The sequence below is a fragment of the Lissotriton vulgaris genome, chromosome 1_1 (assembly GCF_964263255.1).
Source record: "Lissotriton vulgaris chromosome 1_1, aLisVul1.2, whole genome shotgun sequence".
Lineage (NCBI taxonomy): Eukaryota > Metazoa > Chordata > Amphibia > Caudata > Salamandridae > Lissotriton > Lissotriton vulgaris.
The window spans coordinates 760,126,872-760,370,664 of NC_141685.1; the positions used below are offsets into that span (position 1 = coordinate 760,126,872).

At 45.2% G+C, this 243,793-nt stretch overlaps 2 protein-coding genes across 2 annotated transcripts; one reads left to right on the forward strand and one right to left on the reverse strand.

Moving 5' to 3' along the window:
* The first annotated feature begins 120,713 nt into the window (after positions 1-120,713).
* LAMC2 (laminin subunit gamma 2) lies at positions 120,714-238,088 on the forward strand. The gene is made up of 23 exons (XM_086955679.1): positions 120,714-120,928; positions 172,124-172,318; positions 174,679-174,814; positions 177,455-177,559; positions 197,860-197,996; positions 199,907-200,029; positions 203,483-203,672; positions 207,305-207,417; positions 208,992-209,210; positions 209,743-209,925; positions 214,767-215,012; positions 216,943-217,079; positions 219,116-219,272; positions 221,289-221,494; positions 222,199-222,257; positions 223,086-223,226; positions 226,534-226,678; positions 228,858-229,007; positions 230,113-230,227; positions 231,862-232,061; positions 233,316-233,474; positions 233,597-233,696; positions 237,179-238,088. Exons 1-23 carry the CDS (start codon positions 120,844-120,846, stop codon positions 237,430-237,432), a joined length of 3,555 nt encoding a protein of 1,184 aa, XP_086811805.1. The 5' UTR covers positions 120,714-120,843; the 3' UTR covers positions 237,433-238,088.
* LOC147747778 (uncharacterized) lies at positions 148,343-169,371 on the reverse strand. The gene is made up of 2 exons (XM_086936216.1): positions 168,123-169,371; positions 148,343-148,365 (listed from the first exon to the last, which is right to left on the reverse strand). The coding sequence occupies exons 1-2, from the start codon at positions 169,369-169,371 to the stop codon at positions 148,343-148,345; spliced, it is 1,272 nt and encodes a 423-aa protein (XP_086792342.1).
* Positions 238,089-243,793: the final 5,705 nt, after the last annotated feature.

Consider the following 243,793-nt stretch of genomic DNA (forward strand, 5'->3'; position numbering starts at 1 on the left):
AAACAACTGCCACACTGAGCATGTATTGAAATAAAACAAGTCACCTCCGCCTTGCTCTGTTCATCAGAAGAAGCCTCTGTAGGGACACCCAGCTCACTCAGATGGGATCCCCTTCCGAAGTTATTCAGCTCTTTCAGTTTCACATCAATCGAATGGCCATAAAAGTAGCTCCGATTGCCTTGCCAGTCTCCTTTGACTCTCCTGAGACTGACACCTTCGTCCAGCTTGTTCCTACTTTCTTTCCTCATTGACAACACATTTCTTCTCGCCAGCCTCACCGTCACAGTTTTCACAGCAGATTTAACGCTTCTCCTTGTCACTGCTCATTAAAGGAGTGTAGGAGGGCCCTCTCTCCATCTGTCAGCTCCAAAACATGAGAGGGGTTCCCTCCCTTTTGGTCTTTCTCCTTCATCTTCCCCCGAGGTTGGAGGAAGTCTTTCTTTCATGCTCCTCTTCCTAACACCCATCGCGCTTGCTGGCCCTCGCTGGTGGTGGTATCTCCAGCGGAGTCATGGTTCTTCACTTCTAAAGCTGTTGTGTTCAACACACCACTTCCCTTCAGTACCAGCCCCAAGGGGCTTCTTAAGGGACAAATCGGGTACCAGGTAGCCCCATACTACCCTGACAACACCTAGTAATATCTGGAAGCCAGTCCTTGGGCAGATTTGCCAAAGCAAAGTCTACTGAGTGAAGCAGAACTTGCAGGCCTACTTCAATCAATCAATCAAGGTTTTGTAGAGCGCGCTACTAACCCGTGAGGGTCTCAAGGTGCTGGGGGCGGCGGGGGGCGGGGGCTCCGGATCAGTCAAAGAGCCAGGTCTTGAGGTCCTTCCTGAACGTGTGTAGGGTCTGGGAGCGTCTGAGGTTCACAGGGAGCTCGTTCCAGGTCTTAGCTGCAATGTACGAGAAGGCTCTCCCGCCGGTTCTGTGTCTGTGGATGCGGGGGACCTCTACCAAGGCGAGGTTGGCGGAGCGGAGGTAATAACAGAACACAAAAATAATCTCCCTCCAGACCTCAGATTATTTTACACACGAGTTAATCCAAATGTAAAGTGTGGGCAATCAACATAACTTGTTCATCAATAAACAAATACTCCAACAATTACAAAACTATATTCTTTTATTTCAGTTTTTTAATCAAAAATGTTTTCATCATCATATCTTTTTTTAGCTTTTTTTGTTATTACATCGACATAAATTATATAAATTCATCAATAATCATATAGAATAAAGACAATAAATATAACATACAATATAAACCCAGGTAGAGAAATACAAGCAGGATTCACACACCACCATTCAAACAATACTCACACAAACCCAGACAAACCTCTACATTCATAACATATCTGGGGGACTCGACTACAGAGTAACATAGTAGTTAAAATGACCAAGTGCAACAACTGCATATAGCAGGATATTATCGAGGCAGTGTTCGACGCGTTTCGGTGGCTGCAAGGCGATGAGATGCCACTGTCTGCTCTCCCTTTAGGAAATTCCACACTACTAATCAGCTGCTGCTGAACATGGTGTCATAAGGTCTGTCCTGTACAGCCAGCCTACCGAAACCTATTTATGAGGTGCTATTCACCCAAGGACTGCCATGTACACTGCGCAGTCCTAAACAAAATAAGTGCCCCTGATGCAGAGAAATATTTAGCTGCTTTATCATAAGAAAATGATAAAAGTACCAATAATTTTGCCTTACCACCATAGCATGAATGAACTGCTGTCACAGTCTTCCTTGGAGGATGAGGTTCCTTCTATACAGGTTTGAGCTGCGTGGGTGAAAAAAACACTCCACGGACTACGTGATAAACTTTAAACATGGTCCTCCAGCCACAGTTGGACCGTTGACGGTGGTGTGTCAGTCACCACAGCTGACTGATACCTGGCTTGAGGCCCTTCATTTGGAAAGCAGAGTATAAGCTCATTTATTTTAAAATAAAGAAAAATATTTAATTCAGCATTCTCCAATTTTGCAATAAATCCGTGTGTCACATGGCTTCTGAAGAGTTTCCTTAAATTAAAATATCTTTTCATAAGGTATTGGCGTTGTGTTTTCTATTTTTAAACTCAAATTTTAAAACCAAGGAAACTTGGTTATTAATGAAACAACAAACATTGAGTGCGGATTGTTGATTCCGCAGATTTTCCCTGTGTCTTTAAAATGTTTAGTGCAGATTTTTTTTATATGTTGATAGATTTTTGGCACAATTTTCCGAAGGAGCTAGACTACGTCATGGAGACCACGCATGAGGAGCTGGTTGCCACTGCCTCCCAGAGTGCATTTCGTTTCCGGCCGTGCCCACAGCTTGCACTCGGGTCAGCTGACTCTTGCTCCTCACCTCTTCATCTCGCAGACGCCTTGGCTTCCTGACAAGTCTAGGTTCTGTTCAGTGCAAGCAGTAATGATGCTCCCCTTCCTGTCTGGCAAACTTGAATGTGAACCAACATGCTCTCGTCCGCGTACTTATGCTGAGTCGGGGCGGGTCATCGGACCATCCTGCAAATTATACATAGCCCAAGAATGTCTGTTCCACTGACGCACGTGAAAAAGATTGCGCAGTGTTTTCGAATGCTTTATCAGGTACCCTCCTCAGTTCCGATTTAATGTTTAATCTTAGACTAACCAAGGTCCTAATTCTGTTCATGTAGGACCAGGGGGCGTTATTTAGCACACCCCGTAAATATCCCATTGATGTAAATATGGTATGACCCAGAATTTGCAAACTCCTGCTTGTGCATGGATTGGAATTTACCTCTGAGGTCATAATCATGGTTGTACGTGTAGAGCACGTATATACTGACCTCGAGACAGTAAGAACAGCATGTGGCACTGTATTTTGTTTTTTGAATAATGAGTCAAATGCAGCCACCTTACAAGCACTCCTGCTACTTACTACATTTCTTGTCTTTTATTATTTCTATGTCTTGAAGGGTGATGGGTAGGAGAACATTTGTGCTTTATACATGACATAAATCAGAAATAGTCAAGACTAAATCATGGTCCTAGTGTCTATGAATAACTTTTCACTAGAACACAGGAAGCATTTTAAATTGGCTAATTTACTTAAGACCAATACAACAACTCCTAATTTGCAAAGCAGTAACATATGTGTATAGAGATGTTAATGAAGCAGCACTAACAGTATACCCACATTAATCAGGACCCATTTCAGTCACTTCATTTTGTGTACAGTACACTGTTGCATCTTACTAACATCCTTTTTAAACAAGATACACACTTTTTTGTATGATTCCTGTGAGAAATGGTGTTACTGGTTGACAGTGGTGTGAGCCCTGATCAAACAGCAACCACAATCCTTGTCAGGGTAACACACAAGCAAACCCCAAGTTAACCTATGCTCAACCCTCTGGTAGCTTGGCACAGAGCAGTCAGGCTTAACTTAGAGGCAATGTGTAAAGTATTTGTGGAACACTTCAAACAGTAAAACACACAAAAAGTATCCCACACCAAGCTAGACAAATAGAGTAAAATGTAATAAATAAAACATGAGCAAAACAACAAAAAATCCAATTGGTAGAATAGGAGTTATGAAAACGCACAATGTTCCAACTCGGAATATCTGGTTGCACTGGACCGGGTCAACTTCAAAAGTTCAGGCTGACTGTGATACAGCACAACAGTCCCAGGTTCATCCTGCGGAAGGTTTATCCTTCTCAAGTTCTTGGCAAGAGCCCTATACACGTTGCTGAGGGCTGCGTGGAGCAGCAAGAGCGTCACAGGAGGCTGTCAGTGGAGCGTGAGGAGCTGGCAGGCGTAGCGGGCGGGCGTTGCTGAAGCTTCACGGTGGCGGGCCCTGTGAGCAGTCGATGCTGCAGTGCGAAGAGTCGGGCTGATGGATCTTTGTGCTCATTTGTAGTGGGAGTGATGATGTCTCGGTGCGAACGGGCATGGCCACAGTCATGAAGAGCCCAAAAGCTTGATTTCAGCACCCGTGAGCCACTCCAAGGGTCCAGGACCTAAGAGGCACCACTTGGGGGTCAGGAGCTTGCTCAGGTTGTGTCTAGTGGCTGGTTAAGGATGTTGAGGAGCCTTTTATGTCCCTAAGGCTCAGAACAGGAGGCCAGCAGAGTAGCCCTTAGAATTACTCTGGTGTCCTGAGTTCAAGATGACGTTGCAGGTCCAGTTCTTCTTTCCCAGGCAAGAGAGCAGCAAGTCAGCAAAGCAGGCCAACAGTTCCAATAGAGCAGCTGTCCAGCAGAGTGGCAGTCTTTGTGGAAGCATAGCATTCTTCCTGACAGATTATTCATAGGTCCAGAAGTGTACTGAAGAGTCGGTGTGTGAAGTCCAGTATTTATACACAGTTGTGCCTTTGAAGCGGGGAGAAGTTTCAAGAGGCATGCATTTGAAGTGCATAGATGCCCTGCCTTCCTGGCCCTGGTACAGACTAACTACAGGGGGTATGTATGGAGACAGTACACAGCCTATTTAAGTGTAGGTGGCGCTGGGCACAACTCCTCCCCCATCCTGACAGTGGTGGCCCATCCAGGTACACTTAAGTTCCCTATTGTGTGTGGCAGTCTAGAAGGAATACACAAAGCCCAACAGTCAGCTACACCCAGTCATGTAACCCAGAGACAGGATACAGGCACCAAATGGTAGGCAAAAAAATGCCAACGTTCTAAAAGGGAAATTTTTTAGAATTTAAATTTAAAATCCGACTTCATCATAAGTTAGGATTTTCAGTTGTGATTCCAGGCACACCAAACATGAACTGGGTACCTATTTCAATTCGGAAATGACACGTATAAAATGTAATAAGGTAACTCCAATGTTGTCCAATGGGAGAAATAGGCTTTGCAGTAATGAAAAACTAATTTAAGAGTTTTTCACTAACAGGACATGTAAAACTTAAGTGTATGTCCTACTTTTTAGATACATTACACCCTGCCCTCTGGGCTGTCCAGGGCCTCCTGTAGGTGCGTCTTATATGTATTAAAAAGGGTGGTTTGGGCCTGGTAAAAGTCAGGTTGAAATGGCAGTTAAAAACTACTCATACACAGGCTGCATTGGTAGGCCTGAGAAATGTTTAAAAAGCAACTTAAGTGAGTGGCACAATCAGTTCTACAGCACACTATTAGCATTTAATTTACAGGCCCTGGGCACAAGTAGTGCACTTTGCTAGGGACTTATAAATAAATTAAATATGGCAATTGGGTTTAAGCCAATGTTACCATGTTTTAAGCAGAGAGCACAAGCAATTTAGCACTGGCTAGCAGTGGTAGAGTGCACAGAGTCCTAAAATCCAACAAAGATAGGTTCAGAAAGCAGGAGGGTGAAGGCAAAAAGTTTGGGAATGACCCTGCAGAGATTGCCAAGTCCAACAACTCGCATTATTTTGTTTTTAAATAGGGAGTGCATTTGCATCATGTTTGGTGCTGAAAATAAGTATTTTGTTTTTGCTTTGTGTCTCTAAAACAGCCTTGAGAAAGTTTATTTGAGCCACGAGTGAATCACGTCTGCTGATAGCAGATTCTTAAAAAACTTTCTTATACAAATATAATTTGAAGGAATATTGAAGATGACAGACTATAAACTGTTTAACTACCAAAGAAGCAGGTGTTGTTTTAAATAATATTTCACCAAGACTTAGAATAAGAGCCAAACACAGAAACTGTTGGACCTGGCCCTTTTTGCAGTGTTATCCCTGAACTTTTGCCTTCCTCCTGTATTTTTTCTGATCTGTTTTTGTTGGCTTTACGACTCTGGCCACCTTACCATTGTATTCAGTGCTAAAGTTCATGTGCTCTCTCCTTTAAACTTGGTATGATTGGTCTATTCCTGTTTGGCATATTTAATTTACCTATAAGTCCCTTGTAAAGTGGTATGCCACGTTCCCAGAGCCTGTAAATTTAATGCTATCAGTGTGCCTGCAGTGCTGCTTGCGCCATCCACAGAAGCAGCCTTTGAACCCTGTCTCAGGCCAGCTAATGCAGGGCCCGCGTGGTCAATTTACTGCCACATTGACTGGGCATTTAAAGGTGTTTTACTTTTAATTTTGCATTTAAAAAAAATTACTGTACAACACTGCGTATGTGAAGTTACTTGCCAAGTCTAGAACTCCCCTTTTACTACATATAGGTCACCCCAAAGGTAGGCTCTAGGTACCCCCAATGGGCAGGGTGCTGTGTAGGTAAAAGTTAGGATATGTGCCTTCATTGTGTGGCATGTTCAGCCTATTTATTTTCTTACTGCTGTGAGGCCTGCTCCTCTCATAGGTTTACATTGAACATTTCTTGATCTGATTTTCAGGGATAATTTCTGATCTGAAAGAGTAGTTTTGCCATGTTTGGAATAGTGGTGACACATCCTGTTTATTGGTGTAGCTGAATTTTCATTACTAGTTTAGAAATGTCAATTTTAGAAAGTGCAAAAACAACAGTTGATGGACAGAATGCAGAACAATGTCATACATTCACCCCAGTACAGAGATCTGGGCCTAAATCCATCGTTTTTTTGCACTCCTCACCACCCCAGTTCAGACATGGCCATATGCAAATCAGCCTTGACCCTGTGCCTCATGGGAACAGTCCAACCCGAACTGCCAAGCCATGTCTTTCCTGGACCGGAATCAAGCATCCTAGGACCGGTTTCTGGCTATCAGCCGTCTTCAGCCAGGATAGCTTGACTCCAGTGGTGTGGAGAGCATGGGACTCACGTCTGAGCATACCCATCCCACTTGGGGTGACAAATGCAAAAACAACAGTTGATGGACAGTACATGGCTTGGCAGTTCTGCATTCTGTCCATCAACTGTGGGGGGATCCACTGCTCTGTGTTCACTGGGTGTATGTGCACTGTTCGGATCAAGCCGGGAGGAGGCTACTGTCTTGGTTATAGCAGCTAGTGCTAGTGGGCAGATGCCGTAGGCTGACACTTGCAGTGGGCCCAGTGAGGTCCCCCGCCGAAGGAGGTAGTAATTACCTTCCCTATGTCTGTACATACCTGGGGACATTTCTTCGCCATATGGGGTGAAACCTCGACGGAGGCCCCTGCCCCACAACTTAATGCTTTTTCTTTTACCAATTACCATTTGCCTACTGGTTGTGTGCAGGTGCTCCTGCGGCCTAGGTGGTACATCAGTAAGCCTTCTATCTGTACTTTTACTGCTGGGGCTCTCTAGGATTACCGTAACCCTGCTAAGAGGGGCGCAGGGGTTGGGTCCTGTATGAGGTTATTGTTACTGATGTATTTGGGGTGTTAACCATGTACGTAGGGTGACATATGGCGATTTATGTGTTTTCATTTTTTTTTGGATCAAATGTATTTTATTGAGTTCTACAAAGCGATACCGTACAGGCAGTAAACAAAAAGAGCAAAACTGCTGCACCCGTCCCCATAGTTTCACAGTACCCAACAGCTTAACTGTTTAGCGAGGAATAACTGGGTGTCCATGTATGCTCGTGTGATTGGAGACTAGCCCCGCACTGTCCACAAGAACTCTTTTCCACCAACCGCCCCACAAATCCTCCCACCCCGCCTACCCCAACTGTATCCTACCCTCCACCCCTCCGACCCCTCCCTCCGCCCCCCCCCCCTTGCCCGGTGTGTTCCTTGTAGCGCTTAGAGGTGACAAGTTGGGGTTTATGCTAAACCTTGTGTTCCACTCTGGTCATCTCGTCTCGGAAGCTCTCCGCCAATTTCAAAACCCTGAGATACTTCGGACATGTGAGCTCTGTAAATTCTTGGGAGAGCAGAGAGACCAGTGGCTGCCATACTTCTCTGAACGTTTCCGATGACTGTGAGCGAGGCTTGTATCCTCTCCATCCCCATGACATACCACAGTCTATGTAACCACCCCGTGTGTGTGGGTTTCCTTGTAGACCCCCATAATGACAGGATATGTTGGGTTGCCGCCCCCATCGCCAGTCCCATCTGTTTCCCCCGTATGGACTTGAGTGGGAACATTAGCTTGTTGGGGAGTCCCAGAATCGCATAAGCAGGGAAACGTGGAATGTCAGTGTCAAAGTGGGTGTCTATGTCCTTAAGTACCGCCTCCCAATATTCCTGTACCTCGATGCATTCCCACAGAATGTGGAGCATGGTCCCCGTATGTTCACAGCCTCTCCAGCAGTTGGGGTCCTTGCTCGGGTTTCCCTGGTGTAGGCGTTCTGGGGTCAGATGCCAATAATAGGCCATCTTCACCGCCGCCTCTTTGCTAGCTGTGTTTCTGGCCGCGTGGTGAGCCCGGTAGTATATGTCACGCCATTCTTTATCAGAAAGAGTGCGCCCCAGTTCCTTCTCCCAGCGTCGCTGCCCGGCTGATCTCTCTGTAGGGGGGGGTTGGGGGGGGACAGCATTAGATATAGTTCAGTGATGGACCGTGAGTCCGATGTTTTGGTCATGATCCACCGCTCGTAGGGGGTAAGGGGACGACTGGCCAGAGGCGCCACATCCGCGTGCGTCAACCAGTGTCGAAGCTGGAAGTACTGGTACCGGAGTGGCTTATCAAGTGTGCAGTCCGCTATCACTGTGTCCCAAGTCAGAAAGCCTTCCGTATCGAACAAGTGGCCTGCGGAGAGGCATTCAGACTGTTGCCACTGGGGTAATGAGCCCGGAGACCTGCCCGGGGGGAACGCCGGGTTGTCTAACAGAGGTGTCATAGGGGAGGGAAAGGTCGTCAGGCCCCTCGGGACCGCAGTTGCATCCCATACTTGTAAAAGAGTCCTAGTGATAGGGGATTTCTTCAGGTATGGCGGTCGGTCGGGTCGTGCCAGGAAGGGAACCTTCCAAAGAGGCAGGCCCGCCATGGCCCTATCCTGGAATAACCAGTGCTTTTCCGAAGTCGGCCTGGACCACTCCAGAAGGAATCTGAGCTGGGACGCCTGGAAGTAGCGCCGCAGGTCCGGGACCCCTAAGCCCCCCTCAGCTGTTACCCTCGTGACCAGGTCACGCCGCAGCCTAGACCTCCCGCCAGCCCAAACATAGTGGTTCAGGGTGTCCTGCAGTTTCTTCAGCATCCCCAACAGGGGGGGGTGACCGGGATATTCTGGAACACGTAGAGGAGCTTGGGCAACAGGGACATCTTGATGGCCGCCACCCTACCTAACCACGAGAGCGGCTGTTGATTCCAACTTGCTATGTCCCCCTGAACTCGCGACAGGAGTTTGGTGTAGTTTAGGTCAACCGTTTGGGCAGTCACCGGAGTCAGGTCAATCCCCAGATACTGTATGGTGGTGCTGACCTCGAGCCCCCCCATGTGCAGCGATTCCCTGTTAGCTGGCCGGGTATTGCTGCCTAACGGCAGGACTACTGACTTCTGTATGTTCATTTTGAAGCCCGACACCTCTCCGAACGCGTTCATTTCAGACAGGAAGGCCGGCAAGGAGACCCTCGGGCTATCCACCGCCACAAGGATATCGTCCGCGTAGAGGCTCATGGTTTGCTCCACACCCCCGAACCTGATCCCTGTGATGGCCTTGTTGTCCCGAACACGCTGGGCAAACGGCTCGATATAGAGAGCGAATAGAAGCGGTGAGAGCGGGCATCCCTGTCGCGTGCCCCTCTGTTTATCAAAAGGCTTGGAGCTAACCCCATTGACTTTGATGGTCGCCCTTGGGGATGTATAGCAGCCTGCAACCCATGAGCGGAAGCGGGGGCCCACGCCGAACTTAGTCAGCGTGTGATCTAGGAATCTCCAGTCAACTCTGTCGAACGCCTTCTCGGCGTCGACCAAGAGTAGTGCTGCATCCGAGGCGTTGAAGTTAGCCTTATCTATGACATGCATGATGCGCTTGGTGTTATCCGCACACTGCCGGGAAGGGACGAAGCCAGCCTGGTCTGGTTCGATGATGCCTGGCAGGCAAGGGCCCAGACGGGAGGCTAGAATGCCCGTGAAGAGCTTAAGGTCGAGGTTGAGGAGCGATATCGGCCTGTACGCCGCGCAGCGCGAGGGGTCCTTGCCCGGTTTTGGCAGGACAATTACCTCTGCCTCCAACATCTCCTTCGGGATCGAGCATGGGCCCCCGAACAAGTTAAATAGTTTCGTGAGGACCGGCGCCAGGAGGGGGCAAAAGGTCTTGTAAAAGCCCGCGGAGAAGCCGTCTGGGCCCGGGGCTTTCAAGGGCTTGAGACGGGCAATGGCCGATATGACTTCTTCCAGGCGGAAAGGGGCGTCCATCGCTGTAGCGTTGTTTTCGTTAAGAGCAGTGACCTCCATGGTCCCCAGGTAGGCCCTCCCTGCGTCTTCCCCCACAGCCTGGTCTGCAGCATAGAGCGCTGCATATTCTGCCCTGTCTAGGTCCAGGCTCGCCAATTGTGCTCTGGCCGCTTTTAGTTTGCGCCATATCCGAGGGGCGCCCGTCCGACAGTGAACTCGCTCGAGCTCCAGCACCTGCGTCTCCAATTCCCGCCTCAGTTCCTTGCGTTCCCTATTGTCCGACGCCGCGATGGCCATTATTTCGCCTCGGATGACCGCCTTAAGCGCCCCCCACAGTGTCGCTTGCGTCACCCCCCCAGTGTCGTTATGGTCCAGGTAATTGGTGATGCATTGGGACAGTTGTTGTACCACCCCCTTGCGGGAGAGTAGACTTTCCCTGAGTCTCCACCTGCCTCTATGAGGGGGTGCGCGCGGGACCGTCAGTTGGAGGACCACCGCGTCGTGGTCCGAAAGGGCTGCTGGGGTTATGTCAATGTCCTGAACCATGGGGACCATGTCTGCGGAGCCCAGGAAGTGGTCTATCCTGGCGTACGTGTGGTGCACATGGGAATAAAAGGTATATCCCGGGGCGGTATGGTGCAAGTCCCGCCAGACGTCGATCAGCCCTCTGTCCCTCAGCCACTGCTTCCCGATCGCCGACAACGCCCCGTGTCCCCGAACCTCTTCCCGGACCTATCCATCTCATTGTCCATGACCAGGTTTATGTCCCCTCCCACCAGCACAAGCCTCGCCTCGCCTGACAGCGCTTCCGACAGTGCCCCCGTCAAAAAGGTCTCTTGTTTAGTGTTGGGTGCGTAGATTGAACCCAGCGTGAAGGAAGAAGTACCTATGTGTATTGTGTGCGCTAGGAGTCTGCCCCTGATCTCAGCCACCTTGCTCCCCACCCGCCCTCTAAAATGTCTGGCTACCAGTATAGCTACTCCCGCTTTCTTCTCGGTGGTCGCGGAGTAAAATTGGTGAGGGAAGGCTCTCGCCTTCATGCGATGCCAGTCCTTTGCTAGCAGGTGTGTTTCTTGTAACAGACAGAGTTCGGCTTCAGAGCGTTCAAGGAATGAGAGAACTGCTCTCCTCTTGATAGGGTTATTGAGTCCCTTCACATTAAGGGAGAGGATACGTATGCTGTCAACAGCCATGGGTATGTGAGCATCCTGCCTGCCCTGAAGTGAGCCCCGAGCCAACCCCACCTGGAGCGCCTGTCGCTAGTCCATGTGGAACACACCGAGCACCCTCCCCCTCGCCCTCCCCAGCCCCAACACCCCCCCCCAACTAACGCCCTTGCCCCCTCCCCCCCCTCCAACTGGTGAACATAGTCCCAGGCCAATCATTTGACAGTCTAGGCCTGTGGTAAATGAGTCAAAGTGTGGGTGTGTGGCAGTGGCGGCTCTCGGCCCCCGACCCCCCCGACCAGGAGTCAAAACTTAGCTGATGACGACCTTCGCTGGAGTCGACTCAGGAATCGGCACCGGTGTCTTTAGATACTACTTGGATCGCTGCAGCCCGTTCCTGGGCTACCGTGTCCGGGTTGGGTTTGAGTGTCTTTCTCCGCTGCCTGTCTCGGCGCACTTTCTGCCAGCCGTCCCCCGTCGTCCCAGGGGAGCCGGACGCGGCTCCAGAGGATCTTCCTTCATCCGTGTCATCCTGGTGTGGTTCCTCGTGGGGGATGCCCAACACGGCACAGGTGTCCTGTAGGGAACACAGCTGGTGGAGGGCGCCATTCCACCTGAAGACGAGACGGAAAGGATGCCCCCAGGAATAGGGGACCCCCTCCTTACGTAGAAAAGCGGTGGCAACCCTGAACGCCCTTCGCTTCTGTAGGGAAGTCGCAGCCAGGTCCTGAAAGAGTTCCACATTGTGGTCTAGGAAACGAAGGGGCTGCTTGCGACGTGCCTCTCTCAATATGCGCTCCTTTAGGGGGTAGTCCGGCAGAAAGGCCAAGATGTCCGGCAGGGGGCCCTGGGACCTGCGGGCCGGGCCCACCCGGTGTGCTCTGTCAATGCGAATCACAAAGTCATCCCCCTCACCCAGCACCATTCGGAAGAGCGCTTGTAGGTACCCCGCCGTGTCATCACCCTCCGCCTTTGGCGGCACGTTCCGGACTCGAATGTTATTTCGCCTGGAGCGGTTCTCCAGGTCCTCCGTGTGGGTCTGGAGGTCCATCTGTTGGTCGTGGAGGCGGATTATCTCTTGCCGGAGGAGTTCTATTTCTTCACTTCTGGCCTGGCCTGAGAGCTCGTTGGCCGCCACTCTCTCCCCCAGGTCATCGACATCTCGCCGGAGCTCCTTGTATTCCCCGGTCATTTCCTGTCGAAGGTTTGGATGTCCTCTTTCAGGGAGGTGAAGAGGGCCTCCATAAACGCCTTAGTTGCCGGCGTCTCGCCCTCAGGGATGTCCTTCCCCTTGGGGGGGGGGCCCCGACGTTGGCTTGTCTGGGCTCTTGTCGGTCTTCGAGGGTCCCTTGGCCAGCATCTCCGAGATGTTACGGCTCCCCTTGCGTCCGTTGGTCGTCATGGTGATCCCGGTCCCAGCTGTGGGCTTCAATCAGGCCGTGGTCCTGGGCGCACTTGCCGAACTCCCCTGGGTGCTCGAGTCGCACGGCGGTGGGGACACCTGTGCCCGTCCGGCACCTTGGTTCTGCGCCTTGTCAGACTCCGTGACCCTAAAGCCTCTGCCGAAGGCCCTCTGGTTGCTGCCCCCTGTGGTGTGCTTGGCAGGTCGTGGCGCTCGTGGCAGCTCACCGGGCCCCCATCGATCTGCCCGGGCTGTCACCTCCAAGGGCCCGTCGCCCCCGTGGCCCCTCGCCTCCTCGATACTTCTCGGTGGTTCAGCTGCGGCCTGTCCTGGGGCCCCGGGCGTCCCTGGTTCGGGCCTCCGAGCTCCCCTCCCGGCTCCAGGTACTCCTATGTCTTGGGGTGAGCCCGTCGTTCCGCTACTCGTTGAGGCCCCTCTCCCATGTGTTCGCACCGGCAGTCCGCCTTCTCATTCTCGGGGCCTCCGTCTCCCTCTGCACCTCGTTGATGGTCTCCCGTGGGGTGGGGGGGGGCCGGCCACCCCTGCAGTCGAGGTCACTCAGTATGGGACCCCGCAAGGACTCCTGCCCTGGGGTGCGCCCTTTTCGCCAGTAATGGGGGGGGGGACCCCCTGCCGTGCCCCCAGTCACTCCTTGGCCGCCCCCCCGGTCACCGCTCACCTCCTCTCCCGAGACGACAGGGCCCCGCCACAGCCCGGTGCCTCCCGTCTTCCACCCGGGCCACGTTAGCAGTAGACGCGTGGCGGGGGGGGGTGACCTCCTTCCCTGCCCCCTCCGATGCGGTCACTCTTCGTTGTGGCGGCCAGCCGGGCCACGCGCTCTGCTGCTGTTAGGCCTCACCGGCCCACGATGTGACTAGGCCGCGCCCCCTCCACTAGGCCCACGCCGGGGCCTCGCGTAGCTCTGGAGGCCGGCGGACCCGGCACTGCACAGTCCGCCGGGTCGCAGTCTGGTGCTGTAGGACTTTGCTCCCTGGCCCCCACAGACGCCGCCGGAGTCTCCGACGACACCTCCCCCGTGTCTGCAATGCTGTGTGGGGTCTCGTCGGGCCGCCAGGTACCAGCGCCCGGGTCTCCTCTATTCGCGCCTTTCGGCGGCAGCTAGGCGCCTCCGTTTCTCGGCGCCCACCTCCACTAGGCCCACGTCGGGGCCTCACGTAGCTCCGGAGGCCGGCGGACCCGGCACTGCATAGTCCTCCTCCGGTCCGCCTGACTCACCGTCTGGTGCTGCAGGACGTCGCTCCCTGACCACCGCAGACGCCGCCGGAGTCCCCGACTCCACCTCACCCGTGTCCATGATGCTGCGGGGGGTCCCCTTGGACCGCCAGGCACCAGCGCCCGGGTCACTTCTTCTCGCGCCTTCCGGCGGCAGCTAGGCGTCTCCGTTTCTCGGCGCTCCTCGCCGTCCCCGAGCCTCGCCACCGGCTCCTCGGCCGCAGCAACTCACAAGGACCCTATCCGCTGACGATGGCCGGCTCGGTTAGGGCGAAGGTCCGCAAAGGTTCCTGGCGGGGGATCGGGTCCAGGGAGCCTCCGCGAGACACGTCTTACCGAGCCGCCATCTTAGCCACGCCCCCATGTGTTTTCATTTTAACCAAACTGCTTCATATTCATGCCCTGATGTTATATGTGTTGTTTTATGCCGTGCAGTGACAGGATAACAAGTATTATTTCATGATCTCCATATTATGTACATTAATGGTGTTTTCTTGGCATTTGCAACATATAAGTCTTTATCTCATCGCGCTAACTGTGATGTTTTGACAATTGCCTAATTGACAAAGTGAATATTGGTGTAGGTGGTCTATGTTTGTATGCAATACAAATAAGTAGTTTTATATACTACTGTGTGGAGTCTCTTTTATGGTGTATTTATTGTGTCACAGGTGTGTGTGTTGTGCAAACGCTTTACACATTGCCTCTGGGATACGTCTGATGGCTCGTGGCAAGCTACCAAGGGGATGAACTAGGGTTATATTGGGTGTGTAACTCCCTTACCCTGACTAGAGTAGTGGGCTCTGCCTGGCTTAGGTGCATACCCTAGCCAACCAGAAATCCAATTTCTACAGAAACTACTGCAGCTTCACACACACACACACACACTCACACACACACTCACACGCACACACACACACTCACACGCACACACACACTCACACGCACACACTCACTCACATGCACACACTCACACACTCACTCACAAACACACTATTGAGTAAGTATCACTTTCCATTAAAAAGCCAAGATATGTTCGTCGTTTGGTAAATGTGCACAAATTCTGGCAGACAATGAACACATCTGGACACAATTGTGTATGTGATCTGGCCACAGGGAAAAAGAAACCAGCATTGGCAAAGCTAATAGGTCTAGCCTATGTGAGAGCTATTGGCTTTGCCAATGTCTTTTAGCCATGTTGTACATCAGCATGGCTGTGCAGCATAGCTAAGAGTTAAGTTAGAAAAAAGTGCTGTGACGTGGCTAGTGCTGTGTCATAGTGCTTTTTTTCAGGCTGGACGAGCAAGCGAGGATGAGGGAAGGGGTGTGGTTGTGTGCAAGCACCAACCATGGTGGTAGGATGGGGGCAGAAACATGGAGAATGAGTAGGTGGGAGGGGAAGAAGCACCACAGACATGGGGAGTTGAAGGGGAAGAATAAATAGTACCTGAATCACAGCGCTAGCAGTGGATAGGCACTAATCAAGAGTAAGCATCTTTATGGTCCGTGCTCCACAGAAAGAAAATGCAGTGATGCCTGCAAGATCTGGCTTTTTAGGAGGCAGCAAAGAAGGGTGACAATAAAGAAAAATGAATGGATGCAATGAGCCAACTCCAAGCCCTATATTGTGAACAATACTCCTCACAGCGACAGCGCATGTGCTTTCGTCAGGTGAGACCTAGGAAGAGGAAGCAAAAAGATGGATTGTCCATTCTAGCTTGCATAGGCATTTTTGCTCTTCACTGTACTAACATTTTTTAATGTAATTACACCAAACTTGGCATGAAAGTAGAACTTCACTCAGATTAGGACCTTTTTGTAGCTAAGTGAAAATCTGTTTAATCATTTTGCATTTGCTCTGTTGCTCAAGTAATAACTGAAGCAAAAGCTGTCAAAAAAAGAAATCAATAGCAGAGTAAAGGTAAAATCAATAGCAGAATATAGGTAAAATCTGCAAAAATGTATTTTTTTGTCCTTTTTTTGAAAGGTAAACTATGTGTTTTGTCTAACACATAGCATGCTCTTTCTCCTTGTGTCTAGCAGTAGCCACTTTGGAGTTATAGTTAGGATTCCCTGAGATAGTTTTTTCTACATTGGCGGCTGATGCAAAGTTTTGCGGTAATTGGTCAAGGCGTTGCAAAGAAACCAGAGTGGTCCCAAAATGCGTTTTTTCACTAATGCATTTTCTGTAGACTTTTGTATTGCACACAGTGCAAAAACGGCTGAACGGATTAGAATTAAAATTGGCAGGAATATAGATTATGGTGTCTAGATGATTCTTTTGGATAATGGAGGTAGGTATTTTTAAAGTTATAATCTAATTTAAGTTAGTGATATCTGTGACCACAGTAATTCCACAAACTTTTGGGGTATTTTGCAAAATTACTCCTGTACATAGCAATGACAAGGCATTATGTTATTGGCTAATGACTGCCTTTACAAAAGTTAAAGGCAGCAATGTTTTAATTGAAACAAGGCTGTGTTATGGGCTTATATATAGGTACTTATTGGGTTTTATATTTTTCCCTACCTATTACCACTTTATTAAAGATATTAAAGAGGTAGGGAAAATTATTTTAACCTTTCTCTATATTTTATGTTCCTAGGAAGTACAAGGGCACTTCAATAAGTGAAAAAATAAATATGGTAAAAAATAAAAAATACACTGTGCTATGATATATTTAACACAATTGTGTACTACAGTGTATTTTTAATGTAATCCTTATTAAATAGTCTATGTAGTACTGCACTAATACCTATAAATTAAAATGCTACTTGAATTGCTTTTTCTAAAAAAGCCATTTTCTGTCAAGTGCTGTAAAAATATATAGAAAAATATAAATTAATTTCTCTATCTATTACCACTTTATTAAAGTGGTAATAAGTAGGTAACAATAAAACCTATATCTAAGGCCCTAACCCACAATGCAGCGAAAGTGTGCTTAGTTTGCTTAGTGTCTCAGCCCAAGAAGCAAGAGGCTCCTTGCGAGAGTGACATGCAAAATTGACCTGATAACCCTCATCCACGAAGTGTACAGTCACTGCATTAGACAGCTGCCACAGCTGAGACCATGTGCTCTTGAGCTGCTCTGTTGGCTGGGGTGTTGTTGTTGCAGACCCCCAATACCTTGACTCAGGGCTGCCTGCTCCACACTTGTGGGCACATCTACAGGAACTGAACCATAATCAACAGATGGGCTTCAGCTGCAACTGAGACCCGGCTGTCGTACAAGTTTACCCCTTGCCCTCTGAGACAGCTAAGGAGTCCACAGAGCTATGATCTCGATGAAGAATAAAATAGAACTCAATATATGACATGTTGACCAGGGCGGCAGCCTTCTACAGGAAGTAAATCATAGTCATTGGATGAACTTCAATGGCAACTGAGAACTGGCTGATATACAAGTTTACCCCTTGCTCACACAGAAAGTTAAGGAGTCCACAGAGCAATGTTCTCAATGAAGAATGAAAAAGATCTGACTATATAAGACATGTTGATCATGGCGGGAGCACTGCAAATAGACCAGTAACAATGAGCACTCTATTGACCAACAGGTGATGAGACTCATACAGAAGCTTAGGGTCCTGAAGCCCCTACTAAAAGATCCTTCATAAAGGACCTCTGCCGGAGCAAGCATCCTTGGTGACATCACCCACCTTTGCGAAGACGTCTCTAAGGACCTACAATATATCGTACAGTAAGCTACAGTCTTAGGGCACAGAGTTGAATCCCTGGAGGATACCAGAGATGCCATGGAAACCACATTGGAAGCCACAAGACAACAACCACTCATGCCACGCAATGATGACTTACTGATCCACCTAAAAGATTTGTAGAATGGATTCATAAGACAAAATATGCACATTAGGGGGGTTCCACTGCTTGCTGAATCTGAAGAAAAAATGGAAATATACATTAGAAAACTGTATGCATATTTTCCTAGACCTGACTGAGTCGGAGAATATCCCGAACACATAGAACAGGCGCTGCAGCACGTGGGTCCAATCCCCATCCCGACATTCTCATGTTTGTGCACCACTAAACACAAAAATCGGGAATCATGGTGGTGGCGGCACAGGAGAAAGGCCCGATCACCTTTGAAGATCATACAATAAACATCTATCAAGACCTGTCAGCTATCATCGCCCCAAAACAACGCTCTTTTCAACTGATTGCATATGTCAAAATATAGCTAGGGGCACACCTCCAGACTTATTTTCCAATAGGAAGGCGACTACACCAAGTGTGTTTCATCACAGAGGGTATTCAGACAAAATATGGAATCAGTAATATCGACTGACACAATTATCAAGTTGGAAATATCGTGACACAGAATATCAACTGCAAGCATATTGTGGAGAAGAATATCGATTTAGGTAAGCAATATACATTTTTAACAAATAGAAGTCAATATTGTTTTTTAATTAGTGTTATGTATTCTAGTATATATTTTAAATGTATGTGATGTCATTTTTTTTGTATAAGTATTGTTTGTTTTTAATCTATGTGTTAAATTTTTAGTAGTTATCAAATTTAATTTAATTATATTTTGTGTTTTTTAGTTCCATAGCGGAATGTGGGATTAAAGGGGAATAGGGTGGGAAATAATTTAATTATAACAAATTAATGATTATTTGCTATTTAACAATATATATTAAATTGATATTTAATAGTGTTAATTGTGCTTTAACTTTGTTTTGTACATTTTGTGTGAGTTCTGGAGTTAAGGGGGTAGAAGGAGGGAAGTAATTTATTTTTCATTAATAATTACTTGTTAATCAATATTAATACATTGATAACTAAGTATGGTAATTGTGTAATTTTATTTTTAGGTGCGGGCTGTGGGGTTTATAGGGCTAAAGGGTGGGTAGTAATTTATTTTTAATTATTAATAATTAGTTAATTAAATTTAATTAATTAATTGATAATTGTGTTAATTGTTTAATTACATTTATTTGGTGTGGGTTTTGGGTTTATAAAGGGTAATGGGTGGGAAGTAGTTTATTTTTAATTAATAATTATTTGATAATTACATGTAATTAATTAATTGATTAATTATGGTAATTGTTTAATTACATTTTTTGGGTGGGTTTTGGATTTTTAAGGGGTAAAGGGTGGGGAGTAAATTAATTTTAATTAATTTATAATTAGTTAATATTTGTATATATGTAATTATATAGAAGAATATCTTAAAGAGGCATATAAGCATTTGGATGATATATTATGCTACAGAAGAGCCACTCCACAGGATTTAAGGACTGTCAAGTCTGTAGTCAAAGGCAATTTGACACAATGGAAGCGGGAAGGGTTGATTTCGAAGGATGATTTTAATTTCCTAAATAATGAATTCCTGGTGGTACCAGACATCTACTTTATCCCAAAAGTGCACAGTATGTGAATTATTATCTACAGGGATTTCTTACAAGCTTACCATCATACGTTAAAGATACAGGCGATTTTCTTAAGAAACTGCATAAAATGGCTTGGAAAGATGACCATACATTCATCACAATGGGCATCACATCATTATATACAAGAATAAAGCATGATGATGGTCTAAAGTTGGTAGAGCCCTTTTTTTAATAAGAGGTCAATTTGTTTTTACAACCACAATCAAATGCTGCTAAAAGCGAACAACTTATGTCTTACCAACATCTATTTTCTATTTGGTAAATTTTTTATCAAATGAGGGGAGTTGCTATGGGAGCCTGCCTCTCCCCCAGTTACGTGGGTTTACACGTGGACAAGTAAAACATGATCAGGATTGGGACAATCATGTAGTGAGTTGGAGGCATTTTATAGAAAATCTTTTTATTATTTGGAGGGGATCGGAGGAGAGTGCTACTTCATTCGTAGAACAGATTAATATGAATAATTATATATTTGGAGTTCACAGCGCAGATCAGTAACCTATCACTTGAGTTCTTAGATGTGCAAGTATATCTTAGTAATGGTCGAGTGGAACTGAAATTACACAGAAGAGTAATGGCAGGAAATTTGATTCTCCACGCAACAAACTTTCATCCCAGGCATCTTATTCAAAGTATCCCATACGGGGAATAGCTCAGGATTTGTAAGATATGTAGCTCTGAAGCTGATCTTGAGATATGTCAAAATGAGGCAACTGATAGATTCAACGAACTAGGTCTAAGGTAGAAAATCTGTATCATACGAAGTTGAAAGCAAATGCACAACCTAGGGAATTTATCCTCTTCAAGGTCCCGAGTAGTACTGAATATAGGAGTGTGGGGGCTCCCATAATGCCAGACAAGCCTGATAGCATTAGGCTTGTCACAACATTCTGCAAACAGGAGAGGCAAATACGATCAATTACTAACAATCAATGGCCCATTGTGCTGACAGATAAGACATTGGGCCAAGTCCTCCCTGACAATCCCTCCCTGATATTAAGACGAGTACCTTCTATGAGAAATTCTTTGGTCAATAGCAGCCCTGAAGTAAGTTCTAGCCAGTATTGGTTATCCCCGAAAAATTGATTTAATAAATGTAGCTTGTGTCGGGCCTGTAAACTTGGTTTCAATATGAAAAGCTATAAACTGGCTTTTGTGGAGAAACAAGCCCATATCAGGGGGCACTATACATGCAGAACTGAGTTTGATGTTTATGTGCGTGAATGCCTGTGCGGTTTAAGATACGTGGAGAGCACAAAGCTACAGGTGCAGAGTAGAATTTTACAGCATATAAGGGCGATAGTGAACTCTGATCCAACGTACCCCGTTGCACGACACTTCAAATTGGTTCATAACAACAATTTGAACAATCTCAAATACTTTGTAATTGGGGCAGTGCCAATGTTAAGGAGAGGGGGCAGCAGGGAAAAGCTATTAACCTCATCGCTGCTAAGGCAATTCCCCTCCTCTGCTGCAGGCCACTGTTTCCCATTGTTCATGACGAGCTCAGCTCGTCATAAGCACAGCTCAACCGTGCCTCATGACGAGCTGAGCTCGTCATGAGCAGCGAAGGGGTTAATGCAATTGGAATCCAAATTTATTCTGGAGCTCAACACGAGCTAGGACCTCCATCATTTTTTATGATTGCAAATATAGGGGATAACTTTTGAACAGGTCGTGGCAGCAAATGCTTTAGGCCTCATTAAGGTTTATCTAAGGATTGTGCATTAAATAATCAAGTTAAGGAAGAGTTTCGTAGTTTTTATGTGTTTATGATTCTATCGGATAAGAATGAGCACAAGTCACTTTATCTTTTTTATGCATATATTAGTACTTTAGATCGCATGTACAGATTGAAATAGAATATATTGGTGCTATTCACTCTAATTGGAGTGAGGAGCTAAAACATCATCAAATGTTTGAATAGACATATGCCAATCCACATGAAAACTAATAGGTATCCAAAAGTAGTCGATGGATACATGTATTAACATCATGACATGAGTTAGTTATAAATTATGCTGCTATTTGGCTTCCAAAATTGAGTACTTTAGCACATTGTGAGCACTTTGTTAGCACATTACAATTTAAAAGAAGTTATCAGGCATAAGGACATAAAATATATTTAATAATGTTTACAAACATCAAATAGGAATAGGATCTATTTATGTATAGCTATTGTTATTAATATTGTTTTTATATTTATTACCACCGACAGCGATATAGATTTTACATATCCACCTGCAAATTAGTTTGTGTCTAAGGGGTAGATAACTATGCCGTTCAGAAAGCATTCCAACTGAATCGGTCTTAGAATGGTTTCAGAGCGAATGGGATCCGGGGAGTCCAACCAACCAATTACGATGCATCCGGATGCTTCCGGATACGATTTGGTTGGGCTCCCAATGCCTTCATCGGGAGCCTGTGTTCCGACCGAATACACAGGCTCCAATTGAAGAAATGGGTGGCTGGAAAAAATTGTGCACCCTGTGGCGGGCACCCCATAGTACCTGCCACATTATGCATGGTTGGGAAGGGAGGTCCTTTTGGTACCCCCACTGGCCCGATTCGGAGGGCCCCGGTTGACAGGGGCCTGCTATGGGGTTCCAAAGACCGATTCCGGCAGCCGATTCGTTCTTGAGAAACTGATTTGGAACGCCTGTCTGAATCGCTCATTGAACTCGCTCACTTGAAAACCAAGTCCATAGAGCTGTACGAATGGGATCCGGAATGGCTTGTTCTGTCCCTATGCCTTCCGGAACAGATTTGGACAGCCAGTACGGTTTCCAGGCATTGTACTTGCTCGTTCGGAACTGGAAACAAGTCTTTCGGAAACAAGGGCTCCGGATCAGATTCGGCAAACCCGAATCCAATTCACAGCCCTTCTGAATCGCATCGGAATCGACCCCAGAGATGTTAAACTTTATTCAAAAGTGACCTGCCATAATGGCTATGGGCTATATTGTCTACATAAGCATCAGTTAGATAATGCTAAGCATCAATATTAATTGATGTTGTTAGACAATAGATAATACAATAATACAATGCATCACTTGATTTTATTTTTCTTTAAAGAATTTTTATTGATTTTAAAACCAACATGTCATCAAAGCAGAAATGCGGGCCCAATTATCTGACGGGCAACCCAGCACTGGACGTATTATACAGGATAACTCGGTTCACAGCATGCACCCCCTATCTCCCCCACCCACTTCCCTCTCTACCCCCACCCCCCTGTCAGTGTGCCCCCATCCACTATCCAACTATTAGCTACATAGTTCCCTGTGCATTGAGAAAATTAACATACATCCATGACAGATAATATTGTAACTGAACTCAAATAACAGCAGATTCCATCAGATTACTCATGCGTACACCCGGCCACTGTCACAGTCATGCGAATGTGTCGTGTAGGAGCTGATTCCTCCTATATTGTGCTTAAGCGTCCCCATCCAAATCATTCCCCTCAGTATTCCCGGGGACCCCCACCCTGGCCGCCGCATTCTGGTCTACATCTGCCTGGTCCCCCTCCACCTCATCCAGTTCTACCGGGGATTGGAGCTCCGCCACCAATGCTCCCCATGCCCTTGCTGCCTCCAGTGCTTTGTCGTTGGAGGAACGCTTGGCCAGTTGTAGCCGAAGCGTCCCTTTACTTCCCGCCCAGCTCAAAAAGCCCGCCTTCCATCTGCGAAAGCTAGGACCCGCCCTCGCCTTCCAGTGCGTAGTAAGCTCCCTTTTTGCCATTATCAGGCCCAAATCATAAAGAGTGGCTAGTGCTACCCGCCGGATCCCCAAATGAACCCTGTCATCAGCGCTCGGAGCGTCTTAAAAAAGGAGACAGGTATCCAGACCGGCAAAGTACGAAAGAAGTAAGGCAGCCGTGGGAGTCCCACTATCTTCAAAAGGGCTATGCGCCCTGCCACCGAGAGTGGGAGAGTCCGCCAAAACGCCATGCAGCCCTTGAGCCCCCGCAGCGTGCCACCTACATTCCCCTCAAAGAGGTCAATGGGGGCATGAAATATGCGGCCCCCCAGATACGGCAGGCAATCAGGTCCCACCTCAGGCCCTCAAGCTCCAGAGGCGGCTGACCCTCTGGGGACAAGGGAAACAGGCAGGTCTTCGTCCAGTTCACCTGTAAACCTGACAAGCGACCGAAATCCCGAAGCAGGGTTCTAGCGCCCTGCACGGAATCCCCTGCATCAGCCAGATATAGGAGGAGGTCATCCGCGTACAGGGATATGTGGTGAAGCTCCCCACGCATCAAAACACACTCGCATAATTGCCCCTGACAGGCATGCACCGCTAACGGTTCAAATGCTAGCGCAAATAGCAGTGGGGACAAGGAACAACCCTGTCGGGCGCCTCTCCCCACCTGACAAGCCGCTGAAATAGTGGGTCCCGTACGAACCCTGGCTGTGGCGGAATTATACAGCAATCTGGTCCAACGTACAAACTGATCTCCTAGGCCAAAGCCCTTCAACACCCGAAACAAATATGGCCACTCTGCGCTATCGAACGCCTTTTCGATATCCACTGATAGCACTATGGCCTCGGCTGTTCCCTCCTCCCTTTCCCGCATGATCCGTATCACCCGACGTATACACGTCGCGGTGTTCCTAGTGGGGATAAACCCCGATTGGTCCGGATGCACCAGGGTGGTCATGTGGCCCAGGAGTCGCATGGCCAAAATCTTGCTGAGGATCTTATAATCAACCGTGAGCATCGAAAGTGGTTGGTACGCTGTCCTAGAGGTGGGGAGCCCTCCTTTCTTCAACAGCGGCACTATGATCGCTTCTCTCGTGGTGATCGGCAACCTACCCGATTCCCACGCCTCTCTGTAGACCGACTGCCAGTGGGGCGCCAGGATATCAATGTACGCCGCATAGAATTCCACCGGAAGGCCATCCGCCCCAGGCGTTTTCCTCCTGGCCATATGTTTAACCGCCGCACTAATTTCTCCCAATGAGATTGCTTCGCCCAGTTTGATGCCAACTGAGACAGCCCTGTGGCTGCTAGATAATCGTCCAGTTCATCGGGTAGGTCCCCCATGCTGCTCCGATACAGGAGTGTGTAGTAATCCAGAAATTGGTCGTTAACCCCTTTCTGCGAATAGACCAGGTCTCCAGCAGGTGTGGTCAGTGATACTATTGGGGATCCCCAGACAGCCGGATGTGCCAGCCAGGCCAACAACGACCCTAACTTGTCCCTTTCAGCATGCGCGCGTACCATGTACTTCTTGTAGTCATAGCAGCGGAGCCGCTTTACCTGGACGGCCACATCCTACCGCGCCACCGACACCCTCTCCTGGCCACTCCCGGACGCGTGAAGATCTATTTCCTTCTGACGCAGATGGGCCTCTACCCGGTCTACATCCTTTAGCAATTACTTACGTGTCCCGGCAATGGACGAGATGCATATCCCCCGCACCACTGCCTTAAACGCATCCCACTCGTGGGCTCGACTCATCACCGTCCCTGAGTTTTCTGCAAAATGGCGTTCCACGCCCTCCCCGAGCTCTGCTCGGAACGTGGGGTCCTCCAGCATCACCGGGTTCAGACGCCACGTCGGGATCACTGGTCTCATCCGTGACCAGAGGACAGTTATCAGACAGGGGTTGTGGTCTGAAAGCATCCTGGCTAGATACTCGCTATGATGCATGATCTCCAGGGCTCCTGGGGTGCACAAAATGCCATCGAGCCTCACATGTAGATCGTGCAGTATCGAATAAAACGAATAGTCCTTATCTGTGGGGTGGTGCGCCCGCCTGGCGTCCACAAGGCCTCATGCTTCCTGCCAGTCCCTTCTCACTCTAGCTATTCTGCGCACCGCCGACTGAGACAGTGGTGGGTGGGAGCTATCCAGCTCTACATCAGTGACAGAATTGAAGTCCCCTCCCAAGAACACCGTACCAACTAAAAAGAACGCTAGCCTCCCAGAAAGGCGCGCAAAGAAAATGGCGTGTTCGGAGTTTGGGGCATATACGCTGCAAAGTGTCACATCCCTGCCATCAAAGCTGCCGAGCACCAACACAAACCTCCCTTCCGGGTCTACAATCGTGTTCATGGGTTGGAAGGGAACCCCCGACCCGCACCCAAATGAGGGCCCCCCTGGCGAATGCAGAGTAAGTGATGTAGAATAGTTGACCTCTCCATCTCCTCTGCAGCGCCCGCCCCTCAGTCTGGCCAGTGTGTGTCTTCTGCAAAAAAGCCACCTGGATCCCCCTGCGGACTAAGTAAGCATGTACTTTGTAACGTTTTCTCATGGAGTTCAGCCCTCGCACATTCCAAGTGACACATTTTAATTCAAGTTGGTTCGCCATTAGAGAGTATAACGCAAAAAAAACAAGACAGCCTAGTGGGCACACTGACAACCCCCCCTTTGCAAAACTTCCCCAACAAACCCCCTTCCTATCCTTCCCCAGAACTGGCTCTAAACCATAAGTACCCATCCAAACACAACCCTAAGAAGGGAAAAACTCTGGTAGCTACCAGAGTCTCACAATAGGTGTGAGTTCGAGGGGGTGACCTAACACCTATACGGGTCTAGCAACAGTCTCACCTCTCCAGCTCACCGGTCGAGCCTCACGTGCTGAACACCCCTCCACCAGACAGTGGTCCACCCCAGGGAAGCCCCCCAGGCAAAATTCAAACATCAAAAAGGCAATATTCAGCAATCAAACGTCAGAAACCAGCAAATCCAATATCCAATGTCCAATATCCCCCCCCCCCCCCCCGGGCACCCCCGCCTCTGCAAGAAATCGAGCCCCCCATCATCTCCAGCTGTGCCATAAGCAACCCCCCCCCCTCCCCCCAATGACACAAGACAATGTTCAGTGCACCTCCCCTTACTGTACACAGGCCTGGGCCATGCAGCGTCACTCGTCCATCAGGCCATCAGCAGTCCCTGGAGTGACCTGATGCAGATGTCCATCGTCCTCCTCAGAACCCTTTGACCCCACCTCCGCCGATCCATGCTGGGACCCTGATTCTAAACAGGAGAATACCAGATAGAGATCTGGTTGTCCCGGTGCACTGCTACGAGTCACTCATCCGAGTGTACTATAGTGAACAATAGATTGAATTGCAGTTCAAAACATTCAAGATACAATTTCATAGTCTTGAAAGAGCACGACGAACATTTATGTACATTCATAAATTTTTTCTGAAATTTATGAATGGACATAAAGAAACTTCATGAAAAGCCACAATGGACTATATGCTGTTTAATGTTAGTCGTGCTCTTTCAAGACTATGAAATTGTCTCTTAAATGTTTTGAACTGCAATTCAATCTATTGTTTACTATAGTACACTCGGATGAGTGACTCGTAGCAGTGCACGGGGACAACCAGATCTCTATTTGGTATTCTCCTGTTTTGAACTCTTATAGGCTTGCAGAACCTAGTTTCCCGCTGCATGCTGCACGCAATTGTTTATTTTCAAGTCTATAATGTAAAATTGTTTATCTTTGATTATTATTATTATTATTATTATTAATACATTTTTGTAGAGCGCGTAGTCACCCGTGAGTATCCCAGCGCTAGGAACAGTTAACCAGAGGGTAGTGAGGGGCAGGAAGTGAATTAGGGATTTTGTGGGAATAGGAGGGTTTTCAGCCTCTTTCTGAAGCATAGATAGTTGGGCTCTGTTCTGATCTCGCGGGGTAGAGCGTTCCAGAGACGTGCTGTGTGAACTGAGAAGCGTCTTCCGCCCGTCCGGGCCTTCTTGACTCTGGGGATGGTGATGAAGTGTTCCTGATCGGAACGGAGAGATCTTGAGGCTTTGTAGGGTGTGATGAATTTAGCTAGGATCGGAGGTCCTTTGTTTTGCAGCGATTTGTGGGCCAGGCAGAGGGCTTTGAACTGCACTCGTTCCCTGACCGGGAGCCAGTGGAGGAGTCTCAGAACGGGTTTGGCTGAGGCTCTGGCGGAAGTGTTGGTATCGATGCGGGCAGCCGCGTTTTGGATCCTCTGTAGCCGGTTCAGGGTGGCCTCAGGAGCGCCCAGGTAGATGGCATTGCTGTAGTCGATCCTGGAGAGTATTAGACCTTGGACCAGTAATTTTTTTGCGGTAGGGGGGAGAAGGGGCAGGATTTTTCGAATTGATTTTAGGAGCCCAAAGCACATCCCGGCTACTTTTTTTGCCTGTGTAGCAAACGATAGGTCCTTTTTGAGCCAGACACCTAAGCTCTTGATCTCGGGCTTTGGGTCTGGGGGCGGGCCTAAACAGGGTGGCCAATTGTTCTGTGACCAGATGTTTGATGACAGGGAAGGTCCCTTCTGACCCAGGAGAAGGATGTCGGTTTTTGAACCGTTAAGTTTGAGATGAGATCAGTTCATCCATCCTTGTATCTGTGTCAGACAGGTGTAGAGGTCCGCAGGTTGTTGGCTCGGGTGCGATAGGGAGACCACTAGTTGTGTATCGTCAGCATAGCTGACGATGCTCACTCCGAATGGGATGACGACCTCCTCCAGTGGGGACATGTAGATATTAAATAATGTGGGGCTCAGGGAGGAGCCCTGAGGTACACCACACTGGAGGGGTTTTTCGGAGGAGCCGGTGTTATTCTCCCAGATTTGAAAGGACCGATGGCCCAGAAAGGACGATAGCCAGGAGAGTGCTTTTCCTTCCACGCCAACGCTCCTGAGACGGTGAATCAGGAGTTGGTGGTTAACGGTGTCGAAGGCCGCACTGAGGTCGAGGAGGATCACTGCCACTGATCCTCCCGCGTCGAGCAGTGCTCTGGCCTCTTCCACCGCTACCAGGAGGGCGATGTCGGTGCCCTGCCCTGGGCGGAATCCCGTCTGCGATTTTTTTAATCGGTCATTGGTCATTTGATGAATTTGAATACTGAGTGCAAGACGGTTGCCATCACTCTCTTCTAGTTGGGACCCTGATTCTGCCATCGAAACTTCAGCCGCCGCTCCCGAAATAATAGTGACCGTCTGCAACGCTGCTTGTCTCTCCAGCTCCGTCTGGGAAGTCGACTGTGACCGCCTGTTCACTACACGTTTCCTGCTGTGACGGCCCCTAAGAGGCTTTGGCTGAGCCTCGGCCTCCGAATTCCGCTGTCCAGCGCCGTCCTTACCCGCACGAGCCAGTGCCATGCGTCGTCCGCCGTATCAAAGAAGGTAGCAGTTCCGTCCACCATGACCTTCAAGTGCGCCGGGAAGAACAGGGCATATTGTATGCGTCGTCGCGAAGGGCCCTCTTGATCGACATGAAGGAAAAGCGGCTCTGTTGGACCTCTTGAGAGTAATCAGGGTAAAGGGAGACTGAGGCATTGTCAACCCTATATGGGCCAGAGGTCTGGGCATTCTGTAAGATGAGGTCACGGTCCCTGAAGTGGAGCAGGCGCGAGACCACCGGCCTGGAAGGACGGCCCAGGGCTGGCGGGCGGGCCAGCACACGATGGGCCCTTTCCAGCGTGTAGAATTGCGACAGGCCCTCCGGGGCAACCACATCCCACAGCCAAAGTTCTAGGTAATCTACCATGTTGTCCCCTTCGATTTTTTTCGGGCATGCCCACCACCCGGACGTTGTTGCGTCTATTACGCCCTTCTGTGTCTAGGGCCCTCCTCTCCAGCAGTTGCACTCTGCGCCATAGGTCATCCAAGGACGCCTCCGACGCCTTCTGGGCAGGCTCCAGTGTCTCCAGCGCCAGTTCTGTGCTCTTGACGCGATCCGCCAGCTTGCCATGGTCCGCCCGCAACAATCCAAGGTTCAGTGACACCTGCGCAATGTCCTGTCATAGCGCCTCCTTCGTGTCCGATATAGCCTTGAGGATCCGTTTCCATTTGCTGCTGCTGCAGCCCGCAGCCGGATCACGAGCGGGGCCCTGGTCCTGAGTCTCATGTGGGTCCTCAACTTGGTCAGTCTGTGACGCCCCTGGGACTCGCCGCTGCTTTCCCATGGCCCAATCTCCAGGACAGAGGTCCAGCTCAAAAGGCCAGGGCTACTCTCCTCTAGCCGTGGTCTCCGGGAAGTGTAAAATGCACACCAAGTGCTCCGGTCAACGTCTGCGGGTTGAAAGCAGGAGCACCAGCCACCATCTGATACGGGCACAACTTCACCTAGCCCCACCGTCAGTTCCACCAGGGGGGGCCGCACTCCGCAGCACCGGCAGATTGCCCACTACGACTGTCCTCGTCTCCGTCAGGGGGAGGCGCTCACTGGTGGACCTACGGAGGCCCCAGCCGCCAAGCCATATGCGCCGCAGTCCGCTCACTACAGGCCCGGGATAAAGCTGGCCTTTCCCTGGCGGGGTGTCCTTAATGCACCAGCCCCCCAAGGATCCCGGGGCACAGGGCAACGGGGCGCAGCACCCACGGAGGCGTCCTCACAATGTCTCACCCTGCTCCAGAACGCGGAGGCGGCAGCACGGCGCTGGGGGGGTACCTCAGTGCAGGGTCCCCACGCTGCCAGCACAGGCGAAGTATCCTCGCCGCCGCTCCTCCTGGTCACTGTAGTCCTCAGCCGACCCGTGGGGGCGAGCCCGCTCCGCCCCACCATAAACCCCAGAGGGGCCGCCGCTGGTAGCGCCCTCCGGTCGCTCCCCGGGGGCACCTATGGCATATTCAGCGCTGACGCCGGACTCCGCCGCCGCCACGGGGACTCCCAGGCCTCTCCAGAGATCGCGGCTCTCCCGGGCACAGCCGGTCGCCCACAGTCATTCAGGCACCTCCCGGGCCAGTATAGCGTTTCTTATTCCTCAGCCGCCAATGTGTCCGCGGCGCGGTCAGCACTCGTGCCCCACCGCGGCGCTGGGTCTCGCCTCTGCCGGGTCCCTGGTCACCATCGGCGGATTGTAGTCCACGCAAGTTCGGGGATGCCGGGTCCCCAGTAGGCCAGAAGCAAGTTGGTCGGGCTCCTCTAGGGGGACCAGCCACGATCCCCAAGCGGACGGCCCCAGGGGCCCAGGCCGAGGCTCGAAGTGCGTGCTGGCACCTCCCAGTCGTAGGGGGCTCACCCCAGGGCTGCCTGCACCATCAGGGAGGTCTGTTATTCAGGAGAAATCGGGAGGCCGACACAGAGCTCTTAGCTCACGCGTCCATACCCGATGGTGCCTAAGCCACGCCCCTACAATGCATCACTTGCTGATCATGAGATGTCTCCAGGGATAGTTAGACCAATCAATGGGTGACAATGTGAACATTGAATGTAAATCTGGGAGTTCTTTTTTATTGGTAAAATGTTAAAATGAGGTTTATAATTCTGTTTAGATGCATCACCTAATCTACCCATGAAATGGAAGGTGGTTCCTATATTGGATTTTAAAAAATAACATGACAAAAATAAGACTAAGAAACGCTGTGTTTGTGAAACAAGGGCATGAATAATGTAACAGATTCTGTTGTCCATGCCTATTGGTAACAAAGGCACGTGGTGTTGATTTTTTAAAAGGCTGAGATATGGCGTAGTGCTTTCATGTGATGAAGACCATGAATCAACAGTTGAAAGCATCATGGACTAGGCATTAGCTTTATATGTTGACTAGCAGCCCGCCCCAGCATTGCCTGGGGCAGAAGGGGGCTGTGGGCAGCATTTCCGGATTGCGGGAGCGTTGCCCAGGGCAGAAGGGGGCTGGGGGCAACATTTCAGGCTTGGGTGCACTCCCGCCCCGGCCCCCGCCCGCCCCGACATTGCCCAGACCGCCTCCCGCCCGCCTCCCGCCTCGCCTTTGCCTTTGCCTTACCCCACCCGCCCCGACATTGCCCAGACCGCCTCCCGCCTCCCTCCTCCCGCCTCGCCTTTGCCTTACCTGAGCCGCCGCTCTTCCCCGCGCTCCCGACTTCACCGCCACTCTTAGCTGCTCGTCACTGCTCCTCCCCGCCTGTAGTCATCACGCACGTTGCGGACATCGCTAGGTCGCGGCAAGCGATACGTCGTGGCCGGCGCTACTTTTAGGAGACTACTTTGTTTTTAAAGTTAAATTTTTTAATTTACGTTTTTTTTTTATTTTATGCAGCCTATGTCCATCTACACACCCTGAGGATTACAACAATGTATTGGGTGTGTGGATTGGCGCTGTGGTTCCCAAGTTTACCTTGCCAAAAGGTGTCTGTTCTCTCTTTATAATAGTAGTATAGATTTGAGCTTTTGAATGTATATGTATATATATATATATATATATATATATATATATATATATATATATATATATATATATATATTTATATACATATATATATGTGTGTTTACATTTTTAAAAGGAAGTTTATTTGCTGTATTTGTTAAAATATACATTTATGGGCTCATTACAATATGGGGAAGAAAGCCTCTGCACGACACAGACTCTGAATCGCGACCGACTGACTTGTAGGCCGTGGTTCCAACCGCTAGATTACGATGTGGCTGAACACTGTTCAGTCGGATTCCCATTGTTTCCTATGGGAGCTTGTTTTCCGCCCAACCACTGACGATAACACAAGCTCCTACAGGGAACTAGGGTGTTGGTGGAAAAGCCTGCACTTTGTCACAAGCAACCCATGGTTCCTGCCACACAGTGCAGGGTTTTACAGGGTGGTCCCTTAGGTACTCCCTCAGCCATCAACCGTAGACCGCGGGGGTCAAGGGGGCCAGCCAGGGGCCCCTAAAGTCACTTTGCGACAGCCTTTCCGTGTCAGACATGCCGGCGCTGAAAAGCTGTTAGAAAGTGACATCGTAATCCCGAGGGTGGAAACACTTTCCATAGGGTTGAACGATGCAGTTCCAACCGAGAGGAATACTCCACGAGTCAGTCAGAACCGATTCAGAATGGCCTTGCAGTTTACGTTCCAACTGCAAACATCGTAATCGAGTGGTCAGAATTTAAACCGACCGAGTCGGTTGAAAGGGCTCTGATGTGGTCGAGGAGGTTCCGACTCTCGGTAGGAGGCTTTCTTCCCGACATCGCAATCGGACCCTTTCTATAAATAAATTAAAGTTAGTATTTAATTGGTTTATTTTAAATTACATATATTTTAAAAATGATATGTAATACAATTATATTGTTGTAAACTATATATTTTTTTCTCATTGTTTTTGTACTTACCTTTTTAAGTGTAGGGAGTCAATATTTTTGTATTCTATATTGTTCCCTTAATATTTTTTACATCTATATTTTTGTGGTCGATATTCTTTCAGTGAACCATCACAGAGGGTCTGGAGATCCTGGGGCTGGTGGAGGAGAAAGAGTAATTACCTTTGAAGATGAAAGCGGTCCTTTCAGCACTTTTCAGCTCAACAACTCCTGCCACAGAGACTTGATAGTAACAACGTTTGTGGCTTCTGTCTGTCGAAGTGGGGGTGAGAATGCTGCTGAAAGTTCCAGGCCGTGGAAATGTGGGCCCTCCAGGCTTTTAGGACACACATATAAGGGGCAGGCCTGGGTGGAGAAGTAGAGGGCTTAGGGAAAACAGAAAAGTGAATGTCTTTTACAGACAAATGTCGACATGACCGTAACCCACTAGGGGAAGGAAGATGATTCACAATGTTTGTTTTTATCTGTTTGGGTTACTTATTTTGTGCAATTCTGGGGATCAAGTCAACTTTTTTTTATATTTCTTTTTATTGAACAATTTCGACATAACTCACAATCACAAGAAATTTGCAAGCGACATCATAATTACGTAGTTCCAGACATCAACATCATATATCAGGTAACATTTACAGATTGTGAGAATTCAAGGGGTTTCCAGAGTTTCAGTATCAGTCTGGGAAGTAGGTGGAGTGCAGATATCCCCTCTATATCTATTCCATGCCCCCCATACCTTTCCCCACTTACTGGGCACCCTCTGGCGACTTAGACTGACTTCTCCCTGAACATGCACCAGTCCAGGTCTTTTGTCCACTTACTCCGTTTGGGATGTTGACTCGCGCCCCCATTGTTGTGCTATATTTCTTTTTGCTATCATGTATGTCAGGGTTGTCCATTGTGTAGCGTATGTATTGAGATCTGTTGGCTCCCAAACATTAAGCAGACACCTTCGAGCTTCGGGCTGTATGTCTATATGGAGGTCGTCTCGTAGGGTTCGGTGTATGGCTCCCCAGTATTATTGTATGCGTTGACAATTCCACAGAATGTGTATAAAAGTACCCATTTCCCCACACCCCCTTCAGCACTCGTCATTCTCCGCCTTACCCATTCGCACTAAGCCATGCACTGTAATGTAGATCCTATGCAATGTTTTGAGCTGGACCAATCTCATCCTGGCCTGAATGGCAACCTCCTGTGGGGAGCAAACTGCCCCCTGCCAGTCCTCCTCATCTAGCTCCAAGCCATCTCCGACCCATTTCTCCTTCAAGGGTTGTAGCTGGTCCACCATGTTATTATTCAGCTTTTTATATATAAGCGAGATAGCCTTCTCCGGGAGATTGCCAACAAGTATTTTGTCCTCTAGGGAGGAGGCTTCCGGAAGCTTGGTGTTCCCGGCTACCTGGGTGTGTAGGGCGTGTCATATTTGGAGGTATCGATAGTATTCAGTGTAAGCCAGGCTGTATTGCTGTTTAAGAGTGGCGAAGGGGATAACCGTCCCCGCCCCCCAGATATCTTTAATTTGCGAGATTCCAATAAGGTCCCAATTGTCGAATCCCTTGGTTTTCCACAGTCTCCCCAATCTCTCGAAACTCCATAGTGGAGTAGCCAGTGTGTATTTATCCTCCCATCCTAGTTGTTTGTTGGCCGCATGCCATATATGGATTGAGTGTGCAGTTGGCCCGGTAAGAGGGAATCTGCGGGGTTTGGCATATAATGCTCTGCTGTAATCTCCCCCTGGGAGCAACCACCTGTCCATGGCGTATCCGGGATCATTCGGACAACCATAGGCCCCATGGTTAATTGCCGCAATATGAGACGCCCAGTAGTATTTCTTGATGTCTGGGAGACTGATTCCCCCATCGTACCAATTGAGCGTCAACTTAGAGAACTAAATTCGGGGCCTGCCGTCCCAAAGGAGTTCTCTTTGCAGGTTTTCTATTACTTTAAAATAGGACGCAGGGACTGGATCCATTGCATTTTGGAGAGCGTACAGAAATCGGAGAAGGGCCATCATCCTGAAGAAGCCCGCTTTACCCAATAAGGAAAGGGGAGGGATATCCAATGTCGGACATCACTTTTTATCCTCTGAATAGGTGGTTCCAAATTATGGGCAAAGCGGAGTTCCGGATTCAGCGTTACATAGATGCCGAGGTATCAGAAGCCCTACGCTGCTATCTGGATCAGCAGTTCCTCGGTTGAGTAGGTGGACCTCCCTGGAGGACATAGACAACTGACTTTGTCCAGTTTACCGTAAAGCCTGAGAATCTCCCGAATATTGCGAGAATGTCGAAGAGACCAACCAATGAGGCTCTAGGAGAAGTCATAGAAAGAAGGATGTCGCCTACTTACAGCAAAATCTTGTCCTCCCAGCCTTGGGCCCATTTCATTCCGCGAATTACTTGATCCTGCCAAATCCAAGCTGCAAGGGGTTCCAGTGCAAAGAGGAGCTGGGACAAAGGACATCCCTAGCGTGTGCCCAGCTCAGCTGGAAGTCTGCAGACTTACAGATCTTAACTACCACCCAGGCCATGGGACTGGAATACAACAGGCGGACCCAGCTTACAAATGAAGGATGAAACCCCAATTTGCCCAACACCGCAAAGAGGTATGGCCATTCGACTATATCAAAAGCCATGGTGGCATCTAGAGATACCAATATAGCCGGTTCAAGTAAGGGCGATACTTTTCTCAGTACTCTGTGTAGGCAGCGTAGATTAAGTGTCGCATTGCAGTGTGGCATGAAGCCCGACTGGTCAGGGTGGACTAAAGTATTAATAACTTTGGTGAGGCGTGTTGCAAGCAATTTTGCGAGAATCTTAGGCTCCACATTTAGCAGTGATATAGGCCTGTATGACGCACAGTAAGTTTTGGATTCGCCTTCTTTATGTATGACTACTATGGTTGCAACTCGCTGATCATACGGTAGTATTCCTTTGTCTCTGCTTTCCACAAACATGGAGCGGAGATGGGGGCCGATCTTGTTGGGTCTCAGTTTGTACATTTCAATGGGAATGTCGTTAGGACCCAACTCCTTCCCTCAATTGATCCCCCTTATTGCCTGTGCTACTTCGTTATTCATTAGCAGGGATTCTAAATATGTTCTATTTTCATCTGAGAGGGTGGGAAGCCTAATGTCCCTGAGCAGCTCGCTATTTTCGCCCTCTGTGAATCTACTGGTTGTGTGGTAGACCGTCTGATAATGTTCCCCGAACGCATCCACCATTGCCTGTGAGTCTACTATGGGAATGGAGTCTTCGTCCCGCAACTCTGGTACCAGACGCAATGCCCAGTCTCGTCTGTCTAACCATTCTATTAGCTTTCCTGCCTTATCCCCATGTTCATAGATTCTGTTCTGGACTTCTCTGCTGTGCGCCCTGGCCCTATCCTCTGCTATGTTTTTAAATTCGTCTTGTCTCAACTTCAGGAGGTGGATTCTTTTGGGCGTTACTGCTTGGGCTACGTCATCTTCTACTTTTAAGACTTCTTCCTCCGCCTGCTCGAGATCTGCCTGCCTTTACTTCTTTCTCCCGGCAATTAGGGAAAGGGTTTCATCCCGAATGACCATTTTGTAAGGGCCCCATATCGTCTGAGCTGATTCAACCGTACCCACGTTGTCCTGAAAGTAATTGTCTGTAGCACAGGCAATGCTCTTCCGGGTCCTTCAGATACCAAGAGTTAATGGGGGCCACCCTCCCTGCATTTAACTGTCCCAGTATCACTCTCATCCAGACGGGGAATGATCTGAAAGACCCCAGCCCAGGTGACGAATCTTTTGAATAGTGTGTCCTCACGCTACTGGGATTAGAATGTAGTCAATGCGTGATAGGCTATGGTGAGCTTCCGATAAGTGAGTGTATTGAGCCCTATCTGGATTGTATCTCCTCCAACCATCCACCAGCCCCATGGACTCAAGAAAAGTTAGCAACCCCATCTGAGCTGGCCTGAGGTCTCGCTGCAGGTATCGGTCAAGGGCACCGGATAGCACAGCATTAAAGTCCCCTCCTATTACTAGTAGGCCTTCCGGGAGTGACAGGAGTAGAGTGCTGATGTCCCTGAAAGTATTGTTTGGAAGGCCAGGTGGTACGTATACTGAGACATATATAGCCGTCTTCCCCTCCCACTTACCCAAGACCCCAACATATCTACCTCGTGTGTCTGGCCACGTGACCCGCACTGAAAGAAAAATCATTTTTAACTAGGATGTCTACTCCTCGTGAGCCGGAGGTGAAACCTGCATGTGCCACCAACTTATAGCCTCCCCTACGCAAGGCCATACATCTATTCCCAATCAAGTGTGCTTCCTGTAAGAGGATAACATCTGGGCCTTGTCGCCTTATAAAGTGGTTTACCATGCCACAAGTCAACTATTATAAAAGCCTCTGATGTTTTAAGTCTCACCTACTAATCTCAGATAGAACCTGTCTATAAGGCACTGCTGATAGGACACACTAAGGGGCATATTTACAAGCCTCTATCACAACAGGAACATCGCTTTTTTTGATATTCCTGTGGCGCTACGGGTTACGCCTTATTTACAAGGGAGCGTTAAGCCACTTAACCTAGCTTAACGCTGCCTTGTAAGTAAGGCACCCTTTCACGCTATACTTAAGGCCAATTTCAATGTCGGAGGGACCTGAGTTCGTCTGAAACTTGGACCGACCGACCTCTAATCGGCGGTCCCAAACCAGGTGAAGGGATCAACAGGTGGCACCATAGGTGCCCCTCGGCCACCATCTGGAGGCTTTGCACCCATTGGGTCCCTGCTGGGGGCCCCAAAGTCGATTTAGCACAGCCTTTCTGTGCCCGGAAAGGCCGGCACAGAAAGACTGTCAGAATCCGACATTGTGATCCCTCGGGCGTAAAGAGCCGCCCTTGGGATTACAGGAGGCTTTCAGAATGGCAGACGGGCTCTTCGAGCCTGTCGTAAACCATTCGGAAATCCAGTTGGATTAATTTCCAAATGACTCCATCAAAATGGGGTGGTGAGAAATGAATCCAATCAGGAGATTACGATGCCATAGGAAAGACTCCTACCAAGGGTCGGAGCCATTTCCTTCTCCAGCATAGTACTCAGCACCTTAGCATGAAAGAGAAGGGGAATGGGAGTTGCGGTGGGCATTCCACCGCAACACCTATTGATTTTGACGTTGCCCCATATATACAAGGGTGGCGTAAATATGGGGCAGTGCCAAAATTAAGAACAAAATAAACCTGGTCTTAACATGCCGAAACAAGGAGAAATGCTTTATTTCTCTTCATTTTTGCTATTTCTATGTGTACTGCATTGTGAAGCACACATAGAAACAGAAATATGTCATGAATGATTTTTTTTACATGCAGGAAGCCCTTCCTGCACAAAAACAATCATTTAAAAAAATGACGAGTTATAACTTATATGTGTGCTGCACATAGTGAGTGGGTATTCAATACATAGTAAACTATTATCATGCAGCCCAACTCCGATATACGGGGGAATGAGGTCAGTGGTCACAGAAAAGCCCTGGTGTTGTGTGGATCTAATAATGGTAGATGACAACATTTTGAAAATCGCATGGCTGCCTAAAGTGGGTGGGTGATCTGTATGACCTACAGTTTATTAAATTGTTCAAACAAGTCAAGTGAGACTATGATCTCCCTGAAACAGAGAGGGTATGCTATTTCCAGTTGAGACACTGGGAGGTGACCCATAGAGATGTAAATCTAAGGGCCTTCGGATACATTACCTCCCTGGTGAAATTTATTTTTCTCAAGGAGCATGATTAGTTTCTGAGCTGTACAAAGCCCTTAAGTTTGAACCTTGCAAGACCCAATGAAGGTGGGAGACTGTCATTGAGAGGACGCTCATGACATAAATTCTAGTGATGGCCCAATTAAGTGCCTCTAGTATGTCAGTGAGGGAGACTCTCATAATTCGTCACCTGTTGGTACTATACACTCAGTAGAGTTCACAGATGGGATCCCCACAAAAATGGCCTTTGATTGAGGAATTGTGGCAGCATGTGATAACCTCTTTATCTGTTGTGGCCCTGTTCAAAACTCCAGCAAATGTATGGGGTCCAAATGCAAAGATTCCCAGCATATATCATATTGGGATTGTCAGACAGACTTTCCTACCCTCTAAGGTACAATAGTGATCAACAAATCACTTGCCTTTTGGGAGCAGCAAAGCCGGCTATCATGAGTCCTTGTTGCAGAGAAGACACCCCTATTTACAGAACTTGGGTACATCGAGTACGGAACATACTCAGGATGTAAAATATATCACCTTGATTGGAGGCCTGCTCTTGCTCTCAACGCAGCTGCTTAAGACAGCTAGGCTAGAGAGATTTAAAGTTTGCATGTCTGGCTGGCCATTGCAAGACAGCCAGCCAAAGCCACATTGACTCTATAAACTTAAGCGCACAGGCAACAAGCCACACCTCCTTGTCGCTTACCATTTTATTTTTCATCTCTGGGACTTTTTGGGGGGGCATTTTAGCTGATGGGGTAACACTCCTCTGCTCAAATGGAGGAACTGCCCCTATCAGTCACATACACGGGTACTATTGTTATCAGGAGAAATGTAGGGACGCTGTGTAGTAGGACATTTTTGGTTCCACGCATATTCCATGAGCGTGATCTGCTGTCACATTTGTTTCACTGTGTAACATCAGTTCGTACATCGTTGCAGCCTGGTTTCCTGTCCAACAAGAATTGACAACAAGCTGCAGGGATATGATTGCCACATTCCACTAACTTTTTTGTTTGATGATCGTCGGGTACTTCCCCTGTACCAGGAACACCCCAGAAGGCAGGCTTTAGAGACTGGGGAACAGCAAAAAGCACTGGGGTCCAGGAAAGGTGGCAGGTGCTGCTAATGGCCATACATAGCCAAGAGAATGTTTTAGTTGTCATACATGGTCTATATAGAAGAGGTCTAGAGAGACAATAAAACATTTTGAGACGTACAAAGAAGATAGAAGAGAAGATAGAGAGAAGAGGTTCTAGAAAAGAAGATGTTGACAGATGAAGCGGGGCTAGAGATTGGGAGAGTGAGAGTGAATAGAGAAAGTAGGAGAGAGCTTAACCTAGCAAAATTAGAGCTAGGTACATGTGGAGAAATGGAGATTTGAAATTCTAAGTGGAATTATAGCGTATGTTTTGGCCAGTACAACTGTCCCAATCTAATTTCAAAGCAAACTCTTAACTTTATTTTCTAAAAGGGCTTCTTAGTATAAGATTCCCAAATCACCTTGCATAGTGGTCTTTAAGTTCCCAATAAGGTCCAACCATTGCTACTTGATCCACTTTGCATTTTGCAAATTGCTGAAGAATGGAACCCATTTGTCATTTTTTACTATATTCTCTTGGTGAGAACTGCTTACACCTTCTCTTTTAATGCATGTCAGCCATGTCTGCATTTGCTGGTATAGTCGCTGTAAAGTACAACTTGGTGGGAAAATAAAGTTCTATTAAGGAAGTGATTTTGCCTTCTAGGGTACATTTAAATATGCAGTCTCTTAACTGTTTTCATAACGTGAGCGTGACTTTTATCTGCATCAGTAGTAATACCGAACAATCCCTCTGCAAGAAAATATGTTCCACTTCTAGTATACACGGCAGACTAACATGCTTATTAAATTCACCACTCAGAAAAGTCAATGCCCATCCAAGCAATGTTAGCTACATAGAGGCGCCACCTACTATATGTGAAAGAGTAGAAAATGTCCTTAATTCCAGAAATGGAGGACTCTGCACCATCCCAAAGGGAGATACCATGCAAGCTGCATTAAACCGAGATATTATCACGGCGCAGGGTCCTAGTGACCAACTGTGATACCACCACTCAACATTAGAGCAATGCTGCTGCTAGTGTTCTTAGCCAGGCCACAGGCCTCAAATGGACTCATTCCAGGCTTGCACAATCATCTGTACTTTACCATGCCTACCTGTGTTGCTGGTCGATTTTTAACGAAGGTCTTCTTTTGTACAGCACTTTTCGCACAATCTGCCTGTAACTATTCATGGTGTATGCCAATGTTGGAGCCTGCTTCAACTACATGCCGTTTTTATTGGAGCTTTTGATGAAATGCAATTGAACTATCCATCTTTTGTCACAGCCTTACAGTGAAATTCATTGTGGAACTTTCCCAAATTCCCCTGGAAAACGACATTTAAATTCCATTTCATTTTCAACTTTGTTGCATCCTTTAAATGTTTAAAACACACTGGGACATATATATAAGAAAGTGGTGGAGCGCGGGTTCGCTCCTAAATTGCTAACACCGTACTCCATTACTTTAGAAATGAAGGGATATGCTGTATTTACAATAATACAGTGAACCCCTGCGTTTCTCCCTGCACTGGCGCTAAATTCAGCTGCCTAGCGCTAATGCAGGCACCTTTACCCCATAGTGCAAGGGTACCCGCGCTGAGGAAATGAGTGTTTATGTGCAGGAAGGTGCCCTTTCCTGCACATAAACAATCCAGAATGGCGATTTGTAACTTCTATGTGTGCTGCATTGTGCAGCACACATAGAAGTTGCAAATCGTCTTTTTTAAGTGATTGTTTATGTGCAGGAAGGGACACCTTCCTGCACTTAGCAATCATTCATGGCAATTTGATGTTTATGTGTGTGCTTCACAATGCAGCACACATAGAAATAGCAAAAACGAGGAGAACTAAAGCATTTCTCCTCGTTTCACCATGTTAAGACCAGGTTTTCCATGGTCTTAATTTTGGCGCTGCCTGCTATTTATGCCACCCTAGTAAATAGGGGACAACGTCAAAATCAATAGGTGTTGCAGTGGAACGCCCACCACAACACCCATTGCATGCCCCTTTCAAGTTAAATGTAGCGCGAAAGGGGGCCTTATTGATGAGGTGGGGTTTAGCCATGTTAAGTGGCTTAACGCCGCCTTGTAAATAAGGCAAAGGATTTATCGCTGTGGCAATCAGCGCTTGTAAATATGCCCCACTGTTTGCCACTAATTTCCCAACTCTCTGTAAAGTTCTTTTTAAATTAATGGTGAGCCAAATCAAAACTTCACTTACAAAGTTGGTTGGAATTAGGAAACTCAATGCTTCATGATTCAGATGAAGTTTCCTAGGAAGGTTTATACTTTTGGGCCTTCGAGTGGTGACGATTTGCTGTTGCAGAATGTCCCAGGTAGTACATCCTTGCGCAAAAACATTTTGAATGTGAAGGTTGGACATTCACGGCCTGAGGTAAAAGGTGAGGGAGGGAGGGTTCTTGGCTGGGGTCAGATTATTTTTACAAAAAAGAACTTGATAAGCTTTGCATTGCATAAAGCTCACACACTTTAGAAAAATTCACAATTGTGAGTGAGCCTGTTTTACAACTTTGCATTCTTCTACTTTACAACTTTGCATTCTTCTACTTTAAATCCCTGCTAATTGATAGGATTTAAAGCTGGATTGTGAAAAGTTAATTGAGTGTGCTTTAGTATGTGCCTTATAAAATCCACATATTTCTTCACATAGAATCACGCAGTGTGCACCTTAATTTCGAAACCAGAATACTGATGGCACAGAATATCAAATCTAAACTATTGACAGGTAAGTAAGTATAGTATTTCTATACCTTACTCTGCATATATGTACTTATGTAATATATATATACCTTCAAGGTATTTACATGTGGGCTTAGGAGTAGGAAATCTATACTTCCCTATAGGCATTTACTTTGAAATATTCTGTCCTTGATATTCTTGTATTCCGATATTCTAGGGTCTGCTATTACGCAGTGCCACCAGTATTTGGGATAGACTGCATCTGTAGGGCACAGCTTTCATGTTTGGTCAGAGCTGGGGGCCAGGCCCCCCTAATAATATAATATGGGTCTGATTAGCAGGTAGAGGAGACAGCTTTGACTTGCTCTGGAAAGCCTGTCTCAATATGCTGTCAACTGAATTTAAACCATTCGGTGCTTATGATGGAATGGTTCCATCATGAGAACCATTCCGTCATGTGGTCACTTGCACAAAATCCCTCTGCTGTAAATAGCAGAGTGATTTCCTTTTTTTTCTTTTTTGACTTGGATGGTGGGGAAGAGCTTCCCCAATTTCCAGAGTCATTTTTTAAGTTTTCTTTGTAATGATGATCCCACCCATGGCGTGCTGACATCATTACACTGAAAATGATGCTATTGGGGCTATCTCATCCCCGAGCTCCAAAATACATGGGAGATGTATCATTGGGAAGGGCAGAATCTCCTCTTTCCAATGGTACCCCTTGGTAGTGGATCCCTGGGGTCACGGCAGAAGGGCGATCGCCAAGCAGGGATCCTACCCACTAGACACCAGGGAAGGAGGAGCGGCCACTTGGGCAAGTGCCTTTCCTTTCCCCATTTCAAAATGGGCACATTAAGTCTTTCTGCTCTGGGGGGCAGAACGCACCCTATACACTAGGGATCATTTCTTTTGTAGTTCAGAGCTTGGGGAATGCCCAGAATGAGCCTGCCAATGCCCCCGATCCCCAAAAAATACCAAGTCTTTCTGCCCCTCCCAGGAGGAGTATGGAAGCAATAGCCCCTGATCTGCCCCTGGGGAGAGGCAGAAAGCCCACTAGGCACCGGGGATTTGTTTTTTTTATACGTAGGGGTGCGGCTTCCCAGAATGGGCATGCCAATGCCCCAACCCCCCAAAAAAATTCTACAGTCTTTCTGCCCCATGGGAGACAGATAGGGGCCTAAAAAATGCTACAGCCTTTCTGCCCCCCAGGAGGGCGGGGGAGGGGGAGGCAGAAAGCCCACTAGGTGCCAGGTATTTTTTTTCAAAGTTCAGGGGTGGGGTGCCCTGAATGGGCATGTCAATGCCTCCACCCCACAAAAAATGCCATAGAGCTTCTGCCCAAACCCCCGGTGTAGTGAAGGCAGGGGCCCTGCGTGCACACATTGCTATGTTAGCATGAGCTTATTGGAAGTTTAAACGCCATTTTGCCAATTTGCAGATTTTTGCACACAACACTGCATATCTTTGTTATTGTAAGTTAGACTGCCTGACTTATGTTCACATGAGAAAACCTTGTTTTCGACATCCGTAGACTTACACCGCAATCTCTGTCAGTACAGTGTGTGCAGAAGCCTCCAAGGTTAACTAAACTATGTAAGCTGTTATTCGGGCTGATCGGCTCATGCCCTAGACACAACATGCACACAGCTGCGGCTGATTGAAATTCTAGCGCCTTTAATATTGCACTGCATTCATGATTAGAACATTTGGAGAAAATCCGTTTCCAGAGAGAGAGAGCTTTTGCAGATCCTGATGTGATTCATGTATACTGATCTTGGAGGTATGGTGTTCCCCATTCAAGCCTAAGAGACCTTCTATTATTATATAAAACCTAGTTCCTAGCTAGGGAGGGTGGCATACAAGGCACTATAGGACCTGGTTCCACTATCATTATAATATGATTTCTCCCTTTGTGTTTTATGGACTTGTGACAATGCTGATTGTATCAATTTGAATCATATGCCTGCTTATGTTAGCAAAAATTCTGCTACTACACGTCGTTAAAATAAAGATTTTAAACTTTATCGTGTCTCTCTTTACCCATGTTGTGGACTGGTATCAGAATAAAACGAAAGAGTTTTCTTGATTCCCACCATTCCCGAGTGTATCTATCCTAAGTTGCATGTTCTGGGTTGTCTAATCATTGGTACCTTTGCTACAAGACCAAGAGCTAATGAGACACTGATGCTAGTCGGTTAGGGGTTCTAGGTACTGAGGTGAGTTTTTTGGTCCACCACAATTTACTGAGTTCCTGGGTCTCTGTGCACAGGCAGATGGGGGCAATAGCCCCTGATCTGCTCCACAGGGGGGGGGCAAAGAGCCCACTGGGCATCAAGGATTGCACTGGCTTTTTCATATGTAAGGATGGGGGCTGCCCAGAATAGGCATACTAATGCCCCCACCCCCAAAGAAAATATCCACAGTATTTCTACCCCCCTTGGGGACGTATTGGAGCAATAGTCCCCAATCTGCCCCCCCCTCCCAGGCAGCAGAAAGCACACTAGGCAATGACCTTTTTTTTTGCAATGTGCCTCACTGTGGATTTTGAGCCCTAGCGCAGCCGGCCCCTAGAGAAACTTAGAAAATGCTAGGCACATTGAAAAAAAGGTCAGTTTTCACTGGAAAAATGTGATGTGTCCGCGTTTTGTGTTGAGCCATTTCCTGTCGCAGTCACTAGGCCTACCCACACAAATGAGGTAGCATTTTTACCAGGAGACTTAGGGGAACACAGAATAGTAGAACTGCCTTTGCATTTCTGCGTTTGAAATGTAAGACAATTTGTAAAAAAGAAGTCATTTTGAAAAATGACGCTAATTCACATGCTTGTATGGGTACCCACAATTTTGGAGATGTGCAAATAACCACTACTTCTAAACTATATATTTTGTTCCTATTTTAGAAATATATAGGTTTCCTTGGTACCTATTTTTCACTCTTTTTTAGCAAATTAATTGCTATATACCCAGCACACAATGAAAAACCATTGCAAGACACAGCTCCTTTATTTGCTCTGGGCTCCTTGGGTTCTTGGTGAACCTACAAGTCCTATATATCCCGCAACCAAAAGGGTCCAGCAGATGTAACAGCATATTGCTTTAAAAAATCTGTCATACTTAGAAGAAGTTACAGGGGAAAACGTTGGCACAAATGGCTGGTTTTTTTTTCAACTCTATTTTTTACTTTCAACTGTTAGTTTCTATAAAAAGAAACCTTGACCCCTTGCTGAATTCAGAATGTTGTCTACTTTTCAGAAATGTATAGCTTTCTGGGATCCATTATTGCTTTCACACCCATTTCTACCACTAACTGGAAGGAGGTTGAAAGCGCAAAAATATGCTATGTCTCAGTAAATGTCCCAGTAAAATGCCAAAACTGTGTAGAAAAGGTTGGTTTTCTGATAAAAGTCTGCTTGTCCCTGGAAGCTGAGAAGATGTTGATTTCACTACCACAAATCATTTGTTGTAGGGGAAAAAACAGATGCTTTTTTTCTGCAGCACTTTTTTCCCATTTAAAAAAAAATATTAATTTGCTGTATTTTGTCTAATTCCTGGGTCCCCTCAAGGGGAATCTACAAAGCCTGGGTACCTTTAAACTCCTCAGGGTGTTGGAAAACAAGGAGGCAAGTTTGATGTGGATACCTTATGTGGACAAAAACGAGGGGGCGGGGGGATCCCTGGCACCGAAGAGGTTAGGGAAGGCACATGTCCTAAGTGCTTGCGAGTCTTGAAAATTACCTCCACGTTACATAAAAATCACAACTCATGGGATTACATCTAGCCTATATCTCGACCTAACGCCAGGCCATTACTGTTAGTACTGTAATTTGTTGCATTTGTTCTGGTGAAGGAGCTCTCCCAGTTATAAGGAAGGTGGGGGGAGAGGGAGGGTTTCCTACTTAGGGTTCAGTTGTGAACGTTATATCGCACTATATAACACCGAAACACATACGGGGAGACCTAATGCATGGTCTATTTTGTTTATAGCATTGCTTGTTACTCCTTGGTAGCCCCACCAGCCTTAGGATGTAGGCAGTTGTATGTGTATTGAAGAACAGTAATAAACAAAGTTAATCCTAAAAGGTGAAAAAAGCTTCAACGTGTCCTACCATTACAAATAAAGAAAGCCTTGTCACCATATTTAGGTATTTTATATGTCCAGTTCATAAAAACGACCTTGTTATGTCTAAGAAATCTTCTGAAATCCTTATTAGATGCCTCACTGTGCATATACTGGTTACCGTAACTATGCAGTTTTTTAAAATAAAGAATTCTGTTGTTTTTTCCATATAAACAATGTGACAATCAGCCTACATTGTTGAAAGCAAGGACAAGAAAAACAGCAAAAATACATAGTTTAAGAGGCAGTTTGATCACACTTGTTCCAAACTAGTCACACAAATTTCAAGCATTTCATTTTGATAGCATCCACTGGAGGAGGGTATGGAATAGGGGCTACATTGGTGGGATATTTCACTGAGTCTACTGTGTGTCAACTGTGTGAATTCCAGAGTTGCTATATTTTGTGATGCCTTTGCATGGACCCTGTGACGTGATGTCCTGTGATTTCCACAACCATATGGTGATCCATTCACTTAGCCCGACACACTAAATTTGGGGTAATCAACATCATGCTACCTCTATGGGATATCTCTGAGAAGCGATAACGCCTACAAGGGCATGGACATGTGTGTACCTGTTTGGGTAGCAAAAGATATTAGGTAATGTCATTTGCTGATTAAGTTCTGTTGACCACCCAATGACTTTCAATTGTGTCTAGTCCCAGCATAAGCCGAAGTCTCCTACAAAGCTCTACTATATGCAGGAAGTCTCCCTCAGAGCACCCACATCTTAGGCATTACAGGGAAGAGACTTGCTGGAAGTGCCAGAGCTTTTGCAGCTTCAAGTATTTACGGTATAGGTAGAGCCTTCCTCCAGACTAGGTCCAGCAGGGATCCCAAGTCCACCTCCCTCAATTCTCAGACATTTGGGAAGGAGTTGGGAATGTTTATCGCAAGATATTGGTAAAGATGTAAGATTTTATGCCTAAACATGTTGTCCATCAGGGATTTAACCTCTAGCATAATCTCAAGGTCATTTATGTGTAGGAGTAGAGCATCGTGGAGATGCAAAAAACTAAAAATGTGCTGCTTGTGTGGGCCAGATTTGGTTTATAGATCGGCATAGAGTAGTGTGACATCACACACCCCAATTTAGAGATACCAATGGTGTACCAAATGGCCCAGGATATCACCCTCCATAAAGAAGTTTCCTTCGTTATTTTTCCCCTCCACTCAATGTCTTCTAGGCATAAGGGATGTAAAGAGGTCCCACTGTTTTTAAGACATACCAGACTCTACAGGTATAAGAGGAGGAAATGGAGACTGTGGAGACCCATAACGTAACTTTAGAGGTGCCGGCAATATTAATGTCCTTCCCATTCCATCAGGACACCATGTACAATGACTTCGCAATTCAAGATGTTCGAGGAGTACTCCAAGGTCGACTTATGGATGAGACAGAATTTAACCTAATGCAACTGAGAACACCTTGCCTGGTAACTCTGCGTTTCGTTGGGTTTCTTCATTCTTGCATCAGATCGCATTCAGCCTTCCCTTTACTTACACCTTTGTTTTTGCTGCTGCCTTTAGTTTCTCGTTGATGATATCCTCCTTAACCTGTGCACCTCTTTGCTTCAGTTTACTATTGCTACGAACATGCTCCTGGAGCCCCTCCTCTGGCATCTGCTCCTCTCCTCTGTGTCTGCCACTGGAGTGTTTACTCAGTCAATCAATCAGGAGTTTATATAGCGCAGCTACTCACCAGCGAGAGTCTCAAGGCGCTCTGTGGGCGACGTATCACCCTTAGCCTACAGTGGTGGGCACCATCAACTATTTTGCACATATCTATAGTAATCTGAGCCTTACAATCGATGCCCATACACAATCATAATAGTATGCTTTGCTTTGCCATGAGTGGTGGACAACTACAGAGTGAAGGGCACAGTCCTGAGGTATCTCAGGGGCTATTCCAGTGTTTCTCCCTTCACTTGTGCTTCTTATCTGGTTCCCTCCAAGTCTCATATATAGTGCTTGTTCTATCGAATAACTGTAGTCAACTCACAGGGAAGTATGCAGTCGGCACCAGCATGCACACCAGAGGATCCTGACACCAACGTCCTGCCTGGGCCAGTGCAGGTAAGGCAGGGGGACCTGGTTAGGGGGGGTGGGGGGGTGGATTCGACAGGCGACCACGTGAGAAAATGTAATAAATTATTTATTCCCCTTGTGGTAGTCTGTCGAAATACCCGACTTCCCACCAGGCACTACCGCCTTACCTGCACCGGCCACGGCTGCCAGCATCTTGCGGGCGGGGAGATAGGTTGGGATGCTACCTCTTTACAGGAAGCATAATAGGTGTAATTGTCCCACTGACCATCTTTCATCAGATAAATCAGGATCTAAATGAGAGCCAAACAACCATTCATTGATTACTACCATCTCCGAAGTGCGGTAGAACGATACTACTACGCAGACCATGAACAGGTGACTTGTAATATTTGGCCATTTAGACCATGGGGTGCACCTATCCAGAAATTCCCCATTGAGCTTGATGAAAACATTTTGGGGCTTCTGTGGGTGTAGTTTTGTAACTGATATTAAAGTTTGGGGAGGAAAATCATTATAATAACAGTAGAACCGCCCCATCAGTGATGTCAACGGGGAGAGGGGAGGGCAATGCAGCAAGTCCTTCTACAGACCACCCAGCGAGAGGAGTGTATTGCAGTGTCAGAATGTGGCATTCTTAGCTGTGATATATGCCAAGTATACAAAGCACCTGTTTCTTCTAGTAATGAGGTCCAGGTTTGCTCAAAGATATAATCTTGACCCAGGATGATTACTGTTTTAGTACAGTTAATAATAAGTCCTGATAACTCCCCAAATATATTCTTCTATATCCGCAAGGTACATGAGTCCAATAAACCTGAATGTTGTAGGTAGGTCAGTAGGTTGTCTGTAAAGATTGAAATTCATATCTTCCACACCTCATAACCACAAACTTTGTAGCTATGCATCAATGCATCAATTCTGAGCCTGTCCATTAGTGTCCCTATGGCCAGGACAAATAGGAGAGGGGATAGTGGGTAGCCTGTTTAGTGCCCCTGTCAGTGTGGAAGTCCCCAAGAGTTTCCAATTTTTTGTGTGGCGGCTGGCATCTATGGGGAAGAGGTAAAATATTATTAAAAAATTTACATAAAACTTACCTGATGCGACGTCCTCCCTCTGGACCTCTTCTTGACTCAGACGTGGAACATGCAGCATATGAGCAGCGCCAGGATTGGTGGGAGTGGCCTCACTCGACGCTCCACAGAGCTCTGGATGCCTGCACTTACTCTCAGCCCAGCTGTCTTAGGACAGCTGGGCTGAGAGGTTTAAAATGCACATGTGGCCAGCCGTTTCAAGACGGCTGGCCAAAGAGACATGCGCACTTTAAAAAGTGCTTTAGCTAGTACACCCTGCTGCATGACATGCTTCTGTCACTCAGCAGCGGCCCACCATCGTCCTGGCGCTTTGTTCGGAACACGGCATGAAAAATAAAATGCTAATACATTACCATTTTTTTTTATCTCTGGGGCTTTGGGGTGGGGGGTTTAAGTGGGGTAACGCTCCTCCACTCCAACGGAGTAGCCGCCCTTGCATTTTTCATGAACTACAGCTATGATCTGTGTGTGTGGGAGTCCTGGGTACATAAGGAAAACAAGGCTGAAGTTCAACTTTGTTTTGAATTGTAAACAAATAGTTCTACCAAGCAGAACTGAATGCTTTCTCAAAGTTGACCAACAAGGTCTATGTGTTCTTCCAGGGCCAATGCATTATTTAAGTGCCAGACGTTGTGTCATGTAGACCAGTTAGACATGAAACCACTTTGGTCAGGATGTATCAGGGAGTCAATTACATTGATTAAGTGTTTACCTTGAATATTATTTTAACTTTTGCTCTAATTAATGAATGGTCACATATAAGGCACAGATCTCAATAGCCTTCCATGCTTGTGAATCGTATTATTTTGCTTCACGCAGATCAGGTGGTAATTCTTTTTTTTTTTAATCAGGGATGCTTTTAATATGTAACAGATGGACCATTGTTTTTTAGGTCGAGGACCGGAAATGCTGGCTTGCCAGCTTCCGGGAGGAGATCTTATGTTTCTTAGTAGGGCTGAAGAACCCGCCTCCCTGCCCTGTCTCTCCTCCATTGGCTGGCTTCCTAAACGGAGGCCAGCCATTGGAGGAGAGAGCCGTCCCTCCAAAGAAGCTCCGTCTTTTTCGGATTCGGGGGCGTAAGTTTTGCTGTTCTTTAGACAGTGACGTTGTCTGTCACTTAAAACAGCAAAACCACGGCCCGAATCCGAAAAAATCGGAAGCTGGCGGGCGCCATTTTGCTGGTCGAGCAGCGTCTACCAGGACATGAGGTAAGCCTCTGCTCCCCTGTTTGTGCCTTTCTTCGTGCCCCTGCCACCATTTGTGCTGTTTTTCTGCCCCCCCCTGTTTGTGCCGTTGTTTCTTGCCTCTGACTCCCTGTTTGGCAACCCCTTCCCTCCGCCCGCACGTCTGGTTTCGGTTGCGTCGGAGAGAACTGAACAGCGGGTCCCTTTTAAGCGGCTTCAGAGGGTAGAGCCAGCGGCAGAGAGTTGTGTGGCTGGGGACGGGCTGGGACCCCCTTATGGCATGGTTGGTGCGGGGCGCTCTCCAGTTGAACAAAGCATTTGGTATGGGCTAACTCTGTTCTTGTCGGACCTACAGATAGAGTTGAGGGTTCGGCATCTTCAAAGAGAGCATTGGTATAATTAGCGTTGGTGTTTCGGGTGCAGAATTTTCGGTAAATACACGGGTTATACAGTGCGTGGGACAAAGGGATCGCTTCGGGGGGTATTCGAAACAGGTCTTGTTGTACTGCTCCTTCTTGGACAGAGAGGCATCGTTCCCACTCGGGATGAGATTTCATGGAGGAGCGATTTCTTTACTGGTATGCGTGTTCGTTGGGGCCTGAAATGTTCTCGGGATACATGGAGCATCTGGGCGCAGACCCTTGGACACCGGGTGCTGACCGGATGGTATGGCTCGCCGACTTGAAGCGCTGCTCACGGAGATGTTTGGCATAGAAACTGGGGAGCTGTTTTATCCGACATAAGATCAGTTCAAGTTGTGTGCCCCACTCGAGGATCGGGTATTAGGGGCGCAGCTCGAACTGGCGGAGTTGTACAGCGCACCCGATGGTTACTGAGGTGTGGTATGAGCCTCCTGACTCGTTGCCCCAACCCCTGGGCACACAGGGGTTTCAGACTAGAGGGGAGAAACCACCGCCCTCTTTGCAGAATCAAATGCCCTTGATTATAGACAGTCATTGCATGCTGGAAGCTTAAATTGGCGCGCTTTTCCTCTGGGTGGGTGTCTGTTGTTGTGGGAAAAGAAACAAGCGTGTTAAAGGGCACAACGCTAAGGCCATATAGAGATTGTTGCATGGGGAGGCATTTCTCGGACATTACATAGGCGAATCAGACACGATTATTAGGGGACTTTTTGGTGCCAAAGTTGAACCTGTACCTGATTATTTCTTGCATACCTGGCCCTGCGCAGGCAGACACCCATAATTGGTGACTCATGCCCAGCCGCACAGTTAGGGGTATAATGAGAGGCAACTTCGCCTTAGAACACTCTTGATGGATGAAAGAACGGCATGTACATGTGGGGCGCAGGCGTTAGCTTTCAGTGATGTTACTGCCTGACTCACCAAATGATGGCAGGGCGTAAATTCCCCTATAACACAAGTAAAGCTCGTGAGTAGTGCTCTGAGGCTCCCATTAGTAATCGGAGATGGGATTGCATCCTGGGCATTAGTCCTTGGGGAGATAGCGCCACCAGCTTCATGCGAGTTGGGGAATAGGGCAGTAGGGGCGCATAGTTATGTTATGTTATGTTATGTTATTTGGGTTCTTCTATAGCGCAACGGCTACTCCAGTAGGAGTGTCCCGGCGCTTTGGCGAAGAAGTCCTTTAAGGAAAGGAAACATAACTGCAGAAAAAAGGAACAGCAAAATTAACTAGTAAAAAGCCAGGTTTTTAATGCCTTTCTGAAAGACATTAGACTTGGGGCCTGTCTAAGAGAAATAGGAAGTTCATTCCACGCGCGCGGGGCCAGGTAATGAAAAGAACGCCCCCCTTGTCTGGTTCGCTTGATGGATGGAACAACCATTTTAGACAAGGAAGCAGATCGCAGAGCTCTGCTCGGCTTGTAGAGAGCAAGGCGCTTTCTAATGTACCTAGGGCCTGAGTCATGGAGGGCCTTGTAGGTCAACGTCAGGCTTTTGAAGAGAACCCTCTTGTCTATAGGGAGCCAGTGCAGTTCCTTCAACAAGTTAGAGGCGCTAGCTCGTCTAGGGAGTCCATAAATAGCCCTGGCAGCTGAATTTTGGACTACCTGAAGTCTCCTCACGAGATATTTAGGGAGTCCTAGATAGAGGGCATTTGCATAGTCCAAGCGCGACCCGACAAGTGCTTGGACAATGACCCTTCGATGGTTCACAGAAATCAAGGGGAGGAATTTCCTGAGCATCCGCAGGATTCCAAAGCATTTCCCCGAAAGACAGGCTATTTGAGGCCCAAAGGTTAACTCATTATCAACAATGATACCTAGATTTTTCGCCTTGGTACTTGCATTAGCAGGGGGAAACAGGTCTTGAGGCCACCAACTTTTCCAATTTGGTTCAGAGACACATCCAAAAAAGAGCAGCTCCGATTTACCGGAGTTGCATTTCAAGCCGTGTCTTTTGAACCACTCAAAGACTGCTTCTAAGCAGCCTCTGATACGGATCCCATCGAACACCTCATTCTTGTTGCATAGTGCATGTTAGCAATGCGATGCACCAGGGTCGTGAGTTAGTGCAGCCAGCAGGACTGTAGACACTGTGCCCTTTTGAAATTAGCGCTTTTTGTCCACTCCAGATTACTGCTATCCCCTCGAAGCATAACATTCAGCCCCTGCCATTGCACTGATTTATTATTGCTCATTAGAGCAGCCGGCTGTTGCAAGTGGAGCTTGATCTACTCATGTAATTAACAGCTTTCTCTTTTCCAAGACGCACCTGCAGAGTATTTGGTAGGTGTTAGTGACATTTTCGCAGAAGCAGAGATGCAACCAGGTGTTTTTCTCTGTTTATTTCTTCATCTTCAAGTTTCGACATAAATATCGCTACAGCCGGATCTATTCAGCGTTTAATTCTTTGTTTTGTGCAATGATGTGGCGTTTCTCTTTTTTGCTGACTGTTTATCAGGGGTACAGTTAAAGTTTTGAGCAATGTTACTCTGTGAGGTGCAGTTACAAATATGTGAGGAGTTAAAAGCGCTCGGATTGTATTTACCATATTAGTCTCCGATCTGAAAACTTGATGGCAGTAAGCAAAGGATTTGGGTAAATGATCATTTTACCCACGAGTCTGATCGAAGGGCCTACCTTGAGTTTACAAATTCTTCCCCAATTTCCGTATGTGTAATTGCAGCAAAGGCCCGTTCGGCCATCATGTCTGCCATTAGCACTTCAGACATCCACATTATCTCCTGTTTCAGCATTGTCAACAATTAAGTCTGCAGTTTTCTCAGTTTTTCTGCTCTCACTATTCTCATACTGCAAGTCTCTAAATCTTTAACAGTGCCCATGTTTTTGTTGCCTAGTAGTTTAGATGTGATGGACCACAATTAATAGAATACTAATTTGACAACACTCCATTCAACTCCTGATCTGCTCACTTTGTTCTTATGTTAAATTGCCGTAGGATATTTGTGAATATTCCATTGGCTTTTACAATCCAGGCAATTTCTGTGTTTTATTTCATTTCCAGTTTGTTTGTTTTCTTCATTGCTAGCCCTTGCTTTCATTTACCCTTAGGGTACTGAGGTAGCACGCCCCATGGTGACACCCATACCGATAGATTTGTTCTTCTGTTAGGGTGAGTTTCATGAAATTACCCGAATTCATTTCTCACATGAATGACTAAACACTTACTCTGTTTTCCTGTCCGGGGCACCAGAGTGTCCAGACTTATTCTTTTTCCTGTTGGCCAAGTAGCTCCTCATTGCCTTTTAACAAAAAGAATGATACTGTGAAAAGTTAGCATCATCTTTAAAACATTCTATAAATTCCTGGTGCAGGAATGAAAGCACACACAGCTCCTTATGCAACTTTTCCACCAGAGTTTTGTCACTTTAAATGTTTGTTATAGGTTTTATTATCCACTTAAAAGAAAACATCATAGGTTTGGGGGATTTCAAACTTGGTGTTTGATGTGGAGTTGGTAACTAGCCATCCGGCCTGTACGTTCAACTTTAATGGTCTTTATTGTATCCTTAGCATTACCTTAATTTTACCGTCCTGCTTTTAATACTCCCTTTTTAGGTCGAGGACCGTAGGCTGCGCTTTCGCAGTTCGGCCCGAAGATTTAATGTTCAGTTTCAGTTTAGCTTTATTCGATATAGTTATACAAATCATAAAAGCGTACAGTTTTAAAAACATACAATTATAACAACTTTGACATGGCCCGCAAAATATTGACGAAGATAAAAAGTAAGACTTGAAACATTGTTCAAAGAGAGAGGATCCCAGTCCTAAAATGTGACCTCTTTCATAAAGAAAACAACTTTACACAATATTTAGACAGTTATGTATTCTAGCAATCTTGCCTTTACAAAGATATCGCCCTCCCCATGGGCTGCTAATAAAAGCCTCTGTGGCGTAGCATATCTAGACGGTTTGGTGCAGGGGGGTTGCCATTGATCGTTCTCCAGGCAGATTTATCGATAGCATGGGTATAGCCAGCCCGTGGTCTAAGTGCGGGATAATGAGGGTAAAAGTCATGAAGGTCCCCAGTATGTATCTGGCCATGTTCATCTTGCCGGTACCAGGATTGGAGGAACGAAACAATGTTTCTGTGACAGAATTTCACTAAGACCAGATCCCCGACGATATCCTTTCGAAGGGGACCTAACCAGCCCACCCTTCTAACGGCTAGCATTCTGCCATTAAGTTCAGCAGGCAGGGGTCTATTCCTAGATAACCAGTGGATAACTTTGTTCTGTAGTTCATGTTGGGTTTCAGTTTTCCCCTGTGTTATTGGTGGCACTCCTGATAGTACATAAACAAAGGGAGCAGCCTCTGGTGGTAAGTGAATATGAGGTGCTATGTTTGAACCTGAGCTGGCGATGTTGCGCTGAGGAAAAACACGATTTGGCAGAGGATGAGGGTCCTTTGGATCTAATATATTGGGAGCTGTGGCCTGAGTCTGAGCATTGGTGCTTGGTGCAGTTGGTTTAGGGGTTCCGGAAACAGCAGATGAAGGGGATTGCCTGGTGTGTATACCAGATTTTTTATGGGGGCCAGGTTTGTGTTGATCGTGGTCTCTAATTCCGTAAGTCTATCCCCTCGAAGGTTTATTTTTGTCATCAATGGTGAAATGGCAGAATTAATTAGCCGTTCAATAAGGGTCAGTAAGGACGACTGTGAGGGCGGTGCTGAAAGATCTAACCCTCCCACAATTTCACCCGGATCTGGAGTTGGAGGGGAAGTAATCGGAGACAGCAAGGACTTAGAAGACAATATGGGGTGTTTAGGTAGATTCCCGTTTTGTTTGTCTGTCTCGCACTTCCTTTTACCAGGTGGGGGCCGTGCTGTTACTGTGCTCTGGGCGTCTGCAGGGTTAATATGGGGACGTGCATACGGACTGTTATTCAAGTTTTGTGAACCAATTGGGGCGCTAATATATTCAGGACTGCTGGCCGCTAAAGTGTACATAGTTCCACACAGACTGTTTAGTTCGTCTAGCCCTGTTAAGCTATTCCCATAGTCGAAGACAGATACAAGTGAATGATTTGTAATTATGCACTCGGGTGACTGTATAAGATCATTTACCCCTGGATTTAAGGGAGATTGCTGTGTTGGCTTAATTCCTTGTAAGTCTTGTGTCCCTTTTGGCGAGTCCCTATGTGGTATTGCTTTATTGAATGCCCCCTTTCGTGTCATCGTGATTACAGGAGGATGATCAATCAGTTAGTATTATTTCTCAAATGGATGACAAAAAGTACCTTGTTGGTAAGATGTAAAAAGGTAAGATGGAGGCAAGGGGGGTGGCCCGTCCCGTCCTTCTCGGTCCTCTGAGGGCCACAGGGGGCACGCCCCTTGCCTGGGCTTCGCCGGCGCTCCCGCGACGCGGGTCTGGTAAGGGACTTTGAAGTGCCTCCAGGCGCGGAAGTTTGCTCTCGCGGCTTACTGCCACAAAGCACGCCGGGGATTGTAGTCTCCCCCGCTCGGCGGCCGCAGCACGGTGTCAGAGGCTGCGGCGGCGGGGGGAGACAGCTGGCAGGGCCCCGCTGGCGAAAGGAGGTAAAGCAAGCCACCCCAGGATTAGCAGGTCCGATTTAAAAATGACGCCCGCTCCCCCGAGACTGGTGAGGGACTTTGAAGCGCCTCCAGGCGCGGAAGTTTGCTCTCGCGGCTTCCTGCCGCAAAGCACGCCGGGGATTGTAGTCTCCCCCGCTCGGCGGCCGCAGCACGGTGTCAGAGGCTGCGGCGGCGGGAGGAGACAGCTGGCAGGGTCCCGCTGGCAAAAGGAGGTAAAGCAAGCCACCCCAGGCTTAGCAGGTCCGATTTAAAAATGACGCCCGCTCCCCGGAGGCTGGTGAGGGACTTTGAAGCGCCTCCAGGCGCGGAAGTTTGCTCTCGCGGCTTCCTGCCGCAAAGCACGCCAGGGATTGTAGTCTCCCCCGCTCGGCGGCCGCAGCACGGTGTCAGAGGCTGCGGCGGCGGGGGGAGACAGCTGGCAGGGTCCCGCTGGCGAAAGGAGGTAAAGCAAGCCACCCCAAGCTTAGCAGGTCCAATTTAAAAATGACGCCCGCTCCCCCGAGACTGGTGAGGGACTTTGAAGCGCCTCCAGGCGCGGAAGTTTGCTGTCGCGGCTTCCTGCCACAAAGCACGCCGGGGATTGTAGTCTCCCTCGCTCGGCGGCCGCAGCACGGTGTCAGAGGCTGCGGCGGCGGGGGGAGACAGCTGGCAGGGTCCCGCTGGCGAAAGGAGGTAAAGCAAGCCACCCCAGGCTTAGCAGGTCCGATTTAAAAATGACATTTTGTAGCAGTGTATCTTACACTGTGTTTAATGCAAGTTTAAGATAACGACTGAGGTGTTCACAGTTCTGTATGCCACGGTATGGACCTGTCTTGAGTGACGCGGCAGCCGGACTTCGCATTTTCAGTTCCCAGACAGTCCTGCAGCTCCCTGGCCGGCTGCCGGGTAGGAGTGGCCGGGTGGGGCATGCGCAGGGCCTATTTAATGTTTCTTAGTACGGGGCATTAACCCGCCCCTCTTCTCCATTAGCTCGCCTTGTAAATCTGTCTGAAAAGGACGGGGCTTACATCATCTGTTTGCAGCCCTGCTTGTGATTGATCTGGTTTTTTCGTGCCTATGTTCCCTCCTGCTTGTGATCTGGTTTTTCCGTGCCTCTGTTCCCTCCTGCTTGTGATCTGGTTTTTCCGTGCTTCTGTTCCCTCCTGCTTGTGATCTGGTTTTTTCATGCCTCTGTTCCCTCCTGCTTGTGATCCGTTTTTTTCGTGCCTCTGACTGTGTGTGTGTGTGGCTCCGTGTGTGTGTGTGTGTGGCTCTGTGTGGATAGCTTTTTTGTAGGTGGCTCTATGTGTGAGTGGCTCTGTCTGTGTGATGGTGGCTCTGTGTAGGTGGCTCTATGTGAATGACTGTGGGTGGCTTTGTGTGGGTGGCTCTGTGTGAGTGTAAATGCAATAGGTCATGCATTTGCGAGCGATTAAGCTATTGGCGTTGTAAATGACAATGCCATTTATTTAACGATTAAGCTATTGGCAATGTAAATGACAATGCCATTTATTTATAATTTTAAAAAAAGTCATGAGCAATGCCAATAGCTCTACCTTTAATAATGCCGAGACCATTGCATTGTTAAATGCTTGTTGTTCATGGTGCTTGAAAAGCTAATCGAACTTCTGTTAAAACCTGGGGTCTATACACTTTGTAGTTGACTAAATGCCTCTGCTAGTTTCATATCTACTCCGCTAATATGTCTCTCCCAGTCTGCGATAAGCACAACAAGGGTCAATCAGAGACAAAATAAGACACCAGGAACAAGCGACTCTCCCTCTGCCTATAGAGGTTGGTAGTATTCAACAACAAGCATTTACAATGCAACGGTTTCGCCTTTGGAAAAGTTAGAGCTATTGGCATTGTAAATGACAACATTTTTATTTATGTGTTGGCTTTGAAAACATAAATAAATGGCATTGTCATTTACAAAGCCAATAGCCTAATCTCTCTCAAATGCTACACCTATTGCATTTGACCCACACACACACACAAAACTGGATCACAAGAAGGGAACAGAGGCACACACAAAACCGGGTCACAAGCAGGCAACAAGGGCACACACAAAACCGGGTCACAAGCAGGCAACAGAGGCACACACAAAACCGGGTCACAAGCAGGCAACAGAGGCACACACAAAACCGGGTCACAAGCAGGCAACAGAGGCACACACTAAACCGGGTCGCAAGTAGGCAACAGAGGCTCACATTTTACTAGCAAGCTCGCCTTGGAAGAAAAGTTATTCACACAGCTTGGAAATGTGCAAGGTGGGGGCCCCAGTTCATACCACGCGCCCCCTTCCAACTTTGAATAAACTCTCTACAGATCCTCAGTTTATCTCACATTTTTGGGAACTGTGTTTTAACTCTGTCCTACTGCATGTACTTCCTTTCATCATCTCTACGTCACCTCCCCCACACGAACCTCCCATTCACCTGTAACCACTTCATTTGCTTATACTTTTCCACCGTCAATATTTCAACAGCTGTACACCTCCTTCGCACCTTTTCCCAATTGGCACATATTGGACGATCCAGATGTGTGTTCTGCAGAGGGGCCACGGTTTGGATGTGCACGTGATGTGACCTGAACACACTTACGACCCACTAACAATAACTGTAACCCACTAGGGCTGCCTTCAGCCTCAACTTCAGAGCTCTCAGTCATGCTCTGTCATATACACCCGTCCGCAACTTTAACTCACTCAAAAACTTAGAGGTGAATCGGTTCACAGTATGCACTACAAAAGAGTCATATAATGTAGGAATAAATACGGAAACACAACATCTGGGGAAAGCAAATTCTCTTAGGGAATGCATGATGAAGTAAAACGTGAAATGTAAAAATGGACTGCATGGCCGACATGGATTACCATAAGTATTTGTGCAGTTATCGCTCAGGAGGAGTAGATCAGTGTGTTTCCCTGTAAAGTTATGGACACACCTAAGGGGACTGGTAGTGACCCGTTTCAAAGTCCGTTTTTAATTACCCCCAGGTATGAGCCCCGGCAGGACTCGCTCCACTTAAAGCCTCATCCACTCTATCAAACGCCACTGACAGATCAAGAAGGTTGTTTATGGATGCAATTTTGAAGTGCAGACGGGTAGTGTAATGGCTGGCAAGAAAAATGGTAGTCACAGTTCGGTGAGCATAGGAAGTTGAGATTGAACCCAGTGCGGATACAAGGCCCAGGCAACTATCTCAATGTGACATTTTGCTGCCCGGTGCCTCTACAACCACAGCAACAGTTTGCTAACTTTTCGTGAGCACACATACATATCCTGTCTACAGCCAAACGCCTCTCATACATGTTTAATATTGCTATAGACACCAAATCTACGCCTGTACTTCACTGTTCGAAAGGCACCATAGCTTTGTGAATAAAGGGCTTGTTGCTGTCACTGGCATCCTCAGCCTTTCATCCTTCTGAGGATGATAACTGGAATATCTAGCACAGACAGCTGTGACACCTATTGAATGCAACGCTATTAAAAGCCTAACTTTGATAGAAAATGCCACATAAACATTGTACCACGCGCACACAAACTCCAGTGCCTGCATACAACACACAGAGCCAGGAAATATGAGACACATAGATAGACCTACAGAAGAAATGATTTGCACTTCAGCATTTGAGTGCCCTCCTTCCTCGAGTAGGTAAGGTTTGCTCAATGTATATAATGTAATCATGGTGTGAGGGCAAAGACAGCGCTGAAGGCCTTACATGGACTGCCGTGTTGCAACAAGCATGCAATTTGGCAGACCGGCAATGGCTTCCGGCTCTTATCTGTCAACAACATTTGAGTAACTATGTAAACAAGGCAGGGCGCCCATGCGGTAGCTGCACACTGTCCTCCCATGCCGCATAGTCTGAGAAACCCTAGAATTGGGATTCCTCCTGTCAGAGGGTGTCGGCACCCCCCGTCCAGTCACGTGGGCATGAGGCACTGTGGCGCACTTTTAAAAGCGGCGTCAGCACCCCACCCTGACCGTACGATTACACTGGGCAGCAAAGTTTATATTGTTTCACACTGATTGTGAGTAGAGCGCTTAGAGGCGCATTAATGGACACCGTGAGCTACTCTAGCAAAATGTTAACGCGAATTACAGAAAGATGAACATGGCGCTTTGGCAGCTCTTCACATACAAGACGCATATTCCAGTCAGCGCACAGCGCTGCGAGGCCATACCAATATATGTGCTTTACAAATACGAGCAAAAAGACAACATCGCATCACAAACCGATGCAGTAAGCAACTGAGAAGTTTCTTTCATTGACAAACCTATAAATTCATAAATTTCAGATGGTGGCAGAGTCAGGACGCTATTTTAGCACAATCGACTTTTAAAAATAGGCCTGAAAGAGGATGACTTATTTATCACGATTTTAGGTACCCGGGACAAAATCAGTTGTTGGACTTGGATTGCTTTCATTCATTAATATAGAGACATTCTCTATCTGCTGCTCGGTTAATAATAATTGCTTTTCATGAAGTTGCAGTGCTCTCGGAGATCGGAGCCGCCGCGCTCCCATTGGCTGAAGGAGCCGAGCCCCCTTGCTAACGCCGCGACGGGATTGGCCCGTACGCCGCGGCGTCATCATTGTTGCCGTGCTGTGGTTGGCCGATGACTGAAGCGTCATCGCCGATCTGTCCCGGGAGCCGCACTGCCATAGGCTGACTCCCGGGTGTGGAGAGAGGCTCGCCCCGAACGCCGCGACAGGATTGGTGCCCGTCCTCGGGACCTCTGGGAGTGCTGCGCATCACCGCCGGACCCGGGGAAGAGTGACCCGACCTCGCCGTGGGAGTTTGCGAGGTGCCCCAGCCCCCGGCCTGCCTGTCTCTGCTCGGAGCGCCGAGCTAGCTCCCCGCCGCTCCCCAAGGAACCGAGAGCGGGCGGAGAGCTGCTGAGACTGGCCGGGGCTGAGACGAGTGCGCTCTGATCAGCGCGGTGCGCCTAAAGTAATCGGGGGTGCAAGGCTGTGCGAAGCGGCCCGAAGAGGAGTCCCCAGCATTCTGGTGAGGCGCATTTGCAGCGCTAGGGCCCCTGGCTTTGTGGGCTGATTCTGTTGGGCTAATTTACCGGCTGGCATTGCTTGATTTACCTCATTTGAAGAGCTTAATAGTAGAGATAATCGGTGGTACACGGGGGGGGCGGGAGAGGAAAGGACGGCGGGAGGGGGGCTGGAGAGGACACAGGGGGCGGGAGAGGACACGAACGGCGGGAGGGAGGCGGGAAACGTGGGGACGGCGGGAGGAGGGACACAAGGCAGGACAGCAGCAAGCACGGCCCGGCCGGACCAGACTCGGGGGCGTTCCCGGCGTCGCGTGACGTCGGCAAAAGCCAAAGAATCTCGGGAACGCCCCCGTGTCTGGTCCGGCATTGATGGACAGGCCCCTCGTCCAATGGCTAGGCTCCAATTATGGAGCTAGCCAATGGGACGGGGGGGCGTGTTCCATAGTGCTTACTGTACTCAATAGATTTCTCTGGAGAGGAGCCTAACGGCTCCTTTCTCCAGCGAAACCTAAAAAAGGTGTGCAAAGGCTCTGCTGTTTGTTATCTTGATTCCTTTTGGGGCTACAGTCGTCCTATAATGCTGCTCAGTTCGTGGTGTTCAGATAGCCAGCAGCTGAGTTTTCTACTGTCGTTCTGCCTGAGGAGCGATCTGTTATATGAAACCTTCCTAAGTGTCTCAGGCTTCTGTTTGGCGAGTTTTTGTTGCTCAAGTTCCAGGAGGAGAGCCTCTAACCTTACTACTTCTTTTGTTGTCTCTGAAGATGCAGGAAGAGTGCTCTAACTGTAATACATTCTCCTGTGTGCTTCTGTTACTCTCCGCAATGTGACTCAACGTCTGCCCCTAATGTAGGCCCTGAAGGCTTCCGATAGTAGAAGTAGAGATTCCATAGAATCCTAGTTCATCTCAAAATCTATATCCGTATCCTTTTTTTTCAAGCGTGTAACAAATATGACAACTTAGGCATTACTACAGAGAGGGCCTAGGGGTGCAACGGGCATGTGCGCCCTCTTTGTGCACCCCGAGGCACTTTGGTATTACAGAAGGTAGCTCAGGCACTTGTGTGACCCCTTCTGTAAAACAGGTAACGCTGGCACACGTGTAGCACCTGCTCTATCAATAGAGAGCGTTCCCTCATTTACATGGGGTCATGGCCTCATGCAAATGAGGGAATCTCTTTATCTCTGCACTCGCCCCGTATTATGGACGCGGGTGAAGAGTCAAAGATGTCTTTAGGAGGCGCACTGAAAGTGCGCCACAAAAAGGTAGCACACTTTCAGTGCGCCTCTTAAAGGCAGCCCTCTAAAGGCAAGAAAGGGGGTCCCATAGACCCCCAGACATTCCCGTGCAGGCGGATGCAGTCATTCACTGCACCCGCCAGCAAAGGGATCTCTCTCCCCTCTTGAAAGTGCAGACAGGTTCCATCTGCACTGCGAAACACGGAGCGACTTTGAAGCAGCTGCTCCGTATTTCACTTGAATGTGCAGCTCCCAGGGCAGCACACATTTGTGGCTGCCCTGCGGGTAGCACATTTACTGTAATAAGGCACACTTTCCCCACTCAGTGGGTCTTGGCATGTTTTGTGAGACTTTTCTAGGATACTAGAATAGTATTTGGCCAAGACTATGCATCAAAATTATCTTTGCGAAAAGTTATTTCCCTATGTAATGTAATGTAATGATGTCTTGAAAAAAACGCCTGAATCACCCCACATGGGATATCTCCGCACTGTAGACCGCTGGGGAACCCGTCCTGGCTTTCTCTGTGAGATGGTCCCTACTGGGTATCTCCAAGGTGAAACCAGGCATCCCCGGCATATGTGGGGGGCCGTTGTGGAGATAAGGCAAGCTAATGCCCAGAGTTGCCGAGTGTGATCCCTGGTTAGAGTAGGCACCGAGGTGAGAATAATCAAGTCCGCTGACCCTGGTCCACGACCCTGCTGCGTCGGGAATTGAACCCTGGTCCCGGGCCGTCCTCTGCTTCCGGGTCTGCCGCCTCTAACCAGTGAGCCACACCACTCCACATTATAAGTAGGAGACAGCCAAAGCCAAGCATCAAGGGCCTGCAGTGCCCGGTTTTGTATGATTAACTTCTGAAGTGCATGTCCATGTACCCTAGGCAAGGTTAGGTCAGGGGTCCTTTCTCTTGGTCTGAGCTCTCCATGACAGAGTCGGAGCCTGGCCCAAGTGCAGTTGTTTTGTGTTGTCGTTGACGTCAGATCGTGCGTTGTAACTCCTTCTACCCCAGTGGTGCTTTTCTTTTTGTTGGATACCTGAAGGGTCACTTCTGTCGATAGGGATTTCTGATGGTCAGGGTTCCAATCTCAGGGTTTTATGCTTGGCTGACCAGTTCCAGTCAGCTTCTGAGGTATAAAAGAAATATGCGTTGATCTTAAGGATGGCTTTGAAACTGCTGGTATATAGCGGTATATAGTCCAGTTTATGGCTAATCAGTGGCGGCTGGCATATACTGAGGGCAGGGGGGCCACGAAAAATAAAAAAGAAAGATCGGCATACTATCCTTTCTTCGCAGCGAAACGTCCTCCTCTCTCGAGTGTCTTCAGGAAGCTCCCGAGGCAGGAAACTGCACTACCCAATCCTGTCGCTGCTTTCACAGCATGAAAGAAGTGCCAGAATTGGCTAGAACAGGCTCTTCCAGCACCCCTAAGAGCTCTGAAGGGATACGCTTTCTCTAACTTACCTGTCTGAGACAGCTAGGTTAATGAACTTTAAAAGGCACATGTCTGGCTGGCCGTCCCCAGACGGCAGGCCATAGACACATGCACGTTTTAAATGCACATCTTCCTGCTGCTACTTGGCAGCACTGGATCCACTCCATCTTGACACTTAGGGGCCGAGTCCGTTCTCATAAGGAAGGCCTCGAAATGGGATCCGTAAAGACCAAATCCGAATCAGAGCCTATCTTTCCGTCCGAATCGTCCCCCGTTACAAACAGTGGTGGCTGGTGACATTTGAAAGTGGTACGGCGTAAACGTTCCGGGTGAGTGATCTGTGGTGAGAGAGTGTAGCGAGCAAGTCCAACATACAGATAAAAGAACCCCCGAGAAAATTTAGGAAATAGAGTGAGCAAATGGTGCATTTTCAAGCACATTTGAGAAAGCAAGAAGGTTAATTAGGCAGTTGTGAAAGTGTAGTTAAATAAAATAGTTGCATGAGGTTAGGCTAATACATTTTGGGGTACTCTGACTCTGATAAGAGGGATTCTATCTGGCTGAGTAATGAAGGAGCAAAAAAGGCCCAGTAAGTGGGTTAATAAGTACCAAGTAATGCTATTTACCTTGCCGCCAAAGTAACTATCTCAAAACATTAAAATACCTAAGCATAAGGTACAACATTTATCAGTTTCCCCCCTATTTTCATTTAAGCATCTCGGAATGATCTTGTGTGTGTGTGTGTGGGGGGGGGGGGTGGAGGGGGTGGTTGTTGCCTGCCATCTCACATACGAAGGTGCACAAACAACAAAAATGTGCAGTTTGAGGTACAATTTGGTGAGAATTGAGCAACAAAGAACTCCAGGGAATGAAACATGACGCACGTGTGTTATTTTCCCAGCTCAGGCAGCATACAGTTGACATCAGGGAGACAATGCACGTAAATTGGTTGGTCCCCTGGACAAAGGCGGTGAAGAGGCTCTGACACTGCTCATCTCGTGGTTATTACAAGCTGTATGCTGAAAGCTTCCCCCATTCCAGCCTAATGGTGTCTATACTCTGCGCCCCGCCAGGCATGCAGCTGACTGAAGCGTCCAGGCTGCTGACTTCTTTATTAGTGATAACAGAATTGTCAATTGTCCCCCGAGGAATTGTTTCAAGAGTATTTACAATATTTCAAAATGTCACAGCAGTGATCATTAATTCACCAATGCAGGGAAGTTTGTATACAAATATTTAATTGAAATTCTGTGCTTTTTTGTTGTTAATACAATTTTTTGTTGTTAATACAATTGCAACATGGCAACACATATACTACTCAGATTCCAAACACAATTAGTAGTAGTATATAAAACACCTTATGCTTCCAGTAAGGATAAATAAAATACCATACATAACATAAATATTATACTACGAAGCATCAAATTTCAAAATCACAACAATTGTTGAATGAGCAAAACGATGTTGAGCGTCGACGTTTCGGTCCCCCGTCGGTCTAAACGACCCTCAGGACCATCATCAGGACGAAATGTTGCACATATGTATGTTTCCAACACCTTCCAGCCGGAAGTGTCCAAATGTAAGGAGGGTAAAAATACCCAAAATAGAATTGTACTAAGTGTCCTGTATTTATTGCAAGACTCTTTCCATAAGCCTATCAGTTGCTTATATCTTGAAACCTGCGATGTTGGCTCCACAAACACCCGACTCTGGAAGACCGAGTTCTTTATTAGTGGCCAGTTCAACTCCTTAATTATTCACCAGCCTAGCATGTGTCTCGATGTTGACTGTCATACACAGACACAGAGCATCTCAGTGCATCAGCGCAGCCCCTGTACACAGTGATGCTTTTAAAGCATTGTGTGTGTGTGTATATGACTGACAAAGAGATATTAGAAGGGGAAAGAGAGCAAGTAAGGGTTGTATCCTGAACAATGCGTGCCTGTGTAAAAATTGCTTTCTATACTTACATCGGGTGGTCTTCTCAGCACAGAGCCTAGCGTCTTACCGACTTCCTGACAGAATTTGTCGAGCTGGGGGCACTGCCGAAACATGTGTAGGTCGTTGGATTTCTCTAACCCGCTTTTGGGGCAGTTCTTTACTCTGGCCCCGTTAAACTTGGATAGCCGCTTCGGAGTCCAGTAGGCTCTGTGGGTGGTAAACAAGTGGTTTCTCCTTAAGGCAGCGGATTTTACAATGGAACAGCATTTTTCCATAGATATTTGCCATGTTTTTTGTATATCCAGCGTCGGCAGATCTTTCCCCCAGGTCGTTTCAGGAATCTGGAAATCCTCCTCCCCTGCTGATATGAGGGCCCAGAACCAAAAAGAGATTTCTTTACGTATGGGAGCGTTCTTCCTCATCTCTGCCTCTAAGGTGGTATTACCCTTTTTGTTTTCTTTCAAAGATTTTGCCCAACTGGTAAGTTGATAAAATTTGAATTTTGCTAGGGAGGCATTTGTTATTATTGTTAGATGACCCCAATCTACCATTATGTTCTCTGTCATCAGTTGACCCCATTCTAGAATCCCTGCTGTTTTCAAGGGGATTGCTAGGGTGTCTTTGTCATATTTGGGGTGATTAGACCAGATAGCCCAGACAAATTAACTAAAAAGCAAGATAATCTACTTTTTCTATTACTTTTACTGGCAAGAAGGGAAATATGTACCAGGTGGGTAAGCCCGGTACCACCTACACATGGAGAATGGCTGACGTCAATTATTAGAATAAATAAACTGGACAGGAAGGGGAAACCCACTAGGAAATACAACTTTTGGGAAATATGGGAGGACTTTCACCAGTCGAATCTGTAACTATAACCTCCCTGTGAAAATGTCACATGTAATTCAAAGTCCAATGATTATGCAATGGCAATAAATAAACTGGCAAAATTCCTGTTCGAGTAGCCAGGATGGCTAGCTCTCCCCGTTTGGAAACATTTATTGAAATGGTAATGGAAACAAAGGGATCCCCTCCAAAACAAAACCAAAGGGAAACTCCCCAGCCAAGTTACGAAATAAAGTGGCAGTGAAGGATCAGGAAAGAGAGAGGCAGCTCCCCGACAACTCCTTACACATTCTATTGCAGAATGAGGACTAAAAAAAAAAAATTGCTTTCTGTAGGTGCATTCATGTGATATATATCCTCCTAATCACAAGCCCTTTTCTGTGATCAGTGCTGATGTGCAGATTACATTTTTTCATCAGTTAGTGGACATTTTAAACAGTTCCTAACTGAGAATATAATTTAAAAAGAGCAAGACCTGTTTTCGGCCATATTCTCAGCTAGGAAAACAATCATAAAATGTACACCAACTGACAAATAGCCGGGTAATAAATCACAGAAACTCCGCAGCAATTGTGGCACTAGAGAAAAACAAACCTATTTTTTCCCACGCGCGCTTTCTTCATGGTCTTGCCCCGATGTGTTTATTAGTAAGCCGTAAGAAGGTAGTGCGACAAGACATAGCTGCACAAGTGAGGGGACAAAAAGGCTTGCTATCCGTGTGTATGTTTTGTACGGTGCATGGGGAGGGAAAGGAATGAAGGAGAAAGCGCACATGATGAGAAAGGAGACGAGAGACATGGAAAAAGACGATGAGTCTGTGACACGAGAAAGGGCTGATTTATGACGAGAGAGAAGGAGAGGGAGAAAATAGATTGAGTAGTGATAGAGATAGATGTACAAAGAGAATGGGAGACAAAGCCAGAGCGATACAAGGAGAAACAGAAGGTACTGCTTTCATGAACGAAGGAATCGGACCAGACCGTTTGAACTGCGGTCCAGCTACAATACACATATAACCTTAGAACAGCAATTTTTATATGGCACTTTCTATTAACAAACTTTCCAGTAATCCATGCAACTCCAATTACAATGCCAGAAATCCCATTGTGGCCATAATAGTGTGGTGATGTGCCTCTTGTCGCATGAAGGAAAGACATTGGCGCCTCAATATCTGCCCTACTGCGAGATAATGGCAATGGTGGTTCAGTGGAGGGAATGGCTCCATCTTCTGCCTTGACAAGCAATTGGCAGACTGCTTCTAGGTTGATGCTTTACTTATACAATCACATATCTTCTATATACTGGTCTTGGTAAGCACATTAGGAGTAGGCACTTCTCTGTGCCCACAAGGTCATTTCAGAGGGTGGGGGCTACAGAACTAGTGTTAGATACTTTGTTAGATGAGTCAGAGTAGACTCCACAGGGTTAGTGCTGGTCATACACGGGCCTTGTATGCATCCCAGGAGACTTATTTAGTTGGACAAATGTATTACTGTTGACTTTTTGGCTGGGTTTATTTTTAGGCTACAGCTCCCCAATGCAGTTTCGGACATACCTTTTTGATTTCATGCATTGGCCCTAATAGTGCTGAAATTGGAAATTAGGGATCAGGGTATGGCAGAGGTCATGAAAAGCAGAGTCTGATAGTCAACTTATACAATGTATACATTTTTTTAATCTGCTGCAAAGAAATTGACAAAATGAGGAGTCGCGTGTACCGCGATCCAAGATGGCCGCCTGATACCGGAGTTCTGCATCGCATCAGACTTCGCGACCGATTTTCTGCAGTTCCAGCGCTCCTACAACCACCATGTGATCATATTTCGAAATTGGAATGCATCCGCTACACGAATCTTCCTTTTCCATGCATTGCCTTGTGGATTTCGCACAGAAATGTTACAGGTGACTCTTTAACCACTTTCTGTCCGCCATTTTGTTTTTTCTCTTCAGCATTTCTCCTTATTTGACTCTTCATGGCGTGCTAAAGTATCCTTTCTTTTTGACATTTATTTAATTTTTGTCACCATCTTCTCCACTGGATCTTCTATCACCAATGGATATTTTGTTTTTTACTGGGTTTGATGTGTTTCTGAGGTAACTTAGTCACTTCTACGACGCTTCCTTCCTCTCCTTGGATTTTTCACGCTCTGCTTGATGGGTAGAAGCAAATACCTTCTTCACTCCACTAAGAAGCAGGCATCCAGCGTTATGACAACCAATTGTGCTACCAGTTGTGATACCTCTACTGCTCCCACTTCTCCTTCCTCAATTTCCACGATTTCGGACGGAGCTCGCTTCTCCTCCACAGTTATATCGACCATGGCAACGAAATCTCAATCTCCCTCAATCACTGCCAAGAGATTGAAACAAGACCCTCCTTCTCCTCCTAAAGCAGTCTCTCCAGTCTCTCTGGATACAGTTCTGGAAGAAATCTGCACCCTGAGACCTTCAAATCATGGACAGCAAATAGTCCTCGATGGATTCTCGTCTCACGGCGGTGGAACAACAGATGGATTGTTTACAAGACTCTTCTTCCAGAATTTCCTCTCTTGAGAAGGAGGTGCTTCAACAAAAAAGACCGTCTGAAGACCTGGAAAATAGGAATCGTCGCAACAATCTCCGTATCTATGGGCTTCCTGAAGGCCTTGAAGGAGATGACCCTGTGGCGTATTTTACTTCTTTTTTACCACAGTTCCTTGGTCTCCCCTCTTCGACCAAACTGAATATACAACGTGCCCATAGACTGGGACCTCGTTTATCTTCTTCTTCTGCTCACTCTAAACCCTGAGGAGTGATCATCTTGTTCTTACAATTCACGGATCTTCTACAAGTCTTAAATGCAGCTAAAACTAAGAAACAGTTGTCAAGGCTTGGCACTAAGGTATTCATATCACAAGACGTCTCTTCAAGCACCGCCAAACGACGTAAAGAATTCCTGGACCTTCTTCCGGCTCTTCGATCCCTTGGTGCATGGTATGGCTTACTTCACCCAAGTCTTTTTGAAGTTACCTTTCTTAACAAAATTTCTACTTTTGACGACCCGGCTGACCTTCGAAGATTCATCCTGTCACACTCCACATCTTCCATGGAGATTGCTGCACCTCCACAGATACCTTGACTTTACCGTCCCTCTGTGCTGTTACTCACTAAATAACATTCTAGTGTTATACGTTTTATATTCATGATTCCCATTGCTCTACTTGTTCTTACTTACATAATATTGTTTTTCTTTTACAGGTTCACTTAATTGTGCTCCATTTCCAATATTGTTTCCGTTCCTGTTCATGTCTAGTTGATGTCCGGATGTGATATGTTGCCCTTTGTTGGGTGTGCTATTTTCGTTGTCAGTGCTGCCTCTCGCCCTTACCCTTTGCTCCCCGTAAGGTACGTACTACAGTCGTCTTTGTTGACATGAACTGTCTTTTCTCATCTGTATTTTCTCCTTCCTCCCTTTTCTTCCTCCTTATTGTATTCCTTTTCCCTCTGGAGATATTATTTCCCGATTCCTATATGCTTCTTTCTTCACTTGTGCTCTTCTCTTCTCTATTGTATGCATTCTCTCCTCCTCTCTTGATCTCCCGCTGTTTCCTTTGTTCTCTTCCCCTTATTTCCACCTGTTTCTTGTTTCTCTTTTTTATTATTGCATATTTGGTTCTTTATGTAATTTTATTGGTTTTACATTCAGAGTTATCTCCTGGAATGTGAAAGATTTTGTTAATCCAATTAAAAGACAGCAAATTCTTTTCCATCTTGCCTCCGATAACCCTGATTTGGTTCTTTTATAAGAGACCCACCTTAAAGAAATTGAGGCCTTAAAATTAAAGGGAAGCTGGGTGGGTTCCGTTTTATTTACCCCTTCTTCGAATATGAAAAATGGTGTTATAATTTTATGCCATAAGAAATCGAACTGTAAAGTTATATCACAAGAAATTGATACAGAAAGTAGATGGCTGTTAGCTAAGTTGTTAATTAATGTTTCTTTAACTGTTTTTAAAATGTATGGCCCTACACATCCAGGTTGTTCTTTTTGGCCTCTGATTACACAGAAATGCATTCAGTTTAGGGATGATCTCTTTATCTTAGGTGGTGATTGCAATCAAGTTTCTCGACTTTCAATCTCAGGTTCGCTTCACTCCTCACAAAACTCATAAACATTTTCTCCACACTATCTCTCAAACACACCTTGTAGACTCCTGGAGACTTTCCCATCCCGAAACTCTTGACTTTTCCTTCTTCTCTCCTCCTTACAATTCCCTCTCTCGTTTAGACTAGATCTTTCTTTCTCAGTCTTTATTTCAAAATCTGATAACCTCCTCTATTGAACCTATCGTCATCTCTGACCATGCTCCAATTGTGACGGATCTTGACTTTCTCCCTCCACATCCCAGGTCCTCCTGCGGGCATTTTAATAATTCTCTTCTTCTTGACCCTTTTTTCTCTTCTTCTTATGCTACTTTAGAATTTTTAGACCTTAACAGTGACCCTAACCTCTCCCCCCATATAGTATGGGATTCATTTAAAGCTACCGCAAGAGGCTTTATTATAGACTTTGTCTAAAAAAAAAAAGAAATGTTTCCTTCTGCAACAAAAAACACACTTTGGCACATATTAAGACTTTAGATCATAAATTCTATACTTCTTCAATGGATTCGGTCTCACCAGCCTTGATACGTGCCAAACTAGCATTCAATAAAACTACGACTGATAATGCATCCTCAATTCTTCTTCGTAATAGTACTCGCTACTACGGTGGTAGTAATAAAACAGTTAAGCTTTTAGCGAATTACCTCAAAACACGTAAAGAACGTACTTTAATTGATTCTATTTATTCTTAAGATGGCTCGCTCATGCACAAAGATCAGGACATTCTCAATGAATGTAAGCTTTTTTACAAGAACCTTTATACCCCAGAATCTCCTCCTTCCTCCTCTCTTATCCAAACGTACCTTAATAAACTCCCAACCCCGTCCAATTCTCACCTTAACCTTTCGGCTCTTGAAACTGATCTTTCCCTTAATTAATTATCTACTGCCTTAAATACTTTAAAGAAAGGAAAGACTCCCGGCCCGGATGGTTTTTCTGTTGAATTTTATTTGCATTTTTCTAATTTACTACTCCCTGAACTTTTAAATGTTTTCCATTCATTTTTTCTAGCCGGAAAGACAGAAGGTACTTTTCAGGAAGCCACAATTTGCCTCATACATAAAGAAGGTCGTGACCCCCTGTTTTGTAAAAATTACCACCCGATCTCCCTGGTCAATGTCGATTATAAACTATTTGCCAAAACTCTTGCTTTGCATCTAGATCCCCTTATGCCCCATTTGGTTGGTAAGGAGCAATGTGGTTTTGTCAAGGGTAGGCTTACTTCAGATAATTCTCGTCTCTTTCTTAACATTTCAAACAAAATCCCCTCCTTTTCCACATCTTTAGCAGCCATTTCTGTCAATGCTGAAAAGGCTTTTGACAGAGTTGATTTGTCCTTTTTATTTGCATCTTTGAAGTAGCATGGTTTTGGTCCCAAATTGATTTCATTTATCTCTTTATTATAGTCTGCTCCCAGAGCCTCGGTATTAGTTAATGGCTGTGTCTTATCTTATTTTCCTCTTCATTGCAGAGTTCGACAAGGCTGCCCTCTTTACCCTCTTCTCCTTATTTTAGCTCTTGAACCCTTCTTATCCTTAATTCAAAATAATGGTTCCATCTCTGGTTTTTCTTATAGTGACCATCATTTAAAACTTTCCGCTTATGCGGATGACATTCTACTTTTTATCTCTGTGTCCAAAACTTCTATTCCCCCTTATTACATGCATTAGCTTCCTTCTCCCTTGTTTCCAGTTATAAAATAAACTCAGATAAAACAGAAATTCTCCCCCTCACAAAATTTTGTCTTACTTATTCTTTTTCTTCCACTGGTTTTGCATGGAGCAGTTCAAAAATCAAATATTTAGGTATATGGTTCTCCAACTCCATTGCCTCTTCTATTTAATTAAATATGTCTGCAGTCCTTTCTCGAATTGACAAACTACTTTCCTCTTAGAACCCCCTTTTTCTCTCTTGGTGGGGCCGGCTAGACTCAATCAAAACAATGATTACCCCCACTTTGATTTATATACTCTCCATGCTCCCAGTCCATATTCCTATTTTTTTACACGTATTGACTCTTGTCTTGCTAAGTTTCTCTGGAAGAACAAGAAACCTAGGATTTCATTATGTTCTCTTTGCAAGGCAAAGTCTAATGGAGGTGTAAATTTTACTGACTTTTGTCTATATCATAAGTCATTTTACCTTAGTCAGGCCTCGAAATGGCTCCTTTCCGAACCTTCCCCCTTCACTCCCCTTTGGTTATCCTTTGAACAAGCTTTATTATTACCCTTATCTTTAAAGGAAATTATAGTTTGTTTCTGCCTAAACCCCTTATACCTCTCTTACCTTGTTTAGGCACACTTGTTCCCTTTTGAGGCCTTTGATGCAACCTAATCCCATCTCTAGAGACTCCTTTTTAGAATCTCCAATAAGGCATAATTCCCTTATTCTCATTCATTACAGAACCATTTTTTGGAAAGCTTGGAGATAAAAAGGTATAATCTGGGATAAACACCTTTTTGATGGATTATCTTCATGCTCCTTTCCCCAATTTCAAGCTCTATTCCACCGTCCCCGGTCCTTCTTACAGAAATTCACTACTATGGCAGTCATTTTTGATACCTATTACTCTCTACCCTCTTCACCTCTTCCTGTTGCTCAAAATTCTCTTCTTAAGATGCTTCTTTTCTTACCCAAAGCTTCTCTCATCTGTAAATACTTCTCAGCTCCTAATCCCAAACATGCAAAAACCAAACTGGAACTTTCTTGGGAATCTGACCTGGGATGTGAATGGACTATCATCTTTTGGGACAAACTCTGGTCCCGTTCTCTCAAAATCTCTTGTTCTGCTTCTCTTACCCAATCTCTGCTTTTCCTTTACCATAAACTCTATCTCACTCCTGCCACTATATCTAGATTTTCCCACTCTACTCATTCCAATTGTTGGACCTGTGGTTCTTCTAATGCTGATCTTGTACATCTTCTCTTCCTTTGTCCTTCAGTTTCTACCTTTTGGGGGAAAGTCTGGTCCTATATTTCTCGCCTGTTTAATATCTCCGTTTCTTATTCCGTTCCTCATCTTTTTTCAGGAAGTCTATCCAATTCCTTGGATCTATCCTCGCATAATCATTGTCTCTTCGACCTTATGCTTGCCCTAGCTTTCCAACACATTTCTCTCAACTGGAAAACACTTACAAAACTCTCTGTCCAACACTGGTGGAATAGTCTTTGCCACTTTCATCGACTTGATGTTGCTTTTGCCTCCTCATGTAAGCCAATGGTTAATAGAGATCTTTTTTGGTTACCTCTTAAAATGTATTTAGACAAACCTGTTTTAGCAGATAAGTCTCATTTAAATTCTGAACATTTTAAACCTCCTTGAATGTTTACCTTCTCTGTTCATCGCTTTTTTACCCTTGTTGGCTTATTGTACTTATTAATTAATTAAGATTGTATACACATTCCTTTGTAAATATGTGTTATCTCATTATACCAATATATAAGAATTTTTCCCATTCTCACCTTCCCCTTCTCCCCCCTCCCCACCTTCCTTCCGTACTCCTTATAAAATGTAAACAGATTTCATTTTTATCAGTGCATTAGCCAATTCTTCTTTTATGTTTCTATTTTAATATGTTTAATCTGTTTTGCTGGTCTTTTGCATTTCTTATTATTTTTCAAATAAAGCTTTTTTAAACTTAAAAGAGAAATTGACAACATGGACAAATGCAACAGTAAAGCTGTTCTAGCTTATTTAATTTGTCTCAATGAGACTGCATTTTAAAATAGGTTACAGGGATAAGGCACCTGTCGCAGAGATCTTTGTGTGCCCAGCAATTTTCAAGGGATTTTCAGGACAATAAGATAACTCTGGTGGTTAGTGCAGTTCCAGGAGAGTTCTGTGTCTTGTTCACTCACAGGTTTGACTCATAAAGTTGCATGAAGGGTTATGTGCCTGCTGCAAAGCACGTCGTGTAACATGCAGATCACAGATTTGTATTTATGTTGATAGGTAAGTGGGTTACTGCTTTTAATACAATTATTATTTCTTACTTCCAGTTCATGAGTTGCAGTCCATCTAATAAAGCACAGGGAGATGTGTACTGGCATGAAAGAGCTGCAGACAAACTGTGATTCATATGTTTAGATCCCTATGGTTGTTTATTCTCAATCTGTTATTCTCAATTCGCAAAGAAGGGTTCCTTCGGGGAATAATAAAGTCTTATAATTACAGGCAACCACAATTACTGTGTTACATTACTGTGTTAACCTCAACCTCGCCTTGTGCGAAGGTCATTACAGAGGCATTTGTAACCCGCCCTTCTAAAAGAGGGCAAGGGTGAATAATTGGACTATCAAACATTGATTTAAAATGGGACACCCGTTCCTACTCTGTGATAAGCGCTTCTAGGGCCCCCTCCCCACTTCCTGTGCAAGAAGAGGGCTGTTTACAATGTCCCAAATCCTGGAGCTATTCCTGAGGATACTTGAATCAATCAACTCCCGCCACGCCTCCTCTTTCAAAGCACCCTTCCGTCTAGCCAAGGATCATCTATATTCTTTACGGCGTGTACACACTAGGGTTTGGTTTCTTGGTTTAAAGACCAGAGCTTCCCTCGAATTCTTAGCAGCCCAAGAACAAGGAGTATCGAACCATCTAGGATCAGGACTAACCTTTCTTCCTGCCGGAATACTTAAGATTTCACCAACTTTATAAGAGATAGATTCATAGGCACCAATGACCTCACCTTGGAAAGTATCTGCTGAGGTACACCGTACTAGCTCCTGAGCCCAGGAGTCTCTAACTACCTAGTAAAATTTATCTGAGGAGATCTGGGACCATTTCAGACAACGTTTACTGTCCGTAGGTCTTAGTGATTCCATGGATGTTATCTCACCAATACGTGCTGACAATGGCCCCTCATGGATGCAGAAAGGGAGTTATGCTCACTATATTCACTCTCAACAATATTAAAACCACAACGTGAGGATTGTAAGGAGGAAGAGATTAAAATAAAGTCAATAAATGACCCCTACCTCTCCCTTTTAAAGTTGGAACGGGGAATGTGATGTGCGAGGTAGTTAAAGACATCATAGACATCATATCATATTGGGCTATAGCAGAATTAGGGTGTGGTTTAACAGTTTGTGGGATTTATGGATCAAACCAAGATGACCCAGCAGTATTTGAAATACTGGAGGGGGAATTGTCAACCTGGCCTGTACCTATCCTGGTTTGTGGTGATTTTAATGTCTCAATGGATTTGACTAAAAATGTACTGTATACTGGTAGGAAGCCAAGAGTTTCCAGGGCACTCTTATCTATGATGTTATCACACAGCTTAACTGATATATGGGGACAAAACATCCGGATGACCCAGGTTTCACGTATTTCTCATGCCCTCACCAGAAATATTGCAAACTAGATTATGTCTTAATCTCCTCGGGAGAAATTAGGAAGGTCCATATTAAGAAGCTCCCCAAAGTCCTCTCGGACCATTGCCCTTTGGTAATCAGTTTTAATGGCCTAGATTCGGCTAGAAAGAGAAGCCCTTGGTCATTCAACCGTAAATTATTGGCTGATGTCCTTTTTGTGGAACATCTACGAACATGGGCTCGCGAGTTTTTTGATGCAAACCAATATAGTGCCTCAAGAAACTCGGTCTGGGATTCTTTCAAAGCAGCATTAAGAGGGGAAGTTATTAGTTACACCTCCCAGGCAAGGAAAAAACAACAGGATGGGAAGAATAAACTCCTGGATGACTTGATTAAGGCAGAAGAGCAGCACTGTCTTGACTTGTCACAAGGAATGGAAGGTAGCGTGAGCCAAACTAAAATCTGTCTGATTAAAGCTCCAAATAACAAACTCACATGTCCACCGCTCAAATTAATTTCATATCACCCTATACTAATTCACCATTAATCTGTTTTAGGTTTCAGAGTAGCATGCTACTTGCCAAAAAAGCACTTTGACTCCTCGTCAGGGGTAGTAAGTGGGCTATATAAATACAATTACAATACAATAATAGAGCTGTGAATTGTGTGTTTAAAAAAAATCTTTTCATTACAAGTTTCACACAAGAACTATAAGACTTTGTTACACTGTGCAATATACAGTTGATTATCAATGGCAAATTGAAAGCAGCTCTCATACATAGAACAAAACCCTATAAACCTAACAATATTCAATGGTTGGTCTATTTATCATCTGCAAGACTTTATCGTATAGTTGTGAACATAACAAAACTTAACTAAAAACCCAAAAGTTATATTGTCGTTTAAACCCGGGAAGCACTACACAGAGCACTAGTTAATTAGTAAACATTGCAAAAAATATATTTGCTCTTTGTTTGAAATCTTAATTTGGGGATTACATTAAAGCCCAGGCTGGCAAGAGTGGAATTCAACCTGTGCAATGGATTCCAAGACTTTGTATTTTCAAGAGCTTAAATTCTGAGTTCATGAAGTGTTAGAATATAATAGTAATTATAGTAATTTTCAGTACTGGAACATTAAGTTCACTCACAAAGCCAAACCTACTTATTGCTCCCCTTTATTTTGAAAGTACAGAACATTTCACAACATTTTTAGTACAACATAATTTACTTTGCAAAAGGAGACAGCATGTGCACTTTAGAAACGACCATGCTGCAGCCAACCTGTAATTAGTGCACTTGTTGGTTATTTTTCTAAACTCTAATCTTGTTAAAACAAGCCCCTCAGGTCTATGTTCCTCAGTTAGCTTCAGCACGGGCCACTTGTCTTTGAATCTGGATGTGTTGTCTTTTATATCGGAGTTTAATTTAACGTTTTCAAAATCAGAGGTGCCTTTCATGTGTGTCATGGTAACTTACCCTATAGTATTTACTCTTTCAAAACTTTAGAATCGTTTTTGTGTTTGACGAAGAACCACTGTAATCCATTCTTTGGTATTATTTATTATACAGAAATAACTGATTCCATATTTAATTGTAAATTCAACTATGTTTTAGCTGATTAGGGTCGATTTCATGTAGGATATGAGAATTTAGTTCAATTCCCAATTGGTTTTGCTGAGCCTGAAAGAGGTACATTTTTCTTCCTCGTACTTTAAAAAATTGTTTTTGTTAATGAGTGATTGTCATCATTTCAACTGCAACCGTTGTGTCCCTCCCTAGACAGCTGCAGTTGTATACCTTATTTGGGCATATTTGATTAGAGACGGTAACTACTGTCAGCAAGAGCGTAATCATTCTGAAAAACATTACAAAGTAAATGATAACTAAATGTATACACATCTGTAGTCTACATATATTTGTGGATCGTTGTGTGAGTTTGAAAACTTCAAACAGGGAAGGAAGATTACATATTTTTTGTGATCAAACAATTGACATTTGACATCTGCCTGAAAATGTTATGTTTTAAAAACAACAACATCGAAGCACTTGCAAGTCAAAGGTCACAAATACCTATTGTAGTGCTTTGACATTGGGCAAACAGGCTCTGCTGCCTGGGAGGAGTAGGAGCAGCAAATGGTTCGAAAACCTGATTTTGTGTAGGGGGGAGATTAAGTTATTTGCTCAGAGTCAGGGGATGTTGAACAGGCACTTAGACTCTTATCTTATCATCTTAAGTGTTTTTGTATAGCACACGGCTACCGTTGTGCCTCCCAGCGCTGTGTCTGACACACCTGCTGGATCCTAGCTAATTTATAGGGCGTGAACATGACACAGATTAGAAGTGATGAGTCTTTAAGAATTTCCTGAAGATGATTTCTGGAAGATCCATTCTAATGTTGGTAGGGAGATCGCTCCATGACTTGGAGGTCAAGTGTGCAAAGGATCGTCCACCATATCTCACCTTTCTGACCTCGGGTCCGGTCAACAGCTTTACGGTACTGGATCATAATGGCCTCTTAGGGGTATAGGAGCTAAGAAGTTGACAAATGAGGGGAGGACCCTTTCTGAGCATTACACGATGCACCATGCACTGTGCTTGAAATAGATGCGTTTTTGCACCAGAAGCCAGGTGCCCCAGAACTAAAGTCACTAGCTTTGCACCATTACACCACATGCTCTCCCCTGGCTTGCTTGCAGGTCTCAGATACACGTTTACATTGCTGATGATATTTATTTTAGCTTGCATTTGAATTCCTCCTGCACTGCCCCTCTTTCTTCTTCTTCCATCCACCACCTCCTCCTGTTTACTCCACATAATTCCACTTAATGACACACAATTCAAACCCATTCCATAGCACAACATTACGTTTCACATAATTCAACACAACACCACACAATTAAGTGCCATTCAATTCCACAATGCACAAATCCACACCGTATAATTCCACTACACACTACACATTTCAGCATCTCACAATTCCACACCAGGCAATTCAACTCCACACAAGTCTACTATATATCATTCCTCTTCATGCCTCATAATTACAATCCAATAAATTAAACTCCACATATTTCCACTCCACTCCATGCCTCATAATTCCACTTCACATAATTCCACTCCAATCCACATAATTACACTCCATGCAACGCAATTCAACTCCAGATAATTCACCTACACATAATTTCACTTTACACTGCTTAATTATACTCCACGCCACATAATGACACTACATATATATTCATTCAGCTCCAGAACACATAATTACATTCCACAAAATTCAACTCCACACCATGCCACATACTTACTGTTAGACTTGGCTGTCTCTAGTTGGCAGAGGTATACACTTCTGACAAATAGGGACTCACCTCCTCTAGTCAGGGCAAGGGGATCACACACTTAGATAACCCCTGCTCACCACCTTGGTAGCTTGGCAAAGCAGACAGGCTTATCTCAGAGGCAGTGCGTTAAGCATTTATGACCACATATAGTAATAAAGTGAATACACTACAAATGGACACACACAGTAGTATAACAAAAATAAGGATTTTTATATAAGGTTTAGCACAAGACCAAATAACGACAAAAATATACCACAATCTTATAAATACTCTTGGAAGGAAAAAATAATAGTTCAAGTGTAGTTTCTTCTTAGCACAAAGTCTTTAGTAACAAAAGCAACTCTCCTTCTTTAAATCACAGTTCTTGGCAAAAATGTAACCCACCCCCGGGAGTCACACAACGTCGAGGCAAAGTTAATCCAAAGGTTCGGCGTCGACCGCGAGGAGCGCTACGTCGAGCCCGGAGTCGCACAGACCCCCACAACACAGTACCTTGGAAAAGCGAAGCACACGATGATCAGCGGCGTTGAGATGTCCGGCGTTGCGTCTTCGGCGTTGATCGGGCCTCGGAGTCGGGGCGATCTGCAGCGGCGTCGACAGATGTCAGGCAGGAGCAGCGCTCCCGAGGCGAAGCAGGATACAGCGTCGTCGTCGATGTCGATGATGATGTTGCAAGAGTGAGCAGCGCTCACGGCGTCGAGAGGGCTCGGGGTCGACGCGATCAGCGGCGGCATTGACACGGGGTCACTTGGAGCTAGAGCCGAACTCGCTACTCACTGGCCTCGATATTGGCGTCGATCGGGCCCGGCGGCCGGCGTCGAGGAAGTGGGACACTGGAGCCGTTACTCACGATGTCGAGCTGGATTTGGCGGCGTCCGTCGGCGTTGAGATTGCTGGATTCTTCAGAGGTGCTGGATTTTCAGGTTCCAGCAACAAGCACTTTTAGCAAATAAATGAAGTCCTTTGGCCCTGTGACTTCAACAGGAGACTGGCACTCTTCCAGCCCTTGGAGATTTCCTTGGCAAAGTTTGAGAGTACACACTCAGTTCCTCTCTCCTGGTTCCTTGGCAAAAATAAAGAAGCACTTGCAGGATTCCCCCCAGCAAACAGCACTCTGGCAGAAGGGGTAGGCAAGTCTTTGGATCAGCAGGCTTCTTGTCCTTGGTTCAGGGTTCCTTGTCAGAATTGATCTCAAGTCTTGGTTCAGGGGTTCTTCTCTTATACCCCTTTTTGGCTTTGATCCCCTTGTCCATGCAGGGGAATTCCCCTCATCCTGGGTTTGTTGTGGGTGTAGCCAGGCAGAGGCACCTGGCCTATTTACTGTGCAGGGCTGGGTCCTCAGACGCCCAGCAGGAGGTGGAGCCAGTATTGTCACTGGCAGGAGCAGAGCTATCAGGCGCCCGGCAGGAGGTGGAGCCAGCATTGTATCAGGCAGGGCAGGCTATCAGGAACTACTCTCCCCCTACTCTCAATGCAAATGCACCACTCACCCCACACTGACTCATTCCGAACTCTGGAGCCACCCAACCCCTGTCACACACACACCAAACCAGCAGAAACCAGAAATAGTTAGACAAGAAAATAGCCACTTTCTAAAAGTGCTTATTTTCAAACCCAGAGTCCAAAAACCATACACACAAACGGATGCGTTATTAAACCCTGAGTTCAGGGATACCAAACTCGACATTGCACCATGCTCCCCGAGCCAGCTAGGATTATAGCATTAATAACCCCGGCAGCCCATTCTAACTTATGGAGAGCAGGTAACCTTACAATAGTGAAAAACGAATATGGCTGTAATTCACTTTCTAGGACATGCCAACCTAGTCAGGCTTGACCTACCTTATGCTTACAACGCACCCTGCCCGTGGGCCTACCATAGGGGTGACTAACATGAAGTTAAGGGAAGGTTTAGGGACTGGCAAGTAGGTGTACTTGCGCAGTCTGCGTGACAGTACCAGACTGCACGTAGGTCTAGCAATGGCAGACCTTTAGTCATACTTTTACTAGGCTGCTTTTGTGGGTGGCCCACGAGCAGCATTTGTATTTACAAGCCCTGGCACTCCAGGTGCACTAGACTAGGGACTGACAGTAAACCAAATAAGCCAAACATGGAATTCCATCAATACAGTAATTTCACATAGGGAGCACTTGCACTGTGGCACTGATCAGCAGTGGCACAGTGCCCAAAGCAATATACCAGCAAAAACATCGTAAACAGAGGAGGCAAACAGAATAAAATGGAGGAGAGACTCAGGCCAATTATGTCAGGTATAACACTTACCCTCCACATAATTACATTCCAAACAATGTCACATAATTCCACATAACACCACACTATTCCACAGCCTTGTGTAGATAGGGGTCCCATTTCATTTCATAAAGCTTTATTCGGAACATTTCCAAACATGTCCATAAAAGCACAAATAATACAGACAATTCATACAATTTCTTAGAGGCAAACATAATATACATATAAATATACTATCGATCAGAGAAAAAACAAAATACACGTATGCAGAATATCCAGAGGGGGATGGAATAAATATTTAAAAGGTACAGAGATTTGGTTAAAAACACATACTTTTCCTGGCGCTAATCGCTTTATATAAAAAAGATGCAGTAAAAAAACAAATGTCCGCATGATTCAGATTAAAAATCAATTTCATAGCCTCTGTAGTGTCTCTTACTCCAAATCTAATGAATAATGGCTTCAAATAGAATTTCCTTAACTCAGTGTACAAATCACAAGTTAACAAAAAGTGCTTAGTGCATTGTTTGGACTTATTGTCACATTTACAGGGACCAGCAGGGCGCGATTTGATGTTAGGCCACGCGACCAGATGATGTACTATACCCATCCTCATTCTGGTCAATACAAACTGGTGTGAGGTTCTAGTCACCTGTGATAAATATGGTCTGAAACCAGTAAATTCATTCATGTTATTGTATAGTACACAAGTTGTTAGTTTAGAGTCCTCCAAGTGATGCCTTTCATTACAATGATTTAAAAATATTGTTTTCACATCAGATTTGGTAATTTCCGAGAGCCTGTAGGGGTCCATTAAAACATTGATTCCAAATAAATTTTGTACACGATCAATAATGTAACCGATCCAGGGAATCTTCAGGTGTTGGTCCAGTAAAAGGCAGTCCTTAATGATTGCTCTGTTCAGTGAGGTACCTTCACTGAGCCAGATCGAGCGCCACAATAGGATGGGCCTTAACATGATCAAATCATTTAAGGCTTGGGTCCCTGTTTCATTGTAAACCAAGGAGTTGGAGGTAGACCTGGGTAAGCATAAGAGCTTTTTCAGGAAGAGGTTCTCCTCTACCTGCAAGCTCTTAGCAGATGTCACCCCCCAGACTCCGGCCCCATAAAGGGCAGCCGAAAGACATTTTGATTTATAGATGTTTAACATATCTTTAATACGTCTATTCCCCAATTTCTTGGCAAACAGAAAGACCCCGTTGGCGCTCCTAGTCATCTTAGTTCTGACCACCTTATGTTCAGTGGCCCAGCTCCCGTTATGAGAAAAGGTAATTCCTAAATAGCAAAAGTTATCAACTTTTTTCACTGGTTCACCATCAATGACATAATGGGTTTTCCCATTTCTTTTAACTTTTCCAGAGCTGCATTCCATTACATAAGTCTTAGCCTTATTAATCACCAGTTTCCTATTTTTAATAAAGGATACAAAACAATCCATTAAGCGTTGGAGACCCAATGGTGTCCTTGACAGTAACACTGCGTCGTCCGCATAGAGTAATACTGGTATGTTAAAATTATTAACTCTAGGGGCATCTGCAGCGACTGCCTGCAGGGTAGATTCAACCTCATTAATAAAAAGGGTAAAAAGCAGGGGCGCAAGAACGCACCCCTGTCTGATGCCCCTTCCTATCCCAAACTTAGTGGTACACTCTCCATTTGGTCCATAGCGAACACTGGTGCGAAGTTTTTCATATAAACGGGCTAAGAAGTAGATAATTCCCTCTGGGGCACCCATCTCTAGTAATTTGACCCATAGTATTTCGTGGTCTACCAAATCGAAGGCGCTACTAAGGTCGGCGAAACAGAGATAAAGCGACCCGTTTTTTGCCTTGGTATATTTTCCCACCAATAGCTCCAGATTCAAACACTGTTCTATAGTACCACGGCCTTTTCTGAAGCCAAACTGGCAATTACTTAAGATCTCATTAGATTCAGCCCACTCTTCTAATCTTACAAGAAGGACCCTACTCATGATTTTAACTGATGAATCCAATAAGGATATAGGTCTATAGTTTTTTGCATCCCCACGATCTCCTTTTTTAAAAATAGGGATGATTATTGACTCTTCCCAAGTAGACGGTATATTACCGCTTACTGCTGTATTAAAGATTTTGGTGAGCAAAGGCCCCCATATATCTGGGGCGGTCTTGTACACGTCTATGGGAACGCCATCTGGCCCCTGAGCCTTGCCTCCTTTGCTAGCTCTAATACTAGCCATAGTTTCACTGATGGTTATATCTAAGGCAAGGATGGGCCACCTATCCCCATTGGTATCTTTTGAATTACCAGAATCAAAGATTTTAGAAAAATGTTGGATCCATGAGTCCATGCTCACGTTAGAAGTGAGTTCTGGGACCCTATCATCTTTTAAAAATGGGCTGTTTACCGTGGACCAGAACAGGGTACAATTGTTCGTGTCCGCCGCTAGGGTGAGGTTATCCCAGGCCTCTTGCTGTAATTCAGCTTTTCTACGTTTCAGGGTAGTATTAAAACCCTGTCTAAGTTGGACCACCAAAACTTTGTCCCTCGGTTTAGCTGTAAGGGCCTCTTTGAGTTCTCTGCGGGCATTGGAACAGGCATGATCAAACCAGCCCCTTGGACACCTTGCTTTAGACCCCGCCTTTTTAGTGAATTTTTTGTTAATAATGGAGTTAATATTGTTAAAATGATCAATACTGTCAGATGAGGTGTCTACACATTCTAAGATTGCCGCTATATCTGTCACACAACTAGATATAATTGAGTCTGAAGTCAAAGCGGCTTTATCTCCTTTCCACCTCAATCTATAGCCATTCTGTCTATGGGGTTCAATGTTATTAATAATACCATATTCACAGACATGATTTTTAACCCAAAATGTTAGTTCAGTGGTCAGACAGTTATGGTCACTCAACATAATATCTATCACATTAGGCATCGGGCATAACGGGGCAATAGTTGCTGACATACATATAAAATCAATAGCGGTATTAGCGCCCCTTCCTTTAAAAGTTGGAATAATTCCGCCCATGTCATTTTTAGCATTCTCCAAGATTTCTAGATCGTAATGAATCATAAAATTGTTCAAAGTTTCCCCGTAAGTGTGGTGTGGGAAATGAGCTTCAGCTTCCCCCTGTCGATTATACACACCACAGACTTTCAGGGTAGATAATGGGCACACGGGAACATTAAAATCCCCCACAAAAATAAATTCGAAAACATTGTTAAAATTCCTCACGAAATTGTTCACCCCCATATCTAGTTCATTAATCGCTATATGTCTAGTGTTATCAAATACGTTATTGTAGAAATTTATCAATAGGATATTTCTGCCTGGTTCTTGTGTAAGCCATAGGATTTGAGAATGCGCCCCCACGTTAACAAATCTTTTTACACGAATTGGTAGTTTGACAGAAATTAACACCAATAAACCCCCTTTAGCTCTGCCGTGAGGTGAGGGTAGTGCTGGGAGCTCATAAGACACATACCCGTCGATGCCATTAAATTTTTTACTCCATGTTTCCTGGAAACATAGGATGTCAAACAAATGCACGAATTCAATCCAGCCTAAGGCATCTTCCTTTGCCACAATTCCCGCAATATTCCAACTAGCGATATGACAAGTTGTAATCTCTCTCTCATTGTTAGCATTTGACAAATCCACATTAGGGATGGACATGTTATTATCAATATTAAAAAGCTCTATGTTGGGTATAGAGTTTGGGGTGTCTCCCCCGTTCAACGTACAGTTCAAACTTACATTACTTATTTCATTAATTGACAATACGGCCGCTTCATTAAAATTCCTAGACTCTAGATCTCTAGGGGGTTCAATCTTATGTCAATCATTCTGATCTAGGAGACTCAGGGACTGAAACCTATTCTGGGTAGGGACCTGGTACACCATTCCATTATCAAACAGAGGGGAGTTGCCAAATGGAACAAATGGGTTAGGTGTATGCATTAAAGGGGCATTCCCCCCAAACATAGGGTTCCCCATGTGCAGCGAAGGAATGAATGGACCATGTTGTGGGCCAAAGAAAAAGTTAGGCAACAATGGTCTATTTATCAGATGAGGATAGGTGGGATTGCTCGAAGCCTTTTCCCTACAGTTAGATGGTGATTGTCCGCCAAGGTGATTATAAAAATACCCCAACGGCCTAGCAACTACTTCAGTCTCAGACTGTGTAATTGAGGCTGCTCTAAGCAGGACCGTTGCCACATGTTGTGGGTGCTTGAAGTTTATAATCACGCAATCCCCCCCACCTATTTTTTTGGTGTTACCTATCCAATTTACTCTTCTGATGGAGATTATTTGGTCAGCATAGCCGACTGGATAGCCACAATGACGATTTAGCCAGGAAAGGGTTTTATTTCTCAAAGAATCAGGTGTCTCATGTTCACTTGGGGGCTGAGTGAGAATGGGAACATTAGTTAGAACCACCACATAAGGTACACAGTCGGGTGGTAGATCAACAGGGCGTCTACAGATCCTAGTGGGCTCCCCATTTAATCCTCCCATCGTATCAGTTGGAACTGTCACCGTAGGTGCTGATACTTGCGTAGGGGCTTGCATGGGTGTTGGTGATTTAATACCCGTTGGATTGCCTATAACCCCTTGGTTAGATGGGTTTGAGGATCTTCCTCCCTCCTGTGATAGAGTAGGTGGTGGCCTCTGTGATTTCGGCTGATCTTTGGTGGAGTGTTTCCTGGCCAAAGTGGGAGTGGCACTGGTAGAGGCTTGTGGCTGCTCCTTATCCCTGGTGGGAGCAGTAACACGACCAACTGATTTTTTGTTGTCAGCTAAGGACTTTTCCAAGTTGTCTGCGTGGTTACCCACCAAGCCCCTTAACCTGGCTACTTCCTCCTGAAGATCTCCTATCTTAGTTAACAATGGCTCTATCACCATACTAAGTTTACTAAGAATTACACTTGTTAGTGAGTCAATTTGATCAGGCTTCAAAGAGACATAATTATCAAGATTCCCAGGTACTAAGTCATTAGTATGTTCCACTTGGGTCGTATCCTTTTTCCTTCTAGAGATATGACTACCTCGCTTAGGGATTGGTTTTCTACAGGCACGCATAAATTTAGATGCCCTCCCAAATTGCTGAGGTGTCCCCTCGGAATTATTACCTTGGTCTTCATCCCCTATTTTAGACTGGTCTAAGGCATTAGTTACTTCATCATTAATACTAGTGGTGCTGTTATTGAGTTCCACAGGTGCGACCATCTCGTGATCAGTATTATTAGAATTTACATGGTTTACGTGATTATTTACATCAGTGGGAAAAGGGTCAGCAATAGTACTTTTTCCCAGAGACTTCCTCCTGTCGTTGTTGATTTTGGATACCACTTTCAATAAGTAGTTATCCGGCAGTGTACTTTGGACTGACATTTTCAGGGGTTACTGTGACAATGTCCGTATAACTCAGGTTAAAATACGAGGGGTAACAGTGTCTTGTACAGGAATTATCCTTCAGTAGTACTCAAATCAAATTCAAATTTATTTATTATGTTTTGGCTCTCAAAGAGGGCCACATAAACATATACAATACACAGCAACAAATACACAGAAAATACAAGAGTTTAAAAACAAAATTCAATCCACAATAGCTATACATCAGAAAATCGATCTAACAAGGCCGGACAGACAAAATATCTCCAGGGATATTAATAAATAGCTAAAAATCCTTTAAAAAAGTTAAAAATATAAGAACAGAACATTTCGTTCGGAGGACAATAAAGTGCATGAAGGAAATCCTTTAAAGTGACAATGCTAAGGCGGATACAAATTACTTTTAGCCATCGATTGCGCAAATTACGTAACATAGGACAAATCAATAATACATGCATACAGTCCTGGGTGTTCAGTTTACATAAATTGCACAAAGCAGAAGTGCCATGCCATTTGGATAACAGTAGATTAAGTGGAATTAAATCATAGCGTAACAAAAACCAAAACCTACGTATCCCATGCGGTAGATTCCATAGGGCATAGGGTTGTGGCTGTTTCAACCTATAGGAGGAGATGAGAGGTTCCACATTCCTTTTATCACCAACTGATTTTTTATCGGAGAGGAAACAAAACTCCCACGAAGCCTCCTTGAGGACATGTTTTAACTGCGTGGAGGAGTAGGAGAATAGAACACTTTCATCAAGATTCAGTATCTTTACAGCCCTTCTAAAGTTGCTTACGAGTTTAGAGAACTCTTTAAAATTGCCCAAAAGTTCATTTTTGAGGAGAACTCGCAGGGTACCATCTCCCGCTCTAGCCAAACTGGCCACCCATCTTATTAGGGCGCATAGACCCTGAACCCAGGTACTCCTGAGTCCAAAGTCAAGCCTACAGGCGGCTAGTGGGCAAGCATTGTTTAGAGTCGAGAGGGATCTTAAGAGTTTCCCCTCAATCTTATGGCAGAAGTCCCAGTTTTTCACTTCTATTAATTCAATACCATACAAGATAGTTGCGGGGATTTTTGCTCTAAAAACTTCTAGAAGACTGGAAAAATGTCTTTTCCCCGTTGCCTGGTATAAGGACTTTAACCCATTGCCATGGGCAAGAGCTTTGCGGGAGCAGTGCTCTATATGGAGTTTCTCACTCATATTGGACGAAAATATTTTTCCCAAAAAAGTATAGGAAGTTACGACCTCCAATCTATGCCCTCCAATGGCCCAACCGTAATTTGTCGAGCGGCACTTCTTCTTACCCGCTATACACATCACTTTACTTTTGGTAATATTAATCTTCATGTAATGCTCACCAGCGAAGGCCTGTAGAGCCTGTAGCCGATTTGCAAGACCAGTTGGAGTCAAGTCGAGAATCAGAACATCATCGGCATACATCAGGCAGGATATTGGAGTCCCTCCTATCCTCGGGGCAATCCCCTCACTGGCAGACACGGCAGCAGGGAGGTCAGCCGTATATAAGGAGAACAAAAGGGGTGCCAATAAGCAGCCTTGTTTAAGTCCATTCCGAGATGGTATTTTGGCCGAGAGCCCCCTTTCGCCCCCCATTAAGACCCTGCACCAGGTCTCAGTGTGCAGAGCCCGCACCAGTTCCAACAGGGGGGTAGGGACCCCAAGCGTCGCCAGTTTTCTCCACAGCGTTCCACGATCTACTTTATCGAACGCTGTGGAGAAATCAATGAAGGCGCCATATACCACTCCTCCTCTCACCTGGACATATTTATCAGTGATCACCTGAAGGGCAGTCAGGTTATCTAGTGTGCCATGCTCCCTTCGGAAACCGGTCTGTTCAAACGGCAAAATATTGCCGTCCTCGACCCAATCAGAAAGAGATCTAAGGAGACATTTCGCAAAGACCTTTCCGATGGAGTCGAGGAGTGCAATCAGGCGGTAATTACTAGGGCTATCCCTTGTACCCTTTTTAAAGATAGGGACCAAAATACTTCCTCTCCAGGAAGCAGGAACAAATTTGGAGAGATGGCACGCCTTAAACAAGGGGTACAAAATTTTGCTCCAACTTAAGGGATCTTGTTTGAGGACCGTCATAGGAAGCTCATCCGGTCCCATGGCCCCAGAGGGCCGCATATTTTTTATAGCCGTCTCGATTTCTTTCTCTGAGGGATGGAAACCCAGGTCTTCAGGGGCAGCATATATGGAATTATCAATACCTGTGGTCCCGTTCCCTGCATAGAACTCTCGGATATGAAGGGACCATACCTCTTCTGGTATGGGAATGGGGATGGGGGTATGGCGCGTACCACATCCCTTCCCAATTATTGCCCAAAAGTCTTTAATATTACCATGTACAGCAGATTCCCTTAGTTTAATCCAAACTTCATCCTCCCTTTCCTTTTTGATTTTTTGCTTGAGTCTGCTTCTCTTTCTTTTTAACCTGGCAATTTCTTTCCCACGTTCCAGAACCCTTTCTAAATACTGTTCGCGAACTAGCTTCAGTAGTACTCACAGTTCCTGCCAAGGGGGGTGGCCCTGCCCGGCCTCTTCTGGCCTCTGACGGCCTTAGACGGCCCGCCCTCTGCCCGGGCTCCACCCGGCAACACCCGCGCGCGTCCCGCGACGCGGGAGGTGTACCGCGCTGATAAGCGCTGGCGGGCGCTGCGTCAGCGTCACTGGAGCGCCGAGGTGCCGGGGCTGCTGGGGATTGTAGTGCTGCGCTGGCCGTTCCCCTCACGGCAGTAGGAAACTGATGGTGGCCGTTCCCCTCACGGCTGGATTGACCTGGGCGTCGGCCGTTCCCCTCACGGCACACAGGTAAGTCAGAAAGCGTCCCCGCTCCCTGCTCGGTGAACCGCGCTGATAAGCGCTGGCGGGCGCTGCGTCAGCGTCACTGGAGCGCCGAGGTGCCGGGGCTGCTGGGGATTGTAGTGCTGCGCTGGCCGTTCCCCTCACGGCAGTAGGAAACTGATGGTGGCCGTTCCCCTCACGGCTGGATTGACCTGGGCGTCGGCCGTTCCCCTCACGGCACACAGGTAAGTCAGAAAGCGTCCCCGCTCCCTGCTCGGTGAACCGCGCTGATAAGCGCTGGCGGGCGCTGCGTCAGCGTCACTGGAGCGCCGAGGTGCCGGGGCTGCTGGGGATTGTAGTGCTGCGCTGGCCGTTCCCCTCACGGCAGTAGGAAACTGATGGTGGCCGTTCCCCTCACGGCTGGATTGACCTGGGCGTCGGCCGTTCCCCTCACGGCACACAGGTAAGTCAGAAAGGGTCCCAAAAGATAAGGCTCCGTGAACAGAGTTGTTTTAAGCATTAAAAACGTACGAACACTTAACTTCTGCAACTCCTGTTCATCCCTATCCAATTTTCTTTGGGTTAGAAAGGCTTCCCTGATGGCTTCCACATCTTTCTTCACAATAGTTTCAGGCTTAAAAAATAAATCAGCACACCCTACCCCTTCAAAGCTACTTTTAATATAATTTAACCAGGGGATTCGGGTTGCATTATCAAGGGTCATACATTCTCGTAATATCAGAGGGTTAAGAGTTAGTTCCTCATTCAGCCAGCACTTCAACCAAAATACAAGAGGGCGTAAGGCCATAGTATCACTTAAAAAGGGAACCCCCAACTCCTCATGAGCCGCTAGGGTGGACAGACCATGCGGGACACACAGCAGGCGCTTCAAGAAATTATTCTCTATCACCTGAAGAGAATTCACTGTGACATGTCTCCAAATTTCACTTCCATAGCTAGCAGCTGTCACGCTCTTGGCTTGATAAACTTTTAACATGGATCTAATCGGTTTCCTCCCTATTTTAGATTCAAAGTTAAAAATTGCGGCATTCACCCAGGTCAGGTCTTCCCATTTCTTCAAAATTAGTGGCCCCCATTTTAACTGATCGTCCATGAGAACCCCTAAATATGAAAAAACATTTGCACAGGGGATTTTTGCCAGGCCAACACTAAATTGAAGCTTTTTTGAGGACGTTTCCACACTTGCATTACATAAGATTTTGCATTGTTTATTGCCAGGGTCCGGTCCAGCATCAATTTAAAAAATGCCTTTAATAACATTTGCAGACCTAATGCAGTCCTAGATAAAAGGACGGCATCATCTGCATAAAGTAAAACAGGTATGCCACACCTCCCTACACAAGGGAAATCTACCCCCGTGGCTCTCAGTACACTATCCAACTCGTTAATATAGAGATTAAATAAAAATGGAGTCAAAATACAGCCTTGCCGTACTCCCCTCTTAATTTCCAGGTTCCTAGTAACCCTGAGATCCTTAGAGAACCTAACATTGGCCATAGTAGCCTTGTGCAAGTCCTCTAAAAAGTTAACAACACTGTTGTCCACCCCCATTACCCTCATGGACTGCCACAATTTGACCCTGTTGACACAGTCAAAAGCGGACGACTGGTCCATGAAGGCAAGATAGACAGTACCGGGGTGGGAAACTGTGTATTTGCTCAATAGCATGGATAGGTTGAGGCATTGGGCAACCGTTGATCTACCCGGATGGAATCCAAACTGAACATCCGACATAGTCTTATGTTCCTCTGCCCAAGTGGATAATCTCTCCAGGAGGATGCGACCCACAAACTTGACCACAGAGTTGAGGAGGGAGATAAGCTTATACCAATGTGTACTATTCTTGTCACCCTTCTTAACCCATTCGATGCTCATGACGAGCTCAGCTCGTCATGAGGCACGGTTGAGCTGTGCTGATGACGAGCTGAGCTTGTCATGAACAATGGGAATAGAGATCATGCAGCACAGGAGGGGAATTGCTGCTGCAGCGATGGTGTTAAAAACAGGGACTATCGTGGAAGTGGACCAGGACTGAGGGAAACCGCTCTTTGCGGCTGCATTAAAAACCACCATCAATACCGGAGCCCAAAACGAAGGAACGGGTTTAAACAAGTCTGGGGGAATGCCATCTGCACCCAGCGCTTTGTTAGAGGAAAGTCCTGAATGCCAACCTCAATCTCGCCTTGTTCGAAAGTCATTACAGAGGCATTTGTAACCCGCCCTTCTAAGAGAGGGCAAGGATGATTAATTGGACTATCAAACATTGATTTAAAATGGGACACCCGTTCCTACTCTGTGATATGCGCTTCTAGGGCCCCCTCCTTACTTCCTGTGCAAGAAGAGGGCTGTTTACAATGTCCCAAATCCTGGAGCTATTCCTGAGGATACTTGAATCTATCAACTCCCTCCATGCCTCCTCTTTCAAAGCACTCTTCCGTCTAGCCAAGGATCATTTATATTCTTTATGGCGTGTACACACTAGGGTTTGGTTTCTTTGTTTAAAGACCAGAGCTTCCCTCGAATTCTTAGCAGCCCAAGAACAAGGAGTGTCGAACCATCTAGGATCAGGACTAACCTTTCTTCCTGCCGGAATACTTAAGATTTCACCAACTTTATAAGAGATAGATTCATAGGCACCAATGACCTCACCTTGGAAAGAATCTGCTGAGGTACACCGTACTAGCTCCTGAGCACAGGAGTCTCTAACTACCTAGTAAAATTTATCTGAGGAGATCTCAGACCATTTCAGACAACGTTTACAGTCCGTAGGTCTAAGTGATTCCATGGATGTTATCTCACCAATACGTGCTGACAATGGCCCCTCATGGACGCAGAAAGGGAGTTATGCTCACTATATTCACTCTCAACAATATTAAAACCACAAAGTGAGGATTGTAAGGAGGAGGAGATTAAAATAAAGTCAATAAATTACCCCTACCTCTCCCTTTTAAAGTTGGAACGGGGAATGTGATGTGCGAGGTAGTTAAAGACATCATAGACATCATATCATATTGGGCTTTAGCAGAATTAGGGTGTGGTTTAACAGTTTGTGGGATTTATGGATCAAACCAAGATGACCCAGCAGTATTTGAAATACTGGAGGGGGAATTGTCAACCTGGCCTGTACCTATCCTGGTTTGTGGTGATTTTAATGTCTCAATGGATTTGACTAAAAATGTACTGTATACTGGTAGGAAGCCAAGAGTTTCCAGGGCACTCTTATCTATGATGTTATCACACGGCTTAACTGATATATGGGGACAAAACATCCGGATGACCCAGGTTTCACGTATTTCTCATGCCCTCACCAGAAATATTGCAAACTAGATTATGTCTTAATCTCCTCGGGAGAAATTAGGAAGGTCCATATTAAGAAGCTCCCCAAAGTTCTCTCGGACCATTGCCCTTTGGTAATCAGTTTTAATGGCCTAGGCAATGCTAGAAAGAGAAGGTCTTGGACATTCAACCGTAAATTATTGGCTGATGTCCTTTTTGTGGAACATCTACGAACATGGGCTCGCAAGTTTTTTGATGCAAACCAATATAGTGCCTCAAGAAACTCGGTATGGGATTCTTTCAAAGCAGCATTAAGAGGGGAAGTTATTAGTTACACCTCCCAGGCAAGGGAAAAACAACAGGATGGGAAGAATAAACTCCTGGATGACTTGATTAAGGCAGAAGAGCAGCACTGTCTTGATTTGTCACAAGGAATGGAAGGTAGCGTGAGCCAAACTAAAATCTGTCTGATTAAAGCTGAATTACAGAAACAGATGGCGGAAAAGGCATCAACAGAATACTGGACATACAGGAAGAAAATGTACGAGACAGGGGAGCAGGCTGGGAGGGCACTGGCTTTAAGAATCAGGCAAGATAGTGTTAAAAATGTCATAACCAGCATACACAATGAGGGGCAGGACTATGTCGAACCCAAAGACATTATATCAGTATTCGCAAAATTTTACCAAAATTTATATAGGGAAGAAGCAGGGGCTACATGTCTGGATGCCCTAGATGGTCACTACCCGGACTTAGGTCCTAAACTGCAGCCTCATGAGGCGGCAAACCTAGAGTGCAACATAACAATCGAAGAGGTATGTGAAGATTTATCTAATCTGGCTGCAGGCAAAGCTGCTGGCCTCAACAGTATACCCCTGGAGCTTTACAGATGTTTGTCGGTTGAACTCGCTCCATTATTACTAGATCTGTTTAATGGAATTATCTGTACGGGCAAAATCCCCTAAACATGGAAGGATACTAATATAGTCGTCTTCCATTAAAAGGGAAAGCCAAAAGAAAGTACTGGATCATATAGACCGATCTCTCTCATAAATTCTGATAATAAGTTGTACGCTAAGATCTTGGCCACGCGGTTGGGGGGATCATCGGTGGACTCATCTCCCCCTGGCAGCATGGGTTCATTCCTGGTCGTGGTACAACGGACCATGTTAGAAGAGCTATATCGTTATTTGAGGCCCATGCTGTAGGGGGGAGGGGAGTAGCCATGATCCTCCTCGACGCCGAAAAAGCGTTTGATCGCGTTAGGTGGCAATATCTCTGGGACGTACTTTCGGAGAGAGGTTTCGGCCGTAAGATTCTGACGGCTATTAGGGCCATGTACTGTGATCCGGTGGCTCGCATTCAGATGATGGGTCTGAGTTCGGATGGAATTATGATAAACAGGGGCACCCGTCAGGGGTGTCCCTGTTCACCTATTCTATTTGCACTATATATCGACCCGGTGATCAGGCAGATATTAGCGAATAACAGCATCAAACCGGTAACAACCAACGGGTTTGAGAGCAAAATACTGGCATACGCCGACAATTTGGCAGTTATTACACCAGATCCGGTAGAAACCATGCGTATTTTAGTTGAGGTTACCAAGCAATTTGGTCATTACTCTGGGTACCGCTTAAACGAGTCAAAAACGCAGGTGATATGCTCAAAGAATATAGCTAAAATGGATCAGCGATAAGTTAACTCTGCTACCTATCTTGGAGTAATTATTAATGCAGATACAGGCTCAATCATACAAGATAATTTTAATCCACTCCTTAAAAAAATTGAGTAAGATTTAAAGCGTATGGATGCATTACATCTATCCCTTATAGGCAGGACAAATGTCTTAAAAATGACCATGCTACCCAAACTTCTTTATTTATATAGATCCATTCCCTATCTAATCGAGGAGGGGGTGTTAAAAAAGACTGAGTCTATCTTCAATAGTTTCCTGTGGCAATATGGCAAGGTAAGGAGGGCAGCTAAATACATGACTCTCTCCCAGGAACATGGAGGTTTGGGAGCTCCCAATATAAGATTTTATCATTGGGCCTGTTTATTGACCCAGATGTCTGTCTTATTTGATTCTGCAAGTAGGGAGAGACATAGGGGCCGATCAGGATCGCGGACGGACTTGCGTCCGTCCGCGACCCCAGAGCAGGAGGGAACCTCCGCATGGCATGCGGAGTTCCCTCCTGTGCAATTAGGATGTGACCGCCACCCTGGCGGTCACATCCTCTATTTTTAACATTGCGGCGGGTGCAGCTTCAAGCTGCACCCGCAGCAATGTTAAAAATGCACGCATTGCTTTTGCATGCAGAAAGAGGCAGGCACCGTGCGGTGCCTGCCGCTTTCTGCATGCAAATGCAGGGGGGTACCATAGGTACCCCCCATGTGCACCCCCCACCCCCCCTTCACCTAGGGGGCCCGCAACGGGCCCCCGCAGTGAAGTTCCGTATGCTTTTCCACGGCGGGAAACGCGCCGCGGAAAAGCATAATTCACTGCCCATCCTAATATGGTGGACGGTGTCTGAGAGACACCGTCACCATATTAGAGCTTTTCCGCCGCGGTTGTAAGCCAACCGCGGCGGAAAAGCTGCGGACGGAAACCAGGACCCACCAGCCATCCTAATGTGGCGGTGGGTCCTTGGTCAGTCCGCTGCGGTTTTTCCGCATCCTCGGGGCCGGCGGTGGCTTCCGCCGGCCCCGAGGATGCGGAAAAAACGCAATCCTGATCGGCCCCTTACTCTGGACCCGACCTCTGATTTATATACCCTCCCTTCAATTTCCGAGCTCTTAATGGGGAATGAAGCTGTAGGCGCACTACTAAGAAAGACGGGTCGTAGATTTTTTAAGAAAACCAGGCTTAAGGTTCCTCATGGAGCCTGGGATCTTTGGAAAACTCTACAGAAATTTTTACAGATTCCCAGAATTAACAGACACACACCTTTGTGGAAATCAGTTTTTTTCCCGAACCTGAGCGTAGACGGGGCCTGGAAAATTTGGGAACAACAGGGCATCCAGACCGTGAGTGATGTAATAAGTAATGGCAAGATTATGTCACTTGATGCCATTCAGCAGAAATATGATCTGCCTATCGGTCATAGTTTTAAGTACCTTCAGATCTCACGAACACTCAAAGCTGATGTATCGGACACTGCTTTTTCTGCTCTTAGTTTTATACTCGAATATCTATTGAAGGGCGGAGATAGGATTAGGGTTATCTATCAGGAGTTTATCGAAAAACTACCAGATGATCCGGAGAAACACGAGGTAGCATGGGCAGCAAAATTACAAGATCCAGATGTTGATCTCGATAAATCCCTGTTTCTGGATAAGCAGGGGACTTAGGTCCTCTAATTTGAAGGCTCAACATTTTAAAACTCTTTTCAATTTATATTACACCCCTTCTAAGCTATACGACTGGGGTATCAGAACGGATAGTAATTGCCCGAGATGTCAGCAAGGCTCGGCTGACTTGGTACATATGTTCTTGTGAAAAACTCACTACAATTAAAACTGAGATTGAGAAATTCCTAGAGGGGTTGCTAGGCTCAAAGATCAGTCTATCCCCAACAGTGATGATCCTTGGGACTGACAGTAAGCTGGGTCTTAGTAGCAGCAGAGAAACTGAGGCATTTCTTTTTCTGGTTGTGGCCGTCTTACGGATCCTGCTCTCAGCTGCATGGAAGGACCCTTCCCCTCTGACCTTTTCAATGTGGTTGGCCAGGCTTCTTGCTATTCATAATATAGAATCTTCGCTTTATCTACATAAAGGTAGAAAATCGCAGGATTTTGGATATATAATGTGGGCCCCGTTGAAGGCATGGAGGGAGGGCATAGTACGTTAATCTTTTAACCAACTGTGATAGATTGCTATATATAAATTTGCATTGACATAATCTATCAATTACTGGAAAATGTTTTAGTGGTTAGGTGTCTATGTGTTAGGATGATCAGATTTCTATGTTTATGGTACATATTTATATATTTATATATTTATGTCCATCTTGATCCTCCACCCCGCTTCTTCTAATAATATCGAATTGTATTTATATATTGATATGATCTTTTCTATGAACTGTACTGCATCAATTATTGTATAACTATTCCTATTTCTGTTTTTTTTATACCGTTTAAATTCTCAATAAAAAAAATAAAAAAAAGACATCATATCATATTCATATAACAGATTATTAAACAATTCCCCCGGGCACGATGTTCAAAATGAAACCTGTTCATTCGCGGACAGCCCATTTCAGATATACAAGTTGACATAGGGTTACCACAAGAATGGATATTGAAATCACCAAAAACCATGAGGTTATGTAAAATAGGGCCAAAGGTCTGTCTAATAAATGTGCCCAGGATGGTGATATTACAGGTACCGTGAATATCTCCCACTAAGTTATAAAAGTGAATGAGACCCCAGCTTGTATCTCCCTATTTTATTCTCAATGCCAATATTCCTGAGCATGATGATTGCACCACCTGAATCTGACAGTCAACAGCCAAAGATATATAGGTAAGTAACCCACCCTTAGGTCTTCCACTTGCCACAGGGATAGCTGGAACAAAGAAAGCCTTGTAACCCTCCAGGAATAGATCACTGCCCACCAACCAGGTTTCTTGGAAGTTGAACACATAAAATTGTCTCACAAATTGCAGCCATATTGGATCATTAAACTTATTTGCCAACCCTGCGATATTCCAGGACAAGAGTTTATTAGTTATTACACCTCGGCTTTCCTCAAGTCCCTCTAATGGAGGCTTCTTCAATGCATCAGGCTCATTATCATGGGACATATCATTCCTTAGTCAGTCACACTCCTCCAACCCTGTTAGTGGAAAGAATCTATTATTTAATTCCACCGAGGGACAAACTCCATGCGATCCAAGTATTTCAGATGGTAAATGGGCTGAGGGATTTGTCTATTGTGCATATGTAATTCTAAATGACCACTCATCTCGGGCATCTCAGGGATCTTCCATAAGGACATTGGAGTGCAGTTCCCGTGGTAAATCAGGCTTATAAAATAAGCCCAGTGGGAGGGCCCTGATAACGGATCCTGGTTTAGGATGACGATTATCCCTGAACAAAATCCTGCCCGCAATTTGGGGGTTATCAAAATTAACAATTACACAATCACCCGTGCCTGTTTTTCGCGAGCTCCCAATCCAAATAACCCTGTGGGCCATAATGATGTTTTTAGCCACACGGGCACCCAGGGCGGTGTTATGTGTGAACCAGTGAGTTATTTTATTTTTCAACCGCCCAAAATCCTCATTGGTCCCTATGGGGAGAGATGGAACACTCCCCAAAACTACTACATAAGGAGTGGAATCAGGTGGTAGGCCTATTACTGGGAGACTCATTAGCCCCTCACTTTAATCCATCCTCCCATCCCTAAGGCGATAACTAGCACCAGGGCCGTTCCCGGTTACAGGGGTGACTTTTCTTGGCCCTGCTGCTGAACTCATGTCCCCAGGCCCCCACTGTACTCCATAAACTCATCTTTCAGGCCTTTCTAAGAGACCTTCTTTTACAATGCACCTAGGGTAGGAAATTGTCATGGAGCTATTCGACAACTTAGGAAATGCACTTTTAAATGATTGGCTCTCTGCAGAAATTTGAACTTAAAATTGAACATGAATTTGAGTGGCCAGTTGGCTGAGCCAAGCGGTCAATGTTTCTGGATGTAAGCTGACCCCCTTGCCTTATTCAGATAATCATGTTTTGATCTAGAACAAGACTACGCACCTGCGCAGACAAACTGCGCCTCTTTAGGTAGGAAATTGTGAGTTTCTCCACTGGGAGACTATGGATTGCACTCTAGGACCGTGGACAAGACTTGGCTGCAGCAACTTGATGGAGAGAAGGAGAGAGTGCCAGACATGCACGCACATTATCTTATTGCCAGGTCTGGTGGTTTGGTGGACTAATGCGTCCACTGCAGGGGCCTGTGTTTGACCTCATGGTCACAGATTCAAATCCGGTCGGTCCACTCACCCTTTCATCCTTCTGAATTCGATAAAATGAGTACCATTTAATTGGGTAACAAAACATATGTTATTTAGCGCCAAGATAACCTACTGGGTGAACGTGTGATTTTATTCCACCAAGAGTCTAAAGTGCAGTGTTCTGATTGCAGCTTCCACTCTGGTGTGTAAAGATGCCAAGATCCCATCTAACGAAACTGGTGGTCCTGTAAAGCGCTCTGATACCTGATATCTTCGGGTATATAAAACTCTAAAAAAAAAAAAGGCTTGTGACTGCTGTGCTTTGCTGTGCAGTTTGATCAAGATTTGAGTGAGAGGAATCGTCAGCCTCTGGAACTCATTCCTACATCTGCATTGCCTGTGAGTGACACTGATTTCACTATATGAGGCTCTGTGAGCCTGTTCCGTGTCACTGTGCCACTTCGTCCCTCCCTTTGCTGTTGTACTGGCCTCAGCGTGAGCCCCCATGGGCCTCTGCCAGGGTGCCATGTATTGCTGTTACGGTGACACCAGTGAGAAGGCCCCATGAGCCGCCATGTTGACACTTTTTTTATATCAGAATCGGCTGTCAATGCTGTATGAGTCTTGCCAAAACCTTGACCCTTCACCTATTGCCACCAAACCATGAGTTCACCCAGAAGAAGCTGCGGCTCTCTGAATAGCAGCCCTGGAGCTGCTGCATCATCGCCGCTGTGATGAAGGAACCTGCTACCAGTGCTAATTCCAACCTTAACAATGTTCCCGAATGTACGACTAACGGCATCAATCACAACTAACACTACAAACTAACTCTGGGTTACAATGAGTTGCGTGCTACCCGTCGGCAAGCCTTTAAATGCCAAGTCAGATGTAGTAGGTTTACTTCACTATTTTATTCTTTTTTTTTAAGTTTAAAAAGCTTTATTGAATAAAATTATACAACGTAAACCATCATTACATGAGAAATATGACTACTAAATGAGAGTAGAAAGGCATATAAGAGAAGAACAATAACAGATCCAACCCCAAGGGGGTAAATAAACCATACCAAGAAAACATAGCTTTTAAAGGTTTTTTGTCAAAAGGGAGGGAGAAGAGAGAAAGAGAGAGAAGGAAAAGAAAAGAAAAAAAGAAGGGGAGATAATTAAAACATCTATGGGGTATGCCTAGATAAGTATTCTGTCAAAAGTAGCCATAACAAATCTTTCTTAATTAATAATGGTACAGTATCAGCAAAAGCGCAATCAAGTCTGTGGTGATTGCATAGTAAAGTCCACCAAGCATTATATGAAAGCTTGGAAGTGTCTTTCCAATTGGTAGTAATAACCTGAAAAGAAATGACGATGAAAAGATCAATAAATTTACGTACATTACAAGTAACATTCCAAACAGGAGATGGTCCTCCCAAGAAAATGTGTGTAATCTCAAAGGGGACATTTGTAGATAGATCTTGTTAACTGTAGAACAGATACAAGACCAAAGTGATTTGACCAAAAGACATTGGAAAAACATATGGAAAAAATCACTATTATCGTGAGAGCAAGAACAGCATTTTTTGGAGTCGAGTAATTTGAATTTGTTTAAGTCAGAAGGGGTCAAAAAAAACTATTCTAAAAAAAAAAAGTTTGAGTGGTGCTGGCAGAATGGGAAACCGAATGAATTTTAGTCCAGATGGAGTCCCAGACTTGTAGGGGAAATTCCTGGTGTAGGTCAGCTTCCCATAGCAGTTCAAGTTTATATTTAATCCTTCCAGCAGTGGTGCAGGAGAGTAGTTTATAAAGGGCAGAGGCACTGAAGGGGATGGTAAAGTCAGGTGGAATCATGTGGGGAGAGTCAGTGGTAGAAGTGGGATCGGTAGTAGAAAGTAGAGAAGAGAGAGACTGAGAGAGTAAAATAAATTGCGGTAGGTGTGTGTTAGAAAGATGGAAGGATTCACACAAGTCCTGAAAAGTTCTTAAGGAGTGATCTTGAAGAAGGTGTTCGTAAGTAATGATACCTTTGTCAATCCACTCCTTCCAGAAAAGTGCCCTATTATTGATCTTGAGGAATTTGTTATACCAGATCGGAGTAGACAAATGAAACTGTGTGGATGAGAAGGAGGAGCGAAACAACGAAGCGCTAATATCTTGGAATGTTTAAAGATGGGAGAAAGAAATCTCTTTGGAGGTTGGGATAGGCGAGTAGCAGTAAGGAATGAAAAGTGAGTGAGTTGCGCAAGTTCAATAGAACTCCAAGCAGTCAAGGGAGGAGACGATGAATCAGTAAGAAAAGGCCAGATTTGTTTAAGTGTAAATGCAGAATGAAAACGAGAAATATTGGGAACGTTATCCCCTCCCAAATCTTTGGGTTGTTGAAGGCGAGAGAGAGAAACCCTGGATTTGCGATTATTCCATAAAAACTTGGTTAGAAGGGTATTAATGGATTAAAAAAAATAATGTGGAGAGAAATAGGAAGCATAGAAAGATAAAAATTGATAATGGTTAGTAACATCATTTTGACAGTAGCAAGTCTTCCCCACCAAGACAAGAAAAGAGTAGACCAACTGTCAGTAAGTGAAGACATTTTTTTGAGAATATCTTTATGATTGACTTTGACGGTTTCCCTAATGGTGCTGGCATACAAGATACCTAAGCATTTAACATACCCTGGAGTCCATGCAAAACCAGATCCCTCAAACATATGAGAAAGACAAAACTTATTAAGAGGAAGGATTTCAGATTTATCAATATTCAGTTTAATAACCAGAAACCAAAGAATAATCTTGGAGTAGAGAAAAAAGAGCGGGTAAGGAAACAGCTGGATTGGAGATATAAAGTAAAATGGTATACAGTCAAAATATCGAGTTTTTATTATCGATTTGCATTAATATGGATTAAAAAATATAGAATGGACAGAATATCGACTGGACAGAATATAGACTACAAAAATATCGAATAGGATAGCATTAATATTGAATTAAAAAATTATAGAATGGACATAATATCGAATGGACAGAATATAGACTACAAAAATATAGAATGGACTGAATATAGACTACAAAAATATAGAATGGACAGAATATAGACTACAAAAATTTTGATTTTGAGGTAAGTGAGTTAATATCAATTTTTAAAGTGTTTTTTATGTTAGTATATGTTTGAAAAGTGTATATTTATTTTATTATATATATTAATTAATTATTTTTATGGTATTTAATTTTTGCGTAATATAATTCTGTAGTGGGTTGTGGGTTTATAGGGGAATAGGGTGGGAAGTAATTTAATTAAAATCAATTAAATATGTTAATTTATTTATTGGTATTTATTCTGAATTAATTATTAATAGGTAATTCATTAAAATATAATTGGTAATTATTTTTAATAATTGATTAATTGATAATTATGTTAATTTTAGTCATTTATTTTCTGTAGCAGGTTGTGGGTTTATAGGGGAATAGGCTGGGAAGTAATTTAATTATAATTAATTAAATATGTTAATTTATTTATTGGTATTTATATTTAATTAATGTATTAATTGGTAATTATTTAAAATATAATTGATAATTAATTAAAATTAATAGATTAATTGACAAATATGTTAATGTTAGTAATTTATTTTCAGTAGCGGGTTGTGGGTTTATAGGGGAATAGGGTGGGAAGCTATTTAATTATAAATAATTAAATATGTAAATTTATTTATTTGTATTTATTGTGAAATAATAGTTAATTATTAATTGGTAATTAATTAAAATATAATGGGTAATTATTTATTAATTGATAATTATGTTAATTTTATTAATTTAGTTTATGTAGTGGGTTGTGGGTTTATAGGGGAATAGGGTGGGGAGTACTTTAATTGTAAGTAATTCTATTTTTAAATAATTTTTTTTATTTTATCAAATTTTTAATTATTTTCTAATTGGTAATTAATTTGTCAATTGGTAAATAATTTGTATTAGTAGGTAATTATTTTTATTAATGAATTTTTATTTGCATTTTTAATTGATTAATTAATATATTATATAAAAGTGTTTAGTATTTTAATTACTTTGTAATTGGTATTATTATTTATTTTATTTTTATTTATATATGAAGTATTTACTTTCCCTACTGTTACACTCACTGGAGTGGGAATAGTAATTTTTACCCTCCTGCTATCCAATGCTTTCCCTACTGTTGCACTGTCTGGATTTGGAATTTTAATTTTTACCCCTACGCTATCCAACGCTTTCCCTACTGTTGCACTGTCTGGATTTGGAATAGTAATTTTTACCCCTACGTTATCCAACGCTTTCCCTACTGTTGCACTCTCTGGAGTGGGAATAGTAATTTTTACCTCTACGCTATTCAACGCTTTCCCTACTGTTGCACTCTCTGGAGTGGGAATAGTAATTTTTACCCCTACGCTATCCAACGCTTTCCCTACTGTTGCACTATCTGGAGTGGGAATAGTCATTTTTACCCCTAGGCTATTCAACGCTTTCCCTACTGTTGCACTCTCTGGAGTGGGAATAGTAATTTTTACCCCTACGCTATACAACACTTTCCCTACTGTTGCACTCAGTGGTGTGGGAATAGTAATTTTTACCCCTACGCTATCCAGCGCTTTCCCTACTGTTGCACTCTCTGGAGTGGGAATAGTAATTTTTACCTCTACGCTATCCAACGCTTTCCCTACTGTTGCACTCACTGGAGTGGTAATAATAAATGTTACCCTTTCCGCTATCCTACTGTAAAAATATTGTAATTTTTTTATTAATATTACGTTTATATATATATATATATATATATATATGTAATAACAAATCAATTTGTATGTTTTTTTACTTACATTAACTATTTATTGATTTTAAGGTTATTTAAGTATTTTAAGTATGTTTAAGTTCATTATATATATTTCATTAATTTTTTATTAATTGAAAGCATTTTAAAAAATTCGATATTTTTATTAACTATATTTTTTACATCAATATTTTTGTACTTACCTGTTTGGAGATAGGAGGTCGATATTTTGGCATTCTATATTTTTACCTCGATATTTTGGTAGGTCGATATTTTGGCATTCTATATTATGTCAGTGATCCAAGTAAAATATCATCCGCATAAGCGGTGAATTTTATTTCAACTTTCTGATATATGAAGGCAGAATAGGAAGGAGAAAGTCTTATTTTTTCCAAGAAAGGCTCAAGGGCCAGAATAAAAAGGAGGGGGGAAAGAGGGCAACCCTGCCTGGTTCCTCTATGAAGAGGAAAGTATCGAGACTGAGTTCCATTTACCCAAATAGAAGTTTGGGGGGAAGAGTATAGTAATTGGATAAACTTTAAAATGGGGGGACTGAAACCATGCTATCTGAGCGCTCCAAACATAAAATCCCAATTAACCCGATCAAAGGCTTAATCGGCATCTGATGTAATCGCTGCGACGGGGGAATTCATTTTTTTAGCAAGATGTATGATATTAAGGAGGGTTTTTGAATTATCGGTGATAGACCTACCCTTGACAAAACCAGATTGATATATGTTAACTAGACCAGGGATCACTTTATTAATACGAATAGCTAGAAGTTTTGCATGCATTGTGCAATCTGTATTAATGAGAGAAATGGGTCGGTAGTTCTTACATAGGGAAGGGTCTTTATCCTTCTTAGGAAGCAAACAAAGCATCGCCTGAGTAAAAGAACCCTTGGATTCACCCGCAGCTAGAATGTGTTGAAGTAAAGTAAGGAGGTGTGGTACTAAAACATTCTTAAAGTGGAGGTAGAAACGTACCGTGAAGCCGTCCGGACTAGGTGTTTTATCCTTTGGAAGAAGAGTAATAGCTGTGACCAATTCTGTTTCTGTAATAGGAGCATCAAGAGAAGAAAAGTCTACAGATCATCAGAGGACTTAGGAAGAGAATGAAAAAAGGAATCAATTTGCTCAGAAGAGGGGATAGATTCTGGGGTATACAGCGAAAAATAGTATTGAACAAAACAATCGAGAATTTTGGCATCAGTGGACTGAAGACCCCCATGAGAATCTTTGATGGTAACAATCTTGGATTTTTGTTTTTTAATCTTAAGATAGTTCGCAAGTAGTTTGCCTGCTTTGTTATGTCCACCATACATTTTGGCGTTAAATTTAAGAAGATGATTAGAGGTGGAATCCCAGGAATGTTTGTTAAATTGCATTTTTGCTTTGATAAGGGAGGAGAGTGTATCAGGGGAATTAGTAGTAAAGTAAAGGTGTTCGAGATCTTTAATTTGTCGGAGGATTTGAGATGATTTACTGAGAGCCTTCTTCTTCTGATGGGACACAAAATCTATAATGCAGCCTCTAGCAGCAGCTTTGAAAGAGTCTCTGAGAAAATGAAATTCGGAGACAGTATTGAGGTTGTTTAGAAAGAATTCTTCCATAAAAAGAACAAAATGATCATTGAATTGAGGGTCAAGTAGTAGTGAGTTATTGAATCGCCAATGGCGAGAGACAGGAGTGGGTGAAGGGTAGTCCATATCTAAGATAACAGGGGCATGGTCTGAAATAAGAATAGACCCTATTTCAGAGTTAGTCATAAATTGAAGGGCATGATGCGTGAGAAAAATATAATCAATACGGGAGTGTGAAGCATGAACTGGGGAAAAATAAAGAAAATTTGAGGGAGTCGGGATGGGGGATTCTCCAGGAATCAGTAAGGCCTCTAGAGCACAGTTCTTCAAACTGTGGGGCGCGCCCCCCTGGGGGGGCGTGGATGGGTTCCCAGGGGGGCGCAAAGGCCTCTGCAAACACATGTAAATAAAGACGCCTGGAAGTGCAGTGATGTTTATTTGCTGCATTTCCAGGCTGTCTTCATTTACTCTGGAGGCCTCAGAGTGCCCCGGGGCCAGAGAGATCAGTGGGTGTGTTGCTGGGGGCTTGGCTGGGCAGTGTCTGGAGTCTTAAGACTCCAGCAAAGCCGGAGTTTTTCACCGGTCTTTAAAGAGCATTTCCATACATTTGGAAACTGATTACGTAAGCTTAGTTTTTTTTTCTTTTTCCAGTACCCCCTGGGCCCCGACTCTGCCTATTCCTTACATTTGCATTTTAAACTTACTGCTGTAGTGTGAAAATGCATTTCATGAAAAGTAATACAAAAAAGGTTTGCCAATAGAAAAAATGCCAGCCATGTATGTTCAAAGAGCATGCAAAGACCTTGCTTTGACACTAAATAGGGTCTTAAAAAAAAAGTATGTATTCATTTGTAATGTGACTTTCTGTCCCTTTTATTTTCAGTCGTGAATCGTTCAGGCAGCCCTAGAACACATTTAAAAGTACTTATATTTGCTTTAGAACGCACAGATAAGTGCTGAAAATAGGGCTTTAGGTGACTGTTTATTTGTGTGCTGTCTGCAACCTCAAAATAATGAGCTGGCAACCCTAAGCATAAGACTGGAAGTTTGTTGCAGAATCAGCACATTATTTATTTCCTTCACCCTCAATTCCCTGATTAATTCCATTAAAGCAATAGTATAACTTATATCTGAGACCCTGCCCCCCGCTAATAACATGCTGATTAACTTCGTGTCTGGGAATTCACCCTGCATTCAGACAACTCAGTCCTCATTCTCACCCTTCACTTTCACGCTCACCCTGAACTTACAGCCACATAATCCATCGTCTGCTGCATAATTTGCAGAATAAAAAATGCAGCAACACAGGTTACCTCACAGTGGAAGGTCCTTTCTAAAGGTTGACTGGTCACCTTTCTGTTGCTTATTGCTATATGTGGGTGTTAATGTGGTACTTATGAGGGGCAATAAAGGCCAGCACAATGTTAACAAGTGTAAAAATAGCAAAATAGTGCAGTAATGCGATCACAAAATATGCAGCATAATTCGCCTTTGCTTGCTGCATAATTTGGCCTTCTCCTGCCGCACAATTCCAATGGCCCTGTTTATAGTGCTATGAGGTCCCAGCCTGTTGCAGAAAGCACTGTGAATATGTAAGTCATTATTTCTAAGCTAGGCTGCTGCAAAATGATGCAGTGATCAAGATAAAACAAGTTCTTACAAAACATAAGTTTTAGTAATAAGTAATCAAACTGTATCTAATGCAGACATTTTTGTAAGTTTTTCCACTATTCCAGATCCAGGCTGATAACTCCTTTACATTACATCTTAAAAAGAATAGATCTTTGCCACCATAAAGCTTTGAGCAGATCCACTGGAATTATTCAGCAGAAGAGGACAACATATTTCCGGCAGGTTTGACTAAATTATGCAGCAAGAAAAGGTAAATTATGCGGCACAATGTGCCACATTTTGTAGTTACCATTACTTCAATATTTTGTCATTTTAACTCACGGTAACGCTGTCACAGGAAATATTTCACCTCATTAGTACCAGTTTAACACCCAAATACAGCAGTAAGCAACTACAAGATTACCAGTCTTTGCAAAGGGCCTTCCACTGCTCCAGAACACTTTGTCACGCTTTAAGTAACTTTTGTTCCGTTTGAGCTAGAATCAAGTTTTTTTGTCATTGAAATCTGGAGATTATGTAGCAAATGCGGAAAACTGATAATTATGTGGAAAAGCGCTGCTGCTGCAGAAACTCATAATTCCAGTGGCCTTGGCTTTAAGTGACTCAATCAATTAATGGCTGGTAAGAAGGCCGGTTTCTTTTTTTCTTTCTGCACTACCACAACCCACTTCAATTTCAGGCACAGGCATGTCAAAGTCAGTATTACCATTCAGGGGAAGTTTTTTGTGTGAAAGCTGAGTCCATGGGGTGGCTGGTAGAAGGCCAGTAGGGTTGCATTCAGATACAGAGCCCTAATCCTCTCGATCCTTTGGACCTCACATAAATGGTCTAGCAGACAGAGGAAAGGATCGAGACTCATAGATATTGTCAAAGAGAAGGCCCAGAATAGTGAGCACTCAGTGCAAATGTTTACAAATGGCCAGAGACCGCTTCTTTAGAGAGATACCCCAAAGAAGGGGACAATTAAGGTTTTTTTTTTATAAAGGGACATTAGTGAAGGTGGTACTGCTGCCAAGTGTGTAAGTGGCCACTGCTGGTTATCATAAAGTAGTAGATGCAGATGCAGAAGGATTTGGGCCCAGTAATTTGGGGGCCCACTGCATCACAATAATGACTGTCTACCTTTAAAAAAAGGGGCATCCGAGCGTATTGTCCTTTCAAGCATAGAACAGAGGTGATGATCCATCATGGTGGGGAAGAGGTAAAAGAGGCAGAGGAGGTAGCCTGCTACTCAGGACTACAGTTATCATTAGTGCAGCAAGTATAGTTGCATTGGGGTTAAAGAGAGTGAGGGGCTCACAACACCCCAATTATGGGGAGCAGTTTGTTTGGGATATCTGTTTTTGTTTGATGCATTTGCTGTTTTATAAGTTTCATATATGGTGTGGTTCATAAGGTATAGAAAAAGTATTCCTGAAAGCATCTCATAAACCCCGCTCCCTGCATGCAGCCATGTCCATCCCGCTCCCCCAATCCTTGCCATAAAGTTTTGGAGGGGGCCCGACCTCAAAATACTTTGCTTAGGGGGGCTCAGAGTAAAAAAGTTTGAAGATCTCTGCTCTAGAGGAAATGGATTTGTGAAATGATTTTTGCATTCTGTTAGGAATATATCGTACTTGTTACTTGCGATCCAGAAAAGGATCCATGAGTTGATTACAATCACCACCCACAATCAGGTTTACAGCCACATGAGAAGAAAGAAGCGAGGAAAAGTCATTCCAAAAGGTTAAATCAATGCCATTAGGGCCATAAACATTGCAAAAGGAAAAATTGACATTGTTAACAATACTATTAAGAAATAATTATCTACCATTAGAATCCTGAAATTCATTTTGAATCTGAACAGACAATGACTTATGAAATAAAATAACAACACCATTTTTGTTATTAACGGCAGGAGAGCAAAAGACCTCTCCCACCCATTGTTTACGTAGTGAAGACACATCTTGAGAGGAAATATGCGTTTCCTGTAAGAGAGCTATCTGACATTTTAATCGAGCTAGATGAGACAATACACGTTGCTTTTTAATGGGTTTTCGAAAACCCTTAACATTCCATGAAATGATGCGAAGACCATTCAGAGTTGAGAGTAAAGGAAAAATAAGAAGAAAAGAATAGACCAGTTAAGAGAGAAGAGAGGAAACTGGATAGAAATTGAATAAATGAAAAGGATGAAAGGAATGAAAAGGATATCAAATGAAAACGGAAATGGCAATCGCAACCGCCACAGTTGTAAGACACAATACAGCACCGGAAAAAGGATAAAATGAAGAGGGAGAGGGCAGAATACAGAGAGAAGAATGGAATATACTCAGAGGTAAGTAAGACGAATGTTGCTAAAAAGAAGGTACAAGGTGGTGAAACTACAACAGGAAAACGATGCGAGGAGGGAAAAGGAAGGAAAGAGAAAACCGCATACTAAGAGGAGAAGAAAAAAGGATACAGCAAAAAAAGAGAATAAACAGAGCGAGAGGTCTGGGGGAAAGATACAGGGAAAGAGAGGAAGGGGGTAAATTCCCCCCAAAAAAGATATCAGAAGGAGGATGGTGAAAAGCCAAAAAGCTTTAGCCAAAAAAAACAATGATACAAAAAACATTAATGTCGAAGGGGGGCAGCGAAGAGCAGGACAACTGCGTGAGAACGAGACTACATAAAAGACAAGTCTCAAAATATCCTAAAAAAAAAAAGTAAAAATAACAATGGGTAGAGGCGACCATATAAAACAAAAGAAGGGAACTTATCAAGAACACAGAGGGAAAGCAGCAGCGGGATGAAGTGGAATCTACAGTACAGACATCAGGAGAATACAGAAGGGATTCATCAAAAACACGTCAAACAAATACCTGAAAAACATGAGGAAGGATGAATATTCCGATACAGATAGACAACATATTAAATACTACATAGAATATTCAAGAAAAACAAGTCATAACAAAAATACATTAACAAAATAATCAGGGTTTGCTCAATTCCATATGTTCTCCTTTGTGGGTATGAATAAACCTTTGTAGATCAGCAGGATCGTCAAAACTGAAGGTTATGTCTTTAAAAGTCACCTTGAAGAAATAGGGGTGAATTAAACCATAGTGGGCGTTCATAGCTCTCAACGCAGGTCTGAGATCAAGAAATTCCTTCAGACGAGAAGCGGTGACTTTAGAAACATCTTGAGGTAAGAAGATTTTGTGGCCAGACCAAAGTAATTGGTAGTGCTGTTTGGCTGCTTGAAGAATTGTCATAAGGTCTGAGTTCAAAAGAAAGTAAGCAATGATACTTCTGGGCTTAGATGTAGAAGATGATGTCGTCTTTGGTCCCCAGCGATGAGCTTGTTGAATATTAAAGTCCGAAGACTTTGGAAGGCCAACAATCTGAAGAACTTGAGTTTTCAAGAATTGGATCATGTCCGACCCCTCAGAATTTTCTGGAATACCATAAATACGAAGGTTATTGCGCCTATTGCGATTTTCCAAATCCTCCGTGAACTTTTTGAGCTGACAAACTTCTTTGGTAAGTGAGTCAACTTTGGTAACAACATCTTGAGCATCACTGATCTTATGTTCCACCTCAGAAAGTCTTGTGGAGTGGTGTGGCTCACTGGTTAGAGGCGGCAGACCCGGAAGCAGAGAACGGCCCGGGACCAGGGTTCAATTCCAGACGCGGCAGGGTCGTGGACCAGGGTCAGCGGACTCGATAATTATCGCCTAGGTGCCTACTCTACCCAGGGATCACACTCGGCAACTCTGGGCATTAGCTTGCCTCATCTCTACAACGGCCCCCCACATTCGCCGGGGATGCCTGGTTTCACCTTGGAGATACCCAGTAGGGACCATCTCACCGGGATAGCCAGGACGGGTTCCCCAGCGGTCTACAGCGCCACGACGCCTCAGGGCAGCAGTGTGCTTTACAAGACACATACATTTACATTTGTGTCGAGGTTCGACCATTTATCATCTAGCTTCTGAAGAGTAGTGGCAGTGTCTGACATAAAAGGACGGATGAGACGGAGTTCCACCATAATGTCCTCCAGAGTAACAGGCAAAGGCGATTTGGACAGAGAAGGTGGGTCTTTTTTGAGGCGTTTGCCTGTAGAAGCAGAAGAGTCTTTGCGACTGCCAGTAGAATTCCCATGAGAGTGTGAGGGCTCCATTGTGAAACCAGCAGTATGAGAAGATGAAGGTGAGGACCAAAGGAAAGTGGCCAGAGGTAACAGAGAAAAAAAATTATGATAAAAAAGCTAAGCAAGCGTGTAAATCCAAACCACCAAGAAATTGCAGCAAACAAAAAGCGTTGGAGTAGAAGTACTGGAGATAAGTATCACAGAACCAGTGGAGTGTCCAAGGAAACAGTAGAGCAACACACACTGGATCCGTTCTTTACCACCTTAGAGGACATAACTATATGTCCACCTGTCCAGCTGACATGGACGGACCATATGCTGGTGAAGGCAACTATTCCCGTGGCAGATCCTCTTTTTGTGACACAGAATAAAACCTCACTTTCTCGCCAGTGGAGTAAATTAAAACTAGAAGACTTCTACTTTCTACTAGAAAAGACACCCTTACCTCACTTTTCGGATGTTGACTATGGGTATGACTCATTCTGCATCTGGATTGGCACGGCCTTGGATTCTCTTATTCCCCTGGTACGTTCCAAGTGCCGGACTAAGGCCCATAGCCCGTGGTACGATGAGACCTTGGCGTCTCTTAAGAGAGAGTGTAGGCAAGCAGAAAGGCGATGGAGGAAAGCCTATGACCCCGCGCTCAAAGCCTGCTACCTTACTTTAACCAAGGCATATCATAGAGCGGTCTGTCGAACATGTGCCGCATATTATGCGCAGGAGTTTCGGAACAGCCCTAACCACTCTAAACTAATCTTCAAGGTCCTAAAGGACCTTACGACTAAGAGGGCTTCTGCAGCAGAAATTTGCACAGACTCTCATTGCGAGAGTCTGGCCTCTTTCTTTGTGCAAAAGGTGCAAGTAATCTATCGAACCTTCCCAACTATCACGCATCGCTCGGACTCAGTCGACTGTCCAAAGGGCAATGATATGACCCTGGATATGCTAGCCCCCCTTTCTGAGGAGGGTTTTGATCTATTGAGCCTAAAAATTAAATCCGGCTCTCCTGCAGACCCCCTCAAACCGGCCCAGTTTAAAAACATGCAGGTAACATGTCGTTCACCCTTGCTGGCCCTTATCAACATGTCACTGGCCTCCGGGATTGTGCCCTCCAAGTGGAAGCAAGCGGTAGTCACACCCATCCTAAAAAAGCCTACCCTAGATCCTATAAAACCCGAGAACTATCGCCCGATCTCACTGCTGCCGTGGGCTGCTAAAGTCACCGAAGCCCACGTGAATGGGATCCTGGCCGACCACCTTGCCAAAGCTAACATCTTGGATCCCACGCAAAATGGATTTCGTGCAGGTCACAGCACCGAGACTGCCTTGTTATACATGGTTGAACATCTGCGCTCCGTGCTGGACACCGGACGAACAGCGGCACTCTTGTTGTTAGATCTGAGTGCTGCCTTCGATACGGTGTCCCACGAGATCCTGTTGCGGCGGTTAGAGGAAGCTGGGGTCAGGGGTTTGGCTCTAGGATGGTTCCGCTCCTTCCTTTCCAACAGATCTTTTCAGGTTGCGATACCACCCGGCAAATCCACCTCTCACCCGCTCACCTTGGGGGTCCCACAGGGATCATCTTTGAGCCCCACTCTATTTAATCTATATGTGAGACCGCTGGCTGCGGTAGTCAAACGCTGGGGCCTGACAATGGTGTCCTATGCGGATGACACGCAGCTGGCGGTCACATTAAGTGGGGACTCAGCTGTGGACGCCCTCAACTTCTGTGAGGGGCTACGTGCGGTGGCCAATTGGATGAACCAAAACTGTCTCCAATTGAACACAAAGAAGACAGAGGTGATGGTGGTCGGTAAGCAACCTGGATGGTGGAATGACAACTGGTGGCCCCCCGAGCTAGGAATGATCCCTTCTCCTGCTATGGAGATAAAAAATCTCGGGGTCTGGCTGGACCCTACACTTAGTTTTACCTGCCAGACTAAGAGGGTGGCTGCCTCCTGTTTTGGCATAATCAGGGGTATCAGGCCGGTGCTTAAATTCTTCGATGCCCCCACTAGACAGCTTGTGGTCCAGGCCTCTGTACTATCTAGGATAGATTATGCCAGTGCTCTGCTAGCAGGTACGAACAAGGCAGAACTTATGCGGCTGCAACGAGTGCAGAATGCCGCCGCAAGAGCGGTATTAGGGTTGCCCAGACGTTGTTCAGTGTCCAGAGCATTGCAATCGCTCCATTGGTTGCCTGTTGCTCGGCGGATCGAGTTCAAGGTGCTCTGCCTGGCTTTTAAAATTTTGAAAGGCACGGCCCCACCTATTCTGATGAACTTACTGACCCCATATGTTCCCTCTCGATCCTTGAGATCGATGGGCCAGAATTTGTCTGTTGTCCCACGCTTTCGGCTGAGCAGGATTGGAGGCCGCTCCTTTCGAGTAGTAGCCGCCAAATTATGGAACTCTCTTCCCAGTGAAATTCGAGCTCTGGAAGATTTATTCCAGTTCAGACGTGCCATCAAAACCCTTCTTTTTAATAAAAATCCCTGATTCTGCTGCATTTTGTGATGTTATGTATACCTTCCTTGGCGCCAGGACGCCCCTTTGCTGGGGCAGCTGTGCGCGGTACAAAAACCATTAACATAACATAACATAACAGCGATATTAAGGCGGGCAGTCAATAAAAATAGTGTTAAAAGAACTGCGCCACTGAGGACATCGTAGGGAAACAGCACCCATAGAAATATCCCATCAAAATTGCATAAGCCTCAAGTAAAAAGAAGGGAATTATCCTCAAGGAAGTACAGGCTGTGCACATATATGAGGAAAAAATAAATGCAGCGCGAAAGCGAAAACTAAATGACGGCGGCTAGCTGAGGCAAACACAAAAATCAGCATTAGGCTAAAAAGACCGAATTGCTGTAAAAAAACTTGCCATTATGGGCCCCATATCTTCCGATGCACGAAACTGCAGTTTTTTCAGTGGCAGCGCTGCAGGAAAAGGTTCCCTTCGTCTCGAAGCCAACTCGAGCGAACGGAGCTGTGCACATCGTGGCCATCTTGGCGCGCTGCGCCGCGCACCTCCAAGTCGGGTGTATTAAGAGCTGTATAAATATCTACAGTACAGTTACTAGTACACTGTGTGCCCGCGCAGTGTGGTCTCATTTCTGGTGTGCCATCAATGGACAGGGTACATTTGATTTGCCTGCGTACTGCAAGAACCGACATGCTGAACTGTGAGCGCTATGCTCAGTTAGAACCCAGGCGCTAATCAGGGCTAACAACTATACCTGTATGCTTGTGCTCCTGCGATCGCCATGTGCTGCATCAGTTACAGAGATGAAACTGCGTATCAGCAGAGACAACAGAGAAGCGATCAATGCAATCTAACTTCTAGAAGATACTATGCATCTTTCTCAAGGTAAAATAATGTTTTTTATAATAGTGAGTGATAAAAGTGATAGGTCAACTCGATGTTCTACTCCACACCACCCTCAAAAAAATTTAATTTTTTATTTTATTTTACTTGATTTAGACTAGACTAAGTAACATCTGAGTTCAGGGCTCTGCTTTCCAGTGGCTAGCCAACTTCTTAACCCACCGCACCCAAACCATCAGTCTTGGCACTTTCTGCTCCCAAACATTGGAGCTGACTAAAGGTGTGCCTCAGGGATGGTGCCTCAGTCCCACTTTATTTAACATTTATGTGGCTTCCCTGGCGAATCTACTAAGGGATCTGGGCTTCAACCCTGTTTCATACGCTGATGACACCAACCTTCTAATGGCGTTCGACAACAATTCACCCAACTCCCAATCAATCTTCAGTGAAGGCATGATAGCCTCGAAGCAAAGAGGGACCTTCTTTCATCACTTCAGAGGATGGTCCTGCCTGTCCTCTAAATGAATCAAAAGTCGCTCAGTATTAGCACTAAGAACAGGGCCACATGTAACTCCTTCTCGCCCCCCTCAGTGAAGATGACATCAACAAAACCCTGCTTAGCATTAACCCTTCCAATCACTTCAGCGACCCACTGCCACCAGCTGTCTTCAAAGAAATCAAAGAGGCCCTCATCCCCCTCTAGACTAAAATTGTTAATGCCTCTTTAACTCAAGGCAAGATCCCTGAATGTCTAAAAGCAGCACAGGTCTCACCTATTCTAAAAATAAAACTGATGCGGACAGTTCTGATCTGAACAACTTCCGCCCCATCTCCAATATCCCTACTCTGGCTAAGCTACTTAAAAAAAGGGTCCAATCGCAACTTTTCACGCACATGGAGACTTTCAATCTCCTGGATCAAAACCAATCTGGCTTTAGGAAAGGTCACTGTACTGAATCGGCAATCATCCATGTCATTGATGATATCTTAAACATGCTAGACCATAATGAATCCTGCCTCTTAATTCTCCTTGATCTCTCTTCGGCATTCAACACAGTTAATCATGACAACCTTCTAGCTATCCTGGAACACAGGATGGGCCTCACCGGCTTCGTACTGCATTGGTCCTCTTCCTTCCTTCACAATAGATCCCAAAGAGTTGAGGTGAATCATACTTTATCTCATCCGTCTGCAGTTTCCATGGGGGTCCCGCAAAGCTCTGCCTTTTCTCTTATACTCTTTAATCTTTTCCTTGAACCACTAGCAAATGTTCTATCATCCATGAACATCCTTTTTCATATGTATGCAGATGACACGCAACTTTACCTAACAATATATTCTTCTAAAGACTTCATCTCACTCAATTCATCCTCGACGATTATCCAAAACTGGCTACCTGAAAACCATCTCCTACTAAACACAACCGAAACAGAATTCCTTCTCATCTCCCCTCCTAAGCATACCCTCAAGATTGACCTCTGGATGAAACACCTCACTACCTTCAACTGTTCCCTGGTTATCATCGACTCAGCAAAATCTCTTGGATTCACCCTGTACTCACACCCGAACATGAAGAAAAATATTAGTATGACGTGCAAGGTGCGAATCACTAAATAAGGGTTCTTAGAAACCTAAAACCATTCCTCCCCCGAGAGGACTTCAAGCAAGTGGTACAAGCACTTGTCCTTCCTAGGCTAGACTATAAAAGTGCAATGCTCTGTGGCCTCCCCAAATATACCTTAGCCCTGCTTAGGGCTTCACTGAATGCCACTGCTAGACTGATCACTGACACTAAAAGAAATGAGCACATGTCCCCAGCCTTAAGTTCTCTAAAGTGGTTACCCTACGAAGCAAGAATACAGTTAACGATTGCTTGTCTGACGCACAAAGCCCACCACTTCAGATCACCTGGATACCTAGCTCCAAAACTGGAGTTGTCATGTGGTAGCAGACCTTCAAGAAGAACTAACTCATTGCTACTCAAACTGCAGACTTTTCGCAAAAAGAAAACGAGACTCAGAGCCTTTCCGGGCGCGGCACCCAAGATCTAGAACTCTCTCCCACCGGAAATTCGCAGAATCCCCTACACGGCGGCATTCAAACAGGAAGTAAAAACAATCCTGATGAACAAGTTCCTGTCTCAATTGGATCATGGCTTGTCTGTTCTCGAAATGTCTGTTTTTTGTTGTATTTTGCTTATCAACTCTAATGTCTATGATTCTCTGCCTTACCTATTAAGTAACGTTTGCCTTACCTTATTAAGTTACATTCTGCTTGCATGTATGTAGAGTCTTATTAGCTCAACATGTTAGCCTTTCCTACCTCAACGTTCCTCTACTTTGTTCCCCCTTCCACTACTGTGAAGCGCTCTGATACCCTTCGGGGTCTTGCTCGCGCTATACAAAACGTTTTAAATAAATATCAGCATGGATGCTGAACAATTTTCTCCAACTCAAAAACAGAGATTATGCTGTTTGGATAAGCACCCCTACTCTGGTCCCCTGATTGGTGGCCAGCTGACCTGGGTGATGCCCCTGTCCCGAAAACACTGGTAAAAAACGTAGGAGTACAAATGGACCAGAAATTAACGATGAAGGATCAAGTTATAACCATTGCTGGCTCTTGCTTATATGCCTTGAGCCTCCTGAGAAGGGTTTTTCCTCTCCTCTCCATGAAAGTCCAAAAAACTCTCCTTCAGGCACTAGTAATCAGTCGTTTAGACTATTGCAATGCCCTCCTGATTTCAGCCAATGAGTCTTCTCTTAACAGACTTCAGGTGGTCCAAAATACTGCAGCCTGCTTAGTCTCCAACTCTCCTGATAGGACCGCATCTTTGCCACTTCTCCAAGGTCTGAATTGGCTACCCATCCGCAAGCGAATCCAATACAAGATCTGCTGCATAGTGCACAAGGAAATCCATGGTAATGGCCCTAGCTATCTAGCAGATAGACTCATGCGCTATCTACCCTCCAGAACCCTACGCTCCAGCTCTAAATCACTCCTCTTGGTGCCTCGTGTTAAGAAATCCCGCGTTGGGGGAAATGTTTTTACCATCTGGCCCCCTCCCTGTGGAATTCTATTCCCAGCCACCTCAGGAATTGTACCGACTATATTCGATTCTGTAAGCTCTTGAAAACCACACTCTTCTAATTTCCTTCCCTGCCTTTCTTAGCACTCCCGCAGTGTGGAGATACCTTTTAGGGGGTCATTCAGGTGCTGTACAAGACTATTGAATAGGTTGAAATGGGATATCGTGTCAAACGCCGCTGACAGATCCAGTAGCACCAGCCAGTAATGTTGCTTGCCCATTATCCAGGGAGTGCCTAAGGTTGTCCATGACTGTAAACTTAGATGTTCAACCTCTCTAGCCCCTGAAATTCAAAGCCTAAAGAGGATGTACTTGGACCCTTCAGGGGACTTGTAGTAGTGGTATGCTTCGGTTGTTTCAAGGACAGTGGCACCACTGGCCACCACACTTGCCCAGGTCCCTGTACTTCCAAAGGCCCTGGAGAACAGGTCGGTCAAGTTCACTGGAGAAAAAAACGAATCGCTAGTCCAGAAAAAGGAATAGGACAAGGAGGTACAGCTTTAGCAAGGCACAGGGGAATTTCATCCCAACAGCCTGGACTTACAATTATAAAGCAGCTTCATTCAACGAAATGTGGCAAGTGATCTTCTGCAAAGGTTAGCAAATATGCAGTGAAAAAAAAATGATGGTGAATCGAGATAAAATTCATGTGACAGTCTTGTAGAGGACATTGTGGCCTAGAAAATCTGGAACACCTGAGATAATAAATGAGGTCATGAACTTACTCCGCTCCTGGTGGAGGATCCGGTACACCAAGGGGCACTGGGCTAATTCGCCATATGACTGAGATCTTGAAAGTAACAAAGCGTCCTGTGATAAATCTGCATCTGGCAAAACGTCAGACATTACCAAGGCACCCTTAGCTGAAAAGTGTGGCAGAAACAAGCAGGGGTGATCTCACTCCACATTTAGTTGACCCATTGACAGTAACAAGAATACTGATATCAAATTCCTTCAAATGGAGGGAATGGGACAGTAAAAGAAAAACATTTGCCTATTTCAATTCTCATTTGGAATAAGCTCTCAACCAGCAAAACTAATCTTTGGGTTCAGTCTGCGTCTTCTAAATGCCCAGGAGCAGAAACAAGATGCAACGAGATCAGGAATCAACCGGTATTTGTTCTTAAACTACAACAAGATGCCCTAGGCTCAGTCCTTTTCTAGTAGAGGTCCTAGATTCAGTTCATAGTGGTAAAGACTTTGTGACAGTAACACAGCAACACATGTCCAATCCCCTTCTTGAGAGGCTTGGGGCAGTAACAACGGGTCCTGTTTTCTGGATCATGGTCACTAGCAGTTCAGTACTGCTCCCTGAATCCACTGCTGGCGGGTCATTACTCAACTTGCAGAGGTTCTGAGAGCAACGACTGGCCCCTGCGATCAATTTGTAATGGTCCTGGGACAGTAACAGGAGACCCTGGACATGAGCCTCAGCTGGTAGGGCCTTGCAAAAAAGCTAGGGCGCCTCTGGTTGCATACTCATCTGGAAGCAGCGATGAGCTAGGTCCTCGTGTGGGGTCACCCTGGGACATGTACACGGTCCCCCTGGGCTCAGTCCTCATTGGTTATATGTCCTGGGGAAGTAACAAGGGACTTCATGCTCAGTCCTTCTCTGTAATAAGCCCTGCCCACAACCCTCATCCAGTGGAGGCTTGAGAGAGCATTGAGGGAGTTTTAAGTCAATCCTCATCTAGAAGAGGCTGCAAACAAACCTAGAGAGGGAGCAGAGCAGTTAGTAGTGACCATGCAGCAAAGATCAAAGGGAGGTCAGGGCATTTGTCATCGATCGAAAAGAGGCCCCGGGACAGCAGCCAGGGACCCTAGGCTCAGTCTCTATCTACTAGATTTTCTGGGGCAACAGCCAAGGGCCCTAGGCTCAAACATCATCAGGAAGTGTATCTAATAGAGTAACAAGGGACCCTGAGTTCACATCTCACCTGGAAGCAGCTGTTAGTAATAAGGGGCCATGGGCTCAAGCCTCACCTGGAAGAAGAGGCTCTAAGAAAGGAATTAGGGGTCCGGGATCAATCCCCATCTGGATAATGCTTTAAGATATTGACATGGGGCCCTGGGCGCAGGACACATCTGGAAAGAGCTTCAAGACAGTAACAAGGGGCCCTGAACTCAATACCCATCTGGAAGAGGTTCTAAGACAGTAACAAAGGGACCTGGGCTCAGTCCTCATGTTGAAGAGGCTCTAAAACAGTAGCAATGGACCCAGGGCTCAATCTCCATCTGGAAGAGGCATTGGAGCAGCATTTGGAGGGCCTGGGCTCAGAAGCAGTAAGAAGGGCCCCTGGGCTCAATTCCCATCTGGGAGAGGCTGGGCGGCAGTAACCTGGGCCATTGGCTCAACCCCAATCTGGAAGACACCTTACAACAGTAACAAGGGGCCCTGGGTTTTTTCCCCATCTGGAAGAGTCTCATAACAAGGACCCTGGGCTGAATTCCCATCTGAGAGAAGCCTTTGAGGCTGTAACTGAAGGCCCTGGGCTCAGTCGCAATCTGGTTGACGTCCTGTGACAATAACAAGGTGTTCTGGACTCAGTCTCTGTCTCGAAGAGACTCTAAAACAGTAACAAAGGGCCTTGGACCCAATCGACCCATGGAAGAGGCCATGAGGCAGGAACCAGAGGGTCTTGGTTCAGTCTCAGCCGGGACACAGTAACAAGTGGTCCTAGGCTCAGCCCCCCCTCGGAGAGCCCCGTGACACCGGGGAGCGGAGGTCGCCATCACTACCAGCCCGTGTTTACCTCCTCCCTCCCTCCCCTGCCTTCAGGTGAGGCGGAAATGAGCAGCGCGCGCAGGGCGTGCTGTGTGTGCCTGTCTGTCTGGCGCAGGAGGGCTGGGCTCTTATTCAGAGGGTGAGTCAGTGCCGCCAGGGCACGGATTCTGGCTGTCAGCGGTGAGTCAGGTGAAGGAGATGATATAAACTCCTGGTGCGCGCCGAGGGGAGAGGAATTAAAGCAGGGCGCCCCTCGGACTCCTGAACCCACCGGTGACCCCTGAGCCGTCCACCGGGAAACAAAGGCGACACCATGGCCTGGCTGACAGGAATCCTCAGCCTGAGCGTCTGTCTGTCTCTTTACCTGCCCGCAGCAACCGGCACTGCCCGCAGGGAAGGTAAGACATGCACGGGTTGGGGCCACAAAAAAGAGCTGGAAGAGGGGTGGAGAAAGGGGGTCCTGGAGGCCGAGGAGCGTGGAGAAGGGGGTGGCAAAATAGGACTGCGAAGATGCGATGTTGTGGATACATTGCCGACTGTGGCATGCGGCTAGACTGATTGTCATCTCGGCTCACACGTGACCAAATTGTGTGATCCCGGGCACATTGATTCACCTCTTTTAAAACCATTGCAGGGAATGGGAAGGAAGAGGCAGCAGTTGCTACCAAGTGGGAGCTTCGTTCGCATTCGGGTCGTTTATGTCGCATGAGTGTGTTTTGGGGCTGTATTCAGTAGTTGCTTTCCACATTTGGGGACAAGCTTGCACCCTCAGGACCTGCCTTCATTTCCAGGGACGACGTAGAACCGGGGGCACGAGGCGCTATATCAGCACGTGGTGGCCTCTCTCAGCTTTTCGACCCTCGAAGGGTTCGCAGTAAATAGCTGCGCCTGTGACCCGTTTATATTTGAAAACAGCAAATTAAGGGAAATTAATTTACGTCTTTAATACTATAAACTCAAATACATGACGTGACAGTTGATTGTAATGGTCATTTGTTGATCAATTTGTTCGTTTTCACCATTTTGTTACCAAATGCCAGGGAGACAGAGGACTTTTGCATTCTGTGATGTTTTACTTCTCATCTCCATCGGTGATGCAACCCCGGTATCCAACAGGCATCAGTAATTAGATTTTTCTTGGTCTTTTTATTGAGCAGACCATAATTGGTATTGTCACGTAATCAGTTTAAGCAATATGTAAGTCATATTTAGTTTACATTTTTATTGTTTTAGCTTGCTGTGAGCTGTTTCACCTCCTTTGCTTTTGTGTGGTGAGTATGTTAAAAATGTATGTGCATGTATTTTTATGGATTTCTGATAAAGGCTGAGCACTGCACTGCGATGTTAGTCTCAGAAACACGTGGAAAATCTCTGGACTGCCAAAAGTGCAAAGAAGCCTTACCAGTGGCATAAAATTAAAATATGTTTATGCCTGCTAACTTCTCCAGGTCCATACATGACGTTCTTCCTGAGTGTTTCCTGAGTCCAGTTTTTAAAAATTTTTGGAACCTGTAGTCTTGCTTATGCCATTATAAACCAGAACTACAAGTCCCAGAATTCAAAGAAAAAAATTGGACTGGAGCAGTACATAACCTATGGACCTGGAAAACTTGGCATCTCAGTATGTATACGTGCATAGCACATTTCCACCACTTGAATAGACCCCAAGTAGAATATGGGTCGGGGCTTTACAATTACGGCAATCTCATTTACTGGGGGCAAAGTTTGTTGCATTCCATATTGTTTCGAAGTGGTTCGTGCTTAGGGTGACTAGATGGCCTCGTGTGACCAAGACAATTAAAATGAACAAGACTACATCTCCCAAAATGCACTGGTATGTAAAAGTAAAGTCCTGGAATGGAAAAGTGATGTCCTGGTGGAGTGAAGTCAACTGATCATCCTACTCATGCTGGATAATGACCAGCAAGGTTAAAATAGACTAATGCATTGTTTAATGAAGGATTGGATTAGATAATTCACCTCATACTAAACACTCAAAAAAACGAATTCCCCCTAATCACCCCGCCCAACTAGTCACCTGTCATTGAAGACTGGTTGAAACACCCTACAGCAAAAACCACAGTTGATGGACAGAATGCAGAACAATGTCATACATTCTCCCCAGTACAGAGATCTGGGCCTAAATCTATCGTTTTTTGCACTCCACACCACCCCAGTTCAGACATGGCCATATGCAAATCAGTCTGACCCTGTCCCTCATGGGAACAGTCCAGCCCGAACTGCCAAGCCATGCCTTCCCTGGATCGGAAACAAGCTTCCGAGGACCGGTTTCTGGCATTCCAGCCGTCTTCAGCCCGGCTTGCTTGAATCCAGTGGTGTGGAGAGCATGGGACTCACGTCTGAGCATACCCATCCCACTCGGGGTGACAAATGCAAAAACCACAGTTGATGGACAGAATGCAGAACAATGTCATACATTCACCCCAGTACAGAGATCTGGGCCTAAATCCATCGTTTTTTTGCACTCCACACCACCCCAGTTCAGACATGGCCATATGCAAATCAGTCTGACCCTGTGTCTCATGGGAACAGTCCAGCCCGAACTGCCAAGCCATGCCTTCCCTGGATCGGAAACAAGCTTCCGAGGACCGGTTTCTGGCATTCCAGCCGTCTTCAGGTCAAGGGAAGGCAGGGCTTGGCAGTTTGTGCTGGACTGTTCCCATGAGGCACAGGGTCAGACTGATTTGCATATGGCCATGTCTGAACAGGGGTGGTGTGGAGTGCAAAAAAACGATGGATTTAGGCCCAGATCTCTGTACTGGGGTGAATATATGACATTGTTCTGCATTCTGTCCATCAACTGTGGTTTTTGAAACACCCTACAGCCCTCAACTGCATTCCTCAGGTCATTGACCCAGCTAGATCTTTAGGACTAATTCTCGACAAGAAGCTAAACATGCAGAAGCACATCATGGCCACCTCCAAAGGAGCAAATCAACACATGAACACTCTAAGAAAACTCAAACCCTTCCTCCTCCCCAGCGACTTCAAGCAGGCAGTGCAAGCCTTAGTGATTCCTAGGCTGGACTATGGAAGTGATACCCTCTCTGGTGTGCCCAGACCATACTGGCACCACTAAGGGCCTCGCTCGACGCTGCTGCTCGAATCATCACCAGCTCAAATAGAAACAACCACATCAACCCTGACCTGAAATCCCTTAACTGGCTCTCATATGAAGCAATAATCCAGCTAAAAAGAACCTGCAGGACACATAAAGTCCTTCACTCCAGTACTCCCAGGTATCTTGCTCAAAAGTTTGTACTTTCTGGTGGCTCCAGATCCTCCAGAAGCTCCAAAACCCTTCTTTTGAAACCACAGAGGTTCCGCAAGAAGAAAACGTACAACCGATCCTTCTCTAAAATGGCCCCGATAATTTGGAACACCCTGCCCCCTGAAGTCAGAATGAACCCCTCAGCTATTTCCTTCAAGGATGAAGTCAAAGCACTTCTTATGAACACATCCCTTCCCTAGATTCCAGGATAGTTTTCTTCTCTCAACCACAATCTAGACTACCGGCACCGACGACCTCCTGGTTCTCTTCATATTCAGCCCGGACTTTACCCTCATGTTTATTGACATTGCCTATCTCTACAGTTTTTTACTTAACGTTATTTTTGGCTTTTATTGATGTTTCCCCCTCTACTTCATGAACCTTGTATAACATTCCCTCCCTTTCCTGGTTGACACCTATACATTGACACTGATTTTATTGCTATCACTTTGTTGCGCTCTGTAAATCTATAAAGCGCTTTATACCCGCAAGGGTCAAGTTTGCCCTATAAAAAACACTATCTAAATAAAATAAATAAATCTATAGTGGGTCCGAATAAAAACTAACAAGCATTTTTGCTCACAATTCACTATCAAATTCGAATCGTAATGCTAAATAATTACAAAGTGTATTAGTTTGCTATTTTTGCGGCAGTAATCACCACAGTACTATGTAAAATGCCACAATAAAATCAATTGCACCACAGCAACACTTAATGCAAGTAGAATACTCATCCGTGGCCTTTGATAGAAAGGTTACTGTCAGCCTCTGTCTTTTTTATGAACCTAATAAAACTAATGTTCTGTGTAAAAATATGGCTTTATCAATTATCAAATGGAAATGCAAATAGAGTTACAGGTATGAACTATGTAACGTTGTTAGATGCCCCACGGCTCCACACTCTTGCGAAAGGGAGGGCAATAAATAAATGAATAAATAGAAATTTGTAGGAAACCCACCTCTCTATATAGTGCACCACAATGGCGTTCACTGTGCAGAGAGGTCGAGGAGACCCTTATTGGTTTACAGAGGCAAAAGTAGATAATACTAACGCTCGATTTTGTGGAAGTGTGTGTGAGAATATGACTCCTTATAACGCATGCCTTCACTCCGCATGCAATTACAAATTGGTCATTACAACGACTGCGTTGTTACAATGCATACCATTACCCTGCAAGTCATAACAAAGACTTGTGGAGGGGGGGCGCTGGATGTTGGAATAGTATAATCTAATATTCCAACTCCAGTCTGTGCAACAGTTGGGCAGGTGTTGGATTTTAAATCCAACACCTTCTCCCCGCCCCTCGGCAAGTCGTTGTTACGACTTGCGGGGTAATGGTATGCGTTGTTACAATGTGGCCATTGTAACGACTGCTTTGTAATTGCATGCAGAGTGAAGGATTCGTTGTAAGGGCTGTTTACCTGTGGGTGAGCAGTTAGGCTTATTAGAGGGTAGTGCTAAGCATTTTTTGTACACAACAAGGCAATAAATGATACACAAACTCAATGACTGAGGTCGAGACCGAATCTTAAAAATAGTACTCATTTTTATATTAATATTAGACCAAGAACTTCAGGTACAAGGTAGATACTTTTCGCTATATGAGGAAATCCTAGTAAATGCTATATTTAGTGGTGTACAATTAAAACTGGAACATGGCCATAAGAAAGCAGCATAGAAGAGTTGATTACTTGCTAATTTTTTTCAAGGAAGGGGGTATGCATACAGTTTACATCAGACTGTAGCAGAGAATCAAAGGCCTTATTCATCGCACCGAGCTCTCAATCATACTCAAAAATGTATAGAAGAGGGGAGGCGTCGACACCCCCACAGCTGGAGGACTGGAAGCGGGACCTGGACTGGTGCCAAAGGGCCAAAGAAACCTTGTACAAAAGTTGGGGGTGTGCAAAGAATGGAAAAAAGTTTGGGCGTCATGGCAGAACTACAGAGGGTTTGGATGGCCCACGTAGTGGTTGGTGGGATGGGGATTATTGATAGTTTTGTTTGATCCCTCATGGTTGTGTTACTGCTGATTTTTTGCTATCTCCAAATATGGACTTTTGGAACTACTTTATGGTGTATGGTCTCATGAGCATGGTTAATAAAAAGATTTATAAAAAAATAAAAACATTAAAAAATGTATGGAGGAGCACGTCACTGAAAGCACCCTGATGCCTCTTTAGAAGTATGAAGCGCTAGTTCAATGCAATTGAAAATCAATGCATTCAGTACTTAATTTGTAAAACAATAAGCGCCAGGGCCCTTGTCAGAAGGCCACGGCAACTTACGCCAACCATTGCCCCCACTAGCGCTGCCAATGACAATACCATCACAACTAATCATTGTGCTCAGAAGAGTGTGACAATTCAGACTTTAAATATACATTAAAAATGACTAACACATGCCGCCCGAGCTATTCTTATAGCTTTGGGTGGCAGGTATTAGTGATAATGTATATTTAATTTTTTAAACAACTGTTGTTGTGCTCCTCACAAAATCAGATAAACAGTGCCACCATGTGGCAGGCTTTTATAAGAACTGGTGTTGACAATAAAGTGCCAGTGCCGAGCACCGAAACCACCAGCTCAAATTAAGCACTGAACGCAATGCAATAACTATCAGACCAGAAAGATAAAACCCGAGAAACAGTGCTATATCATGTGCCTCAGATTACAGTTCTCAGCTGCAGATGCACAGCAGTTATCCGAGTTAGATATGGTATATGTGTTCATTTTTACCATTGGCCAATAAATCCTAAACATTCCTATCTGCTGAATTAGCATACAGTAAGATCTCATTTCATCACCGCTAAGAGATTGAAACATTTCTGTTTCAAGAGCTGATCCACCGAAACAAGCAGCTCACAATTCCAAGCTTTTTAGTTTTGTTACCCATTGTAGAATTCTGTTCATCATCAATGTTGCAAACAGGCTCAGTTTCTTACAAATTGGGAAGTGGGAACCATTTCTTTTATATGACTATGACACATATGTTAGCTACACTTATAATATTTTATTAATTAGGGAATTCATTGCATTATTGGTTTAAAGATGTCAGTGAATAGACTCATGAATGGCATATCGAGGAAGGTTTGACGAGTCCTTTTCCCTTTTCATCTCTCATTGGGTGAACTAGGCAGTTGAATAGTATACTATTCAGTTATTCCAAGTTCTCATTCTTTCTTATACAACCTGCATACCATAACTAGCGATATTCTTACATGTGCACGGTTGTCATGCAATTTTGCAATTGCATTTTAACCAAATGGCCAGCGCACAAATGACAAATACATCGAGGGGGCAAGAACTTAATTTTAACACCCCCAACATGTGCAAGCACGGCTCTTTTTCACTGCACCATAGGGGCACTCCACTTGTGCACTGTTCATCAGTCATTCCTCTGTGCTAATGCGTCGTTTTCATGAGTTGGTCTGGCTAAAGCATTCATCCTTCCTGGAGGCCAGTTCACCAAAATGCTAGGCATCACATAAGCGACATCACGCATCCTTTGTACTCAATGACGTCACACTGTGACGGTGGAACCCCTGCCGCACCCGGAGCACTTCAACAGCCGTAAACCTGCTCCTAAGGGATTATGGGAATGTTAGAGTGAAACCTACATGAAGCAAACCTTAAAAACGTGTTTCTTTTTATTACTGGCGCTGCCTTCACTGTTCCTGGGATCAGGGTGGCAAGGGCAAGCCTGGGGTGGCAGCTGCTTTACCCTATTAGCACTCCTGCCCATTGGCTCAGCGAGATTGCCATGGAATCTATTGCATGCAAAGAAAATGGGCCCCAGGCTACTGGTTGGTTAGTCGAAGGTGGTCATAGCCTGGGCGCAATTGGCCCCTCACGCACTTTGGACCCGGTGCTACTGCACTCGCTGCACCATTGACAACTGCCCTCCTTTCAGCTCATTCTACAGAAACTGTGACGCATTCACACTTTGCACGGTTTGAGGCTGCTGCTGAGTATTCGTCTCCTCACAAGCGGCCCAAAGCTTGTGAGGGAGAACAAACCTCCCTCCCTCGGTGTGGCAGAGAAGTGCAAGATGTTGTTGCTGAATGTGAAATGCTCGTGGAGTCCTCAGGCATGAAACAGAACCCTGGGAAAACAAGGCGCTTGCCAATTTTTTTCCATTTTTTGTCTCTCACTCGCAATGTATTTAAAGACTTTTTTCAGGCGTTTGGGAAAGTTCGGATTCCGGGCAGAAACTTGATCAGTGGAGGTCTTCCCTGCTGGATAAAGTGCTTTGACGCCCTCTCAAATTGTTTGGTGCTAGAGGGGCGTTATCCTGATGTAATGTTAATATGAAGGGGGATTAAGATGTTGCCTTCAATTTCGTTGAGAAGAGCCAGACATGAGGTGTCAAAAATTAGCAAATGCAAGCATTTTATTGTTTTCTCCTATTTGTCGATAAATTGCTGTAATCCAAACCTTTGTAGCTATCGGTCAAAATGCCAGAGAATTTAAAGGTGACTATTGGTGATTTCCCTTTGGGGGAAAATGAGTCTGGGAAAGGCACGCCTTGAGGTTTGATGCAATGTCAGCAGATGCCCATTGCAAGCTATGAGCCAACAGCTTCAACATATCTACTAGAGAAGGACTTTGTTGTGTTTTTTCTTAGCTGCAGGCCCTTCCTTCTATGATGGGGTGCTCTATCACCAGCACTCTTGTGTTCTCTACCGCCAGTTTCAAATTCAGTCCAGTTCACAATACTCAGCTTATTTGTGAATTGGGGGGCTCGATAACATCTGAGACCTCTGAAAGTAGGTTTTGGGAAGGGTCGTTGGCCTGACAGGCACAGATTGATATCTACTGCCCCTGCCCCAGCCCTCTCTGACTTCAGAAGGACCATCAGCCTCAAGAGGGAAACCTAGAGTTTAATGTTCCTTCAAAATGACATTGAAAACGTATCTCTTCAGCAAGAATTTTTTCAATCCGTTGCCTCATATTCTTACTAAAGCGTCGAGACGTCTCTCCGGACGCAGTTGCTGGCTATACAACTGATATTTCATTCATTCATTCATTCTTTTCATCGCTTAAAAGGACCGGCGTGGCATGGCATCCAATCTTCCCATCTCCTGATGGGACCCAATGAGTGACCTGAGTTTGCTTTGAACCCCACCACCGCTGAAGAGGTAATGAGACTTGAGCTCAGTCCCACCGTAGCTGCTGGGCACCACTGGTACACTGTGCAGCCCTACATGATGGAGGTCACCGCGGGGCTGTTAGCTTGTTGCAGCAGGAGCGCCATGTAACCACAGGCATTGGAGCTGAATGTGGGAGCGGATAGCTCACTGCCACAGGTTTCTATGGATCCTTGGACACTGGAGCGGAATGCAGAAGTGGTTATCTTACTGCCATGGCCATCTGAGCAACCTCTTGGCTGCTGTGCTCCTCTCACCAAGCAAAAGGAAGAGGATGTGGCCTAACGGCTAGGTCAGTCGATCTCAAATTAGGGGAACCTGGTTCGAGTCTCGTCAATGGCGCTCAACATATTGTGATTGTGGGCAAATCACTTAATCTCCCCGTGTCAAACAAAAATGAATGTGTCCTTGTGTAACGCAATTGGTGCTCATGTAAAATACTCTGATAACTTCGGATCAAGTTAGCGCTACATAAAACTCCCAAAAAAAGCATTTAAAGGCTACAACGGGAGTGCATCATGGTTGCATACTTGCTCCTTTTCTGTTTACTCTTTATATCAACGGACTGGAACAGGCCCTCCTCTCATTGCAAGCTGATTGCCTTATGGTGGGAGCAAAATCATTGCCGTTCTTATTATATGCCGATGACACAATGCTCATGGCACGTATCGCAGTGGGACAGCAGTCATCATTGGATAAGTTTGTCTCCTTTATGGACAGCTTGGACCTCGCGGTCAACTTCACAAATTCATACCTTATGGTCATTGGCCCTCAGTCCAGGAGTTCCCAAAACCTTTAAAGCGGAGAGCCACACCCTTGCAAAAGTCCCAGCTTTTTCCTATCGGGGGTGTTATTTGATGTTAACATGAGTTGGAAACTCCTAGTTGAAGGAAAGAGATGTGATCTGGTCAAGACCACTGGCGCAGTAGCTAGTTTTGTGCAAAGGCTAGGCTCATGGTTACCGGACGCCTTAGTTAAGGCCAGGTGTGTTTCCAAGGCATTATATGGCAGCGAGGCATGAGGTTACATAACGGCTGATATGATCCAGCTTGCAGAAAACATGTACTTAAGACGTATCTTGCAGGTCTCGCAAACCCCGCCAGCCTCTTCCGTTCATGAGGAGCTTGGTATAAGATATATTGGTGCCCTTATTGCTCTTAGTATTTACAACAAGGGGTGGTGAGGGACAGAGTCTCTGAATTAAACAGAATACTCTCACCCAGTCAAGAGATCAGGGCTAGATCCAACACCGTTTTTTAGCTCACTGCACCATCCCAGTTTCAGAACCTGGCTGTATGCAAATTAGTCTGTTCCTGTCCCAGTGCATGATGGGAACAGGGCAAACCAAACTACAAAAGCCAATTCTTACACTGGGAAGGAAACAAGCTACCGGGGACCGGTTTCTGGCATTTCAGCCTCTTCGGCCCGGCTTGCTTGAATCCTGATGGTGCAATGAGCAAGGGACTCACATCTGAGTATACCCTTCCACGCTTAGGGTGGACAAAAATATTTACAACAAGGGGTGGTGAGGGACAGAGTCTCTGAATTAAACAGAATACTCTCACCCAGTCAAGAGATCAGGGCTAGATCCAACACCGTTTTTTAGGTCGAGCTCTCGACCTATTGTGGCCAAGTTGCTCCTCAAGGGACGTAGATTGGTGCACGAGTGCCGATTGCACATCGTGGACGCGCATCATGCCCCGCCCCCCCCCCCCCAGCCGTGCACATCTTTTGCTCCACATTCCACATTCACAGCGGCAGCCTCTCACAATCACGCACGCACACAGCCACACTCACGGAAGCACACACACACACACCCACACACACACACGCACACACCATACGCACACACCATACGCACACACCATACACACCTCACACACAGGTGCCAAGCCCCACTTACCGCCTCAGCCGCCTCTCCTGACTTCTGCTGCCATCCACTCTGAGGGTGCGGGCTTCTTGCAAAGTCGGAAGTCCCGCCCCACGACTGCCGTGAGCGTGCACATCCCGAGACCGGAAGTTCGGGAGAGTGCACGCTCACGGCTTTTTTTTAATGTGCAGATGATCCTTTCACGGCCGTGCAGCTTTACTGCTGCGCGGCCAATGGTTGTTTTTATGTAGCACTTGACACTTCTTCCATTTCTAAGCAATACAAAAAGGTACCATTGTTATTCTTTTTAATGATAATTTCAGCTTTAATGAGTACGAGTTGGCCTTGCCAGGATTGAAACTTGTGACACGTAAGTCACAGCAGCAACCGTCCGTGGCGACCAGTTAACCCATCATGCCCTTTTCTGGATATACATGTATGTATTACTTTGCTCTGGCGGCAAAACGCCAATGAGGTAGAGTTATAAGTGGCTTACTGTGTCAAGTAAAATACACTTATATCCACTTAAAGGTGTGTCTGTGGCCCTGTGTTCTGCGCAGTGTGATGGCTGTACAGCAAAGCCGTGCCATGTGCAGTCTGAAGTCCTTGCAGACTCAGGCTCCTGGTACAGGCCTCGCACCTCCTCAGAGGGGTCCTCTGCCAAGGAATTCTGAACCTCCGACCCCTGGCACGAGGCAAACACCTCCTCTGATGTCTCCCTCCAGGGAATTCCCAAGTGCAAGCCTGAGGGGTCGAGGCCAGAACCTTCTGAGGCAGCGCGCGCTCAGTACCTTCTAAATCTTATTTTAGGTCTGTCATAAACAACGGGCCCATGAGTAACTTCGTGCTCTGGGAGCATTCTGCGTGAACCCCTTCGCCTGACGGCTCCCACCAGTCGAGGGGTATCAATGACACCTCCTGACAGCAGCACCGAAAGGGCAAACTTTGCGTCTGTCAGTCTGAGTGTCTCCGGGCCTGGGTTACCGGAGTTGTGATCATATGCACGAGCGTGAACCCGACCCACCCACTCACTTGACCACAGTGTGTGATCCTGTGACAATCGCTTGATTCCTGCTCCTCAGCTGCCACGTCTTTGCCAAAAGTGAAAGCTCCTAAAATGTGCTGGACGTTGGTATTAAGCAGCTAGGAATGAATACAATGTTATTTCTACATGTTTGCGTTTTTGTGTAAAGGGTGGAAAAGCTGGAGAGATTTGGTAAGGACTGGCACATCTTAATTTCTGACTGACTCGACCCCAGCCCCACCGCCCTTTCAAATGCACAAGTCCGGCTCTCCCCACTGCTACCGAGCCATGAGCTCTAAGGTCTGGGCAGCGGGCAGATGATTGACCGGAAGAGAAAATTGCAGTCACACAACCCCCGGGAACTCAAGAGTGTAGAACCCCTATTTTAACCACAGTGGCCCCCTCGAAATGCACTCGTAGACCTTCTGAAAGCCCTAACTGCCACGGTCATGCGTGTGCTCCAGGGATTGAACCTGCAGCATCACAGTGCGTGCTTCCCTTGGCGGGAGGGGGAAGAGTAGTGCTTCTCATGGGGGGGAGGGGGAAGTAGTGCTTCCCTTGTTGGGGGGCAGTAACGCGTCTCTGGGTGGGGGCAGTAGTGCGTCTCTGGGTGGGGGCAGTGGTGCTTCTATAGGTGGGGCAGTAGTGCGTCTCTGGGTGGGGGCAGTGGTGCTTCTAAAGGTGGGGCAGTAGTGCGTCTCTGGGTGGGGGCAGTGGTGCTTCTATAGGTGGGGCAGTAGTGCGTCTCTGGGTGGGGGCAGTGGTGCTTCTATAGGTGGGGCAGTAGTGCGTCTCTGGGTGGGGGCAGTGGTGCTTCTATAGGTGGGGCAGTAGTGCGTCTCTGGGTGGGGGCAGTGGTGCTTCTATAGGTGGGGCAGTAGTGCGTCTCTGGGTGGGGGCAGTGGTGCTTCTATAGGTGGGGCAGTAGTGCGTCTCTGGGTGGGGGCAGTGGTGCTTCTATAGGTGGGGCAGTAGTGCGTCTCTGGGTGGGGGCAGTGGTGCTTCTATAGGTGGGGCGGTAGTGCTTTCCTACTGACATTGAGGCGGAGGTATTTATCCGGTTAAACTATTGCGGGGGTGTGGTTCTTGGGGCCCGGGCGAAACTGTAGGCTCTGCAAATTAGTAGCTCCTCACTTTCAAGGGTCCTCGACGCGCCATTCCAGAGAAGACAGACTAATCCGCATGAGAGACGCATTAGAGAACATGTCCTTGGCAGATCTCTAATGGCTGCTGGATGGCTAACGTTAAACGAACGCAAAACCCTCTCTAAATTCACGGGAGTAATGACTTTCAGTAAATTGGAAGCAGTTACTCGGCATGAACTGATGGCTTGCCGCTTGCCCCAGATATGGTAAAACACGGACCCTTAATCATGGACATGTACATAGTATTATTAAATAAAGGAAAAAGCAACGGACTGTGTGAAATAAAGGTGCAAAGCATTGTTCAGCTGTGATTGCTAGTTTGTATTTTGTAGTTTAAAGCCAGTCGCAGGATATCACAATACTTTTCCGAATCGGCCATCGTGGTTTAGAACTCTCTCTTAGCAACATTATGGACTTCGATATTGCAGTTCGAATAATAACACAAAACACTCCTCTTCAACCAATACCTTGGAAAAGACGACACTTCACTACTTGTTGTGTGTTTTTACTTAACATCTAGCAAGTGAGGCAGGAGACTGGCATACATACTCACGGCTCATTGAGTTGAGCGCTGCCGCCGGGGCCGCCGACATCCGGTGTGACCTGCAGGTCACGAGTTCAAATCTTGGCAAGGCTGATAGTGGGGAAGTAAATTGCGTGATGATACGATATACGTTTTTTTCTTCTTGTTATATTGGTTTATGTCACCGGCCTTTGTGTAGCGCTACTGGCATGATTATAAAGAGCCTTGAGACAATTAATTTACTAGGGAAGAAGCTGGAGTGCAGTTCATGCAACAAAGCTCACGATTTTCAGGCTGTCGACAGCAAGTTATCTTCTTAAAAACACGAGTTCTCAGTTTGGGGACATTACAGCAAAGGATATTTTTATCAGTTTAGTCGAGTTTTGGAGCTTGGGCACAGCAGAGAGAAGTTCATTGTGTGACGCCATCTATTTGTAACATTCTACACACTAATACACGGCACTGTGAACACCATGCTCAAAGGGTTGTGCACATTTCTGAAATATTAATCCTGTACGTTTATTTCCTAGTGATTACTATGGACTCATTTTTATAGGTTTCCTGTGGGGAAAGGAGTGTGACAGGCACATTTTCTTATAAGGCCGCCCTATAGAATTCTGCTAAGAGATACAGAGCAGGCAGGTGTGTGTGTGTGTGTGAGGGTGCGGTAGAAGCACTGCGGGAGAGAAGCTATGGTCTGGGGAGCACACACCAACCACAGGGCAAGAACTTGTAGCAAGAAGAAACCACAGTGACGCCCATACTCAGCACCACTGCTCTCACCCCAGCACTCGCGCATTTCCACTTGCTGTTTCCCAAGTTTAACCTGCGCGTTTGCCAGAAGGGCTCTATTCTGAACCCCGAGTCCATCTGCTCCACCCCCTCTTGTGCCCTCAGCTTTGACCAGTGCCCGGCTTCGACATAGCGCTCTTACCCCTTGGTCATCAACTCTTGCCCCATACCGCCCTCTGACCTCAAGCAGGGCATTTGTCCATTGCCGCGTTGCTCTCTGCCCTTGCAGGAGCCTTCAGCTCTGAATCTTCTGCCATCTGATCTCACCCCGGGCCCTCACTCACTTCTTATCCCTGTACTCCCAGCTCTTACCCCTTTGCCCTCAGCTCTTACCCCTCTGCCCTCAGCTCTTCCTAGGCCCTCACTTCTGGCACCTGTGCAATCTGACCTCAAACCAGGCCTCCAGCCCTCACCACACTGCCCTCTGCCCTTGCCTGTGCCATCACTGACTCCTGTGCCCTCAGCTCTTACCCCTGTGCCCTCAGCTCTTACCCTTGTGCCCTCAGCTCTTACCCTTGTGCCCGCAACTCTTACCCTGTGCCCTCAGCGCTTACTCTGCCCTGTGCCCTCAGATCTTCCTAGGCCCTCACTTCTGACTCCTGTGCCCTCAGCTCTTACCTGTGCCCTCAGCTCTTACCTGTGCCCTCAGCTCTTACCTGTTCCCTCAGCTCTTACCTATGCCCTCAGCTCTCACCCCTGTGCCCTCAGCTCTCACCCCTCATCTCTGACACCTGTGTCCTGTGACCCTCGCCGGTGACCATGGCCAGCATGGCGGGGGAGATCGTGGCCTTCCTGCTGGCCCTGTCGGGCTGGGTGCTGGTCTGCTCCACGCTGCCCACAGACTACTGGAAGTGTGTGGCTCTGTGTGTGTGTGTGTGTGGCTAAGCCTGTGACTCTGTAGGTATGTATGTGTGTGGGTCTGTGTGTTTGTGTGTGGCATTTGCAAGAGATTAAACTATTGGCATTGTAAATGACAGTGCCATTTATATCTATTTTCAAAACCTAACACATAAATAAAAATGTTGTCATTTACAATGCCAATAGCTCTAACTTTTTCAAAGGCGAGACCGTTGCATTGTAAATGCTTGTTAGCTCACTGCACCATCCCAGTTTCAGAACCTGGCTGTATGCAAATTAGTCTGTTCCTGTCCCAGTGCATGATGGGAACAGGGCAAACCAAAATACAAAAGCCAATTCTTACACTGGGAAGGAAACAAGCTACCGGGGACCGGTTTCTGGCATTTCAGCCTCTTCGGCCCGGCTTGCTTGAATCCTGATGGTGCAATGAGCAAGGGACTCACATCTGAGTATACCCTTCCACGCTTAGGGTGGACAAAAATATTTACAACAAGGGGTGGTGAGGGACAGAGTCTCTGAATTAAACAGAATACTCTCACCCAGTCAAGAGATCAGGGCTAGATCCAACACCGTTTTTTAGCTCACTGCACCATCCCAGTTTCAGAACCTGGCTGTATGCAAATTAGTCTGTTCCTGTCCCAGTGCATGATGGGAACAGGGCAAACCAAACTACAAAAGCCAATTCTTACACTGGGAAGGAAACAAGCTACCGGGGACCGGTTTCTGGCATTTCAGCCTCTTCGGCCCGGCTTGCTTGAATCCTGATGGTGCAATGAGCAAGGGACTCACATCTGAGTATACCCTTCCACGCTTAGGGTGGACAAAAATATTTACAACAAGGGGTGGTGAGGGACAGAGTCTCTGAATTAAACAGAATACTCTCACCCAGTCAAGAGATCAGGGCTAGATCCAACACCGTTTTTTAGCTCACTGCACCATCCCAGTTTCAGAACCTGGCTGTATGCAAATTAGTCTGTTCCTGTCCCAGTGCATGATGGGAACAGGGCAAACCAAACTACAAAAGCCAATTCTTACACTGGGAAGGAAACAAGCTACCGGGGACCGGTTTCTGGCATTTCAGCCTCTTCGGCCCAGCTTGCTTGAATCCTGATGGTGCAATGAGCAAGGGACTCACATCTGAGTATACCCTTCCACGCTTAGGGTGGACAAAAATATTTACAACAAGGGGTGGTGAGGGACAGAGTCTCTGAATTAAACAGAATACTCTCACCCAGTCAAGAGATCAGGGCTAGATCCAACACCGTTTTTTAGCTCACTGCACCATCCCAGTTTCAGAACCTGGCTGTATGCAAATTAGTCTGTTCCTGTCCCAGTGCATGATGGGAACAGGGCAAACCAAACTACAAAAGCCAATTCTTACACTGGGAAGGAAACAAGCTACCGGGGACCGGTTTCTGGCATTTCAGCCTCTTCGGCCCGGCTTGCTTGAATCCTGATGGTGCAATGAGCAAGGGACTCACATCTGAGTATACCCTTCCACGCTTAGGGTGGACAAAAATATTTACAACAAGGGGTGGTGAGGGACAGAGTCTCTGAATTAAACAGAATACTCTCACCCAGTCAAGAGATCAGGGCTAGATCCAACACCGTTTTTTAGCTCACTGCACCATCCCAGTTTCAGAACCTGGCTGTATGCAAATTAGTCTGTTCCTGTCCCAGTGCATGATGGGAACAGGGCAAACTAAACTACAAAAGCCAATTCTTACACTGGGAAGGAAACAAGCTACCGGGGACCGGTTTCTGGCATTTCAGCCTCTTCGGCCCGGCTTGCTTGAATCCTGATGGTGCAATGAGCAAGGGACTCACATCTGAGTATACCCTTCCACGCTTAGGGTGGACAAAAATATTTACAACAAGGGGTGGTGAGGGACAGAGTCTCTGAATTAAACAGAATACTCTCACCCAGTCAAGAGATCAGGGCTAGATCCAACACCGTTTTTTAGCTCATCAGGATTCAAGCAAGCCGGGCCGAAGACGGCTGAAATGCCAGAAACCGGTCCCCGGTAGCTTGTCTCCTTTCTGGTGAAGAATTGGCTTGGTAGTTTAGTCTGCCCTGTTCCCATGATGCACTGGGCCAGGGACAGACTGATTTGCATATAGCCAGGTTCTGAGCTGGGATGGGGCAGTGAGATAAATAACGGTGATGGATCAAGCCCTGATCTTTTGACTGGGTAAGAGTGGTCTGCTCAATTCAGACTCTCTGTTCATCACCACCCCCTTTTCTGAATCGTTTTTGGCCACTATAGGTGTGGCAGGGTATACTCAGACATGAGTCCCTTTCTCACTGCTCCATCAGGATTCAAGCAAGCCGGGCCGAAGACGGCTGAAATGCCAGAAACCAGTCCCCGGTAGCTTGTCTCCTTTCTGGTGAAGAATTGGCTTGGTAGTTTAGTCTGCCCTGTTCCCACGATGCACTGGGCCAGGGACAGACTGATTTGCATATAGCCAGGTTCTGAGCTGGGATGGGGCAGTGAGATAAATAACAGTGATGGATCAAGCCCTGATCTTTTGACTGGGTAAGAGTGGTCTGCTCAATTCAGACACTCTGTTCATCACCACCCCCTTTTCTGAATCGTTTTTGGCCACTATAGGTGTGGCAGGGTATACTCAGACATGAGTCCCTTTCTCACTGCTCCATCAGGATTCAAGCAAGCCGGGCCGAAGACGGCTGAAATGCCAGAAACCGGTCCCCGGTAGCTTGTCTCCTTTCTGGTGAAGAATTGGCTTGGTAGTTTAGTCTGCCCTGTTCCCATGATGCACTGGGCCAGGGACAGACTGATTTGCATATAGCCAGGTTCTGAGCTGGGATGGGGCAGTGAGATAAATAACGGTGATGGATCAAGCCCTGATCTTTTGACTGGGTAAGAGTGGTCTGCTCAATTCAGACACTCTGTTCATCACCACCCCCTTTTCTGAATCGTTTTTGGCCACTATAGGTGTGGCAGGGTATACTCAGACATGAGTCCCTTTCTCACTGCTCCATCAGGATTCAAGCAAGCCGGGCCGAAGACGGCTGAAATGCCAGAAACCGGTCCCCGGTAGCTTGTCTCCTTTCTGGTGAAGAATTGGCTTGGTAGTTTAGTCTGCCCTGTTCCCATGATGCACTGGGCCAGGGACAGACTGATTTGCATATAGCCAGGTTCTGAGCTGGGATGGGGCAGTGAGATAAATAACGGTGATGGATCAAGCCCTGATCTTTTGACTGGGTAAGAGTGGGCTGCTCAATTCAGACACTCTGTTCATCACCACCCCCTTTTCTGAATCGTTTTTGGCCACTATAGGTGTGGCAGGGTATACTCAGACATGAGTCCCTTTCTCACTGCTCCATCAGGATTCAAGCAAGCCGGGCCGAAGACGGCTGAAATGCCAGAAACCGGTCCCCGGTAGCTTGTCTCCTTTCTGGTGAAGAATTGGCTTGGTAGTTTAGTCTGCCCTGTTCCCATGATGCACTGGGCCAGGGACAGACTGATTTGCATATAGCCAGGTTCTGAGCTGGGATGGGGCAGTGGGATAAATAACGGTGATGGATCAAGCCCTGATCTTTTGACTGGGTAAGAGTGGGCTGCTCAATTCAGCCACTCTGTTCATCACCACCCCCTTTTCTGAATCGTTTTTGGCCACTATAGGTGTGGCAGGGTATACTCAGACATGAGTCCCTTTCTCACTGCTCCATCAGGATTCAAGCAAGCCGGGCCGAAGACGGCTGAAATGCCAGAAACCGGTCCCCGGTAGCTTGTCTCCTTTCTGGTGAAGAATTGGCTTGGTAGTTTAGTCTGCCCTGTTCCCATGATGCACTGGGCCAGGGACAGACTGATTTGCATATAGCCAGGTTCTGAGCTGGGATGGGGCAGTGAGATAAATAACGGTGATGGATCAAGCCCTGATCTTTTGACTGGGTAAGAGTGGTCTGCTCAATTCAGACACTCTGTTCATCACCACCCCCTTTTCTGAATCGTTTTTGGCCACTATAGGTGTGGCAGGGTATACTCAGACATGAGTCCCTTTCTCACTGCTCCATCAGGATTCAAGCAAGCCGGGCCGAAGACGGCTGAAATGCCAGAAACCGGTCCCCGGTAGCTTGTCTCCTTTCTGGTGAAGAATTGGCTTGGTAGTTTAGTCTGCCCTGTTCCCATGATGCACTGGGCCAGGGACAGACTGATTTGCATATAGCCAGGTTCTGAGCTGGGATGGGGCAGTGAGATAAATAACGGTGATGGATCAAGCCCTGATCTTTTGACTGGGTAAGAGTGGGCTGCTCAATTCAGACACTCTGTTCATCACCACCCCCTTTTCTGAATCGTTTTTGGCCACTATAGGTGTGGCAGGGTATACTCAGACATGAGTCCCTTTCTCACTGCTCCATCAGGATTCAAGCAAGCCGGGCCGAAGACGGCTGAAATGCCAGAAACCGGTCCCCGGTAGCTTGTCTCCTTTCTGGTGAAGAATTGGCTTGGTAGTTTAGTCTGCCCTGTTCCCATGATGCACTGGGCCAGGGACAGACTGATTTGCATATAGCCAGGTTCTGAGCTGGGATGGGGCAGTGGGATAAATAACGGTGATGGATCAAGCCCTGATCTTTTGACTGGGTAAGAGTGGTCTGCTCAATTCAGACACTCTGTTCATCACCACCCCCTTTTCTGAATCCTTATTGCTCTTAGGCCCTTGCTTCGGTGGATTGAGATTTGGACTGGGGAAGGCTCTCTATTGAACTGACAGACTGATCCTGTCCGACTGCTTGTCTTTCAATCACTCGCACAAAGTCCCCTGGCTTGCATATGTGAAGGCAGCTTTTATCCGCACAGGCAGGGCGGACATATTTCATAACCATCATCCCCTGCGCCCCCTGAGCATGAAAGAATGAGGGATCTGTTCTTTGAATGTGCTATACACCAGGTTGGTGTAAAGTTATAAGGCAGCATAAAGTTGCGTATGGCTGACCAAGTCAAGCGCCAGGATACCCTATGGGTGACAGTTTAGCGCTATACAAATAAGCCATACAATACAATACAATACAACGCGAACACACAGAGTTGGTGAAGCCCATGGTACGGGGGCATATGTTACTACAATATGTTCTGGGTACAGAGCCCTATCCATCCCTTCTATCTAGCAAGAGGGAGAAATGTATGGTGGTGAGATTTAGGTTCAACTTTCTGCACTGTCTTTTGCCCTCGCCTAGAAGATGGGCCTGTACGGTACTCTGGGGCCATGTGGCAGTGTCAATGTGTCTCCACAGGACACCTTTCATTTTGTGCTGCTTTGTAAATATTTTAGTTTGCCCAGGAAACTTTTCATTCTCCCGTTAATAAAGTCCTGGATTTTACTCCGGCTCGCCCGCGCTTAGGTATTTGCAGCTCCTGCCGAACCAGTGTGTTTTATTTGCTGTTTCATGCTTTTTACGTGCAGTTTTGAGATCAAGGCGATCTAGAGCCGAATGACCCGTGGTGGTGTACGAGGACGTTTTAATTGCAACAAATTGTTAGCTCAATCTCTTTCGAATTTTATAGTGTCATAATAATGAATGCCTATTTGTCATTATAGTTTTATGTAATGTATGTTTTATGGTTTTATGCACTTTTATGGTTGTATTTATAGCCGAATAAAGATTTATATGGGGATACAAATGAATGTGTGTGCTTAGGTGACTGTCACAGGTTTCCATGGACCCTTAGGCACTGGAGCTGAATGCAGTGATGGTAGCTTACTGCTGTGGAATTCTCAGCAGCCGTATATGTTAGAGCTGTATATGGGTTTGGTTAGCTTGCTGCTGCTGGTACTTTTTGCAACTTTAGGCATTGCATATTAATCTGAGGTGGTTAGCTTACTGTCACAGGTTTCCATGGAACCTTGGGCACTGGAGCTGAATGCAGTGATGGTAGCTTACTGCTGTGGAATTCTCAGCAGCCGTATATTTTAGAGCTGGTGTGGTTAACCTGCTGCTGCTGGTACTTTTTGCAACTTTAGGAATTGCAGATAAAGTGGGGTGCTCAGCTTACTGTCACAGGTTTCCATGGAACCTTGGGCACTGGAGCTGAATGCAGTGATGGTAGCTTACTGCTGTGGAATTCTCAGCAGACGTATATGTTAGAGCTGTATATGGGTTTGGTTAGCTTGCTGCTGCTGGTACTTTTTGCAACTTTAGGCATTGCATATTAATCTGAGGTGGTTAGCTTACTGTCACAGGTTTCCATGGAACCTTGGGCACTGGAGCTGAATGCAGTGATGGTTAGCTTACTGCTGTGGAATTCTCAGCAGACGTATATGTTAGAGCTGTATATGGGTGTGGTTAGCTTGCTGGTGCTGGTACTTTTTGTAACTTTAGGCATTGCATATTAATCTGAGGTGGTTAGCTTACTGTCACAGGTTTCCATGGAATCTTGGGCACTGGAGCTGAACGCAGTGATGGTTAGCTTACTGCTGTGGAATTCTCAGCAGACGTATATGTTAGAGCTGTATAATGGGTGTGGTTAGCTTGCTGCTGCTGGTACTTTTTGCAACTTTAGGCATTGCAGATTAATGTGATGTGGTTAGCTTACTGTCACAGGTTTCCATGGAATCTTAGGCATTGAAGCTGAATGCAGTGATGGTTAGCTTACTGCTGTGGAATTCTCAGCAGCCGTATATGTTAGAGCTGTATATGGGTGTGGTTAGCTTGCTGCTGGTGGTACTTTTTGCAACTTTAGGCATTGCAGAATAATGTGAGGTAGTTAGCTTACTGTCACAGGTTTCCATGGAACCGTAGGCATTGAAGCTGAATGCAGTGATGCTTAGCTTACTGCTGTGGAATTCTCAGCAGCCGTATATTTTAGAGCTGGTGTGGTTAACCTGCTGCTGCTGGTACTTTTTGCAACTTTAGGAATTGCAGATAAAGTGGGGTGCTCAGCTTACTGTCACAGGTTTCCATGGAACCTGGGGCACTGGAGCTGAATGCAGTGATGGTAGCTTACTGCTGTGGAATTCTCAGCAGCCGTATATGTTAGAGCTCTATATGGGTGTCGTTACCTTGCTGCTGCTGGTACTTTTTACAACTTTAGGAATTGCAGATAAAGTGGGGTGGTTAACTTACGGTCACAGTTTTCATGGAACCTTGGGCACTGGAGCTGAATGCAGTGATGGTAGCTTACTGCTGTGGAATTCTCAGCAGCTGTATATGTTAGAGCTGTATATGGGTGTGGTTAGCTTGCTGCTGCTGGTACTTTTTGCAACTTTAGGCATTGCAGATTAATGTGAGGTGGTTAGCTTACTGTCACAGGTTTCCATGGAACCTTGGGCATTGGAGCTGAATGCAAGGATGGTTAGCTTACTGCTTTTGCCCTTTCAGCTACTTTTTGGGCGTGGTTAGCTTGCTGCTGCTAGCATTGCAGATAAAGTGGGTTGGTTAGCTTACTGCTGCAGGTTTCCAGGGAACCTTAGGCATTGAAGCTGAATGCAGTGATGGTTATCTTACTGCTTTTGCTCTTTCAGCAACTTTGTGGGCGTGGTTAGCTTGCTGCTGCTAGCACTGCAGATAAAGTGGGGTGGTTAGCTTACTGCTGAAGGTTTCCAATGAACCTTAGCATTAAAGAGGACTTTTTAGGCCGGTGGCTCGCTTCTGTAGGCATTTCGTGCAACCATGGGTATGGGAGCTGATGCAGGGATGGTTTGCTTACTGCCGTGGCCCTCTTAGTAAAGTTAGGTGTTAGAGCTTCATTGAACCTTCAGTGTTGGAGGTGAATGAAGGGACAGATAGCTTCTGTTAACCTCTTGTGCAACTGCTGTTCCTGAATTACGTACTGCCGCAGGTGCGCCTTTCAACTTTGGGGTTGGAGCTGACTGTGAGGATTGTTAGTTTGCTGACACAATTGCTCTTGGTAGCCGTAGGTGTTGAAGGATTTAATAAACTCTTATGTCGCTGTATAATAATTTGGGCCACACACAGGATTTACATGATATTTGGCTTGCCTCGTAGTGCACTAATCGTTTATGTTTAAAAACTATAATTTTTAATAAGTGCTTCTCAGTGCAGTGCTATAACTTGATGTATTAATGTCAAAACTTCACGTTAAAGAAATGCACTTTTTTGAACTTTGAAGTGACTTTATCATATTTGATGTGATGTTTGCAATGCGATTTACATAGCAAATATTTTCAGGGCGTGGCTTGTGCACGGGCTCTAAGATCCGAGCCAGACCCTTGGCTCGGCTCTGGCTTGGCTCTCCGTGTACATTTGTTAGCTCGCCCACCTCTATTTACATGCACAAGTAGGCCCTTGTATTGCCTCAAACAATCACTGCTTGGCAAAGGTAGTTAAACAAATGAATGTGTGTGCAATGTACAGTGTCTGTGTTTTGCCCTGGCACCTCCCAGCACATTCAACTGCTGGGTTGGTGGGGCACAAGGGCAGCCCAGGACACATGGAGCTCGTGAGTCTGGTACGGTCGCTTCCACCGGTAGCAGGAACAGTGTCCTTCTTTTTATCTTGTTCATATCACCGGGCTTACTATGCTGCTCTTTTAGCACCCCTGATCATGTGGCAGGGCATCAGTAGCGGCTGGTGTCAGGGAAAAGTGGTGCCCCAGATCTGGGTGGGCCAGTAATAAAGCAAACAACTACAAAAAAAAGGTACCTGCTGCTCACCGCTCTTCTGCTCCTCTGGTCACAGGCTGCGGCTCCCAGGCTCCCCTACGGCCAATCCAGACGCTGCTCTCATTGTGGTAATAATACCCATGAAAGCAGGGTCGGGATTGGGCAGAGCAGGCTGGTTTTGCGGTTCCATCGGGTGCTGGGAGCCTGTGCCTGCTGTTGTTCTCCACCCAGCAGCACCGCTGAGTTGGAGAGATGTCAGTGTGCATGTCGATTAGGCCGTTCTAAGATGGCTGGCCAAAACGAAATGCGCACTAACACCGTCCACTCCTCTGCCTGCTCCACCCTGCTGGTGTCGTTATGATGGCCCGCTGCCAATACTCGGTGCCCGCCGTGAAGAAAAAAAAATGCTAATTAAACAGTTTTATTATTATTTTATTTTCCAATTTCTACTGCAAGCAGGGGTGCGACACTTCTCAAATCTCCGCCATAGCAGAGGAGCCGCTGCAGCAGGGCATGTGTAACTATATTTTCCGACTGCCTTGCAGAACAAGCAGCGCCAGGATTTTGAAGAGGAACTTCTTTCTAAAGCATACATCTCTGCGATGCAAGTCAAAGGGCCAGCAACAACTGCGTTCTCTGGTGCACAGTCGTCATCATGCATGCTTTTGCACCTTGGCATACATGTGATGAAAGACTAAAACCGTCTTCTCCCGTCCCATCCCATTTATTCTTGGCTCCAGGCTTATCCATCAGAAGTTGCACAGTTTTATAGTTACCCGGAAAGTTGACTGTCTACATCTTTGGTATTTATGTGTGTTGTAGAGGTTGCTGCGGTCACACCACTCCTTGGCACAACATCAGTCGCTCCAGCTGCCTCTCTCACGGTGCCACACCTTCCCAATAGGGAGGAGGCAGCGTGAAGGAAGAGTTATTGCTGCCCGGGGAGCTCTTTCCTCACCGGTTTCCATATTTCACAAGGACACATGGGGCCCTATTTATCAAGGGTTTGTGTTGTGTTTGCATTCTGCAGCACACATGGAACACATAGAAAGAGGAATATGCCTCAGGGGATTGTTTCTGTGCAGGAAGGTCCTCCTCCTTGCAAAAAAACATTGCCGCATGCAACGTACCATGGTGCAAGGGAGACTGTGATGGCGCTAAGCATCCCATTGTACGCCAGTACTGGGGAATGGACAGGAATGCACCATATTGTAATAACTACGGCTCATTCCTGCATTTACCTGTAACGCAGCACAGCAAGGTGACTTGCTACACGGCTTTACTTTTTAACAAATAGGCCCCATAGTGCAATTGAGTTTACATAGCCCTTACTACCCCTGGCGAGGCATCGCAGCACTATATGATAAGCAGCATGCTGCTCTGAAACCCAAGGTTAGGGGTTAGTTCAGTGTTGCTGGTTATTGGCATTAGTCTTGCGTGCTGAAGCAAACCATTCCAGGCATTCACTACAGTTTGTTTGTGGAAAATCAAAGTAACAGAAGTTAGGTGAGACCATTAGTGGGGACAGGGGGATATGAGTTCAAAAAGATGTTTGGGAGGGTTAATAGATGGCCTAGAGGACATTAAGTAGTATTAAGTTTTAGGTGTACCACTTTCCAAAAAAGGAGAGGTTATGCTACTTCAGATGAGGTTGAGGTAATTTGCATAAATGCATTAATGAAGATTATGGCAAACATTCACAACACTTAGAGAAGGTGGTTATGTTAAGTTTTAAAATGTTGCACATTCCTAAACTTTCCATTGGAATACATTTGCATCTCTTGTTAAATTTATTGAGAAGAACGATATTTTGCACTTAACTGCCAGTGTTCTAAAAAAAATAGACATATATATATATATGTTTTCTGATGGCGTTGATGTGACATGATACCTCGTCGCTGTTTGATGAGAACCCTTGTGGATATATATATATATATATATGTATATATATATATATATATATATATATATATATATATATATATATATATATATATATATATATATATATATATATATATATATATATATATATATATATATATATATATATATATATATATATATATATATATATATACAGGAAACACTCCTTCCAAATAAAGAGAGCAGAGACCCAAGGGGATAACTTTGGAGGCTTTATTCTGGAAAGTGGCGGATGCATTTCTGGCTGTTGTTGTGCCTTCGTCAGCGCCCAAAGCCTCCACAGGAATAACACTCTGCTGTAGGTCCCGCCTCTCTCTTAAGCTCAATGTAATGAGCCTGCACCTCCCACAGGAAAAACTTGAGGCAGCACACCTGTGTAGCGTCCCGTGCGTCCAGGAAAACTGCAGGTCCCAGAATCCCCAGTAGAGGGATCATGGGGGTTGGTGCTGCGGGGAAGAAATTGTTCGGTGCGTGTATGTGGGAACAAACGCAGGGTGAGTCCTTAAAACAAAACAAAATGTCATGCTCCGTTTTGTCGGCTGATTTGTCCACAACAGAGCCTCCTCAGCTCCCCTTTCGTACGCCTCAGCCCCAGATTACAGGTGTCCATTGAGCAGGGGCGGTGAGGTCAGTGCCTGCAGCCCACAGCGAGGTTGGAGTTACCTCGCAACTGCCGGTTATCCTCCTGTACTTCGGGGCGGAATTGGGACCAACCAAATCACTCTGGTGAAGAAAACGGACTGAAGACAGTCCAAGCCTGTGATGTCCGATCCCAGGGTGAGGCGGGGTTCTCTGTAGGCGTCTCAGGTTGACGCGTAAAATGTACAGGAAACACTCCTTCCAAATAAAGAGAGCAGAGACCCAAGGGGATAACTTTGGAGGCTTTATTCTGGAAAGTGGCGGATGCATTTCTGGCTGTTGTTGTGCCTTCGTCAGCGCCCAAAGCCTCCACAGGAATAACACTCTGCTGTAGGTCCCGCCTCTCTCTTAAGCTCAATGTAATGAGCCTGCACCTCCCACAGGAAAAACTTGAGGCAGCACACCTGTGTAGCGTCCCGTGCGTCCAGGAAAACTGCAGGTCCCAGAATCCCCAGTAGAGGGATCATGGGGTTGGTGCTGCGGGGAAGAAATTGTTCGGTGCGTGTTTGTGGGAACAAACGCAGGGTGAGTCCTTAAAACAAATCAAAATGTCATGCTCCGTTTTGTCGGCTGATTTGTCCACAACAGAGCCTCCTCAGCTCCCCTTTCGTACGCCTCAGCCCCAGATTACAGGTGTCCATTGAGCAGGGGCGGTGAGGTCAGTGCCTGCAGCCCACAGCGAGGTTGGAGTTACCTCGCAACTGCCGGTTATCCTCCTGTACTTCGGGGCGGAATTGGGACCAACCAAATCACTCTGGTGAAGAAAACGGACTGAAGACAGTCCAAGCCTGTGATGTCCGATGCCAGGGTGAGGCGGGGTTCTCTGTAGGCGTCTCAGGTTGACGCGTAAAATGTACAGTAAACACTCCTTCCAAATAAAGAGAGCAGAGACCCAAGGGGATAACTTTGGAGGCTTTATTCTGGAAAGTGGCGGATGCATTTCTGGCTGTTGTTGTGCCTTCGTCAGCGCCCAAAGCCTCCACAGGACTAACACTCTGCTGTAGGTCCCGCCTCTCTCTTAAGCTCAATGTAATGAGCCTGCACCTCCCACAGGAAAAACTTGAGGCAGCACACCTGTGTAGCGTCCCGTGCGTCCAGGAAAACTGCAGGTCCCAGAATCCCCAGTAGATAGATAGATAGATAGATAGTAGATATATATATAATATATATTTAATATGTTTCACTAAAATTCCCACGACTGCTGTAAGTCGAAAAGCGGGACACAGACACCAGGTAAGTCCAAATTTTCTTCTTTATTAGCTGACGCTCAGCATGGTAGATGATGCGTTTCGCCCATCCAGTGGGCTTGACCACATGACGAGACCTGAGTCCCTCATTGCTTTTAAACACCTTCACCATACACTACGTCACGTGATTAGTGAAAATAATAAAAATACTATTATACTTTCCATCAGTGCTTAGGTCATCATAATTTCTTGTAATTCATTTATAAATACATAGCAACAAGGACTATTAAAATATACAATATTTCAAGGATTAATCCATTGTAAAATATAAAGTGCAAAGTGCAATTTCACATTTTTTGGGATACTGTTAATTTCTCGTTCGAATACATATTCAAAAGTTTCAATCAATTAACATGGGAATCGTTTGGTCATGCCCTGATACTTGTGTGTGGTTATGGGATATATCATGTCTAAGTGACATAAATCCCAATCTTTATTATGTTCCTAATCCATATTTTAAAAGATGCCATATCATAATATGACCTGATCCTCAGGTTCTATCTATCTGACATCTAAGATATCTATTATTTAATATAAGAACATATCTATATACTAGAAAAAGACCACATCAATCATTTCTGTAAAATTCTAAAATTCACTGTTTGACTGTCTGACTCATTAGGATTCCGTCTTATTTTTGATTCAACCGCGAAGATGTAAACAATTCAATCCTCAATTTTTTTACGAATGGACCCATATTGAAATTAATTCATAGCCGTTACTTATGTTGCGATGGCACAAAAAGCTAATATATAAAGTGCTATAAAGTGCATTTAAAGTAAACTGTGCAAAAAACAAGAACATACAATTAAATATAAATGTTATGAGAAAGCGAGGCAGTTGCATAATTGGCCGTGTATTCCTGTCATATGGCTTTCAATAATACAATGTACAATCAATAACTCAAACCTCACTGCTTTATTGGCTCAGTCAGACATATAACTAAATGAGCAGCCATATTATGATATTGATGGTGTGAGCCATCACACCTGATTGTGCAGGACCAGAATTAGATTGATAAAACCCATTGAAATTGAGACACTTGTTGTTCATTGGGGGTAATTAAAAAGATGTTGAAAAATATGTTAAATATGGTGTTATAAAATGATGTTTAAAAACGTACTGTATTTGTTCCATAAATACCCATAAATAATAATAAATATTTATAAAAATCTGTACAAAATCATCACAAAAAGTTTTACAGTTCTCCCCCATTATTAAGTCAATTTGGTGTACGAGTGTCTAATTCCAATATAAATTTGGCCTCCAACTGTCTTAAGATTCTCTCTCTATTCCCCCCCCCCCCTTCTCATTGGTGGAACCGCAGCTATGACAAAATATTTTAAATCTTCAAGATTGTTATGATGCACTGCCTTAAACTGTCTGGCCACTGGATGGGTCATGTCAGAGTTGACATTGGCTCTGAGATGCTGCAGAATACGCGCATGAACCTGCAGTTTGCTGCTGCCTACATATTGAAGCCCGCATTTGCAGCTCAATATGTAGACGGCAAATTCAGTGCAACAATTGTATCTGGCTCTCAGTTTGTTGGATGTGGGGCCAAACACCACTGTATATTGGGATGTGTTGGCCCCAAACTTGCATGCTCTGCAAGTACTGCACTTGATAAATTCATAGCGAGGTGCTAGCCACATAGAGCTCGGCTGGATTGCATTGGTAATCAACTCTGGGCTTGCCTAACCAGGGCATTTTGCATTAATTTGGACTTTCTAAAAGTCAATGCTGGAGGGGTTGGAAATAGTTGATTTAATATCTTATCAGTTTGGACAATAGGCCAATGCTTGTTAATTATGGTCCTAGTTTTCTTATGTTGACTGCTATATGTAGTTATGAATCTCATTTTGGTAATTTCTTCATCATTATTGGAGTGGATGGTCTTTCTTTCATTGAATGGGGTCTTATTGGTGGTCAACGGATCTTCCCGGGACTTTGTTCTAACCTTGGCCAAAGCTGAATCAATGGTCTTGTTATTATAACGCCTTGCTAGGAATCTGAGCCTGCTTTCATTTCTACATTTCTCAAATGATGTTTCAGTGCTGCAGATTCTACGTAGCCTTAAGAATTCCCCATAGGGGATACTTCTTTTCAAATGAGTGGGATGGAAACTCGACGCATGAAGCTTCGAGTTCCCAGCAGTACTTGTCCTGTGCAAAGTCGTCTCTATTTGATTGTTTTCTATATAAACATGCACATCCAGTAAATCAATAGATATCTTATTGACTACGGCAGTGAATTGGAGATTAAGATCATTGATGTTCAAAGTTTTGATAAAAGCTTCGGCCATTCCCTCAGTTTGTTTCCATATCAGTGCTGTATGCCTGTTCTACTGCTTCAGATGCAGGCTCAAGGCCAGATGCCCATAGAAATGAAAAGGTAGAACTCAAACCTCATACCAGAGCTTTGAGGATTTGGAAGACACAACTGAGTCTTTCACTCTGACCTTCAATCAGCTTTTTGGCAGCCCTCAAGTCAAGGTGTGAGTCAATCATTAACCCAGTTATGCATGCAAATGGTTAATTGTGCGTTGATAAAGCTTCCTCCTTCTGTGGTTAGACCGTTTTACATTGCTGTAAATTGTTTTACTATACCACTTATCAAGGATGCTCTTGAAGTTTCACTTAGCTCAGCTAAGTGTTCCTTAACAGCAACTGCTGGTCTTTTGCAACTGAAAACATTTTAATTCTCGCCTTCCAGACAGATTCTAGCTGTCTGCAGGCAAAAACCTATTGTGGACCATACCAAAAACATAAAGCGGGCTTTGGGCCTGCCCCTTGCTTATCATTGGTTGGCCTAACTGTGGCTTTATTTGTTTGTCATCCTATTCTTTCGTTTTTCCTTCCAATGGGGCATTAGCCCTTTAACACGCTTTTAATTCACAGACTTATGTCCTCCCACTGCTCAAATATAGGGAACTACTTTTTCCTTTTTTGTTAAACACTCCTCATGAGTTCATGCGCTTTCTTGCTCTCTCTTGTGTGCGTCTTCCCTCCCAAATTATACAAAGTACAGAATTCCTTCTCCTGGATTTAGTAAATCTTAAATGAGGTACACCCTTAAGAGGACGTTCTCATTGGGAAACAAGGGATTTGCAGTGTTATACGGGTTACCAAATTTACACCTGAAACAATATGTCGGACCCACACGTACTATAAAAACCTCATGTACAAGGACAAAAGTTTATGTAAAAAATCATTCATTTATTTTGTAAAAGTTAAAAAATTCATAATAACATGAGATACGTTATCTGAACCAACAAGCAGTACATTTTAAATTTTTGCAAAAATATACACTCAAATGATTAAAAAGGTTGTCAGATTAAAAATGCTATAATAGCACTGTCTACATCAACATATTAAAAACATCTCATTTATTGGTCAAACAATGGTAAAGGAACAAACTGTCGACGCGGCGTTTCGGTGCCCTTTGTTTTATTCTTGCACCTTCTTCATGACTCGTTCCCTGTATTTGTCACATCTACAAAAATCATAGTACATTTCATTAGGTCCCATACTTTTATTGCATCAGTTACACTTAGATTACTATCACTATTTAGTTTTCCCTAATATTTGGTAACCCACATACATAGCAATACAAAGGTCATTGCATATTGCTCACCAGCATCTCCAATGCAATGCTTATTTTCTTACGTATTTATATCTAGGACTTGTATCATGTTATTGTACTCTAGATACATGTTGGATGTTTCATTAATTAACATCACAGACTATTTATCTTATTGACTCTATATACGCCCTGGCGGTTGACTTACCCAGGGTATTTTATTTCCTGGATCTGATGTCTGAGCCTGTTTCTATCCGCTCTTTACACTGTTTCTTTGTTTATGCTAGAACAACAAAACTTTTCATATAGTTATTTCTGCTGACTTATGTGGACATTTTTCAGAAAAACTATAGTTCTGAAAGGGTAGCTCCCTGCTCAAAACTTTTTAGATCTTCCCTCCCAAAAACCTCATCCCTGCTCTATCCGTGTAGCCCGCCACTTTCTTTAAGCAAGTCTTTGGCTTACCCCAACCCTCCCTGTCACATTTAGCTTTTTTTTTTTTTAAACACCACCTTTCCACCCATGCTCCTCTGTTTTTTCTCTTGTATAGAGGGGCCAATAGCTGCAATGTGTGCCGGGCCAATCCTTGCTAAATTATGCACTTTTGTGTGCTTTTTAGAGTTTTTAATTTACTATTTTGCGATGGTAGTCTGCTATAATAGAACAGTACATTCACAAGAACAAAATAGCCACCGCTGTGTCAGAACACATGTGCGCACACATGTAATGTTGTATGGGCATGTTTAAACCATTGCACCAAGTGTTTTTAGGTCTCACCTACACAGCGCACATGCGCTGGTAGGAAAGAGACCTTTAGCCATTGATTCCCTTTTTGAGGCGAAAACGTACACTCGTTGCATTACTTTGAATGGCAACATGTGCCCGTTTGGCGATTCCCTTGTGGGAGCGAGCGGCGCCATGTATTGGCAATTTTAGAGCAATCGCCATTACTCAGAAAAAAACGACAATGTCCCAGCCACAGATTGAAATATTTGCGTCCTTTTCGCGCCTTACCTGAGGTTGCTCTGCTGCCTCCTTGGCCCTCTCTTTCTGTCTGCATCCAGGTTGAGGTCCACAGACTTGAGTGCCACACAATGCAGCCTCACTGAGTCAACAGACGCGCTGAGGCCGAGCGTGCTTGCCTGACAAACTTCAAGTCTGCTGCGCAGCCCGCTCGAGCCAAGGGCTGACCTGCCAATGCGCGAGCCAGTGACGCAGAGTGAGAAGTCCTCTACTGGTTGTTTCTCTCGGCAATAGCCATTGGCCATTTTCAAGTGTAACTTCCTCCGTCCCGAGATGGCACTTCACAGTGCATATGAATGCATTGCCCCGGCTGGGAATCATGTTACAGTGTAGCCTTTATGAGACAACCATCCCTGAGCCTGCCACAAGCAGCGCTTCTGCACCTGGCTGAACTTCACAGTGAATATGTATGAATTGCAGTGGGGGTACAATTTATTTATTCAATGCATTTTTATAGAGCGCAGACTTTACCTGAAGGTGTCAGAGCGCTGTACAATAGAACCAGTTACGTTACAACAGAGAAATACTACAAAATAGAACGTTACAGCAGGCTTGGCCCCAGTAGGCTGAAGCAGCAGCGCTCCGAGCAGAGGTGCTAGAAATGCACACATTACAGACGGGGGTCCTTACACAGACATTGAATCTACCTCTTGGAGGAAGGAGAGGAAATAATGAATGAAAGAATAGATGCTGAAATTAGCTGATATTACTGTTCGTTTCTGGGCCATCTCCTACCGCTGGATAAACATAGTCTTATTACATTTCCAGATGGAGAGTTCTTTTAGGAAGCATGATTAACAAGCATTGGCATAGCCAATAGGTCTCGCCTTTTGGACCTCATAAGTGTTTAGTTATCCAGCACAATACCCTTGGTGCAACAGGTGTTGCATGGCTAAACACTTATATGGTCCCGAAGGCGAGACCTATTGGCTATGCCAATGCTTGTTTCTAATGCTATTCCGCATGAACACTAACCCTTTTTTTTGCCAATGCTGAACTGAAAAAAGCATTGGGAAAGCCAAAAGCCAAGACCTATTAGCTTTGTAAATGGGTGTCTATTTCAGGATGAAGGGCCTGTAAAACACTTCTTGGTGACCCTGTCCATTTTAGCACAGACCGCTGGAAGCTCAAGTGTTTCCTCTTAGCATTCCGTTCTCCTCATAGACAGTGGGAGGGGTTATGCTTTTAGTGTCAAACCCTAAAGCTGCTAGTTTATTAGCTCCCATCTAGGGGTGAGAAAAAAGGCCTGCACTGCCAAGACAGTCCTGTGAGCTAATGATAGTCATGCATTGTAAGGATGGTGCATTTTTTATATGCCTCTCCAGACCAGAGAGCCCTGCTCTGGGTTACAGTTTAAGCCACATGAAAGACATCAGTGCACACAGGTGTGCTACGGTCGGGGTTAAAACCCTACCAAACTAGTAGCAATGACCTTTAGGTAAAGGCCCATGCTCTTTCAAGCCATACCTAGCTCAGACCTGGGTAGCTGTAACTCAGAGCTATCAGGCTTTATCAAAAGAACAAGAGCAAAACATTAAGAAGTACCAAGTCAGTTGAATAAGAAGAAAACGCAACAGAATACAAATCTGACACAATTTATAAAAATAGGCTGTATTTTTATTTTTAATTTGACAACTCAATGATAAAATCCCCCAGAGTGTTTCGAAGATATTAATTTGAAAAGAAACAATAAATCACAGCTTTTTACTTAGCACAATAAATCATTGTAATCTACCGCAACCGAAAAACAGCTATAAGAGTACACTTGTGGCAACCAACTTCGGCAGGCGTCCAGTCAAAAGGACCAATAGGGTCCAGTTGAACAATTATCTCACAAGAAAAGCAGTCTCACTTACAGTTCCAGAGTCTATGGGCGAACTGTAGTAGGAATTAATGGAGTGTTCCCGATGCAAAGGATACAGGATGTTGAAGATGCTCAAGGATGCTGAGGAGTAAGCTGGTGTCAGGGGTCTTCTTATGGCATTCCCTTGGTCCATAAATACAGAGCGGTGACCTTGGCCTCAGAGGTCGATGTCCCACAAGGTCCAGGTGAACCACAGCACAACACCAATTATCACTACTCAACCAGTCTCCGGTTACAGCAAAATCAGTAGTTCAACTTGCAGTAACGTTTGTGCTGAGCTACCAAACTGCACTCTGATAACTCTCCCAGGACTAGCAGACTTGAGTAAAACGTTTGAGGGACAAGACTCAGTCACTCAGACTGCACCTCAGCATCCAGCGGGAATCCGCTTTCATGATGCTGGACTCTCAAAGGAGCAGGCTTCTCACCTTTTCTGGATCAGTGGCTGTAATAGGGAGTCAGCCACTCACTCTTGAAGTCACCTCTGCCTGGGATTGAGACAACTGTTCCTTGAGCGGGGCACCACAGGCACAGATCTCTCTTTTCTAGCCCAAGAAGCAGCAGGTGCAGTTTAGTCTTTAGTGCAGCCTCTCTTTGCTGGGTCTACTGTAGGGCATCCCTTCTTTGGATCCCTCCCTGGTACAGATGTGATCTGAGGTCTGGGTACCCAGGGTGCCACTTTTATACCCATTTCTTGCCATCGGAATGTGGTGGTACTAGCAAATGGGTTACTTGGTCTCCTCTCACCAAGTGAGAACTTCATGGGAAATTTCTGGCATCTGGCTAGCACAGAATGCAGCATTCTGCCCCCTCTGAACATGCGGAACCCTTCTCTTGGTATGTGGAGCTCCTTAGCCCATCCTGGAGGTGTGGTTACCTTGGGGCTACACCCACATAAAAATGGTACCTCTCTGTCATAGATGCCAGCCTGTCTTAAAACAAAAAAGCATCTACTCTTGTGTGTGAATGCCATTTGCTCTTCAAAGGTGTCTTTGCCTTCGAAGCTTGTCTTTTGGGCTCAAATAGAAACTGGCCTTACTGCCAGGAGGACATTGCACTTCTACCCTCTGCAGTTCCTTAGTGTTCCTTCCTGAAAGTCATTCACACCGCTCTCCAGGAAAGTAATAATCTACCTCGAGAACAGCAGCGTGCGTGCAACGGTAAATGGTCACTGGAAACTTCAGGCAACAAAGTGACAACTTTCTAAATTTGCCATTTCGGCAAAAGTTACATTAAATCCAACTTGGGAAACAAGTTGGGTTTAATGCAACAATTCTTTTGATACCTTGAAATACCATCTACATTTGTCTGATTCAGAAGTTAGCACTGCTTAGTTGTCAGCATGTAACTATGCACCCCAATAGCCTTTCCACAGTAAAAATGACAATGCAGGTTTTTTAATGCAAGGACATGTAAAAACAGGTCCTTCTTTATAATATACAGCGCCCTGCATTAGAGCTTGTTAGGCCTGTCTTGGGGGTGACATATATTTAAAAGGAAGATTTGGCTTTGCTATAAGTTTAAATGGAAAAGTCAAATTAGCAGTCTAAAAGACGCTCTATTAGTCTGCAATGGCAGTCTGGGTATCATGTGTTCTCTTGTCACACCTGTTGTGGCACAACCAGTGTAGAAGTCCACGAGGGACACAGTAACGTATAGTCCCTGGGTACCCTTGGTACCATATACTAGGGACTTAAAAATAAGTTAACTTATGTCAATTGGGGATAAGTCAATTATACATACACCTGTTATGGGTTAGATCACATGCACTGATACCTGGTTAGCAGGGCCCAGTGAATCACAGAGTAATCACACATGCAGGCACAAAATCCAGCAATAGTAGGACAAAAGTTGAGGGGAGCGGAGAGCTTGCAAAAAGGGCATCTCCTAACACCAGTCATAACATTTGTACTGTCTTTGTCAAGATGGTCTTAAAACAGCAGCAGGTTTGTTACTTTAGATTGTGTTTGAGCTCCCTCCACCCCATTTATCCGGAACCTAGTCAACCACTTAGTAAATATTGTGTATGTTTGGGTGTAGGTATTCAACTTTTTTAGTTTTCTAATTAGTAAGGATGGCCAGAGCACACAATTGAAAGTCATTTGGATCAGATTACACTAACTCTTAGGGCCAGATTTACTAAGGATTTGCAACATGGCTATGTCACGCAAAGTCATGCAAGCTCATGCAACGGTATTTGCTTTCCAGAGCAAAAGGGATTTTACACTCAGCAAATATCGCAATGCACTTCTTAGCACCATTTTTCTTCCAAGGGATCTTATTTGGGTGTATCTAGTTTGGATCAATGGACACACCTATAGTTTTTGACACTAAGCCTGATGTACTAGGATAAATAAAATAAAAAAATGATAGGGCTTTGCGTACAAAATAAGGCACATTGAAACAGGCACTGACAAGGAGAAATGTTTTCATTTTTACAAACATTCCACTTAGTATTGTTTTTATAAATTGGAAAGTGCATGGCTACCGTAATAGGGGTTTCCAACACTGAATATTTTACGTGTAGCATCAAAATCATAACATAGATGCAAGATTCAGAAAAGCCATGTCTTAAACAACTTTCAAAAAACTGTAAAAGACTGGCGCTATCTCAAAGCAACAGGCAAGGTTTTCCACGTTTTTTTACCTAAATGGGAGAAAGACCTAACATCTTGGTGGGTTCTCCTCAATCTGGCAACTGTGAAGAGGTTGTTATTGGATGATCGAAGAGGTCAACTCGGGTGATAGGGTACCACCAGGGATCTAAGATCAAGTGGCCCTGTGTTTGACTAAGCCTTATGGATGTAATACATTGCTATAAAATGGATACTCGTTTCAACTGGAACCCAGTGAAGATCTCAGAGGGGGTTGGCAGTAGACGAATATTGAGGCAAGTGAAATGATAATCTTGCAGCTGCATTTTGAACTACTTGAAGCTGTCTAAGAGAAGTCTTAGGGGCTCCTAAGTAGAGGACATTACCATAGTTCAGTCTAGAGATAATTAGTACTTGAATTACTGTTTTTTGGGCAGCAGCGGGCAACAGCCAAAGGATTTTGTTTAACCATCTCAGAACACCGAAGCAGGTGGAAACTACTTTAGTGATTTGGTAGTTTATTAAAAGCTTTTCATCAAGCCAGAATCCCGGGTTCTTAACTATGGAAACTGTAGTATGGGGAGTACCAGAAACATAGGGCCAAATATGTCAACACCACTGAGGGGGTTGATTGCCTACCAATAAGACTTCATTCTTACCCCTATTCAATTTAAAGGAGTTGTTCATCCATGCGGCCACTTTCAAGAGACAGATATCAAGTGCATCTGAGCTGCAATTCTCCTCACATATCAGAGAGAAAATTATCTGAGTGTTATCTGCATAGGAAAAAAGCGTACGGCCACAGCTTTCTACTATGTTCGCCAGTGGTCAAATATAAATATTGAATAGTGTTGGACTGAGGGCCGAACCCTGTGGTACGTGAGAAGTCAAGGCAGAAGGATTGGACTTGTGGGATCTGGCAAAAACCTGACAGGAGTAGTCCTAATGAGCTAAGCCAGGCCCAGCCACGAATACCTATATATTTCAGTTTTTCACGCAATAGTTTATGAAATACTATACCAAACGCTGCACTCAAATCAAGTAGAAACAGACCAGCTGAACCACCCTTGTCCTCATTGAACGGTAGAGCACATAGACAAAGTGTGGAATGTTTTGAATGTGTCTACGCATGGAATTTTGTACTCGAAGAGTGTCATTCTCATACAAATCCTATGCTATACAGCCTACACAGACCTCTGCACTATGGTGCAAAGGTTGTGTGTGGTGCTGTACAGCTTGTTTGTGCACCAGTGCAGGCTCAATGAGAAGCAATAGGCCATTCTAAGGTCTGCCATTAGCCAAGACCTTTTGATTTTACTAAAATGATATGCATAGTATACTTACTTATAGAGGCTTGTAGCCTGTTCTCTTCATCCATTCGTCTGTTGTTGAATCCTTCGCATTTTCTTCCACCCACTACACCGTACATCATGGGGCAGTGGGTCAGCCCACTTCAGCTATTGGCTAACTGGACTGTGAGTGACAGCATGTTGCCCTTTTACAAGGCGCACATTGAGACACAAAGTTAGTCTCTACAGTGCCACTGTTTGTTTTCGATTTATTATTACTTTAGTGTCACCTTTTTGCTCTGTGTTTGCATCCTGATGTGACAGCATGTTTCTTTCAACCAGCTCTTTATGTTTTTTTAATGAGAGCCCAGGACACGTTTGAGCTCCCAGTTAGGGTCTGCTCTTCATGCTGTTGTAAATTCCTTTTAGAGTGGCCTTTGTCTGACTGCTGCTATTTCACAGCATCACAGAATGCAGGGGTGTCATTCACATCCCACTCTAGCAGCTTGAGCAGGGATGAGTTTCACTGGGCAGTTCTGTATAACATGAAACATTTAAGGTGTTGGCGGCTCCTTTGACTTTGATTGGAGACTCTAGTCCAAAAGAAGTTCATAAATACGTTCTCTTAGAGTGTAAAGGAGAGAGGGATGGCCAGGAGCGACAGAGAAGAATGGGGAGAGAATGTATGGATGAATGCAGAGATGGATTGGGTAATGGACGGAGAGAATGAATGGAGGGAATGATGGAGAGAGGATGGATAGATGGATGAATGAATGCAGAGATGGGTGGAGAGCAAGATGAAGTGAAGCACGGGGAGAAGGAAGGATGATAGCTGGATGGGGAGAAGGATGAATAGATAGTGAAAAAGAATCATCGAAGGAAGGAAGGATAGATGTGAGAAGGAAGGATGGATGACGGATGAAAAAGTAAGAAAAGACGAAGACAGAAGGGTGGAGAGAAGGAAGTAAGGATAAAGAGAAAGATGGAGGGAAGGAAAGATGAATGTAGAGAAACAGTAGAAAGTAGGTAGAAAAGCAAGAAGGATGGGGTGAGAGAACAAGGAAAACAGTAAGAAGAATCAGAGAAAAAAAGGACGAAATATTGAAAGAAGGATAGGAAAAAGGACGGAAATTTAAGAATTTCAGCATTCCCTTACAGACCAATCTCCCAAGTGTCTGGGTCACCTCCTTTACCCACTGGCTCAGTGTTTTAGTTGGGGCACGGTTTAAAGCGGGGAGGTAAATTGTTTTTCTGGCTACTCCTTTGCCAGATTGTGTCCATTTCAAACTGTTCTTTTCGAAGTTGTTACCTTTTTAGTATGTGAGCAATAAAGGACGTTTATCACCGCACTCCCGTGTTTCATGCTAGCTTCTGCTTTAACTGAGGACTACTGTTATACTTGTAAACCTATTTAGTTTGGTTTCAAAGCATCCATCTTTGCAACCCTCTGTATTTACATACCTTATCAACCCTTTCTATTTGTAATAAAGACTTCCAAAAATATCTCAACAAATAAGTATTTGCAAAAGCAAGAGGAAGGCTGCCTTCGCCGGACCTATTGACTTTGCCAATACTTCCTAATAAATATGGCTGGTGGTTTTCTCCCGCGTGCACAGCACAGTTGGTATGCTGCGTTGCGCTGTACTTTAGTAAAACGTGCCCCTGAGAATGTTTTGCAGTTGACAGACGCTGACACAGGGAGGGGCGGGCCTCAGTCAATGAGATCATATTAAGTGATGGGACGAGGAATTTCATGGTCGTGTTAGAACCTGTGGGTTTGGTTGGAGGCTGCGGATCACACCGACCTGCTGAGGACTCGGAGAGAGGGTGGTTGCTGAGCAGGGCCTCAGCCCAGAGATGCTGACTCAGTAACAGACTGCTGTGGGTTTGTGGCGCTGCTGGGAGGAAGATGACCCCACACGGGGCCTACAGCCCCGAGAGGGCCTTGTTGGTTACTAGAACCGGGGGCCACGTAGACCTGCCAGGGTGCTACTGGGGCTTGTAACAATCACAGTGTCACAGACAGGGCACTGCAGGCAGGGGGCTCATACAAAAGGTGCCCAAAACACTGGCAGTCCTGCCAAGTATCACGCATCAGGCGTTAGGCTAATGCATTTCAGTGTGGTGCTCCGCATCACTGCACTGAAATGCATTGTCACGCATTATAGGCATAGCGCTTCAGCTGTCACTCAAGCCGTTAGCGCTGCCTAAAACTGAGTTAAGCTGTAGTGGCAGCTGCCAGCGCACGCCCTGCTCCCTCAGTTTTTGGGCTCGCTTGGCTGGCTGAGCTACTAGTAGCAGATACACTTAGGTGCCGTGGGGACCCGACCGGACGTTGCATCCTGCTGCGAGTTAACTATTAGGAGGTGCTGGGCTACTTTGCGGCAAATCATCATGGGGCCGCCTGGTCGCACCACCGGACACCGCGTAGGATATAGCTGGGGAGGCAGCGTGTCTGAAGAGCTAAGAGCACTGCTGGGAGGAAGGTAGCAGCACGGGTGCTGACCCGGAACTGCTGTTTTGGTGGGCAGCATGAAGGAGAATGCTGATTATGTCATTGATGATGTCATATGTGATCTCATCAGTGATGTGCTATTTATTTATTTATTTATTTTGAAAGTTTTATATAGCGCGGACAAGATCCTTGCGGATATCAGAGCGCTTTACACAGAAGGGGTACATGAAGGAGCATAGATGTCATCAAAGATGTTATCAATAGTATCTTTGAAAATATCATTGTGTGATCATGAGCAGTTGGTAGAGGGTTTCAACAGCGACGGCTCGTGGAGGGAGTTACGGTGGGGCAGGAGCGTGGGGAGGGGGAGGGGCAGGGTGGAGGTTGCTAAAAACCGGCATATGGATAATTGCAGGTAAGTAAACAATTTCATTAATAAAACGAATTTCGTAGTGCGCCTTGCATCGCAAAATGCAATGCAGTGCGAGCTACGAAATTCGTTTTATTAATTAAATTGTTTACTTACTGCAATTATCCATATGCCGGTTTTTAGCAACCTCCACCCTGCCCCTCCCCCTCCCCACCCTCCTGCCCCACCGTAACTCCCTCCACGAGCCGTCGCTGGGTTTCAAGTTACGAATTTACTGGCCAGTTTCAGTGACAGGGCGTCAGTTTTGTTTTGTAATCATAATGTTAAAGTATATATAAATAAAGAAGCAACATGTACAATTGAAAATGTTTAAAAAGTCTGTAAATGTGAAGGAATTTGATCTTGGAGACTAAAAATTAAGAGCATCTTCAGATTGATTTATGGGAGTATTGGAAGTGCGTCACACAGAATATAGAATGGACGATTAGTTCGAATCATCGAAACTCATTTGACTGGGGGGTCCCTTGCTTCCAGTAATGAATTGTTGGCGGTCTCCGGCTTCCAGTAATGACTCAGTGAGGGTCCCTTGCTTCCAGTTATGAATTGGTGGTGGTCCCCTTCTTCCAGTAATGACTCAGTGAGTGTCCCCGGCTTCCAGTAATGACTCAGTGAGGGTCCCCGGCTTCCAGAAATGACACAGTGGGGTCCCTGCCCTAAAAAATACTAAATTTATTTATTTATTTATTTATTTATTTTTAGAGTTTTCTTTAGCGCGAACTTGAACCGATTAGGTTATCAGAGCGCTTTACATAGCACCAGTTCCGTTACATGTTATCACAGCACTTTACATAGAATCAGTTACGTTACACATTTCAGGAACTTGAACCGATTAGGTTATCAAAGCGCTTTACATAGCACCAGTTCCGTTACATGTTATCAAAGCACTTTACATAGAATCAGTTACGTTACACATTTCAGGAACACATTTCGTTTTGTTCTAGTGAATAGGGTTATCTCTTCACACGGGGGAAGGGATACACCTGGCTATATTCCAACAGTCACACAGGCGACTAGTCGTTAAAGCTATAACTCTAAAGACACGGAGGGGATACACATGGATACAATCTAAAAATCTCATAGGATACTAGTCATTAGAGTTATCTCAGAAGAGCAAGGCGGTGACAGGTGCACTTGTGATTCATGGATGTTTTCACAGACATGGAATACAGTTACAAGGCTTCAGTAAGACTGACACCATCCAGATGTCCATGCTCAGAATATTTAAAGGCAAGTGCTACATTTCCCATTAGCAAACATGTTTGAAAGAGTGCATCCATTTGCATCTTCTTCATTGTCACAGATAATGCCAATGGCGAAGTCACATGTGATGCCACCTATGATGTAACTGATGATTTCATCTGTGATATTGTCTTCATCTGAGGTGTCATATATACAGTCAAGATACATGCTTTGAAAGGGTCTTACAGTTACACAATTATCCATAAGAGGAGAATGTAATTTGCCTTCATCCCTTGCTTCACTACACAGCTCATGGCTTTGCCCAGCGGCCCTCAGGCACGGGCGTTGGTCTTTGGCCGCACCTTGCCTTTAGTATCCCTGCCCTCATTGGCCACTGGGAGCAACCTGTGGTAATGGCTATCAAGAACAGGAAAAATATGGTGGCCTTTGGCCACTCCTTGTGCTCATTACCCCAAACCCAGTGCTTACTACTCAAGGTGTAGCTGAACCCAGTATCTCTACATGAAATACCTCTTGGGTATGGACGAAGGGGCGCTTTAGGAGCCTGGCGGCCAGCCCATGGAATCAATGGAGGCTGTTGTGTCTGCTCCCCTGGGGGAGACTGCCTGCTATATTTAGAGATGCCCACCAAGCTGACAGGGGGCTCTGTGCCTTCATTGGAGCCATTGCAGTGGTGGCTCCACTCAAGACATTGATTAATTGCTGAGTAGTCATCGTGTTTGATGTACGTCCTTGACAAAGTATTGTGTTTTCTGAAGGCTGGCTCCCAAAGCGGGAGCTTGTTTTCAGAAAACCGAAAATATGTTGCCCTAAAGCATGGAGAGCCCCCAGCAGAATGGTGGGCAACCCTTTAGTGGTGGGCCATAGACATCAATTAGACCCGTAGCTGAGGAGTAAAACTACCCCCGTTGCGTGTGGGTCGAAACGACGACGACAACCCCCTACCTTGGGGCCTGCACCCTCCTGTCCCTCCTCGCTCTTTTGAAAACCATCACAGATGAACACATCATTGTGATATGATGAAGTAGTAACTATGTCCTAAATGACGTCAGGGGCAAGCTTTCCTCACTGCTAAGGATAGTCAACCTTGGCACGATAAAGAATCTGAATCGTTAATCTTGAGTTTTTTCTCTCTACCCCCTTTTGCCTCTCCACACAAGCACTACTCTTTGCACTTTTTCACTCACCACTTGGTAGTAACCCAAAAAATCCTCCCGTAATCTAACTGGGAGCTGCATTTTTGCTTTCTGTAAAAAATAACACAGAATAAACTGCCATTAAGCTAATACTGTGTGCTTTTGGCCTGAAATGTAACAGTGGGTACTGTTTTATGTTTATGTTTATGAATGCATTTGGCCTGTTCTCTCTCACTTTATCCTGCAGGTTCTAACCGCATATGAAGAATTAACAGAGCGTTTTCATTTATTGATCACTGAAAATACTGTCTAGGACCACTTGTTTCCTGTACCGATTGCTAAGGGACATGAAACACTATCGCTCACTTGTTTTTCCATTTGACACCAACATCAGTTGCACATTAAGACACTTCAATGCAAGTCTTTTCCCCAAAAACGTCTTCTAGCCCTGTACAAGTAACGGTGCAGAATGAAAAATTGTCTAGCAGACGCGACAAAGAATTTTCAATTCTATTAAGGACACGGAGGCGAGGATTATGCTTCTCTAATCTTTACTGACAATGACAGCAGCCAATAAAAACTTTAAACTGGCATGACCCCGGAAGGGCAACCCCCCAACACTGGTCTGCACCAATCACTGTCCAGTCCCATACATAACAGTCACTGAAAACAGGAAACCTCCTCTTTCTTTGCGATTTCTTCATCAGTCCAAACCGAGACTGGAACCCAATGTGGTAACTCTCGAAACTGTTCCGAAGGGAATAAACTTCTCCTCATAAACAGCACAACAACGCAGTCCACAGGAGTCTTTCTCAAGTCTGCTTGTGCTGATCACCTGAAACGAAAATATACATCGTAATGGCCATTCCAACACTCAGGAATACAACAAGCCATAAACATCATTCGGGTGGGTAAAATACATCACATTTCAAAACAATAATGCAAATACATTTCTGCTAGCCCGGGTGGGATAATCCTCGCCTCCGTGTCCTTAATAGAATTGAAAATTCTTTGTCGCATCTGCTAGACAATTTTTCATTCTATGTCAGTCCACGGAGGCTCTGATTATGCTAGTTTAAAGTTTCCCCACCACCACTGAGGCGACATCTACATTAGGCTTATGATAAAACGTCTTAAAAGTGGAGTCAGACAACCAATCTGCCGCAGTCATGATATCCTGAAGCCGAGAACCGGCACCAAAGGCTTTTGAGGCCATAGCTCCTCTAACAGAGTGTGCTCCAAATTTGGAAGTATCAATACCCGCCAGGCTCAACAACCAGGAAACCCACCTGGCCAGAGTCGCAGTGGAGACTGGGCGAAAAGGTCTCTGCAATGAAATCAACAATTGACTAAAATCATTCCTAAATTCCCTAGTACAATCCTCATATACTTTTAAACACTTTACCACACATAACTTACTGTGGTGAGGAAATGCAGGGTAAGTAATACATTTTGAATGTGTTTTAGTCCGCCTTGAAATATTAAAGGAAACTCCCGAAGGAGTGAATACTCTACCTGACAAATCCAATGCTCGAATGTCCGATACACGCCTGCATGAAATCAAACAGAGCAAAAGCGTAAGTTTAGCGGAGAGTTGTTTCCACAACAAACCCTCATTAGCCGGCCACGCTGATAAGAAGCGTAAGACCACTACAACATCCCAAAGTTCAGTATACTTGGGCTGAGGGGGGTTCACTAAACGGATCCCCCTGACTACCTTACACACCAGGGGGTGTTCTCCGACCGGTTTGCCATCCACATGTGGATGTCCCGCCGAAATGGCAGATCGAAAATTATTCACCGATCTATATGCCATGCCGGACCGCGCCAGGTCCGACAAGAAATTCACTATCATATGGATATCGGATCCCACCGGATCTCCCTGCCGTTCGTTACACCAACCAACCCATCGTCTCCAAGCAGACTCGTAGCGCTTGTGAGTGGAGGTGCCCATGCCTGTGACAAGAAAAAGAGAGTGTCCTGTGAAACTCCCGGCACTTGCCAACGGCGCCGGAAAGTCTCCATGCCATGAGGGACAACTGATCCTGCATCACTAACGGGTGGCAAAGGCCCACCGGGTCCGTAAGAAGGTCCGGAAATGATGAGATTCGCAATGGCAATGCACACGCGAGACTCATTGCGACCGGGAACCATGCTTGTCCTCTCCAACACGGGGAGATCAAGATCACCTCCACTTGCTGCCGCCGCACTTGAGCCAGCACTCTCGGGATCATGATAAACTGAGGAAATGCATATAGAATGCCCGTCGTCCACGACTGAAGAAAGGCGTCCGAGCTGATCGCCAAGGGATCCGGCTGCCAACTGTAAAACGGGGGCACTTGCCTGTTGAGCCGTGAGGCAAACAGATCTATCACACACGGACCCCACCTGCGGTCCAATGCCCTGAAAATCCTGGGGTGCAACCTCCAGTCGCTGGCATCCCTCAGGTACCGAGAATTCCAATCCGCTGTCACGTTGACAGAGCCCGGTATATATTCCGCCATCACCGAGATCTGGTGTGCCAGGCAATAATGCCAGAAGTCTTTGGCAATCTCCCCCAGGAGGCGTGATCTTGTGCCGCCTAGGCGATTTATATACCGTACCGCGGACACATTGTCCATACGTAGGAGAATGCAGCAGGACACGGAGCAGCGGAGAGTTGTTTCCACGACAAACCCTCATTAGCCGGCCACGCTGATAAGAAGTGTAAGACCACTGCAACATCCCAAAGTTCAGTATACTTGGGCTGAGGGGGGTTCACTAAACGGATCCCCCTGACTACCTTACACACCAGGGGGTGTTCTCCGACCGGTTTGCCATCCACATGTGGATGTTCCGCCGAAATGGCAGATCGAAAATTCTTCACCGATCTATATGCCATGCCGGACCGCGCCAGGTCCGACAAGAAATTCACTATCATATGGATATCGGATCCCACCGGATCTCCCTGCCGTTCGTTACACCAACCAACCCATCGTCTCCAAGCAGACTCGTAGCGCTTGTGAGTGGAGGTGCCCATGCCTGTGACAAGAAAAAGAGAGTGTCCTGTGAAACTCCCGGCACTTGCCAACGGCGCCGGAAAGTCTCCATGCCATGAGGGACAACTGATCCTGCATCACTAACGGGTGGCAAAGGCCCACCGGGTCCGTAAGAAGGTCCGGAAATGATGAGATTTGCAATGGCAATGCACACGCGAGACTCATTGCGACCGGGAACCATGCTTGTGCTCTCCAACACGGGGAGATCAAGATCACCTCCACTTGCTGCCGCCGCGCTTGAGCCAGCACTCTCGGGATCATGATAAACGGAGGAAATGCATATAGAATGCCCGTCGTCCACGACTGAAGAAAGGCATCCGAGCTGATCGCCAAGGGATCCGGCTGCCAACTGTAAAACTGGGGCACTTGCCTGTTGAGCCGTGAGGCAAACAGATCTATCACACACGGACCCCACCTGCGGTCCAATGCCCTGAAAATCCTGGGGTGCAACCTCCAGTCTCTGGCATCCCTCAGGTACCGAGAATTCCAATCCGCTGTCACGTTGACAGAGCCCGGTATATATTCCGCCATCACCGAGATCTGGTGTGCCAGGCAATAATGCCAGAAGTCTTTGGCAATCTCCGCCAGGAGGCGTGATCTTGTGCCGCCTAGGCGATTTATATACCGTACCGCGGACACATTGTCCATACGTAGGAGAATGCAGCAGGACACTTTCTGCGGGGACAGAGTGCGAATCGCGAAAGAACCCGCCAGGAGTTCCAGGCAATTGATGTGGAGATTGAGCTCTTCGCGAGACCAACGACCCCCCGTCTCCACTGAGCCGCAACGGGCTCCCCAGCCCCACCGGCTGGCGTCCGACTCTATCACGACCTCCGGGGTTGCAGCAAAAATGGCTCTGCCATTCCAGGCATCCATATGCTCTAACCACCAGTTCATCTCTGTACGCGCCTCTGCCGACAGGGAAACCTGTTGGGCATAAGTCAAGCCTTTGCGCTGATGCAACGCCTTCAACCGTTGCAGGGCCCTGTAGTGCAAAGGGCCCGGGAAAATGGCTTGGATGGATGACGCCAAAAGGCCCACCAGGCGCGCTAAGGTCCTCAAGGAAACTGTTGGAGAGACAAGCGCTCTCCTCAATTCTTTCCTGATCGCCACCCTCTTCTTGAGAGGTAAGAGCAATTGAGCCTTCACCGAGTCGATCTGGAAGCCCAGGAACTCCATCGTTTGAGAGGGAATCAAAATGGACTTCTGTGAATTTAGTAGGAAACCCAATTCCTGGAGCAGGTGAATCGTCCATGACAGATGGAGCGAGACTACCTCTGGAGAACGACCCAAGATCAGGAGGTCGTCGAGGTAAATAATTAATCTCACTCCCCTTTCTCTTAACCACTGGACTACTGGTTTCATCAGTTTGGTGAAACACCAGGGAGCGGACGAGAGGCCAAAGGGCATGGTGGAAAATTCGAACCACCGGTAACGCCACTGAAATTGTAGAAACCGTCGATGCGGTGGGAAAATGGGGACCGCTAGGTAAGCGTCTTTCAAGTCCAGACGCACCATCCAGTCCTGTTCCAGCAGGATGTCGCGCAGCAAGTGTATGCCTTCCATTTTGAAGTGTTGATACACAACCCAGGCGTTGAAGTCCCTGAGGTTTAACACTAGCCGAAAGCCCTGATCTTTTTTGGGAACCACGAAGACGGTGCTCACAAAGCCCTGAGCGTGTGGTGAGGTCTCCACCACCGCTCCTTTTTGGATCAATGCAAGCACCTCTGCGTCGATGAAACTCTGTTCTGGTAGGGAAAAATGTAGGGGAGCGGGCGCTTGACGCTACGTTGGGGAGGCATAAAACTCTATGTGATACCCTTGTACTGTTTGCAGCACCCAGGGGTCGGATGTGAGCTCTCGCCACCTGTGGAGAAAGAGAGCCACCCTGCCTCCCACCATGTGTTCTGATGCACAAAGAACTCGTACCTGAGTATGAATTGTCTCCTGTGGAATTCTGTTGGCCTCGATAGTTGCCACGATAGTTGCCTGTCTGTCCTCTGCCACCATCTCCCCGATTGCGGGAGGGGTAGAAATTGGGTCGCTGATTGCCTCTGCCTCGCTGCTCTGCTCCACGCGAGGTCTGATTAAAGCCACGGCCGGAACCTCGACCTCGTTGACGTCCGGCCCTATCAAAAACACCGGAGTGGAACACCTTCCGGATGTTTGTTTGCGCTTTATCCAATGCGGAGAAAGTGGCAACGTATTTGCCCATGTCTCTCACGAACTTATCTCCAAAAAGCATCCCATTAGCCAGGGAACCCGCCTCAGTGGGGGCCATCTCTGCCAGTTGGGAATCGATCCTCATAAGGAAAGAGCGTCTCCGCTCTGTGGAAAGGGCTACATTAGCATTCCCCAGGAAACACATGGCACGTTGTGTCCATTCCAGGACATTCGACACGTCCAGTGGCGCGTTCAGCTCCTTCGCCTTAACTGCGGCATCCATAATTTTAGTGAGGGGCCCCGAGACGTCTAACAACTTGTCCTGGCAGCCACGACATGCCCTATCCAATCCCTTCTTGGGATCCTTTGCAAACTTCCTCATGAACGCCGCCATATTGGGGTCCAATTCCGGCGTCTCCGCCACCTTTCCTACCAAAGAGGGCCTAGGGCATTCGGATCTCAAAGTGGCCCTAACTCCACCCTCAAAGCCCTGACGTAAATTATTGCCAACATATTGCGCCACCTCAGAACAGGGCACCCATTCTGTAGATCTAGGATGGATAATGTTATTGGGGTCAAACAACAAGGTCTTAAGGGCCTGACTGACATCTGCCTTGCCTGCTGTGTGTTTCACCTTTCTGCTTTTCTTCCTGGAAACCACAGAGTCCGCCTCTGAATCCGAAGTTTCAGGAGGGGACGGGGAAGAATCCCCCGAGGTACAATTAGCCATCGAGCCATGATCCCTGATGACATTCCTGGCCATCTGTGCCAACACCTGTGCCGAGGGAGTAGAGGTACCACCCTTACGGGTCAATTTAAACTTTCTCTTGCCATAATTCTGCAGGGGTTTAGTAAAAGGCTTGAGAGCCTTAATCAGGGCTTTATTAACTGACACTTGGACCTGACTGTCCAGGGCCTTCACCAAATTTTCCTCCAACTGATCTTCCTGTGGCTCATATTCTTCATACTCATTGTACTCGACCCATTGGTCACCCTCCTCGGCGTAGTACGCCATGGCTCTAAAGCTGGGAGGTGTGGAGGAAGTTCTCAGGGGGGGAGCAGGTCAGGGGTGCCTCAAACACACACACACCAAAGTCCAAGACAAACACTATGAGGCAATTCGTGAAGGTGGAAGGAGACCCCTCTTATATGCACACAAATGCTCCCCTCGAGTCTGGCTCTGATCCGGACACGCTCCGGTTAGCCTTCAACTGAGGCCAAGGATTTATGCAGGACTGAAACGGGACGCGCGAGGTAGTCGGCAATCTCACTCGAAAGTCGGTGCCTCGCGCGTGCGCACAGCGTATGGGGCTCACACTCGCCTGCTCCTTGTACGCGAGGAATTCGCGTCTACCTCCTCCTGCTCCACCGCCCCCTGCCGCTCACAAAGTGCTTCGCCGAATCGCGCCACACGCGCGCGCTCAAACATGCCAAAAGCACTCAAAACAAGGCGATAAACATCATCGGGGCTATAACAATGAAAGCGCTCAAGCGCTACTAGTATAAAACCCCGTAAATGCCAATACCCCCATAAAACAGGAAAGTAAGGGAAAAGGCACTTAACTCGCTGCTGCAGCAGCAAAGAAAGAGGAGGTTTCCTGTTTTCAGTGACTGTTATGTATGGGACTGGAGAGTGATTGGTGCAGACCAGTGTTGGGGGGTTGCCCTTCCGGGGTCATGCCAGTTTAAAGTTTTTATTGGCTGCTGTTATTGTCAGTAAAGATTAGAGAAGCATATTCAGAGCCTCCGTGGACTGACATAGAATTTGGATGTCAAGTGCACACAACCAATCAGGTGAAGCTATACAATATTAGTAGCGGAGAAACTATAGTACGTTCGGATTGGTCGCAGGAACTCACGTCATGGGACTGGCTATGATGAGTTATTGTGAGTTAACCATAGGACGCGGGGACTTGGCACTTGTATCATAGTTTAACATAGGCTTAACAATGTTACCCACGTTCTTATTGGCTATGAGGCCCCAGAGAGGGTCAATTGATGTCATTAGCATGAACATCCTGGTGAACAATGTGCAGTGAATTGCTGCTGGTGGGTAGATTTCACCAAGGCGGGCTTACTTAAACTCGAACAGGACCGCATCATATTCTTTTACTTACATTTCAACTTGTGTGCTTCCCCAGAATCGATCCCTGATGATAGTGCAGTACACAGATGTGTATTCGCCTCTTCCTCCCTGGGTTTGTCTTGAAAGCCACTTGTGTGGTGTGCTGCGCTGCCTGTTGGAATAGCGGAAAGTCAAATGTTTTTGACTCTCACCTTCAAGACAAGACAACCACCACTACATTTGGACTGCTGACTCATCTTCCCTGCACTGTCTGTCTAGACTTTTCTAAATGCATGACATTTCTGTTTGCAGGGTTCCTGTGTGAAGCTTGCTACGGCATGTGCAACACAGTTGTCAGACAAGTGGTGTAATACTGTATTATCTACAGCTGGTTTATGTTTAAGGAAACAAACTATACATACTAGACTGCAGTGGAAACGTTGACTTTTTTAATGAAGCATTTCATACCACGATTCAGCCGTCTCTAAATGCTATGAATTGATTTAAGTTTACCGGCTTCTGACGGATTAGTCAGGTTTGCGGGATTTGAACTTGGTACTTGCCTATCACAGTTTATGTGCTGCATAGCTACACACATAAGGTCCAAACGGTGAGACATATTGACTGTGCCAATGCATGTGTTTTTGTGCTGTCAGTTCCAGCAGTCTTCCAGTTTTCTCTCATTAATTAGGTCACATTATTTTTATGAGATATTTAGCTATTGTTTTTCTTCTGCTCATGTTTTTTTACGGCTCCAGTGTGATATTGACTACTGCAGACATGCAACTTTAAGAAAACATTAATTGTGTGAGGAGGGGGCATGGCATTGGAGGGGTGGGGACATGTGCCCAGAACTACCTGGGAGGCACTTCTGTGCCCTCCTCCTCCAAACCCCCACCTCCTAAAAACAATCCTGCTGAGGCAGGTGCCAATGTCCTGGGGTGCTTGTACTACTACCCCAGTACTAGTGAAGTAGTGTGGCTCACTGGTTAGAGGCGGCAGACCCGAGAGCAGAGGACGGCCCGGGACCAGGGTTCGATTCCTGGCGCGGCAGGTTTCTGGACCAGGGTCAGTGGACTCGATAATTCTCTCGTCTCGGTGCCCACTCTGATCAGTGATCACACTTGGCAACTCTGGGCATTAGCTTGCCTCATCTTCACTAATGGCCCCACCAGACCGCCGGGGATGCCTGGTCTCACCCTGGAGATACCCATTAAGGGATCATCTCTCAGGGAAGCCAGGAAGGGTTTCGCAGCGGTCGAAGCGCCTTGGGACCCTACGGGTAAGTAGTGCGCTATATAAATGCCTATACATTTACATACATTTACTACCCCCGCCTCTCCCCAAAAAATGAGCTGGAAATCTACTCTTTGCAGTGGTTTACAGCTTGTTTATCCTGCCACTGTGCGACGTCAGAGCCTCACTGGGTGATCGTATCGAGCGAGCTCATATTCTGTGACACACGGTGGCACCATGTGAGTTAGCAGGCCTGCTACTGCTGTGAAGTATCTTTATTGGAACCGGAGTGGGGTGTAGAAAACTGCTGTTGCTTGGTATTTTGGAATTGGTTTTGATTCCTTTGCTGCCTGAACCTTTTTGTTACTTTTGAGGTCTTCTTCCTATGCGAGTCTCTACTGCCTAAGGTTCCTAATGTTGGTATTCTAGGTTTCCACTGACTCTTTCTTCTTCTCTTCTACTATAGTGTGTGACTGTAACGGGAAGTCAACTCAGTGCATCTTCGACCGTGATCTCTGGAGACGGACTGGACAGGGATTCCGCTGCCTAAACTGTCTAGACAACACAGACGGACTTCACTGCGAAATGTGCAAGGAAGGCTATCACCGCATACGAAGGAGCGATGGAGATGTTTGCCTGATCTGCAACTGCAACCCTACAGGTGGGTCACTTGTACTGGGAGGATGGTCTGGTTCTGAGGCAATTTAAAGGTGCAATACGACCTGCACTTCCAGCTATAGTCATGTTGACACAAGGATGAAGGGAGCCCCAGAGGTCTGTTGATCCTAGTGAGGTGTCACTAAAGTCACAATAGAGTCACCCCAGATGACTGTCACTGACGGCAAAAACTTATGATTCTGGTGAAGTATCTCTAATGTCTCAAGCTAACGACCCAAGTGGTCTGCCATTGGTGCCACATCGGATGACCCCAGAGGTCTGTCACTAGTAACGCATCTTAGGACCCTTGAGATCTATTATAAGTTACACTATCTGATGACCCCAGTGGTCTGGTACTAGTGACACTTCTGATGGCCCTTGAGGTCTGCCATTAGTGACACAAACTGATGGCCCCTTGAGGCGTCATTGATGACCCAACCTGACGGCCCGATGAGGTATCACTAACGGCACATGCTGATGATACCTCAGGTCTGTCTGTGCAGGATTTGGGGGGGACCCCATCCGCTGCCGCTGATGATACAGGGAATGGTCAGAGCACTTGGTTCACTTCTTTCACTGATCTGCACCACCTGCATTCGGGTCTTGGCGTGCATCTGAATGGAGAAGGTTTCAGGACTCCAGCATTGATAATTAAAAACAAAACATTCCCATTAAAAGACATTAAAAGACAATACTGTGTAACATGCAACCAAATTAAGCTAGGCCTGGCTAAACAATTGAAACTATTTCAAATTAGGTTCAATTAGGAGGAGCTGAACCCAAGAATGAAATCAGTCAGAATAAATATTGAGAAATCATTGGAACCAATTCTAATGACATTTCTCTTATGCTTTATCTCCTGAAGGACTAAAATCTTTAAAACCATTCAGTTAGTAAAGTGCTTATTGTACTGTGCAAACCTTATGCATTAAAATGTGTGCCATGAACTGTTGTAATACCTACTAGGTGCAGCATGCACAGTTATATGCCAACAATCATGCCATAATTAAATTATTCGTTGGCATACCCATCAAATCTGATTTCTTGATAGACTCTCCTAATACTGGCTATAAAGTGCTAATCAATACCCCCTCCAAAATACATTGTGCACACGCAGACCATGGGTGAGTTATTCCTAAAAGAATTGCCATTTTAGTCAATACTCATGAATTTAACACTTTACTCGATGCATACGTCAGGGTGTAGAGTGCTTAAAATGCTATGTCGTGTGCAGGTTTGATGTACATTGGGCATACACAAACATTGGTCAGATAAAATCTTAGAAAACATAATGTGCTATACATAGCGCAGGTCGTAAAATGCTTATCTTGCTATTTAATAGATCTCACTGGCATAAAAAAAACCTTAGAAAACAGGCAGCAATTTGATAAACCAGGCATCCAGATTTTAGGCTCTCAAAAACAATTGGCAAAAAGACAAGTTCTTATGAGAAACCATGGTGGTCCCAATAGGTGAGATCATGAAACAATTCACTATGCTAACCCAGCATGAAAATGAAGTTTGAGAACGAAGCATCATGTTGCACATGAAAAAGTGAAATTGAGTTTCAAAACATTATTTACAAAGTAAATAGTGTGTGCTGAGTGCATGGTGGGGAAAGGACAAGAAGTTGACAGCTTGCAGAACAAGCATTTGCAATGCAATAGGTCTCGCATTTGCAAGAGTTTGAGCTATTGGCATTGTAAATGACAATGCCTTTTATTTATATGTTTTGATACTCAACACGTAAATAAAAGGCATTATCATGTACGATGCCAATAGCTCAAACTCTTGTAAACGCGAAACCTATTCAAAGAAGCGGCTGCAATTGTTCCGGGCTGCTTAGAAAGTGAAGGCACGCATGGCGTGCAGAATGTTGCAGGAAAGCATGTGGTGCCTGCAGTAGGAGAAACAATTTAAAGAAAATAGGGCTTACAGACTAAAAAGACTCACCGTTTAACAATCGAAGTAAAAGAGCTAGTCCTTATGGGAGGTTACGAATGAAGACAAGGCGGTACCAAGGAGGGCCTAACAAGCCTATTAACGAATCAGAAGCCAGCATTTACGAAGGACAATGACACAAGTGTGGGCGGGGCTCCTATTCCGTACTCCAATACAGCATGGCTCGCTGCCCAGGCTCGACCTAAAAAGATGGCTGCAGACAGTAATCACCGTTTTAAAATCGAGGACTACACTGTCCAGTTTTAAAATAAACACAACTTTTCAAACAGAAAATCCTAATTTTACTGTATGTCACATCATGTTAACGCAATTACTTTTTCATTAAAAAAACCTTCATCAGCAGCCATATAGAATCTGCCATTTGTACTTTTTTTCTAACCAGTAGTGTTCTTTCTCTCCCAGGGTCTGTCAGCGCTCAGTGCGACACCTACGGGCGCTGCCACTGTAAACCAGGTGTAATGGGTGAGAAATGTGACCAATGCCAACCCGGGTTCCATTCTTTAACCCAGGCCGGGTGTGTTCCAGAAAAGAAATCCTTGTAAGTTTTAAAATCCATTCAAGATTGACTTTTTTATGAGCTGATCTAAGCAGCAGACTGTTTTCCTATTCAGTACAAAAGGGTGAAGGGATGAGCTTCCTGCATGATGTATTGTTTTCTCTTGTTTACAATTAGTTTTAAGTTCATAGAAGTATATATATTTCTTCACTGTTAGCTGCCACCACCTTTCCTGTGTCTATTTCTCAGTCTCTTGTTTCAGAGCCTTATCTGAGGGTCTGCCCTTACTACCGTGAATTGGGCATGAACATGTCAGCCCAGTTTGTCTCTTTTTCAGTGCTTAATTTGTAAAAAAAAATTACTTTTGAGACATGCATCATCAAAGTTTACGGTACCGAATACCAAGGCTGTGCCATCTTGGCTTCAATTCATGCCTTTTTAATCCACTGTTGGAAACCTCCTGCCTCATTATCTCACTTTATTTCATCCCTGCTTTCTGTCTTTGTAACTGTTTTTCCCTCTTTCTCTTCCTCTTTTGTGTTTTTCTCTCTCTTACTCTGTAACAAAGTCTGCTGTAGAAAATTAAGTGCCTGTCCCCAAAAAATAAGTGCCAGTGGGCCACACCTGCAACCTGGCTCAAATTAAGCATTGCCCTATTTATAGGGTACTCGAGGGATAGCAGGTAGCGTACTGGCAGATCAGCACAGTGACCCAGGTCTGCAGTAGCAAAGGATGCTGCAGGTCAATTTAATAAGGTTCAATTATTTATGGAAAATGTGTAATTATTTATATGTGTGTGTTGTGGTGGAGAAGTGTGGCTCAACGGTTAGAGGCGGCAGACCTGGAGGCAGAGGTCGGCCCGGGACCAGGGTTCAATTCCCGACGCGGCCAGGTGCAGGACCAATGTCAGCGGGCCTGATAAATCTCACCTCGGTGCCACTCTAACCATGGGGTCCCACGCTGCAACTCTGGGCAATAGCTTGCTTAATCTCCACTCCGGCCCCAACACCGCCGGGGATGCCCAGTAAAGGGACCATCTCACAGGGAAAGCCAGGAAGGGTTCCCCAGTGGTACAGCGCTGGGACGCTTCCGGGTAACCACGCGCTCTATAAATCCAACATTCATTCATTTGTTGAGGTAGTGGGTGGAAAATATTGAAAGTTTAAATAATTAATAAATATTAGCTAATTATTAGTAATGAATTAATTTATACATTTTTATGGTAAATGTTTTCTTTTATTTTGTGTGTGGAATTTGAATTTATGGGGGTAATGTTTGGTGAGTAAAATAATTTTTCTCTGTTTTAAATTTATTTATAATTAATAATTATTGTTTATTTGATAATTAATTATTGAGGTACACTTTTATACAAATTTAGATGTGTGTAGTAAAATAGGTGGTGTTATAGGGTAGGAAATAAAAAGTATTGTTTTTGTTTAATAATAAGGGTTTTAGAGTATAGTTAATTTATATTAAATATAGTTATTTGTAAATTATTTTTTAATCTGTAAAAAAAAGTATGTCTGTAGTTAAATGTTTTATTTTTTAACATCATAATATCTTTCAATCTTTTGTAGTTTTTTAAAAGTTTTATATATTTTTAATTTTTGTTATTGACAATTTTTTTACTGTACTTGATACATTTTTTTAAAAGCTTAAAAAATATATATTAATTTTAACCCTCTCCTATGCAACACTTTCCCTACTGTTTCACTCTCTGAAGTGGGAATAGTAATTTTTACTCCTCCGCTATCCAACACTTACCCTACTGTTGCACTGTCTGGAGTGGGAATAGTAATTTTTACCCTTCGCTATCCAGCACTTTCCCTACTGTTGCACCCTCTGGAGTGGGAATAGTCATTTTTACCTCTACGCTGTCCAACACTTTCCCTACTATTGCACACACTGGAGTGGGAATAGTAATTTTTACTCCTCCGCTATCCAACACTTTCCCTACTGTTGCACTTTCTGGAGTGGGAATAGTAATTTTTACTCCTCCGCTATTCAACACTTTCCCTACTGTTGCACTTAATGTAGTACAATGTAGGTTTAAAAGATTAATATTTATTTTAATATTTTAATTTATAATATATATATATTTTATTTTTAATTTCTATGTGACAGGTGTTTGAATATATATATATATATATATATATATTTATTTTTTTTAATTTTAAATTTATTTCTAACGTGTTATAATTTATTAAAATAAATATTTATTAATTAAATAAAGATTTATATTACATTTTATATATGTATGTTTAATTTATTTTTATTATTTATAAACGTTAACATTTTCTAATAATTATTTCAAAAATGTAAGTTATATCTATTATTTAATTTATTTTACATTATTTTTATATTAAAAAAACGATATTTTGTACTTTGATATTTTCAACATCTATATTTATTTTCTCGATATTTTTGTACTTACCTTGATGTCGATAGGATGCCGATATTCTTGAAATCTATATTTATGTCCCGATATTTTGGTACCTCGATATTGTGGTCGTCGATATTTTGTCCGTGATTCAGTGGTGCCCTAGTGCATTGAGGCGCAACTGCATCGTGCACTGGTCTGATGCATGAAACATTCAATACACCACTTTTTGTACAGGATGTATGGTCTTGGGTTATACTCCAGTCTATGACATCATACTTTCTGGTTTTCATCTTTTATAGGGACCGGAGGTGTGACTGTGACCCAGCAGGCAGTGTTGGAGATTGTGATGCTGCGACAGGAAGATGTGTGTGCAAGGCCTCCGTTACAGGGGACCGCTGTGACAGGTACGTAGGGATTACCTTGAGTATTCCCAATTAGTCATATAGTAACACTGTACTCTAATCATTCAGCTAGCCCCTCTACTGTGCCAGGCATACATGGTGGAACCGTGCCTCATACTGTGGTAAGGCATTATGAGACAACTTCTGGGGAGATAATTTCTTAACCTGGTGCACTTGATCCTGCAAAAATTGCAAAACTGATAATCTCTTAACTAAGTACATTTGATCTTGCAAAAATTGCGAAACTGGTCATCTCTTAACTAGGGACATTTGATCCTGCAAAAATTGCATAATTTATAATCTCTTAACTAGGTACATTTGATCCTGCAAAAATTGCAAAACTGGTAATCTCTTAACTAGGCTCATTTGATCCAGCAAAAATTGCATAATTTATAATCTCTTAACTAGGAACATTTGCCCCTGCATAAATTGCAACACTATGGGGCCCATTAGGATGGCGGGTGGACAAAGTCCGCCCGCCATCCCAACGTAGACAGTGACCATCCGCCATAAGAGCGGGGGTCCCGTGCCTGCAATTAGGATGCGCATCCAGCATTCCTGACATTGTGGCGGGCGGTGCACTCAGCACCGCCCGCTACAATGCCATGAAGGCATGCTGTGCACTTCCATGCACAACATGGCAGTCTCCGAGCTGTGCGCATGGCAGTCACCGAGCTGTGCCTGCCATGTTGTGCATGAAACAGTTGGGAACCATGTGCAACCTCCAACCCCCCCCCACCCCGGAGTACCTGAGTGCCTGCAACGGGCCCCCAAAGCAAACTTTCTGTGGAGGCATTGGTATTGCAAAATGCTCATTCTAATATGGCTGGCGGTGTCTAATAGACACCCCCACCATATAGAACCCTTTTCCACTCGGTCGACATGTCGACCGGCGGAAAAGCGGCAGACCGTCTTTCCGTCCGCGTGGACCCCCCCAGCCATGATAATATGGCGGGAAGTCATTCCGGTAGCGATGGCGGGCGGATCGCCCCCGCCAGGCCGGCGGCGGCTACCGCCATCCTAATGGGGCCCTATGTTCCAAACATTACACAGAGGAATCTGATGGGAGAACCGTCCAACCGAGGGCTCCTAGTGGAGCAAAATAACTATATTAACCCATTCTGTATTTTCAATATAGCTCTTTATTCATTTTCCATGAAATACAACAAAGCATCATGACTGATACATATGTACTATAAGCAAAACAGTATTGGTGGTCACCTACATGACACATTTCTGCGAAAATGGCTGACCATAGATTTAGTGTATCACATAGGCTCGCAAGATATACAGTGAACATTATATCTACATTACAAACAAACGATTATAACATCCACCCCTCTGCCCCCCGATCAACCCAAAGCGTATGAACACATAGTAAATCCATCATTCAGCTGTGCAAAGTCCCACTGCATCATTCACAGTACTAGGGGGCATATTTACAAGCCCCTATCACCACCGGAGTGGCACTTTTTTTGACTCTCCGTTGGCGTAGCTCCATTTTCCATATTTACAAGGTGGCGCTAAGCCACTTCGCGTGGGTTAACGCCACCTGCTAAATATGTCCCTTTCCGCAGCGGGCCTCTGCGGAAAAGGGGCATCATGGGTGTTACTGTGGGAGTTCCTTTTTGATGCTTCCCCAGATTTACAAGACTGAGGCAGCACCAAAAAAAATGCCATGGAATACCAGGCGTTAGAATGGTGATACGAGGAGACATTATTAATTTCTCTTCGTTTTTTGCTCTTTCCATGTGTGTTGCATTTTGCATTCTGCAGCAGACGTAGGAAGAGCAAATCACCATTATTGATTGTTTATGTGCAGGCAGACGTTCCTACCTGCACATAAACAATTATCCCTGCAGCGCAGGCACCCTTGCAACATGGCGTCAGGGTGCTGGCAGTAGTGCTAGACAGCTTTTTTTGCGCTAGGGGAAATACAGGGGTGTGCCATATTTTTGTGTATAAGGTGCGTCCCTGTGTTTTCAAAATGTCAGAGCGTAGCCCTGCCAAAGTTGGCACAGCTCCGCGCTCTGACATTGTTTTGTAAATATGCCCCATAGAAAGAGCTAATCACCATTACTGATTGTTTATGTGTCAGAAGGCACCCTTGCAACATGGCAGCCGGGTACCTGCGCTGCGCTAGGCAGCTTTTTTTGCACTAGTGCTGGGGGAAACACAGGGGTGTGCTGCAGTTGTGAATATGGTGCATGCCTGCGTTTTCAAAATGTCGGAGTGCGGCGCTGCCTAATTTGGTGCAGCTCCGCACTCCGACTTTGTTTTGTAAAAATGCTTCTAGGCTTCCTAAAGCCATCGGACGACCAGCCGAGATTAACCTATTCTAATGAAGCTTTAGTTTGAAAGGAGAAACTCAGACACTGACGATGGACAACACCCACTGTCTGCTAATAAGTGGTGCCAGGAGATGTTAGACCACCAACGAGTCGTCAAGCCTTCATGGAGGCATCTCTTGTGCTGAAAATGGAGGATAGGTATAAAGGACCATCTCAACTTTGCATTAAACATTATATTTTGGAATTCGCATTTCACCCTCGGCACGTGGTCCTGGGTAATATTACATCAGCCTGGTTGACGTGGCCTGTTACGAAGTGGCAGCTTTGGTGATGCACCGAAGCCACGACACAACACCAATGTGTGAACGCCAACGCGCTACTGCATTTGTAAGACACCTTGTGAACCTACTTCATGTATAACTTTCCTTTGCAGTTCCCATGATCCTTTGCTGACCTTCCATTTATTCATTACACACCTCACTGAAGTTTGTTTGTGCTTCCTCTTTACCCACACCACACTCGGTTACCCTTCCCATGTCCGTTCCTTCATCCTGCTCTGTGCCATATCACGGGTTTGTCATCTTTCTTTCTCTCCAATCCCTCTCCCAACATCACTAATACATTTTCTTTTCTTCGACATGCTTTGTAGCTAGAATCCATGTCCCAGTGTCTCCCCAAGCCCCTCACCAAGACCATTTCTGCCCAGTTTCCATTGTATGCCCATATCAAACCTTTCCTTTTCATGGTAATTCCATTTCCAAACCTTCCATTACTGTCCATACATGCCCCTTTTCCCATCCTGCACCCGGCCAGGTTTCTGCGGTTTCAGGCCATGCACCCATGTTCTCCCGCTGTGTCCCACACTCTACCGCTCAGTGGAGCTCACCTTGAGCCACCCTCATACCTTCTGCAGGCTCCTCATCTTACATTTTGCTGCCAGCCTTCTACTTGTTGAGGTCCGATCCATGTCTAGGGCAGCAGTCGTAGTGTGGAAAGTGAGGTGCAGTTGAAATATACCACCACACACAAAGTCATCATAGGGTAACCAACGCAAGGGGTCCATTATTTCCTAACAGGTGTACACCAGGGAGTGACACTCTACACGACTTGTTGGAATCCTCAGATCAATTTTAGTCACATTTAGGTAGTACACTTTGTACTGTACCACCATCACTTGCCAGAAGCCATGACAAGAATACAATTGGGAAAGCTTCCTGCATGGGGTGTGCTCCTCTGATGCCTATACTCAAGAGAGCACTGGCATAGCTGAGTCCGAGACCATCTCCTCCATACCCCATGATTTTGATCTGATTCCGGCTGTTGTCAGTATCCCTGGAAATAACTCGTAGAGTGGGTTTTCCAACTCCCGAGGAGCCAAGTTGGGCTTAGTTTCAATGAGGAGGACTTCGAACCTGACACCATTGATTCATCATCGTGCTGACACAACACCACAACGTGTGGTGGTCTCCACACTGATGGCCCTGAGGTACTCCTGGGGATCATCAACAGAGAGGGTCCTGCAATAGACGAAACTAGAGCAGGCGTCAGAGACCGGAAGGTATGAAGAACATTCTGTCCTTTGCTTTCTTTAGTCACTCTCTTTGCTTGTGCGGGGAATGAGATTTTAATATCAATTTATGATCAATTTAATAACTTATCTCATTCGTCAATTTTGGATCGCTTATTTTCTGTCATTGAGTAAAAGACAAACCCCGCATAGGTTAGATAAACCCCATAGACTGACGCAACTCTGAAGAACCACTTACAACTGATAAAGTTTAAAAGGTTTAATATAAAATTAAGAAAAGTTGCAAATACAATCCTCTCAGGATCAAATTCAACAAATATACAGGAACTAGAAGGAACATATATTCCCTAAAGAACCTCAGTCTACAAACGAATCCAATTAAAGTCAGTTCAAGAATCAGCAAATTAAAAAGCATCGATATGAAGTGGTTCTTTTGCGTCATCTACAGAAAGAGAAAAATAATCAAGTTAAATCTGTCCCTACTCTATACTACGTGACATCCCTACTTCGCAAGTTCCTAACCTAAAAAAGGTGTCAGCAGTTTGACTTCCAAAGAAGTACAAACTCTCTTAGCCTCTAAAGGTAATTTCTATCGAGAAGCAGTACCCTCTCTGCCTACCCATCCGCTCTTTAAGGGTCCTCGGCCTACTGCTCTCTTGCGCTCTGATCTCTCTCAGCGCATCTGCTCAAGTCATCTACTCTTCGCCCTTCGCTCTGTTCTCGCTCTGAGCAATTAGCTTCGCCTTCGCTATCTTCTCCCCGGGGTGCTGTCCCTAAAATACACAATCTCAGTGTGGGTGGAACGCCCCTTCGACGCCCACCATGGACTTTCCCCGTGAGGTCATCTTCTAGCTTTTTCATGGCTTCATCTCTTTGCGTCGTCCGTTAAGTTGACCCTTCTTCTTAGACGCCATCTTCGTCTTCTTGTCGGTGACTTCATTTGACACTTTCGGATCAAAAGTCTATAACCTCAGCAGAACTTTAATCTTTACGACTATGTGTATAACCTTTCTTGGTCCTGTGAATGGTCATTTCAAAACAAGACTCAAATTCCAAGCGTCTCCTCTCACGTTTAGGCAATAAACTTCGTCCGGCATTGTCACCTTAAATCTAACAAGAACTAGACTCCTTGGCTCTCACGTTCACATCAAGGCTATTCACGACTCCTGTGAGCCCACTAAATTACATACAGCGGACTACCCTCCTGCGAACCCTTGGTCAGTCAGGTTAAAATCACAAATGACCTAAAATCTTCTAACATTCCTACAAACTTCTTCTACACAGTATAACCTTTAACACACATTTATAAACAATCGCATTTAGCAAACCTTTTACGTATAAGTGAATACATTGTACATAGAATATAAATTACATAGAGTATAACTTTATATTCTCATTTGTTACATCGCCGTGTATGCTCTCTGCACATTTCTCCATGTTACATTTCACGCCGTTTCTCCATTTAAAGTTACACACGTACATGAATTCTACTTTGCACGTTCTACATTTCGTAAGTATTTCTACACATTTCTATATTAGCCCATTATGCATACGGCCTTCTAAATCTAATGTATTTTCAAGAGTAAATACAGTTACATTTCCTATATTACTTTTGTTACATCTGTTAACTTTATGCTATAAGCGTCCACTTCACGTTACGATATACATTTCATTCCTACGTTTATGCTATATACTTGTAAATATGGCTCGGATATATGTTTTATTCAAATTGCGCTCTCTCAGTTCCCCCCTTTGATGACTTTTAGGAGTCATCACTAAATGCAATTTGAATAGCACCCTTACACAGAACTAGTTACAATATTCCCTCTTTTTATCGTTTCGAGAGCTCTTAAGCTTTTGTACTGTTGATCTTGTAAAGCAGCTAATCTCCTTTCTTGTTCTCTCATTGATCGTTGTAACTGGTTCGACCTATACCATTTATATAGTTTCACTAATCCTAATAATGTTATTATACAAATTAATACTATTAACACAGGTTTTAATATATACCATACTATGCTTTTACCAAGGTTGGCAAACCAACTCCCAACCTTTCCTACTCCATGACCTACTTTTTCCCAAACTTTTATTTTTGACAAATCTTCGATCTCTTGATGAATCTGTGTAATGTTGCTTATGACTTTCTCAAGTGGTTTTGAATTATCAGGAATATAAGTACAACATTCCTGAACCTTCAAAACCTTACAAACTCCGCCTTCTTTTGCTAATAGAACATCTAAAGCAAGTCTGTTCTGAAGAACCATTGCTCTAATCGATTGCATCTCGCCTTCTACTAGCATTAATGACCTTGCAGTACTTGCAGACAATCTATCTACAACGGTAGCTAGTCTCCTGATCTTAACATCGTTAAGTATTACACCTAACAAAGGAAACATCGCTCCAAATACGTCTCCTACTACTTCTGCATCTCCTACTTCTCTTTTCGCTCTCGTCGAAGCCTTTCCTTCTATGATCGCTAAATCCTTTGCATGATATATTTTGGGGAAGACAATTGCCAAGTAACACGAACCATACCAATTGTCAGGCAGTTTTACATAGGCATTTCTTCCACATACAAAATACACATTAGGAATAGCTTGCATCCCTTTCATGAAATCTTTCGTATAGTACTCTAATCTAAAAGCATGTTCGCAATTTACTTCACCTACAAATACACTCTCATAATACGTCTTGCTTCGAGTTAAACATAACTTTCCTTTCTGCGTCCTATCCAAAGCTATTGGACCATTGCTACCTTTCTTTTTATGTGCCTTCTCTTCTTCGGTCCAATCAGTTTTCCACAGTCCTGACATTTTTAGAATCTTCTGCCTTCTGTACCGGTCATCTACTTGTCCTATGAACCTTTTCTCAACCTCTGACACTTTGCAAGTTAGATTATTTCTGCGTGCGTATGATGTATCTAATGTATCCCAAGGAAGAAAGAATTTAGCTAGTCTATCCTCCTTTTTGTAATAGTCCCACTTATTCATTTGTTTATAATTCGGAACTTCAGGCAGTACCGAATCATAATTTGAAAAGTAGTACTCAAACCCTTCCCTACCATAAAATATACTAAGCAGTAAACTACATGTTATCCCATAAGTCAATGGGAGATGATGATATCTAATGCCTTCGTCTACAGAAGCCGGCAATTGCATACAAACATAGCAATCTTTGGCCTCCATGGCATCGATATACTCGTACAATAGTTTAGCATATGCGTTTGACCTAAAGTTTCCCTGTGACTCGTCTACGTGTAATCTACGAGCTTCATCTGCCAGTAACGCCTTTTCACGTATTACATTGCTCTCCTCCTTCTTCCCCACAAGAGCAGGTCTCAAAGTCGTTACAGGCTTTACATCTGCTGTTTCTTTATCGCTTTCATGTCCTATTATGTATGATATTGTCACTACTGTAATTATGAGAAAAATTACTACCGTTATAAGTGTACCTATTATACATTTAGCTTTTCGGTTTGGGTTGCCGTTCTCCATGTTATCAAACAGCGTAGCTCCTTCTTTTGCGAAAAAGTTTTTCTTTTCCAGTCTTTGTTTGCTTTATTTGCTTTATTTGCTTTCTCAGTCTGTAAAGTGCTCTTTATCAACAAAAGTCTCTTTTTCGCAACCAATGTCTTTTTCTCTTTAGCAACAGACAACCCTAACCCTTCTCCGTCCTCTAAGTGTAATCCCTAATTTTATTCTTCTTTCCACTCGGCGCTAGGTTATCTTCTTCTTTACAGCTTATATACAAAAGTCTTTATGCATCAACAATTATTCTCGTACCTGCAGCTTTCACAACAAGTTCTAACAATTCAAAACGAATGACTTTTTCTTCTTCCTCTGGAATTTGACGACCAAAAGTCGGAAACTGTAATCGATTTAGCACTAGATCTTGGATCCGACTCAAGTATGGGGGTATGGGAAGTGTGAAAGTCAGTAACCCCTCAGTCTCGAGTCCAGGCGTCAACATCCATATCTCTACTGCCACAAATGGATCGTGATCGATTACTTTCACTTCCTTCACTCTCCCAGATTTCTGTCCCCAAGACATCTGCTAGATAAGTCCACTCTGGGGTGGCGTACCTTCGGCAGGGCACACGTACCCTTCTCGATCTTCTTGGACTTTCAGTTCCTGAGTCTGTAGTTTCTTCTTCCTGATCCGATTCTTCAGCGATCGGGACAAGAGTTCTTTCTTGTTGTGCCTTTAAGCTTGGCCTTCTCCTCCTCTCCGGCCAACTAGCTTCGTCACTCCTTGTCCTCCTGCTCCTTGTTCTTGGACTTGTCTCTTGGTCACTCTCTGCTTGTTCAGTATCTGATTCGATCTCCCAATTACTCTCTTCTCCTAAGGCGACTTCGGTCCCACTGGTGTCCTGACCTTCGTCGACCTGTTCCGTCACAGTCTCAGCCTCTTCGATCACCTCCACAGCTTGGCTTTCCCCCTCTGTGGCTTCTCCGCTTTCCGCTGGATTCTCATCCGAGAGAGGAGCTGTTTCTTCTAGAGGTGTTGGCACTCTTCGGGTGTGTGAGGCATGTATCCAGTTTGGCAGGCCTCCACACTTTACTGCAGTGTTCGTCACAAGTATGACTTGAAACGGTCCTCTCCAGCGCACGTCTAAGCAGTTCTTCCTGACGTGTTTTTTCACCAAAACCCAGTCCCCCGGACTCAGGTCATGGCACAAATCTTGTGCTGATGGAACCTCTGCAGCCTGGACCTGGAGGGACACAGAATTAACGGCATCAGATAGTCCCTTACAGTAGTCCAAGATCAAATCGTCTGTGATGTTCACTAGGGCTGCAGTCGGGACCGATGGCAATCTCATGGCTCTCCCCATTAGCACTTCATGAGGAGAGAGACCTGTTTTTCTATCTGGTGTGCTACGTATGCTCATAAGAACCACTGGAAGTGCGTCTGGCCAACTCAGGGATGTTGATGAACAAACCTTGGCAAGTCTGGACTTGATTGTACTGTTGATTTGCTCTACAATCCCTGAAGCTTCTGGTCGATGGCTGCAATGTAGTTTCTGATCGATACTCAAAGCTGAACATAGCATCTTCACTATTTCGCTGTTAAAATGAGTTCCTCTGTCCGATTCCAAAGAGGATGGCACCCCAAACCTCGGTATTAACTCTCTAAGTAACAATTTTGCTGCTGTAAGTGTATCGCACCTACGTGTAGGGTAAGCTTCAACCCATCTAGAAAATATGCAGACAATCACTAAAACGTATCTGAGTCTATTGCATTTAGGCATTTCTATGAAGTCAAGCTGCATTCTATTGAAAGGCCCCCCAGACCTCCCAATGTGACTCAATGTGACTGGTGTTCTCTTTCCTACATTTAGTTGCTGACAGATTGCGCATCGCTGACACACTGCTTCTGCCGCTACTCTAAACTTTGGATTGAACCACGTTTGTCTGAATACTCTCACCATAGCATCTCTACCTATGTGTGCTGATCCATGCAATTTTCTTGCCATTGGACTAACAAGTTCATTTGGTAAAACTGCTCTCCCATCTGCAGAGATCCAGAAATTCATTTCACTTCTAGTACAACCAGCTGTTTCCCAGCTCTTTTTCTCTTCATCTGGTGCATTTTCCTGAACACTCCTTAGCTCATCCCACGTATCTACCGTATCTAACAACATTGTCAATTCCGTTCTTTCTTGGATTCCCCCCACTTTTACATCAGTGTGAGAATATCCCTGTTCTGCGCAGTAACGCTCTACTTCATCCGCATAGCGGTTACCTTGTGACACAAAATCTACATTTTTCGTATGCGCAGCACATTTGACAACTGCAATGGCTGTCGGGCCTTGCAATGCCTCTAACAATAGTCTCACGAATTCTCCATTCCTAACGGGAGAACCCGAGGAGGTCATGTAACCTCTTTGAGACCATAACTGCCCGTAATCATGAACTACCCCGAAACCATACTGGCTATCGGTGTATATGGTGACTCGAAGTTTGTCGCCTGCTAAAAAAGCACGCGTCAAAGCAACAATTTCAGCTACCTGAGCGGAGTGTACTCCTTCCAGGCAAGCGGCTTCTATTACTCTCGTAATTGTGCAAACTGCATAAGCTGCTCTCAGCTGACCGATATCGTCTCTTACACATGAACCATCAACAAAGAATATTTCATCGGGGTCAGTCAATGGCTCATCTACGATATCAGGTCTCGGTTTGGTGCATAGTTCAGTCACATCAAGGCAGTCATGATCTGTACAAATTTCATCATCAATATCATTTGGAAGTGGCATCAAAGTTGCAGGATTCAAGACGGAGCATCTCTTTAGGGTCACATTCTCGGCAGCCAGTATGACTTGCTCGTAGCGTGTGAGCCTGCTATTTGTCAGATGCTGAGTCTTAGTCCTGGTCATTAACAATTCTACAGAATGCGGTACGTACACCACTAACTGATGTCCCATTACCACGCTTTCAGAACGTTCAATGCTGACACCCGTTGCAGCTACGGATTTGAGACATCCGGGCAACGCTGCGGCTACTGGATCTAATGTAGCCGAAAAATACGCAACTGGCCTACGCGCATCTCCATGTATCTGGGCCAAAACTGCTAAAGCGCATCCCTCTCTTTCGCAGCAGTAAAGCAAAAATGGTTTTGTGTAATCAGGCATTCCTAAAGCCGGGGCGCGACATAAGTCCTCCCTCAGCTGCAAAAACGCCATCAAACAATCTTTGTCCCATGGTACCGGATCACTTACTCCTTTGTGCGTCAGTTGTAATAAAGGTTTTGCCTTCAGTGAGAAGTTAGCTATCCACTGCCTACAGTAACCGACCATGCCTAGAAACATCCTGACTTCTCTTTGTGTTTTAGGCGCGTTCATTTTCATGATCGCCTCTATTCTGTCTGGAGACACCTTCCGTTTTCCCTTTTCAATCCTATGGCCCAAGTATTGCACTTCAGTCTTACAATACTGCAATTTACTTGGAGACACCTTGTGTCCGTTCTCGGCTAAGTGATTTAATAAGGTAATGGTGTCTACTCTGCAAGCTTCCTCCGTTTCTGACGCAACTAGGAGGTCGTCTATGTACTGGACTAGAACCGAATTCTTGGGCAGTACTAGACCTTCAAGATTTCTCTTCAGTAGCTGGTTAAAAATCGATGGGCTTTCTGTATACCCCTGAGGGATACGACACCATGTTAAGACGCGATCTTCCAGCTTAAAAGCGAAAAGATACTGGCTCTCTTCATCTAAAGGAATCGAAAAGAAAGCCTGGCACAAGTCTATCACGGTAAACCATTCAGCTTGGAACGGTATCTGAAATAATATTACTGATGGATTCGGTACCACTGGACAACATGAGACAACAATATTATTAATCTTTCGAAGATCCTGCACTATTCTGTATTTTCCACTAGGCTTCTGCAAACCCATAATCGGGGAGTTACATGGACTACCCACGATCTCCTTCAGTATTCCCTGTTTAATCATGGATTCGATCACAGGCTTTATTCCTGCAATCGTCTCCGGTGTCAACTTGTATTGTGGTGTTCTTGGATATTCGGCATTGGGTCTTACCAAGATCTTTACTGGTTCTACCCCTTTGATCAGTCCTATTTCCTCTCCAGTAAAATCCCACACCTCAGCTGACACTTTCTCCCTCAAATCCTGTGGAAGATCCTCCACTGTTAAGGTAGGATATAGTTCCACGCACTCCTGCGAGTTTACAACCTTAAAATTGGCATCCTCATCATTTGTCTGCACTTCTACTCCTTCAGGTGTGCAATGTATTGTGCAATTCAGTTTACACAACAGATCTCTTCCTAGCAAACACACAGGGCTAGAATCACAGATCACAAACTGATGTTCGTCACTGTAATTCCCTATCTTTACTGACACTGGTTCAGTCAGAGGATTCGTCATCCTCTTGTTTGCGACTCCTACCACCTGAATCGTCTCTCCCGATATTGGCAGACCTGGGACTACCGCTGATCTCAGCGTGGATCGAGTGGCCCCCGTATCCACCAAAAAGGTTGTAGGACATCCAGCCACTTCAGCCTCTACGTATGGTCCTCTCTGATCTACTTCCAGGGCTGCTCCTAGAGTACAGTCTTCCTCCCTATTCACTCGTTGCCCTGTAAGAGGATCAACGTAGTAGCATTCTTCTCCTCCTACGAACAATGGCATTTGTCTATAGGTTTTCCCTCCATTTGTAATGCGAGGTGGTTGAGGAAACGGGGCTCGAGGAGTCTGATTCCCCCCTTTGATAAACTTTCCCTTCGGGACTGCTGTTCCCTTTACCATGCTGGGTTGAACCTCATCCTCCTCCTGTTCTAATTCCCCCGTCTCGACATTATATGGACACTCGCGTCTCCAATGTCCCACCTCGTTACACTGATGACACCTCGTTGTCTTTTTCAGTGTCGCGATATCCATTCTCGGTCTCGGTCTTTCTTCCTCATCTCTGCTCTGAGTATTCTGTTTCTTTACTGGTGTTCCTGTTCCCTGTTGCCGCTGTCCACCCTTTCCAGCTGCTTGCATTTGTACCAGCATTAGCTTTTCCTTGAGTTTCTTTGCCTTCGAATCTATTTCATCGCTACAGTACCTTGCATACCTCAGAATCTCATCTAAAGGTTTGTTCTGCCAACAGATCAAATGCTGTTGTATCATCAGGCTTATGTCTGGTCTCAATCCTAAAACAAACTTCGACACAAACTGTCCTATGTCCTTAGGATCCATTACGTCTAACCCACTGTATTGTTTAAATGCTTTCAGTAACCTCTCATAGAACTCGTGAACTGTCTCTTTAGGCTCCTGAGTTGTTCGATCTATCTTAACCCAGTCTATGTCCTGCACTGGCACTTTCTCTTTTAGCCATGTTATTACTCTTTCGTATTTTTCCATGACTCTATCTGATGGACCATTTGTCTGGGTATCTCTCGGAGGCTCACAAGTGGGCCATTCAATACTAAGTTTGCATGCCGTCCACAAATCTCCGGGTACTACGATATCGAACAATGTGTTCAAATCGATCCACAGCACCTTAGAGATCTTCACGAACCTCTCTACCTGCTTGTACCACTCTACAGGGTTCTCTCTAAGCTTCGGGAAAGAATTAGTGAATGCCGCTAAATCCCCCCTACTCCAGGGCACATGAACGTAGTTCCGTTCGCGATTTCTCGCAAAGGGAAAGCTTCCATTCGCATTAGGTCTGTATCCTGGGACTTCACAATTGTACTTCTTCTGACAGATCCCCTCTTAGACCATTTTTCCTCCCATCTATCCAGATCTCTCCATATTCTAATACACATGACTAGTTCCCTTATGTGTACTCTTAGCCCAATCGTTCTACGCTCATCTAGATCTCGATCTGTGCAATTCAGCCTATGGTTGGCCTGTAAGGCTTTAGTCCGTGATATGTCTATCATATACTTATCAGCCAATTCAGATAATTTTTCATGAGCTGCCCTTGCTTTCCGAGTCACATCCTTAGATAAAAACAATATTTCATCTGGTTCGTACAGCTCTAACCTTTCTATTGCCACAGTGCCATCAATTATCTCATCCAAGTCTGATTTTAAACTCATTACATCAATCCGTCTCGCTTTTATCTCCGCTCTCAGTACGTCAGTCCTAGGTTGTTCTCTTACATCCCTCTCACCTCCACTATGCGCCCTACGCCTAAGCACAGGTGAGTTATGAGGAGTTTTTCTTCCCTCTCTTTGTTCCCACCTCTCTAGATCCCAAGCCTTCCCATCTTCCCGTGGGGTGTGGTGGAACAATGCTCCATCCCCCATCCCTACATTTCGTCTTTTCGGCTCGGTTTCTCCAGATACGAGATAGGATCCACCGTTCTGTTCAAAACCACTGTAACTCGCTTGCTGTCTGGTGTCGCTCAACAAAATGAAGGGTCCTTTACGGTCCTCCATGTTCCCGCGATCTCGTTCGTGATCACCGGATGCATGGCGAGACGTTTCGCGACTCCCTATATTCTCATGACTTCGTTCGTGTTCACCGGATGCATGGCGAGACCCTTCGCGACTCTCCATGTTCCCGTGATTCCAATGTTGCGCCGTTTCACCCGGGGTATGGTGAGTGCATCTGAAAGTATTTCGGTACTCCTGCGTCCTTCGTTCCCCCTCACTAAAGGTGACGCGAGGCACTTCGCCACACCCTGCACTCCTGTCGTCGCACATTTGCCTATTGCCGCTGATAGTAGGACAATTATTTCCTCTGCTTTCCTGGCTCCCTCTCTCCCACTCCGGGCTGCTTTCGCCAGCTCCACAATGAGAGAGGATCCTGTTATCCTGGTCTCTCCACTCTGCTCCTGTTTCTAAACTTTTATTCCGAATCTCTTCGGCAGTATCCCATTCTTTCAGGTATTCCCTTAATTCCTTATAGGATTTCGGTTTTGGTCCCCTTAAGTCCATTGGCCCTCTTTGACCCCCCTGTTCTACCCAGGGACCTGTTGCGGCATCTAATGGGGTACTCCGACTCATCGGTGCTAGTATCTGCCTCTGAGGATTTATCATGGTATTCCTATTCTCCATCTCTGCCCTTTCCCTGTCCCATCGTGCCTGTTCCTCCTGTTGGACCCCTTCTGGGTTGTAGATTGACACAATAGGGCCTATGGTAACAGGTACCTGTAAAGCGTCTGGCATTTGGTACGACCTTGCATGTTGCGTTTCTGGCACCTTCTGGACCACTAATCTTCCCACTACTCTCTGTTCGGAACTAGATTGAGGTATTTCCTCACCTTTCTTGGTATCCCACTCTGTTACTGGGATCGATTTATATTCCCCCCATCTAGCTCCGTCCCCTTGCTGTAGTATGGGACTTGCGGTTTCGCTGTTGTACGGAGGTGGTCTATCTGTTAATAGCCTCTCTATCAGATCCTCCTCCGTCTCGCTTTCCTCATCTTCCTCTAGAGGTTTCTTTTCTCCCGTGGCTTCTATCATTGTGAACAGTTTGTCCGCTTCTATCTTTTGCACTCTCCACTTCTTAGCTTCCTCATCCCATTTGGCATCCTGTACTGCCTTTACTGATCGTCTCACTCTTTCTTGGCGTCTCTTTACGCTCTTTTCGTGTGCTGCTCTAAACCATGCACTAAGGGCTTCAAACTGTGTTGGCCTCGGTAGAGGTCTCGTTGCAAGCATTACCGCTTTCAGTTCGTTCAACACGTCTAGCTTAAACGTTCCGAATCTCGGAAACGTCAGTTCCTTATTCCCTTCAGTTAGCTTATTCCACTCGGAGATCCATAGTATCGAGTGTAAGCCTACATTTACTGCCATATGATAAGCTGGTGTGCCTTCTGGTGGAGCTTCTTCTCCGGCATATAAGTTTCTTCTATTCCTCCTAAAGATTGCTCTTAAACTCTTAAAACACTTCATTTTTTGATAATCTACGATTTTCTCTTATTAATTCTCTTCCTTGTTTACGTCCTAATGACAACCACCAATCCCTGTGCGACTCTCGCTAATCAGCCTATCCCAACGCGGTTCTACGCCAACCAACCAATCTCAGCGCGGCTCTACGCTGACGTCACTCGTCCCCTCTGCAGCAGTTCCCCTCCTTTCTCAACTCATCTCACGATCTTGCATGCGTTTTCATTCATACGCCGAAAAATGACTACTTCCGTCCAAGCGATCACTTTTCTCTGACTGTAAGGCCACAGTCTAACTGTAATTGCTACCTCAACTGGCGAAACGTCTTCCCTCTGACGGTCAGACGCTTACCTCAACTGATAGGTTACTTACACACAGTAAACGTACGACCAGCGTCCGTTACTCATACACTCACTCTTACGCTCCCCCTATCATCGGTCTGTCGGGCGATCAATGGTACCTCATGACCCCCTTTCAATGGTAGTCAAATTACTCTGGGTGTTCGATACACCCGAACCACTTAAGTCCTTCCCTGGAGCTTAAGATTTCATCCGGTTGCGCGCGCTCACAACCTTCCCCCAATCACACTACAGGCATTCAACTCCGCTTGACATTACAACACAGGAACAACATAAAACACCGCAATCTTACAACGCATGACCCTTATACTCACTCTCGACCGACTCTGCTGCTTTTCTCTCGACACACCGTCAGCACCGTCTTCAGCTGGGATTCTTCTTCTGGTCGTCGATGACTAGGGACCTTGGGGTAATCTAGACCTGACCTAGGTTGCCTTCCTCAAGAAGAAAACCATCTTTCTCTGCTACCAACTGCGGGGAATGAGATTTTAATATCAATTTATGATCAATTTAATAACTTATCTCATTCGTCAATTTTGGATCGCTTATTTTCTGTCATTGAGTAAAAGACAAACCCCGCATAGGTTAGATAAACCCCATAGACTGACGCAACTCTGAAGAACCACTTACAACTGATAAAGTTTAAAAGGTTTAATATAAAATTAAGAAAAGTTGCAAATACAATCCTCTCAGGATCAAATTCAACAAATATACAGGAACTAGAAGGAACATATATTCCCTAAAGAACCTCAGTCTACAAACGAATCCAATTAAAGTCAGTTCAAGAATCAGCAAATTAAAAAGCATCGATATGAAGTGGTTCTTTTGCGTCATCTACAGAAAGAGAAAAATAATCAAGTTAAATCTGTCCCTACTCTATACTACGTGACATCCCTACTTCGCAAGTTCCTAACCTAAAAAAGGTGTCAGCAGTTTGACTTCCAAAGAAGTACAAACTCTCTTAGCCTCTAAAGGTAATTTCTATCGAGAAGCAGTACCCTCTCTGCCTACCCATCCGCTCTTTAAGGGTCCTCGGCCTACTGCTCTCTTGCGCTCTGATCTCTCTCAGCGCATCTGCTCAAGTCATCTACTCTTCGCCCTTCGCTCTGTTCTCGCTCTGAGCAATTAGCTTCGCCTTCGCTATCTTCTCCCCGGGGTGCTGTCCCTAAAATACACAATCTCAGTGTGGGTGGAACGCCCCTTCGACGCCCACCATGGACTTTTCCCCGTGAGGTCATCTTCTAGCTTTTTCATGGCTTCATCTCTTTGCGTCGTCCGTTAAGTTGACCCTTCTTCTTAGACGCCATCTTCGTCTTCTTGTCGGTGACTTCATTTGACACTTTCGGATCAAAAGTCTATAACCTCAGCAGAACTTTAATCTTTACGACTATGTGTATAACCTTTCTTGGTCCTGTGAATGGTCATTTCAAAACAAGACTCAAATTCCAAGCGTCTCCTCTCACGTTTAGGCAATAAACTTCGTCCGGCATTGTCACCTTAAATCTAACAAGAACTAGACTCCTTGGCTCTCACGTTCACATCAAGGCTATTCACGACTCCTGTGAGCCCACTAAATTACATACAGCGGACTACCCTCCTGCGAACCCTTGGTCAGTCAGGTTAAAATCACAAATGACCTAAACTCTTCTAACATTCCTACAAACTTCTTCTACACAGTATAACCTTTAACACACATTTATATACAATCGCATTTAGCAAACCTTTTACGTATAAGTGAATACATTGTACATAGAATATAAATTACATAGAGTATAACTTTATATTCTCATTTGTTACATCGCCGTGTATGCTCTCTGCACATTTCTCCATGTTACATTTCACGCCGTTTCTCCATTTAAAGTTACACACGTACATGAATTCTACTTTGCACGTTCTACATTTCGTAAGTATTTCTACACATTTCTATATTAGCCCATTATGCATACAGCCTTCTAAATCTAATGTATGTTCAAGAGTAAATACAGTTACATTTCCTATATTACTTTTGTTACATCTGTTAACTTTATGCTATAAGCGTCCACTTCACGTTACGATATACATTTCATTCCTACGTTTATGCTATATACTTGTAAATATGGCTCGGATATATGTTTTATTCAAATTGCGCTCTCTCACTTGTCTCACTGACACCTTCAGCCCTTGCCTAAGACAAAGGAGGACAGATTGTAAGTGCTCCTTGATTTGTGTTTGCACACATCAAAGCAGATTTTGTGAGCTCTGGATACAGACGAGTCTATCTGACAAATGTATATGATTCTGGGTAAATCACCTTATCTCCCTGTGAATCCGCTGTCGTTATTACTTTTGCATTGTTTTCCATTAATTTGCGTTTTTCGTGCCCAAATTCAGGGACGTCACTGCTTTTCTACCTTTTTTTGTTGCTTTTATCAAAATAATAAACAAAGAGATTCCCTTTCTCGCAGATCCCTTGTTCTGTCGGAGCATTCCTTTGGAGTGTACATGAGGACTGGGCGGGTCTTTTATTCCTCCGGGCATTTTCCCGGTGGGCTGGAGCCCGGTCTGAAAGCACGAGGCCGCTCCAGGTGTACCTGTCGCTATCCCCATCTCCTGGATGTTAATTGGAGCAAGCAGGAGAGAAAGCAAGAGAGGGAGGGGGAGGTAGCGAGCAAGTGATCAGAGAGGGAGAAGAGAGATTGAGAAGCATAGCATGGATGGATGGAAGAAGAGAAATTGTGGGAGGAGAATACAGGAGTGGGGCAGGTTTGAGCATTTTTGCTTGGACTGCTTCCGGTTCCCCAGTCCGGTAGATTCAGCGAGGCCTGTGTTCATTGGAGTGATGAAAGGGGATAGTCGGATCCACCCGGTAGCCCATGGGCAACCAGTTGAGTTAGTAAATTAGCTGGACCCCATCTCTGCCTTCCTGTGCGTTGAAACCAGCAGGTAATAAGGGCAGGCCCAGTGAGTTTTCAAAAGTGCCATGGGCCCTAGTGCAAGCAAGAGAAGTGGGGCCCCTGAACACTGCTTGAGTAATAAAATATTGTAAAAATCCGGGTTCAGGGGTGGCTAGAGCTTTTGGGTCCCGGTGTCACTTCATCTGCTGCACCAATGGTAGCCATGCCCCGAGGCCAGCTAGAGTACCAGAGGGCAAACAACTGGTCTTGCCTGCTTTCCCTGCCTACCCCTAATTGACATACAGCGATGCACTGGCCTGTAAGACAACAAGGACGTTTCCATAACCTTTGAAAGGCTGGAAGCTTTGGGTCTCCATCAGCCCATGCAAAGGTGTGATTCTGACCTTGATGTCAGTTTTATAGTCCAGGAAGGTACCAGCCTCCATGATGGAGAGGTGATGTATGTCAGACCAGATGTAGGAAAGACATACGTTCATTGACCATTTAAATACCACACGGGAACCCTGCAGCCATTTTCCCAGATTCACCTCGGACGGGCTCGCCGAATCACACAGTAGGAAACACTCTTAGGTTTTTTTTGGGATAACCAAAAATGTCTGTGCATGAGCAAATTTACTGAAAAGGAATTTCGTTGAAGATCATGTATATGATCTCCATTAATAAAATCCTGATTAGAATTTGATATTTACAGTACTACTCATACGTTATCTATGTGACTAAATTAGCTCTCAGTCCTATGATCCAAGCCACATTGCACAGAAACACCCTCGAGAATCCATTAGACCAACTTGTATACAGCTCAGAGCTGCCAGATGCTTGGCTATCACTAATAACCGCTCTCTCAATGATGTAGGTGGCTTCACCAAGGTCAGACTGTTTGTCTCCACCAAGCAAAGGGCAAATTTGTATTGACCTGAAAGAGGGCACCAGTCTCTAAACCCTCCACCCTGTGATTTCAAATAGCCACCAAGATATCCTACTGGACCGGAAATGTTGGACATATCAATCCCCCGATCACCCTCTCACTGAGCAAGTCCCCTCACATAGCCACCTAAAGGGACCAGAACACGCTACTCACAGTCGCAGCATCACAATCTGGGGGCATTGGATGGCACCACAGGCAACCAACAAGGCCACACTAAAGGCTATTCAAACACTGAAATGAAAACTGCGGGTAGATAAAATGTATGTCAAAGTTACAAAACAAATCAGATAAACAAAAGATTTTCAATGCAACGAAAATGTATAACTTTGAGGTGGCAGGTTGTGAGGTAATGTGAAGCTGTGCCTAGCTGGCAGTTGTGCATGGTGATATAAAACAGGATTTGTGTAATTACTAAAAAAATATAACTTTTTTCAGTATAGGCCTACATTCTGTATTTTTGTAGTCTCCAGGAGCTGTAAATAACATATGTTATCATTACACTGTTTATTGGTATTTAGTCTACTGACCTCAGAAGGATGGAAGGCAGATTTGACTTTATCAGCATTCACATTTGTGGCCATCAGTTCACAACAGATGTTGGTTTGTTTGCTTTGCTATTTTGATAGATAGATAGATAGATAGATAGATAGATAGATAGATAGATAGATAGATAGATAGATAGATAGATAGATAGATAGATAGATAGATAGATAGATAGATAGATAGATAGATAGATAGATAGATAGATAGATAGATAGATAGATAATGTTTGTGCCGGCGAGTAGGTGCATCCTATAGTCCACCTCCTCCCACTTACCATCTAGTGTGGTTGTGAGAGGTCACAGTCTTTGTTCACCTGTGGTCTCCAGATTCTCACTGAGGTTAGGATTAGGTTAAAATAGGCCTTGCTTACTGGGTGAACTCATGCAATTTGAGGGTATCATAAGTGTTAACCTTCTCCTGCAGGTGCAAGCCCGGATACTACAACCTGAATGCCCAGCACCCTGAGGGCTGCAGCCAGTGCTTCTGCTATGGGCATTCTTCTGATTGCCGCAGCGCCCAGGACTACAGCGTCTACGAGATCTCCTCTTACTTCCAGCAAGGTATGGCAAAATAGAGTGCCCGGGGTCCCACAGTCAGTCATAGCCTCCACCAGAGGCGGTGGCCAACAGCAGAAGGGGTAAGCAAAGGAACAACAGTGACTACCTATCAGGAGGCAGAGGTTCAGCGATCAAGGTTGAGAATGCTTTTCCAGCGTGTGTTAGTGTGAGTGCTTGAATAACTGGAGGGATGGACGGACAGACAGACGGACGGGTGTGGATGGATGGATTGGGTGAGTGGATTGGATGGATAGATGGATGAGTAGTTCTGTCTTATCCTAATTTTTTGATCTTCTTAGTTTGCTTCGTGTGCCTCTACACTTTCAGATAAAACAAAAGTTGACAATTCCAGCAAGAGCTGTTTAGCTGTCTACCTTCTTCTATTCCTCTTGTCACTAGCTATCCTTTCCCCTCCTCTCTACACTTTTCCTGGTCTATTAACTTGAATCTTAAGGGCCAATTAGGATGACGGACGGACTTTGTCCGCCCGCCATCCCATCAAAGAAAGGGACCGCTTGCCATAAGGGCGGGGGTCCCGTGGGGGAAATTAGGATTCGCCTGCCACAGTGGCGGACGCATCCTGTATTTTTAACACTGCTGCAGGCGGTGCTGAAAGCACCGCCTGCCCCAATGCTAAAAATACATGTTGTGCATTTCAAAGCACAAAGTGACAGGCACCGCGCGGTGCCTGCCACGTTGTTCTTTGAAATGCAGGGGGTATCATAGGTACCCCCCATGTCCGCCACGGAAAGGCATTCCCCAGCATACATTGTAATATGGCTGTGGGTGTCAAACAGACACCACCACCATATTGCAGCCTTTTCTGCACCAGTTGCAAGGCGGCCGGGGCGGAAATGCGGCGGACGGTCTTTCCGTCCGCCGCAGACCCCCCAGCCATGCTAATATGGCGGGGGGTAATTCCTGCAAGGATGGCGGGCGGATCGCCCCCGCCAGGCCGCCCGCCATCCTAATGGACCCCTTAGTCTCCTGTCGACAACAGGTGCTAATACAAGGGTAAAGTCAAATTTGGCTAAAAGTTGTAAATTGGTGGAATTCTCACAGGACATGGACTGAGCTTCTGGAAATTGGGTACTCCAATTCAAGCTCTTTCCATATTGGTAGAGCTGTGTACCTCTAGCGCGCTCTGGGGCAACGTCTCTAGTAGTGAGAGCGGAGATCAGTTGGAAGTCAGTGGCAATGGCCTGCCACTATTTGGCCTCTCTTTGCAGAGGAAAGAAGATAATCTATCAGCTGGGTTTGTCTTTGGTTCCTCTTGAACAGGGATATCCAGTGTACGTCCAGGAGGGCGGGATCTTTGCCATATTTTCACAGTCTACCAAGAGGATAAATTTTCATTCAATTAATGTAAATGGAAATGGTTTACATAGTAAATGATTATCCTAACATTTTGTGTGGATCCGTCCCTCCAGGAACAACGTTGTGAACAAACTTTCTTTCAGAAATGGTTAGTGCGCCTGTAAGTCTAATTGCTAGTTTATTCTGATAAACCTGCAATTAAAAATGCACTTTTATTTGTGTTTGTGGAAGTAGACACCTGACCTCTAGGTATTCAACGGATATCAAATTTATAGCTGGTGTGATATGGCCAGCAAGTTGCAATATCTTTTGGTCATCATCATTGGTCACTGCAAGATCTAAACTTTTATTGAGAGGTGAAAGAGAGCCCAATCCTGTACCTAATCAATCCAGTGATCTATGTGTTTCTGCAATACCAAGATGGGAACAGGTGAAGCTTGGAAGGTCGCAGCAACATTGCCTTTCATTGGCCGAGGTGTTGACGCGAGGTGTTTCACCCAATGGCTTTCAGTTTGCAAACCCTCAATGACTGGGCTCTTCTATTGATGTTCCCTCTGCTGTGCTCTCGCTGATGACTCTTTCTCTTCATCCTGCAGATACCGAGGGCTGGAGAGCTGTCCGGAGTAATGGGGCTCCTGCCCCTCTGCGATGGTCAAACCGCCACCATGATGTGTATGCCACAGCCAGGCATGAAGATCCCGTGTACTACACTGCTCCTGGTAGGGATGCTCTGCGGCAGCGCACCTGATTCAGATTGAGTATGTACAGAACTGGATATGGGGTGCTGTCCAGCTGGGGCCTGGAACGCTGTCAGATGTGTGCAGCTGGGGCCTGGAACACTGTCAGCTGTGTGCAGCTGGGGTCTGGAACGCTGTCAGATGTGTGCAGCTGGGGTCTGGAACGCTGTTAGATGTGTGCAGCTGGGGTCTGGAAAGCTGTCAGCTGTGTGCAGCTGGGGTCTGGAACGCTGTCAGCTGTGTGCAGCTGGGGTCTGGAACGCTGTCAACTGTGTGCAGCTTTGTTCTGGAACGCCGTCAGCTGTGTGCAGCTGGGTCCTGGAACGCTGTCAGCTGTGTGCAGCTGGGGTCTGGAACGCTGTCAGCTCTGTGTAGCTGGGGTTTGGAACGCTGTCAGATGTGTGCAGCTGGGGTCTGGAACGCTGTCAGCTGTGTGCAGCTGTGGTTTGGAAAGCTGTCAGATGTGTGCAGCTAAGGTCTGGAACGCTGTCAACGGTGCAGCTGGGTCTGGAAGGTGGTCAGATGTGTGCAATTGGGGTTTGGAACCTTGTCAACTGTGTGCATCTGGAGTCATGAACACTGTCAGCTGTGTGCAGCTGGTGTCTGAAACTGTATCCGCTGTGTGCAGCTAGGTTGTGGAACACTGTCAGCTGTGTGCAGCTGTGGTTTGGAAAGCTGTCAGATGTGTGCAGCTAAGGTCTGGAACGCTGTCAACGGTGCAGCTGGGTCTGGAAGGTGGTCAGATGTGTGCAATTGGGGTTTGGAACCTTGTCAACTGTGTGCATCTGGAGTCATGAACACTGTCAGCTGTGTGCAGCTGGTGTCTGAAACTGTATCCGCTGTGTGCAGCTAGGTTGTGGAACACTGTCAGCTGTGTGCAGCAGGGTTCTGGAATTCGTTAGCTGTGTGTAGCTGAGGTCTGGAACGCTGTTAGTTGTGTGCAGATGGGGTCTGGAACACTGTCAGCTTTGTGCAGATGAGGTCTGAATGCTGTCAGCTGTGTGCAGCTGGGGTTTGGGACGCTGTCAGCTTTGCGTAGCTGGGGTCAGGAACACTGTCAGCTATGTGCAGCTGGGGTCTGGAAAGTTATCAGCTGTGTGCAGCTAGGGTGTGGAACGCTATCAGGTACTTGGAGGAGGGTCTGGAACGCTGTCAGCTGTGTGCAGCTGGTGTCTGGAACGTTATCAGCAGTGTGAAGGTGGGGTTTAGGACGCTGTCAGCTGTGTGCAGCTGGGGTCTGGAAAGCTGTCAGCTGTGTGCAGCTGGGGTCTGGAACACTGTCAGCTGGGTGCAGCTGGGGTCTGGATTGTTGTCAGTTGTTTACAGCTGGGGTCTGGAACGCTATCAGCTGTGTGCAGCTGGGGTCTGGAACGCTACCAGCTGTGTTTAGTTGGGGTCTGGAACTGTCAGCTGGGTGCAGCTGGGGTCTGGATTGTTGTCAGCTGTTTGCAGCTGGGGTCTGGAACGCTGTCAGCTGTGTGCTGCTGGGGTTTGGGACGCTGTCAGCTATGTGCAGCTGGGGTCTGGAACGCTGTCAGCTGGGTGCAGCTGGTGCCTGGAACGTTATCAGTTGTGTGCAGCTAGGGTCTGGAACATTGTCAGCTGTGTGCAGCTGGGGTCTGGATTGTTGTCAGCTGTTTGCAGCTGGGGTCTGGAACGCTGTCAGCTGGGTACAGCTGGGGTCTGGATTGTTGTCAGCTGGTTGCAGCTGGTGTCTGGAATGCCGGGGTACATTTGCATAGTGGAGGCGGATAAGGGACGCCGTGCACATTTCGGAATGCTTCATATTTTGGCAGGCTAGTGCTGCTGGAGAGAAGTCACCTTTCTGTGGGCCCACCCACCTGGGATCCTGTGTTTCATAACTCAAGTTCCAATACAGGATTGCACACGTCGTTGGTGTTGCCGAATAACTGAGACGTTACCAAGGACTCAGGGGAGCCTCTGTACACAAGCCTTCATTGATACCTTTCCCAGAGGCCTGTTTGTTGCTATGGGAGGGATGGGTGTGGCTATATAAGGAAATGTGTGCCACGGGCCTCGGTTCAGAATGTGCTTTGTGTGGGAAATTCTTCTTCTCGCACGCTAAGCCCTTTACCTTTCATCCCGAGCAGCACATTATATTCCCCCCGGCCTTACCAGTCCTCTCTCTCTCTCTCTTCTCAGTCCCTGTCTCTCGTCGCAGGCAGACTGATCCAGAACGAAATATGGAGGATTTTGTTAACCTTTTGCTTTTCTATGACGTTTAAGGCGAGGGTCGGGTTATTTTTGACCTTCTTGCGTTTGTGTTCCTTTCCTGGCGTATTTATTTCCCATAATACCCCTCTCAGTCCTTTCTACCTCCCCTCAGACCCTCCTGTGTCTCGCCTGACCTGCCTGTTTCTTCTCTGGTCTTCCTTACCCCCCTGCCACCCTTCTGTCTTCCCTCTGACATTTATCTTTCCCCTTTGGTCCTTCTTCCTCCATAGCATCTTATGTTTCTCTCCTAACTTTTGTCTTCCACCTCAACTTTTTCTTCCTTCTGATTTTCTGTCTACTCATTGTCCTGTTTTTCTCTTCTCTGAAGTTTCTATCTCTCCATAGACCCACCTATCTCAGCCTTCTGCCCCCGACTTTTCTATCTCCCATTCTTTGACCTTTTTCCCATTTGACATTTGTGTGTCCCTCTTACCGACTTGTCTCTTCCCTGATAGTCTTGTTTCCCCTCTGACCTTCTGACCTTTCTGTCTTTTCTCCTACCTTTCCTTCTCACCTCTGGCCTCTCTTCACCCTCCCACTTTTCTCTCTCCTCTCTGACCTTCCTCTTTCCATCTGACTCCAGAGTCTCCACTCTGAATGTTCTGCCTCCCAACCGACCTTTCTGTTATCCTCTCAGCTTTTTGTCTCCCTGTTCACTCTTGTTTCCCTTCGGACTATTCTGTTCCCCCTTTCACTTTCTAGTCCATTCTGACCTTTCTGGCTCCGTTTAACCCTTCTACCTTCTAACCTCTACCGTTTCAACTTTCTACCTCCCCTCTGATCGTTGTGTCTTCCCTCTGGCCTTTCTGTCTCTCTTCTGACGTTTTTGTATCCCCTATGACCTTTCTGTTTACCATTTGGTCTCCCTGTCTCCCAGCTTGCTTTGTTGTTCCCCTCTGACCCTTTGTCTCCCTTCTTCTATGTATGTGTCTCCTCTAACTTTGTGTTTCCCCTCTGACCTTCTAACCTTTCTCACTCACTCCCCTGACATTTGTATTTACCCTTTAACCATTCTGTATCCGTTCTGATATTTCTGTGTGCCCTCTGAACTTTCTAGTTCCTCCCACTAGTCTCTCCCTTTGTGTAATGGAATCTGGTGCTCATATAATCCATTTTAATGACCTTGGGCTGAGTTTGCGCTACATAAAACGGCAAAAATAAATAAAATATAAACTCTCACTGTCTTTCCTTACTTTGCAGCAAAGTTTTTGGGAAACCAGCTGTTGAGCTATGGCCAGGAGCTGTCCTTCAATTATCGCGTGGACCGGGGAGGCCGCCGTCCATCTGGCCAGGATGTGGTGCTGGAAGGGGCTGGCTTAAGAATCACCACTCCCCTGGCTCAGCTTGGCACTGCCCTGCCCTGTGGCATCACCAAGAGATACACCTTCAGGTATGAGGCTGGTATTGTTTGGAATAGGGTGTCTTTTGCAGTCAGCCTTCTGCGGTACAGGCTATGGAAGCTCTGTGTCTCCACTCAAAGAGCAAGCATCATGAGCAAGGACCAACCTTTAAAACCTCTCTAGCTCTATTGGGTGGGATATCTATGATGGGTCTTGTATATTCTGCCTCTTGGGCTCATTTTAACCAGCTTTTCCTAGTGAGATCATTGCAGGCTCCACCAAAACATTCCAGAAAATTAGTTCTTTTATAATTGAGATTCTGAAAATATAGATGGGTAACTGTGAATAATGGGGATGTTTCTTTACCGAGGGTTTCTGGGTTGTCTATGATGTCACTAAGAACGCCAAGGTGAAAAGCATCCCTGTTATTCACATTTTAGCCGTCTATAATTTTATGTTGTATGCACCCCCAAATCATCTACCCTGCTTCCAACATATATAGGGGTGCAGAGGAGTAATGGGAGAGACTTAAATAACATGGCCTGTCCTCCAAACGTTGCACCCACACTCACCACCCTCTGAGCATTGCCTATCCAAAGTCTCAAAGCGGAGAGCTGCCGGTACCCTCACAGCGGCTCTGTGAGAGCTGCTTGGAAGCACAGATACTTGACCCTATTAGGAATAACATTTGTTAGTGCCGGCACAGTGCCGCCCACATTCTCCCACCTCCCTTGGGTGTGTGGAGACCCGTAAGAGGTGGTAGAAGGTGATTGAAACTGCCATCTACCACGGGCTTGAGACTCCGGAGACGCGGCTAAGGCAGTGGAACAAAGGGGAAGTGAGCTCTTCTCCTTGCAACATCAATCAGTCGGTAACCTCTTTGGTTACCTACTTTTGGGACGTCACTGTTGCGACTAAACATATTTTGATCCAGTTGTTCATGATGCTCAACATATGTAATCATTGTACTAGCTCATACATCTCTCATCTTTAAAGCATGAGAGGACTGGGAACATGTTCATAAGATAAACAGACCTCTATTGAGCAAGAAGTATACAAGGCAGAGGGAATCTTCTGTGTGTCTTGGTCAGACATGGCCCGTAGACACAGCATTGCAGTTTGACACATTACATCACACCATTGGATTTACACAATGCCATTAGACCATTCAGCGGTAGAATGTGTTGATTGAGAGGGCATTGTAGATTCATCGACTGACGGAGACTATTCCTAAAGCAAATGCATTCATCTTTAAAGGCCGTGGACACCAAAAATGATCAGATACTGGAGAGACTCGTTGATTTTACCATTTAAGAAGTTGAGTTAATGGCATTTCAATGAGTACTTAATTCTTCAAGGCTGGGCACACCACAGATGGAGTCTTTTAGAATTCAGTCTAGACTTGCATGAATGAATGAATGAATTAATGAATGAATGGAGGGATTTCTAAAGCACACAGCTCCTCCAAGGAGTGTCCCGGCGGGACAGGGAAATAGAAGTCAGAAAAGAAAATTGGAGAAAGAAAAGTCTTAGGTTGCTTTCCTACATGATTGTTCATTATTCACTTGGCAGAGTTCTATAGGCATAACTCTGACATGATTAATGTACTGATCGAATGGTTCCCTTGAGAACTATTAATGAAGCTTCCTTACAAGAAAGGCTTGAGGAGGGTCTAGTATTGACCTTGAGAGCCTTACCAGCAATAAGTCCCATCACAGTCAAAGTCACACATTCGTGGTCTAAGAATCTTGGGGAGCAATAATGCCATAGGGTAGAGTGGTTTGATATATTGTGCACAGTCTGAGCCAGTTATGTTCTGTGCACTGAGGACTTAAAGAGCTGGCAAGAGGAGAATGTGTTCACAAGACAGAGGACAGTGGGGTGCAATGGCACATCCAGAGATCTGGAAAGAGGAAAAGTATTTGTTCACAGCGGCTGAAAAATACAACCTCCCTATGGGGATACCTTGAGGCATTGTCATTTCCAGGGCTGGACTGCTACTTAAAGCAAACACAGAATATGTTTAAGTTAAAGCGACCTAGGGCACAGAGCAGGTGGAGTCAGCAGGCCTGCAGATCCCAATAGCGGTATGAGAGCGAGTCTGCTCTTAAGAAGTGATTGAGAACATGCTAATATTACTACAAAGATTTCAAATATATTGGCTAAAAGGATGTAGGTTTCACATGCAGTTCTGAAGAGGAATTCATAAGTAAATACAATACTTCAATAGATTGTCAGCACGCAGGAGTATTATTTTTCAACAGCGGCAACTGTGTTTATAAGAAAGGTGTGCGCGTCTCTGTCAGATCTGCTGTTAGGCCTGAATGGTCTAAGGATCCCCCAATAGTTCAGCCTTTAAAGCTGCCTACTGTTTCTATTCCACTGGGCTTGTATTTCTTTGCTTTGTAAACTCAGCCGAGCCCTGGCCACTGGATGTCACCTGACAGCTTCCGTGAACTCATGGGATAGATGTTGAATAGAGAGTTATAATGGGAGATCCGATGACTAAGGCCAATTGCCTGTTCCTCTCCCCAAAACCGAAAAAAGACAAGGTCATGGAAGAAAGGCTTGAAATAATCTCAGCCTCTGGCAATCATTCTGGATTACATCCCAGACCCTCATTTTGTGTCCACTATGCCATTCCAGACAAAGACCTGCCTTATGCAAATCTGTTGTGGTGATGCTCCATAGGGAATGTCCAGTCCTAAATGCCAGGTCAGGTCTCCTCCAGATGGGAACACGGGCAACCTCGGACTGGTGTCAACCTACTTAGGCCTCGCTAGTGAAGTATAGCTTGAGTCCTATGGTACAGTGAGCACATGATCCATGTCTGAACATACCCATAACACTTAGGGCATCAACTGCAAAAACAACAAGATGTTGGAATGAATGCTTGAATTATGCTCAGCCACTGGCAATTGCCCTAAACTGCATTTTAGACCATCATTTTGTTTACTAACTATGCCATTCTAGATTGAGGTTCTCCTTATGCAAATCAGTTTTGGTCTACGATTAAATCCATACTTCACTGAGGAGATCTAACGAGGTTGAAACCGGTCTAGGGTTGTTTGTTTTTCCATATGGAGGGGTTTTAGCCTGGTAGTTCAGTCTGGAATTTTCCAACTGAAGGCAAACCAAGACTGACATAAGGAGGGTCTCTGTCTAGAATGGCACAGAGAGCAAAAAACGATGGTCTGGAATCTAGGTCAGAGTGATCGCCTGTGGCTGACATTAAGTCAAGCATTGCTTCTATCACTTTTTGGTTTTGCACCAGATCTTCCTCTCCTGATGCTTCCTTTCAGGGTTCTGCTAGCCCTAGCCACTCTGCATGTCTTACCTGCACCCATTGGCTACATTTTGACCTCAAGGTAATTAAAAGGAGCACGTGAAAGTGGTGTGAAGCTGATACCAGATGGTTGTGGATGAGAAAAAGGGGTATGCATTTGGTGGTCTTTGGAGGAGTCTTAGTTTCAGGGAATCTTGACAGACAAAGAATGGACACATGATCGGTAGGTTACCTTACAGGGTAGGACTCGTTAGGCAGTAGACATGTTGTGAGAGTCTATTATGCCAACTAGGAGGAGACTCTTAACCTTCTAGACTAGATGGGAAGATGATGGAGAAGAGGGTGGTAGCTCAATGTTTTTAATTTATTTTCAATGTATGCCTCTTGTCTGTGCAGATTGAATGAACTTGCAGAAAGCAAGTGGAGCCCTCAGCTGAGTTATATGGAGTATCGACGGCTACTGCGAAACCTGACAGCCATCCAGATCCGAGCAACCTATGGAGAATACAGTATGTGGCCTTAGTTTAAAACCTTGGTCTGAGGGATTATTCTGTAGATCCAGGTGTAGGAAGCGATGGGCATCACCCCTCAACATCACGGCCAAACTTTACAAAGTACCACCCAGAGCTCCGCAATGCTGCCGACACGTTGAATTTAGTACCCCCGTGATGGCCAGAACACTTTGACACTTTTCATATACCACAGTACGGCCCTAAAGTTCTGGTACCTCCCCATACATGCTCCTACTGCCCTCAGACCCCTCCCCTATGCTTCTATACGCAGCTACACATTCATATACTGCCCAATACACCCCAATTCGGCCCTACTTTATCTAACACTGCTTCACGTACCCTACTGTACAAAACACAATGATCATGCTACACACACCACAACTATGTGCTACCTACCACTACATTACTTTGGACACATGGTTGCTGCCATGCAGATCTTGATACATTCTCTCTCTCTCTCCCTCTCTCTCTCTCTCTCTCTCTCTCTCTCTCTCTCTCTCTCTCTCTCTCTCTCTCTCTCTCTCTCTCTCTCTCTCTCTCTCTCTCTCTCTCTCTCTCTCTCTCTCTCCCCTCCCTCTCTCTCTCTCTCTCTCTCTTTCTCTTTCTCTCTCTTTCTCTCTCTTTCTCTCTCTCTCTTTCTCTCTCTTTCTCTCTCTCTCTCTCTCTCTCTTTCTCTCTCTCACCCACCCTCACACACTGACTGTCCTATACACACCAATAATCTAGGAAGGTACAACACTGCATTGATGATGGCAGCACTACAAATGCTTCAGGACAGGTTAGGACTGTACGCGCAACACAAAATCACTACTGTCTGGCATTCTGAGGAAGCACAATGCCACACAACAATGCTACCTAGGACTTCATCACAGCACAACAAGCCACAATATAGCCTAGCATTCCAAACGCAACACACCCCAATGCTAGCCAGCACCCCCAAAAAAGTGCAGCACTTCCCATGTAGGGCATCCCTTTCATGAAGCGCAGCATGCTCCAAAGTTGCTTAGCACCATTGATAAGGCTTATTACACTCCATTGTAGTCAGTACCTTGATGAAGCCAACATGCCCCATTGCTGGGTACAGAATTCTAACAAAGCGTAACGCAGTACACTAGCGAGGTCCCAGACACCAAACTCCAGCACTGTATGGTAGGTGGCAGTAGGGTCCAGAGGTCTACCGCCCGAGTTAGCCCTTTTCCCTTCCATGTTTCAGAATGGCTTCCAATAAATATGTAGCAGGCATGTTTGGACATGGTTCCCTGGCATTTATAGAGGGGATCTTGGGGAGCTGCAGAGTTACCTCTGGTTTCCACGTACACATGAGACCCTGTCCTTATAAGAGTACAGAAGGTGTGGGGTGGGCATACTAACAAGAGCAATAGGGTTTATTTTTTGGGGGAAATGCTTTTTGACTAAGAGAAAAGCACAGGGAATGATGCCATTGAGTGGGTTTTCCCTTCCTGTAAGCTCATGCATGGCAATGAATGTCCTGCGTGTAGAGCTTGGCACATGCTCTGGGCACCTCTTGTAGGCAGACCATTCTTAATGTCTTCTGTCGCCTTCCTTTCCAGGCACGGGGTACATGGGGAACGTCACCCTGGTGTCAGCTCGCCCCATTTCAGGGGCACCAGCTCCCTGGGTGGAACGCTGCATGTGTCCCCCTGAGTACCAGGGGCAGTTCTGTGAGAGGTGTGCCCCCGGGTACCGGAGGAGATCCACAGGCCGAGGTCCCTTCTCCCCCTGCGTACCCTGCAACTGCCGAGGTGGAGGAGTCTGTGATCCAGACACAGGTGAGGGAGAGTGTACCACTTGGTGTGTATGGCGGGAGATTGGGAGAGGGAGGGTGGGCAATCTTGACAATGTACAGATATGGTAAAGGGAAAATAGGCCTCTACCTTTATGGGACTGTTCAGTACTCAAATTTCTGTTGCCTTGTGGCAATCAGTGCATCCTCAGTAAATTCTTTTTTACCCTCTCTTTCTTGCTCCACTTTGTACTCCATACATATTTCTTTCATTTGATTTTTCACTCTTGTCTTCTCTACCCATTCCTCTTATACCACTCTCTCCCTTGTTACGCTTCATCTTTACCTCATCCCTCCTTCCCTGCTTCCTGTTTCCATCCTTTTCTCTACCCTCTCTTACTCCTACCCCTCTTTTCACCTTGCCCTCTGGATTTCCCTTCGTCCATTCCCCTCTCTCTTCACCTCCATCTTTTTCTTCCTTCCTACTTCCTTCTGTACCCTACCGCTGGGTCCATCTCTTCTTTTCGATCACACTTTCTCTAATCTCTTTCTTTTCCTCCCTCCTTCCGCTCATGTAGGCGATTGCTATGCTGGAGACGAAAACCCCGACGAAGACTGCCCCGAATGCCCAGCAGGATCCTACAACGACCCCCAGGACCCCCGGAGCTGTCGGCCCTGCCCCTGCAGAGAGGGCTTCGGATGCTCGGTCATGCCTGAGACAGAGGAGGTGGTGTGCAATACCTGTCCAGCAGGAGTCACTGGTGAGGAGAGCAGAGTCTTTTTTGCTTCCTGTCCTTTAGTGCCATGCCTGGCAGAAAGAGTAGGGGAGAGGGGATGTGCCCGGCAAAGGAAACTGATGTGTAGATGCCGCTAGCAGAAATAACAGGGGACCTCTCCTCCTTTTGAAATATTTAACCCCAGTCTCAGATGTTTCCTGTATGTCTCAGTTTTTACTAAAATGTTTATATTGTCTGTGTTTCTAGACTGACTGTCCTGGTCCGTCTCTGGAAGGTTACATTGCAAATCGGTAGATTTGACCAAACTGTTCATTTTGTAAATGGTCGGCCATTTCACTTAATATTATGATATAATTGCTTTTGGATTAGCCACAGCTTAGTCAATCCATTGATCAATACTGAGAGGCCTTTATGCATCACCAGTTATTTGCAAATGCCCAGTAAGTAAGCATCAGTTTAGAATACGCCATCTGCCTTTCCTTGGTTTCATCTGAGTTTTGATGTTTTGCCCAAATTTTGACATCATCGCCCCACGTTTTGACATCTTGTGCCCCAGTTTCAATATAATTAGCCCTGTTTTTTTTACTGATCCTGCCAGTGGTTTGATACTCTTTGCCATTGCGTCAAGGTATTTACTTGTTTCTACCAATTTTATAAGTTTTGTCATGTTTTGACCAATTTGGCAAGTTTTTCTCGGTTTTAATAGATATTGTAGACCTTTAACAGGTGTTGTTCAGCTTTGCCTCGTTGTGTTAATCGTAGGAAGGTTTTGTTCAGTTTTGACATGCATTGTTCATCTTTGAAAGGTTTTTTTCAGCTTTGACATGCATTGTTCATCTTTGAAGGTTTTTGCTCAGCTTTGACAGATTTTGCTCAGATTTGATGTTTTGCTCTGATTCGATAAGTTGTACATAGTATTGCCATATTTGCTTTGCATTGATGGATATTTGTCAGCTTTGACATGTATAATTATGTTTTATGTATGTGTTTCTCTCAGCTTTGACTAGTTTTCTTTTGCTTCGATAGACATTGTTCGACTTTGAAAGGTTTCGTTCAATTTTGATACATTTTGCTCAGATTTGACAGCTTCTGACTTAGTTTTGACAGACTTTCCCTTTTTTTAACATTATTATTGATAAGGAAATAAATACATCTACACATTACACCTTAAGGAATAAATGTTAACAATTTACTAAATATTTGGTACCACTCAAAAGTAGACTATTGCTATAGAACAATACAAGTACCAGAGCTATGGGGCATATTTTCCCAAAAAGCTGCATGACAAGGAAATGACAGGAATGCGGCATATTTAACAAATACCGGCGCATTCATGTTTTTTCCCAGCGCTGGCGCACAATGTTCTGCCTAGCGACAACACAGGCAACCTTGCACCATGGTGCAAGTGTGCCTGTGTTGTAAGCAGTGTTGTTTTTGTGCAGGAAGGGCACCTTCCTGCTGAAAAACAATCCCCTGAGACATTTGCCTCTTTCTATGTGTGCTGCAGAATGCAGGGCACATAGAAAGAGGAAGTAATGAGGAGAAATAAAGATATTTCTCCTTGTTACACCTACCCTGGGAAAGCTTAAGTATCTTTATGCATTCCCAGGTCTACCAGTAATGGTACTTCTGAGAATGCTTCAGAAACCATGGGTGGATGCATGGGGACATCCATGCTCCCCCCACGAAACGCCTTCCTAGGGCAGAGTAACGCAACACAACACATCGATTTGCACTGGGTTGCGATACTCTGGCTTTATCAAGCCACTCAGGGCCATGCAGGGTGGGCCCGCGTGGCTTGATAAATCAAACTTAAGGGTTGTGTTACTTTTTCACCTGGTGGGTGGCACAAAAGCGACACAACCCATTGATAAACCTTGCTCTAAGTAAACTATTTTCAGGCTCCCGTGTCAATGTGATGTTATCCAACCTGTAAAACCAGATACTGAGATTAAGGAGTGTTGATAGCAAAGGTGTACATGTGTGGGGAGAAGATTGGGGAAGGAGGTAAGGCAATAGAGGAAGGGTTAATTCTCCTTGATTGTTGTGTATGGAACCGCTTGTTGTTACAATAAGGAATGTAAAAGGCAAATACAAATGTATTCAACCCTAAATATCAACAAGTTCACAAAAAAGTTTGCATAATTTTACATTCAAATCCATAATTTAATCTCATTTAAGCTTTTACAATCAATGTCAGGGAAACTCTTCTCATAGCTGATAAATGTTCTTTTGGGTCCTATCCTAACTGCAAATAAACTAACCCTATTCATCTCTTCTACACATTCTGAAAAGGTGGGAATTTGGTGCAGGTTCCATGCATAATTGGAGATCTAGGTATACGCATACAAATATAGATCTAATTACTCCCAGAATTTAATAACTGCGATCTGAAAAACATGGGCAAATAGGGCTACCTTAGGATCTTTTAGGCTAGAAATATGGAAATTAGTTTGTGTGTCTAAAAATATCCTCCTAAAATCGTACCGATAGGGAACATGACTACCCTATATAGAACCAAACTCCAGTTAAAACATTAAGGATTAATACTTTGCCTATTCTTCTTTATACATGCAGGAGTCAATTATGATAGGATTGCATCTTGCGATAATTCGCCTTACCAACAGTGGACAAATTAATCTTACATATCTTTTGTCACATACTATTGGTCAAATTTATATATGTTTTATTTTTTCCATTTCAGAGCCATCATAGAGAAAATTACTTTTATCTTTGTCTCAGCTTACTAACATTTCCTTGAACCTACCTATCCTACATTTTTAGTTTCTAGCAAATTAAAAACCAAATCATCAGCATCATGTGAATAAACTAAAGATAAAACTTAAAGATAATTATATGCTCACCTTTAGGAAGATGCTGCCAGGCGATAGGGACAGTGCGCTGTCTTACAATAAATGTTCTGCCCCTAGGGCAGCAGCGAACTCACGTTGCCCCAGAGCAGCGCATTCAGTGAAATATGGAGCAGCTGAATCCTAGCTGCTCCTGCTTCACAGCACTGGTGGCAACCCACCTGCACTATAAAGAGGCCCCGCTCTGTCCGTTGGTACCCCTGACAGGAACCAAGCCGAAGGACAGAGCGAGCCTCATCTACCGAGCAGTTGCTGGGTGAGGTTAGGCGTACTCCCACATAAAGCTGGGAAAGCAATTGCACCTCCAGTGAAAACGGAAACTAATGTGCATTTGTGGAAAACAGGTTCTGGTAGGGTGTATTGTAACAACAATTTCAATAGTTTCCTATTATACTTATGACTTTTTCTCACGTAATTTTGTAATATTTTTCCAGTGGCGTAAACATTTCTTGGTCCTGACGAAAGCCAGGTTAGTGCCACCTACAAGGCTGAAACATGTCGACCTATGTCGTATTGCTATAGATAGTTATTTTTTCAAACTATCAGCTAGTGTTTTTAATCTTGACACTAGGATAGCTTCTATTAAATCCACTTTTGTGTCCCAGTAGTCATTTAAAAAGAATTCCACATTCACTTTCTCTTGCACTGAAAATCATCAGCACCACTGATTGAGATTTCATTCTGGTCGGATCGATCACTGGCTGTGAATTGAGTGTAGTTTGGTTCCCCCTTGAGAGGTGTGGGCTGCACCAATTCGTATAATGTATGCTTATTCCCAGATGAAGATGCTCTGCCATTGTGGTGGGCTGATGGGATTCATCTCAACACAGTGAGGCTGATTTTGTATTGCTCTGAGTGCCACGACTTTCAATCCAATCTCTCTTGTCTCTATGTTTGTTGACCGGTAGTCCCCTCTTTTGATGTTTCATTGGTAGTTGGGGACCGGAGACTATTGGGTCGTTAAAAATTATTTCCCTAGGACCCTCTTTTGTAAATATGTTTTTTGGTCATGAGATATTGATCTATTCTTGGTTCGAAACGTTTTTTGCCAAAGTTGTACAGATTTTTTTCGCGGTTTTTAGAATCATTAATTGTGACCCATTTCGTCCAGACCAGTATTTATACAGTAGAGTTGATGTGATTTTTTTCTCCATTTGTCCGTGACTTTCTTAAATTTTCCAAATTTGCAGGGTAAATGTAATATATCACAGTCTTGGTATCACTGTCCCAAATTTCAATACGTTGTTGCATCCTCACATTTTCTTTGTTTTGCCACAGTTATGACATTTTAGTTTTCCAATTTTAATTCACATGGCAGAGTTGTTTGTTCCTGTTTTATGGGGCTTACTCAGACACAGTTGTGGTTGCCTACTTTTTGTTTCCCTTCGTGGCTCATAGATTTCCATCGTATATGTATATTTACATCCTTATAGGGAAGTTCAACCTCATTTTCGAAACTAGCTCCAGCAGATTTCCCCCCACTTGATTTGAATTTAAGTTTGGGCCACTTTGGCCTCAAATGTTCAAAACCAGCTCCCTGGAAAACGACATATAAATACCCAGTTGTGCCACAACCTACCTAGTTTTCAAGAGGATTTAGCAAACTGTCAGCAAATCGACTGCACTGGGACTATTATGGCCACTTTTCTGCCAAGTCTCGATCCCAATTTCTATCCATTTATTTGGCTGTTGTCTCAACACTGCCATTTTTACAGGTTCTTTTAAGATTTTCGAAGTAAGATTGTTTTATTTGTTGTTGCAAGTGTCAAGAGATGGACCTGACTTGTGAGGACGTCAGGAGGTTTTTCAATAGGCAGGTGCTTACAAAAAGTGGTGTTGGGGCTGAAATATGTCAGGGATTGACTAACTCTCTTGCAAATTCACCACTAGCTTTAAGAGGCACTTTTCTATTGGGTAATGTTGCGCCGTCTATTACCCCGGCCCATCTCAATTGGCCATTAGGCACCGCTAATGGGATTTCTTTGCTGTTTGCAGGAGCTCGCTGTGATATTTGTGCTGATGGATACTTTGGAGATCCGATGGGTCAGAAGGGCCCTGCCAGACCATGCAGTGCTTGCAGGTGCAACAGTAACGTTGACCCCCTGGAGTCTGAGAACTGCGACCGTTGGACCGGCGAGTGCTTGAAATGCTTGCATAACACAGTAGGCTTCAACTGCGAACGCTGCCAGGAAGGCTTCTACGGCAACCCATTGGCGCTCATCCCAGCTGAAAAGTGCAAAGGTGAGAACGGACCGATAACGTGGTGCACACTCCCCACTCACCACAAGATGGTAGCCGAGAGGGGCTGGGAAAGGTCGTGTTGAGTAACCACCCGAGGGAGGTATCTCGTGGTACCTCCTGAGAGAGGTCGATCTGTGAAACCAGCTGTTGGTATATTGTGCCATCTCCCAGGAGGAAAGAGCACCATTAAAAAAAACAGAGAGAGGGCACATCGTGCCACCTCCTGCGTGTAGAGAGCAATATTGGGAAATATCCTGAGAGATGGGGCTTTGTGTAAACGTCTGATGGTACATTAGCCTGTCCCCTGAGAGAGACCGCACTGAATCCCTTGCGAGAGGGAGCTTTCTGACTTCTTCTGAGCAAAGAAAGCAATATTGTTAAACCACCTACAAGAGAGAGCATTGTGAAACCATTTGAGAGTTCATTGAGTCAATAACTGAGAGACACCAGATTGTATCATCACCTGAGACAGAACACATTGTGGCCCCTTTTAAGGAAGAGCATACTGTGCCATCTCCTGAGTGAGGGCACAGTGTGTGAATGTCTGAAAGAGGACACACTATTTATTTATTTTATTTATTTTATTTATTTAATTTGTATAGCGCGTTATAACCACCGGGGCCTCTAAGCGCTGATTGTCCAAATTACCTAGTAGGGCTCAGCATATTACTTGATCTTGGAAGTACACCTAGTGGCTGCTCCATGCTTGTTTAAACAAAACAGTTTTTAGCTTTTTCCTGAAGGTTAACAAATTACGTTCCTTCCTTAGATCTGGGGTCAGTTTATTCCACAGAGCTGGGAGTGTTTTAGAAAAAGCACGTCCCCCCACCGTGGCCAATTTAAACCGGGGTTGGGATAGGAGAGTAGCATCTGATGAACGTAAAGTCCTGCTCGGCGTATAGAGGGAAATTCGGGACTTTAGGTATTTTGGTGCATTCCCGTACAGCGCCTTATGCACTATACACAGTCCTTTGAAAGCTACTCTCTGCCGAATTGGGAGCCAATGAAGCTCCTGCATCAGGGGGGATGAGTGGGTCATCCTGGGTTTCTTGTAAATCAGCCTATGTCATTCTCAGGGACAGGGTACACTGTTCCAAACTCTGGGAGGACACACAAAGCATCCTTTAAAAGAGAATACTCCATGCCTTCCCATGATAGTTACACTGTGCCATGTCCAGAGAGAGGCAGTGACAGAGAGGGCCTTGTTATCAGCAAGGGACAAACAATTCTGAATGGAATGGCTTGAGGCAAAACACATCCTCTCACAAGGGTGGGGGGGTTAAGGATGACTTGTTTACAACCCTTGTTGGTTGGAAAGGATTTGATTGATGACATATAGCCTGACCACTTAGCAGCCACTCTTTTCCTTACACTTGCACAGTTTGTAGATTGCGTACGCACTTGCCTTCATTATCTAGGCATCAAGAAGACATATTCTGCCCCCATCTGATTTGACCTCTTACATTTTTCAAGCAAAATTATCTGTCACTCATATTGATAGCATCAGGGATAATTTGTCCTCTCACCCAGGACGTCCTGCGGCACTATCTGCCCTTGACATCCATTCTGACTGGGCTTCTCCTACCTCGCAGCAAAGACATCGAACGAGCTATCCTTTCATCTACAGAGTCCCTGAAGCCTTGGCTATTCAGCTAATCAACCGGACCCTGCCAGGGGCCTGATACCCTCACGGGTGACAAGGAGTGCTCTACATATCTGCTGATTGATTGATTGGCAGTTTAGCCTTATGGTGGGGACTGAGAAAGGAGCAAAGGGAGGTGCCATTGGAGCATAGTTTCATCCTAGGCACTGGGAATGGGGCAAAGTCTTATATCTGTTGAGGTTAGGGCTACCCCCTTGGCTCTAGGTGTGTATGACATTTTGCTGCCATGATTCACTTCCTAACCATTGGCCTCCTGTCCTTCCACAGCCTGCAACTGTCACCCTGTGGGTGCAGAGTCCCAACTGTGCAATTCTGATGGAACCTGCCGTTGCAAAGCCGATTTTGAGGGACCCCGGTGCCAACACCCGCAGTGCCCGACATGCTATGTGGAAGTAAAGAGTCAGGTAAGTGCTGTGGGGATCCGTCTCTGTCGTCATTCATTCCTTGCTCTCTGGGCTCCCGGCAAAGACTGGTGGGATGCTCTTTTTCTAATGGTGCAGAGAGCTGCAGAAGCACCCAATGCTCATTTAACCTGTCTCTTCAAGGCACTATTGCCATCTGCTTTTACTCATGTTCCTTCGTCCCAATTGTAAACCGGGATACCTTCCATCAAACTTAAAAGTGCCTGTGGTTTGAAAGTTTACAACTCCTCTGTTCATTGCGAGAAGATCCCAGTCAGTACTCTTACACTACCTTCTGGGATCTGTGCCTCCCTTGTGAATTATTCTGCTTCCATGTTACTATTACTGCCTTAGTTCTGAGCCTGCACAGTGAATCTATGCCCCCAGTCAATGCCACTTCACCGCTCCTCATTTCTGAGCCTGTTGCGCCCACCTGACAGTGGTCTCTGTACCCCTCTCCCTGCAGGGTGAGTATGGCAATATCTGTTAGCTCCACCCCCTGTCCCCGCTTTTAAGCGTACCAGATGACTTGACGCCATGTAATCAGGGACACCATGGGACATAATCACAATGAAGGGGTGGAGGGTGGCGTTAGCCTCCTTGGCTTAACGCCGTGCTCCGCCACTTCTGAAACGCAGGGCTGCACCATATTTACAATATGGTGCAGCCTTGTGTTTCCCCCTGCATTGGTGCTGAATTTAGCTGTCTAGCGCCAATGCAGGCACTCTTGGACCATAGTGCAAGGTTGTCTGCGTTGAGGGGAAGATTGTTTATGTGCAAGAATGTCTCCCTTCCTGCACATAAACAATCTTTAAATGGTGTTTTGTCACTTCTATGTGTGTTGCCTAATGCAGCACACATACAAGTTACAAATTGTCATAAAAAAAAAAAGATTGCTTATGTGCAGGAAGAGTCACCTCCCTGAACATAAACAATGAATGGCCTGTTGCTCTTTCTATGTGTGCTGCGCAACACAGCAAAAATGGAAACAGCAAAAACGAGTAGAAATTAAACATTTCTCCTCATTTCGCCAGGGTAGGACCAGGTTTTCCCTGGTTCTAATTTTGGTGCTGCCTCCTATTTATGCTGCCCTTGTAAGTTGGGGACAGTGTCAATATCAATGGGTTTTGCGGTGGAACGCCCACCGCAACACCCATTGCCCTCCCCTTTCATGCTGAGTACAGCGTGAAAGGGTGCCTTATTTACAAGGCAGTGTTAAGCCACGTTAAGTGGCTCAACGCTGCCTTGTACATAAGGCAAAGCACATATCACCACCAGAACGTTAATAAAAGTGACGTTCCTGTGGCAATAGGGGCTTGCAAATATGCCCCATGTTCCAGTCATGGGTGTTTTATTTTTAAAAAATCATTGTATTCAGGTTTCTTGGTTCAATTAGTTCAGTTGAACTTAAACAAGACTACAGCTGCATAAATGGATCTGGTTCTTATGACACAGGGAATAGAAAATGGCACCCCGATGACATGAAAGATTTTCATTTCGAGAGGGCAAAAGGTGTTAAAAACTGCTTTATAATTCTTTTCTTTTCTTTCAAATATGTTTATTGTGTTATTTAAGGACCCTCTGAAATCATCCTTCATCTAACAAGTTGTTCTTCCCAAAAAATACCCAACCCACAGCTTCTTGACAGCAGTTTCTGGAGTATACCTTTTTACAGAACAATTCATTTAAATAGCACTGTCAAGTCACTTTTGAACGAAATCTCTTTTACCAAACCCTTGTGAAACCCTGTTTTAAACCCTCTTTGCATGCATGTCCCTGTCACGTGGGATCTTTTGATCAAAAGCACCATTTCATTCCAAGTTAGCAAATTGAAACCGTCATGAAAATGTGGTAGGTTAGACCTGTTCCATCTTTGGCTGACCATGCATGAGCAAGGGATAGCGATGGTTTGTTCATGAACATAGAAACAGTCACCTTGTGCTAGTGGCCTAAGCAGTGCTAGTTAAAGCAGAGTTCAGAAATGGTCAATTTAGTATTTTCACACTGCTTGCTCACTCTCATGACTCCTTGGGTTACAGATGGACCAGCACCGGCGACAACTCAAGGATTTGGAAGCGCTGGTGTCAGGTGTTCAAACTGGTGGCATTACTGTCAATAACGCAGAGCTTGAAGAAAGGATCCGTCAGGCACAGCAGTCTGCCCTGGGCATGAGGAAAGAGGCCGAGGCCCTTGAAGGTAACAATGCCAGCCCGAAAACTCTGGAGTGAGACTGCTACTGGGAAGACTCCCTACTGAGAAAATAGGAGTGAGGGTGCCACATAGGAGAGGTTCTAATGTGATTCTGAAGGGTGGCAGTGCCACATCCATCACACCACTGCTTCTAAACAGGGCAGCCATCTTGGAATAGTATGGTCAATAGTGAAGCATTGCTTTACTGCTCCATGATGGGCACCACATTTATTAGGGCGAGTCTTCGGGACCTCTTGTATATATTTTAGTGTATGCTTTAGTTTACACTTATATGTGTATGTACTTTGTGGGCTCTGGAGATCAGCCCTAGGACTTGTCTGCTTTCGCATAGGGACTTTATTTTTCTGATCAACTGCCTCTATTTAACTTGATAGAAAACGACCAGCAGAGGACAGTAAAATATCAGAATCAGTTTAACAATCCTTAGATTACAGTCCATAGAAATTGTCTTCCACGAGCGCCTGTAGACAATATTTTTTTCAAATCTTGTATTTTCAGTGATATGACCACCGAAGGTCCTGATTTTATATTAAAAACAGAGCTTTGGACTATACGATATCCAGCTGAAAGGAAATATTTCGATCCATGTGTTCCCATACCGGGTGTGTCACGCAGTTTTGTGCTTACTTTCCCTCCATGTTAAGAACAGTAGATGTTTCAGCACCCAAACTAATGTGCTGCATAGCTTAATACATATAAGGTCCCAAAGGCGAGATCGATTCCATTGCAAATGCTTGTTAGCATTATGTTGGCCAACTTGGATTGGTACCACAATGATTTCTGAGTAGTGCAATGTTTATTTAGCGGCCTTCTTGGTGGCGTATTTGCATTGTATATTATTGTTTTGCTTCTCCAAGGAGGCAAACATGTTGCTTCTAAACATGGCAGACCCGCTGAAGTTTTAAAACAATACATCACATAACCAATGTAAGAAGACTGCTCTCTCTAAGTTTAATTGCGTTTTTTATTGTAAACATGTCTGCTACATTTAGGCAGTTGTATGTTTTCTTTTCCTACTTACATATGCTTGTTGAATTTGTGTTCATGTTTTATTGTGTGTGGGAAAGTGGTTGAATGAAATAATGAGTCAATGAGTGGATGAATGAATCGGGCAGTGCAAGGATGAGTGACAGATTGCCTGTGTGATCACTTATTGATTGCCTACACTCAACAGTGACTGAATAGGCACTTTCTTTTATAAGCCAGTAATATAATGGCATTGCCAAATGTGTTATTTTAGTCTCATCTCCTTCCCTCTACGGTCTTTAACTCTATTTTCCTAAGTAATCATCTAATTTGCGGCATTCTCTTTTCTGCTTTAATTTTTTCTCCACGCTTGACTTTTCCACTCTTGTGACATCTTAACATAGGTCTTTCTATCTTTCCTTCCCTTTCTTCTTTTACCTCACTTATTCTTTCCTCCTATATTAGTTATTCACATGCCATCTCTACTACTAGTGTCCCCTCTCCTCCCATGTTTTGTACTCGTTTATCCACTCTTCTCTTTTACTTGCTCTCTTTTTACTCACCTTTCAAATGTCTTTTCTTGACCTTTACCTTGTTTTTGTAAATCTTTTTTCTTACGTCAGTGTTACTTTCTTCTAATATCAATGTTCCGGGTGTTAAAGGCCCTTAATCTGTGGTATAGGCCCAGGCTGCAGGCGAGGGCCTATAACGAGGGTGAGGGCCTTTAAAAACTGGTATATCACGAAGGAAAAGGGCTAGAAGGCTATTAGAACATTCCACCCAATAAGGGTAAAGTGTTCTAAAATAAAAAGGGAGAAACAGAAAGACAAACATTGAAATGTTGGACCTCTGGGATTCTACCAGCTATTATAAGCCCACAACTACTCCATTGTCTTCAACGAAACTCTCAGCATTCCAATGTTCTAATTTTATTTTCGTCATTGTATTTTTCATTTAGATGCCTTCCTCTCCTGTTATGTCCCCACCTCAGTTCTTGTCTCTTTCTCATACTACTTTAAAAATGTTCTTCTACAGATTCAAACAGATCTCTCCGGAGCCGCTTCTCCAAGTTGAAGGCGGAGCAGGCCAGTACTCAACAGAACATGGACAGAGTGCAGGTGAACACAGGCGGGTTACAGATTCTGGCAGGCCAGTACCAGGGCCAGATGCAAGAAACCAGACGGCTGATTGAGAAGGCTCGTCTAGAACTGGAAGGTTCAAAGGTCACCGTGCAAGAAATGGTAAATCTCAAATCATAACAGTAGACTGAACGCAGAAAATACCACAGCACAGTAGATGGGCATTTTGAGCACTACTCCCTGCTCCTCCACTAGAAAACACTACAAGAATGTCTCCCATCATCATCTGTGTAATATAAGCTTCTGAGAGCACTAACAAAGTTGAACAACCCACCAACTAAGCAATCTCTCAGGAAGCACCACAAAACACAGTTCCTACCTTCTGAGAAATGCTATCAGCAGACACACACACATGTAATAGCCGCAGCTACAACCTCACTCATAACTCTTAACACAAATCAAAAAACAGTATCTCCTGCACTGTCATGGAAAGTATAGTCCTCACTATCTACACAATATTTTTTGTGCACACCACAAATCTCTCATAACTCTAAGCACACCACTATACAGCATCAGTCATTTGCACAGTGCAATTCAGTAAATAGACAGCACCTGCAATCTAACTAATAACTGTCCCAACCCATACCTAAAACACCAGTACACACAATCTCACCAAGATATCCCAGTCTCACTGATAATTCTCAGCATACATCTCAAAGCAGCAGCTCCCACAAGTAACACTGAGCACACACTAGCTCCCCCAACCTCACAGATAACACTCAGCACACATCACTGAAGAGTAGCTGCTATCCAGTACACCCTCGCATGTCCATTCTGATGTCTCTTCCTTGCTTCTCTTTTATCAGAATATTCCACCTTCAGCATCCTCAGCTCTGGCACAGGAGGCCCTGGAATTGGCGAACCGGTAGGCATAAATAACTGTAGTTGCCTTGTGTCAGCACCCTTCTCCCACTGCCCCTCTCTCTTTTTTCGACGCTCCCATTTTCCTTTCTATCACTCACAGTCTCTGTTATTACCCATACATCACTACTCGTTCTCATTGTCTCTCACTGCACTTTTGTCTCTGTTCCTTTCGCTTTATCCCTCTTACTCCTCTTTTGTCACCACTCTATCACTATGCCTCTTATATTGCCCAGGCTTCACAGTCACTCCCACTTCCCTTCTCTCTCTGCCACTCTCTCTTCCAACATCATAGACAGTTGCTTATGGGTAACAGCTGGAACAGCGAGAGCGTAGCTAAGCATGCCTTTCCAACGCAACGCCGACTATGCTTGCCTGAACCACGCATCTGCCTTAACCATGCATATAAGAGCGGTCATACAAGCGTTGCTTACTGCTGCTCTTTCAGTGCCACATTTTCAGTGCCTCTTCTTAACTTTCTAGTGCTTTGATTTTCTTCACCTCTCTCATCATTTTGAACTTTGCTCCCTAAAGCTGACTCATTATCTCTGCTACCTTCATGCCCTTATTTCACTGCTCCTTATTCTGTCCCTCTCTCACTTCATGACCTCCTCGCTCTATCAAGGTGCTACCTCATTATTCTTTTTAACTACCCCACTCTCACTTCCTTCCATCGCTGCCCCTCTTCCATTCCCTGCCAGGTTCTGCTGACTTGTGACAAGTTAAGCTCTAGCATGGCTGGCCTTCCACAGGCCCGCATGGCTTGTCCAGTTGCTCTATGGACTCATCCACCCTGACAGCCCTTGAACCGTGCGGCTTCTTCCTTCCCTAGGCACACACGGGAGGCCGGCGCGGTAGAGCAAGCAGCCCAGGATGCACAGGGAGACTCTTCTACGGCCTTGGAGTTATTACGCACTGCCGTGATTACAGGGGGAGCTGGTGCTGGAGCTTCCATCGAGGGATTGACGAAAAGGTAGGCAAGGCCATATACACTAACGAAAAAAGACTGGATTTGAGGTCTTTCTAGAAGTAAATAAAGTTTACTTGGATGTATATTTGGAATATCCAAAAGTTTGTTTATATTGTTAAAACAGAAATGAACAACATAGGCCAACACGTGTTTCACGACACACGTCGTTTCAGCAGGGCCTTACAGTAAGGTATATGAAGTACGCAATCAATGGAGCAAATCCAGATTCATACAGGATGAAAAAAAAATCTATAGATTTAACAGCGGGTATCAAAATAAACATCATACGGTATGAACTGTGTAGTTCCATATACACCAACGAAGGTTCATTTAAGTCCAGCAGCAGTGTAATCTTCAGTCCTCGGATAAAAGTCAGGTCTTTCTTTGAGGCTTCGAGTACCTGCACTGATAATATTTAAAAAACAAAGAGTACCAGAACATCTCAGAAGTTTCTAGCCTCTTTCCAAGTCAGACGTGGTACCAGAATATTACCCAGCATACATATCATGTCCTACAAAGACATGCCCCATTGGAATTAATAATGGAAAACCTAATCTCATTACCTCATCTGAATGTTATTTTGTAATGTAACTTAAATTTGGGATACGCTATTTACATCGAACGAGATTCCTGTATGCAATATTCTGACATTCAACTCAGAAAGTACTTGGGTGCAAAAAACTTCCTGACACAGTGAAATACAGTATTTCCCCCAATTCCTAGTTTTCCTCTATACTTTTGAGACTAACGTCAGTAACATTTTTGACTGCGGGTACGACCCAAAATGATTCCCTTTGTGCACTGTTTTAGGCTAGACAGGTATTACCTGCACATTCAACAATTGATTAAACACAATTTGTGCAGAACATAAGCGTTTGAAATTACCGTTTGTGCCAATTTCAAAGTTGTCGTGGTGCTCAGAATGACCAAGTATGTAGTCACAAGAGATTGCCCATTTTAGATGACAGCAAGACATAGACAGATGTGTCCTTGAGATTAAATCATTCAAATAGACATCTGCATTTATAACAGCAAATGAACAAATTAGCTGATTTGGAATTTCTATCATGTATCATTGTATCTGTGTGTTGTTGCTTGATATTAATTAATTGTGCTTTAGTTGCCAAGATGAAAAATTTTTGTAAATATAATTTTTATCGTAAATTCCCTGTCCCCCCTGTTCCCCCTCCCTCACTTTCGTTGTGCCACTGAGTGACCTCGATGACCTAGACATGGCAACCCGAGTTATATGGTCACAGATGTCTGGGTATCAAATGGCATAGGGGGGATTTAAAGAGAAAAGAAAGGATACACAGGCAAGTTGCAGTGTAGTTGCCGATCACAACGACTTCTTAGGGTCTTCTTACCCGGTTAGCATGTGGCTTACCACAGGCTTCCCATCTATCCCAAACCTGCACTGGTTTCTCTGCTCAGCCATTTTGAGACTTATGGAGATAATCGTTTTAATGTAATTTGGGTTCTGTTCCAAGTTAACAGGGATAACTTATCAGGTCCTCCCCTTCATCAACATGCTGGTCGATAGGTTGTTGCACATGCTCCTCAATGGTATTTAAATTACCTGAAAAGTAGTACACCGCCATGTGAAAAAGTCTTTGATTCCTAATAGGAATATTCCCTAGTAGCCAAGCATTGGAAAGAGGTTATCCTTGTGAAATAGGTTATCCTTGATTTTTGGACACCTCATACGACATCCAGTGGGTGGGTCAGATACCGCTCTGGCTGCTGGAATAGGATGACAAGATAACTCCTTGTCACAGGGACACAGAGACCCCCACACTGCAGGCACTGTTCTGTTCAGTTAAACCACATGGACCACAATATCCCATCACAATGTTTTTTAATAGAAAAGGGTGTGATAGGAAATATGTTATCCCAATAATGGAGCCACTTGGTCACTCTACCCTGGAACAGAAAAAGGCTTATCTTTTTAGGGGGATCTTCTGGGTGACTACACTTTAGATCTAATGATCGTATCTGTTGAATAGACTTAGCTTCAGGATATTTGGAATACATTTGTAATGCATCTCCAAGAATTTGGGCAATTTATCCACTAAAGCTTTGGAATCTGATAGAGTGACTTCAGTTCAGAAGCATAATTAAAGCATGACATACAGCAACATGTCCCCGATGGCGTATAACAAACTTTCCTTCATATTATGCTCCCCCTTGCATGTGCCCAGCTCACTCAGGTATTAGAAGCCTGTGCCTTGAGGCTTATAGAGGTCTCTTTAAATCACAATAAGTAAATATAAACTGGCTTTACATTGGTTTATAATTTAAAATTATGGACACCTGTGCAAAACCATGAAGCTCTAGGATTCTTGATTTGCGACACCTTATGCATCTTCAAGAACAATAGACGTGTTAGTTCATCAATTTTACACATTAATGAACATCTTTAGAGGTGCACAATGTCCTGAGCAAAGGTAAAGAATCAGATTTATCCAAATCTTCTTGTTCTCTGTAGTTGTATTTTGTGTTTAGTCAGAATGATGTGTGAACATCACTGACTTCATCAGGGCTCTTGTCAATAGTATTGGCTCACCCTACACTCTTTAAGGTTCACAACCTCTAAGCTCAATGATGCTCCATTCAATTATTCAGTGTATTTCTGTCGATTCATATATATAATTTCGGGTGGAGAGTACTCCTCCGATTTGTCCAACTCTTTAAGGTTCACAACCTCTAACTTGCCGAGTTGGACAGATCGGAGGAGGACTCTCCACCCGAAAGGATATATATGAATCGACAGAAATGCACTGCATAATTGAATTCAGCATCATTGAGCTTAGAGGTAGTGAACCTTAAAGAGTGTAATTTGAGCCAATACTTTTGAAGAGAGCCCTGATGAAGTCAGTGATGTTCACAAATCATTCTGACGAAACACGTTTCAGCTAATGATGGCTACTGAGGGTTTTTGAAATGAAGAGAATACAAATGGAGAAAGAGTGACAAAATAAAACTACAGAGAACAAGAAGATTTGGATAAATCTGATTCTTTACCTGTGTTGGTTGCCTGGGACATTGTGTTTCTTGTAAAATACTGGGGTGTCCCAGTTGTTGCAAGAATGTAAGTGGCCGCTCTTTCCCTCTGAGCACCACATTTTGAACATTATCTATTACTGTGGGGAATACCCGAAGGTTTGTGCAATTGGCCCTGCCACTGTAAACTTGTTTATCTTTAGAGGTGCTTTAAGTATTTCTGCAGTCTCCATTGGCGAACCAAATCAGCAAGCACAACTGGTCTACGCATGCCCACTCATAAATGAATGCCTTTATGTTTTCATAGGTTGGATGCGGCGAAGATGGCAGCAGGGGAGCTGGAGGCAGAGGTCCTCAGCTCAGTGGGAGCTGCAGAGAGGGCATATCAGAGCAGCCTGCAGGCTTCGAATGCCTTCACTGAGCTGCCAGATATCAGCATGACTGCTGTCCAGGTGAGGACACTGCAGGCATAGCTCTGCATCAGGGATACTCTTCCACCTCACTGCACATCTCTGCTTCACCTAGACAGCTTCACCTGATTGCCACTACACTACCTCACTGATACAGCTGCACTGACACTGCTCTAACTCATGAGGGCAGCTTTGCCACACTGACACTGCTGTACTATGCTGATGTCGCTCTAGCTCTCTGACATCTCTGTTTCGCTAACACTGCTCTCTCCTAATAAAATAATTCACCCTCATCTATTTCACTCTACTCTTCCTCATTGCCATTGTTCTTACGCTAGGTGAACACTGCTTGCCTTGTCTTAATACCTACTCATATGAAGAGACTATGGTGAATTGTATTCCTCTTGGCCTTGTTTAGAGTTTGGTGATCAGCCCTTCTGGCTGCTAGGGCTGAGGATGGATTTACACCGTTGCCTTTGCAGAAGGTTGCTCGCCATATTTGGAGATCCCTGCAAGGCAGGCAGAGATGTCTATGCCTTACGCAGAGCTGCCATCATGGCAGCTCCATTGACACGAAGAGTTGTAGAACCTGCTTGGCCGCAAAACATTATTTCAAGTTGTAACAGTGTCTTACTTTGGCAGCAGTCTCTCCCAAAGGGGGAGTTGTCTGTTTGGCTGTTGAAGAGGAGTCTACTTAACTATTTCAAGTTTACTTGACTGTGACAGAGGATTCTTGAGTGTAACTGAAAGTTTATTTATGCCTCCCCCATGTTTAAAGGAGCTCAGCAAAGTTTTTTGTTCTTCAAACTTAAACACCCAAAATGGGACTTTGGGTTTGCAAAAGAAAGCAATGAATGTCCCTGGCATGCTACAAGTTTCCTTTTAATGTGCGAGAGGCATTATTTTATTTTCCTATTTTGGGGCGCCAGCCCTTCCCTGGTGGTCTTGGATAGAAAAAAAGTATGTTGGAACGTCTATCATAAATACATGAACAATCTGATATACTTTGACCCAATGCCAGTCAGGTCAATGATCAAAGATTTCCACTGGCAGAGCCACCAAAGGTTCCACCAGCAGAAATGCAGTGGTTTACCCAACTATAAATAAAACAGGGGTATTGTGAGATTGGCAGACAAGGTACTCCACCATGTTTGTGGCAGAGTACCCTGTGTTTAGCATATTCTTTAGAACCTTTGAATGATATATGAGATAGTTAGCTAGAGCAGTTGGGATCCTGAGCCATAATAGAAGGAAGAAAATGCAAAATAGCGACAAGTTGTAGGAGCTTCTCCTAAAGTGGTAGAAACAAGGGGAAATGCGGCATGAGGTGAAAGGAATGTGAACTAATGCAGGCGAGAGGAGAGCCTAACTTGGACAAGGCACCTGAAGTAGAGAACAGGGATAGAGTAGTCTGGCTCATAGCATGTGAAGAAAGAAGCCTAAACTACGGTGAGAGGTGGCAGGAACCTAAAATGGAAAGAGCCTGGTTAGAGTAAGAGAAGATGGGTCCCTAAAATGGAGCAGGGGCAGAAGCTAGGCTGAACGAAGTCAGTGAAATAGAGTTGTCTGACCTTTCGCAGGAGAAGACAGTATTTAGGCCTAGAGCTTGAATAGGAAATGAACGAACTTGAAGTAGAATAAGAGGGGAAAGGATCTGAAATAAGGCAGGATATCAAAGGAGCCTGAACAAGAGCAGAAGAGGAGAGAGTCTGAACTTCAGCACGAGGTACGAGGTGACTGCACTAGTTAGTGATTGAAGGAGTCTCAACTAGAGCAGGAGATGGACAGTCTGAACTAGGGCAGAGGAAGGAAGAAGTCTGAACTAGAACTGGGGATGGAGGAGGCCAGTACTAAATTATCAGATGGAAAGACCTTCAGCCAAGGTGACCTGCAACGAAGGGAGGAGATGGCCGGGCTGGCCCTCGAGTGAGGTGATGGTAGAAAATGGTTCTGGAGCATGAGCAGGTCATGGCAGAGGTCAGGTGGGTCAGGAACTTGCTGTGAAGCCGGTGAATGCTGGTTTAGGTGCTGCAGCACGTCAGGGCAGATCTAGAGATGGCACTTTAGGAGTTGGAACCTTTGACAAATGATAGGAACAGATGGCCCTGGAGCAGGTAATTGCCCATATAGTCTTGGCGGTACACAGACACTGCATGGGTGCCGTTCTCGGCTGTGAGAGCAGCTTCAAGTAACACTTCTTTTCTTGTGACTGCCTTTGCAGACACAAGCTTCTCGTGCTAGGCTCGAAGCAGACACCCTCGGCAGCAATATGGATCGAACAATGGAGGAGTACGGCACTCTGCAAGGCAATCTGGTGACATGGGAGACAGAAGTAAAACGGCTCCTTCAGAGAGGCGCAAGCGGGAGAGTGGTAAGAGATCGCCCCATAACGTGCATGAGTGGGATGGACAAACATAAATATAAAGACATGCTTTGACTCCTTACTCTGACCATTGTTCCTACTTTTACAATCATATAAGGTAGTTTTCTAGAAGGAAGATTGGCATGAGTGCTTTGCCCTTGATGTTCTTAGCTCTCCGCCCCATGTCCAGATTGTGCCACGGTATTACCTCCAACCAAAGCTTTCCATCTGTCACCATGCTAGTTGAGGCATTTCTGAGCCCTACAATATCAGTCCTTTAACCACTCCAAACAAAGGGGTTTATCAACGACTAGCAGATGAATCAAACCTGGCACTTCTTTGGCATATTCTTCTTATACTGTAGGGCTTTTAAAAAATCATCTAGTAGGCACGGGCTGGCTTCCTGTCCTTTCTGGAAAGAAAAACACATTTTGCAGTATTTGGTCTTAAAGATTACAGACAGCAGAAGAGAAGGGGCTGAATAGGAAGGGGGCCAGCACTATCCCTTCACCTACAACTGCACTCTAGAGGGTGTGCACAGAGGTGTGTGCCTGCTTAGGCCAGTCTCCCAACTTCTACTGGTGCTGATTTGTGGAAACTCCTTAGCATTCGGAATCCTGTGCTCTCTGTCAAATGCTGGAAGCAAGAAATGAGATTCACATGCAAACAGACACACCCATGCAAAGTCCAGAACAATAGGGATGTTTCATTCTGTGACTTGGGGTGTCATTGCAGCTTGTGTACATGGCATGAACAAGCTAGGTTAGCGATTGGTGATTAGCACTGTTTGAGGTATTATCACACTTGTCCTCTTTGTTTTGTCCCTTTGTTGTCTTGACGAGGATAATGTAGAATCAACAGTTGCTCTGGATTGCTTGGGTTTACAAGAGTATTGAAGGAATAATCTGCACCATCTGAGTTTAATGAAGTGTGGATGGTTGTGGCTGTCCAAGAACATTTTAGTGTTGACAGTGGCCACAACCTCCTTCGACTTGCCACCACCGCAGTTGAACCATGTCTTTGTGCAAGAAGGGGTCTCACAGGATGTCCTGACCTTTGGGTTGTGTCCTCCTAACAAGCTTCTCATTTCTGTCTCTCTTTTTCTTCTTGACAGAAGGCGGATCAACTGCTGTCCCGAGCAAATGCTGCCAAGAGCCGAGCCCTGGAAGCTCTGAGCACTGGCAACGCCACCTTCTATGAGGTGGAGGAGATCCTGAAAAACCTCCGAGGTAGGTGCTTGTGTCTCTTCTTAATCTCTTCATACTTGTTAGTGCTTCTATAACAAAATGATAGCTAGGTAGCACATATTTCTACATCTGAATTGTTTTCCTACCTGTTATAGCATCTAGAGACACTACACTGCTTCCATTCGTACCTATACTCTTACTGCTCTCTGTGGCTCAGCCTTCACATATTCTATTTCCCAGCTTCCACACGGCCTATCTTCATTTTGCCTCCTTTGCTCAGGTTTCACATAACACTTTTTCACTAATCCCCAAATGTTGCCAATGTCACACCATCCCTCCTGTTCCAGGTAACCTGGACATGCATGCATTCTTTCCTTCATCAAATGCAAATCTAACTTTCTCTCTCCATATACTGCTCTTCCCGTTCTCTCACTTTTCCTTCCTCTCCTCGGTCTCCCTTTTTGTCTTCCTATTATCATGTGCTCTTCCTCTGACCCATTTCTGTCTCCTTTCCCTCTGTGCCCCCCATAGGCTATACATTCCATAATCTTGCTCTCTTTCTCTTCCCCTTAGCTTGGACCTCATTGCATCATCTCCACAAAGTTTGTTTCTTTTGCTTGATTCTAGACTTTACTTTCTATCACTTAGACCCACAGTTAAAGTTTGATGGACTGGAAGCCGAATGGTTGGGGCAGAGAGTGGGGCCGGTGAGCAGCCTGCCATATTTAGAGGTTCCTGTCAGGATTTCTTTTTTCACCGAAGCAGCTTTCACACTCATGGAAGGAGGAGCCTCTTTAATGACAAAAACATGCGTCCTTCAGGAAAGAGACACATGTTGCTGAATCCCTGGGAGTTTTCAGAACTTAAGAGCATTTTCCCGTCTGAGACCCCATTGGTGTGTATGGCCATTCCAAACAGGGAAACAAGCTAAGGGTCATGGCATCAGAGAGGGATCCCCTTTTAGGATGTCCCACCGAGATGCATTGCCCAGCACAAGAGAGGAGTGAAGTAGGTTAGGTGGATTAAGGAAGAGGAAGCAATTGACTGGTGGGCGGTTGAAACATCTGCCATTTTTGATGTTTGCCTGGTTACCATCTACTTTTGAATGACCCCCTTAGTATAAGATTCGTATCTCCTTCGTCAGTCCTGCCACTCAGTTTATCTCACTCAGTTCTCTTATTCAGTTTTATTTACCGAGTCCCAAGATACAGTTTGTCTTTGTCCTAATGTTACGTTTTCTCAATCCGAACATTTTGTACTCATTCTGTTTCTTTCTGTCTTACTCGCTCTCTCTCTGTTCCTGGTTTCCGTTTTCAATCTCATTCCCTTTCTGCCACACTCATCTTTTTCCCATTCCCCTTCGCTCTTTGACATTACATATGAAACTTTGTTTCTTTCAATTAGTCCTTTTATTCTGCTTCTGTCATTTAACCCTGTAGCACTTATAAACACTTAGGTCATTCATCGGATTAGCTCTCTTAACTTTAATATCCATTTTCTCACAGTTTATCCACATGACCAGTATACTCTCTAAAGCTTGATTCTTTCACTCTGTTCTAAGATTCAGTTTTACTTAACCACAAATGTTTTCCTCAAGCCACCAACATTTACTTGTCTCTCACTTGGTCAGCTCCGCACTGTGTCCATTTAAAGTGCTTTGTTTTATCTGTGCTTAGGATTTGACGTAAAGGTGGATGATAATAGAATCGAGGCAGAAAATGCAATGAAACGACTCCCTGTGATCAAGGTGAGAGTGGATCGCGCCACAGGAACAACGAGCCAAGCAGAGGCTGCCCTCGGCAGCGCGTCAACGGATGCTGCATCGGCCAGCGCTACCGCAAGCCAAGCTCAGGGTATCAGCGCTGACATAGGATTGGTGAGTATGGTGAAGTTAATGCATTAATAGGCTAACAGATACCTTTTTTTGTTGTAGGCTGTGAGAATCCCATTCACATTAATCTTCATCTTGTGGAAATGCTGTCACAAGGCAAGCCTTTACACGGTGTTGCATACCAGCAACTATACCAAGGGACCACAGAAACTCTATTTATGGTCTCCATCCATCTTTTCCGACAATCGCCTCCTCACTACTTTACCAAGCAGATTATAGTCTTATAATAGAAGAATCTATTCTTCATGTTCATTCAGTCCTTAGTTACCCAACACATCTATGTTCTTTCTGGGCAAATCGGAACTCGTCTAGTTTCCTTTTCTCCTGGACTTCCCTTGCACACAGCTCTATTGGCTAATACCATTCAACAGATGATACTCCTTGTGTAAGTGGAAAGTGGTTTTGCAGTGTGGATCCTTTTGCTACTATTACATCTGAGCTTACATGCCACTGTGGGGGATTAAAATTTCTGAGCAGCACTGTGTAGTGGATAACCCTGGCAAGTGTGGCTCCTGCTCAATGTGGAATGGGTTGTAGTGTGTGAATGCGAAAAAATATGGCTGCGCAGGAGTATCCCCGCCTGGGACTGTGGATGTCCTAAATGATTGGCAAAATCACGCAACAATCTCTCTAACAGTTGTAGAATCTGCTTGGTCGTAAAACATTATTTCAAGTTGTGACATCATCTTACGGTGTCAGCAGTCTCGCCCAAAGGGAGAGTTGTCTGTTTGGCTGTTGAAGAGGAGTCTACGTAACTAATTCACGTTGACTTGACTGTGACAGAGGATTCTTGAATGTAGCTGAACGTATCCTGATGCCTACCCCATGTTTAAAGCAGGAGCTCGGCAAAGTTTTTTTTGTTCTTCAAACACAAACACAAACACCCAAAATGGGACTTTCTTCTCAACTAATTCAGGTTTACTTGACTGTGAAAGAGGATTCTTGGATGTAATAATTTCCATTGTCCCCTACAAGATTCCTTTGCCTCTGCTGAGTTCTCACACACATTTATGGTTTCCATGACTATGAGGTTGCCTGACAGTTGACTTTTTCTCTGAATATGGAAAGTCTCCATGAGCTCAAATCTTTTCTACAAGATGGGGATTATACATATCTGTGACCAGATGAGGTCTCACTAGTTCTGCTTCCTCCTGATGCTCCTTTGTGGCCAATGGGTCATAAGTGTGAACCGCCTCTTAGGGCGCATTATATTTAATAGACCCATCTTCTCTCTGTCAGGGGCTTCGTCAGCTGAACATGGATGTCAATGGCACTGCAGACAGAGTGCTGGTTCTGGAGCAGGGCATAGCATCTCTGAGGAAACTGACTGGAGAAGTGGAGGGAGAACTGGAAAGTAAATCCCAGGAGGCTGAAGGGGACACCACACTTGTGCAGACAGTAAGTTTACTGACAACAGTAGTTTTTCATTCTGTTGGTTTTCACCATTCTTTTCCTTCATCAAATGACAATTCTTTTCTTGTTTTTATCACTGGCCTAATTATGTCTTGTTTCTCCTTCAGACCCTGCAAGCAGCTCAGGGTTGCCAGCTTCGCTCCCGCAATGCCAACACTGCTGTTGAGGAGACACTTGGCGTACTGGAAAGTGTCCTAAAGCTGATGGGTGAGCATCAAGGGGGTAGGGATGTTGGGAGCTCAGTGAGAGTTTGATAGACCAAAGCATGGTCTACAATGACAACACTGCTGTTGAGTAAACACTTGACATGCTGTAAAGTGTCCTACAGCTGATGAGTGAGCAACAAGGGGGAAGAGACGACGAGGTTGTTAAAGCAAAGCCTGGCCTGCAATCAATAGTGCCTAGTTTTGATTTTGCGGTACAAAAGGGGGTGGTGATGGACGGAGTATCTGAATCAATCAAACACTCACACCCAGTCAAAAGATCTGGGTTTCCTGTCCAGGGAAGACATGCTTGGCAGTTCGGGCTGGACTGTTCCCATGAGGCACAGGGTCAGACTGATTTGCATATAGGCATGTCTGAACTGGGGTGGCAGAGTGGGCTAAAAAACGGTGATGGATTAAACCCAGATCTTTTGACTGGGTGCGAGTGTTTGATTGATTCAGATGCTCCGTCCATCACCACCCCCTTTTGTACCGTAGTTTTGATTTTGAGCATTGGCCAAGGCTATAAAATTATACATACTTCAGATTTAACAAGCACATAAACATACCAAAACATATGCAAACACAACTGGTCCCCTTAGAGAGCGACAAATCAGAAATGTGAACATTTTAGGAATTTCCATGCGCTAAACACTGCCTACCTGTGTTTGAAAAAATAAATTGAAAGCATACAGAGAAATATGTTCCCTGTTTCTAGCAACAGATGTATTTGTTCTATTGATGTCCACCTTATTTTCAAAGTCAGCAGTCAGAAAGGTGTAGAGCAGGTGCTTGCTATCTCAGAGTGAGTGGCACAGAGGGGTGAGACAAAGAGTGCCTGTGGGCAGTGTTCCCCCTTCCTGAGGTACTTGCTGCCATTTCTGAAAAGAGTGAGAACCCACATGCACCACAGCTTCCCTCCTTGAGAGAGGAAGAAATGGCTGTAAAATGAATTCCTATGTCTCTAAATAGCCACTTGACCTGAATGAGAATGGGCAACATGTCAAGCAAAGGATGTTGATAAAACAAAACTTGTTTAAGATATAACATTGAGGGAACAAAGCTTGTAGTAAGAAAGCCTTCGGAAACATAGCATTTAGAAACAAAGCTTGCTGGAAGAAAGACCTTAGAAATACCTGTAGAAAAAATCCTTCTAGAAACTATGCTTGTATAGACTGTGCTTGCATTGATATAACTTCCAAAGATATATCATGTAGAAACAAAGATTGTAGAAATAAAGCTTGTAGTAGCAGCTTTCATTAGCAAAGCTAGTAGAGACAGCTTGTAGTAATTGCGAGGCAGATTTGCTAACATTTAATGCAGTGCAGCAAGACGACTTGTTGCGCTGCATCAAATGGAGAGGGCAGGAATAGTGTTTAATTTGAGCCGGTGGTTTCCGGCGCTCGGCACCAGCACTTAATTGTCAACACCACCACTTGTGACAGTCTGGCTAATTTAGAGATGACCACAACAGTTAATTATTAATTCAATCTACATTGTAAATGACTGTTACCTGCCACCCAAGCCATTCTTATAGCTTTGGGAGTCTGAAATAGTCCAAATTGTCACAGTGGTAGGAGTGTGATGGTTAGTAGTTGTGTTGTTACTGTCATCGGCAGCATGGCAGGGCCAATGTGTGTTGTAAACATATCTACTAAGATATGGCGCATTCCTGCTTTTTTATCTATGCACTGGCGCACTGTGGCTGCCAACGCAGGCTCTCTCAAGGGTGCCTGTGTTGCAGTCAGCATTGTTGTTGTCCCAGAAGGGAAACTTTCCTGCACAAAAACACTTCTCTGAGGCTGTTTCCACTTTTTTAATGTGTGCTGCAGAATGAAGCACAAATAGAAAGAGGATAAATAAACATATTTCTCCTCATTACACCTCCCTTGGGAAAGCGTAGTATTTTGACACATCCCCAAAAATATTATTGTTATTAAATTTGAGAATAGGCCATAAACCACAGGTGGATGCATGGGTACACCTAAGCTCCGCCCATGGAACGCCTTCCCAGGGCAGGGTAACGCATGGCAGCAACTTGTGCTGCCTTGCGTTACTCCAGATTTACTATGCCACGCAAGGTGGCTCTGCACAACTCAGTAAATCTAATTGAAGGGCTTGCGTTTCCCTTGTGTCACCGTGTGTGACGGATGGGCAATGCAAGCCCTTAGTAAATCTGGCATTATTTTTGTAGTAACATAACCTCTAGAAATACAATATGTAGAAACAAATATTGTAGACATTATGCATGTATTAATAGAGCTGCTATAAACAAAGGTCATTCAAAATAGCTTGTGGGGATGCGCCAAAGTGCTACACCATCCCAATCGAAGCGTAACCAGGAGAAATATCTCTATTTCTCCTTGTTACTTCCTCTTTCTATGTTTGCTGCGTTCTGAAGCATACATAGATAGAGGAAAATTCTTCAGGGGATTATTTTTGTGCAGGAATGTGTCCCTTCCTCCACAAAAACAATCCTGCATGCAATTCAGGCACCCTTGCACCATGGTGCAAGTGTGCACACATTGGCGCTAGACAACCCATTGTGTGCCAGCGCTGTGAAAAGGTAGGAATGAGCTGTATTGTGATAAATATGGCACATTCATGCCCTTTTCTGTATCACAGCACAGCAAGATAACTTGCTGCGCTGCGTTACATCTAGATAAATATGGCCCCAGGCCTCGCTTTACTAAGGATTGTGTAGGTACTCGAGTAGGGCTGCTCAATTTTCTGCTGCAGGAGAGGCTTTTTTAATGGTTATACTACTTGAAAATAATTACTTAAGTAGTTGAGGAAACATACCGCGAGTGGTAAGAGATATGTCTCTTATACAACTAAAGCTCTATTAATTGACGAAAAGTGGCGAACCTGCTTAAGGATTTAAGCGACACAGCTGCCAAAAAACAGAGTTGCAAAACAAAGGCAGCATAAGTGTGTAAGGATAAGTGGCCTGAAGTGAAGAATCTGAAGACACTGTGATTATGAAGAGGTGGTAGCTGTGGAGTGTGGGCAAAAATGCACTGAGTGTTTGAGGAGGTTTTGTTTCAGCAATTCATGAAATATGTTTGACTTTAACACTAATAAATCTTTGAGGACTCATCCGCGATTCAGGAAACGTAAAGTAATCATGAGACTCACTGGATCTTGACTTGTGGAAAAATGTAGTGTGTGTGGCTGCAGTGGTGTCTCAAACTGTGAGGACATGAACTTGTGCCATTGTTGAAAAGTAGCTAGTTCCTTGCGGAAACAGTTGTGTGGTTCTGGACATCTAATGCTTGTGGTTCTGTAACTTTAGATTACGTGTAACAATGTTGTGGTATGTAAAGTTAATTACAGAGTACATGCTTTTTGGAAACTCCTCATAAGGTTGAAAAGTAACATGTCCGTGTAACAAGGTGTCATCTTTCTTGATGGGGACAAGGGCCTCCTCTTCTTATCAACAGATCCTTTCCTGCTCAACAATGACCTCTTTCCTTTTCCCCATAGACCAACCCTTGGAAGTGGATGAAGAGGGAGTGAGAGCATTGAACGCGAGCCTCAGTAAAGCCCGCATGCAGGTCAATGGCAGCCTAAGACCGCGCATGCTTGAGATGGAGGAGGTGGCCGGCTTGCAGCGACAGAGGATCCTGTCACTGGAAGGCAGCATTGACCAGATCTTACTGGATATAGAAAATCTTGAGCATATCAAAAAGTCCCTTCCCCCGAATTGCTACAACACACCAACCCAGGAGAGGCCCTGAGCCGTGTAAAGAGCGCACAACTTCCTGGACATTGAGCTCACCCAGAAATATCTGCCAAAGAACAGCAGAGCACATCAATCCAGAAGCGGGCCTGAACTGAGGCAATAGGGCACCACATCGTGGGTGATAAGTTCCTATGGAGGCATCTGCCAAGGAACTGACATCACATCAACCTAAAAGAGACCCACTGAGCTCACTCGGCGAGATCTGCTCCCGAACTAGTACAAGACACTGACCCAGGTGATGCCTTCCACGAGGCAGGAAGACACCAATAGCTGAACAACTCAGTTTCCCTAGTGACATCTCCCATAGAACTGCTATAAAACACTAACCAAGGGAACTTGCTATAGACCTAGGTGAAAGGGCACCACCTCCTAGACACTGAGCTCATCATAAAGTCATTGGCCAAGCTGGGGCCATTGGGAAGCCTTAATCCAGCTGGAAGGGTACAACCACCCATGGCACACACTCCACTGGAAGGATGCACTTCAGCACAGAACTGCTGATGACACCAAACTCCTCATGCCAGCAGAAGTAGAGCAAATACCTCTTGTGTACTTACGTCGCGGGTTCACCTAAAGCAGTCGTGTCAAGGATCCGATCCATTTCTTTATATTTTTTATGTTATTATATTATAGTATTTTATATTTGATTGACATATTGTTTCACTTTTTCATCCTTTGAAGAGAGTGAGTGGGTGTGCAAAGAGTGTGTCTCAAGGTGTGGAGTTAGAACCTGTGACATTCAGATCTAAGGCATAGACCCTGTCCATCAGCTCAGTGGGAGCCCCCGCCTACCTAGTCTCTGCCAGCCACAGTTACTCTTTGACACCATTGGTCCAGGACCATCACTATTTGTAACGCTGACATGCTATGAATGTTCACACCGTAAGACAATTACATCACCAGTGACATCACTGTCGATGTCCATTAACTTTGAATTGTTAGATGATGTCAACTGTGCCATGAGATATCATTTAACACACCCGTTAACTGAAAGTCAGCTTACAATGACATGTTCCATGTTAGATCATGCTGTCAGCCATGTATAAGAAGCTTTGTAGCCATTTAAACCCCATGTTGGTGCAGACGACTCTCGCAGTTAGTGGAGTGTCGTCTGCTAGTTGTGTGTCCTCTACCTACAGAGGGTCTGATGACCGTCTTCAAATATCCAGGTACGTGTGGACAGTGGGATGCATGTAGTAGTGAGGTTCCTCTTTATGGAGCGAAATCTTTCAAGCTCCTCCAACAGGCCTACAAACTTTCTGACATGGGTTTCCATCACAGAATGAGGTTGATCATTTGGAGGACAAACGCTTATTCCCACAGTTGCAGGCTGTTCAGTGTTGGGCGCTAACCCATGAACTATACAGACTCCATCAACAGCAAAGTTATGTTATAACAGTGGATGCTCAAAGATGAAGAGTAGTTGCACGGTGGCTGCATCTAGACTTACGCTTAACACATCGTCTATACTTGTGTGCAGCGCCAATTCTACTCTGCCTCCAAACCTCAAACATTGTACCCAGGCTTTCCCACAATGGCTTAGCCGCTACCAACACCACTTACACCACACACCTCATGGATGCTACAAGCCATACAACCCAAGGATGCTGATAAAAATCGGGGCACTTCATGACCTTTTCTAGGTTTCGTAGCACTATATGGATGATACTTATGGAAAAGCTATATATTGAAGAACCCAAAAGCATTTCGAGCCGCGTAAGGAATATGGAGAGATCTTATATAAATACTAACACAGTTCAATCTGCTTTGGGTTGCCTCATGCTGGACGCTGTTTGTGGTATCTCTTGCAATGCTGATTATATTACAACCACAGATGATGTCTCTAATTTCATAAAATATATTTTTTAATCCACGTAACCTCTCCTAAATGCCATCTCCTATGTCTTAGAAACTCGATCTAAGCAACAATCGTGTCTCATACAGTATTTAATTCACAGTACCTACTTATTTATTATAATTTATTATTTTGTAATCCAAGATTCCAAGATAATCCTTCAAAGAGGGACTGCAACCGCCGGACATGGATCGGGAGGGTATAAGGGCTCATAACCTCTGGGCCAGCAGGAGTGATCAGTACAGAGTCTGCCCTTTCCTCCACACTAATGCCATCAGTTTGCCCGCTTTAGCAATAAAGTTGGGTGGCTTGCCTCTGGGAACTTGTTAAGTGGCTGAAGATTCTTTTCACATTAAACGTAGTTACTACCAATCCATTGGGGCTCATTCATCAAATTTTCACGCAGCGCAACACAGCAAGCCACCTTGCTGCCCTGTGCTGAGTGAAAGGGCAGGAATGCTCCGTATTTAACATCATTCGGCACAATCTTGTCATTTCCATGCACTGGCGCACTCTTGGCTGCCTGGCAAGCGGGATTTGTTTTGTGCAGGAAGGGACACCTTCCTGCACAAAAACAATGCTCAGAGGCATTTTCCTCTTTTTGTGTATGGATTGAAAGTAATAAAAAACGAGGGAAAATAAAGATATTTTTCCTCTTTACATTTCACCTGGGGAGGCGTAGCATTTTGATGCGTTCCCAGGGCTGCCAGTAATGGTAAATCTAGGAATGTGCAAAAATCCATGGGTGGATGCCTGAGAACACCCACGTTCCACCCATGAACACCTCCCTGGGACGTGAAGCATTGTGTTAGTTTACATACTATTAGAAGGGCCTACGGGCGTAGAGACAAATTACACAATGCTGCAAGAGACCCCTTAGTACATCTAGGCCTTTGTGCAAAAGCGACTACAGAACTAGAGGCAAATGAAAAGGGAGTCAGTCTGTGATGGCGACTAGAGGCACAGCAGGGTGGAGGAGGACCACCTGAGACTGCTGCCCCTCCACAGTCCATATTCCTTTGTTGTTGAGCATCTTACCCATGAGCTCTTCGGCCCACACTATTGCTCCCCCCTCATCTTCTTAGTGAACCGCTCTGTTCACCGTCCTCTCCTCTCTCTGCCTTTCTTAATGATTTAAATCTCTTTCCAATCTGGGTTCGAGACTCCCCACACGAAATAGTATCTCTTCGAGGATGGAGGGGGATGCACAAGAAAACGTACAAAATGTTGAGAGCTACCACCTACAATCTAGTCCTAAAGTCTCTAGGAAGAGAAAACTCTGGTGTTACTTTTGTTAGTCATGGTCATTGGAGGGAAACCTGAGTTAAAGCCAACTATGAAAACATGAATAAACCTCAAATCAACAAAATAAGGTGGGTCAAATAGTGTACTCCAGTGTCTGTAGGTGGAACGAATGTTTGCCTTCTGAGTCCTGTAGCACCATATTGATAGGTCTATATATGTAACTTGCACATACCTTGACCAGCCATCATTCGGTGCTGTCCTGAAAACTCCATAGAGCGTGTTTTGGACCCTCATGACCAGCTGCAGTTTGAGAATGTTCTGCTTTCAAGCAAGTTGCTGCTGCCCTTCTGGACCCTACAGTGTCTTTCCATGGGTGTCGGGAAGTGCTCAATGCCTCGAGTTATTGGTTGTGATTAAACCAGCTCCGCTGCTTGAAATACAGACGTGGTGGTAAATTTCGTGAAGAGCCCAAGAGCAATTTCTTGACATTTCATAAACTTTGGTATTCAGACATTTTAACATGACTTGTCTGTGTCAAATCATACTACCTCAAGGACATTTAAGAACACTTCTCAGAGCTCTGAGTGACTTCTGATGAAGATTATTATTAGAGTCAGGTGTGCCCACTACTTAGTCAAATGGGAATCAGGAGACCTCAAGGTAGGTCCTGGCTGATGGCCAAATTGTTATTCACATAGTCAGCAAGGACTGACTGCCAAGTAATGTTTGGAACCACACTAGGTGGGAACTTAAAGCCAGATGGATGGGCAGGCCTTGTCAATGCAGAAGGAGGTGGTGCAGTTCTGTTGCATCATGTTAATGAATACATTTTAGCTCAAAAGGCAATATTCAAGTCTTTCCTGAACATCGATTGTGTCTTCTGAGTCAAGATTATTCCAGAGCTGAGAAGCCTTTGCTATATGTCCTTCCAAGAGGTTTTCTTTATTTCACATTTTGTGTGGAAATTAACACAGTGTGCCTTGATCTTATATCTCTGGTGTATGTGTATGTGTATATATTGTGGACAATTTGTGTAAGCTGTTGTAGCCACTACCACAGAAGGCATGATTGTTCTTTTGAAATAAAATATCAAGGAACTGTGTATGTCTTGGAATAATTTACTCCAAAACATTCACTGTTCCTCCACATGGCTGCAGATGTCACAGTAGACACACCAAATGTGAAACATAAATTATACAGATCAGGATATTCTCTGAATGTCATGAAGTCCACCTCAAGCAGAGGGATCAGCTGCCATATCGCTCATGGTTTTGGTACAACGTTTGGGAAAAGCCAGACAGACAGCCCCTTCTTGATAAACTGTGCAAATGTTGCCAATTCTTGGCGGATGAAGATTAGTACAGGAGCTTATATTTTAAGAAACAGGTGAGAAATAAGATGTTCATGGCTTTAAGCACCAGAAAAGGCAAATCTCCATTGCAGAAAATGTTCACATTTTGCACTTGGACCCACTTAAGCTTATGTGAACCCCAAGAATTGGTGGACTCAATGTCTAAGGTCTTAGTTTATCTTGATGGACTCAAAAGCATCAGGTTCCATAGTGGAAATGACTAGACGAGCATCATTCACAGGTCCCATAAACTCCAAAATTGCCATTAACAAGAACATAGGAAGCGCCATGCAGACGATTTGAGCTTATCCATACGGGAATAGATTTAACACAGTGATCTGAAATATACATACCCTAACCCAAGTCATCATTTTGCTACTGGGAATCAGATGTTAGAGAGGCTGCATACTAAGTGGTCTATTGATTAAAAAAGTTACTTGGTGCAACAAGTCACCTTGCTGCGCTGCACTGCGTTACAGGGAAAGAGCAGGAACGTGTTGTATTTAACACATTCCGGAGTATATATGTCTTTTCCCCGGTACTGGTACACAATGGGCTGCCTAGTGCCTAATCCTGGCACCCTGGTGCAAGGGTGCATGTGTTGCATGCAGGAATGTTTTTGTGAAGGAAGGGACACCTTCCTGCACAAAAACAATCCCATGAGGCATATTCCTCTTTCTTTGTGTGCAGCATAATGCAGCCTCTCTAACATCTGATTCACAGTAGTAGAACTTGTGGACTCACAGACGAGCTTGTGTTGACTCCTGTCCTGCCTCATTTCAGTTACTGCTCATCAAGGTTCAATATAAATATCACATAGAAAGAGGAAGTAATAAGGAGAAATATAGATATTTCTCCCTGTTACACTTCCTCTGGGAAGGCGTAATATTTTGACACATTCCGAGGTCTATCAGCAATGGTAAATCTGGGAATACATCCAGCTCCATGGGAGTTGCGTGGAAACACTTAGGCAATGCCCATGGAATGCCTTCTCAGGGTAGAGTAACGCAACACATTGATTTGAGGTGCTTTGCCGTACTCCTGATTTATCAAGTCACTCAAAGTGAGTAAGTGACCTTGCATGGCTTGATAAATCACATTTTAGGGTTTGCTCCGCGAATGCACCATGTTGCAAGGTGCAAACGCGAAGGAAAACCATTGATAAATATGCTACTCAATATTCACATCTTTAAATTACATCCTGATTCCCAGATACAACTCTTTAACAGTTCAAAAAAAAACAGTCATGTCTTCAGGGTGTTTCTGAAAGAAAGTACATTTTAATTTAGCCTTAAAGGACTGGCCAGGTAGACCAAAGGGTGGGACCCAACAGAAATGCTTGTTTTCTCACCAAATGACTCCAGTGTGTGTGTAAGCTTATGTGTTGGCCATCTTGGAATGGTTTTAATATTGTGTAAAGAAAATCTTTCTAAGACGACCACAGTCATGAAATAACTCACTGACAACAACATATAAAATGTATGGTCTTCTAGATGTTTCTGAAAGAAAGTTGATCGGAATTCAGTGTTAGAGGGCCAGCCAGATTTACCTAAAGGTGGATACCAACAAAAACAAGTATTGTCAAAGCAAATAACTCGCACCTATTAGTTTGGCCAATTATGGGGCTAATCTACAAGAAAGTGCTGCAGCGTGGCAATGCAAGCTCTTTGGCGGCGCCACACTGCGGCACTTTTGAAACACAGGAATGCAACATATTTACAATAACATGTCGCACTCATGTGCTCTCCCCTACGCTGGTGCACAAACTGCAGCCATGCACCGGCGCAGACATCCTTGCACCATGGTGCAAGGATCCCTGCGTGGTGGGGAGATTGTTTTTGTGCAGTAAGGGGCACCTTCCTGCATAAAATCAATCACAACAGGCAATTTCCTCTTTCAATGCGT

What these genes read in the sequence shown, in the direction of transcription:
- LAMC2 (XM_086955679.1), top strand. Translation starts at nt 120,844, where the DNA reads ATGGCCTGGCTGACAGGAATCCTCAGCCTGAGCGTCTGTCTGTCTCTT. An exon ending in AGTCTGTGATCCAGACACAG is followed by an intron (nt 209,211 to 209,742) that starts GTGAGGGAGAGT and finishes CCGCTCATGTAG; the next exon opens with GCGATTGCTATGCTGGAGAC. An exon ending in AAGTGTCCTAAAGCTGATGG is followed by an intron (nt 233,697 to 237,178) that starts GTGAGCATCAAG and finishes TTTTCCCCATAG; the next exon opens with ACCAACCCTTGGAAGTGGAT.
- LOC147747778 (XM_086936216.1), bottom strand. Translation starts at nt 169,371, where the DNA reads ATGGCGTACTACGCCGAGGAGGGTGACCAATGGGTCGAGTACAATGAG. An exon ending in AGGAGACAATTCATACTCAG is followed by an intron (nt 148,366 to 168,122) that starts GTACGAGTTCTT and finishes TTTTTTGCACAG; the next exon opens with TTTACTTTAAATGCACTTTA.